Here is a 288,358-nt window from a genome sequence, read left to right on the forward strand (position 1 = left end):
TGAGTGGGGGATGGACAGAGATAGAGGGAGGCACAGAATCCGAAGCAGGCTCCAGGCTCTGAGCTGTCAGCACAGAGCCCGACACGGGGCTCAAACCCACTGACCGTGAGATCATGACTTGAGCTGAAGTCAGACACTTGGTGGACTGAGCCACCCAGGTGCCCTGCCTTTTACATTTTTAAAAAGTTTATGTACTTATTTTGAGAGAGACAGAGACAGCGTGAGTGGAGGAGGGGAAGAGAGAGAGAGAGAGAGAGAGAGAGAATCCCAACCAGGTTCTGTGCTATCAGCACAGAGCCAGAGGCAGGGCTCAAACTCACAAAGCCGTGAGATCATGGCCTGAGCCAAAACCAAGAGTCCAAAACTCAACCTACTGAGCTACCCAGGTGCCCAAGCCTTTTACATTTTTTTTTAAGTTTATTTTGAGAGAGAGACAGAGACAGAAACTGTGGTTGGGGCAGAGAGAGAGGGGAGAGAGCGAATTCCAAGCAGGCTCTGCACAGTCAGTGCAGAGCCCAATGTGGGGCTTAAACTCACAAACCGTGAGATCATGACCTGAGCTGAAATCAAGAGTTGTACCCTTAACCGACTGAGCCACCCAGGTGCCCCCTGCCTTTTACATTTTTAATGACTGTGTAATATCTCACTGTATGGAAGAAATGTGATTTACTCCACTGTCCCTGTTGTTGTTGGCTTAGATTGTTTTGGGATTTTCATTTTTAATGAATGCTTCTTGCCATCAAAGGTTTAGTCCTCCAGAAATGGCATTAGAAGAGCAGGTATTTATTAGCGATTGACCCCTGTGCAATGAAGAGGAAAGAGCAAGGGAGAAGCTGAACTGTGACACTGGCCTCATGTTTATGGGAAACACCTATCAGAGGTACTCAACTCATTTAGGTGGAGATGACTGAGCTTTTCTAAGTACAGTCAGCCAATCACCAGATGAGAGCCACTCTGGGAGGACCATGACCTCAGAAGAGGTCTGCAGCTAAGGCCGACCTCAGGGAGCTGGCAGATGCAGGCTGGCTGCTGACCACAGTCCTCCTCTAAAGGGAGGTTTGGCTACTGTATCTGGGTCCACCACACATGCTCATTTTGCACATAGATCTTCCTTCATATCCTTAGGATAAATTCCCAGAAGTGAAATTGCTGCAACAGAGCACGGATAGTTAAAAAACTTTTTAATATTTATTGCCCAATTACCTTCCAGAAAGATTGTACCACTTTCTCCCACCAACAGTTCATCGGTAACATGTAACACATGACAGCTGTCCTGTTTTTAAATAATGAAAGTATCTCCAATTCTCCTGGAAAATGAGTAATATTTTTGATGTTTTATTGTTGTGAATTTAATTGTAAACTCCTAAGGTAGGTTACTTTTCTTTATAGGGCTGATTCAATCTTTCCAGAAGGTTAGGACACTCACTCTCATGCCTGATAGAAGGCAAAGATTTGGATTTGGGTTTTCTGACTTGCAAATTTGCATCATTAAAGAGACAGAAATGGCTGCTGCCTGAGCTGATTTGAAACCAAATTGGCAATGGGAATACTTGAGCAAATAAATGAAATCCCCATTTATAAGGAAAAAATCCATATTTGACACACTACTGTTAGAGAGACTAATGGGAAATAACCATTATTTATTTAGTGTCCTCCTATGCCAAGCAGTGCCCTAGGCTTTTACATACACCATCCTATTTAATTTTCACAACCTTATTTACTTTGAAGTAGTAATTATCAGCACAATTTTCAGATGAGGAAATTGAAGCTCAGCGTGTCTGGTGACTTGGTAACTTCAGTCATTCATATTCGTGTCTATGTGCTTCTTACCAACCTGGGCTGTTACCCCCATAGCTTCAGGTCAAGTTACAGAGCAGTAGCTTTAAACAGTGTAGTATATGTACATAGTAACTGTAGTAACAATAACTCTTATGAAGCTTGGGGAATGTCTGTCCTCCTGGACTAGAAGTACATAGGAGTCTAACAAGACAATGCCTTTCTTAAAAAAAAGCAGGAATTTGAGAAACAAAACAAACAAGCAAAGGGGGAAAGAATGAACGAGAGAGAGGCAAATCAAGAAACAAACTCTTCAATACAGAAAACTGATGGTTATGAGAGGGGAGGGGTGTGTGGGGATGGGTTAAATAGGTGTTGGGGATTAAGGAGGGCACTTGTCCTGATGAGCACAGGGTGATGTATGGAAGTGTTGAAAAACTACACTGTATACCTGAAACTAATATAACACTGTATGTTAACTGACTGGAATTAAAATAAAAACTTAAAAAAATTCAGTAATAAAAAATAAAAAAGCGGGTTGGGGGCATTGAAAGAGGAAGCCATTCTAGGTTAAAAAAAGATGTAACCAAATGCAACGTGTGGTCATTGTTTGGATTTTGTTCTGAGTAAGACAGCTGTAAAAGACATTTTGGGATCAGTGGGGGAATTTGAGTCCGGATTGGGTATAAATTGACACTGGGTAATTGTTAGCTTTGGTTAGAGGTGAAAATGGTAATATGATTTTGTAGACAAGTGTCCTTTAAAAAAAAAAGAGATTCATATTGTACTATTTTGGGGTGAAGTATAATAATACCTATCTTTAAGCAGGAAATGAAGGTGATAAGCAAATAAGGCAAAATGCAAACGATTGTTAACTATAGGCGCTAGGTTTTAGCTTTTCATTACACTAGTCTCCCTGCTCCTTACTTGTTTACTCTTTATGATGAAAAACGACATCAATCAACCGGAAAAACGAAAGTAAGGGGTTATTTACTTTACGGGAGTAAGAACCGATCTTTATCTTCCTCCAAAGGTGACGCCATCAACATGTGGCCTAAACAGGGTTTCAGGAGTTTCAAGCGAGGTCCCAGGGAGACTAGACCAACGAACACATTCCTTTCCGAAGACCTGACTTTCGTGTGAAGAGAGAACGTAAGCCTTGAGCCTCCGAGCCTCCAGCCCCGGACCTACCCAGGACCGCTGCGGCCACTGAATAACCTGTCACCCTACCGACCGACGCTCGGGGTGAGCGCGGGAGAAACTCAGGTGGCCACCCGCTCGCATCCTTTGCGACGCGATCCAGGTCCCTTCCACCTCACCCACCTGGAAGCGGGGAGGAGCGGGGCCGGCTTAGTGTGGGGGGAAATGGGCGGCACGCGCTCGGGCCACTACCCCCACCTGCCGCCAGGAGGGCCCGGGCGGCACAAGGGGGCGGAGAACTTGGGGTGGGGAAGGCCGCGCACCTGGCTGCAGGGCTGCGCGCAGCGGGACGGCGGGCTCCGGCCGCAGGTGAGGGCGGCGGGCTGGGCGGCTGCGCGTCGCGGAGGGCCGCGCTCCTCCACCGGGGAAGTTTCTTGGCCCGGAAAGGTGCAATTGTGTGCAGCTATTTCTGGTATGTCAGGCGGGCCGGGCGGCCGAAAGCCGAGGGGACGCCTCTTACCGGGGCCCCGGGACATGGAAGGCGGCCAGGCGGGCAGAGGCTGGAAGGATGCGGGCGTGGGGGCGCCGTCCCTCGGGGCGGAGCCGCGGTCTGGGCGGGCAGCGCGGGAGCGGGAGCGTGGTCTCCGCCACGGCCTCCTGGCGGCCGGTGGCATCCCCTGGCCCAGACAGTCTGACCACAAAGGCGGCTGCGGCCGGGAGCCCCGGGGAGCCGCAGGGGGGGCGGACGGAAGCGGTGACTCTGCGGCTCGCGGTGGGCGGCGGGGTGGGCTGGGGCGGGGCCATTCCGGGGAGGGCGGCGGCTGCGGCGCTGCGACTTTTGAAGTCCAAACAGTTGCCCGGCTGGTGAGACGCGCCGCCTCTAGTCCCCCGTCCACCTCCCGCGCCCTGTCCGGCTGCCCGGAGCCCCGGGGTTGTTTTCAGGAGTTGAGAGGAAGCCACGTCTTCAGGTTCTCGTGGGTTCGAAACTTTAGCGAATTGCAGAGCGCAACAAAGGGAAAGAGAACCCGGGAGCCTCGCAGCTTGAGCAGAGGCCGGGCGCCGGGGCCAGACGCGCGCGGGACCCCCCGCCCCTCCGTGCACTCACCGCGTCTCTCTCTCTCCCTCTTACCCTAGTCCTGGAAGGGATGGAGGAGGCCGGGGCCGACTGCGCCCTGGCGTTCGCCGAGGCCCAGAGATGGGTGGAGGTGAGTGCCTTTACCATTTTCCGCACGAGTTTGCGGCCTCGAGGCCGCTCCCGCCGATCTGCGCCCCAGCCTCCTCCCGGGACCTGCGCCGGCGCGTGGCAGCTGGTTGGCTTTGCAGTTTGGGGGACTTTGCAAGTCCTGCTTCTCTGATCTTTTAACGTCCAGCTGAGCTTAGTGCTGCGCTCCCCACGACGGCCTCGCTGGCTTCCCCAGAGCTCCTCTGCCAGGGCTCAGTGCAGAGCCGAGCGTTCGCCCTCTTGGGTTCGGGGACCGCGCATCCTTGTGAGCCAGACCACGTCAGCACAGGGGCAGAGTCGGCCCCGCGTCCTCCGGAGCGGTTCTTTGCGGTGGTTACAGTGGGGATGCCCGACACTTACCTGCGCAGGGTATTTAGTGTGTGTGGTGTGGGAGGGTGAGTGGAGGAGGTTGGACGCTAAAGTCGCATCCGGAGAGATATTTTCTCGCGCGCGGCATCTGGAGTCAAGGTTTTTACTTATTCAAAGTCGGCGTTGATGACACTAAGATCTCCTGGGGTCACTCACTGACCCCGGTTGTGCCTAAGGGACAAGATCTTCCATTCCCTTTTCCCCCCGTCGAAATGGAGATGGTCTCTAGGAGGTTTCTTCGTCAACACCTAAGGTTGCACTTATCTGTAAAAAAGTTAACACCAGGACTTGCACCCGCTATTCTGCTGGATGAAAAAGGTGACTTTTTAAATGATGCTAAGGCAGTCTTCAGAACAGATGTGAGCCAGGAACAACCGCTTGTTAGAAAATTGTTGCCTACACCAGCCTTGCAGTTATTTAGGAGTTATAGATGCCACGTGCTGGCTTACTCAAGGTATTTAAAAATGCAGATTAGGTTTAAAGGTTATTCCAGCGGGGGGGGGGGGGGGGGGGGACCAGCATATTTAGGAATTCCCAAAGCACACAATGTGTAAGAAGAATTAATTTGTCCTTAAGAAAACAAATGTATATATGGGGGGAAAGAAGAGAATAAACTTTCAGTGTTCCATTTCTAACAGTAAATAAAGGAAGGTGAAATGTGAGTAGGGGGTCAAGAAATCAGCTGTTGATGTCCTTTTTTGGACTGAAACTTTGAGCTAGTCTGAAGGTGATTTAGAAGGTTGGGGTGGGGGGAAGGTGTGAGGGGAGGGTATGCAGAGGTTGAGAGAAGAATAAACAGTGTATTTTGAATTGAAATGAGAGTGGGAAAATTCCAGCAGTGCAGTTAAGAGAAATGACTTCCCTCATTCATAAACTTTGAAAGACCAGGGCATCCAAAGGTAATTTTCCACTAGTAGGATTTGTTCTTCATAATTTGAGAAAAGAAATTAAAGTTGCCTTTTTGATTTTGAGTGTTAGGGCCGGAGGGAGAGAGAAGGGAAGAACTATGGGGACACTTTTGGTCATACGTGATTCCTATGCAGTGTTTGTATCTGCGTGCTCTGTATTTGCTTCAGGAAATCTATGAATATGGATGATTTCACACTTGCCTCGTTTAGTATACAGATTTTTGAAGTCTAAAAAATTCCTTGTTTGTTTTAGCTTGCTCATGACGGTGTGGGCTTTCTGTGAGAAATTTACATCTAACAAACTCTAGGGAAGTGTGTTGCAGTAAAAGATATCATAGTGCAGGGTATATGTGCTCACCTTCCCACTCTCAAACGTCCCCTCTAAACGCGTTTTTTTCATCTTTAGCAGAGAGACCATTTTTCTTTACATTTTTTTTAGTGTTTATTTATTTTTGAGAGAGTGAATGAGAGAGAGCGTGCGCGAGTGGGGGAGGGGCAGAGAGAGAGGGAGACACAGAATCGGAAGCCGGCTCCAGGCTCTGAGCTGTCCGCACAGAGCCCAACTTGGGGCTCGACTCATAGACCGTGAGATCATGACCTGAGCCGAAGTCGGACGTTTAACCCACTGAGCCACCCAGGCGCCCCAAACCTATTGGTCTTCTTTTCTCCAAAATCATTTCCAATACCACCCATCACTGTTTTGCTTCCTACTACCAACACATTCAAAGAAGGCCTGTCTCTTCAAGTACAAGAGCAGAGCTTACCTTGCCATCAGTAAATAAGGGTCAAAAATAAGTAATACATGGTAGGACCCAAAACAATCCCAATAAGCTATATAAGTATAGTCATTTCTGAAATCCATTAAAAAAAACGGAGTATTAAAAAAAAACTAAATGAACAAAACTCTAGAAAATAACAAGCTCATAAAAAAGAAACAATCCATAGCTGCTGTCATCTCTGAAATAGGGAACGATCTGCCACTGATAAAAGTAATGAGGACCAGTCTATCTTTTTATTTTTTTGTAACGTTTATTTGCTTTTGAGAGACAGAGACCGACTGTAAGTGGGGGAGGAGCAGAGAGAGAGGGAGACACAGAATCCGAGGCAGATTCCACACTCTGAGCTGTCAGCACAGAGCCCGCCCGATGCAGGGCTTGAACTCACAGGCTGTGAGATGATGACTGAAGCTGAAGTTGGACACTCAACCGACTGAGCCACCCAGGCGCCCCAAGAGACAATTTTTCTAAAGGCTTTGCCATATCATTATAATATAGTTAATGAAATTAACATTCAAGTCATTTATTTCCCCCGCCTGCCACTGGGAGCAAGGCAGTATGCTCATTGAAGATATGTGAACGCTTTACATATTCATGTACACTTTGGGCATGCTCTGGGCATTCAGAGTGACAGCAGTGTGCCTACTGTTAGGTTTATTTTATTTCTCCAGTTAGTGTCCAAATTTATTTGTCTCCTTAGCTTTGCCTTTACAACTAAAGCACATATTTTAAAACATTGTTCTTGCCAAAAGAAGCAGAATGGATGACTCCTTTGTTGCCACAATCGCCTCTTAATTCTGAGAACCCCTAATTTAAAGATAAAATATCGATTCCAAAGTGTATCTTATAACATATTTTGGAAAGTGAAGAAGATTATGGTGTAAGTCTTTCTTTTGCATGCTAATATTCTTGCTCCTGCTCCATTTTCTCTACCGTACTTTTCTCGACATATATTGAGGCATATGTGGGTTATTCATATATGTAAACATATATGTATTATATGGTATACTTTGCTGCCTTTATTCTCAGCTGCAGCTTTGACTAACCCAAGGTTGAGGAACTCCAATAACCTTGTAAAATTTTGAGTGACAGCCAGGGTCCATGTTAGTATGTTCTTTGTCATTTCCATTCTTTTGTGATAGCTAATACATTATTTCCCACAACCAGAGTTAAAGTTTTATTTATTTTATTTTGAGAGGGGAAGGTGAAAGGGTGGGGCAAGGGCCAGTGATTGTTATTCTACCAACTAAAATTTTATGGCTATTTTAAATTGTGCTTAAATGGTTAAGAGTGTATGTATTTTTGGGGGGCTAGTTTAACATTTCAATTTAAAGCAAATGTAGGAATGCGCACTCTTTAATCCAACATAATGATATTGGATTATTATCTGGTTGGAAATGCTGTTTGGAATATTAATAATGTAGCAGAGCTGGTTTATGATTAAACACTGGTTTAAAACCAAATAACATAGTAGTTTAAAGGCAAAGGCAGAGAGGAAGTTTAATTCCAGCAAGGTCATGGAGTAGGTGATGAAGTAGAAAGTGCTGTCCAGACCCTCTAATTTTAAACTTTTTCTGGAGCACCTTCTAATTTTCTACACCTAATAGTTGCCTCTGTCTCTCTGTTTTGGGACATTAAAAAGTCTTTGTAGTGAACAGACAAAATACCAATGAGATTGAAAACTGGATATATCACTCATTGCATTGGTTGGTGGCCAGTTTCCATTCTGTGGGTTAATGTTGCTCTTTAGGTTGAAGTTTATATACGGTAGTAATTTTCATGGCTGGAGAACAGACTAACTTAATTTACCACCTCCTTGCTTACCTGTGCTTCCTGTTATCTCGGAGTTTGATTCTTTCAGTATCACCGTCATCCTGTAGAAGGACCTAAGGATGCCAAGTTGAGCTCATTGCCAGACCTGGCACCAGAATATAACTCCTTCCTCAGTTACGTCCAATTAGTCTGTTTCTCCATGCACCTCCAAATCTTTCTAAGTGGTTTCCCTCTTTCTCTGTAAACTGCATCCTTTCTGCTAATGGTTCCCAACCTGTGATCTGGTTTGAAAGGGTTTGCTTGGGATATATGTGTCCTCAGTGCACACCAGCATTATCTGTGGACTAAATGAAGGTTTCATGGATTTGTACTGTTGCTTTGCAAATGTATGTGGAATGATGTAAACATTCACTTGAAAATGTCCCTAAATTCATAGAAGAATTTTTGGTAATTTCGTATAATTTCAAGGAACAGTGTTAAACCTGGACATACTATGATGGTAAAAATTTATTTAAAAATTTAAATGTTGGGGACACCTGGGTGGCTCAGTCAGTTGGGTGTCCGACTTCGGCTCAGATCATGATCTCACAGTTTGTGAGTTTGAGTCCCGCTTCCGGCTCTGCTGACAGCTCAGAGCCTGGAGTCTGTTTCAGATTCTGTGTGTGTCTCTCTCTCTGCCCCTCCCCCACTCATGCTATTTCTCTCTCTCTCTCAAAAATAAACAAACATTTAAAATTTTTAAAAAAATTTAATTGTTAAGAAGCAATTCTTATACTAGCTGTTGTAGCCCAAATTATTTTTTCGAAATAAAAACCTGATTTTGTTAGTTCCTTCTTTTCTGGGGAGTCATGAATAGATTTCACTTATTTTTTTCTGATTTTTTATTTTTAAAAAGTGTTTATTTATATTTGAGAGAGCGAGCCAGAGACAGAGAAAGAGAATGTACCAGCAGGGGGAGGGGCAGAGAGAGAGGAAAGAGAGAATCCCAAGCAGGCTCCCTGTTGACTTGAGATCATGACCTGAGCTGAAATCAAGAGTCAGATGCTTAACTGGCTGGCCACCCAGGCGCTCCAAGATTTTAAAGTCTATCACCTTCACATCTTCGCAGTGTGAAGCATACCATAACATTTACAGCTGTTTACAATTTCATCTCTGCCTATATATCTATTTTTTTTAAATCTTTTCTCTGTAACTGTTTGCCTAGGTGCCAGGTGGCATAGAGATTAAGAGCACTGTTTTGAAAATTTTTTTTAGCATTTATTTAGTTTTGAGAGAGAGAGAGAGAGAGAGAGAGAGAGCGCGCGCATGTTGGGGAAGGGCAGAGAGAGAGAGGGAGATACAGAATCTGAAGCAGGCTCCAGGCTTTGAGCTGTCAGTACTGAGCCCGAGGCAGGGCTTGAACTCTTGAACTGCGAGATCGTGACCTGAGCCAAAGTCGGACGCTCAACCAACTGAGCCACCCAGGTGCCCCATAAGAGCACTGTTTTGTACACTACATACCCAGTACTTATTTGTCTTATAATTGGAAATTCATACTTTTTGACCACTTCATCCAATTCCTGATGACTATGGTTAACACTGCTGTATGGTATATTTGAAAATTGCTAGGAGAATATAGATCCTAAAATTTCTCATCACAAGGAAAAAACTATTTTTGTAACTATATTGTAACTTCCTGTGGCAAGCATTTTACAATATATGTATGTGAAGTCATTATGTGTTACACTTTTTAACTTATACTGAACTCTGTGTCAATTATATCTCAATGAAATTGGGGGGAAAAAAAAAGAAAAGAAAAGAAAAAACCCTCACTGGTTTGGGAACAAATCATGGTTCAAGTCCTGGTTCTGCTGCTTAATTAAACCCACTAGGTCTCTGTTTTCTTCCTTGACCTCCCATGGTGGCTGTGTTGGTTAAGTGACATACTTACCAAAAAGCAATTATTGTTCCTAATCTTTGCTTGAGTTTGCCCACACACAGGAAGCTGTTTTCTCACCTCTAGGTTATCATGTGTGGAATATGCCTTATTCCTTGTTTAAAAAGGAAGGAGAAGGTAAAAGGAGCCAGTTAGTCTCGTCTTTGTGTGCCTGATACCCATTACTCTTCTTCAGTCCTCTATGCTTGGGCTAAAACTAGCCTTTATGTGGGGCCTTTTCTCAACTACCACACCTGTACTGCACCCATTCCTTCCTCCCCTCTATCCTCGTGTAGATCTCTTTTTGCACTCATGCTATAATTCTATCCATTTTTTCCATATTAGATTATAAGCTGAGGGAAGGAACAATATCTTTTTTTTTTTTATGTTTATTTTTGAGAGAGATATAGAGTGCGAGTTGGGGGAGGGGCAGAAAGAGGGAGACACAGAGTACGACACAGGGCTTGAACGCACGAACTGCGAGATCATGACCCAAGCCGAAGTCAGTTGCTTACTGACGGAGCCACCCAGGCGCCCCCAGGATAATATCTTTATTTCAGGGATTTGGCATGGTTCCTGGTAAGTGCTTGTTGAATGGAAGTATAATCTGAAGGCTACAGCTTTAACAAAACTTAAAAATAGGGTTTTAAGGACCAGAACTTATTTCTTCTCCCAGCAGAAACTTGCTTCAGGGTCTAAAGCTGAGTTCATTGCTTGCGCAGTTAGTTGCTTGGTCAGGACCAGCTAGCTACAAGATATGCCTTCATCTGAGTAGCCGTGTGTACTTGCCTGTTTACCTCACATTTTCTCTTCTGTTCCAGCCCTGCTCCTGAGTCATGGCACTCTCTTCCTGCCTTCTGATTAATGCTGTCCCTCATGGGGACTTGCATTCAATCAATGTGTTATCCAGAGATTGCCTATTACGTGCTTACTCTGTACTGGACACTTGCTGGGCTTATTGATTCAACTGCCACCTTCTGAGCCTCTTTCCTGGACCTCCAGACGGAGGCATGCCCCACAAGGAGCAGACATACAAACACACCCAGCAGCACTGTCAGATAAGTGCTGTAGTAGTAGAAATTTGCACAATTTGTAGTGATGGCACTGAGGGGGCAGCCTGAGTCGGCCTGGGGAGTCAGGTAAGCTCACAGAGAGGCAGCATTTGCATCAAGCTGCAGCGGGGCTAACACATTTGCCCACTTTGTGACTTTATAACTTGGTGTAAGAGCTTCAAGTTCTCTACAGCACAACTTTTAGAAGTTGCTGAGAGTAGTTTATTTTTACTCAGGTAATCTTTACATGCAGAGAAATGCACCGATTTTTAATGTACGGTTGTGGGAATTTTGTCAAATGTTTTTACACCCGTGTACCCAGAAATTTAATCAACTTATAGAACATTTTTGTCACTCAACAAAGTTCCCTTCCAGAAGGGCACTTGAGTCTCTCCCTCTTACAGGCAACCACCATTTTGATTTCTAACATCTTAGATTTCTTAGTGTAGTTTTGAACAGCCAAGCAATATCATGATTGTCAAGTTGTTCCTTTTTTCTTCATGTAGCATTTTACTATTACTTGAACACACTATCTTTATTTGAAAATAAAAAAATTCTATGACAGGAAGGATGGCAAGAGATGAGTGTGTACTCACAAAATCCTCTTGAGAAGGAACTGATTCATACCAATAGAAACCAGGGCAGGGATGCCATGAAAATAGCCTGACTCTAGGAGGTATAAGCACACACATGTCTTGGCGTTTCCTGGGCAACTAGGAGGATTCCAGTATAGTGTTATTCTGGATCTTTTCAACGTACCTGTGTACTGAAAGCTAGAAATATGCCTTGTCTTAACATGAGGGGAAATGCAAGAACTTGTACCTTTAATAAAATGGAGTGTCCTCAAACTAGTTAGAGAAGTGCACTCACTGGGTCAAAGGAAATGAATGATTTCTTGGCTCTTGACACCTCACCAAGTTACCCTGTGAAAGCTTTGTGCTAGTTTGCAACCATGAGTGGAGGTTGATACATTCTGGTATATATAAATGAATATATTAATGCTCTCCAAATTCTGGCCAGAATTGGAAATTGTCATTTGTGTTTTTTCTCTAAATAAATGGATGAAACGTGCATGATGTTCTCCCTCTTCTCAGATCCCTGGTGATGCTAAACATTTATGTAACAGATAATACATTGGGTTTCCTCCAATGAGAAAGGATGGCCCTGGAACACGGAGGGTTCTGGCTCCTCTGCATGCAGTCACAAAAGGCTCAGAGGGCCCCTGGCCTGCTAAAGCACATCTCCAAGGTCATGGGCATGGTGGGGGTCCTTAAGGAAGTGCCTCCTGAGTTGTCTTGGGTTTTTTGGGGGCTGTTTGGAGATAGATGCTCTGAATTCTCAACAAAATTATGAAGAATGGAATGTTTGTCCATTTTGAGGAGTGGAGCACCTCGATATTCCTTCAGCCCTTGATAAAACACAGAAATCCTCTCTTAGGCTGAGAGGAATAACGTCCCAAGTGTGTGGCAGGGAGCGTGTTGCTTCATCTGGTTCATTTGGGTCTCGTTGTTCTGTGTAGGGCTCTAGCAGGCTCGCTCTCTGGATGCCAAGAGTGCTTTGGCTAGTAAGGGACTCCTGTGGAGACAACTGGCTCCTTTTAGCTCCTCCTTCACGTTTAAACTGCTGGCGAACATAACGGCATTTGAGTTAAAAGTACTCGTTTTGAGAATGTTAGTTAAGAAAAACAAAGCAACGTTAATAAATTTTGTCCAACCTTTTTAGTTTGGAGAAAATGGATGTTGTGGGAAGACAATCTCATGTATTACCTTCTGTAGACTGAGTTGTTTCTGTTGTTCTGTAGCCTATAATTCCTGGCAGAAAGTTCTCAAATGCTTGTTGAAGGAATGACTGTTTTGTGTCCTGTCAAAAGATTGTCTTATTTACTTAATGCTTGCAGATCTCCTTAAAACTGTTAACTGTCAAAGAGTATATTAGAGCTTGAGGAGAGTGATAAAATATGTGCACTTCTACTTAGTCTTCAGTTTCGGAAGGTAATTATTGGGTGTGTGTGTGTGTTTTCTTAAAACATTTCTGATGTACTCAAAGCTCTTAATAAGGAAAAGAGTTGTCATCTGTGCACGACTTTGGGAACAGAGATTTAATACACTCATTCTGCCACTTTTCTCTAAGTAGACGGGCATTAGCAAATTCTACAGATGAATCATGACACAGTCCCATAAACAGTCTTTCCAAAGATTTTAATATCCTCCCTGATAGGGTCCTCGAAGACCGGTTCTCATTTCTGTGTAGAGGAGGATCAGTTTGGTGCTTGCGTGCATTAGATGATGGTGCACAGACATTATGTCTGTCTTTAAGTACAGTGGGGATTGTCATAAGGACAGAGGTTAGAAAAATTCTATGTGGGTTCAAAGGGCAATACTAGTAATAACTATTCGGGTACAGTGAGACCTTAGTATCAAGTATTTTGAAGATGTTTCTATAAACAAAGGGCTGTCCTATGCCAGAATAGGCTGACTTGAATAGGCTGTGAAGGTTTTACACGAGAAGGTGAGTAACTGACAATTAAAGCAACTAGTACTTCCTTTTACATGTGCAAGACATGGGGCAAGTGTATTGTCCCTGCATACCTTAATAATGAAGGACTGTTCGGACCAGGCGTGTTCTCTCCAATGAGGAAAAAAGAGGACTGAGAAGTCAAATAATTTTCTCAGGAAACACTGAAACTACTAAGTGGTGGTTGGGGATTTGAACCCAGGCAATTTGACTCCACAGCCTGCCCTCTTAATCACTACACTCTACTGTCTCAGAGAAACACTGGTCAGACAGTGCTCATTCTATCTGAAGCTGTAAGATAAACTATTTTCTGTTTATGGTAAGTCCTTCACACTAGAACGTAGCTTCTGTCTTGTGATGTTGGTGCCTGGAAAGCACATGGTGATCAAATATTTTATAAACTATAGAATTGCTGATAGACATTCCTGAACAATTGCACACTTTAGATTTATGTGTTCTGCTATATCTAAGTGACCAGATTAATGCTCAGTAAACCATTTAAAGTGTTGTAAAAGGGAAGCATTTTTATATGATGACATTGAATTTACTTTGAGCTACAACAGGAGATAAATTATATCTATTAGGTTCTTCTATAAGACTGTTTACAAAAAGTATCAGTTTCTTTGTTTTTTTTAATATTTATTTATTTTGAGAGAGAAAGCAAGAAAGGGAACATGTGTGTGAATGCATACAAGCCGGGGAGGGACAGAGAGAGAGAGAGAGAGAGAGAGAGAGAGAGGAAGAGAGGGAATCCTAAGCAGGCTCCTCACTGTCAGCACAGAGCCTGACATGGAGCTCAGTCTCATGATCCATGAGATCGTGACCTGAACTGAAATCGAGTCAGACACTTAACCAACTGAGCCACTCAGGCACCCCCAAAAGTATCAATTTCTTATTGACCTACATTTCAGTAGTCCATGGCATACTAGAAATTTCTCGTAGTACTAGAAATTCAGTACTAGTAAGTACTGGAAAAAAGACCATGATGAAAGATTTTCTCTTCTTGACAAGGTTGAAATTTGATCTAGATGTCTGAGCTGGGAAGGAGAGATCTTGTTTTATTATACCACAATTTCATAATATTCAAGGAAGGACACTCATTGCCTTCCTTATTATAAACTTTGATTCTGGAATTCTTTCTTACTAGAGTTTAAAGTCTTTCATTCTACCACAGGAAGGAGAAAATAAGCAAACATTTTGCCTTCTTGAGTGGTATGCAATCAATTTGGAACTTACTTTAGTGTCTGAAGAAAGTATTGTCAATCTATCAAAAGCATTAGACACAGACACATCTTCCTTCTTGAAACATTTCCTTCAACTCTTCTCTGGATTTTTCTCCCATTTTACTTGATGTTTCTGATTTTCCTTTGCTTAATCCTCCTGATTACTTGATCAGTAAGTATTAGAGTATCCCTGGGTTCATCTTCCCATGCCTTCTCTGTCTATAATCTCTCCCTAGCAGATATTATCAAATCCATAGCTTTATATACCTTCTATATGCTGATGACTTCCTTTTTGTATTCCTGGCACTGACAGTGTCTCCCTTTTCCTCTCTCCCTGCCCTATGTGTGTGACACACATACATGTATACACACATACACTGAAGATTTCCAATTGTAGATCAAGTAGGCACATCCCACTTTGTTCCAAAAAAACCTCTGAGTTTCTCCCCCTTCCTATCACCTGCCTACTCATCTCTCCCAGTGTTTCCCATCTTTGTACATGACACCACTCTCAACCCATTTGCTTAGGTCCCCAGCTTTGAGTCATTATTGACTCTTGGTTGTTGTTGTTGTTTTTTCACACTCCACATCTCGTCTATAAAGAGATTCAGTTGGCTGTATCTTCAAATATATCCAGAATCTGACCACTTCTTACCATAGCCACCATCCTCCCTGCTTCAAATATAATAGCCAGATTCCTCTTTAAAAGTGTAAGCTAGAAATAAGACATACAAATGGCCAACAGACTCATGAAAAGATGTTTAGCATCACTATTCATCAGGGAGATGCAAATCAAAACTGCACTGAGATATCACTTTATACCAGTCAAAATGGCTAGACCTCAAAAGACAAGAAATAATAAGTGTTGTTGAGGATATGGAGAAAAAGGAACCCTCATGCACTGTTTCTGGGAATGCAAATTGGTGCAGCCACTGTGGAAAACAAAATGGAGCTTCCTCAAAAAATTAAAAATAGAATTATCATATGATCCAGTAATACCACTACTAGGTATTTAGCCAAGGAAAACAAAAACTCTGATTTGAAAAAATGTATGCACCCCTATGTTTATTGTAGCCTTATTTACAATAGCCAAACTGTGGAAGCAACCCACATGTCCACCAGTAGATGAATTAATAAAGAAGATATGGCATACATACAATGGAATATTATACAGCCATAAAAAGAATGAAATCTTGTCATTTGCAACAACATGAATGGACCTAGAAGGTATAATGTTAAGTGAAACAAATCAGAGAAAGACATATACTATATGATTTCACTCATACAGAATTTAAGAAATAAAATGACCAAACTTAAAGACAAACAAAACAAAACCCGACTGTTAAATACAGAGAACAGACTGGGTATGCCACGGGGGAGGTGGATGGGGGAAATGGGTGAAATAGGTGAAGGGAACCAAGAGTACACTTACTGTGATGAACACTGAGTAATGCAGAAAATTGTTGAATCATTATATTGTACCCCTGAAGCTAATATAACACTGCACGTTAATTATACTTCAATAAAAAAAAGTAAACCAGAGATTGCATTTCCAGCTCTTCCTTCTCCTCCCCCCCCACAATGGCTATCTATTATATTTTGAATAAAATCTGCATTTTTGTTTAAAAAACTTTTTTTTAAATAAAATAGTCCCACTTGCCCATGTCATCTGCTGTCACTGTGTGTCTTCCCATGCTCTAGTCATACTGACCTCCTGCTATTCCTCAGATGTGCAGAGGTTTTTATTTTAGGGCCTTGGTGTTGCTGTTTCTCCTGCGTGAGTACATTTCTTTCACTTATTCAGGTCTCAGCTCAAATGATACCTCCTCCTCCCTTTCCTCCCCTTCCTCTCTGTAGAATAACAATCTCTTGTCAGTCCACACTCAAATTTTGTAGCACTTATCGTTTGCTTTCATAGGCTATATTTTTTTGGATTGGCTGTAACTGTCACTAGAATCTGTAAGTGCCTTATGTGCAAAGGTGTACCTTGTTTTCAAGCCTTAAATAGTGCCAGGTATTTGGTAGATGCCAGTAAATGTTTGTTGGATAAATAAATGGACGAATCAACAAATGTCTTACCTGACATGTTGTTAATCCTGTGACTTGACTGACTCTGGCTGTGCTTCACTGAATGAAACAAGCTGTTTTGTTCTGTTAGGTTTTTTGTTTGTTTGTTTGCTTTTCTTAAACTTCGGTTCCATATTGAGTAAGTTCAAAGCAAGTTTTTAAAAAAGCAGGTTTGCAGCATGGGAAATTGACCTTGTTCAACCAATGGTAAAGATGCCTAAATGCAAATAAGTATCATAAGATAAAACAGAACATTTGAAAGTGAGCTGCCTTAGCTGAATATCCTGCACTGGGGACAGTACTTTACCAGGCAACTTTGGGGCATTTGTCATGAAAAAGATCTCACAACTCACCGAATAGTATCCTCCAGCTTGAGTAGGAACCCAGAGACTAATTTGAGACAATGAAGCATAACACAACTTTACCCTTTTAGAAATAAATGAAAATAATTCAAAGAATTTGAGAATAGGAATGTTTTTCTCTGCCCCACTCAAACACCAGAGGCCTACCTCATGCTTCCAAAATGCTGTAATTTTGGTTGTTTTTTTTTTGTTTTTGTTTTTTTCTGGGTTTTTTTAGGAATCATTCTGAAATGGCACATAAAACTGAGGAGTGGAAGTTTTCTAAAGAGCTTTTTTTCAGAAATGAGGGAAAAAGGAAGCTGAAACTAATTGTCTGTTTTGATGCAAACTGACTTTTTCTTAATGTGTTTTTTAAAAAAAAACATTATTCCTCCTAGGTGTCATAGGGTTGTGAGTTCAAGCCCTGCATTGGGCTCCGTTCTGGGTATGAAGCCTACGTTAAAAAAATAAAAATAAATTAAAAATTTATAAATATAACTTTTTAACAGATGAGAGAAGATTAAAGAAGTGAAGTTTCTTTCCCAGCACCATGCAGCTGATACTGATAGAACCAGTATCTGAAGTTAGATTTTTTTTCTAACAGAAAAACTCAAGCTGAACTGCTTCATTTACTTTCCTCTGTTTCCTTCTGTTATAGTTGTATGTGCGGTTTTGGCACATACATACCCTTTTGTGCTATTAGCTATTCCATAGATAGTCCATGTGTGTGCCTCTGTCTTCTCTCTCTCTCTCTCTCTCTCTCTCTTTTTTTTTTTTTTTAATTTCAAGATTGGAGCTAAGTTAAAAAGCTTAGGAAAGTTCTCAGACTTAGTATAAAATGTGTAAATTCACAGTAAGATGTGAACAACTTCCTGCTGTTGGAATGTGATGGGTTTAGAGGCAGGGTGTGTGTGGAGAGGGGGGAATGGTGAGGGTACGTGCTGTCGTGGTTCTTTCTGGGGCTTGCCCTGACAGGGAGGAGATAAGCCCAAGAACAGCATGGGAATAAATGTGACCATGTTAGACAGCAAATCTGCAGGGATTTTGAGGATAGGAAAAGCATTTGGAAGCTAGTAGAGAAAGTCCTTCTTGAGCTTGACCAGGAAGATGATGGTGGTCCAAAGTACCACCATCATTGGCCAGGGTCCATTGGATTGCCCTGTTGGTGGGGCAATGAAACTAGTAGTCCACTGGTTGTGGAAGGTGCTTATCTGAAGGTAGTGAGAATTACAAGGCCAATTTGTGGATACAGACTTTGAATTTTTTCTTGAAATGCTCTATCAGGTGATGGTGGAATTCTGGGGACAGAATGGGTCAGTGGAGGGGAAAGACCATATCACAGAGAGGATCAAGGACTGGGCCTTGGGATATGTCTTCTCTTAAGTGGAAAGGAAGCGGAAGGGGAGGTCATGTTCAAAAAGCTAGGCAGAAAACCAGGAATGTGTCAGAAATCTTAAGGAAACATTGTTTTCCTGAAAGAAAGGAAGAGGAGTATCAACAGTGCTCTGGATTAGAAGAAGTGATCGTGGGAAAAGAAAGTGGGAACAAAGGCCATTGCATCTGACAAGAGAGTAGTTAGTCTCTCACTTGTTGAGAGTACAGCTGGACAGTGTTAGTGTGGGAACCACATGAAGCTTCAGAAAATCCTTCTGGAAAGTCTTAGTGTAGGGGCAAGAGCACCATGAGAGAAGAGGTAGGAAGAGCTACCAAGAAACCAACATTGTGTCAAACAAGCTATTAACTTGTGTTAGCAAAACCATCCCCTAAGCGCAGTTGGTATCCCTGGATCTGTCAGAGGTACAAAGCCTTCATATTTAGGGGAAGTATGTTGTCGGACAACGGGTCTGAAGGAATCATTGCGGTCTGCTATATAAAGTACTCTTAGTGTGTTGAACATCATCAGGAATTCACTTTAGTCTTCTGAATTTAGTTTCCTCTTCCATAAACTGGGAAAAATGTCTCTCCTGTCCCCAGGGATTCTAGCTGACAATAATTTGGGGAAGATATTTTGTTTCAAATGTTCAGAAAAAAGTATCTTCATAGTTTCGATTTAGTGACTCTAAGAAAATTAAAATCATGTTAATCTGAAAACAGAAGGTGATCAGGAGATAAAGCATTTCTCTTAAATATACACACAAAATAGTTATCATGCAGATGAACGTTTTCGGAATGCTGTGTCTTTGTTTCTTCTCTTCGGTCCAGCATGGCGTACTGGCAAGAGTGGCAGGGTTTGGGGCAATACTGACTAGGTTTAGCTGCCATATAGCGGCTGCTGCAGTAAAATGTGTGACTGTGGACAGAATATAAAGCTTCTCTAAACCCAAATTCCCAGAACTATAAAATGAGGATTGCAAGATGGTGATGGGTTTAGAAGAAAAGATGTGGAATATGCATAGGCACTCAACACATGGTAGGTGCCCATATTATTATTATTATTATTATTATTATTATTATTATTGTTATTATTATACTTTGTATATAATCCGAAATGAGGACCAATTGATGACTTTTTTTTTTTTTTTGCCTTTCCTAGAATGGCTTATTTTTTTTATTATTTTTTATGTTTTAATGTTTATTTATTTTTAAGAGAGACAGAGACAGAGTGCGAGCAGCCGGGGGGCAGAGAAAGAGGGAGACACAGAATCCGAAACAGGCTTCAGGCTCTGAGCTGACAGCACAGAGCCCCACGTGGGGCTGAGCCCTCGAACCGTGAGATCATGACCTGAGCCGAAGTCAGACACTTAACCGACTGAGCCACACAGGAACCCCTAGAATGGCTTATTTTTAAGGGTGTGTGTGTGTGTGTGTATCCCAAAATGCACTTAGATAACTTGATGTTTTTCATAACCTCTGATTTGTGAATATGGGTTTTTATTGAGCCCTTTTTATATTGTTCTTAAGCTGTGATAATGCTTTATGAGAACTTGAGGTTGGAATGAACAAATGCCTTAAGAGTTCTGTTTCCTTATGGTACTTCTGTCATTGTCTTCTCTCTGGGGATCCACATGTGCATGTGAGCCATTTTAGCACCTCTTTGCTATTAATTCTGTCAGTGGACTAATAAATCTAAGACTAGTCAACTTGCCTGAGACTTTTCAAGTTGGAGAATTCCATATTTATTGCTCTGTTGAAAACACTGCCATATGTTCTTATACTCCCTGCTTCCTTCCACTTAGCTCCTGTCTGTTTGAAGTTCAAGATTAGACTCTAGGGTATGTAGATTCCATGCATTAAGCTGCTGCTTCTCATATGTATTGTACATAAATTGTTTTTTCAAGTCTCCATACATTTCTGTTATCTCAATTATTCTTAATGGTTTACTTTTTCATGTTTTGTGTGTGTGTGTGTGTCTTTGAGTCATCTGATTAATTTAGTTTTCCTGCTGTATTCCATTTGGAAGATGTACTTGTGAGATCTTTCCAAGGACATTTTATGATGTCTTACTGAAAATGAGCCTAATGAGCTATTTTGGTGAAGAGAAGCTTTTATAGTTTCCATGAAGAAAGGAAATACAGTTTTAGGTGTTTTATTCAAAGGATAAAGTTTATACTGCCTGTTTTTAAGCCAATTTGCAAACATTTTTAGACGTGGAAAATTTAAGTCCTAAAAGGTATAGCTTGCCAAATAGCTGATATTTTTGAAATTTGGCCTCCGATCTGGTAAAAGAATGTGGTTGACAGTCACACTGCAATTTACAGTAATCCTTTTTGTGTAAGGAAATGAATCTACTTTGGCTTAATAAATTCCAGATGAGTTTCTGGCTCCTTGATTATTACCAAATCATTTAAAATTCAGGTTTCATTTTTCACTCTAGTTAACAGCAACCCTCTCTGTCCTCATCATAGCCAATGTGATGTTAAAATCCTTCACAGAACTGAAATAATTTGGGGGATAATTGCATTTTGGGGTGAGTTAATTTGGGACACAAGTTTATGATGTGGCCAGCGGCTCTGCATTTGGCATGACCTGGGACTAAAAAGTGTCAAGCATCTGTGCTTGTGGCTAGTCCAGGCCATGAGGAGATCAAGGTGAAGACCCATAAGGAAATTCTGCTAGTGGCACAAAGGAGAACTTTCTTGGAGTCCCAGCTAAATATTTCTAGTTACTTTTCATTGGTCACCATTATCTGCAAGGGAGTCTGGAAAATGTTTCTAGCTGGACATCTCACTGTCTCCAATAATATGGGGTTTCTGTTACTAAGGAAGAACAGGTTGACAATGTTGGGTTGACACTAAAGTCCCTGCTACAGATGTTTGCCAATGGTTCCTTTCATGTACCATTTTGCTTTATTATGGCAATCCAGTGATTGGAGAGAGAGGGAGATACAGAATCCAAAGCAGGCTCCAGGCTCTGAGCTGTCAGCACGGAGCCCGACGTGGGGCTGAGCCCTCGAACCATGAGATCATGACCTGAGCTGAAGTCTGACGCTTAACCCACTGAGCCACCCAGGCGCCCCCAGGTTCTTATTTTAGTTAATAAAACTGTAATCTTTTATGTTTTCCCAGTGTTGAGATATAATTGACCTATAACTTTATTAGTTGAAAATGTATAAAATAATATGTGTATATATTGTAACATGATGAACACAGTGTTTAGTTAACATCCATCACCTCACATAATTACAAACCTTTTCTTTTTGTGTTGAGAATTTTCAAGATATATTCTCTTAAGCTTTCAAATATCCAATACATTATTATGCTAACGATAGTTATTAACTGCAGTCACCATGCTGTATACATTATGCCTCAAGCTTCTTAAGAACAGGCGCCAACCACCCAGGACCGTGCCTGAAGCTTGGATGATGGCTCGATAGAAATTTCCTGAAAGAAAAATGTTGAATGAATCCAGTGCTTTATATGTACTATACATTCTTATTGAAAGAGACCTGAGCCTTAGATAGTGACTTAGATGTGTAGCTTCTGGAAGGAAGAAGTGCTGAGTGAGACAAGGATAGCCATCAGTACAACTGGAAGCAGTCTGTAATGGCTCAGGTATTTTGTGACTTCCGGGAGTATAGTCCACATCTCTGATAACAGATGCTAATAAATAGTTTTCTGTTATTCTTGTGAATTTAGGTTTGTAATTCTGGCATCATTAGTCAACAGATAATTCACAGCCTGATACCATAAATGTGAGGTGTTTATATGTTACTCAGGTACAAACTTAGGTGAGATTGCATGGATCACTTAATGTATAGTGATCTTAATTTGTTTAGTTATCATCTCGTGTCTTTGTACCTCCTTTTGTTTGCATTTAGGTTTCCTACTGCTGTTCCTCAAATCTTTTCATGTTTTCTGTCCCTAGGTAGTTTTGCTCTGTGGCTGATATTTTTTTGAGGCGTCTAAACTTGTTAGTACCAATGCTTCTTCAGCTCATGTGCTATTTTTTTTTTAAGTTCATGCAATATACACATAGTTACAAAAAACTGCAGGTATGTGGTTATTTTTCTTTGTCTCCTTGTTGCAGCTCAGGTCCCACTTCTGGGCCACCTTATGCGGGGGAGGCTCAGTGGTTTCTGTCCATGTGGCAGGCAGTGGGTCTGCAGGCAGGTTCTTGTTCTATCTGGAGACACCAACAGGAAACTCCTCTGCTCCTGGGTTTCTTTATGCTCTTGTACCCTTGCATAGAGGGGTCACATCCCTACTGGCTCTGATCCTGGGGCCATGGAAACTGCTACTGTTATTCCCTTGGGGATCCAGGTCTGTTTGTGCATCACTTCTTCCTAGAAGCCACTGTGGTCACAGGCTTACCTGGGGCTCTTCCACTGCTGGTCCCCAGTTCTCTCCTACTGAAAGGAGATAGTCCTGTGACAGCTCTCTTGTTTTCTCTCTGGGGGTCTTCTTGCTTGTAATGCTGAATCCAGGAGAGATAGATGGGTTTAAAGTTGAGAGAGAAAGGAAGGCTGTATTTAATATACTACCACTTCCTGGTGTATGTAAAAATGTTTTAGGCTTTCTCTAGATGCACTATTAACATTTATAATGTTTTTGACCATCTTTCCAGCAATTCAGAATGATTATTCACCTTTGGGATAGATTTAATTTTTTTTTTTAATTTCAGCATATTTAATGCATAAAGCTGTTTTTATATTTCAAAACCTAGACTGTAACATTTTGTCTTATATTACGACTTTGGAATAAATGTAGGCATCTTTTGTATACTGAGAGATTGTCCTAGTTAGGGTTTCTGAGAGGCCATGTTTAGCCTGTGGTCAGTAGACTATAGAACATTTATAGTTAGAGCCAGTGGAGAGAAACCCCAGCCAACAAGTTTTATTTGGATGTAAAATATGGGTTCTTGGAAAGGTTACAGCAGTTGGGTTGGCTGTGAAAAAGCTTAGTTTAGGACGGCCACACTGGCAGTGTGAGGACCTGCCTTGTGAAGATTAGACGTCAGGATCCTCCTTTTCTCTTCCCTTCTTGAGTCAACAGTCTATACATGAACCCAGCATCAGTCTTTTTTTTTTTTCTTGATTTTTTTTAATGTTTGTTTATTAGAGAGAGAGAGAAAGAGAGAGAGAAAGAAAGTGAGCGAGCAGAGAGAGAGGGAGACCCAGAATCTGAAGCAGGCTCCGTCCAGGTTCAGAGCTGTCAGCACAGAGCCTGACGGGCTCGAACTCACAAACTCTGAGATCATGACCTGAGCTGAAGTTGGATGCTTAACCGACTGATCCACCCAGGCACCCCTTAGCATCACTCTTTAATATTATATTGTTCTGGGTGAATTTTGGACCAAAATGATAGTCTTATTTTTCTGGAGTATTGGTTCTCACTGGGGGTGATTTTGTCCCCTAGGTGATGTTTCAGAATATCTGGAGACATTTTTGGTTGTCACAGCTGTAGTAGGGAGTGCCTCTGACTCCTAGTGGGCAGAGATTAGGGATTTTGGGAACCATCCTCCAGTGCACATGGCCTCAATATCAAAGATTTATCAGACCCCAAATGCCAGTAGTGCAGAAGTTGAGCAACCCTGTTCTTGAGTCTAGACTCTTCTCCCAAGTATTTTTTGGTGCAATATGTTCTTTAAAAATTTTTTACTTATTTATTTATTTATTTATTTATTTATTTATTTATTTAGAGATTCTCTACTGTTTGTTGCTGTACCAGTATCACTGTGTTTTTTATTTTAGTTGACTTTGAGCTATGTGAAATATTAGATAGTATGAATCCCTTCTTTTTGCAGTATTTCAAAGTTGACTTAGCTTATTTGTAAACTTGCATTTTTTTCAAACAAACTTTGGAATTTGTTTAGAGAGTTCTTCCAGGAATCCAGTATATGCTTGAAATTGCCTGAGTTTCCAGATGAGTTTGGGGGGGAATTGGCATCTTAATAGTTTTATCCCATCTGTGAACAGGGTTATTTCTTTATTTTTCAAGTCTTTTAACATATTCCTTTAATATGTTTTTAAAATTACGGATGAAGTCCTTATTATCAGGTTAAATCGGGGAACTTCATAGTTTCTTGCTGTCCTGTATGGTATTTGATTCAATGACTCCTTCTAATTTAATGGTTAGTGTTGACAAATACAACTCAGAAGTTTATCTTCAATTTGGAAACTCATCTCTCCCATTGATTTTTCTCTGCACATAATCAGATCATCTCCAAATAACGACAACTTTATCTCATTCTCCCCAATCTTGGATATTTTTTTTTCTTTTTACATTGGTCAGGACCTGCAGCATGATGTGGTATGTTTGACTCGTTCCTGTCTTAGAGGAATGTATAGAAGTTTCCTCCTTTCTACTATCCTGTGTAGTCTAGTTTGGGGCATATAGCATCAAAAATCAATTGAGCTCACTCTTCTATTTCTGGCTTTGAGAGTATTTATCATAATCATATGTGGAATTTCATCACATACATTTTTGGCATCTTTTAAATTTATGTGTTTTTTTTCCCCTTCAATTCATTTATGTGGTGAAATATACTGATAGATGTTCTAATATTAAGCTAACCTTGCTTTCTTGGAATAAACCTTTTGTGATGATGATTATAAAAAATACTCTTGTTAACTTTTTTACTTGATATTTTTCTAAGATTTTTCTCATTTATATTCCTAAGGAATTAGCCCTGTAGTTTTCTTTTTTCGGCTTAAGATTTGGAATTAAGATTTTATTAGCCTCATAAAAATGAATCGTGTTGCTTCTTCTCTTATTCTGTCATGTGTAAAAACATTTAAGTATATATGGGTTTATTTCAGGGAAGGACTGATTAAAAATTTATTCCTTCTTGCATTTATTTTGGTACTTCATATGATTTCAGAAATCTATCCATTCTGTTTAGATTTTCAAATTGTAGTTAATAGTTTATAATGTTCTCGTAAACAAACAAAAAAGCCTGTGTATTCATTAAAAACAATGAATCGAGTGTCACTGCACACTTACTGTATTCCAGACAGTATAGTCAGTGAGGACACAGCAACAAACGGGTAGATCAAGGTCCCTAGCCTCATGGGACTTATATTTTGGTGAGCCACCAGGGGGTGTCTGATGGGTGCCGCGCCTTAAGTCACTGCCCTGGGAGACTCCCTGCATCTTGCCTTTTCTCTCCTCTCAGTGTCTTTTCTCTTACTATAATGGGCAGGGAAGGGGCAGAGAGAGAGAGGGAGAGAGGATCCCAAGCAGGCTCTGCATTGTCAGCACAGAGGCCGACAAGGGGCTCCATCTCATGAACTGTGTGATCATGACCTGAGCCTAATCAAGAGTTGGACACTTAATCGATTAAGTCACCCACGCGCCCCCTCAGTGTGCACTTATTCTGAGAAATTTTGATTATTCTTTCTAGGAGCAATTATTCTATGTATTATTCTACTGCTTGATTTTCACCTCTGGTGTATATATCCCTTTCTTTTAAAATAGTTTTGCTTCGCTGTTTGCCATCCTTATGTGGGAACACTTAAAGGGCTGAGACCCTGGCTTTTTCATCTTTGTGTTTCCCATAGTACTGGGTATACATAGTAGGTGCCAAAAAAACAAAACAAAACAAAACAAAACAAAACAAAACTTGTGGTGTGTTAACCAAATATCATCAAATGTTAATTTTAGAAAAGGTGGCTTCTTAACATTGGACAGTCAAGAATAAAATCTCCTGTGTATATATGAAAGTGGTTTGTAAACTATTGAATGTGACCATGAGCAAGTTACTGAACCTCTCTGTGCTTTAGTTTTCTTATTGTACAATGGTTGTAAAACCTGTTTCATGGTGTTTGGAGGATGAGATGAGGCATGTAAGAAGCTGTTTCAACCAGAACAACAGAGGAATGCAGAATGTGTGGACACCAGAAGGAAGGAAAAGGGTGAGATTCCAGAAAAGATCAGAAGACACCATCGAGTGCCCAAAGGGTGCCTAGTAACTAGACCCATCTTCCAACCACTGCCGCCGCCTCTCCTGGTGGTGAATCCAGGAGGAACGGGATGTCCCTGTGCAGGACTCTCATATTCAGAATGCATCTGCACTTGAAGCCCATGATTCCCGTCTCTTTCTATGCTTTATTTTTATTTATATTTTAACAATTTTGTTGAGTATAATTTACATCTCATAAAATCCTCTGCTTTATTGAAAATTCTTAAGTGTCCCCCCACAACAACATTGTTGTAATAATATAGGGTTACTTTTATAGGTGAATAGTCTTTTTTTCCCCCCTCTTCAAATGGGTGTGCTTTCCTGCCACTAGAAATCATAAATGTTTTGTATATGGAATTTATAACTTCATATTCTTATTCTCCTGCCATTTTAAATTTTCTTTTGTTTTAAAAATTCTTTTCTCCTTGCCATTTTAATGTTAAGTAAAAAGTGATAGTTTTTTCTTTTTTCTTTTTGGTTTTTAAAATTAAATTAGTGTCAGGGTCCAACATACGGATTCAACGAGTCTAAACATTATGCTGTGCTCACAAGAGTAGCTACCTTATGTCACTGTACAATGCTGTTACTGTGCCCTTGACCATGTTCCCTATGCTGTGCCTTTCACCGCATGACTTATTCATTCCGTTACTGGAAGCCTGTATCTCCCACAACCCTTCCCCCATGTCACCCCTTCCCCCCCACCCCCTCCCCTCTGCTAACCACCAGTTTGTAAAAGTGACACAGTCTAACTGAATGGCTACTCATGCCTGACCTTGACTCACCCTTAATCATGTGTTAAACTAGATTTCTTAATGTTCCAAAAGTTCTTTGGTGTGGTACTCATGGCATTTTTAGAAACTGATCATTTAACAAGCACTATATAATTTTCAGCTGTTTCTTTGCTTTCTTATTTACCTTTACATTCTTCAAGTATTAGAACATTTTCACAATTACCCTGTGAAGGCCAGCGAGGAGATAATGATTAACCGTTGGAAGAGGACTGGGTGGGCAAAGATGTTGATTTAAGTGTCCCAAGTTCACATCTCTCAAGTTGATGTTCGTGCTTTTGGGCTTCTACTGCCCTGTGTGTTCTCATCTGATCCTTCCGGAACCCCTCTCCACTACGAGTGCCAGGTGAAGTTACCATTTTACAGATAAGGAAACTGAAGCCCACTGAAGGGACCTCTACACAGCTCCCAAATGGTGGAGCTGAGGGTCTCCGATTTTGATCCTGATGTCATTTATGGATTGAATATATTCTCCTCCAGGTTATTCTATTTCTTAATTACAAGTAGAAGTAAAGGTTTTATTTTTTAATGTTTATTTATTTTTGAGAGAGAGAGACAGACAGACTCTGAGTGGGAGAGGGGGAGGGGTAGAGAGAGAGGGAAACACAGAATCCAAAGCAGGCTCCAGGCTCTGTGCTGTCGGCACAGAGACCCATGCAGGGCCCGAACCCACAAATGGCAAGATCATGACCTGAGCTGAAGTCGGACGCCCAACAAACTGAGCCACCCAGGCACCCCTGAAATTTTTTAATTGTCAATTTTAACTAAGTATTGCTTGATTTTCTGGTATATGCCTAGGAGAAAGAAATTTCCCTTGTTGGAAACGAGTTGGTTTTGGGGAATAAAAGCAAGCCCTGACCCTGTTTATAAAGAAGGGAAACCTCTTATTAAATCCATTTAATTACCCCCCACCCCCCCTTTTTTTTTTCCTTTTGGAAGTTTTCTGCTTTTGATTAATGCTAAGAGTTTTAAGGAGTGCTTGTAGCATCTTCTGGTTAAGTAGTGTCTTTAAAGTGACCAGTGTGCCAAGTTTTCCATTTGCTTTCAATGCTGATAGTAACTGAGATGACTATTATAGAGGGGACAAGAATATTGATGATTACTAAGGAGCTTTTGAGATCTCCTTCATGACCGTGTGTAGCGTTTACTTGATCAGAGCAAATGGCATCAGTTTGTTCTCATTGTTAAATATGAGACTTAGCTATCGAAGGATTTTCTCTGAGATACCTGTATTTTAAATTCAGATTTGTAAAATAGAGTTCAGCCATAATTTTTATTTCTTTATATATTACATGCTTTTTTAACTTAAAGTACAGTTTGGGATTTAAATTTTGGAGCTTTAATATGTTTTGAACTGTCAGTCAAACGCTAATTGTAAGATAAAATGGGTTTAGATTTACCTTTAATTATCTTTACACGAACCATTTACAAAATGTTATGCTGAGGAACACAAGATAAAGACACTGCATACCGTTGGAAGGTAAAAACAGCAACAAGACTGGCATCAACAGCAATTCTTCCTGAGGTATGCTGAAAAAAAAGTGACAGAATTTATTGTGCTACAAATTTAATTACTGCTTGATTTGTCTTTAAGAAGCAAAATAGAACTTCTAAATATTTAAGTGAGAACCTTTTAAGTTTCAAAATCTTGTGAAGCATCAGTACTAGTGATGAATAGTGGTGTATTTTAGTTTTGGGGCCAATTCTGGTCTTTATGTCAAATGTTTAAAGATCTAAAACGTTACTGTATCCCTTGTTCCAAAAATAGAAAAATTTACACGTAGGAGATTTTTTTTCTATAAGCTAAGTCAAGGGATGACCAGGTGGCTGAGTTGGTGGTGTTTGACTCTTGATTTCGGCTAAGATCATGACCCCAGGGTTGTGGGATTGAGCCCCATGTCAGTCCATGCTCAGTGTGGAGCCTGCTGAAGATTTTCTCTCTCCCTCTGCCCCTCTCCCCCACTTACATTCTCTCTCTCTCAAATAATAAATAAACAAACAAACAAAGTCAAGTAACATAATGAATAAGGAAAAATTAATATCTTTGTCCCTTTGCGTTCACATCTAGAACTTAATGTTTGCCAAATGAAAAGTTCGGGCTTTCTTTCTTTTTCTCTTTCTTTCTTTCTTTCTTTCTTTCTTTCTTTCTTTCTTTCTTTCTTTCTTTCTTTCTACTAACTCTGGATGATTTGATACATTTAGAATCCAATAACAAAGTTGATTTTAATTTAGATAACTTCTGGTCCTTGAAAGGATCCTTCTAAATATCTTTGTAAGGCAACAATAGAGGGATTATATGTGTTTTTGCTCATAAGATTTTGGGAAAAATTTGTTTCATGGTTGAAGTTGATCACTGAGAAATATTTCCAACTAGAAAAAAGAACTTACATGTCTCATTTTTGTTTAGTGATTTTGGAAATTTAAAAGTATAACTTTTAATTCTTACTGAATTCAGCATGCTGTATTAAATGAGCACTCCAAATTAGACATAGTGGTAGAGTAAAATAAGTTTATCTCCTTTGAAAATATATAGGGTTGACTATTTCCTGACTAGCTTCTTTACAGAAATTCTGTTATAGTCTTCCCTATACCAAGAATCCTTTTCTAGTACTGTTTTCTGTGATATTTTCTCTCTCCAGTGGTGCCTTAGATTTTTTTTGTTGCTGTTGATTTTTATATTTGGTTAAAAGGATTTTGGGATAGAGAAGATGAATGTAAGAAGTCTGTCAATGAATTCTTAAATATTTTTTTTTAATCAAAAAAGTTGCTTTGATTTTAATTTTACTCTTCAGGTTGGCTAAGAGAATAAATGACTGTGACCTCTTCTCAAGTTGGACTTCTTGCTTGCTATAGAATTACAAAGAAACGCTTTCTAGACTTTAATTCCACCTTAATATAGTTAAGCATTTAGAGTGGATTATGTACTTATTGACCTCATAATCCCCATCTTTTATGCATTCTGCGTTCATAGTATAAAATTAGTGTAAGAAAATTTTTCTGTAGCCAACTTAGCAAGCCTTGTTTATATGATCATACCTGAGGAGCCCTACAGCTGGCATTACCCCCATTTAAATGAGCATAATATCAAGGTCAGGTATGTGTGTAGAATGAAAATTTTAAAATATTGTTTGTTTTTGAGGAAATAGAATAGCTATTGTGAGTTATAACAAATGTTTCATAATTTTAAATTTGTTTTCATGCTCTTATTCTTGGGTAGAATATGCTATTAGATTTTTTAGTAATTTCTTTAGAAATTTAAAGCTTTCAGAAATTTTCAAATTTTTTTTTTTTAATATATGAAACTTATTGTCAAATTGGTTTCCATACAACACCCAGTGCTCATCCCAAAAGGTGCCCTCCTCAATACCCATCACCCACCCTCCCCTCCCTCCCACCCCCCATCAACCCTCAGTTTGTTCTCAGTTTTTAACAGTCTCTTATGCTTTGGCTCTCTCCCACTCTAACCTCTAATTTTCAAATTTTTTAATATGAACTTTAAATCGAGTTAAAAGTTCAGGAACAAATCTGTAAGGATAGTGTCTTTTTTCATAGTATAGTAATTTTTCCTTATATATTTTGGATATTTGGAAGTAGTCATTTATTTTTTTTAAAGCATTTTTTTTTTTTTTTTACTGTTTATTCATTTTTGAGAGACAGAGACAGAGCGAGTGGGGGAGGGGCAGAGAGAGAGGGAGACACAGAATCTGAAGAAGGCTCCAGGCTCTGAGCTGTCAGTACAGAGCTCGATGCAGGGCTTGAACTCATGAACTCTGAGATCATGACCTGAGCTGAAGTCGGACACTTAACTAACTGAGCCACCCAGGTGCCTCTGGAAGTAGTCATTTAGATATTTTGTAAACTTAGTATGATCACATTTACTTTTGGATCATTATTTTTATAAATCATTTTATTTTATTTATTTTATATTTTTATTACTGTATTAAATAAAATTTTATTCCGAATGTATTAAATAACTTGATGAGAGTTCTGATTCAGAGGCAATTTGTATCTACTTTGCCTATATTTTATATGTTCTATAGCTATTCAGTGTTGGAAGTTAGAAACCAGAAGTCAGTATGGTAGGGATTTCTGTAAGTGTTGATCGTTACTCAACCCTATGTATGATTTTATTTTAAGATTCTATTTTCTATGTAATGAAAAGTGAGGATGTTTAGATTAAAAAATCATAAAATATTGGAATTTTTTTCCCAATAATGTTTGGTATAAAAATATTCTAATGTGTTTCTGTCTTAGTTTGGAGTCAAAACTTAAAAAACATTTTTTTTAAGTTGGAAATTTTTTTGTTATTGATATAAGCCATGCTTATAGTTTACAGTGAAATACATTTTTAAAATTGACAATAAACTGGTTTATATTTAGAAGATGGATATTACTGTGAATAATTTGTTATTTTTATTTTTCAAAATGAGATTTCCCCAATGTCTTAATTCTTTTATGTGTCAGGATTTAGAAACTTCAAAAAGTAGAAATCCTCCTAAGGTGTTCACAATTCTGCTGTTAATTCTAGAGTGAGACGGTTAATATTCTTGATGACCTAAGAAAGTATAAAATTGTTGATGCTTCCCTCTGACTTTACTGGCCAGCATTCCCCGCTGATGGAAAGGAAGTAGACTTGCTTTTTCTCCTCTCTTCCTATTCATTCAGTGAGTGGTCTGGAGTTAAGAGAGGACTCACATGTAAGATATTTTACTCACCATTCCTGGGGACTGTACCTTTCTGTAGCTGCCCTCCTTGACAAACAAGTGGTGACATTTATCAGCCTGCTGCAGGTTTCTCAATTTTTCTTCCCACTTCAATATTTTTCATTACTTATTTTGTAACTTATGTGAAAAACAGCCAATTGGAGCACTCTTATTTCTCTGTGGGAATTAGGCCTTCGTAGTTCCTCATGTATCATCCAGGAATGTGTTTCTGGTGACTCAACGTGGTTACTAGGTATTTTGATAGCTGTTTCTTCATCATCAGAAATGATTCCTGTCATTCATCACTTTCTTCCTTTTCTTCACTTTATTTGAACCCTAAGAGGTCCAAAATGCTCAGTCTTTAGAACTGAAATTCTTTTATAAAGGAGACCCTCCTAATAATTTTAATGTTGAGAAATGAGTTGAGTAGCTTGTTTATAGCCTAACAGACCAGGTTGTTACTTCTGTATTTACAATTTGGGGGAATGACGGACTTTATTTCTTTATTAGATCTGTAACCATTAAGGATCATGTATTTGTGTTGAATGTGTACATAAAATTCTGGGCCTTAATTCTGGGTTACAGAGATGAGTAACCCCCGTTATATTTCTTGGTTTAGTTGTCTGATAATGCCATGATTCAGGGAGGCAGAGGGAGCTATGGGAGAGGAGAGAAGGGACATGAAAATCAAACTGTATCAGAAAGTTTAGGAAATGCTTTCTGAAGAAGCAATATTCAAAGTCTTGGGAATGAGTAGGTGCTAGCTGGGAAATCTGGAACTGAAAGACTTTTCTTCTAAGGAGAGGTGCAGAGCACAAAGAAAGTGGTGTGCTCAGGGAATTGCCAGAAGCTTGGGCTAGCTGAACCTTTCACGGGCAGCTGGGCACCGGAGGGAGTCCTGTAAAGCAGCAGTTCTCAAGGTGTGCTCTCTGAGAACCCCGTAGGCCCCTGAGGCCCCTTTTTGGAAGGTCTACAAGTTCAAAACTATTTTTAAAATTATACTAAGATTTCATTTGCCTTTTCCTCTGGATTCTCTTGAGAACATGCTAAGAATTTTAGAGGCTACATGATACATGATGACATCATTGCTATCATGGTTAATGGGATATGTACTTAATGGATTCTTATATCTGAAAAATTTCTCACTTTAAGTTTCCTTTTTTTTTAATTTAAATTTTTTAAATGTTTATTTATTTTTGAGAGACAGAGAGAGACAGAGTGTGAGTGGGGAAGAGGTAGAGAGAGGGAGACACAGAATCCGAAGCAGGCTCCAGGGTCTGAGCTGTCAGCACAGAGCCCGACGCGGGACTCGAACTCACGGACCATGAGATCATGACCTGAGCCGAAGTGGGACGCTTAACCGACTGAGCCACCCAGGTGCCTCTAAATTTCTTTCCTTTTTAAAAAAAGCTTTTTAAAAAGATTTTATATGTATTTTTAAATCTAGTTTTTTAAACATTTATTGATTTTTGAGAGACAGAGACACAGCACGAGCAGGGGAGAGGCAGAGAGAGAGGGAGACAGAGAATCAGAAGCAGGCTCCAGGCTCTGAGCTGTCAGCACAGACCCTGACGCAGGGCTCAAACTCATGGACTGTGAGATCATGACTTGAGCTGAAGTCAGACGCTTAACCAACTGAGCTACCCAGGCACCCCACTTATATATTTGTTTTAAAGTTTATTTATTTTGAGAGAGATAGAGAGAGAGAGAGAGAGAGAGAGAGAGAGAGAGAGAATCCCAAGCAGGCTCTGTGCTGCTGTCAGTGCAGAGCCGGACTGGGGGCTCAATCCCACAAACTGAGAGATCATGACCTGAGCTAAAATCAAGAGTCAGACGCTCAGTTGGCTGAGCCACCCAGGTGTGCCCCAATTTTATTTTTTAAGCAATCTCTACACCCAACATGGGGCTCAAACTCACAACCTTGAGGTCGAGAGTTGCACACTCCCACCTACTAAGCCAGCCAGGTGCCCCTCCCTTTAAATTTGTAAAACAGTAAACACTGAGGGATAAGCCTACATAAACAAAGGTTTTTGGGACCTTCAATAAATTAAGTGTATAAAGGGATCCTGAAACTCAGAACTCTTAGAATGTTGTTCTAAAGACTTTGGATTTTATCTTGAGTGTAGTAGGGGGTCGTTGAATGACTTTTGCAAGAGGTTGATATAATCTGTATTCTTAGCATGACTTGTGATGTGAAACACAGTGTATAGGGGCCAGAGAGACTAGGTAAACAACTATTGCTGCAATTCTGGAGAGACATGAGGGCTCAAGCCACTTTTTTTTTTTTTTTTGAGATAGATATGGTGTGGTGCAGATATACCTAAATGAGGTAGAATCAGTAGTCCTGAGAGCAGGTGAATATGAGGAAGAAGTCCAGCTCACTCCGGGTTTTTGATGTGGGATGCTGGCAGCCAGTGGAATTATAAGCTGAGTGGACTCATTATTTTCGTTCAGCATTTTAAAGGTAATGTGTGTGTGTGTGTGTGTGTGTGTGTGTGCGCGCGCGCGTGCACGTGTGTGTGTCTGCCCACCCCTCTGACCTTGCAAAGATGAATAAATAAATGAATGCACTAATGTCCCACTGTCTTCTGGCTTTCATTGCCCCTGATGAGAAGTAACTTGTAATTGAAATCAGTGTACTCCTCCATGCGAGGTCTCCTTTCTTCTCTGCTTTCAAGATGTTCTGGTTCTATTTAGTTTTAGCAGTTTGGCTCTGATGTGCCCACGTGGCATGTTCTTTGTACCTATCCTGCTTGGGGTTTGCTTATCTTCTTGAATTGCTTTGGTTGGTAAGCCTCCTGGAAGCCTCCCTGGAGTAATCTGAAATTGGTCCCTATACTCAGAGGGCAGGGAGGGGCCAAAGAAAGAGGCCACCTCCAGGTTAGTAGGGGGTAGTCTCAATAAGCACAGAGAGCTTATATGTGAGTCTTGTACAGGGCAGCAGCAAGACGAGTGGATCCGTGCATCCATCTCCCAAATTGTAAAGGCCTCTTCAGAGGCCCTAACTGGGTTCAGCCATGTACACTGTGCAGGTTTTCTTTTTTTTTTTCTTTTTCTTTTTTTTATTTTTGGGACAGACAGAGACAGAGCATGAACGGGGGAGGGGCAGAGAGAGAGGGACACACAGAATCGGAAACAGGCTCCAGGCTCTGAGCCATCAGCCCAGAGCCCGACGCGGGGCTCGAACTCACGGACCTCGAGATAATGACCTGGCTGAAGTCGGACGCTTAACCGACTGCGCCACCCAGGCGCCCCCAGGTTTTCTTAACACCAAATCACAATCTCAAGACCGTACCCGTGGAGCAGTCTCTGGGAGCAGGAAAGGCAAGCAGCAGCCACATTCCAAGGACAAGGGAGGGGCTGAGGAGCCTCTGAGTGCCCAGGTCCAGCTCATGGGTCACTTGGTGGTCAGGTCTTTTAAAAGATCTTTTTTTTGATGTTTATTTACTTTTGAGAGACAGAGAGAGAGAGAGAGGGAGGGAGGGAGAGAGGGAGAGACAGCATGAGTGCAGGGGAGGGGCAGAGAGGGAGGGAGACAACAAAATCCTAAGTAGGTTCTGGGCTCCCAACTATAAGCACAGAGCCTGACCCGGGGCTCAAACCCACAAACCTTGAGATCATGACTTGAGCCGAAGTCAGACACTTAACTGACTGAGCCACCCAGGTGCCCTGGTGGTCCCATATTTCTGATGCACTCTTCAGCAATTACTAAATGCCTTTCCCAATTTTTGAGGCACTCCCATTATTTTGTCAAATGATTTTTCTGCTCCATTCTCTCTCTCCCTTTTTCCGGGAACTCAATCGCAATTGTTACCCAGTTGTGTTAGACATTTTAATGTTACCCCACGGATGCCTATAAATCACTTTGCAATCTTTCATCTTTCTGTTCTCTAGATTGAGTAACTTTTATTGATGTGTCTCTAATATGTCTTCGGTATCTTCAAAGAGTTCACTGACTTCTCTTTGTCATCTCCACTCTGCTGCAGATCCCACCCAGTGAAATCTTTATCTCAGATACTTTATTTTCGGTCCCTGAATTTTCATTTGGCTCATTTAACATCATTGTTACTCAGTTTCACAGTTTATATTTCTCTGCTGAGTTTTTCTTTCAGGATTATGAGCATTTTTGCTTTCTATGCCTGAATGTTGGAATGAGAGCTGCTTCACAATACTCGCTTGCTAATTAAAACATCTGGAACATCTTGGAGTCTCCCTTGACTGTCTTTTCCCTTGTGAATAAGCCCCCTGTTTCATGGTTCTTTTATGTCAACTAATTTGGATTGTATCCTGGACATTATAAATAGATTTTATGTACTCTCAATTATGTTATATTTTGCCAAAAAATGTTTGTTGTTGTTGTTGTTGTTGTTAAAGCAGGCACTAATTCGGCTGCAAATTCAGTTTTCCCTCAGTGATGGCAACTTAAATCTTTGTTCTCGCCTTAGCGGCGGTGCTTGGAGTCAACTGGTAATCTGTGGTTCAGAGGCCATGTAGAGATTTGATATTTGTTCTCTCTATCCCTCTCTTGCCTGGCATTTTGTTTCATTTACCAGTGACTGCCGTTGCCCTGGACTCTGTTCTCTAGTTCTGAAGCCCAATGTGACTGTGGGTTTTGTACCAGAATTTTTGGCACTTGCATGGTATGTACTGGGCCTTTCTTCAGGCTATAAATCCTAAAAACTGAAAATTCATTTAGTGCAGCTCCCTCTTTCAGTTGACTGAAGTCAACTCACCTTCAGTGATTGCCTTTTTCATCTGCTCTCCAGTGCATTCTGAACTGTTTTTTGTTTTTTTGTTTTTTTTTTAATATTTATTATTCTTGGGGCGCTTGGGTGGCTCAGTCGGTTAAGCATCTGGCTTTGGCTCAGGTCATGATCTCAAGGTTTGTTGGTTCGAGCCGTGTTGGGCTCTGTCCTAACAGCTCAGAGCCTGGAGCCTGCTTCAGATTCTGTGTCTCCTTCTCTCTCTGTCCCTCCCCACTCACTCTCTCTTTCTGTCTCTCTCTCTCTCTCTCTCAAAAAAAAAAAAAAATTAAAAAAATTTAAATATATATTAGTCTTGAATTTATATTTCTTTATATGTGGGAGAGTTGGTCTGATAGGAGCTACTTGGCCATCCCAGAAGTGGAATCATATTGTGTTGGCATTCTTAGTGAGAGATTATAGAAAGACAACCTAATTCACTGAATTTAATTTTGGCCATGTTGAGTATGATGTTAGCCAAAGTGGAGTTATCCACCAAGTGGTAGTTATGGAGGCATGAATCTTAGAAGTGTCGTTTGGTCTGCAGATACAGATTTAGAACTTCTAAGCACACTGATATGACTGAGGTCATGAGAATAGATGAGCAAGAGGGAGTGTTTTGAATGAGAGGCTCAACCTGAATTCATAACCATGTTTAAGAGGTAGGCGCAGGAAGAGGACCGCAGGAAGGAGGTTAAAAATGTAAATGGAGTAATTTGTAAAGAAAAGTTGTAAAAACTGAGCAAGTGGTCAGCGGTTCTTAACCTGGAATCTGTTGACCGAGTTGGTTTACGATGAAGTTTCAGGAGGTTTCTGGATTCTCTGCACAGTGTGTGTGTGTATGAATCTTCCGGAGAGAAATTCTATAGCATTCATCAGATTTCCAAAAAGGTCTGTGACCCACAAATAGTTAAACATTGAAATGAACAGTATCAAAGTTCAGAAAAATGAGTGGAAGCCACTAGTGGCTTCATTATAGCAATTTCAGAGTGAAGGTGGAAAACAAAGTGGAGTACACTGCGAAGTAAATCGGAGATGCAGAGGTGGTGATACGGAGTGTAGAATTCTCTTTCAGGAAGTCTGGATGATAAGGTGAGGAGAGATTACACGATAGAGGGGAATAAGATTAAGAAAAGCGTAGCAGTGCCCAGGCTGGCCTCATCTGTCACAGGCCACTTGCCATACTAACCCTTTGGTGCTTATGTACTCAGCTCTTTAGTTTGTGAAAGCTGTGCTGTTGTGAAAACGAGAGACCACTTGTGTGGGCTGGCATGCATGCGTTCACAGCTTTGGATCCCGAAGAGGTTATGAGCTCCATGACAACAAGGACTTATTTTTTCTGTATTTTGGGTGTTCTTTCCCTATACCACTTTTTATTATACTCTGCTTAAAGACTTAATGTGCTTCACTGGCACAGGTTTCAGGATATGGGATAGGGCCACGATCTGGTGGAAAGGGTTGTCTGTGCCAAGGGTGTAGAGAATGTCTCTGGTACAAGGTTTCCCTTACAGCTCTGCCTGGATATTCTCAGGTCCCTGGAGAGATTGCAGACTGCTGTACATTGTAGGCTTGGCTTCCTAAAGTTTACCCATTTAGAGGCCCTTAGAACAGGGAAAGACCTTGACACTTTGTCCAGGAGTGGTAGGGAAAATATGGAATATATACAGAGCCCACCCCTTTTGGGGGCTTACTTCTTAATAGGACAGAAGTGTCGATTAGATGGGGAAACACTTGGCTGAACTAATATGGAAATCAAAAAGGTAGCCTGAAGTAGGGAAATTGAGATTTAATAGCTTTCTGCACTCATCCTGATGGCCTTAAGTTAAAAGACAGCTGCAAAATAACTACTGTGGCTCATTTCTGTTACTTCATTTTCTGCTATCCTGCTTCCCAGTGTCTTGCCCACACCCAATTCACCATGAATTCTTCTTCTTTTTAAAGTTTTTTAGTCTTAATTTTTTTAAATGTTTATTTTTGAGATAGAGTGTGTGCAAGCCAGGGAGAGGAGAGAGAGAGGGGGACAGAGGATCCAAAGCAGGCTCTGTGCTGACAGCAGAGAGCCAGATGTGGGGCTCAGACTCACAAACTGTGAGCTTATGACCTGAACCAAAGTTGAATGCTTAACAAACTGAGTCACCCAGGCACCCCATTCTTCCTTTCTTAAAAAAATTTTTTTAAATTTATTTTTGAAGAGAGAGAGCATGAGTGAGCATGAGTGGGGGAAGGGCAGAGAGCAGGGGAGAGAGAGAATCTCAAGCAGGCTCCGCACTCAGCCTGGAGCCCAACAGGGGGCTCAGACTCACTCATGAACCGTGAGATTATGACCTGAGCCAAAATCAAGAGTCAGATGCTTAAACTACTGAGCCACGCAGGTGTCCCATTATCCTTCTAGCCCAAATGAAGCTCTCAAGTGTCATTCTGCTTCTCTTAAATGCAAGCTAATCCTCCACCAACATTCAATTATAGTAGAAATTTGTTAAAAAATAAATCTCTAGGGGCACCTGGGTGGTTCAGTCGTTTAAGCGTCCGACTTCAGACCTGGTCATGATCTCATGGTTCCTGAGTTTGAGCCCCATGTCAGGCTCTGTGCTGACAGCTCAGAGAGTGGAGCCTACTTCAGATTCTGTGTCTCCCTCTCTCTGTCCCTGCCCCACCCGCACTCTATCTCTTTCTCAAAAATAAATAAACACACACAAAAAATTAAAAAAATAAATCTCTAGTTGCCTCCATTTGTGATAAGAACATTTTGGACCTCACCCTTTTTAGGCACTCTTTCTAAGGAGTGAAATATATCATAATCAGCTTTGGTGTTCTGGTCCCACAGCCAGCCTCCTGCCTTCCTCACCTCTGTGAAAACTCTGTCTCACCTTGAGTTGCCACTGTTTGGTGGGAGCATGCAGTTCAACTACACATAGTAAATGAAAAAGAAAACCAAATGCTTCTGAGAAATAGAAGTACTTTAGATAGCCTGCAAATTTCATATATGACTTAATTTTTAGGTATACAAATGGAAACATAATATATACATTCAACAGTTTTTGTTGCCTAACAACACAGCTTGGCTACACTTGTACATTGGCACAAAAGGTTAAAAAAAATTCTTTACAGTTGCAAAATCTAGTATTTGTCATTATTGTATTCCATTGACTGGAATTTATTTAGCCTGTCCTCTTTTGATAGATACTGAAGTTTCTTCTGATATTTGTAATTATAAGCAATGCTTCAGTGACTAAGATTGGGCCTAGGTCGTTTTGCATAATTGTAGGATTGTTCCCAGCTGCTGAATGTTGGTTTTCCTTTCTAGAGGGTCCGTTTACACTCCCACTAACTAGGTAGGAGAGGGTCTGTTACACCTGTTGTTATTCTTAGAAAGATGAAGATCAGATCTTGTAGTTTTGATTTTGTATTTATCTGATAAGTGAATTTGATCATCTTAATATGTTTAAGGGCAATTTGTGTCTTTTCTATGAACTCCTGATATCTCCTTCCTCCTTTTTTAGGAGCTCTTTACTTATTAAGGAATTTGTTTCTTTGTCTAGCATGTGAGCTACAAATGTTTGTGTGTGTATGTGGTGGTGGGGGGGTGGTGGTGGTTGTGTTTTGTGTTTTGGTTTTCTATGAAAAGCTCTTTTTTTTTAATATGTAATTGAGTTAATTAGTCATTTCTTTTATGGTTTCTGAGTTTTATATCACAGGAACCTTTCTCATTTCTGGAGCATAAAAATTCTCCCAGTTCTATTTAGCTTATTTTGTGGGCTCATCTTGTATGCTTTAAAATCATTGATTTACTTGGAATTAACTTATATGTAAGGCATGAGCTATGGATCTAACTTTATTTTTCCCCTCAGATGGCTACTCAGGTGAATTCACTTTTTAAAAAACATGATCTAGGGGTGCATGGGTGGCTTAGTCAGTTGAGCATCCAACTTTGGCTCAGGTCTTGATTTCATGATTCATGAGTTCGGGCCTCTCGTCCGCCTCACTGCTGTAGCATGGAGCCTGCTTTGGATCCTCTGTCCCCCTCTCTCTGCCCCTCCCCTGCTCACGCTCTCTGTCTTTCTCAAAAATAAATAAACATTTAAAAACTATGATATACCTATGGCAGACATTACCAGTTATCTACTTGATAGCCATTCTTCCCTCTTCATCATCTGAACCCTGATGTTTGTAAGAATGTTAGTAAATCCTCTCCCTCTCTCTCTGCCCCTCCCCCATTCATGCTCTGTCTCTCTCTGTCCCAAAAATAAATAAAAACGTTGAGAAAAAAAAAATTAAAAAAAAAAAAGAATGTTAGTAAATCCTGATGAAAAGATTTGTCTTCTTGGATATCTTTGTGCTTAGTGTGGCCGTGCATCATGGAGGACTATGCAGTGGGACTTCCAGGAGAGCCATTCTCCTTGCTGACAAAGAGGGACAGACTGATGGCATAACCCTTTGGTCTTACCTTTTCTCTCTTTTCCTGTTTGAATGAGGGCATAAAGGGCAGATGCCCAGCATTCATGGGCCATTAAGGAATTCACTGTGAATTTCACTTTGAGAGAGAATCCTATGGATGCTGTGAACATCACGGAAAAATGTAATGGAAATAAAGACACTTGTGGGAAAAGTTCCATTCTCTGGCAGTAGAGGTCAGAGTGCTTCTGTGCATGTGTGCGTGGGCAAACTCAAGGCAGAGGGTGAAGAACAGTGGAAAAATACAACTACACAGAACGAAGGACTGAATTCTTAGTTTTTAGTCCTAATATGTTGGCCTTCCCCAAATTCAATTTGAGAATTGGGGGATACACAAAACTACTCTGAAATATGATGGCATCTCAGACCAACTATGTTGGTATTCTCACTGGGTTTTTTCCTGGGTTTTTTTTTTTTTGTTTGTTTTTAAAGTTCATTTATTGTTTTGAGAAAGAGAGAGCACATGTGTGCACGCACACACAGGGTGTAGGCAGAGAGAGAGGAGGAGAGAGAATCCCAAGCAGGCTTTGCATGGTCAGTACAGAGCCTGACGTGGGGCTCAATCTCATGACTGTGAGATCATGACCTGAGGTGAAACCAAGAGTCAGATGTTCAACCAGCTGAGCCACCCAACCACCCTGTAGCCTAGGTTTTGAGAGGCAGAGAAAACCCATTCAAAGAAAATGACCTACTGGGTTTCAACATAAGGGCGGTACCTTGATTAGAGTAGTGGAGTAAGTAGTACGTACTCTTTAAAGAATAGAGATTTAAGGGCACCTGGGTGGCTCAGTCGGTTGAGCGTCTGACTTTGGCTCGGGTCATGATCTTATGGTCTGTGGGTTCAAGCCCCGCGTTGGGCTCTGTGCTGACAGCTCAGAGCCTGGAGCCTGCTTCGGATTCTGTGTCTCCCTCTCTCTCTGAACCTCCCCCATTCATGCTCTGTCTCTCTCTGTCTCAAAAATAAATAAACATTTAAAAAAAATAAAGAATAGAGATTTCATTGTAAAGAAAATGTAAGGAACAATTTGTTGATATTACTGGATTAAATCTGCTAGCAACAATAAATAGTAGTGAGTAGATGGTACCTGAGTTAATTTCAACTCCCTCTCCCTGTTATTTATAATTTTATGTATACTTTATAACAGAAGTATGTTCAAACGTATTTGTATCCTATATTTCCTTTCAGTTATAAAATGTTTTGTAAGCCAAAATAAGCGAGGTCCATGACTGTAAAATAAGTACTTTCATGAAATAATATTTAAATAAGCTTATTTAGGAAATTGGGCTTTATTTTTGCAGATCTACACACTTTCCCTCCCCCATCCAACTGCTAGCATTTTCTTGTTGTTCCCCAAAATAACTAAACACTCTCTTTTGGAAGATATTCTCTCTTCTGTGGTCTTAGAAGCCTGAACCAGCAAGACAAATCCGAAGACATCTTTGTTGTTAGGGGCAAACTCTGAAGTGGTGGGTGAGCTTTCTGAGAAAGAGCTCTGTATCTAAATGTTACCCCGCCAGTCATTGCTGGAATGCTATTCTTTAAACAGACAAAGAATGAGTTATTAACTTGGTTGAAGAAGGTGGTCAATGAGAAGTGATACTTGTAACATAAAAAATTGAAGAACATTTTATAAATTGGCTTCCCTGTTCCTAAATGTCTCCTCTTGTACAACACACACAGACACAAATGGGTGTCATTTACATAGTGCTTCCTAGAAGAAGCAAAGTAATAATTAAAATATTATTGAGCCACCCAGGCACAAGGGAGTGGTGCCTGGGTGGCTCAGTCAGTTAAGTATCTGACTCTTGATTTTAGCTCAGGTCATGATCTCGTGGTTCGGTAGTTCGAACCCCTCGTTGGGCTCTGTGCTGACAGTGCAGAGCCTGCTTGAAATTCTCTCTCTCCCTTTTTCTCTGCCCCTCCCCTGGTTAGTGACACATGTGCTCTCTTTCTCTCTCTCTCAAAATATACAAATAAACTTGAAAAAATGCATGGGAAAATTTACAGCATTTCCCTAAAACTGCACATACAGTTTTGGCGAAATGTAAAGACTGCATTTGGGAAAGACTGCATATACAAAATCAGGTTACTAATATATATGCACTGTTAGATGTAGTCACATTCCTGTTGAAAGTATCTTTAGCGTCCCACTGGAGCATAGTAAATGATCATCAGTAAGTGGTGGAATGGATGAATAAAATTATGTTGTCAAGTACAGCATATTAATTTTTAAGTATGTGCCTTTCTCCAGACTGAATATTTGACTGACTTGATGAAATGGTGGCTGTTGCTACTCATTAATTTTTATAATTGTTAATGTAATTACAGTTGTCAAAAAAAAAAAAAAGATTTTTCAGATCTTGCCTTTTTCTATCTGAATTACACACAAAGAAACCAAGCCTTCCAAGCTGGCTTCTTTGCATTCGGATGAATACCTTCTAAGTGTTTTTGACTGGAGGGGGAAATGAGCCTGGAAGAAATGTAGCAGGTAATGTAACACCCAGGTGGGGGAGTAAGAATTTGTTAGGTGTTGATTCTCTTTTCAGTTCTGTGAATGTTCTTCTCTTTGTATCAATCCACACCTGAAGATTAGCTTTGTTCTGCTCTGGATAAAACATTCCTTATTTAATGCATTCCACAGCAGCTACCAATTGAATGTGAAACTCAAACCTTGTGTCACTAGCTAACAAAGATGAGAAGGCATTGCATTATTAAAGCTTTTAGCCACTTAGAGGGGTGCTGGGTAAAGAAGCTGAGGACAACCCCCTGCCATTGTTTTTCAAAGAAAAACTACTCTCCAAGGGTAGTGCTTTTCTATAGCAAGGTGGTAGTTCTTTGAAGGCTGCATACAAGTTTTTCTTAAAAAGCTTTTCACCTATTAGTGTTTAAAATTGTAGTGTGGACTTCTACTTTAGGTCTGTAATTGAAGCTTTTAATATAAAAGTGGTGAAGTTTTGCTTTTGGATCAAATTCTGGTAGTACAACTTTTATTTTTAGGTCTGAGAGAAGAACAACTTATCTTTCTTTTTTAGAAAAAACTGTAAGACCAGGGCGCCTGGATGGCTCAGTTGGTTAAGCGGCCAACTTTGGCTGAGGTCATGATCTCGTGGTCCATGGGTTCAAGCCCCCTGTCAATCTCTGTGCTAACAGCGCAGAGCCTGGAGCCCCCTTCGGACTGTGTCTCCCTCTCTCTCTGCTCCTCCCCTGCTCATGCTCTCTCTCTCAAAAATAAATAAACATTTAAAAAAATTGAGAAAAAGCTTTTAAGACCTAATTTATGGGATAGAATGAGCCCAAGTATTTTTTTTTTCCTGGATTTTTCAAGGAAAAAATTTTTTCAAGATTTTGCTGAATTCAGAAGAGACATAGCTAAGAATATATACACCACACAACAAGAAAGATGCACAATTAGAGTGACAGCATGGCCACTGGTGGGAGATAGAGACCATGGAAGGTCCTCTCTACAAAAATCTACTCTAATACCTTTGACTAATTAGAGATGCATTTGCTTAAAGATTTTTTTAAAATTGGAATTATCCTCTGGGAAATTTAACCATTGTCATTTAATTCTTACCAGTATGTATAATCGTATTTTCAGTATACTGGGGGCTATGTTTTATATTGATGTTTATAAGCCACTTTATGTTTTGATATTCATTCAAAAATATTTGAGTACCTACTATGAGTCATAGAACTTTCTATGTGTTTGGGATGTAATAGTGAATAAACCAGACAAACATACAGAGTAATAAGTGTTAAGTTTAATAAGTGTTAAGTCAGCCAGGCTTATTGAATTTGCTGAAAAATTTTTGGTAGAAATTAGCCAGATTTCTTTTATGTCCTAATAAAAGGCTATGCATTTATTCTTGGAACCTTATTTTTTGAGGATGTTGTCTAATGTTGTTCCACAGAGCGGAGCTCTCAATGATGACTTTTTGGGAGATGGGGTGGGGATGGGATTTCGAGAGTATATAGCTTTTCAGTGATGCTCAGAATCTTCTCCCACTTTATTAGACCAGCTGTACTCCTGTGAGTTTACACAGGGGAATTTAACATGGTATTTCTCTAAAAAAAAATATTCTACTTTAGGTTATAAATGGAGTAGATGAGTGTTAGAAAATGGAGATATTTTCTCCATTAAAATTTTTTTTTAATGTTTATTTTTGAGAGAGAGAGAGAGAGAGACAGTGTGAGCAGGGGAGGGGCAGAGAGAGAGGGTGACACAGAACCCCGAAACAGGCTCCAGGCTCCAAGCTGTCAGCACAGAGCCTGACGTGGGGCTGGAACTCACAAACCCTAAGATCATGACCTGAGCTGAAGTCAGATGCTTAACCGACTGAGCCACCCGGGTGACCCTTATCTTTTCCATTTGAAGCTTACCTTAAACACAGAGAAATTGTTGGTTTGGATGTTCTTTGGTCATGTGGTCCATGTTTGGACCAAAGGTCCAACCTTTGTGGTCATGTTCCATGTTCACCTGTCAATTTCATTTCCTTATTGTCTTTCCAGCTTGGTAAAACCATTCAGGAACACTAAGCAGGTCATTATCTGAAATCCATAACTCTCTTAGAATTTAAAGTTTGGGAAAGACTCTATACAGCATTTTGTATTTGATTATGTTTATTATGCCCACACCCTCCAGTGAGAAAGCCCTGTTCCCTCTATTTACAGTTGTTTCTGCCTTTGTAACATCCTGGGTCACATGCAGAACAGCTGGAGTTGCTGAACTTTGGAAACTAACAAGGCTTATTCAGAGGAAGAAATGATGGAAGGGTATTTGTATCAGCCTTTGCCTTGATACTACTGTGGAACAAGCTCAAAGTGTAGTCTTTGGATCACCTGCATCAAAGTAATCTAGGATGTTTGTTAATGCTGCAGATTCCCAGCTCCCACCCCCCAACTCAGGCATGGAGGCAGAGGTGGAAATCTGTAATATTAGTAAACAGTCCTGTGATCCCTAATTCTCAGTACAAGAATCATTGTATTTTAGCTTGGATAATGGCAACATTTCTGACAACTGATTTTGCATTGTTGTCTTTTTTTAAATTGAGGTATGATTGACAATGAAATCCTGTTTTTAATTTATTTTTTAAATGTTTTTTATTAAAAAAATTTCTTATGTTTATTTTTGGGAGAGACAGAGACAGTGTGTGAGCAAGGGAGGGGCAGAAAGAGAGGAAGACACAGAATCCGAAGCAGGCTCCAGGCTCTGAGCTGTCAGCACAGAGCCTGATGCGGGGCTGGAATGTATGGTCTGTGAGATCATGTCCTGAGCCGAGGTCAGACGCTTAACCGACGGAGTCACCCAGGACCCCGAAATTCATCCTTTCTAATATACTGGTTTCTGAGAAATGCACACAGTGGCATGAGTGCCACCTCAGTCACGATTTAGCATTTCATCCCCCACCCCCCACCAAATTTTGTTGTGTACCATTTGTAGTCCCTTTGCTCCTCATCCCCTGTCCCTGGCAACTGCTGATGGGTTTTCTGTCCTTGCTGGTTATTATGGTTTTGTCATTTCAGTAATGTCCTGTAAGTGGAATTATCCTATTTGTAGCCTTTTGAGTCCAGCTGTTTTCTACTTAGCATAATGCATTCAAGACTTATCAGTATTGTTGGCTGTATCAGTACTTAAGTCCTTTTTATAGTTGAGTAGCATCCCTGGAATGTGGATATACCATGGTTTATTGATTTTCATTTGAAGGACATTTGGGTTCTTTCTAGTTTGGGGCAGTTATCAAGTCACTGTGAATATTCATGACAGGCTTTTTATTTCACTTGAGTAAGTGCTGAGGATGGGATTGATGGGTCTTACCATAAGTGTGTTTAACTTTATCAAAAATTAACGCTGTTTTCCACCTTGGCTGCACCATTTTGCACTTCCACCAGCAGTGTGAGAGAGTTCCAGTTCTTTGACACACTTGTCAATGCTTGTTAATGGGAGTTCTTAAAATTTTAGCCATTTTACAATATAGTAGTAGTATGTTTGTAGGCATGCATCATATACTGGTTTTAATCTGCATTTTCCTAATGCCTTGAGCACCCAGCATCTTCTGCTGGACACTAGGCAGTAGCTCCCCTCTCCCCCAGGAATTTGTGGATGTCGGGACCAATGACACACAGCCATCAGTGGATGTGAAATCAAATTTATCACTCATATAGTGAATAGCAAGAGGACTTACTAAGGAGAAGAGCTTAAGTTTTGTCAGGAGCGAAACATGGTAAAGAAGAGTTTGGTAGATTGGGACTTTTACTGTAGTTGAGGGATGGAGCCTGGATGAACCCCCCCTTTTTTTTCAGCCAGGCTTGTATTTTCTCAGCAGGTTTGAAAATTCCATTGGTCCCAGTGGACAGATCGTGCGTATGGGTTTTCTTATCAGGTTTTCCAGATGTGGGGTGAAGGGAAAGAGGAGGGCTGAGGGCTTGAAAGCTGTAGAAACCAAACATCAAAACTTTAGTTTTTCTCTTTACTATCTACTGATATTGAGCTCGTCTTTGCTTGTTATCCATACATCTTCTCTGATGAAGTGTTGAGATTATTTGCCCATCTGTTAAATTGGATTGTTTTCTAGAGTTTGTATATTCTAGAAAGAAGTCCTTTATCAGTTATGTTTTGCAAAAAATTTCTCAGTGGCATGAGTTTGTTTTTTTTTTTAACTCTCTTAACAGTGTCTTTCAAAGAGTAGAAGTTATGTCCCAGCACTAATTGTCATTTAATGCAGTCATGAGTCTGTTTTTCTTAACAGATTCCTGTTCAGCTATTCCTCTCCAGTACTTTTTTTGTCTGTTTTGTTTTTAATGTTTATTTATTTTTGAGAGAGACAGAGACAGAATGCGAGTGGGGTGGGGCAGAGAGAGGGGGAGGCACAGAATCTGAAGCAGGCTCCAGGCTCTGAGCTGTCAGCACAGAGCCTGACGCGGGGCTCAAACTCACAAGCTGTGAGATCGTGACCTGAGGCGAAGTCCGACGCTCAACCGACGGAGCCACCCAGGCGCCTCTCTTCTCCAGTACTTTTAAACCCATGAGCAAGATCTTAAATTTATCCAGTGGCCGCACGCAGTAGTGGAAAAGAGTATTTTTCGTGTATCCAAACTTTTGAAATTCTTGCCCATTTTTTTTTTCCTTAAAAAAAATTTTACCATGGAAGGCAGAAAGTCTTGTGGGTAGGGCATGAGATTAGCTAATCTTCTTATGAAAATGTGGTTCAATATGAGAGGAAAAGAGAGGATTAGACACTCTCACATAGCCATGGGCGGCAGAGCCTGAAGGGGACAACAGATGTGTCTAAGCCAAAGCTTGCGCTCATTGCCACATACTGTCTGTTTTCCAGTAACCATTTTACTTCATCTCTTTCAGTGAAGAGACTTAGTTTTCTCTTCTTGCATATAGTGATTTACAGTTTACAGAGAGCTTTGGACGTCAGCTATTAGGAAATCTTAGAGGCCTCTTCAAGGCTTCATCTTCAAGGACATTGGGCTATATTGGATTAGCTCTGGTAAATTCCACTTCAGCTATTTTTAAATTATTGTGTAAGAGCAATAGTGGAAATTGTAAGCATGTTTTCCAAAACTTCGCGGTCCTTTATCCTACAGGTAATTTCCCCAGAATTTGTTAGATAACGGGAAAAGGTTTTGCCTCTGAGTATCATTTGGTTTCGATTTTCCGTGGAATTTGCCTTTATTTCATTTTGCATAGACTTGGTAAACATCCTGTAAAAGGCAGATGTGAACTTGATGCAACCTGGGTTTGCAGTTTCTGTGAACCCTGCTGGCCACTGGGAACGAGGCCACCACACCACATATTTGAGCGTCTTTCCACTGTATAGCTAGAGTTGACTCCTGTTTGTACAAAGTGGAAGGAAACTAAAGCCTCATCCCACACTATTGTCTTCCAAAAGAATGCCAAAGAAAGAGACCAATTAAAAGATGAAAGCCAGGCAGTGTATTTTAATCTTCTCATCTGCCTGTCCTGGGTGGCCTCCAGGCCCTGTCAAGGAGAGGAAGCAGAAGAGCCTGTGGAATATTTACTTTGATTTATCTTATGGAAACTAACTCAGTACTCAGCTGTTCATGGTTTGTGCGAAATGGCTCATGAAGAACACGTTGAAATGAAAGCCATGCTTTCAGGCTTCCTTTGACTCTCCACAGAAGGGGATCCCTCCCCTCCGTGCCCACTCTGTTTTATGTCCCTCAGTTCGCATACATGCACCTCTGTCCCGCCAAGCTGTCTCCCTCCACGTGTGGAGATTTTTCTGTCACTCCCCAGAAGGAATTCCTGGGTGTTCCAAGTGTTCTGTCCTCAATACAGCTGTGTTTGAGGGACAAGAGAAATCCTGGTTCCCCTACGTCTCCGCCATCTTAACCCCCACCCCCCCTCAGGCTTACCTTTGAATGTATAGCTCTGTGGAGGCCTGTGTTGGTGGCTGACTGATGCAAACATTGAAGAATGAGAAAAGATAGAGGAAGTTTTTTACAGCTTAGATGTAGAGGAAGTATATGTGAGCCACGTCAAATGACAAAAAATAATACAATTTAGTAATGAGTTTATCATTTTTTCAAGGGAAAACAATCCATGGGTTGGGGGAATACAGTGCCTAACAAGAAGGGGAGCACCGTTCCTGAGGGATTTGGACTAAGAATGAGTTTTATAGAGAATTAGAAGCAACAACATGGAAACAGGGCGTGATTGGCTTGGAGGTCAAGGATTTCCTGGTAAGGCTAGCAGGTCTTATTTTCTAGGGTAAAGTGAGGTGACTAAAGTTGAGTCGGAGGATTGTGAGTAGTGTATGTTAGGTTTCCTCGATCAGTGTTTCCTGAAAGTGCAGGTTTTCTTAGGTTTACATTTGTGACATGGGCAGAACACTGGGGTGGCTTCCATTCTGTGGGTCATGATATGGCCGTTAACTTTATCAGCCATAATTATGTGTATGAAATAATGGGTGAAAAATAACAAGAAATTGGAGACTCAGTTCTGTCAATGAGGAAATGAGGAAGGGAAAATGAGGCTTCATCAAACCCTCCCCTCACCCCCCAGGGATAAAATACATTGAAGTTGGCTTTGTGTGAGGGGTTTTAGATATGACAGACTAATAGAATGTGTACAGAAGGATCTAGGCAAAATTTGTGCAAACAATATCAAAAACAAATCCTTACTGAGAAAGAACTGGAAGAACATTTAAGAGAAGGCAGTACATGTGCAATTAGTTATCCTGTGGGGGGAATGAGGGACATACTACAGGTTCTGCCAGCATGAAGGGTATTGTTCCCATTCTGGATTTATTATTAGTGACTCTTTATAGGATATGTTTATATAAAGTGACCGTTGGTTTTATGGGAGGGCTAATACCTGGCTGTGTTAGGATCTGTTTTGTCAGAAATATTAGGTCACATTGTTATTATCAGTCTTAAGTGACTGGAATAAAGCATGGGTAAGTTTTGAAGGAAAAGGACTTGGGAAAGTTCCAGAACAGTTTCAGTAATTTGGGTGAAAGCCCTTATGGGGGATAGTGCTTCTGAGCCACCAGAGGGCAGTATTCATTCAACAAATACTTGTTGAACTCCATGTTTCAGAGTACCACAGAGAATTGTGGGAAAGGAGCATGGCCTCTGGAGTGAACACAGCTTTGTTCTGATTTTATGTGCTTTCCCCCTTTTCTCTCCCTAACTCCAACAAAATGGCCTTTTTTCCCCCTGGAACTTTTTCTTTCTCCCCAAGCAGAGTTATTCTACATCTTTTAGTGCATAGGTCTATGTGGCACTTATGTTTTATTTTATTTTTCTTTAATTGAAATATATGTGAAGGAATGTAAAATGTAATTGCTATTCCTATTTATTTTACCATATGACTGAAATATTAACCCCACTGCCTCCCAGTTAAAGATTTAATGGTTACTTTTATAACATTAAAATAATTATGTCATCTGCAAAGACATTATCAGTTGAGACCCTCTTGGCACTTACGACTGATTGATCAAAACAAACACTAATCTTAAAATTCCAGGATAGCATTGTTAAGCTGAATTAAAGTATAGGAGGCTCATGGGCTATGCTCTGCCAAATGGATGAAAACTGAAATGGATTTTATACTGTAGGTCTATATAAGTGTTAAAAATCATGGGGCGCCTTGGTGGCTCAGTTGGTTAAGCGGCCAACTTCGGCTCAGGTCATGATCTCACGGTCCGTGAGTTCGAGCCCCGCATCAGGCTCTGTGCTGTTGGCTCAGAGCCTGGAGCCTGTTTCAGATTCTGTGTCTCCCTCTCTCTGACCCTCCCCCGTTCATGCTTTGTCTCTCACTGTCTCAAAAATAAATAAACGTTAAAAAAATTTAAAAAAAATCCTAGTGTATGCTTATATTTCTTGACAAATAATAGCACTATTTCATTCATTTCACTAGGATAAACTCCTTAGAAAAAGACTGAAAAGTTTCCATAGTTAGCTCCCAGTTTTTATGCTTGCTTTTTGCTACTTCTGTGAATTTCATGACACACTAAATATAAGCAAGAAGATCTTTTCAGTAAATTGAGCACTTGGAGCTCCCAGCTAGATTGAAAAGTCCCAAATCCCATTTTGCTTTGGTTTCCTATCTATTCTTTGCTTCAAATCTCCATACGCATTTATTCTTTTCTTAAACAACCTGTGAATTCTCAGCCTCCTTTTTGGCTCTTACACAGTTGGGGCTAGCAACTGCTCTGACAGTTTTTACACCAAGCTCTCTGGTAACTAGCTGGTTGCTGAGTTCCTAGGTCTTCTCCTTGTTCTACTTGTCCACAGCCTGGTCTATGCTTTTGAAGGCCTGACTTACCAATTCTTTTTTTTTTCTTCAAACCTATCACTGACTCCAGAAATTTGAATACACTTCTTCCCCTGGCTTAAAGATTGACCTTCATTCTTCAACTTGTATTTTCTCCCCTCCCCTGAGTCTTGAGGTTGGGGTTTTATGCTTGGAATGTTTTTTTGCAATTCTTGAAATTGATTCCACATATTTAAGGAAATTCCAGAAGGGCATGCTTCATATGCATTTACATTTTCTTCTGTTTTGGTTTTTGCTCCGTCTATAAAGAAATCTGAGATTTGGTTTTCTAATTACCCAACCTTTCTCTTCCTGTGAGTTCAGGCTTCATCTTTAGAGTTCAAGGCAACATCATTTCACTTAGGCCAAGAGGAAGCAGTACACGCCACATCTTCTCTTAAAGTTCAAATCTTGAAGAAGACAGCTCTAGAAAGGTATACTTTCTCTGCCTGGTGGCTTTACTACACCTAGAAGTCTGTAACTCCAGGGGCAGATTTTCACTTTGGTCCCAGGCACAGGGCAAAATGCTCAGGTCCCAGATGTGATTTCTAGCCTGTTGACACTTCCTTGAACTGTAGGTGTTTTCCAGAATAGAATGATTGTAAACATGGTCCATTTTCACAGTGGGGAGCATCCTTACTCTTCTCACTTTGGTTGGGTTGGGATCGAGCAACCCTTTCCCACCAAAGTCCTGGGAAGGTGCTGAGTTATCCTTTCTGTGGAAAGTGTGGGCCTGGCTTCCATGGCCCACTCTGCCTATGCTGGGCCTCTTGGCCGGCCCTCTGGAACTGTCACCAGGAGCCAAAGCCTGTATTTTATTGTTTATTTTGTCCTGTATTTGAAATATACTCAGCGCATGCTGTCTTTCCTGTACATTTGTATCTGTCCCAGCATTTTGGCACTAATGTATTTGAATGAATAAATGAAATCCTTGGTCATTTGTCAATAACAAAAGTTGGCAAACTTTTTCTGTAATGAGCCGAATAGTAAATATTTTAGGCTTTATGGACCATACATTTCTGTTAGGACTACTCAGTTTCCTCTGCCCATTGTAGTGAGAAATCTCATTGCTACTGATTGGAATCTGTGTTCCAGTAAAACTTTATAAATACAGATGGTGGGTCTCAGTTTGGCCACGAGGCTCTAGTTTGCCTTTCCCCGGTTTAAGATGTATTTTTCCAAAAAATTCGGTTTGCAAATTATTTTATCTCCTATATTGCTTTAAGATAGGACTAAGAAAATGCACAGAGTGATTTGGTGAATGGATGGCTAAACAATTATTTTCTAATGACTGAATAATAATTAAAATATTTTATTTCTTTTAAAATTGTTTTTAATGTTTATTTATTTTAGAGAGAGTGAGTGAGAGTGGGGGTGGGGCAGAGAGAGAGGGAGACACAGAATCTGAAGCAGGCTCCAGACTCTGAGCTGTCAGAACAGAGCATGACACAGGGCTTGAACTCACGAACTGTGAGATCATGACCTGAGCCGAAGTCCGACGCTTAACTGACTGAGCCACCTAGGTGCCCCTATGATGACTTTTTCTGATAATACTTCATATGTAAGGGATTGTCTATATGTTGCATTTGTGAGTATTTACTTTAAAATTACACTTAAAACTGGATGTTTAATTTTAGTAAATGAAAAGTTTTGATAAGTCTGTTTGACATGTGCTCTTTAAGCGAAACTAGGAGGTTTTTCTAAGCCAAACTGTGACTGAGAAGAATGTTTTTAAGAAGCTTTAAAAAATTAGTTTTGCTTCAGGTAATGTGAAAATAGCCAAAATATCTCACTGTTTATGACCTAATGACCCAATGTTTGAAGCATTATTCATCCCATCAGTCTCCAGGGTGTGTGTTGGGTAGAGGATGTTTGTTCAGTTTAGTTTCAAAATGTGGAATGGTTTATCACAAGAAAAAATGCATGATTTGTTCGGTCTTGGCCTGACTCACTGTTAAATGTAATAGGAAATGTTTAATATCATGTAGAGGTCATCTTTGTAGCCAGCTGACCTCCATGTCCTTCCTGTTAGCTTTTGTTACTGCCCAAGATGGAGGAATTTTGGTCATGGTGCTCAGTACTTGGTCTCCTGGACTGGTGCCCATACGTCCTCCCAGACCTTTCCACTCTGCCCTCTGGAACAATTCTGTGGTATCAACTTCTGTCCCTTCCTGAGCCTTCTCTTTGCTTCCTTTTCATGTGAGACCTAGTCCTCTTTTTCTCCTGTAGCCTTCCCCAGTACACTTTGTTCTTTCCCACACCCTGCATACTCCCCGGGCTGGAAGCAGTGGCCCCTTCCAGGCGAACTGAAAACTGTACATAGAAATATCTATGCCTTATACCACGGGCTTACCTATCCAGTACCCTCCTCCTCATTACTATGCTGACTTATTTTTGTTCCTCTTTATTCAGTGAGGCCTTGAGCTGCTGCCTCACTATTTTTATTCCACCCTAACCCTGCCATATAGATACACTGTGGACCAGTAGCCCACTCAGTGTCTCTTATTTAAAAGGTTACTTACCTATGGCCTGCAGGAGTTCTACAATCACCTAATTCTTCTCTAGTTACTTTAGGGTCCTGCATGCTTGCATATAGCTATTCATGTTCCCTCTGGTTAGCCAGGCAATTTTAGCTCTTTTGACCTGGAGTTTCACTTCATCCCAGATATCAAATGGCTGTACCTTTCCAAATAATGTCTTCCTGGGGAATAACCTCTCTCCAGGCGATTGAATGCATTTTGTCAAGGCTTAAAGAAGGCAAGTAACACTGGTAACCTTCAGTCTTATTTTGACTTCAGACTTTGATTAGATCATTAAAGAGGGCCTTTTACCAAATGTGAAGTAGATCAGAGCATTTCTCCCAGACAAGCTAGAGTTAATAAGGCACTGTGGGCACTCTTGTGTAATCTGGTCTGCTCATTCTGAGGGTTAAGCATACATTTTTATAGTAGCTGTAACTTTGCTTAATTTCTCATGTAGAGATGCTAGGAACTGGCATGTACAAGTCTTCCTCATTCATAGCCAGAGCTATCATTTTGGGTCAAGTGCATGGGTAGCTGAATTACCTGGTCTTTTGTGGTTATTAATACAGTCATCTGGAGAATCAGCTTAGGGTTCAAAAAAGTAACATTCGTTTTCATGCCATAGACAGTGGTCATTCTCATCAGCAAAAGCACTTATTAAACAACCACATTTTGAAAAATGTACAAATACAGCTGGGTAAATAATGAAGGCAATTTTAAGTCTTTTTTTGTGTAGTACTGACATTTGTTCTATTATTAGCTTGTTTGTGGAAAAGAGGCTTTCATTGTGTGGCCATTAAGGAATTCATCAAAATTTCATATCGCCTATGTGTGTCCCCATTGTCTGTGGCTGCCATCTGGCTCTGCTTTTGATGGGGGATGATAATTATTTCATACAGCACTGCCAGTCCTCCTGACTACCTTCACTGAATCTGTTTGCCTTCTCCTCCAGCTTTTCCATCTTCTGACTCCATTCCCTGTTCCAGGTTGTAGACTAGCTATCATCCTCTGTTAGGGGAGGAAAATGGTAGTTGATGCTGGCTCTTGGCTTTTCCCTTTTCCCTCAAGATATTGGGTAGGTCTCTCAGGCAGTCTGAGTGTTTTCCACATCATAGGTACCACCTGTCTGATCTGGGACTCTTCTTTCTGAGTTGTGGCCTGAGAGTCAGTGAGGCTGGCTGGCTTGCCCAGCTTCTCCTTTTCCTGGCTGCCTTCTGTGGATGTCAGGCAGTAGCCTGGTCTTGCCCCGTCTCATCATACCTGACTTTTTCTTTTTTTTTTTTTTTTCAGAAAGTCAAAGTCTTTTTCCTGAGCTGTGCTCTTAAAAAAATTTTTTTTTAATTTAATGTTTATTTATTTTGAGAGAGAGAGAGAGAGAGAGAGAGAGAGCATGAGCAGGGGAGAGGCAGAGAGAGAGGAAGACACAGAATATGAAGCAGGCTCCAGGCTCTGAGCTGTCAGCACAGAGCCTGATGTGGGGCTTGAACTCAAGAGCTGCAAGATCATGACCTGAGCCGAAGTCGGACACTTAACCGACTAAGCCACCCAGGCACCCCTGAGGTGTGCTCTTTTAGTCTCTGAATCTGAATTAACCGTTCTCTATAATACCTCAAGCAACAGTTTCTCTTTTCTTTTAACCTTTGGCTTTAGAGGAAGTTAATTATTTCTTATTACTTACAAGTACTGGTGTTCAGTGGGAAGGGAGAGAGAAGATGTGTAGAACCTTGATGTCAGTTGCTCACTTCAGTAAAGTTTCTGTGTAGCACAGAAGAAAAGTAACTACATAATGACAGAATGGCTCAACTCTGAGTTAGTGGATCAGAAAATCAGTGTCACAAAGATGTAGAGGTAGAAGGAATCTTTGTGGAGCAGTAGTGTTTGGGGAAGACATTTTACTTTAATGGAGGGATGAACATATTGGAGGACATGGAATTTTTGTGTTCAGGCAGAATCAAGGATTTCTGTGTGAGAATCCAGGGGAGAAAGGCTGAAGGCAGATAGGAAGGCCTTATTCTATAGACCAAATGGACCTTTGGAAGATTTTGAGCAGTATTTTTTTGTGACAAAAAGCTTATTTTGATTTTTAAGGAGCAATAGGCAGGCATTGAAGGAGAGTAGATGCAAAGGAGGTTAATTTAGGCAGTGCAGTCAGTATGAGACAGTGAAATGTTACATCTGCCAGACAAGAAGGCTAGACCTTGGTGGAGAGAAGTACGCAGACCTGGATGGACAGGGAAGGTACATTCTGATGCTTTGAGTCTGGGCATCTGGGAGAATGTTGGTATCGTGATTTCAATAGTGAATTGAGGTGTGGCAGTTGAGTGTTGGGTGAGAGGGTGAGGTCTATTTTACATGCTGGCTCTGTGGTGATATAAGTGTGCTCAGGAGGAAATGCTCAACTGGGAGCCATGAATGTGGGGCCGGAGGGACGTCCCAGGTAGGACCTGAGTTGTACACGTAGGACGACCTGCTTGGAGTTTATATTGGAATGAACAAAGTTTAGAAGGTGGAGGAAGAGCTCTGAATAGGTGAGCTGAAGAAGAATTTGAAGGAGGGAGTGGTTGGCAGGTTAAGCTTCACAGTTTCGAGGAGGGTGAAGTAATCATGAGAAAGCTTCCAGATTAACCATGCTTGCCTGCCTCCCACACATCCTGTCACACCCAACTGCTCTCTGCTATGGATCCTCCTGAGTTTTGCCTGAACACCCAGGCAGAGATCTTCAGTTTGTTATGATTGGCCGTCAGCCTGTATTATCTCCCTTCTGGAGTGTAGTTCTAGGCTTGGAGAGCAGAATCCATCTGTAAACTAAACCCAGAAGTCTCATAGGACCCAGATTCTTGTGCTCCCTGGTACGATGTGCTCCTTGGTACGATATCAGATGAGAGAGTGGACATCCTGACCATTGAGAGGAGGAATCATGGAAATCTCACCCAATCAAGGTGAATTACATATGTTTGGCCTAGAACATTTTCTGTATCTGGGGTTTGCTTTCTCCAGAAGTACAGATAAGTCCATTCTGGAGCATTTTATTGTGGTAGAAATTTATTCCATGAGTAGGCCCCAAATCTACAGTTATACAGACTGCATACTTTAATGTGCAAATATTTCCACTAAAAGTCTCAGCATATATTTGTGCGTTTCAAAGTCAGTTTTATAGAAACACATCCAGAAGCTCTTATAGAATTAACAAAGGAGACAAACTTGTGATATTAACATTTAAAAAACAATCAGCTTTATTGAGGTATAATTGATAAATAAAATTACAAGGTATTTATTTTTCCTTTTCACCAAATGTATCTTGGTTTTGTGTTAAACTATTTTGTTGTATTTTTTATGTACTTGGATCTAGCCATTAAAAATAGAGGACACTGGGGGCGCCTGGGTGGTCCAGTCGGTTAAGTGGCTGACTTTGGTTCAGGTCATGAACTTGCAGTTTGTGGGTTTGAACCCCATGTTGGCTCTGTGCTGACAGCTCAAAGCCTGGAGACTGCTTCGGATTCTGTGTATCCCTCTCTCTCTGCCCCTACCCCACTCGCACTCCGTCTCTGTCTCTCAAAAAAAACCAAAAAAACCCCATTAAAACAATGAAAAAAAGAGGACAGTATTTCCAGGGCTGGTTTATACCTTTACCCTACCAAGAACATGCCAGCAGGGGGTAGCAGAGAACAGGAACTAATTTCCCACTTGTTTTCCTTAGACTTCCAATAAAGAGCCAAAGCATTTGGAGCTGGTGACGCTGTGGTGATTTATTACAAATGCTTTTTCTTCTCTTATCTATTCTTTTCTTTTTTAAAGTTTATTTATTTATTTATTTTGAGAGAGAGAAAGAACACAAGTGGGGAGTGGCAGAGGGAGAGAGAGGGAGAGAAAGGATCCCAAGCCGACTCTGTGCTATCAGCATAGAGCCTGATGTGGGGCTGGAACTCATGAACCATGAGATCATGACCTGAGCTGAAATCAAGAATGGGATGCTTAACCCACTGAGCCACCCAGTGCACCCTCATTCTTTTTCTTATAAGGAAATCAAGACTCATAAGAACCCCATGGTTTAATAGTAAAACCATGTTTATCTGAGACCATTCTTGGCAAGACTCAGTAAAGGTGCTTCTAAAAATGGTGAACTTCTGGGTGTCGATGCTGGCAGTTTGAATCAGGACCTCTTAGAGAAAGGCCTGGGTTGTTCTACAAGCACCATAGGTGATTCTTCTACACGCTAAATTCTGAGTCCACAAGCAAGAGTCCTTCCTACAGGGCAGGAGTTGTCCTAGGCCTTGAGGATAAAATGAAAAACCTCACGTAGTTTCGAAGGGACATGCCTGCAGGGGCCAGCCAGGTTGTGTATATGAACGAGAAAGGGCAAGGGTCAGCTGATATGGCAGCATAGGGTTGTCACTGTCTGGAGAGTGTGTACTCCCCCCGGCCTGTCATGGACTCAGGGGCAGCCTGTTGGGGCTGTGAGGTAATGCATGCCCAGTGTGGTCAGATGGTTTCTTTTTTAAAGAGAAGTTAGCAATCCAGAACTTTGTTTTCTGTTTCCCAACTTCGACATGTTGTGTGAGCCAAACAAAACATGTCTACAGGTTGGAGTCAGCTTATGGGCTGTGATAATCTCATTTAGGAACTTAGGCTAGTAGGTGAGTCATAAATGCGAATACACATTTGCCATTAGGTGCTGTGAATGTCAGGAGGTAAACGGGGCAGTGGGGCAGAAGGAGTCATCCATACTGCTTGAGGGAAGTCATGCTGACTTCCTGAGGTCCAGTTCTCAAGATCACCGATAATTTTTTTGAGTAAAACAATCTCATTCATTCTTTGGGGCAGAGTCTTCCCTCTGTTTCCCTAAAAGGGAACACACATACCACTCTTTTTATGTCTCAATATATCAGAATAGCGTTAAAAATTATTCTCAGTGCTTCAACCTTTGTAGCCTTGAAACACAAAATTCCAATAAAGAGAAATGAAATTATTAGTCAAGGACTTTCTTTTTTTTTTTTAAGGTTTATTTATTTTTGAGAGAGAGAGAGAAAGAGAGAGTGCACAAGCAGGGGAGGGGCAGAGAGAGGGGGAGAAACAGAATCCGAAGCAAGCTCCAGGCTCCCAGCTGTGAGCTCAAACTCATGAACGGTGAGATCATGACAACCAAAGTTGGGCGCTTAACTGACTACGCCACCCAGGCGCTCCAGTCAAGGACTTTTTAAACTAATAAGTAGGTATGTTATGGAGCCATCAGAATATCTACTTTTTAAAAATTTACTTTGGGGGCAGGGATGGGCAGAGAGAGAGGGAGAGAGAGAATCCCAAGCAGGCTCTGAGCTGTCAGCACTGAGCCCGATGCAGGGCCTGATCTCGGAGCTGTGAGATCAGAACCTGAGCAGAAACCAAGAGTTGGGCACTTAATCAACTGAGGTGCCCCAGCATATTTACTTTTGACATGAATAAACTGGAAGCTTTGTTAAAATCTGTTAAGGCCATGGAGAGAATCTAGGGGAAACTTTGTTCCTTCAGGTTGTTTGAGGAAAACTGATTTCCTAACCATTCTGTTGTTGGGACTGTAATTACTTTACAGCAGGAGTTAATGTGGAAGTGTATAAGCTCATTTGCTGTGGCCCTCTTCGTTGCACTCTAAGTGTGTGTTCTGCTTTGAAACCATGTAAGTAAAGCAAATTATCTAAAAAGGGCATAGATGCACCTAAGAAAACTTAGGGTTGTGGCATTATTTAGATACAATGCAAAGATGACACATTTAAAAGCCAAAAGATAAATACTATTATATAAAAGGAAAAATCATAATTTAATACTCAAACATTTCTATGTCAGGTAGAGGAAACTCCACTTTGGAAGCTTAGACCTATTTCTTTGAAATTACATGTAACTTTTTAAGGGAGGTGGGCATTTAGAGTACAGAAATTACTTTATTGGCTTAACTCATATTGATTGTCTTTTGTGTATGGGGTATGGATAGTGTCTAAGGCCTTTTAGAACCATCTTTTTAAAAGTCATCTGTATTAACTTTCAGTAAAATGCACAAATTTCTAGGTGTACAATTTTTTTTAAAGAGCGTATTTATTGAGCTATAATTCATATACAATTCACTTTTTAAAGTATACAATTCATTGTTGTTGTTGTTATTGTTTTTTGGTGTATTCAGAGTTGTGCAACCATCACCACTGTTTAATTTCAGAATATTGTCATCCTTCAAAAGAAACCTTATACACATTAACGGTCACTCCCCATTCTTCTCTTCCCCTAACCTTCTGGCAACCGCTAGTCTACTTTCTGTCTCTCTGGATTTGCCTATTCTGGACATTTCACATAATATGGAATCACACAATATGTAATTTTTTTGTGTCTGGCTCTTTTCCTTTAGCTCTGTGTTTTTCAGGGTTTCTCCATGTTGTATCATGTATTAGTACTTTGTTCCATTTTATGGCTGAATGATACTCCACTGTATGGTTATGCTGTATTCTATTTTTTCATTCATCCATTGGTGAACATTTGGATTTTTTTTATTCTTTGGCTAATATGAGTAATGCTGCTGTGAACATTCATATATAAGATTTTGTGTGGGCATGTTTTTATTTCTCTTGGGTATATGCTTAGGAATATATTATAATTGTCTCTTGTTTCCTAGAAATTCATTGCTGAGTGGAAGGAAGATTGACAAGTGGGTCAGAAGGACTGAAGTGTTAGCTTGCAATAGGAATCCATCAAGAATCATTTAGGGAACTCCTGTGTTAGTGCTCACCTCAGCTCCATTCCTTAATACCAAACTTACACAGGCGACTAAAGCATATCATTGGTGCCAGGGGATGTAACTATCAATTTGAAGTTCATATAAAATAAGTAGTGACTCTTACCTGTAATATAGACACACTATTTCCCCAAATGAATGTTTCCCACAGTGATGACTCTCATAGTAATTCTCTGGGAGATAAGCAGATAATTGTTGAGACTTGCTAATGTGTATGTGAGACATTTCTGGAAAAAAGAACATCTCTTGACTCTTGACAACCCATGATTATATTAAGCATTTGAACTATACTTAAAATATCCTGATAATGGATGTTCACATCTACGTGTGCCTTGTGTGCTAGTTATTTGAAAACTCCTTGATCTGGAAAAAACTAATAATTTATTTACTAGGCTAGGCTTTTTGTAGACTTTTTTTTCCTTGGAATATTTTCCTTATTGTCTGCAACAGCATAAATTGGAGTATGAACCTGTATCTATAGACAAAATGTACTTTATACTTTACCCTTTGGAAGTAGTTTTTGTGATTGGTAACTGAACAAAGTATAGCTGTAAAACCTGAGCACATGTGTGTGTGATGTTTTCAGTGAACTTAACTAGCTGCTGACAGGTTCTCTTGGATTTGGTATCTAGATGAAACCTGGCACATAAATGGTCAGCCCTGAAGCAAATCTTCCTCTTCCCTTGGTATTATTTAGTTCTTTCCAGTTGCTTTTCATTTTTGGCTTATTAATAATTGGTTAAGCCAAGATTATCTGAGACTGTATGCTAAGAGTTAGTAATCGTATAGGAAAGTGGCCACTTCTGGAACAGAAATTATGTTTAAACTCATTTTTTTTGCACTTCTAAATCTGAGTATAGTTGACATTTGGCCTGATGATGATTGAGTGAGAGTTTTGAGTGTTTATAATGATAGTTGGCTCTTAATTATCTGGGAATGCAACTGGGAGCTTTGCATTTTGCTCTTTTCCCTTCCTGGCTCTATGAGGACCCGTGGGTCCTTCCCAAGAGAGGGTGAAGTGGGAGGTGTAACTTATGTGAACCACTGAGACTCAGGGCTTAAGGGAACCATGGGGGTAGGAAAAAGGTTTAGATTTTTGACCATTCAGAGACTTTTGGATTCCATTTAGAATTCGGTGATCTGTGCAATTCTGATTACCACTATTTTGGAAGACTGAGAGTTAGCTTTGGATTGGCTATCAAGTGATATTAGTATTGGCAAAAACAGTCCTAGTATACTCCAGGATACTATGTAGTACGATGCCAAATCATAAGAGAGGCCAGTGACTTGAGAATTATGTTGCTTAAAGCAATATTATTTGCTGAATATACAATATAAGTTAACCAAGAACATGCTGTAATTCAGAGGGTTAATCACATTTTAGAGAGATGCCCCGGCTTAAAATAACAGTTTGGGTATGCATTTCAAAACAGGGTTAGATTTTTAAAGAGGGATTTCTGAGAATTGCTTCGTCTCAACTTTTTATATTCCTAGTGCCAAGCGCCATGCCAGGTATGTGCATAGCAACTGTCATTACGTGATTTTTGAGTGAATAACTGGGTACTTTCTTAGTATCTCTGTTAAAATTAAGAAATAGTTTAAATGGAAAGTTAAATTAAAACATATTGTTTAGTCTGGATAAAATTTCAGGTAGCAAATCCATAGTGGTGACAAGTTCTCAATTTTTAACATTTTGTCCAGGAATATTCCCTTTAATTTTTTTTTTTTTTTTTTTTTAATTCTCAGGTTAGTTAACATACAGTGTTATCTTGGCTTCAGGAGTAGAATCCAATGATTCAGTACTTACATATAACACCTAATGCTTATCCCAACAAGCGCCCTCCTTCATGCCTATCGCCCACTTTCCCCACCCAACCTACTCTGCCACCCCCATCAAAGCTTCTAGTTTGTTCCCTGGATTTAAGAATCTCTAATGGTTTGCCTCCCTCTCTGCTTTTATCTTGTTGTTTTCTTTCCCTTCCCCTATGATCATCTGATAAGTTTCTCAAATTCCATATATGAGTGAAATCATGTGATATCTGTCTCTCTCTGATTGACTTATTTCGCTTAGCGTAATATCCTCCACTTCCATTTATGTTATGGCAAATGGCAAGATCCCATTCTTTTTCATCGCCGAGTAGTATTCCATTATATACGTACACCACATGTTCTTAATCCATTCATCAGTTGATGGACATTTGGGCTCTTCCCATAATTTGGCTATTGTTGATAACACTGCTATAAACATTGGGGTGCATGTGCCCCTTCAAGTCAGCACTCCTGTACAGGAATATTCCCTTTTGAAAAGGTGTATCACTAGAGTGATATGTTTTCATAGATCCTTGTGTTTGTCCTTAAACTATTGACAAAACTAGAATGGGTTAGCTCTTATGCAGTAGAAGGCTACTTTAATAAAGTGATATCAGGAATTGAGGTAGGTTCTTCCTCCAAAACACTCCCCACCCCCCTCCCATCACCCCCTACCCCACGCACTTGAAATGTAATCATCTGTTTGTTTTTGTTTTGTTTTGGTCTTGTTCTATTTTGCTTAAAATGTTCGTAGTGTAAATACTCAAAGGAAGAGTAATAATTAAATTTCACATAAGTGACTAGTATGTGTACACTGTATTTCAACCAATGGGAAGTTGGGTAAGACAGTTCTGCCCTGGAGACTGTGCAGTGTAGACTGGCATGGCCAGGGCATAGGTTCCTGATTACATTGTAGAGTTCACTCCATGCTGTGATAAATGATAGACATTGGGACTTGATTCTCAACTCCTGTTAGGTAGGGAGCTACTTACTGACCTAGATCTCAACCCAAGCAACCATATTGTAACTTAGTTTCCTCATGTAAAAATGGGCTAAGAGCTCCTACCACATAGGGTTACTACGCCAATGAAGGGAGATTGTGCACGAAGTAAGCAGAGTAAGTGTTGGCTGTCATAATCCGGGTACCTGATTCACAGCAGAGAAGACTGAGGCCTGGGGACAGAGACTCACTCTTGATTATACAAAGGAGCCTAAGGTTCCAGTCTCATCTTCTTTGTCTCCAAGTTCCTTTCTATTTGGGACACAGTATTAGGGTAGTTTCAAAAGAACAGGGCCCATCCTTTTAGGAAGAACTGGCTTCTCTAACAATGTGAATAACCTTTTCAGTAATTTTACTCCAGGACAGGAGCTAGGAGGTAGACATTTGTTTTATTTGAATTATGTTTAGTTTCTACCTAATGCTTTTGATTGTGCACCTCAGTCCTTGTGTTTGTAAGTTTTTGGCATGTGTGACCAGTAAGATCTGTCAAAGTTATTGTATCATAAACCATGATAGAGACAACTAATGGGATATAAAAATTGGAGCTGTATTGTGGAGTTGTCGGGATCATGTAGCAGTTGCTTCAAAAATGAATTAAAAAAATTTTTTTTATGTTTATTTATTTTTGAGACAGAGGGAGACACAGCACAGGCAGGGGAGGGGCAGAGAGAGAGGGAGACACAGAATTGGAACCAGGCTCCAGGCTCTGAACTGTCAGCACAGAGCCCGACACGGGGCTCAAACTCATAAACCATAAGTTCATGACCTGAGCTGAAGTCAGATGCTTAACCGACTAACCCACCCAGGTGCCCCCCTTCAAAAATGAATTTTAAAGGGGGTGCCTGGGTGGCTCAGTCAGTTAAGCGTCCAACTTCTGCTCAGGTCATGATCTTGTGGCTCGTGGGTTCGAGTCTCGTGTCAGGCTCTGTGCTGACAGCTCAGAGCCTGGAGCCTGCTTCAGATTCTGTGTGTGACTCTCTCTCTCTGCCCCTCTCCTGCTCACGCTGTCTCTGTCTCTCTCTCTCTCAAAAATAAACATTAAAAAAATTTAAAAACCCGATTTTTAATGGAAGAAAGGAGAGAGAGGTGTTTTTAATTCTTTGACAGCTTTAGAAATTGACCGAAAAGCTGGACAGGTCCTTGATGTGCACTGGCCTGGGGCTTCTGGCTGTGGAAACAATGCCTGATATGGGCTCTCTCATTTGAAGGCGAACACTCAGTCATTCCCTTGAATGGAAAAATTAGGGCAGACCCATCTTTTGTGAATTGTTTCATGATGTGTGTCCTGTGTTCCACAGTGACTTCTGGTGGTAAATGTTCCTTGGGTTTTGTTTTTGTTCTGTTTTGTTTTGTTTTTTTGCGTTACTTAGGTTGAAATGATTGGCATGATGATAATCATATGTGTCTTAAATATGATCTAGTAGTTGATCAACCAGTTAATATGTAACTCCATTTGGAACCAGTTATGAGACCATCGGAAGCTCATGGCCTAGTTTTTGTTGCGAACATCACTTTCCCTCTTTTAAAACAACTTAAATGGGCACTATGTTTTTATTCAGTGATTCACACAAAAATATGATTGAGAGCCATTTTTGGATTCTAAACATCTTTTACATGGCTGCTTGAAAGGAATTGAAAAATTTAAACGAGATGAGTGTCTGCTGACTTGCATTAGTGGATGTTTTGCTGATAACCAGTCTGGTATGAAGTGGTCTTTGAGAAGTTCCCAGAATGTTTGGGATTTAAGTCATGTGGATTATGTGGTCAGGATTGGAATGGAGAGATGATAGAGCGTTAGAGAAGCGTGTTGCTCACATTTTGTGGGAAATCTCATCCAGCCGTAGGATTAAAATAAAACCATAAAGGAGACAATAGAGGGTGTGAAGGTAGCTCCCATTTGTTTATTAAATTAATACATTTCATAGCAAAAGAAATGGCTTTTTTTGAAATTTGTGAATTTGTACTTATTGCCTGTATACTTTGCTGATATTTTCTTTCACAAAATATGCCCTTTGAAAACTTCCTATCATGGGCTTCTCTGGAGGCTATGGGTGGTAAGACAGGTTTGGCAGTGGTGTTTATGCGGAGTCTGCTTTTGGCCTGTCGCCCCACCCTTAATATGCTCTGGAGAGTAATTAACTTCATAGGAAGCTTCTCACCCAAGAGCTTCCTGCTTGGTCCTGTTTCTTCTTAGCTACTTTCCAATAGGATGGCCAGTCAGCACACAGGACGCACGCTGGAAGAGGCACTAGCCTGGACTCTAGTGTGTAGTCTTTTTGTTAGTTTGGGTTTTTTGTTGTTGTTGTTGTTTGTTTTTTAGAGGGTTCATGTATTTCTACATATCATTTGTGTGCTGTGAAGTAGATAGGGCAAGTATCAGTGGTTTTTGTTTTTGTTTCAATCAGGGGACTGAGCAGTGGCTTGTCAAAAGTGTGTCCATTGAGATGGGTCCAGGGTTAAACCCCAGCCCTTTTTGTCTGATGTACCTCTCAGTTTAGTTCAGGTAATGGTTTTATTTAGCTGCGTTAGGGAAATATGGAAAGGGGCACAAAAAAGTAGAAAAAACCCAAGTTTTTATAGAAGGCAAGGTGTGACTGTAGCTACGCAATGATTATTACTCGTTTGTGTTGACTTCTGTTAGCTTATGAGGGAAACACGTAGTCTTTATTTATTTAGCTCCTATGAATCACAACCTCATTACGTAAAATGTATCACACCTCAAATAATTTACTAATGAGTAAGGTTCAAAATTTTTGAACACAATAGTAATTGTTAGATTAGAACTTCTAGTTTGTTCTTTCAAAATTCTGGAATTTCTGCGCACTGAATCTTTCTTAAAATAAGGATGGGTTTATATTTTGAAGTATGATTTAATTGTTTTAACAAGCTGCCTTCACTGTATTTTGAGTTCCTTTACAGGTTTCTACAATATTTACACTTTCCAGGATACAGAAGGTAGTCTAGTGGATTTTTATAATGTAGTAAATCAGTCTCTTCCTTTAATTAAAGGATGTCATGTCTGGCAAAACAGACTTTTGTTTGTTGGATAAGATGAAACTTCTTGTCTTCATTCTACAGATGGATGGTAATGGCTAATTACACTAGCTAACGTTTGTCAGTGCTCCTCCTGAGGCAAGGGTTGAGTGTTTCATATATTTTATCTCATTTAATTCTCAGTCACCCTATGAGGGAGGGTACTTTGTGTCTCCATGGCACAGACGAGAACATTAAGAAAGTTAATCTGGCTTGTCCAGAGTTACAGGTAGAAAATGGCAGGGCAGGGATTCCTGAGCTGGCCTCACTGGGAACGGTAGATACCGTATTATATGTTTCTTAAGGAATGTGGCCCAGGTAGTCCTGTAGACCAAACATCCCTGCTATAAATTTACGCTTTCTTTTTGTGGTTTAAAACACTAGGAAAAACTTTTTTGTTTTAGTCCCCTACGATGGGTCTTAGATGACTTTATATTTACATGGATATATAATTTGCTAATTAAAAATTTGTACTTTACAATAAACAGATGTTTTGAATTACTGAGGTTGGGGTAGCTAGCATATGTAGTATGAATAATTTCTAATGTTCATGAAAATATCCAGGGAATCTCTTAAACCACTTAAAGATAATTTTTCATTTTTCATTTCAAGTACCGTATTTGCTTTCTTTGTCTCTCTCGCACACATAATCATTATATATTAAGACTCAGTTTTCTTTTATCCAGGAACATAATAAAAAAATTAATGGAACATTTTTAACTTACAGAGTTACCTATTACACCCAGAAGAGTGGAGGATTATCTTAAAGGGCATATTACATGGTGAAATACACTAATTTAGATTAAAAAAAATCTAAATATAGATTGGAAGACAAGTTAATTTTTTTAGTTTAGGAACATTTAATGTGTGATGCAGTTGGAATACTTTCTTGCTGAGTACTTACAAAATGCTGTAGGTTTTTGGTTGCATGTGGATGGTTCTGTAATTTTCTAGCAAGTTGTAATTAATACATTAAGTATTCTTTTTTAAATTAAATTAATTTTTTTTTAATTTTAGAGACAAAGCATGTGAGTGGGGCAGGGGTTGGAGGCAGGGAAGGAAGGAGAGACACACAGAGAGAGACACAGAGAGAGAGAATGAATCTTAAGAAGGCTCCATGCTCAGTGCAGAGCCTCATGTGGGGCTTGATCCCATGACCCTGGGACCATGACCTGAGCTGAAATCAAGAGTTGGAAGCTTAACCAACTGAGCCACCCAGGTGCCCCTACATTAAGTATTCTTTACAAGTGATCTACTTTCATGACATGAGTTTAAATTTCATGTAGTTTTCTGTTTTGTGGTTATATCCTAATTTAACAAATTTCTTATTGGGCATTTAGGATGTTTATAATTGTTGCTGTTACACATAATGCTGTGAAACAATCCTGTCATGTCTTTGTGTTCTTGTCCTGCTGTCGTAGTATAAATTCCTGGATCTGCACTTGGTGTGCCTCAGAGTATGCATATTTAAGACTTCAAATACATATCCCAAGTTGCCTTCTAGAATGGTGGTATGGTTTTATAATACCTTCAGTAATGTACAGAGAATGCCAGATTCCTATGTCCTTAATCTATGGACTCTTACTTAAAAATCTTTGTTTATCTTTTATATTCTGTTTTCTTTATAAATACAGTATAAATGGAGTCTGGTTTTATATTATCAATATTTAGATTTTGAAAATATTATAGATATACACACATATATATACAAGAGTACACTAATATTTTGACATGGATGGGTGTGGTCTGAAATCTACATACCATGAATTTTGCCTTTCTGTAGTCTTTGTGGGGAAATAAACCATTCTGGATAGTTGGGTTTTCTGAATATGTCTGTATATTTTATTATTTCTACTTAATATTCTGAATGTTACTAAGCTTTCTGTATGGTGCAGAGATATTCCTTTGAGGGTTAATTATCAGAGTGTGTTGTCAGAGTGCTAACTTGCAGGTCAGTGCCTGTAAAGAGGTTAAGCTTCATGGCTGTTAGCTACCCTCAAGTATTTGATTGCACAGCCTCTTGGCCATTATAAGCTAATAAGTAGGTGCTATTTTCCTTGTTTGAGATGAGTAGACGGGTTCAGAAAGGTTATTTAACTTGCTTAAGGTCACACAGCTCTTAGGTAATGAAAGTGGGATATGAACATACTTTTGTCTGACATGAGCCCTTTCTCTTTCCATTCCATCATTTGCTGCCATGCCCTCTTGATTGGCCCCATCCAGGACTGTTGACTGTCTTCACTGCTATCGATGTGTCAGTACGAACAACCTTTCTTTCTTGTAACTTACTGCTTCTAATCTGGGTTAATTTGTGAACCTCAGTCACCAGATTGTGTCAGTGGTGGATAATCAAGTATTGGTGGCTCTGAGGGGCTGTCCTATGACTAGACAGAATAGACTTTGACATCCGTTTTGGATGTTCTTGGGACTTTTTTTATGCCTTTTTGGCTTTGGAGAGGAGTTTTCAGGTAAATGAGATGTTACTGTGTTTTTCCTTGTTGGGATCAATGCTTGAGTTTGTTTTGGATCTATTTGGGGGAAATTCAAGAGAGTTTGTGCTGCATGGGGTACCTGGGATAATCCATGGGCCACTTAAGGTTTTACCCCCAAAGGAATGTATCAATCTGTTTAGATATGTTTTATTGCATTTTTATACTTTGTGTTTACTTATGTGACTGTGAGGTCTTTAAGGGAAGAGCTTCTTGCATTTTTTTTCTTTAGATCTCGACCCAGTATCCAGGTAAGTGTCTGTAACAGAGACACTCAGCACATGTTTAATTCATGCAGCAATGTAGCCTTCTGTAGATTAATGCTGTGTATAGGAAAGGATCTACTTCTTTTGTTTGAGCGTATTACCTCCTGGCCCAGGCTCCCATCCATATTTATAGAACCAGCTTATGAGAAACTAACTTTTATTCTAAAAACAACTTGTTTTGCATTTAACGGATAATATGTCTAGCTATAGCAATGTTGGGCATTATGGAAAAGATGCGGAAGGCATACAGGGGCTCTAGGTGGGCTGAAAACCTAGCAGCGGTGAGTAAGGACAACAGGAGCCTTATAGCTCACTTAGGGTTTAAGGTTAGGGACTTCCCGAGTCAGATTTCCAAGATGGCGTTTTCCCCTGCAGTGGCAGGTGGAGTGAGGGCCCTTGCTTTCAGGTGACGGGTGCACCTCTAGGGCTGCTGGCATCACTGCCATTGTAGCGTACTCTTCCCGCACCGTTAGCTAGGGAGCCAGTTTTGGGAGTTGTTCTTGGACCAGCTTTTTCCCACTGTGGCCTCCATTTTCTCTGCTACTATATCCTCTGTAAGATCCACTTTCCTCCCAACTACTCCACCTCAAGAGACCAGATCTGTAGACATTTTTCCAGGTGGTTTCGCTAAGGAACATTGGTTGTGGTGACTGTAGGTGGCCTGTTCATATGTTATAGCCTTAAGGGAAGAATTGTCTGTTTAAAATATGTACCATCTTCCATGTCTTTCTTTTGTCTCTCTGTGTTGGGATTTAATAGCCTTCTCCCTACGATGTTTCAGTAAAGAGCTCATGATGCAAGTCAGGACCATTTCGTAAATCTGTTTCAGGAGAGTCATGCCCTCTGCTGTTTTGCTTTGCCATGAAACTTGAGGAATTTAAGGATGGGACTGAAATTAGTGATATGCATCTATAGTTGGTATTTCAAGCTTATATCTTAATCTATTTTTATTTATTCTTGGTAAACTAGGTTGCCCATAGGATTTTTACAGAAAACATATTGGAAATTTAGCTTCTAACTTTTGGTGATCAGCCATTAGATAGTTACATTACAGAAAACTCTCATTATGTTTTTTTTTTCTTTTTATATTTGCTCATACTAAAATGGTTAATCTCTCTCTTTGTAACTTAAAACTACATGTAATTTCCTAAATGGAACGACTTTTGGTGATATATGCACTTCTTTCAAGTATAACATTAGATGCATATTAATTAATCTTGTGCTGAATTTGACTTGTGTATTAACCCCGATTGAGAGAACATTAATACCTAAATCTGTCTTTCAGGCAGTAACAGAGAAGAATTTTGAGACAAAGGATTTTCGAGCTTCTCTAGAGAATGGTGTTCTGTTGTGTGAGTAAGTATTTAAAGCACTGAAAACATTCTTCAAAAGCAAAGGTGTGTATGTGTGTGTTGTGAGTTGTCATCATGGCCACCTTAGTCACAGATCTGTTTTCTTGGTAACAAGTGAGATTTGATCTCTGCAAATTGATACCCCTACAGTACCAGACAGCAGGAAGGGATTATCAGTCTCTGCATCTAAAGATAGCATTAGTGAAATATATATTATTTTAAATTAGTAAACAAGAAAGATTCTGTTATTTCTTGATGGGCCAGTAGGGGTGGGTGGTTGAGGAGGAAGCTGTATTACATTGCACCAGCTCTCCCTTACTCTGAGTATTCTAACATATGGAATTGCCTGGCTTAGAAGTTAATATCAGTTTTTTCTTTTTTTCATCAATAAAGAGTGATGCTTGTAGAACAAATTTAAGCAGTAGCAAATTTTTCTTTTAAGCTTTAAGTGGAGTCATTACATTACTGCAATCACGTTGAGTTATGCATGGGCCATTCACATTTAGTTAATATATTGTTGAAAATCGTGTCCCAGATTTTGATTATCATAAGTAAACTAGGCTTCTGGCATGATTGATGGTATGAGGCGTACATCATATGTTTGGTATACTGCTTTGTCCTTCTGTGGATCAGAGTGCAGTTAGCCAGGTATGTGACCTTTGGGGGTAAGGGAGAGGTAGAGCTGTGGGATGTAAAGATGAAGTCTTGGGTGAGGGTGCATGTTGCAGAAGTGAGCAAATAAATTATAAGAATGTACTTGAGTATGCACCCACATTTTTGAAAGGGCTTAAGTACTCCAATCTAGATACCACGTCGGTATTTATGGAATCTGTCCCAAAGCAAACACTGGGAGTATATGTACTTGTATTTAGATGACTTAGATTATCCTTTTAAAGGAAGGTTGTCTGCAGCAAATACCAGGAGTCAAAGGGCTTAGGTTTGATTTCTTGCCCCATTACTTTTGGACATTTGAGCAATTGATTTAACAGCTGAGCCTTATTTTCTCATCCATGAAGTGGAAATCGGCATATCTGATCTGCCTAACTCACAGGGTTGCAAAGTTCCATAATATATATATTAAGGTTTTTATAAACTATCAAACTTTGCATAAATATAAGTTCTTGCTAGGAAGATGGCCATGTATATAACAGCCTATATCTCATCAGCTCTTTTGATAGATGTTCACACTTTTTTTTTTTGTCTTAGAGCAATGTTAAGTTGAACCAGCTGAAGTTATTGATATTCAAGCATTTGTGACTTATAGAAATGTCAATTTCATGTGGTTCTACCTGATATACAGCAGAACAGGCATATGAAGAAGGGCCAAATCAAGTTTAAGGGGTGTTAGTTGTCCTCTTCTGATGTCACATTTAGAAGTGCCATTGCCAAATAATGTTTAAACTAGTTCTTGTAAACCATGTGGTCACTCTAATTGGCCAATGTTAGGAAATTATATTAATTTGAAAACTGTAAAATTTAAATGTGTTCTAAATCATTCAGAAAATGGAGGGGGGAAATGATGGTTAGATGTATGTGATCTTAAAGCTACCCAAGCTAGGAGTATGGACTATCTAGAGGTTTGCAGTGAAATAACTTTGTCCGTTGTAAGCTCCACAAGTCAGGATAAACATTAGGTAGGAAGTGTGCCTATGAAGTACTGAATGGTTTGTAGAGATGTGAGAGCATTTAGCCCAAATAAATGATCTTAAAAAAAAATTTTTTTTAATGTTTATTTATTTTTGAGAGAGAGAGAAAGAGAGCGGGAGTGAGCAGGGGAGGGGCAGGGAGAGAGGGAGACACAGGATTCAAAGCAGGCTCCAGGCTCCAAGCTATCAGCACAGATCCCAGTGTGGGGGTAGAACTCATGAACCATGAGACCATGGCCTGAGCTGAAGTTGGACGCTCAACTGACTAAGCCACCCAGGCGCTCTGGTGATCTTTTCAAAGAAGTCACCTTGTGGGTTTATACTACCAGTGATGAGCTATTACTTAAATCCTTTTTAGGGTTCCTCCTTTGGGGGCATTGCCTGCATAACAAGGTCATTAAACATGCTGGAGAGACTCTTAGAGTTTTTAATTTAAAATGCAGTTTATGCACCAACTGGTCCCTGAATGATTTGAGGTGATTTCTAAAAACTATACCCAATCTGAGAGGATGAGCATATTGTTACCACTGAGGATATGCAGAGTTGATGAAAAACTGTTTGGACCACAAGCGGTATTATTAGATTAAACACAGCAAACATTTGGATGCATGTTTAGAGATATATTGGCTTTAAAAAAGTCACTTTAATTCACAACTTCCAAAAGTCATTCTCAGATTGTTTCCTAGCTGGAATAACACCAGTTGGGGGTTTTGTGCATTACCAGAGAAGTCTAATCAATGTGTTTGGTGCCCAGTATTCTTCAAATGAATGTTTTCCAAAAGTAGCGTAAGTAAATATTAAGCTGTGGTAATCAGCAATTGTAGTTTATTGAGGGACATCAAAGTATTGCATGTTTGTGTTAAAAAATCTTTCTCTTAATTGTGAGTCACATTGTTTACAGCCACTGGTCAATGAAGCATTTAATCTAAAAGGTGTAATCCTGGTGGGGGGAAAAAAGCCTAGGTAACTATATTCTGTATAAATCCGTAAATAAGAAAAGCCTAGCTGGTTGGTCTGTGAAATGATTAAGCAGGGATCACTGTTTGATCACCTCCACCTGAGTTATAATGCGTATGAGGAAAGCAAAATCCGCTGTTCAGAGTCTAGTATTAGAAGTCCTGACTCTTAAATTAATGGTAAATATAGTAAGCTTTGAGAATATTTTACCCATAAGAGATTTCAAGTGTTAGCTGAAATATGATTAGGATATTTTAAAATTCTAATTCATTTTCTTACAGAAGAAGGCTGGCTTCTGCTTGGTTCACTGCCAGAAAAATGGATTCATGTGAAATACAGGATCTCCTTGTTGCCTATTAAAAATCTCCAGGCATCCTAGTTCGTTATCATTAGAGTTTTGTTATTACTTCATCTAATTTCAGCAGTCTTTTATTCATTAGTTGCAGTTTATCCTTTTTGAGCTGGATTCTGAAATATCAAAGTCAAGAGTTAGAGGAAGTGAGCTTATTTATAGCTTCCACCCAACTGGCAGTGTTCTGACATTTCAGATAGTCTAAATTGGGCATAAACTCTGTGCTGAGGCTTCAGACGAGATAGACACCTGAGTAATGAGGATAATGTGCCCCTAAATCTGATTGACTATTGAAGTTAGTATCGCCTGTTAATCATTTTAGTATCATTTAGTGTTTACTGACTGTGAGATCTAATTGAGCTGAGGGCTAAAGAGTACTGCCCTGGTTAAAGCCTGTTGTAGTAATTCTTTTACTGTATACCCTAGACATGTAATCTCTCTTGGCTTTACTAAACAGTGAGATGGAAACAAAATCTAATTTGGGAATTTTTCCAATTAGTAAAAGGATTGACAAGAGTCTGTAAAGTGGCTTCAACTCCTTGTTATTTATTGACGGTATTCATTAGGGGAATAATTAGTCCCCTAACTTCAGTGTTTATTAGTGTTCATGAGGACTACCTTACTGCATATTTTTAAAAATATGAGATTTCCCACCTACATAAATATCCATGGCCTCTCTTGCTCTGTGGTTCTAGCAGAATTATTTCTCTTCTCTAAACATATTTGGTAGAGGCATATATAGCTAGTGATATGAGTTAGTAATTTCACAGTTACTCATCTTATGATAGCAATCTTGGAAATACTAAAACGAAAACATTCTTTATTCTCTTTATGAAGTAAGATCATTTGAAGATAATTTTATTGGGTGTGTCTTTGGTTAGTCAGTTTTATTTCCCATCCCTGGAATATTGCCAGTCTTTGCTCTATCTCAAATCAGGCATGCCCCAGAAGTTTATATCTCCTTGAACTTGGCTCAAATGATTGAGAAAACTCTTCTCACATTGTTACCAGGCCTTCTTTCCATGGCTTGCAGTTTGGAAAGAGTGAATCAAGATGTTCACCCGTTTGGTTTGAGACATCTTGTTTCTATTTATGTCTGTCATGTGACCACTACACTGTCTACCTAAAAGTAACATGATGTTTTGTTAAAGATGCATTCAATAGAAGGAGAAGGTTTATTAAAAAAAATGCTATTAATTTTCTATGGGATACTCAGTTGATTGTTCTAAGACATAGGACAAGGTAAAGAACTTTGTCACTTCTCATTCACACAAGAGAGCTCTGTCTTTTGTGAGGGTTGGAGACCCTAACACATTGAATGACAGTGACATCAGTGGGCCTTTGGGCTTCTATGCAGTGTTCCATGTGAAGCCCAGAGGCCCTTCTTTAATAATAAAGACTTTTTCTTAGAGTTCTTTCTGGTTTTGAATTTTCTGAAGAGGACACTTGCTTCCATAGAGCTCTCTAGCATGCCAACACTATCCATTGATTCTCATACATATTATAGCCATTTATAATTTAAGTAATAAAACGATTTTTCTTCATTTCACTTTTTTGAAGTTTCTATATTGTTTGATAATCCAGCAGTAGGTAAAGATGCAAATACTCAAGTTCATAAAGACAATTAAAAAATTTTAAACTGCTTTATCTTCATGGTAGTAATTAATGATTGCCAATCTGTATGTTCTCTTTTTAAGATTCACAATCCATTTTTTTTGTAATTCGTTATCTATATATAACAAAACATTATTTTAAGAAAATAGTTTGTTAAGTTGAAGGCTAGCTTGTTAAACATCAATTTAAAAATGCACTTCTGGGGCGCCTGGGTGGTTCAGTTGGTTGAGCGTCTGACTTCGGCTCGGGTCATGATCTCGTGGTTTGTGGGTTCAAGCCCCGCCTTGGGTTCTGTGCTGATAGCTTGGAGCCTGGAGCCTGCTTCAGATTCTGCGTCTCCCTCTCTCTCTGCTCCTGCCCTACTCACGCTCTGTCTCTCTGTCTCTCTGTCTCTCTCTCAAAAAAAAATTAAAAAAAAATTCACTTCTGTTATAGTAGTCATATTATACGGACTCACTGCAAATTTTGTAGATGGTTTTTTGTATTGTGGCATCAAACTTGAAGTTAGAAAGCTTCAGTCCTGTTTCATGAACCAGCATGCATCATCTACAGGATTTTTCCACCATAAACATAATTACTGAGAGGAGAACATACGGCATTTCAGTGGTAAGACCTCTGGAAAGAAATGAGAATGATGGTTTACTAAAAATAAAAGGAAGTAGTATGTATGCTTAGATGTATGAGATGTAAGCAATTTTATTAAAGTTGATCAGTAAGAAGTTATTCCTGAAGTCAGTTTTATTGTAATAAAGGTACTTAGGTAGGCACATGGAAAACAGTGTGTTGGCCATTAAATATACAAAGTACAATAATTCTAGTCAGTGTATTGAGAAGTAAATTAAATAATAGATATTGTAAAAAGAACAAATATATAATGGTGTCACATTAATTAAAAGTAGAACATTTTCCTTATATGAGAGAATCTCTAGAATTTTTATATATTGACAGTCATCGGTCAAAAAATTAGGTGAGATCTAAGGTGACAAAAGCAATAGTGACAAAGTTGAGAACACTGTTTACTGTACAGAAATGTGTGAGACTTTCATCTTGGATGTTGAAAATGTAATGGTAAACTCTAAGATTTAAGAAATGAAATGATAATTATATTTCTACATAGGGTAATAGATGTCAGTTAATTTATAATTTTGGTCCAATATTCATATTAAATCTAGCCAGGATTTTTTTTTTAATTTTTTAAAGTTTATCTTTGAGACAGAGTGTGAGTAGGGGAGGGGCAGAGAGAGGGGGAACAAAGGATCCAAAGTGGGCTCTATGCTGACAGCAGGGAGCCCTACACAGGGATCAAACTTACAAACTGTGAGATTATGACCTGAGCCGAAGTCTGATGCTCAACCAACTGAGCCACCCAACGGCCCTAGTTAGGCATTTCTTAATGAATATTATTTTAACATTCACATGGAAGAATAAACAGGTGAGAATAGAAAAAATTCTAAAAGTAAAAGTTTCTGCGAAATGAGGTTGTCCCAATATAGGAACATGTGACAAACGTGCAAAGTAATTAAAAATTATGGGTTGCTTTATAAATGTACATACTGGGGCGCCTGGGTGGCTCAGTCGGGTAAGTGTCCAACTTTGGCTCAGGTCATGGTCTCACAGTTCGTGGGTTCGAGCCCCACATCAGGCTCATTGCTGTCAGCCTGTCAGCGCAGAGCCTGGAGCCTGCTTCAGATTCTGTGTCTCCCTCTCTCTCTGCCCCTCTCCTGCTCACTCCATCTCTCTTTGTCTCTCAAAAATGAATAAACGTTAAAAAAATATATAAATGTATATATTAATATAGGGGCAGGGTGCAAAATACATTCTTACCCATAGATATTTGTGATAAAGGAGATATGAACAATGGAGAACAGATGAACCACTCAATTCATTGTATTGGGATAAATAATTGGTTAAGAATGAATTTATTAACCCACCGAATATCCTAGATTAAGATAGTAAAAAGGTGAAAAAATAAAATTTTAGAGTTAAAATCTTTGGAGGCAGTTTAAAATTCTAACCTTTGAAGGAATGAGGAAATAAGAACAAAAAATAGATTTAAAACTATATGTAAATAGTTATTCTGACAAATAACATTCTGAGAAAAATGTATGAAGCAAAATGACTTAATCATTAATCAAATAAATTGGTGAGATATACATTTGAAAACCTTAATAGACAAATAAGCAAAGGATGTGACTAAATACTTTACAAATGAAGAAATACTACTGGAAATAAACAGTAAAATCTCTGCCTTCATTAGTAAATAATTGTGCTAAAAGAAGATACTATATGTGTGTGTGTGTGTGTTTTAAAGATTATTCATTTATTTTGAGAGAGAGAGAAAGCACAGGTTGGGGAAGGGCAGAGAGGGAGAGAGAAAGAATCCCATGCACTGTCAGTGCTGAGCTTGAACTCCCAAACCATGAGATCATGACCTGAGCTGAAGTCTGATGCTTAACTGACTGAGCCACCCAGGTGCCCCACAAGATACTATTTTCTAATTGAAGCCAGTAAATAATTTGAAATCTTACAAAATGTTGGCATATTATGGTGAAATGGTATATACTCAAAATGCCCAATTGAATATAAACTGGTACAGTTCTAAAAAGCAATGTGGCAATATCTATCAAAGTAATTATGTGCTAGTTTTTAAATTAATATGAACATGTATTTACTTACCATACAAATTATAGGACTTTTCTCAATAATCCTTGCTTTTGGGAATCATAAAGAAAAAGACTGCAAGATGGGGAAAATACATATAAAGCTTCTTCATAGTGGAAAATATCAAAAACAACTTAAATATCTATAATGTGATAGATAAAGTTGGGGAAATGTTGTGCATGCCTTAAGAGTGTGGTTGTGAAGGATGCAGCTCTGTGGAAGATCAGGTAGCAGGGAGCTGAACTCAGGGCAGAGGAAGGTGCTGCTGTATCCCGCCGCGAGGTGAGCACAGGAGCACTGCCTTCTGGTGCAAAATTAAATTGATTCACATTGTCAAATTCCTTTCCAGACATGTATCAAAAGCGTTGATGAGTTTATTTTTAGAAACAGAACATAAGAAACGGTAAGGAGCACAGGCGAAGGTATGCACACAGACCTGCATTGGAAGAATTTTCACGATGGCGAATATTGGAGCGAACCCAAGTCCCTCCCACAAGAGAAGAGCGAGTCACTGTCATTTACATGAAGGGGTGGAGAGGACTTTAGAGGTGTTACTTAATGGTAAACGCAAGAACCAGGACAGGAACTCAGAGCGCCCTTGCTCTGGGACATGTCTCATCACCCAGCGATATCTATCTCTTAGTGCTATAACTGTCAAGGCTGCTTAAAATAAGGGAAATCTGCTGTCAGACCACTCAAGCTTTTCTTGACTCACTTCAGAGATCCTTTGCGCATAACAATGAGGCTAAATAAGAAGGTCCTATCATAATAAAATTATAATTATCAGGTGTATTGATACTGATTTGTTGCTCTTACACTTTCCCATCTTTGCATTTATTGTTAACTATTTGTGTTGTATTCTAACTCAGCCATATTCAAAGTTACTACCATAGGAATTCTAGAAATTAAACTGAGATTAATTTTACTACCAGTCTTTGAAAATATTAAGGTGACCATACTGTTTATATTGCATGCTTTTAAAGTTAAATGTATTTTGTTTGATGTTTATTCATTTTTGGAGACAGAGACAGAGTGCATGCAGGGGTGGGGCAGAGAGAGAGAGACCGTGTATCCCACGGTGAGGGATCCCACTATGTATCCCACACAGAATTTGAAGCAGGCTCCAGGCTCTGAGCTGTCATCACAAAGCCTGGCATGGGGCTCGAACGCACAAACTGTGAAATCATGACCTGAGCCGAAGTCAGATGCCTAACACCAGCTGAGCCACCCAGGCACCCCCAAACTTTAAAATTTTAAATTACATATGCTTATTACTTTACCCAAGGAAATGTGATCACTAACTTCTCAGTGTGGTTTTTATTTTAAAGATATTATAGCTTATGAATTTAGATGGAGGTAATTAATGAAAAATATTAGTTAGAAATTTACTTAGGATAACCTGTCCAAAGTAATATATCTGATAGTTTATTCTCTTGATCAACATTTGACAATTGGGAACCAACATCAAGGTTTGATTTGTCTGGCAACAGAAAACCTAACAGAGGGCAGGTGTCCTTTTTGGGAAAAGCCAAAAACCATTTCTCACATTTGAGGGAAACTAAAGGTAAATTTTTTCTAAATTTATTTTTGTAAAGAACAGAGAGGTTTTCAACCACAGAAAAATATCTGTATTAAAAGTTAGTGGGTTTTTGCAGACATTTTTAAAGCACCTTCACAATACCAGGTACCTTGCTAAGTGCCAGATGTTGGCAATGAGAGAATGTCCTTGTACTTGATATCTTCACTGTCTCCTTAGCACAGTGCTCTGTCTTTAGTAAGCATTCAAATGTTTGTTGCCAGAGTTTGCATCTAGAACAAACTAGGCAAATAAAGATGTGCCAAATAGCAGATAAAACAAAAGTCATTGTTCTTTAATTTGTAAGGAAATATATAATATTTTTATTTTGTCTTCTAAAAATTTATCAATAGGAAAATTTCACTAATGTGGGGGTAGATATTTAGAAAATGTAGTCAACAGAAAGATAATAGAAATATGTATGTGCGACTGACTGACCATAGGTTAGCAAGTTCACTCTCAATGTATTGATATGCTGTTTGAGGTCAGTGTCTCTAGTGCATTTAGAAAAAACATCTTTGGAAATAGGAAGTTGAAACATGTCTCTAAATTTTCCACCTCTACTGAAGGGCTTTCTGGTAAAGGGGAAAATAAGGTTTGGCATTTAGAACTAGTTTCTGGAGACTAAGAACACCAAGTTCTAGCTCTCATTAAAACTGTTTATAACCAAGCTAGATGTTACATTGAACTTTATGTACAGTTTTCCTGGTGTTATATTTAAAGTCAGGTCACATTCACTGGTGACAAAGTTGCAGAACAGAGACAGCTTTCTAGAATCTGTTATGTAACTCAGCTCTCTCGGAGGGAGTGGGCAGGATGTTTTGGAGAAGAGAAGAAAAAGAATTAGACAACAGTACAGGGATGAGCTGAGGGAGAGGGGTTGCAGGCTTTAGCCAATGTGGTCTACCACAGGAGGTAGCAAATGACTAGGTGTTTTCTGTCCCGGTTTTAATCTTAACCAAAAGAGCAAACCTCTGATGTGCTAAAAAGCACATAATCAGATTTATGCCATGGCCTGAGGGAAGACTTGGGGGGGTAGAGGTATAATTCTGCGTAGGATTAGAGGAATGGTCTGCTTGCAGGCAGTTAAAATGGTCCCTTGACTGCCTTTAGTTCCTTGTGCACAGAGGCCATCTGGAAGATTATCATGTTATATGATTCTTAAATACAGCCAGTGACCAGAAGTGAGTGTTGCCTTTTTGAATTTCACATGTGTAATTGAAGAACCTTTTTTTTTAAGTTTATTTATTTATTTTGAGAGAGAGAGAGAGGGCAGAGAGAGAGGGAGAGCAAGAATCCCAAGCAGGCTCCGTGTTGTCAGCACAGAGCCTGATGCGGGCTCGATCTCACAAATCCTGAGTTCATGACCTGAGCCAAACCCAAGAGTTGGGTGCTTAACCAAGGAACTACCCAGGTGCCCTGAGGAAACTTTATTATGCAAAGAAGTTCTATTTGTAAAAGAGAATAGTATCTCCCTAGTGTGGCTTTTTTATTTGATTTGATGTTAAGACTCTACCCCTCTTTTTTTAGATATCCTTAAATTTCACAGAAGTTTAGGGTCACCTGAGTGGCTCAGTTGGTTAAGCATTGACGTCACCTCAGGTCATGATCTCATGGTTTGTTGGTTTGAGCCCCGCACCAGGCTCTGCACTGACACCTCAGACCTGGAGCCTTCTTCAGATTCTGTGTCTCCCTTTCTCTCTGTCTCACTCCAGCTCACGCTTTGTCTCCGTCTCTCAAAAATGAATCAACGTTAAAAAATTGTTTTTTTAATTTGACAGAAGTTTAGATTTAATGAAATCTATGTTTCTCCCTAGAAGAAATATCCTAAAAGTTTTTCCTTTAATTGTATATGAAAATAATTATTCATGATTCACAATCTGATTGGATGTTCAGTTTTTGCCAAAACTGTATGTGCATTTTCTCCATATTCTAGTGCTTAGAACAAATACCATTTTAACATTTGACAAAATAAAACAATGTTTTCTCCTAGTGACTCAACTTTTAGAAGGTCGTTTGTATGTTATGCGGAGTGTTGGTTTTGCCTGGTGGCTATTTCCATGTTTCTACACGTGCTAGGAGACTCAGGAGTCAAGAAAGAAACTAATCCACTGTGCTGTGTGTTGCTTCTAGGTAATAGCTGTGGAATCTTCTGATGAGGGAGGAGTCAACTCATTTTTGGGAGACATCATTTAACTGTGCTGTTTCTTTACTTCCATCTCTTACTTCCTTTTGCTGACTAAATTGAATGTAGGCCATGTTATTATTCATTCCAGAAACTGTTTTTAAAAAATGCTTGTGATGTTACTAACACTGTAATATAAGAATGATAAATGAAGTAAACAGGTAAATACAGTGATCTGGCCAAAGTCATCAGTGACTCAAATGGGTGGAGGAAGACTTTATGACATTCTTCTGCTAATGAAGACAACTGATGCTAGGCTTTCCTGACATTTGATAAGTTGACCCAGCTCATTTTAGTCTTTAACTTTTTACACCACCATAGAATTGCATTTTAAGATCCAAGTTACTGTAGGAAAGTCACTGCCAAGTTAATGGCCAACAACTCTATGAATTTCTTGATTTATACTATGCCAGAATAATGTTCCTATTAAGTAATGTTGCATTTATTAGTTCTTCTATGCATTGCAAGATGCCACTGGTAATAGAATTTAATAAATACCTGGTTAATAGGGAACAGCTAGAAGAATTAATTTGGAACTGTCATTTCTTATAAACCTGTTCAACTTCTTTTCTAGCTCCTCAGCTAGTGATTAAAGAAAAATAATTCAGCTATGAAGGGAGAAAGCCTTCCTTCCTACGTAGCTTTCTTTGTACAAATAAGAAATTAGGAATCAAAGAGTAACAGTTCTAGAAAATGCTTGAAGTTGAGGGGGTGATTTTATTATGTATATTGTCTAAAGATCTTTGTGTGAAGAAACTAGGAAAACAGAAAACAGCTCACCAGACTAAATCTTCATAAGCCATTGTTTTGTAATTTTGATTCCCGTTGAACAACATTCTGAAGGTTATTAAGTTGAGACTTTTGTCTTCTTTATTTTTAGCACATTCAAGTGTATATATAAATCTCTGGAATGTTGAAGGAGTGACATTCCACAAGTGTCAGATTTTTTTTTTTTCTGTTGCCCATTGTGAAGAGGAGACCAGTAAATTAAGAATGTTTGATTCTTTCTCCTATATCTGCTTTCCTTTTGCAGCTCTGTTTACAGAATAAAGAATTGCTTTTTGTACCCAGATTATTGAATAGGAAAATCACTGTTTTAAATTGCTGTTTTCTGACAGTGACTAATGATGAATTACCCAAGCTAGCATTAGTAGAAAAGCATTACTATAGTATTAAATTTCTACATGGCTTAACACTGTATTGGTGAAAAACAACAACAAATAACATACAATTGATGATAACTACATTTAGAACCAAAAATTGTACTCTTAAGTTATAGTTTTTAAAGATGGCTTCTTTTTTTTTGTTCTGGAATGTAGCGACTTATACATATCTTTGCAGATTCTGTCATAGCAACTTAAATGTGTTCAGTATTAGATTCTGAGGTAACTGTTGCCTTGTTTGTGGGAGTTCTGGCACATTTAATATTTATCCAGTCATTCTGCTATGGTAACAAAGCAGTTGGTCACATATTTGAAAGAGTTAACAATAAGAACTTGCTGGCCATTTGGATGAGTTCCACTGACCCTTTAAATCTGGCAAAATACATTTGTGACAACATGGATGGACTTAGAGGGTCTTATGCTTAAGTGAAATAAATCAGACGGAAAGACAAATGCTGCATGATTTCATTTACATGTAGAATCTAAAAAACCAAGCAGAGCAAACAAACAGAAATCGATTCATAAATACAGAGAACAAACTGGTAGTTGCCAGAGGAGAGGGATAGGGAAAATGGGTGAAGTAGGTGCAGGGGATTAAGAGGTATAAACTCTGGTTATAAAATAAAGTCATGGAGGTGTAAAATATGGCATAGGGAATATAGTCAATTATATTATAAACATTTTGTATGAGGACAGATGGTAACTAGACTGATAATGGTGATCATTTCATAGTGTATATAAATGTCAAATCACTATGTTACACCACTAAAACTAATATTTTATGTTATAACTCTGGCAAAATTATATGGTTCGAATCTACTTTTCAAAATGAAGATCAGTTTGAGAAAAAAATAATATGATTGATAGAAAAAATTATTCTTAGGTCCAAGAGAACTAAATTATAATGAAAGAGATTCTTACACTGCCTCTTGGAACAGAATCAAATGTTACCTTTAATAGATGTGGAACTATTTTTAGGGACATGGCTTTGAAGATAGTGTCTGTATGGTCTAAGAAGATACTTACTATTGTTTGCTGTGCCGTTCTTCCTACTGTGTTTCTTGACTTGTTTTCTTGGTTGTTTGCCTTTTATTGGGCTCTTGGCTCTGAACCACACGTGGGGGATGGAGTAGTGACATACATGATTTAATACTAAACTGATATCGGCATTCTTGTAATTGCATGTGTTATTTCTTTATTTTCAGTTTGATTAATAAACTTAAACCTGGTGTCATTAAGAAGATTAATAGACTGTCCACACCAATAGCAGGTTTGGTAAGTAAAAAATTATCTTCAAAACTAGATTCCTTTGTTTTTGAAGTGTAAAAAGATGGGTGTAGACCGGTACTCTTATCTGGAACTATCATAGAAATTAGGTTTGGAGTTTTTTGCTCAAGAAAAGTGTTTTTAGTGACGTTCTCCTTATACCTTCAGTTCTTTCCTTTCCCTTCTGCCAGGAGGCTTTTATTTTTTTACTTTTTGTTTGCTTTGCTTTTTGTGCCCTCAAACTTCATATATCCCCTTTCTTGGCTTATCTCTTCCACAGATTGCATTGTTTATGATCATGTTCTTTCTGAAGTTCAGCCCTGCATACTTTGTTTGCTAGTTGACCACAGTTTAGGGAAACTGTAGATGTTCACCAGTTGTTACATATCTGTTGCTTCTGCTTAAGGATGACTCTCACTTAGCACACTTAGATCTTGGAGTGTATTTCCAACACTTTTGCTTTATATAGTAGATTTCCTACTAGTGTTCTGTGTGATATTGGGTAGGTCACTGTCTTCTTTGCCTCAGTAATACTACCCATGAAACAACTATGGGATAAGTCTTTAGATTCCTTCTAGCTTTAAATTTAGATTCTGTGTGTGAAAAATACCCTACACTGTCATTACATAGATACTCTGGTGGGTCAATAATAATTGAAAGACCAATAACAAGGTGGGGCTGTATCTTTGAAAGAAATAATTTATAATTAAGTACACATGATGGGTTATTTTCAAAATGTTAGCAACTCCTAAGATTCAAGGCTGATCATAGAAGTCAGTTTAACATAACTAATTTTATGGGGCACTGGGTGGCTCAGTCAGTTAAGTATCTGACTTCAGCTTAGGTCATGATCTTGCAGTCCGTGAGTTCGAACCCCACATTGGGCTCTATGCTGACAGCTCAGAGCCTGGAGCCTGCTTCAGATTCTGTGTCTCCATCTCTCTCTGCTCCTCCCCTGCTCATGCTCTGTCTCTCTCTGTCTCTCAAAAATAAATAAACGTTAAAAAAATTTTTAAAAACCTAATTTTATAATACACTGAAGTTTAAGACAGCTAATAACCTGGAATTTAGATAGATAGATAGATAGATAGATAGATAGATAGATAGATAGATGATAGATAGATAGATAGATAGATAGATAAAATCATCTTTGCAATAGTCAAGCTGCTTATTATATTCAAGAACTTTTTGTTTGGCCAACCGTGTGTTTGCAGATGTCAGAGGCATGAAGGATTAAAGGGTAACAGCATCAAAATTTCTGGATTTGCAGCTGGTATGAAAATCTCATTACAGTTTTATAGGAATAAGTTAGTCACACATTGTGTATTATTGGAAAATAACTGTCTAGGAGAGAAGGAAAGAAGAGTTTTAGAGCTTTCTTTTTTCTTTCAAAGATCAATTATAATTTTCTTTTGAAACATAGAATATATGTAAAGTTCTCAGAGCAGCTGGGCTCAAAAATGAATTACTTCTTTCTTACCAAGTTAATTCTATTCCATTTCTATCATGACATGATTTCTATCATGACGTGATATTTTTATTGGTCTCAAATTTGGTTAGGTAAAAAACTTATCAGGCATGCATATATTGCTATATATTGAAGATATGTATATGAATGTATAGCAATATACATATATGTATGAATTCTAGTAATTTATAGTCAGTAATTCATAGTCAGAAGGTATTATTTAAGGAATAAAATTAAAGAAATTTGTTTTTTTTTATTAAAAAATTTTTTTAAATGTTTATTTTTGAGAGAGAGAGTGAGAGAGACAGAGCAGGAGCAGGGCAGGGGTGGAGAGAGAGGGAGACACAGAATCTGAAGCAAGCTCCAGGCTCTGAGCTGTCAGCACAGAGCCTGATGCAGGTCTCAAACCCATGAACCTCGAGATCATGACCTGAGCTGAAGTCAGATGCTTAACCAACTGAGCCACCCAGATTCCCCGAAGAAATTTGGTTTTTGAAGTCTTTCTAGGAAGAGACATTCAGTTTAATAAAAATAACTCATATGAAAATCATTTTTATGAAATAATTTCTGTGAAAATTAAAAGTTTGAATTATATTGAAAATCTTTTTAAGTGTCTCCAGTTTTTCTTACTTTAATATTTAAATTGTGAATTGTCATTTCTTGGATCAATTATACACATTTTAAATGAAATTAGCCTTTGATTTCAAACACCCTGCATATTTGGAATTCTTGAATTGTGGTGGTTTGTTGTTACTGGCCACTAGAGGTTTTATTCAATCTTCTGATTCTATGATTAGATATAAGCCAAATGTTTTTTATATTTAAATACAACAATCTCTCTAAGTATTTCTACTTCAAGCATGAAAATTCTATCTAGTTTGGATTTTATCTCTAGAAACTAAAATGAGATGTATTTCCAGAATATTAAATGGGATGATTTCCCAAGTATAGGACACTGAACATTTTTAGTGCGGTGTAGGAGCATAAGAATCACCACAGTTGTAGAATTGACTACAGTTGGTTTGAAGTTGTTATCATGCCACATGGACTCCTTCTTTCCATACTTGTATGTCAGGATGGTTATGTCAAAACTTCTCGAAGCCTCAGTTTGAACTGTGCATTAGAGCTCCAGCATCTGTCTGGTAGGGTTGTCATATGTGGGCAGAAAGGGATTATATAGTGTGACATACAGGTCCTTTTGTCGCACATTCATTTTTTTAACAAATAGTTGAGTGCCTACTAGGTCAAGAATGTTTCTGGTTTGTAGGGATATATTGAAGGAATAAAGACAGAGAAGGACTTTATCCTCAAAGAGCTTAATGTTGTAGTGGTGGAGCAGGATCTGGAAAATAAATTAGTAAATGGGCAAGAAAACACCAGATATATAAATGTGCTGCAATGAATTATAATAGCCTGACATTTATTGAACACACATGAGGAATCGTAGTTGGACTATGAAGTTTGACCTCGAAGAACTCCTCAAGAAAACGTATGTTAGAAGCCTTCATTTTCGATGTGTATAGAAGAAAGATAAAAAGCCTGAGCCAGACTTTTTATACTAGAAAATTTTTTTTTGTTCACAGCAACATCATGATTGATATTTATGGGAGGCAAAATTTTTTTTTGAATGAATAAATGAAAAAGGGTTCAGTCGTGAAAAATAGTAAGCTCCAGAATTAGGTCTTTGAAGGAAGAGTGTTATAGGTTGAATTGTGTTCCCCCTCTACCCCTACTCACCAAAACATAACATATTGAAGTCCTAAATCCCAGTACCTCAGGGTGTGACATTATTTGTGAATAAGGTTGGTGAAGATGGGGTCATAATTGGGAGAGGGGGACTGGTCTAATATGACTGTTGTCCTTATAAAAAGATGGCTATGTGAGTACAGATACACCCAGGAGGAATGCCATGTGACAACTGAGGACTGAAGTGATGCATCTACAGGCAAGGAACACTAAAGATTGCCAGCAAACCACAAGAAACTAGGAAGAGGCAAGGAATAATTTCTTTACAGGTTTTATAGAGCCCATGGCTTTGTGGACACCTTGATTTTGGACTTTTAGCCTCCAGAACTGTGAGAGAATAAATCTTTGTTTTTTTTCAGCTACCCAGTTTATGGGTAGGAAACTAGGAAACTAATACAGCTAGGTAGTATTTTTTATCTGATACTTGCTTTTTAAAAAACTTTTTGAGATAAATATAGTTTCATGGGAAGTTGGGAAAAAAAAACAGTACAAAGAGGTCCTCTGTGACCTTCACCCAGTTTCTCTCATGGTAATATTTTGCATAATTGTGATATAGTATTAAAGCCAGGAAATTGACATTGGTATGTCCAAAGACCTTAATCTGATTCACCAATTTTATATGCAGTTATGCTTTTTTTAGTAATAAAAAGAGCATAGATGCTTTCAAGCTAAGTAAGACGAAGTGTTTTATTTTCAGGATTTTTCAGAGGACTCTGTCATTAATTCAGTGTTCAGTCATAAATATGGCAGCCACATTCCACATGATTACTTTTTTCTACCCCATTGCAAATAGGAAATGGTGTCTCTCAGTCGAGGGTCCCAAGAGAAGAGTCTGAATGAATCAAATTACCTTGTCTTTCCAGGCTACAAATATCATAGGTCACTGGCCAGCTGATGGATGTGTTCCTTGAGAAGGGAGTCATCTTGGCAAAATGGGTTGTAGTCTGGAGTGCTGGTAGCCTTTGGCTCACTGAGTTCAGGTGTGTGGGTTAAAGAGGATTCTGTGAATGAGGTTTCTCTAGCGTAGATACACCGTATTAAATTAAATATAGTAAAAATTATATAATTTCTGTGCTCCAAGCCCTGTTTTCTATCATTCCATTCTTATTCTCTTTCCTTCAGCTATAACTTCCATCCACTTCATGTCAGCTACTCTGTGTATTTAGCTTTGAAGCCAAGGCGATGTGTTTACTGTTTGTAGGTGGACCTGTGTGGAACACATGAATATCCTCTGAGCAATGACAGTATGGAGAGAGGTGTTTAGCTGATTTGGAAATATATTGAATGTTTTGCTTGAAACATTCATATGATTTTACGATTTTTTCTTTCCCTTTTGGAGAGACGTTAACCATGTTCTCCTAGATCTAGAGATATGGCTTTTCTCACTTAATACTAAGTTCTAATTTTTCAAGAAATAGATTTTCCCTATCTTTTCTATTCTTTTATATTCTTCACAAAGCGATGCCCCCCCAAAATCTAACCAGTCTGAATTTTCCAAAAAATTAGCTGCTGTTAAATGTGGGTATGTTCAATTCATTGAAACTCAAAACTAAAACTTTATTTGGGAATTAAAAAACTCAATCTCAAAACAAAACCATGAGAAACAGGCAAGATATTCTGATGGTGAAAAGAGTCATTGAACCAGAATAATGTTTACCATCTGATGTCTTAGTGTGCCTGAAATACAATATGTGCAGAGAACATCAAGGAAGTTATTAATCCCAAGACTTATAGTTGTCTTGGACCCCTGATGATTTAGTTGTATTTACTAAAGCAAGGTTTCTCAACCTTGGCACCACTATTGACATTTTGGGCCAGATCATTCTTTGTTTAGGGGGTGGTCTTTCCTGTGCATTGTAGAATGTTTAGCAACTTCCCTGGGTTTTACTTACTACATGCTGGTAACACCATGCTCCCCAGCCCCAAAGGATGACCACTAAAAATGTCTTCTGACATTGCCAATGACCCCTATGGGGTAAAATCATCCCTGGCTGAGAGCCATGGAGATAAAGAGTTGAGAAAATAAACGCTACCCCTTTGCATGGGCTGGTTTGTTGACTGAGTATAGATTTGAGTGATCTACTCATGCCTGCTGTTTCAATTGCAGTTTCTCTGAGAAAAGGAATCGTATTCTAGAAAATTTGGTTTGAGGGGCCCCTGGGTGGCTCAGTTGGCTAAGCATGCAACTGACTCTTGATCTCAGCTCAGGTTTTGATCTCACAGTTGTGAGTTCAAGCCCCACATTGGGCTCTGCACTGGGCATGAAATCTACTTTAAAAAAAAAAAGAATATTTGGTTTGAATCATTTTTTGTTTGAAAGTTTGTGTCTGTCAGTGTGCTTAATTTAAAAATCTTCACTATATCCACACTTGCTTGAAAAATACGGGCCAAATTTGAATATCCTTCCTCTAAAGGGTTACTCTTTCAGATTATTTTCAAGAGTGGAATATATAAGGTGTGACCATAGAGACTGGGAAGTTTGTCTCCTGATTTAGGGATGCTGTAGAATGCAGGAAATGAAAAGATGCCAGCTAGCTTAAGCTGTTGGATGTCAGTCAGATTCTCTTCTCTTCATAATAGCTACTTCAAGAAATCACACAAGTCTATGGGTCCATTCTTACTGCCACTTTTCAAAAGGTTGTTAGTGACTAATGTTCTTGTGTCTGTAAAATTATTTCTGATTCATCTTCACTCTCCTCTATACTTGGGCACATCAGCAAGGTAGTGCAACCTAGTCTGTGCCAAGGTCACTATTGAAACATCTACTTGTTCTCTTTCAGCAGTAATAGAAAATGCACCCGAGGAATCAGCTGTAAAATTTAAATATGCTTGTCCAGGTTTTATCATGTACTTTTTAAAACCCACTCTCAGGCAGTGACTCTATGTATCCCACTCTTTTTCCAAGGGGAAGGGGACCCAGGGGGTTGGGAGAGGGAGGTTTATGGGACACTAAGCTTCTGAGCTCTTTTACAAATAAAACCAATAGAGGCCGCGGAGGTTAATGATATCAATAAACTTGATTAAAATTGCTCAATTGTGATTTCATGATTAAAACTACACTAAAGAAATCTTTTAATTTCAAAGGGAGGGTGAACCACTATTACAAGTTGTATAATTATGCCTCGAACAATAAAATTTAAACTATTTTTATTTTTCTAGCTTGTCAATCTGATTATTTTCTTTAAAAACAAACACTAATAACTAAAACATGGAGTGCTTTTTCTTCTTAATAAAGTTATAGGAGAGTACTATAGTGTTACTGCTTACAGTGTTATTTAATGTATTGTTACACTTAGGTAAGATATTATAGCATAAAGGCTGGCCATTTACTAAAAATAAGGCCACTTTATGCATTGAAAATGACATTTTCTGTGGTTTTATTTTAATTTAAATAATTTCTTTTCTAATGTATATTTTCCTGGAATTTCTGTGATCAGTATTTTGAAATACTTTAGCATTATACAATAATCAAGTCTAAGAAAACAGACTGAATGGAGATTGTGCATTGGCTGTTTTCAAGGTAACAAATATTAGATATTTAATACCTCCACCTTAATACTTCCATATAAATGGCCTATAAATAACTCCATGATAATTGAGTTATTTATAAAGAAATTTTAGGTGATTTCGTCAAGAATCGCCTTATCTCCTTACTTTTCTCCAACTCCCAGTTAAAGATAAGCATCACCAAAAATGAAAACATAAAAACTTAGTGTCAACATTGAAGTTGTTTCCAATACCCTCATAATGATACAGCACTGTAAATCAGGAAATTCCTGTTTTATTTCGGGCCGTAATTTGTTAGTCATGGCACTGGCACAAGATAGGAGCATTTCCCTAGAGTTCCAAAACATACTTGTTTTTAAATCTAAGATGAACGTATGCCAACTTTTAGCCTTGAGGGCAACATCTTAAAAAAACATTAATGAATTAGAATTCCTAAAGCCAACACCATGATTAACTTGTAAAGTTAAAGAAAAATTCATTCATAGTAGGATTATGTCATACAGGACAGTTTTATTCAGATATGAAAATGCTCAGAATGTCTCTCTTTAAGCACCTTTTGTTATGTAGAAATTGGAAACAGTGGAGCAAATGAAGGTAATAAGAAATAGAACCCAGGTCTAAGACTGGTATGAACACATCAGTTATTTGATAGGTTTTAGGCCCATGAGTATTCCTCCCTTCCTAAAAGTATTTATTGAACACCTACTATGTGCCAGGCACTATTCTTGGAACTTGGAACAAAGCCACAAGTAAGGCAGAGAAAGTTCCTCCCTAATGGAGCATGGTCAGCAGGTCAGTAATAACTTATCAGGTACTAATAGTTACCATGAAGAATATGTAATACCTCGTCAGTTGACAATAATTACACTGGGAAAAATAAAGTGAATGGATAGTGAATGATTGAGTATGAGAAGTGTTTCAGAGAAAGTGCTTACGGACATCTTGTTTCTGGAGTTGACATTTGATTGGGGACCTGAATAAACTGAAGGAGGGTAATGTATGGGGATCATGAGACTTTTCCAGACAGAAGGAAATGAGGGGGGAATCAAGGCAGGATCAAGCTGGGCCAGCAAGGACTGTGGATCTGGAACTGAGTAAGGTGGAGAGGTAGGCCAGCAAAGATGTATGTGGCTCTATCAGCTTTGGTGGTAGATCACGTTTTACTTCTAGCGTGATGAGAAGCCACTGGGGACCTTTGAGAGGAATTTAATTTGTTGTTAGAGATCTTTGGTTGCGTGTGGTAAAGGATGTACATGTATCTGTGAACATACCGAAAACCATTGAATCACACACTTTAAATTCATGACTTGTACGTGAATTATATCTCAATAAAATGTAAAAGTAAGAAAATCACAAATTGGTATGTGATGAGTAGACTGAAGGAAATTAAGAAGAAAAGCAGGAAGGGCAGCTGAAAAACAGTTTTGATAGTTGTAATGACTAGTTTTGTGTGTCAACTTGACTGGCCATGGAGTGTCCGGATAATTGGTTAGACAGTACTACATTATTCTTAGGCAGCTTGCATAAGATTGCAGATTTGCAAATGTCAGAGTGATCAGTGTCAGTCTTAGATATTGTTCCCTGATAACATGATGGAAAAGATGATTAAAGGGATGGTTTGTGATTATTTAACAAGAAAGTAACATTAGAAGCCAGCCTTGTCCACCACAAATGCTCTAAAGAAAAATATTACCGGGTTGGTACCATGGCGAGTTCAGGAGACCAGCAAGAGGTCATGAAATGGCTCATGATGAGTTTTGTTTGACTTAAACCATTTTTGCTTGTTTTTAAAATTGGAGCCAACATTTGCAGACCCTCAGGTTTCATTTAAAATCCTCATCTCCGGCTTCACAAGGAATGTGGCAATAATTGTGTGGGGGTGTCCTGTGGAAAAGATGGGAGTCTCTGCATTCCTTGTTGCCTGATCATTTCCCTGACATGATGCTCATTTTATTCATTTATGGTTTATTCAGTCATTTTACCACCCCTCCCCTTTTAGACATGTCTTAATTCCTGCCAACTGTCTGTTGTGGCCTTGTTGTAGTCAAGATGGAGAAAAGTAGACCAGATAATAATATCTGTAGGTGAAATCTTAAGTAGTTGAGTAAAAAAGCTCGATTTTAAGGAGCTAAATGTAAATCCATATAAACTTGGAGAGAAGTTTCTCCAGTTTGCCTTAGGGCTTTGTACTTGCGCTATTTTCATTTTTTAAAAAAAGGATGGAATAAAAACATGGGGATTATGCTTAGTCTTGTTTGTAGATGTTGGAACAATCAGACATAGTTAATGTACTGAATATCAAAATCTGCAATTTAACGTGATCTAGATGGCTGCAAGTCTCCAAAAGGATATTTATCAGGAATAGATTTGGTTTTTTGGGGGAAAAAAATCACAAGAAAGCAGTGGTTTTGTATTATCTGCAAACTTAATCGTGCACTTTATGCCTTTATCCATAAAACCTCACTTGATAGAATCCTATGATTTGCATTTCAGATTCTTTATATCCACCTTAGTTTATGCTAAATTTCACTAGCCTCCTGGTCCATTAAAGTCCACAGGTCATCTTCCTGTGAATTATCTTGTCCCTGTGAACTGGTTGCTGCCAGTGTACATCTCAGTTAGCCAACAGCATCGTATAGATGCCACAAGGCAAAGCACCTGTGGCCTGTAACGAGAAGTAAGGTCCATTTATTGGCTACTTACTATATTCCTAGAAACTGCCAATCAATCACCTGTTTCCTCACTAAATCTTCAAAATCACTGTCATTTGCATTTTATAAGAGGACATTTATTAGTGACCCATCAAATGATGACTTTGATAATTAACCACACCTGGAGTCCTGTTTTGAGTTAACATATGCTTAATTTTGAGAAGGAAATTGTCTATAAGGAACAGTGATGGTTGTCATAGAAAGAATGGCTCCCAATAATGTTCATGCTCTAATGCAGTGAACCTGCCAATGTCTTGTAAGAGGAGGTTAAGCATTGGGTTCCGGGTAGAATTGAGGTTGCTAGCCAGTTGACTTTGAGATGAAGAAAGGATCCCGGATCATCTAGGTGGGCCCAGGGTAATCCCAAGAGTCCTATTAAGTAGAAGAGAGCAAGAACTAGTTAGATGGTGGTACAATAGAGACTCAGGCTGGTGCTGCTGGTTTCGAACGTGGAGGAGAGGGCCTCTGGAAGATGGAAAAGGAAAAGAAATGGATTTTCTCCTAGAGCTTCCGAAAGAAATGCAGCCCTGCCAACACCTTGATTTTTACCACAATGAGACTGATTTTGGACTTCTGACCTCCAGAGCTATAGGGTAATAAACTGGTCTTGTTTTCAGCCACTGATGCGGTGATTTGTTATAGCATTAATGGGAAATCAATATAGTGGTTAAGAGCACAGACTCAGGAATTGAACTGTTTGCTTTGAATCCTCACTCCACCACTTACTGGATGACCTGGGGTAAGTCACACGCTTCTTAGCCTCAGTTTCCTCATGTGTAAAATGGGTACAATAAGACTTCCTAAGCTTTTTTAGTGTGAATTTGACATAGTTTGTGTAAAGGGCCTCAGAATGTTGCCTGGCATATGATAAGAGTTCAGTGGATGTTAACTCGAGAAAATCAGCGATTCAGCGAAGGGCTGGTTGGGATGACATGAGAACTGAAAACTGTCACAGAGGGCCAAGGGGCACTGAGAAAACTGGGGATATTTGAAGAGAAGATGTGAGGTTGGGGGAATGTGTGGAGGGTAGGAGGCAGGAGAACTAAGTAGCTAAGGGGCTCTCGTGGGAGTTAGTTCATATTAAGTAGTCAGATTTAGGATTGGTGTTTTACAATTACAGCGAGGGAGTCTTTGGACTTTTTTTGACAGAGAAATGACTAAAAGGGAATCAGTCTCATAAAGCAAGGAGTCCCTGAGGCTGGAAAAGCAAATACAAGGGCTGATGATCCAGACACATCACCTGTAAAAGTGACTCTCGGAAGGGGGGTAGGAGCAGTTATACTGAAGGAGCGTGAATTCCCAGCTAGCTCTTAAGTTTTACTGTGTCGTTTTCCTTCATTAAACGTGCTTTACTGCTTCCCAAAATGTGTTTTGGCATCATTATGATGTGTTTCTTTAAGCAATTACGTATCTGTTTTACTTTGGAATGTAGAACATGGATAATTTGACGACAGAACATTTTTCTTTTGTTCCCCATGTTGGTCTCAGAAGTTCTTAAGCCTCTATTTCAGCATTTTCTTTTCTTGCTTTCAAAAGAGTAAGTATGTTTGAGAACTCCTTCATTTTTGATGTAAATTTCATCTGAACACCATGGAAGACCGTACCTTAATGCACGGGGCAATGTGACAGCCTGTCCCCGCTTCTGTGGAGTTCATTGTCACCCGGGGTTGATGAAACATTTCAGTGACCACCCTTTTACCAGAGCACAGCCCTCTGCTTGCCCTTCCCCTTCTTGCCAGTGCTTGGTTCTGCCTCTCGGTATGGTCTTTGCTCCTCCTCTGCCAAGCAGTGCTGGAGAAAACTACGCGCCAGCAGCTTGGTGGTTTATCATCTATAATCCCCTGGGCCCTCAGTGTCACTTGGCCATTCCTTTTAAGCATTCCTAGCTGGTTCTTATTCCCATCTCCACTCCACATGTGACAAAACCTTATTACTCTCCTCGTCCCCCAATCCTTTGCTATCTATCAGCACATGACTGAGGCTTTCTCTTGGCAGACAGATAAGAACCGAAGGAAAACGTACTGCTTACTTTCCTCAAATAAGTCCCGAAGTTGGATCTGTAGGTTTACCTACATATTGTAATCATAACATGTAGGTATTAGTAACACAGCTTACATTTCTTCACTAAGCCATAAAATAGAGGATGAAGTCTCTAAAATAATAATAAAACTAGTGCCCCTGACGAAAATTGCAACCACACCACTTTCTTAATGGAAACTATATAATTAAAATGCACACTTGGATATATTGTAGTCACTTTGCTGCTTGGGAATTGCTTTCGAATACTTGCGATTGATCACAATTAGTACATCACCAGAATGGAATGTGAGTACTTTTGGAGATGGTGCATTGGTGAGCTCCACGGTCCCTAGGTGACTTGTGCTCAGACTTTCCTTATTTTGTTACTTGCCAGAAAACTTATGTCTACAAAGACTCAAATCACCTGAGTGATTCTCTTAGCATGTGGATTCTGACTGAGTGGGTCCAGGGTGGAGCTAGAGTCTGCATGTCTCACAGGCTCCCAAGTGATGGTGCTGGTGTGTGGACCCCGTGTTGAGTGGCCAGAGGCTAGGTCGGCTGTTGTCTAGCGTGTGCATCAGCATCACCGGTGTGGTGACTGTGTGCTCCCTCTAGAGATTCTTTTTTAAAAAAATTTTTTTTAACGTTTATTTATTTTTGAGACAGAGAGAGACAGAGCATGAACAGGGGAGGGTCAGAGAGAGAGGGAGACACAGAATCTGAAACAGGCTCCAGGCTCTGAGCAGTCAGCACAGAGCCCGACGCGGGGCTCGAACTCACGGACCTCGAGATCGTGACCTGAGCCGAAGTCGGCCACTCAACCGACTGAGCCACCCAGGCGCCCCCTCCCTCTAGAGATTCTGATGTGGCTGGCTAGGGACTGTTATTCTAACGTAGAGATTTAGTTCAGTTTCTCTGCCTCAAACAGTGGATACAACCTCTTGATGGCTGGCATATACTTTCTAACTTTTGTCACTGTCAATGCCAGGGAAAGAGGAGACAGGGGCTTTGGTACCATATCATAAATGGAAAAGGAGTTGAGGTCACCAAGTCTCTTGGCCTTCTGATAAATTGATCCACACCGTCATGTTCCCAGGTTCAGAGGAATTGGATAATGTGCTCTCTTTTTTAATAAAAAAAAAATCTTGCTCAAAGTAGGCCTAGAAACTTACTGGGAGTGACAGGGCACAGGTGAGCACACGAGGAGCATTTGGCTCATTGATGAGGGAACACTCTCAGGTCATGTCATTTTAGCTAGGTTTTGTTTATGGGTGTTGACTATATGGCCCTTGTTGTCTGTATGGCTATAGCCCTGAGCACAGACCGTTTTACTCTTTTTCAGAATTAGGATCTTGATCTTATTCAGGGCTTCTGTAATAAATCTCTTTGTCTTTATGTAAAGAATCCATTTTTATTAATGACACTTCTGACCCTCTATACTTTTGCAGAAGTGGGTCTAACTGGTTTGACATTATGAATAGACATTCTCCATTTGTTGTCACATTAAGGTTTCTTGATACAAAGTATTCCCTCTAGAAGTTGGAAGTCTTGAAAGTATATCATTAAAGATATATTTCAAAGAAATGTATGAAAGATACGTTTTTTTAAGTTCCTCCAAGTGAAAATGAAAATGACTTTGGTCAGTGTAAGAGCCTAGGGAGGTATAGTATAGACTTTAATGAGGATTGAGACTTTTGTGTAACAAAATGGTTGAAGCTCTAAGACAAAAATGTGGACCATAATGCCATTTATGTAAATGAGATACATAAGTGAATCAACACTTTAAAGGACATTTATATTTTTAAGCACGTTAGAGAAGACACTCCTTCAAAAAATTTATGGAGGTGAAATTTACATAACAAATACGGCCATTTCAAGATGGACAATTCAGTGACATATGGTATATTCACTGTGTTGTGCAGTCACCAAACATTTCCATCCCTCCCCAGTGAAACCTCTTACCTATTAGGTCACTTCCTATTTCATACTGTCCCTTACCAAACTCCTCTGTCAACAACCAATCTGCATTCTTTCTCTTAAGGATCTATCTATTCGGGATATTTCATATAAATGGAATATGTAAATGTGTGTGTTTAGCTTTTACTTAGCATAATGTTTTGGTGGTCCATCCATGCTGTAAAATGTATCAGTTCATTTTTTTTAAATGGGTGACTAATATGCCTTTGTGTGAATATATCACAGTTTGTTTATCCATTGCTGTAAATGTACATTTTAGCTCTTTCTACCTTTTGACTATTGTGAATAGTGCTGCTATTAATGTGCATGTACATGTACTTGTTTGGGAAACTCTTTAATTCTTGAGGGTATATTCTTTCTTTCTTTTCTTTTTTTTAAAAATCTTTTAAATTTTTTTTTTTTTTTTTTTTTTTTTTTTTTTTTTAGAGAGAATCCCAAGCAGGTTCCATGGTCAGCACAGAGTCTGACTTGGGCCTTGATCCCATGACCCTGGGATCATGATCTGAGCTGAAATCAAGACTCAGATGCTCAGTTGACCAAGCCAGAAAGCACCTTTTAGTGAAGAGGAGTGGGAGTGAATGGGGGCTTGGGACGAAGAGAAAAAAGTACTGAGAGAGCCCTTATATTGACTGATAGCAGCTTGCTAAAATATATTCATTCAACTCTGGTCCCCTGATACTCTCCTCAACTCCCATCCCTGATAAGAAAGCAAAGTAATCTGCTGAAGTGACATGAGTCTGTGTTACTGGATAAGTGCTTTGAGAAGGAAAGTGGGGTGAAAGGCTCTAAAAGAGTTCATGTCGCCAAAGACCCATGTTACCTCTGCGTCTAGTGTGAGAATATTCATTTTGGCCTCACGTTATCCTTCTTGTGACTCTTCAGGATGTATAATGGAGACAGAGAGGAGTTAAGATTCCATAGAAATGTATAATATATGATTGTGTTCAAGTACCGTAGCCATCTTCTAACGTGGTCCCGATGATTCTCTCCCTTGTACCTATACGTTGTACCTAATTAGGTGTTCTAGCCGAGACCTCCAGGTGGTGTGCTGAAGTGCTGCCTGGCGTCCTCTTGCTGATCATAAGTAAAATGTGGGACAGCAGATAACATGATAAACAAGAGGGGCACAGGAATTGCTGGTTTTGAAAATTGTCAGCCTCTTTAGTCAGTAAAGGAGGCTAACATTGAGAAATGGCTTTCAGGCCAACATCAAATTAAGTGCACACTAGCAGGAAGACAAGGTCTGAAGATGAAGCTGAGAGTGTGGCTGTAAAATCCTTGAAGATCTTGGGAAGATCCAAAGTAGTGCCTCGGAAGTCCATCCAAATGACAGGGCTTCTAAGAAGCATAAAGGTGATGTCCCTCTGTCATCTCCGTGGACTAAGAGGAGGGCTGCTGTTCCCCCTTGAAGGGATTTGTGGGTGCGGCTTTTATCTAATGAAAGTAAGGGCCAATAGGATTCATAAAAGATGGTATTGAGGGAATTCTATTTAGAAGCTGTAAACATAGACTGAAAAGGACAGAAGGTTACAAAATTAGTCCCCCAAACTTTTTTAGGCAGAAAGCAGACTGAGAAAGCTACATACCTGCAGACACAAACTACTTTTTAAGGAAGCAAATGATGACTTTAAGGGGGAATCAAGAATCCGGAGGAGGAAGCAAAAACCATGACAAATTCACTGGCCTTGAAGACTAATGAAAGACTTACCAATCTATGCCTTGCAGGATTTCAGAGTCCCTGAGGTGTAGTGACTCCTGTGTGCCCTCATTTCTTCACATTTGAGCTGGAATATACCTAGAGGTTACCCTACACCACTGTGTTGGGTATGTGGGGACAAGTAACTTGTTGCTTTAGCTCACTGGTATTCGTGTTGAGAGGAACTGTATTCGAGGGCTGTCCTTAAGGATATCCACCTGAGGAGCCTCATGTAAAGCCAGAATTGGTTTAGATGAAATTATGAACTTGGAGCTCACCTTGTATAGGGGTGAACATTTCTAGGGCTTTGGGAAGGGATTAGTGTATTTTGCATATGGGAAGGACATGAACCATTAGGGCTCAAGAGTGAACTGTGGTAACTGGTCCCCAGTGATCCCGCCTCCTGCCATTTATGTTCTTGCATAGTCCTCCCTACATTGAATGGGGCTGACCTAGTCCATCAGCAGGATACTGAGGAAATATTGTGTGACTTGAAAAGATAGGCCACGAGACCCTGCAGCCTCTATCTTGCTTTCCTTTGGATCATTCACTCTGTCAGGCAGCCGATGGAGATGTCCATTTGATCCAGAACTGAGGCTTCCTGCCGACAACCAGCCCCAACTTGCCACCTACAAGTGCACCTCTTTGGAAGCGGCTCCTTCAAGCCACAGGAAGGTCTTCAGGTGACTGCAGTCTGGCCTGATGTCTACAGCCTGCTCAGGGACCTCCATGCCAGAACAATCCAACTTGGGTCACTCCTGAATTCCTGACCTTCAGAAACTGTATCAGTCTGTATTGTTTTAAGCTGCTAAGTTTTGGGATAACTAGCTATGTAGCGGTAGATAATCAGTAGAGGTACTGCACTGCGCTACTATAAACCTGGGAATATTGGTAAATTTTTATGGAGTCCTCATCTTGCTTCAGGTGTTAGCAGGTACTGTTCCTGACTCCTTAATCTCTCTCTAATTTACCCTGTTATGATTGCCCTTATAACTGATTCAAGGCAAAGGGATGGAGAGGCTCTGGGGAAGAATGTGAAAATCTTGAGCCATCCCACCTTGTCTGTTTATAGTGTCTGCTTTTATTCCTACCTTAGAAGAACAACACTGAAAGGGGCTATTGCAGATCATCCGGGATCCTCATTTTGTTTTGTTTTTGTGAAGCCACTTTCCGTCCTCAACGTGTGGGAATTGCAGATGCTTAGTGGTGGCTTTTGCCATGAAGTCTTTTCTGCAAGTTGGGCTATGCAATACTCGTGTGAAGGGTTGAGCTGGGGAGGGCCGGGCTTCTCTCCGCTGGCACAGAGGTGTGTGCCCTTGGGAATGGGGTACGGATCCAGAAACTGCTCATTTCACAGAGGCGGACAATAGGGCCAGAAAGGCTGATACATTAATAATGTTAGAAACATTATTTCTAGGGGCGCCTGGGTGGCGCAGTCGGTTAAGCGTCCGACTTCAGCCAGGTCATGATCTCGAGGTCCGTGAGTTCGAGCCCCGCGTCAGGCTCTGGGCTGATGGCTCGGAGCCTGGAGCCTGTTTCCAATTCTGTGACTCCCTCTCTCTCTGCCCCTCCCCCATTCATGCTCTGTCTCTCTCTGTCCCAAAAATAAATAAAAACGTTGAAAAAAAAATTTAAAAAAAGAAACGTTATTTCTAAAGTTAGTGGCAGAGCTACTGGGCTCTGTCCTGGCTAACAGTCCAATGAGAAGATGTTTTCACATTTGTCCTTTGTTTTTACTTTATCTTTGCTAGTTTCCAGGGAAAATGATTCCATTAATGAAGACTAAACGCTTCCCTTTTAATATGTTGAGTGGGGTGTGGTTTCTCGATGGTTCAACAGACATTAAAATTTCATTTGATAATTCTGTATCTTCCCTGAGGGAACTCTCTGCCTAGGTCCTTTGAAATTGCAAAAAATAAATTACCCGTGGGCTCAAGTCCAGTAAGCTGGATTTAGGTTACAATTGTGATCTTAATACAACCTGTTCCTGCTGCATAGGCCATGTGCAGCCTCGTTTGTAAAGTCAACTTGAGTGTCATTGAACTATTTAAGAGAAACTCTACTTTTTCATGTAAAGACTTTATTTAAAACTAGAATTTAATCATATTCTATTTTTCCCTTCATCTCTAATTAACTATAATCACTTTGATTTTAAGTGGTTTCTTTCTAAATAATTGGGTGGGTTTTGAGGCATATGTAGTTTTGTTCTTAGCAATCTGTATATATATTTGTCAACTGGATGACTGCTATTATGTTTTTAGAAAACACATGAAGGACTATTTTGGCAGTCAGTGCAATCGGCTTACTTTCTGTACTTACTTTCTGTTTAACTGTGTCATAATGTTTTATAACATTTTAAACATTCAACCAAATTGAGTTTGTGGGAAGACTTCGTGTGTGTGTGTGTGTGTGTGTGTGTGTGTGTTGGGAAGACTTCTAATGGTTTTTTTCTTCCTCTTTTGAAACGTACTTTTCTTCCTGTAGGATTTAGAGTACTGAAACACCAAGCCATTCGTTCTTGTCTGCTTCTCTGAAGGCCAGTTTTAGAACCGTTAATTTGAATCATTGGGTAATGAGATTGTATGGGTTTTTTTAATTATGCGAGCTTAACAAAATGATCACTGTTGCTCCTTCCGGAATATTGCCAATATGTGATTTCCCCCTTTTGTTTTTTTCCACCAAGTCAGATTTATCATCTTCCATTGAGCCATTCAACTTTGGACTTATAAATTCTTTTGCTCTTTGACCTCTTACTTAAAGTGAGCATGGATTTTAGCTTTCAGCCAGGTAGTTCACGCTGCCTTTTACTGATAGTGCACTAGAATAACCCCCCTCCCCCCACACACAAATATTTTGTTTTGAATGTCTCTTAGTCCCTAGTAGTTGGTGTGGTTTTTCTCTTGCTGTGCATTTGCTCACCTTTTCCCTAAATCCCCTCACTCTCCAGGAATCCATGCTGCTAAAATTAGCTTCTTCCTCCTTGCTTCTGTATCTTTCCTTCCCACTTTGCTAGGCCACCCTGCCTTTTCTTGTGGGGATTGGCTTCTCAGCATGGGAAAAGAGTAATTGTCTTTTTCCAAGCGGCAGGCTATCTTCTGGTTCCTCAGAGCCAGCTGTTAGGGAGGTGAGGTTTCAGGGAGGCCCTCTTAAACTACAGATGTGGTGTGAGAGCACTGGCATGTGCACGTGGACAAATGTGTGTTGGCATGCTAGCAGGCTGTTGTCTTCCTTGAGAGTCCTAACCAAGAGAAGGTAGAGTCCCCACGCCATCTTCCCAAGCTCAACCTCATAAAGGAGAAGAGGGAAACTCCAGCTAATTCTGCCCACCAAATGTGTATCTTAGTAGTCCATGTTTGGGCAGCAGTTTACATGAATGGAAAGCATTGGTTTGTGAAAGGAGGATTTTGGTTTGTGAAATTAGCCAGGAGGGCAACCTAGATTTCCTTTTTTTTTTTTTTTTTTTTTTTTGGCGGCAGTTCCTGAAGCAGGTGCAGGGCGTGTGTGAATAATGTACCACACCTAAACTATGCGATTTAGCCAATGAACGTTAGGCTTCTCCTGGGTCCTGTAGTATGGTTTCCCTGTCTGTCAAGAGCCAGCTCAGCAACCAAACCCAGATTCCAGGTGTGGTATTCCACGGTCGTTCTGTAATTTGTAATCATAGAAACAGAATGTTCCTCCTCTTATTTCTTCCCTGCCAACAGTTTCTGGGTGGGTGACTGTCAGTAGCTGGAGTTATTTTTAAAGAGGAGAGGTGAGGCTTGTCGTGCAAAGCTGGGAAGAGGGCGTTTGTTTGCAGAGCAGAGCTGACATCAAAGTGTAGATTACTGCTCAGTGGCTAGGCACTTGTCCTGTAACAGGTAATGTTTAACGTGCCGGTCACAAAGATCACAGAACAGCGTATGCCCAGGCATAAGCTAGCACTACCGTGAATGCTCTGGAAGACTGAAAGGCTATACATGCCCATGTAATTAAAAAAAAATGTATGCACTAGTCTTGCTGCCTCATTTTTTGCTGGCTGTAATTGGACTTTGAAGCTTAGAAGTTCTATCATAAAAACGTGTACCCTTTGTTTGAGAGAGAGATCGGCTAAGCAATCACTTTCCACTTCTTTTCACAGGATAATATAAACGTTTTTTTGAAAGCTTGTGAACAGATTGGATTGAAAGAAGCCCAGCTTTTCCATCCTGGGGATCTACAGGATTTATCAAACCGAGTCACTGTCAGGTAAGTTTCACTGGTTTGTTATATATTTTTTAAGCTTAGGGCTTGTGGCTCAAGTGCAAAGAATTTCTGAGATTTTATGATGACTGAAAAATTGTTCCTCTGTCTTCCTCTGTTCTCATTCCAAAACAGATTATTTAAAAAATAGCTGAGGCACTGTGAATCAAAGCTGTCTGTAATTGAGATCATGGCATGTTGTTATTTTAAATCTCTCTACTAACTGAAATGGTAGTTTATATTTTAATGCTTGTCCAATGTGGTAGTGTTTGGTTTCTAATGGGGAGAATGGCCATTATGCTTATAAAACAAACTTAGAGGTTATATTTATAGAGTAAACAGAATTATTTTCATATGGTCTTTATGTATTTGGAATTAAGACTTGCTAACAAAAATGAGACTGGGACAGTGGTTAAAGAGACTTTCTTTTGTAATCTGGAAGGCAGCAATGCCTGGCGGAATGCTAATGACCTTGTCAGTTGTGGAGGATTTCTAAAAATGAACAGTTTTTCACTATCTTAATAGTGTGGATGAGAAAGTGAAAGTAGGGGTGAAAATGTGCACAGGTGTCTCCGTTGTGTTTTAGATGGAAAATGGTGTCATGTAGGAGTATATGGTTTCAGGAAATCTGGTTTTAAGCTCCTGTGAGATTTTTTTTCCTATAAATCTAATTTGCTTTCAGTGAATCGGAATAAACTTTTGTTACCAGATAATGGTGACAGAAAAATGATTTAATTTTGTGATAATGACTACCTCTTTATCACGACTCTTAAACCTAATTAACATTTTTTTTTCAAAAGGAGAGAATATTATTCTAGCTGTAGGAGTGATAGAAATGGGAAAATTAGTTTCTACCGTTTTAGACCAAGATTTAGTTTATATGGTTGATTTCCCTGTTGTGGTAGCTTTAAAAGTTATTTAAAATTGATGATAAAATCTTAAAAATGGCCAATATTTTTTTCCTAAAGAAAAATAACTCTCTATGTAAGTTTCATAGTACACATGGTCTTTTAGCAGTAAAACCTAAAATCTCAGATAGAATTCATCTTTTCAAAGCCTCACAATACATATTTTTAAAGAAACAGTCCATTTTGAACTTACGTGCTTCTACTTCTGTTGAATTAGCATTTCTAAACTACACAACCTTGATAAGTGCATAGCAGGGAGGGGTCTGTCTGCATTTCTGATTAATTGGAAGATAGTTTGTTCCTAAGTTTCATCACCAAAATGGCACGTTGACTTCTGCAGTATTGCGAGGACATGCTTGATATCCATGAAAAATTACTGCATGGATGAATTTATTTTTACTAATCAGCAGTCTCTCCAGACACCTATCTGATGGGCAAAGAAAGTTTTCACTTACAAAGTGTTTTATTCTTAATGAACAGCAACAACTTAAGGAACCCCCCCCCCCAACCCAGCCCAGTCATACCATTTTGAAACCCTGTAGCAGATGTTTGAGTAGGCTACCGATTAGGCAAAACATGTTTGTTGGCTTCTAATTCCAAGAATGCTCTGAGCAAAACTTGCCTGGAGCCTGTTTTATGAGATGTTGGGTCTACGGTGTTCAGGAAAAAAGTCAGTACCTGGGCACAGCCTTGAGTGAAATTAAATCCCTGACGAACTGAAACTGGGAGGTCACGTAGTTACAGCTGTAGTAGGAAGTATGCAGAACAACTTGTCTCAGTGGAGACCGCAAGTCCATAAAGGCGTGCCCAGGTAGTACTAGTGAGAATGCCTGAGAGCCTCAACTCTGCTCAGGAACATTTCCCCTGAGAATTCTGTCTTCTTGCCCAAAGAACACAGGGCTTGACCCTGGGTCTGCTGCAGTGGAAGCATGGGAGCCTCCCGGTTATGAGACTTGAGGAAGTTGGCAAGTGGCTTATTTAAAAATTTTGGCCACAGCTCTTCTGCCCCGAGATTGCATTTTTATAAAAGGAAGCAGGTATATAGGAAAGCAAATTATTGGCTAGTAAATATCCATGCATTGCATAGGTTTTAGTCTTTGTTCTTACATAACATGGAGATTTCTGTAGGTCAAATCTTGTCCTTTCTTTATTGTAGATAGAAGGACTTGGTGTTGGTTAGACCAGTGGTTTTCACCTGGGGGCAGTTTTGTCCCTCCAAGGGATATTTGGCAAGGTTTAGGGACAGTTTTGTCCATATAACTGGGCCGGGAGTGCTTCTGGCATCTAGTGGGTCAAGAATGCTGCTAAAAAACCCTTTCATGAACAGGATGGTCCTCATAACAAAGAATTTTCCAACCCGAAATATCAGTAGTCCTGAGGTTGAGAAACCCTGACCTAGACGTAAAATTCCTTACTTATTTCAATGGTGCCAGCAAGACAATCATGTGGAAATGAAGGCTACTGACCAACAGACTGTACTTTCTGCTAAAATATAACTTTCTACTCATTAATATAATAATTTAGTATAATAACTTACATTTCTCCGTGGTAGTATGTTTGCCCACTTTAAAAGGAAATCTTATTATAATTTGAGTCTGCAGTAATGTGTCAGTACATTATTATTTTGCTCTTCTGTATACATTAAAACTAGCAAAAATGGGACAAAATACTTAATTATTTTAAATGCTCTATCAGAGCTCAGCTGCTAAGACTGCACAGTTGATAGATGGGCTGCAAGTGCGATCTAAGATCCATGTTTGCATGACGCATGGAAAGCTAATAGGAAAGGCCAGTGGATGCCCTCCATGTTGGCAAATGTGAGGTATTTTTTGTTAGAGGACAGCAGTCGTAAAAAACATGGGTGGTGCACGGAGCCTAGGAGAGTGGTGTGTGGGTAGGAAGGAGTAGCAGGAGCAGAGGCTGCCGATTTAAAGAGCCGTTGATATTTCAATCATCCAGGCCCTAAGTACAAATATTTATCTTCCAGCAGTTCCATCCAGATTTACAATTTAATTTGCAATAATAACTTTTGACTGGTCAAACAGAACTAGGTTACTCTATAATTCTATAATTATACATATTAATATGTTATGTAAATTTTCTAACAATTGCTTCTTGCAGGAAGTAGCTTGAATTTTTCCAAGTGTGTTTGAGTCACTCATTTATTTTGGGACTGCATATATTGTTATCAGTTACTATTTAAAATTTCTTTTTAGGTATGTATTTATTTTTGAGAGAGAGGGAGAGGGTGAGTGGGGGAGGGGCAGAGAGAGAGGGAGACGGAAGATCCGAGTGGGCTTTCCCTGATAGCAGAGAGCCTGATGTGGGGCTCAAACTCACAAACCATGAGATTATGGCCTGAGCCGAAGTCAGACGCTTAACTGACTGAGCCATCCAGGCACCCCTCAGTTAATACTTTTAACTTTGACATTCCTGACTTTAATGGGTAGGATCCATCTTGCCCCCCCCCCCCCCCGCCTTTTTTTTGCCCTGAAAGGCTAATGAGCAAATTTGTGAGTTCACCTTCATGAATGGTAGATTGAGGTTGAACTTACCCTACTTGAGATGTTTACTGAGGCCATGAAATTTGGCTTCTGTAGCAGTGAATAACGACACCATTGTTATTAACCATTTGCTAAATGCCCATACTGAGCTCAGAGCCACAGCCCACAGAGAAGAGGTGCTGTGACTCCTGGAGCCAAGCAAGCACAGTGACCACCACATCACGTCACAGCACACTGGAGAGCCCCCGTAGCAAATCTCCTGGTCTGGTCATTAAGCGGCACAGGGCAAGTGCTTGTTGTAGAAAGCAACTCAGCAGAGTGGTTCGGAGGTCATCCTGTTTTAGAGGAATCGAAGCTGGCAGAGAGGGAGAGTTGAATTATTAAAGGTTTTAATTTTATACATTTAGCAGTTTGACTCAGAAACAAAGTCATATATTTAACCATTGCTCTAACGAATTATATATTGAAATTTTTAAGCTGAGAATGTGAGCAGATTGTAAGCATGTTTCTTCTTTCTGCTCCCTTATCATTCCAGTCCAATTTTTAGCACTTCCTCCTTAGATGCATTCTGTTCATAATACAATTACAGGATGGCCATGCTTTTGAACACAGTATTTCAGTCATGCAAAGAAAAAAATTATTTTCTAATTCAGTCTTACTCTCCCATTTAGGATATTAATATTTTAGGTGTAAATTGTAACTTCAAATGTTTCAGTTTTTAAAAAATGTCTTATCAAAATGGAGGGTGCAGAAATCAATTTTTTTACACATGGTAGGTGCCAAAGGAACAGTAGTTAGAAACAAAATTAGTGTTAACATATTTCCCGCATGAAAATAAAGGAGGCTCAAAGTGATATTTAAGGATTTAGCTGTTCTGTACAGCTTCAAAAGGGTGCTTGATTTTATGGCAATACTGTAAAGTCATTTCTCTGGAATCTGGTTCCCAGATGGCACTCTAAACAGTCTGCCAAATTGGGCGTGGGATATGAATGTGTATATGAGTATTTATTTAAGATTTTAATTCATGTAAGTAAAAATATACCTACTCTGAAGTAATTTTCATCATTTGCTGACTTAAACCTGCTTTTACTTTTTTTTAGTGTCTTTCAAATGAGTTTCTCAACATCAATCTGTGTTTTTTTTTGTTTGTTTTTGTTTTTTTTAATAATGATATCCAAACTTGGATTAGTAACTTGATCATGGTGACTTCCACCTGTCAATTCATGTTACTATTTTAAAATGTTCTCTTCCTACCAAGCAATTAGAAGAGAATGAAACAGAAAAGAAGTTTGCACTGCACACGTTTCTGTCCTGTTCAGTTATTCTCTGGTGGTAGGTAATTCCTGAAAGGGGACATTAATTCTTTTGGGTTGCCAAGACTCTGTTTAAGGCCAGCAGCAAAAATGTACGGATAGTTTTCAAATGTTGTTTGATTGCAAGGTTAGATTATTGAAGAGCATGTTTAGTCGCAGAGAAAGGTTGTGGAATAGGAGGTAGGTCTGACTCTGGACAAGCTATAAAATACCTGAAGTTTTATCTAGTATTAGTTTCTCTCCATTTCTAGTTGCTGGTAAATTCTTGGAGAGATAAATAAGTTTCTGAAAGCCAGCTCTCCATCCTCAGCTCTTCACCCCCTTAAATCCCCAGAGCCACAGGGCCTGATTGTGTCTTGGCTTGCTGGGTCGGGCTTGAATGCTGTGGACTTTTCTGGCCAGGGTCTTTGTATTCAAAAGTAACCCATTGATGCTCATTGCCTCAGAGTCTCATTTGGCGGCTCATCTGCTTAGCAGCTACCTTGAGTTCCTGGAGGAGTGATAGAATTTACTTCCCTTGACCAGCTAGCATTTGTTTTATAATGAGATCCTTCAAAGGGTTAAACCAAAGAAATAGATTTTTCTTGAAGAGATTCTTCTGTCTTTCAAATTATTACCTGTGGGGCTGCATATGTTGAATTAACCAAACCTTTGACATGACTTGCACCATAGTATGGATAGCCCTGTCAGTCACTTTTGAAAATGAGAGCTTTACCACTAACTCGAGGTGTTAAGCATTGCTTTTTTTTGAGTTTTTTGCTATCTTGTGGTATGATTTACCTGATCATTTGTGTGAGGGTGTATGTGTGGGGTGTGTGTGTTTTTACATCTACTTCTGGAGCTAGAGTAGAAAACAGCACTTAATTCAGTAAGGGGAGACTTTGGGGGCAGGAGTCACTCACTTGTTTGTCACACATCAGGCATTGATTGGGCATTTTCTCTGTAGCATCTAAGTATCAGATTCCCAGATGCCACTCTTAACAGTCAAAAAGTGCAGAGCCCTGCCCTTAGTGGGGTTCAAGTTATAATTAAGGACATGTCTTCTTAAGTTCACAGAGTACATTGTTTTGAGATAAATGCACAGGGTTCTCAGAGTATATAGAGATGAGAAGCCATTTCAACTTTTTAATCAGGAAGACACTTAATTGGAGGTGACACTGATTTCTCATCTGGGCTTTCAAAGCACTTTTGTTTTCATCTACATCTAATTTTTCCCTAGACTTGAGACTATTTGAAGACGGAAACAATTACATTATTCCTTATTTCCTTAGTTCCCAACATCTTAAGTGTTAAGTGTTTATTTGAAAATTAAATTTTAGTTATTTTGACTTCCTGGATGTTTTAAAGCCATGGCTTTAAAGATGGAAACTTATTTTTTCCTCTTTGTCAAGTTTTTCTTTTTATTACCCTCTTTCAAAATTGCAAAACAGTTCAGGCAAAGCAGCCGTTGATCCTTTGGTTTCTATTGCCTTTCACTTATCATTCCGGAATAATAATATGGCATATTACAACATAGTCTAAATGGATACAATTGAAAAGAAGAATGTGTCTTCACCTCAGTGTATAATACACTAAAATGGGAACTTTAGACCATGTGCCTTTCAAAGTAGTTGGTGGAAGTCTTAATCTTTATGCTAACGTGAAAATGACAACCGCTAATGTTTAATGGACATTTGAAGGATATTCTGTGCTTATAAGAAGTTTTAGAAAAATTTTAATGTTTTCATATCATGATCACAAATCCCTTCATCTTGTGAAATAAATCTAAATGTATGTTTAATGTATATATGTATGTATGTATGTTTAATGAATGTATGTATCTTTTTGGTGGAAAAATATGGTGGCTATATAGGTGCTGAAGTAGCTTGTAGAAGTTCAAGGGCAACAAATAGAAATTTTTGAAAGCGAAGACCAATATTGGAGGTAACTTCTTAAAGGAGTCCTGAAAATTACTTTAAGAAATGTTGCCAGCAAGTTTCTAAGTAAGCCTCATTCCTTCCAAAGCCAGGCTAGCTGCATTGGTACATCTTACCTTTGCCTAGCATTAAACATCAAAGCCAGTAAGAAAAAAGTCACAAATTACCTTTGACTTTGATACGATAACTTTGACTATGACATGTAACCATTTGAAGAATATGAGCATACAGAAACTTGAAAATTTCTTGATATTTCATTTGAACTATTTCTACTACACCTTGGGCTGCGTTTCTGTCACCTTCCCCCAGGATGGAACAAGTTCAGTCATTGTGCCTCAGTTGTCATGGACAGATCTAAGATGAGCATCGAAGATGTGGGCAGGGATTTAGGTGTCCCCTGGCATGGGTTTAATCCCATCCCATTCAGTCACTTGGTAGCGGAACGGCCTTAGGTTAAGTTTCCTCCCTGTGATCGCTTTGCTTCTTCGTGAACAAGATGGATGTTACTGCTGCTCTCTTGGAACTTAGTAAGACATTTGGGGGCTATCCTTACCTCACATGTTGTAATGATTACAGATCAGGGATGTAAAGTATAAAGTATTTGGCATATACTAGTGCTCAATAAATGGTGTTGACTTACAAATGTGATCATTTTCATAATTTGTCTTTCCCTTCTTGACCCTCTGAAGATACATGTTCCCTGTGGAAGAACATGAAGGAAACAAATCTGGCCCCTGGGTCCTTCAATTGTGACAATTAGCTATAGGCTTTATATTTTCTTATGAGAATTTAGGTCTTTTGAGACTTATCCCTTCTTTCAATTGGGAGCAGATATTAAAACAGGTGTGTTTTTCTTACATTTATGTCTAGTCAACTTTTTACAATTTATTTTGTTAGAATAGCAAAGCTAGAAACCAGAGAACAACAGATAGCTATTTGCTCTTGTCCTTGTATATGTGGGACCAAAACAATTCTGTTACCTTCTATGAGAACTCAACCAACTTTTTTTTTTAATTTTTTTTTTTAATGTTTATTTATTTTTTTTTTTTTGAGAGAGACAGTGAGACAGAGTGTGAGTGGGGGATGGTCAGAGAGAGGGAGACACAGAATCGGAAGCAGGCTCTAGGCTCTGAGCTCTCAGCACAGAGCTGACGTGGGGCTCGAACTCATGGACCATGAGATCATGACCTGAGCTGAAGTCAGATGCCCAACCGACTGAGGCATCCAGGCGCCCCTCAACCAACTTTTTATTAAATTTTCTGAATTGTGAATGTTAGTTTGATTTGAATCTTTTAAAAAAGGTTTGTTGCCACATTTTAAAAACAAAATGTACATAAAAACCAGAATCGGTCTATCACACAAATCCAAATCTAAAACTTTATTGTTTCATTTTAATCGTTCCATTTCCCCTCCTTCATTTTTGTGAAAAGTGTGTCATTTTGGCCACGAGGAGAGGAAGTTATCCTTTGGATGGGCAGGGCTAGACACTATTCTCCAAAAGGCTTTTGCAGGGCTTGTGAGTTTCTTTTGAAAAGGTGTTCATGGGGCGCCTGGGTGGCGCAGTCGGTTAAGTGTCCGACTTCAGCCAGGTCACGATCTCGCGGTCCGTGAGTTCGAGCCCCGCATCAGGCTCTGGGCTGATGGCTCGGAGCCTGGAGCCTGTTTCCGATTCTGTGTCTCCCTCTCTCTCTGCCCCTCCCCCGTTCATGCTCTGTCTCTCTCTGTCCCCAAAATAAATAAACGTTGAAAAAAAAAATTAAAAAAAAAAAAAAAAGAAAAGGTGTTCATAATCTTTAGGGAACTCAAATGAACATGCTAGTCCTGTTTCCCACCAGACAGAAAACTTAGCTGCCACTTTGGGGCATCTCCCCTCTGTTTTGTCCATCAAAAGTCTGCTATACTAACAGCATAAAATCTTGATTATATTATCTAAAATATTTATGGTTTTTGCTCTAGACACTAAAAAAGTGACAGCAGTAAGCACTGTGTGGGTGGTCAAAAGTCTCGCTGCTTACTTCCGCTTGTACCCAATGGAAGAAAGTCAAGAAACTAGGAAACATACTTTTGTGTTAATGCTCTTTGACATAATGTAACTTGATTTTTTACAAGATAACGTAACTTGATTTTACTATCAAAAATGTTAAAAAGAGTGGGTATTAAGTTATTTATTGACCTTATTGGTTATTTTTCAGAGTTTAGGTTAATGGGGTAGCGATGTTCTAGGGTAACTGCCCAGGTATAATTTGTCATGCTGAGCAGCTGTCCCAGGTGGGCTTGGCTGCTGGTCAATGGAGACCTACCTTTTTGAGGATCCTTCCTGACCTGAGTATCCCAACTAAACTGTGAGGCAGGGTGAGGTGTTCTCTCTTTTTCTTAAGAGCCTAGTACCATTGCTTCAGACACCACTGACCAGTGAGCCCAGTAAACCTAAGAAAGCATGTTTCTAAAGGATTACTGAAAAGTCTTGAATTTTAAGGAAACAAAGTATACTTGCCATCTAAATGTAAGTAACCCACATTAAGCGTAAGTGACAGTGTAATAAAACTCCATTAAAAAAAAAGATTAAAAACATGCTTGGAACACACTTCATGTAAACCAGTTATTATTATTATTATTTTAAGTTTTTATTATTTACTTACTTCTTAAAAAGCATGAGTAGGGGAGAGGCAGAGAGAGTGGGAGAGAGAGAATCCCAAGCAGGCTCTATCCTGTCAGTGGGAGGTCTGTGATTTGGGGCTCAAACCTACGAGCTGTGAGATCATGACCTATGCTGAAGTCAGCTGCTTACTGGCTGGACCACCTGGACACCCTTCAACCAGCTTTTTTTAAGCTAAAAAGGGGGGGGAAGGTAGGGGATTTTGCTGGCCTGGGAGAAGCACCTGCTGTGAATTAACTGCATTAACCAATATCAATTTAACCAGGATTTTCTCTGTGTGCTTTGTGCAGGTTGGGGGAGAAATCTCTAAATAAATATCAGGTATCACTGTCATTACATTTTGCTATTTCATTACATTACAGTAACATTGCTGGTAGATTTTTTGAAATGCTTTTGTTCTGTATCTTTTCTTTTTAGTTGACTGAGGTATGGAAATAATCTTCAAAAGAATCACTGTATCTGGGTAAACAATTTGGCTAACATGTTACTAGAGTACTTTTGGCTTAATACCAAGAAGGAAAAATGTGTACTGGGTAGTTATTTCATGCTCTGTTTTGTGTATACTCGTGTGTATTCACCTATAAAATGTGCAATAGAACATACACAGACACTCACAATAAGAATATATATGATGGGGCGCCTGGGTGGCGCAGTCGGTTAAGCGTCCGACTTCAGCCAGGTCACGATCTCGCGGTCCGTGAGTTCGAGCCCCGCGTCGGGCTCTGGGCTGATGGCTCAGAGCCTGGAGCCTGTTTCCGATTCTGTGTCTCCCTCTCTCTCTGCCCCTCCCCCGCTCATGCTCTGTCTCTCTCTGTCCCAAAAATAAATAAACGTTGAAAAAAAAAATTAAAAAAAAAAAAAGAATATATATGAAAATTTGTGTGAGGCTTCAAAGACTGAGACACCAGATCCTGAGTGTCTCCAGATTTTTGTTTATTTTGGTGATGAATTCATTTTACAAAGGGGCTTGGTCTCTGTCTTGGAGGAGAAACAGCAATAGTACGACAATGACTTATGGGTATCTGGAGCAAGATGATTAAGAAATAGAGCTGTATTCCATTGATATACAATGGAATACTACTTGGCAATGAGAAAGAATGAACTCTGGCCATTTGCAGCAATGTGGGTGGAACTGGAGGGTATTATGCTAAGTGAAGTAAGTCAGTCAGAGAAAGACATACCATATGTTTTCACTCATATATGGATCTTGAGAAACTTAACAGAAGACCATGGGGGAGGGGAAGGGGGGGAGTTATAAACATGGAGGGAGGGAGGCAAACCATAAGACTCTTAAATACAGAGAACAAACTGAGGGTTGATTGGGGGGGTGGGGGAGAGGGGAAAGTGGGTGATGGGCATTGAGGATGGCACTTGTTAGGATGAGCACTGGGTATTGTATGGAAGCCAATTTCACAATAAAGTATATTAAAAAAAGAAATAGAGCTGATATCTTTTCTCATGTTTTCCATTCTCCATTGAATTCATCTTGCAAGAAAGAGGCAGGAAAACAAATCTTTTTATTCAAGACTATGAAAACAAATCTCTTTATTAAAGACTGTGACATCCATGGATATAAGCCTTGGGCTGCTGGAGCCAGCAAAGGCTGCTCTGGGGAAGCTAGAAGCTGCATAGTCCTGATGGGCTGATGAGGGTGGGTGGGTATTGGGTCCTCTCACCTTCAGGCCTTCTATCTTGTGGCTTGTCAGCCACATCCATTAGGTGTTTCATATTCATTGTGTACAGATCCTGGACCCTGGGTGGTAGAAGAAAAGCAAATCCTACTCCTTTTCTACCTCAATCTTAAGACCGATAGTGGAGAAGATGAAATGCATTCTAAAATCTTAATGTTTGCTTTTGTGTCTCAGGGAGCATTGGCATGATATAAGGGAAAACACTGGGTTTGGAGGGATGAATAGCAACTAGGTAAGGAAATCACTGTGCTAGAGTGTCCAGAGTATTTGAAATACTCAATCAGATTTAGACAACCCCGATCAGAGCTCTCAGGCACATTAATTATCCCGAACCTAGTAACAGCCAGGCTAGGTGTTACCATTTTGCTTCTGTTTTGCTTCCGATGGGTGAAGTAAAATGAGTCCGAAGAGTAACTTGTTTAGCTGTATGACATTGGGCAAATAACAGAGCTAGAAGTTAAATTCAGGGGCTGTCTTTGCCTACATAGCTTGGACTCCTTCCACTATATTGTCAAAACAATTAAAAAAAAACCCTACTATTTCTAGTGCTATATGACTGAAATTGTCTTTTGAGTTGTTTTTTTAACTAGGCCAGCTATACCCAAAGTAGATTTGTGTATATGATTGGTATTGCCACGTTTGATACATGGCAAATATCCTTTCATTATGGTTGAAATTGTTTTTCCTTCTTTGTGAGCTATGTAACATCAAGTGGCTATAGTGCTATACAATATGCCATCAAATATAAGATCATCCATAAGACCTCCTAATCTTAGGAGTGTTGAGTGAACCCATGTGTGCCTTGGAATGGAAGAAATATGCTACATGTGTGGTCTTACCACTGGCTGGTTGGAAAACGGTGGGGTCTTTGGATTTTACTGATATGTGCACATAAATGCTTTTATAAGCTTTATGACTGACCCACAGATACGTATGAAAGTTCAGTTGTATTTGCCATGATAATGCAACATTCCTGTTAAAGGCTGTGGATTGTAAAACCTTACTAATCTAAATTGCTCAAGATCATGCTACCACACTTTGACCTTTATAACACTGGCATGGAAAATATCTTTTAAAATAGAACTGGTAAATAATTTATTTATGATAATTTCTTACCAATATTTGATGCTGTATTTTACTTGTTAAAACCAAGCTAAATTATGAGTCCCTCCTCCAAACATTCTTAGTTGGGAATAAGTGGTTATGAAAAATATGTAAGATGGAAAAATATATATATATGATGAAATATTTTTATTATAGTTTAGGTCATTGTATATTAAATCTCATAAAAAGCCCTAATGATAAATAATTTGAAGTCTTGTTTGAAAGCCCCATCTATAAGCAAAAAGATGAATTATAGTCATGTTACCTAGTGTAATGGATTAAAGGAAGATTACGTCAGAGCACTGCCCGGAGTCCTGCTACCAGTGTAGCCATTGGGGGGTTAGAAACAGGTGGTGAGCACAGAGCATCAAGTGTAACAATAAATAGCACAGTCTAATTCCCGTAAGATGAAACTCCTTTCTCATTGCAGAGAAGAGTACGGGATCAGATAGTGACTTGGAAAAGCAAAGGCCAAGAAATGACTCAAGGACAGAAGCACTTTTAAAATTCCTTTACCAAGACTTACGATAAATGGAGTAATCACTTCTTTTCCTACCAAGTTATTAAAAATTGCTTCTTGCTGGTTGTTAAACATAAAACATCAGGCATAATTGCCTTTCATTAGTAGGAAGAAATATTTATTAAACTCCTATTTTGTGAATGTAATGTTTTAGACTACCAGAAACAGATGAAACTATTAGTAGCTCATGATAAATACAGAAGAATACAAAGAAATTTTTCCTTTTATTTTTTTACAATGTGTATTTTTTTTTGAGAGAGAGAGAGAGTGAGCAAGCGAGCATGGGCAGGGGAGGGGCAGAGAGAGAGGGAGACACAGAATCTGAAGCAGGCTCCAGGCTCTGAGCTGTCCACAGAGCCGACGTGCAGCTCGAACCCATGAACCGTGAGATCATGACCTGAGCCCAAGTCGGATGCTTAACCAACTGAGCCCCCCAGGTGTCCCAAAAATTTTCCTTTTAAATAAATGGTAGGATGGGTTGGATGCAATAATAGAAAACACTTGATTTTTAAGGCTTTTTACATATTTTTAAATATGTAAAGAGGAAAAGTACTGCTTGTGAGAGAAGAGGTGGAGTAGAGTAGAAAGAAAATAACATTTGAATGTTTTGGTTAATGCCTTGTGTGATCTTATAACTGCTTTGTAAGATAGGGTGGTTGCCTGATTTTACAGATATGGAAACCGAGAAGTTCAGTGGCTGGCTCAAGGTCACATGCTTAGTTCAAATGGGAACCCTCATTACAACTCCTGACCCAGTGTTCTTTCCACTATAAAATTCTGCCTCTCAAGTATGCCTTAATGAAAGATATAAAGATTGAATGAAGGATTTCTTTGAATGTGTTAATATATATCTGTCAGAGACATGACCTCCGTGAAGTTGGTTGGGTAGGAAGGAAGTTTTGGAGCTATGGAGGAATTTGTAATTTTTAGAAGCTATGGGTAAGAAATTACCTAGACTTTATTAGAGGTACAGTGCTTTACACAAGTGCTTCTCAAATTTCAATGTGCTTATAAAACACCTTAGGAACTGGCTCAAATGCAGATTCTGATTCATGAGGTCCAGGCACGGCTGAGATTTTGTATCTCTACCAAGCTCTCAGGTCATGACAACGAGGACCACACTTTGAGTAACAAGGATTTTGGCATCAGATGCTGGTGGTCATGCACCAGAGTGAGGGTTTAACAGAGGTCCTGGGGGAGATGTAACGCTTGAGCATGGATCTAAAAAGTGAGTGGGATTTGAGTGAGAGGTAGGAGGGAACTGTAAGAAGACTAGCACATTGGTATAAAGTTCTAATCAAACATTTTCCAGAGCCTTTGGGATTTAAAGTAATGAGTGAAGAAAAACAAGATCTCTTCTTTTGAGGCCCTTGTTTTTGGGGAGGTCGAGAATGGGAAGCACATGGAATGAATGCATCTCTAGGCTGGCAGATTGGAGGCAGGATGAATGAAAGGTTGGGCCCAGCTTGAGTGGCACCGTGAGTATCCTGGCTGGGGAGTTTAAGTGTTACCTCCTAGGTGATGAGATCATCTCCAAAAGCTTTTGAGCGGAAGGTTCTGATGTTCAAAGCAGAGATGGAGATCAGTGGGCTCCTGAAGTCCTATGTGACACGCAATGAGCTGAGCACCACGAGGCTGGAGGTTTGGAGAGGTGTTTGGAGATTGTCGCCATTTGTGGCTGTTTTGATAAGGACGACAAGTGCTCAAAGCCATGAAAATGTAAATGAGGAGAAATGCCAAAGATGTTTCAAGTAAGGCAGGATGGGGGGTTGATTAGTATGATGGAGCTAGAAGAATCTGCTTTTGAGCTGTGCAACCATTAGCAGAAACAGGAAAGGCAGCCGACTCTGCAGCAAGATGCAAGTCAGGCCTCAGCACACCGCATTGGACATGGCAGAAGAAATGGAGACTCACGGAAATGGAGTCGTCACGGTATTTGTTCAGAAATTCTGGCTGGATGTGTCGATTTGACAGTCCTCAGTGAAGAGCTAACAGGCATTTGTAGAGAAGAAAAGCCACGCTTTGAGGAAGTGAGGGTAGAGAGGAAGTGTAGTGGCTAAGCACTCCTCTTCGTGTTCTTCTCTGCGCCCTCCATTATCTGCGTGAGTGTGCATCTATTTTGGAGTCCCCTGTGCCACTGACCTAACTTCCTGCCTCTACTGCCCGTGGTCTTGATAACTATAGCTTTAACCATTGTCTTTCCTTCTTTTAAACACAAATAAAAATTTCTCTTTTTGTTAAAGTTCAACATTGTTTTCTGTAGACCTTCTGGAAACGTGAGGCCTGAGTTCTTGTCCTAGGAATTACTTTGCTTTGGAAAAACTGGCACTGGGTGCCTTCAAGAGAAGCACCGTGGGCCTGTCCTTTTGACCCAGTGGGGTGTTCAAATCAGTACAGAATCCAATATCCCTGTATGTCCTGGCTTTGGGGTCCTTAAATTGGGACTCTCACTGTTTGTGTGGTATTCACAGCATGGGCCAGTGTCAGCTGTACCTAACCCCACTCATTTACTCTGTGGATTCTGCTATAGAATGAGCAAACGTTGCTTGCTTGCTTTTCTTTTCTGTCCTCTTTTTTAAAACCCAAACTCCATGTTTCTCATATACAACTATTCAAAAAAGAATATATACAACTCCTGACAGAGTATTTTCAGGCACATTGCACTTAAATTCATGCAACAAAACATACTTATCTTCCTGTTCCCCCTCCTTGGAAACCCTGCTCCCAAACAACAGCACTGAAAACAAACCCACGAAGTTGACAAAATGATATCTGATTCAGCCTGGCACAATTTTTTATAACCAAAAAACTACTTCTGTTTCTATCTATCGAGGTTGAAGAACAAAAAATACAAAAATATTTTAAGGCATGTGTGATACCAGGGTATTTGATTCTATCACTGTATAAATGGATGGATGGATGAGTTCAACAAACATTTATTGAGCTCCTGCCATGTGCCCAGCACTATTCCAGGTATTAGGGATTCTGTTTCATGGTGAAAAGGACAAGGTCCTATCATTCCTAGGCATATATTCTAATAGAGAGAGCAGATAATGAATAAATAAGATAATGTGAGATGGTGATAGGGCTATGAAAAAACAGGAGAGGGCATGTCTGGAAGGTTCTTTTGGATAGAATGTTTTTAGTATATGCTGAAATAAAATTTTACATGCACTAGATTTGAAAGCACTAATACAATAAAAGCACTGGAACTAATGTTTTATTTTTAACAGTATCGTAAATAGTTTTTGTCAAATTATCTCTTAAGAAAAGTTCATGGAATTGATGGTTTAGTGTGTTTTAAGAACCAGAAAGGAGTACACCTAAAACTAATACCATGTTTCAACTATACTCAGATACATTTTTTTTTTTACATCAGAAAGGCACACTAACTTCTGAAGGTTGGGGCCCATTTGTGTGTGTACAGGAGTCCTTTTCTCCTCTGTTCCTGTACTCCCAACCTGGTGAGCTGCTGCTGGCCCTGATCAGATGATTAGATGCTCATGATATGCATCATGCTTATGGATTTTCATAAAGAGATTTGGTATTGTCCATTGCTTTCCTCACATCTTGTGTGAACTTGAACTGCGCATTCACTATGAACCCACCATGGCTACTTATCTAACAAGACTTTCAAGGTGTTTTGCCTTCTGATTACTTTTTGCTTGTATACCTGCATTTATTCCCCTTCCATACAAGCTTTGTCAATTAAGCCAGCTTCCTCTCATTTGCCTCCTGTAGACAGCCATTCTTGGAGGCCAGGCTCCATCTGGCCTCATCCATGAAGCCCACCCTCACTAGGAGAAGAAGCCAGACGGTGACTAGTCTCAGTTCAGCCAATACTGCCTGTGTGGGCTTTGGCCAGTTCCTGTGTCTCTTTGTCCTTCAATTTCTTTACCTGTAAGATGGGGAAAAACACTAATACCTGCTGCACAGGGACCATTGTGAGGATTAAATTTGTTATTAGAGGTAAAGAATTTAGATGCCTGACATTTAGTAAATATGTTAGCTATCTAATTATTACTATTGATACTTTTTTTATGGTAAAATTTTATACTGCTCTTTGATCTCTGGACTTCTGTGGTTTGTACAATCTACATGATGACCTTTTTTTTTTTTTTAACATTTTTTAAAAGTTTATTTATTTATTTTTAGAGAGAGAGAGTGCATGTGCCAGTGAGTGGGGGAGGGGCAGAGAGAGAGAGCGAGATGGAGAGGGAGAGGATTCCAAGCAGGCTCTGCACTGTTACTATGAATCTTGACACAGGGCTCAAACTCCTGAACCATGAGATCATGACCTGAGCCGAAATCAAGAGGCAGTCACTTAACTGACCGAGCCATGTAGGTGCTCCCTACATGACAACTTTTATCTTTCTCTTGTTTTTTTACCTGTATGGTAAATACTAAACTGGTATATCTAGAGCTTGGTGGAATTAAAAAATACTTGATGAATGATGATAGGGTAGGTAAGAGTGTGAACACTGGCAGGCACAAAGAATTCTTAGGGATGGATCTTAACCACTTGCATGAAATGTGAGAGGAGGGATGGACCCAGTTGCTGCTCTGTTTTGACTCTTAGATTAATTTATTATTAATTAATTTATGGATTTTCTCATGGTAGTATTCTTTATTGTGGTCTGAATACTTAGCATGAGAACTACCCTCTTAAGTAATTTTTAATTGCACACACAATACAGTGTTAACTTTAGGCACAATCTTGTACACCAGATTTCCCAGAACTTATTTAACTTGCACAACTGAAACTACATACCTGAGCGGCAGTAGGCCATTTTCCCCTTCCCCCAGTCCATAGCAACTACCGTGATACTGTTTCTGTGATGAACAGTATCTACATGGTAGATACCTCATGTAAATGGAATCATGCAGTGTTTGTAAATGCTTTTGTGGCTGGTTTATTTCACTTAGTCTACTGATTTCCACTTCTGGGTATATATCCAAAAGAACTGAAATCAGAATCTCAAAGAGCTAACTCTACCCCCATGTTTATTGCAGCATTATTCACAGGAGTCAAAAATATGCAAACCTAAATGTCCACTGATGGATGAGTGGATAAAGAGAATGTGGTGTATACCTACGATGGAATATTTTTCAGCCTCATAGTATTCTTAATTTTGTATGTCCACCTCAGTTTAAATCCTTAGTCTCTGATTCCCTAGAGTTTCTTAATAAAGATGCGGGTAAAAAAAAAAACTTTGTGGTTAATAGCTTGACCGAGTCTTAAGAAAGGATTGAAAGGGTGCATTTTAAATGAACTAAGCAATTAGATTTCATCCTTGGAAGAATAAGAAAGGAAAGTAAGACATTTATCCATAGGAAGAGAAAGAAGAGGGAAAAACCTTTCCAGGAGAGAGACATCGGCAGGTGTGGAGGAAGGAGAGGTCTGGTAGAGGGACTAGAGCAGTTTCCTTTGCTTGGAGAAGATGGTATGACCCAGGGGACGTTCCCACAGTCTCCATCTATGCAACACACTAGAATGGGAGAGGAAGGGACTCTAAATACTCTTGACCTTATATATAAAAACATTTTTTTATTTGATATTTAGAGTAGACTAAGAACTGTAAGCCAATTAAATCTAAATCTTAAGGAATGGAAGGATTTAGGACTATCTGATGATCACTGTATATTCTTTGGATATTTGGATTGTCATGACAATAGTTGTAAACGTCTGGCTTCATTATAACTGATAATATTCAACAGTGTTCTTTGAAAGAAAAAGGTGAAAGTGAAAACGTTTGTATCTGCATCCTAAATGTAAAATGCCTAAAAGTATTGGATAGCCCACTAACAATTTATTTTTGTTTTAATCTAGAATATTATTAGGAATGATTATTTTTACTATTTCCTTAATTACTTACTTTTAAATAGATTCTTTTGTCCTCCTAATTTTAGTGACGGTGGTATTAAAGTATAGAAGTAGGAAGAGCATTATTTTCCCAAGATGTCAGTAGCAAATCATCTTGGCTAAGTGTCTAAAGTCTTGTTTGAAAATCAATTCATTAATAAAATGATGGGAATTATGGAATCAGGAAGGACCTATCTTAGGTACACTTTGGACTTTTAAATATTCAGCCTCCACTCCCAAATATATTGGTCATGATTCTCTTCCTCCTCCCCCACTCCTAAGTAAATAATTTGACAGTTTGATGTTTGATGTTTCTCTTATGGTCTGTTGAAACTTCAAGAAGAAATTTGGGATGCCTGGGTGGCTCAGTGGGTTAAGCGTCCAACTGTTGATTTCGGCTCAGGTCATGATCTCTCCATTGGTGAGATTGAGTTCCAAGTCCAGCTACACACTGAGCCTGAGCCTGCTTGGGATTCCCTCTCTCCTCTCTCTCTGCCCCTCCCCTGCTCACATGTACGTTCTTTCTCTCTCTCTCTCTCATAAATAAACTTTCTAAAAAAAAAGGAAGAAACTTGGGGTTACATCATTTGAAAGCTTATTTTTTTATGTCTGAAGAGTGCTTTTTTGGAATGACTTTGATAACCTACTAATTATCAGTTACCTCGATTGTGATTTTAAAAGCGTTTTTAGTTTCATAAGACTTAAAAATTGAGGTAGATTTTCAAGGAGGTAAATATTCAGAGTTCTCAGCCTTCAAATCTGGAGCACATTATCCCACAATTACAATCAAAGTAATATATGAGGACATCTATTTATATTAGTTTGGAATGCTTAGTCATGTCATACAGTTGACAAGTGTTCTTTGTCTGATTTGAACTTACCAGAAAGGCCCTCTCGCCAGACCAGTAAGTCTTTATATTGCCTTTCATGTCAATTAAAAAAATTTTTTTTCAACGTTAATTTATTTTTGGGACAGAGAGAGACAGAGCATGAACGGGGGAGGGGCAGAGAGAGAGGGAGACACAGAATCGGAAACTGGCTCCAGGCTCCGAGCCATCAGCCCAGAGCCTGACGCGGGGCTCGAACTCCCGGACCGCGAGATCATGACCTGGCTGAAGTCGGACGCTTAACCGACTGCGCCACCCAGGCGCCCCAGCCTTTCATGTCAAATTTAAATTTGCAGTGGGAATTGTTAATTTCAGAAACTGTACTTTTGATGAATATTCCTTTGTAAGAGGTAAAAATCAGAATTTCAGAGCCAGAAGGTACTAAAGAGAATCTTCATTTAATGGTTTTTTTCACAAAAAAGAAAGTGGCTCAGAAGAAGTCAGCTGGCTTTTGCAGGGCCACCTGCAGGACTAGTGTCCTGACTTCATTCCCTCTTCTTGCTTTGGGTGTAGTTATTTCTGCTGTGCCTCACTCCCTGCTTTACTACAGAAGCAAAAGACTTGAACAAGGGTAATATTTCATTTTATGGGGTGTTAATCTTATTCATTTCAATGACTGGCTGTCCATATTGGTACTTAATCTACATTTTAATGTATTATTTACTCTATTTTAGATTTAGTAAACTGAATAAGAGCTAGAATGAAGTTTTGAAGGAAACTACTTACTTGAACCAGCAGACCAGAATATGTTCACATTATTTCAAATTTTAAAATACAAAGCAGGGAGTTTACCAATGGAAATTTAGTTTTTTTGGTGCAGCCACTATTCATTTTTCTTTATCCATGTTTTGTACCTCTTTGCAACAAGTTCTCTTTTTATGTTTTAAATCTAATACCTTATAGCTCTACCTACTCATGACTGTTTTTACACAAACTACTTTGGTATTGTAACTTTCTGTGTAGGATTTTCTAATGCTCATTTAATCTTTTATCACAGTCAGATGAATTATTCCAGCATTATTTAATTCAGACTTCCTTACTGGGGCAAACAAATTAGAGATTAGGCAATAGGAAAACATGTCTAGGCTGGCTTCTTACCACTTACTCTTCTTTGCAGACTTAAAATAGGAATGCATGATATGAGGAAATTATAAGATGAATGCAACAAAAAGGAACTAACTAGAACCTCCTGAATAGTATTCCTTTAAAGCCAGAAGTGGTTGACTTTTCAGCAAATCACTTCTGTGGTTCTTGCTTCTTGAAACATTCTGTTCTGTGGACTCGATGCATGATTTTTATGCTTAGATGTTCTCTTCTGGATCCCTTGGAGTGTTGGTGCTTATGGAGTGTTAAGTAATAAACTCAATGACTTTCCCTGTCCTTTAGATTCCTGGACCAAGACCTCCTGAGAGCCAGCTTAGTGTGCAGTGACAGCAGCAAATCAAGTGCATTTTTATGGTGCCCTCTTCAGCATGCCTAAGCACAGTGAAGCATGTGAGGTTTTTTTTTCTGCCCATACTTGAAAATTGTTGGCAGGAGTTTCTGGCTTTTCACTTAATTTTGAGTTTCTCTGTGCTTTTTGTTTTAAATTCTAGTTGGGTAAGTCTAGAGGAATTAGGTTTCATTTTAACTTCCTTTTTCAAGAGAAGTAGCGAAACTAGTTGAAGCTGTAGTTTCAGTTAAGATGTAGTTTTAACTTTTGTATATTTTTAGGGCACTGGCTCTCCATCATTAGCACACATTGGGATCACTTGGAGGGTTCAGTAAGCCACATTACTAGACCCCTAACTCCACAGTTGCTGATTCCAGAGGTATGAAGTAAGGCCTGAGCTTTTTTATTTCCAACAATTTCTGAGGTACTGTGGATGCTGCTGGTCTGGAGACCATGCCTTTAGAACTTCAATTATAGGGAATAAACCAATGGGAAATACTCTAAAGAGAAGGTATGTGAAATTGTTATCCTAAGCATATTTTCTACTTAAGTTTATAGACTTAACAAAACCCCTGTTATATGAATAATGTCTATAACAAGAAAAAGATTAGTCCTCAGAATTCCTTTGGTGGTGGTGGTACAAGAACACAAGTATTAACATTAGTAATATATACATGTGGAAGAATAATGGTATGGCTTCATATTCCTGTAACTACTATCCATATATACCCAATAGCTCTCTAGAGTGATGGTATTTTCAGTTATATGACATTTTCTTGTGGGACTTTACTGGAAATTGACATTTAAGAATTAAATATGTGACAGATTCTGGCATTTTAGGCTGAAGGAATGGCATATTTGGCTCTGCAGTGAGAATTAACAGCTCCTCTTATGTTGGACTTTCTTGACTGAAATTGGAGTATAGTATGGGATACAACAGGAAATGGCTGAAAGATGGAAATGGGGCATGTAGCTAAAAATAAGTTCAATAGTAAGGCCTAGGGAACCATAAATTTTAATGGAGATGAGAGGGAGTAAATGATTTAGTTAAAATGTCCCCTCAAAAATGGTTCTGTATACTTGGATAGATTTTTAGAGTGAAGAAGCTGAAGAATAATCTGTTCTGCCCACTAATATTTTTTTGTCTTTTTTGAATACTGAGCCAGAGATGAACAGCATTCTGTCTCTGAATTCATGGCATTCACAGTCTAGTGGAAGAGACTCGGGAGACATCCATGGTACATCACAGTATAATGGAATGCTCTGAAAGCAGTCTACATTGGTTATACATGGGCTTACATGGGAGAGGCCTCTAGGAGAATATAGGAAGTCTTCAGAGGCAGGTGAAATCTGAGCTTAATCTGAAAGAATGAGTAGCTCAAAGGAAGGGGAGAACAGTCAGGAGACTTCTAGAAAGAGAAAACCTCCTGTTGTTTCCCATGTAGAGATGGGAGTCCCATGTAGGACTGTTGAGAGTAATCTAAGGATGCTTTATGGAAAGAATGTTGGGTTTGTGCTGGGGCAGAACAAGAAATGAGGTGACTAAAAGTGACCACAGCATGAATGTAAATGCCACGTTTGTATTTTACTCAAGGGAAATAAGCCATAACATATAAGGATTTTAAGGGAGAAGACATAGCACTCCAGTTTAGGAAGGTTCTTGAGTCACCTCTGTGAAGGAGGACGAGGTTGAGGTATGGGGAAAGACTGAAGACAGGAAATTGGTCTGAGAAGGAAGAGGTGAACATAAGAGATATTTAGGAGCTAGAATTGATAGGACTTGGTTGGTAGGGAGGTGAGTTTGAATGAGAGGAAGTTGTTTGGGTTAATTAGGCTTTAGCTTTCAGGCTCTGAAACTTAGCCCTTCATCAGGACAGAACACATGGAAGGATGAACAGGATTGGGGATTAGATGATACCTGCACTGGACAAGAACTTATTAAATTGTGCATTCTAAGCTGGGATAATGCTAGTGGGAATGTAAAGGGCAAGTCTGAGAAAAGTTGTCTGGGAAATATTAGTTGAATTTGGTTTGGACTAAATATGGTGAAGGAGGGGAAGAAGAAAGAGCTCATTAATTTCGTTAGTCTCAGAAGTTTCAAAAAAGTATTCAGAAATGAAATGGGAAAATTGAAGTTGATTGCAATAAATGCCAGCTAGTCTGAAGGATATCCAGATTGAATGTATATTGACCTTGAAAGTTAATTGAAAGGCAGGGTTATGTTAATATGCATTTGAAAGCCAATTATGTTATTCCTTTGAAGCGTGTCCATTCTTTCTCAGTGGTTTATATAGGATTATTGGTGATACTTTGGTGATATTCTGAAATTTCAAGTGTTATATGGAAGGCTAAATAGGAAATGGAAAATCTGTCACAGGTGGTATATGTAAATGGAAAAGTTTTAAATAATGCATGATGTTGGTTTTCTAATAAAAGGCAGGTAGCTTTATACAAATTGCAACAACACCTGCAAAATCCCTTTTGCCATGCAAGATAACATTTGCAGATTCCAGGGATTAGGATGTGAATATTTTGGGGGAAGGGAATGTTTGTTATTCAGGCTATGATAGTACTCAAATTATCAATATTGTGAACAAAAAGAATTAGACATGGAATATTTGTGTTTGAACTAGGAAAATCCATGATAATACACTATGAAATAACAATATATGATATATTTTGTATACAGATGTATATACACATACACACACACACATATATATAATTATTAGATAATGGCTTAAATAGAGTTTAATTGGAGGACCATCTAAGTTGATCAGACTTTATAAGATATAATTTAATAGGACTGTGATAGAAAAAAATGAAGATCTGATGCATTATTTCTTACCACTTTAAATATGAAGGATAAGCAAGCTGGAATGCATTTTTCCAGGGTAAAGAGAACACAACTCCTGGCTTATACTAGGTTGTTGTAATTCTTCAAGCATTTAGTATATATTTGCTGAGTGTCAAGTGACGATGCAGGCACTGAGTTAAGTCTTGCCCTTTCATCTAATAGTATGTTTTCTTTTTTTTTTTTTAATTTTTTTTTTTAACGTTTATTTATTTTTGAGACAGAGAGAGACAGAGCATGAACAGGGGAGGGGCAGAGAGAGAGAGAGAGGGAGACACAGAATCAGAAGCAGGCTCCAGGCTCTGAGCCATCAGCCCAGAGCCCGACGCGGGGCTCGAACTCACGGACCGTGAGATCGTGACCTGAGCTGAAGTCGGACGCTTAACCGACTGAGCCACCCAGGCGCCCCTAATAGTATGTTTTCTATGAACTCTTCAGGTGTGTAGTCACTGCTTGGCTATTTGTTTTGTTCACAGATTTGATCTCGTTTTCTAGATTGCCATCATTAAATGACCCTTTCCACTAATTTTCAGCCGATGGGCATGCTTTATTTGGTTAAGAAGAGTTAGTTAAATTCTTAGATCCTCTACCACTGTGGTTCTCAACTATGGGCAATTTTGCCCTCCACGGGGCATTTGGCAATGTCTAGAGACATTTCTGATTGTCATAGCAAGTGTGAACAGAGTGCTTCTGGTAGCCAGTGGATAAGGCCAGGAATGCTGTTGACCCCCTGCGATGCACAGTATAACTCCCCCACAGTGAGGAACTGTACAGTTCAAAAATTTTAATGCTGGGGTGCCTGGGTGGTTCAGTCAGTTGAGTGTCTTGACTCTTGATTTCATTTCAGATCATGATCTCATGGTTCGTGAGTTTGAGCCCTGCATTGGGCTCTACGCTGGTGGTTCGGAGGCTGCTTGGGATTCTCTATCTCCCTCTCTCTCTCTGCCCCTCCCCTGCTCATGCGTTTCTCTCTCCCTCTCCCTCTCTCTTTCTCTCTCTACCCCTTCCTCCCTCCCTCCCTCCTTCAAAAATAAATGAATAAACAAATTAAAAAAACCCAACAAAATATTAATGCTGCCAAGGTTGAGAAACCCTTCCTGGGCTAAATTTATATTGCCTCTGTGAACCTTTGGATTAAATAAAATTGTGAAAACTTTAGGGTTTTTTTTCTACCTTGGAATTGCTCTGGTAAATATTAAAGTGAGGCTTATCTAGAATGGTAAAATTTAGGACTGAAATGATAAAATTGGGGTGGGGATTTTTTTGAGGGGGGGAAGGAGTACTAATTTTTCCCATAGTGGAAATTAGAACTTTGAAACAAGTATTAGAGGCAAGAGAGAATAATTTACTTCTGAGAAATATGGGGACTTTTGAATGTGTAACATGAACAGTTTAGTATGTAACACTTTGACAATACGGGATTTATATTCTACACACACACGGCACATTTAATATTAATTATAGCTGAGGAATTAGCAGAGTGATAACTTACTGATAACAATTTATATCCTCTTATGCTTTGCTGCAAAGAATTTTCATGTGTATCAGGAAGTAGGTAAGTTTTTACATGCTAGGCACCTGAAATATATCTTAATTTTCACAAACCCTAAATGTAGATAATAGCTTTTTTTTATATATAAGAAAATGTCCTTTTATGAAACTAACTAAAAAATTTTCCCATTTCATCTTGTGATTAATTTGTAATCTTATTAATTTATAGTTGATGGGTACTTGTCTTACAGAAACCATACTCATAAAGGCTTAGCAGTGGTGAAGTGGGGAATCTACACTTTGTAGTTGTTCTCTCACTCTGAGAGTTATTGTGATGTATTTCATTTACGTAGAAGTCTCCTAAAACGCGTTTTGGCAATTTTTCATCTGTGGAATACCAAAATGGGTTGTATGTTCAAGATAGTGGAACATATGTCTAAACTTTTCCAGAAAAGATGGTTATGGGGAGCTTCTGACATTGTCTCTAGGAGACAGGTTTACACAAGACATGGCTACTGCCATAGGTAGGTTTTTGAGCCAACACTTTGAGAAAATATTGAGCGACCTATTTCAGGATAATGTAGAGAGTTAATGGTTCTTTTCAGAATCAAAAAAGAAGTTATTTAAAAATAGATATGATGGTGAAAAGTGCGACTGCACTAATGCTAAAACACAGTCTTAGTATGGATTTTAGTCTATGGAAAGTATGGGTCACATCACGTCTTAATAGTTTTATGACTCTGGGAAAGTTTTAAGCTTTTGGAGTCTGAGTTACCTAATTGGTAATCATTAGATGACTGTGGTGATTAAAGGAGATAATACACAGTAGTCAATATAATGGTTAATAGTAAGTGCTTTATAAAGGCAATTATTTTAATATGCATTGTATAATTAAGCATAAAGTGAGCTTAAAACAGAACACAATTGCAAAATACTTCAATACTATCAGTGTCTTTTAAGAGTTTAGTAGGGGCGCCTGGGTGGCTCAGTCGGTTGGGCGTCCGACTTCAGCTCAGGTCATGATCTCGCTGTTGGTGGGTTTGAGCCCTGCGTCGGGCTCTGTGCTGACAGTTCAGAGTGTGGAGCCTGCTTCAAATTCTGTGTCTTCTCCTCTGTCTGCCCCTCCCATGCTCATGCTGTGTCTCGCTCTGTCTCACAATAATAAATAAAACATTTTAAAAAGTACAAAAAAAAGATTTTAGTAACAGTTGTGCCAAAAATATGAAAAAAAAAATTCAAACTCTAAGTGAAATGGATTTCTTATTGTAGGACTTCTCAGAACTTTAATTTGCTATTGTGTATATTTAAGAAGAAAATACACACCACTTCACAAAAAATTTCTACCTTAAATCCCATTAAAATTTTGCTAGCTTCTTGTGTTCTGTGGCACATAGTTTGAGAAACACTGACTTTGAAAGTACCTCGCTTAGCATGTTCCAATATCATGATGCTAGAAGACTTAGGCTAATAGTTGAACTTCATACTGACTTGGAAAATGGGCTACAGCATCTCGAAGGACACCTGAGCTATGTAGTTCAGTATTCTCATAAATTGTGTCTTTAGGACACCAGTGGTTTTGACAAGATTTTTGTTGATAATTCATTCTTTTTCCTTCTTTGAGGAGGAGAAGCAGCCAGTAATTTAATAATTATGTGTACATGTGTAAGATATTATAAGAGTTTAAAAAACAATCCAATAATAACTCTTCAGCTCTCTTCTTAACAGCATGTTTTGACCCTGTTGACCCCTCCATTTTCTTCCCTTCCATCTGGTGTGCCACTCTTCCCATCACACTGGGTGGTCCTCTGTCTGCTTTGCTGGTTTCTTCTCTCTTTTTTTTTTTTTTTTTTTAACGTTTTTTTTTTGAGGCAGAGAGAGACAGAGCATGAACAGGGGAGGGTCAGAGAGAGGGAGACACAGAATCTGAAACAGTCTCCAGGCTCTGAGCTGTCAGCACAGAGCCCGACGCGGGGCTCGAACTCACGGACCGCGAGATCATGACCTGAGCCGAAGTCGGCCGCCCAACCGACTGAGCCACCCAGGCGCCCCTCTTCTCTATCTCTTAAACCTTACATGTTGGGTTTTCCAGAGCTCAGTCCCTACATCTCTTCTCTATTTAGCCTTATTTTCTAGGTGATACTATTTTAGCATTATGACCTTACATTTCGTCTCTATGATGACAGTTCCCCAAATTATATCTCCAACCTAGATTCCTAGCTTGACCATCTCACTTGTGTGTCTAATTACCAATTCACATTTCTATTGTGTCTGTTAATTGTCTCAACCTTAACATGTCTGAAACCAAAACCCGCTATTTCCATTGCTGCTGCTACCTAGCATTGTTACCTGTGGAAGTAAAACTACGGCTCAGCCTGTCATTGACATCCTCTCTAGCTTCTCCCCAGTACATTTGATACAGTTGAGTGTATAATTCCATTTAGTACACAGCAGACATAATGGGTACTAAATCTTGTGTTGAGAATTGCCTGTTGCCTGTTTTGGTGTTTGGGGTTGCAATATAATAGGGAATATATATGTGTGAGTCTCCAGTGCGTAATCGGTTTCATGTAATAGCAAGCACTTGCTCCACGAAGTAAAAGAGAATTACAGAGAATCTGTGGTTGAGAGAGAGCGAAAACCCATCTTTTAGCTTCTGTTTCAGTTTTTAAGTGGAACTGTGTGCCAGTCAGCGTCTTTGGATGCATGTTGTTTTCTTCCTTTCTCTTTAAGTAAAACTTGGCTATTCTTAGTAGTATGTGGGAGGGTGTGAAATTTAATAAATTATTTTTAACAAGAGGTACTGATTTGATTGAGGAAGCATTTTATGTTGCTAGGGCAAAAACTGTTGAATTTCCAAGAGTTTTTTCTCACATAGGTAAATTCAGAAATCATCAAGTTTATCTATTTGTGCTCACTAATTACCTCCAGGTTTAATGTTATTTTCTCAAGTGTCATTTTTACAGCTTCCACACTCAGGTAGAGCTGAATTTTGCAGCAGTGGCGGATTACAATCTATGAGTCATGGGTTTCTGACATTACTGAAAGATTGTCCAATGGAATACAGTTTCATTTTTAGGGATGAAGGTGGGAGGAAAGGAAGAATTTCATTTTTTTTAAATGCAGCTTGCTTTTGAGAGAAAGAATAAGTGCAGTATTCTAAGAATTCACCTTGAAACTGTTATTCACATATCTCTTCCTCCTATCTAACAGTCATTAGAGACAGGTGGTGATATTTGCTCTATATTAAATAATGCAATGGGATGAGATTCCATTAATAGAAAAACAGAGCTTCTGTTTATAGAAAAAAAGGAGTCATTATTTGATCTATTCCTAAGTTGCTTCTTTGATTCCTGCATTTGGAAAAAAAGCAAGCCATTTCCTCAGAAAGTAGTGGTAGAAATTATTTTCTTGCTATGTTTCTGAAAATTTCACTTGGTATCTTTAGGGTTGCTCATAATTCCTTTTTTTCTTCGCATTTGGAGGTGACGGTCTTGTTTCACATGTAAAAATGATAGTACTCTTGTCATGAGAAGGACATCTGCTCAGAACTATCTCCACTGTCTCCTACTACCACAAATGTGCCTCCCCGCTTACCCCATACAGGTCCAACAGATTTAAAGCAGATGCTGTCCACACACTTCTACTTGTGACTGCTTATGAAATCATGACTCAGGACCTCATTTCTTGAAATATTTTTAAAGTTGTGAACAGGTGGCTAGACTTCATAAGCAACAACTGGAGGGCCGAGATTACTTAGTGGCTTGGAGAGGGACCAAGTATCTTGTGAGCCCAGTTTCTCTAACATCAGCCTGGTTTCTGAAGAGGCAATATCCAGGTCAGCTGGTGCCATGCAGGGCAGGGCAGACTAACTCTAGAAGGGTTGAGCCCCTAGGAGGAATCCCCGCCTTACTCATTCTGGGAAGTTACCTCAGGAAGTGAATGCCAGGGGACAGAATCACCCAGTGAGTTGCAGTTGTTCTGAGGAACAAAAGTGGAAGCTTATTCAGGGTCAAGAAAGGGGGACCTTAGGGCTGTAGGATTAGGGGCCAAGAGAAGAATGAGTGCATGTGGCAGGGCAGACATGGGTGGGTAGGAAGCTATAGTTGAGCCCCATATAGAATTTCAGATTCCTTGTTAGCCAGAGAAGCTTTGGGGAGTGGCAGGTGGGACCACACTTCTCATCTTTCCTAGTACGATGTAGGGAAGTCTTCCACCATGGTAACTGGCGCAAAAATAATGCCACTCTAGAAGACGTTCCAGCTCGAGTTTTTAATCATGTTTCCTTGATGGTAGAGTAAGACAACTGTATTTGATCTTTACCGATTGGTAAAGGTTTGACAGGATGGGAGCTGGGATTTATGGAGGAAAGATGATTTTGAAGCATGGAGAATTCATTTCTTAGGGGGTTATGATATTGTGGCAGAGCATGAGAAGATTGAACCTTTCACTGTTGCAAATGAGGAAGTTGATTCCTTGAGGAAAAGGGGTATCAAGATATAGGAGAGGAATAGAAAAAGAGAAGTAGGTTTATGCTTAAAACTATGAAGTTTTACCTAATTTGGGGGAAAATTCCCTCCATCTCTTCGTCCTTCATTTTCTGGACTGGCTCTATGAGTGGCTTTAGGTAACTTCTACATGAACATATTGAGTGCAGGCCTGTGGCTGATTCCAGAGATACATCCATGAGTCAGGTGTGGCCCCAGCTCTCTGCACTCTACCAGAAGAGGCTATAGGCTGTAGTGGGTGCATGCGTGTGGACCTGAGGTCAGGTCTTCAGATTAATAGAAGGTATTTAGAAATATAGTAAATTGGATTGTGAATAACTTGTTCTGTGAGTGTTCCACAAGATGAGCAAACATTTCTAATAAATTTTAACTTGATAAACGAGGGATGTCTTGCACGAGTAGTACATGACACCAAATGTCACATGATTACAACTAAGCCAATGGTTCTTGAAATTTGCTTTGATATACAAGTGCTTTGGATTACAAGCATGTTTCTGGAACAAATTATGCTTGCAAACCAAGGTTTTACTGTGCTTTTGATGAAGCCCTAGAACACAACTGGCTACACCAAGCTATAATAAAACTATAATGTCATCCTTTGTGTCCAAACTGTGCTATCAGATATTAGGGAGACAGATTTTTGGCCATGTAAGCAGGGTTTTTTTTCCTCCAGTTTTGAGCTTTTGGAGAATTTACAGGGTTGGCCAAGGCAGTTTACAGTAGAAAAAGGATGGATGATGAGGGTTTGATGCAAATATGGATGTTTGGCCAGTGATGGTAATACCCCACCAGTTTGCTTTGCCCTTTGTTTGACTGTATTCTAGAGATCATTAACTGTTCAAAACTTTCCATAACGTGAGAGTGTCTTGAATTATGCTTCACAGAAATGTCTTTTCTGAGGAAGGACTTTGTGTGTAGGGAAACTTGACTGTCCTCTGGCCACTTCTCTTCCCCACACTATTTGGTTGAGATGGATAATTAGAGGATAGTTTTGAAATGTCTCCTTTACTTGATCTGCTTCCGTTAAGCACTTCTTAAATTTCTTATTTAAGCCCAGCAAGACCTGGTGTGTTGTTCCTAGGTAAGACTATGAGAGTTCATTAATATGACCAAGTTCTCACAACTAGTAAAAGTGGAGCCAGAATTCACACCCAGAGGTGTGACCTCAGAGCCTACCCTCTTAGCTATGCTGGCTCTTCCTGGAAGAACCTGGCATGGGTATCTCTGGAAGAGAGCTAGAACATCTGCATGGAATTTATTTCCCTTTGTTTAAAGATGGTATTTCTTATAAAGGAGGAATCAGACCTAGGACTTCCTGGTTCAAAGGATACCTAAAAGCTATTAGGATAAGGTAGTTACAGAGGATGTGTTCACTGATGGGCTCACTTGAGAGTTTATGCCTCTTTTCTTCCTGACCTCTAGTAGAAGGTTCAGAGGTCTGTGATGGGCATGTTTTTTGGCCCTTTGTCAGGTAGCAAAGAAATTACCAGAGCTATTTCATATAACAGTGGAGGATTATATCTATGTTTTACTTGTGATTTTTTGGATATTAAACACAATATTCAAAAATTAGTGTATGACACACAGAGAAGACTAGCAACATATTCAATATAGTCATTTATTGACATTATTAATGTTTCACCTCTACCCCCTTTGATGGTGAATTTGGGTTTCAAGGAAAGTTTGGATTCTTTTGGCTTTTGTCTTTCAGAGCTCTGATGGGAAGCTCTTCATTGCAGGGACTAAAACCTTATCTTTGTACTTAGCACTCTTAAGTTGGTCTTTGTTTTTGAAGCTCTACCTTTTTGGACTCACTGATGTACAGTTGTAAAGAATTCCCTTTTATTGCAATTTTAGAAATAGTATTTTAAAAAAGAAACCCAATTATGGGTATCAATACAATTTGAATCAATTGGATATGTTTTAAGCAAGGTAATGCAATTTAACTGTTCTTCGACATCATGAATATTTATTAGGACTCTCCTGAGCTATTATCATTTTAGGCTTTCTCTTGCTAAGTTACATTTTTGTAAGCTAAATAAATGTATTCAGTCAATATTTGAGAGCATCTGTGTGCCATGCACTGTGCTAGGCATTGTTAATAAAATATTATGTGGTTGCCAAGTGGTAAACCTGTCTTAAGACACCTGAGATATGACAATAAACAAAACCACAAAAATCCTTTTGGAATCTGGTGCAGGAGAGCCGTAATGAATGCATGCATGCAGTAGATGGTTAGAAGTACAGAAATAAAGCAGGGATGAGTGGTGGGGAGTATCAGACAGGCTGGTTGCAATTTTAAATATCTGGGTCCAACATGGCTTCAAAAGGAAGCATTTGTACGGAGCTTGGTGAATAAATGGGCTCTGCCCTCTCTAGCTTATAGTCTAATGATAATGTTCCTTGATGAACACTTACCATGACAGTAGGGATTCTGCTAAGTACCTGCGTACATTTCCTCCTCATCTACTGAACTGGGGACCATTATCTCCAGTTTCATAAGAAGGAAACTGAAGCTTTGAGAGTCAAATTGCTCAGAAGGACATAGTACAATCCACATCTGACCCAAAGCCCATCCTCTTACACATGGTATTACACCATGTCAACTCTTGAAGTATTTGTGGAGGAATTAGCTAACTTTGTAGATAGGGCTGCCTTATTTTTGGTTCTGTTGTGTTGGGCAGTAACTTGGCTGGCTCACGGAAAGTCTGTGTTACCATGAGCTTCCCTTTGAGCCTGTTCTATTTAAAAGGCTTTGGGATTGTGCCCGGTGGCCACAGAAGGCAAGGAAGCCACCTAGTTACTGACTTCCATGCGGTGGATTGTGTTTGCTATGTGTCAGAGAGTGGCCTCAATTGACTCCAGTAAATCATTGACTACTTGAATTCCTGGCATTACATTTCAGTGATAGGATACTAATTTGACTGGACTACATATCATTGTGTCCAAGAATGCATTATAAATGCTCATACATAGAAGAGAATGTAAAGTGCGTGGAAGGTTATGGTGCCAAGGTTACTGCTTATTATGCTTGTTACAGAATAGACCCATACCTCGCATTTATAGCGTTTGCTTTATTGTAATAAAAAGCAAATGGCAAAGGAGTGTGTTGGAATAGAAGCCTCCATGAGGGGAAGTGGAAAGGAGGTCAGGGGTTCAAGAGAGCTTTCTTCCTTCTGCCCTCAATGTGCCTAAGAGAATATTCCACTCAAAGCATCCCATTTTAATTGGATGGCAGTTTTCAGTGTAGCCTATGCTTTGTGTTGAATATTAATAGTTCTTTTGTGCTTAATTTCTGGGGTGTATATGTTGATCATGGTAAAAAGAAGCTCTATATTTTACAACTCTATGTGCTATTTTTTTAATGATCAGCTTTTAGTGATCCCCCTCCATTAACTGCTTCTAAAACTAAATGTTTTTGATTTTTACAAGATGATTTTCTTTTACTTAGGAGATAAGCTATGATTTGAACACTTAGGCTGTACAATTTATTCTTTTCATTTACCTTTTTGAAGTATAATAGAAATATATAAAAGGATATGTATTATAAGTGTACAATTCAAAGACCTCAGAGAAAGAGAACCCTTAGGTAGCCAGCTTCTAGATCAAAATAAAGGGAAATACCAGTGTCCCCCTTCTTTTTCTAATCATTCCACCATCCTTCTCCACAAGGGTAACTGGTCTCTTGACTTCTCCCATTATATCTGTGTTTTTGTACTTGCTATGAATAGTCTGTACTGTTTGTGTTTGGCTGCTTTTGCTTCTCATTGCTAGACTGAATCATGTGGTTGCATGCAGTTGCAGATTGCCCGCTCTTGTGGTCATATAATATTTCATTGTGGGTATCCTGTAATTTGTCCATCCTATTGTTAAAGACATATGTGCAGCTTCCAGTTTATTCTGTCATGAAAGGTGCTTCCGTAAACCTCGTAAATGACTTTTGGTGAATATATGTAGGCATTTCTGTCCAGTAGACACCTAGGGGTGGAATTTCTGGGCCATAGAATATGCATAGACTTGGCTTGAATAGTTACTACCAAATGGATTAAAAATTAAAAAGTAGTTGATCAGTTTATATTTCTGCAATAGTGTGGGAACTTGTGGATTCTATTTTTGTCCTGTGCTGGGATGGGTGGGAGGTGCATGTTATTCTAGGGTCCATTTCACTTCATGTTTGTTTTACGGAAAGGAATGGCCATAGCTGTCTCATTGATTCTTTGAAAGCTAAGTTAAATATTTGTGTGCTCATTCTCTCCCCTTTTTCCTTTCTGTATACATGTCTTCTATGTTAGATATGTGTTTTATATATCTCCTATGTACACAGGATATATATGTATATACATTTTATTTGGCAAATATACATCACTTACAGACTTTAGGCTAGAAAGCCACCTTAGAGGTCACCTAGTTCTGGCTTCTCCAGTCTGAATTAGCAACAATCCTGCTTATAAGTGTGTCTAATGACAGGAAGTGCATTAGTTTAGGGTAACCCTTTGTTAATGAAGGGTTCCTTCTTCAACATTGTGCTGACATCTGCCTCCTTTTAACTTCTCCCATAAATATCATGCCCTTTTACAGGTGAGGGAGAAAACTCATGATTCTTGTGACAAAGTAAAATCACTTCAAGCAGAGATTCATGGCCATTTTTTAAATTGTACTTCTCAACATCTGTAGGACCTTGATCTCTAAGCATTTGCTCTGAGTAACTTGGATGAAAAACCCATGGACGATAGAAAAGAAAACTCTGCAAAAATGCTTTTTCTCCCCCTCTTTTTTTTTCTCAATTTTTGTTGCATGAGCACACTCATTCCTGCTTCCTGCTCTCCCCACTTTTTGAATGGTTTTAAACATTGTTTAAAATGAAAATACAAAAAATGCCAGTAGTACACTTAAAAAATCTATAATGAAAAAAATGAGAAAAAGACAAACTTGCTTATAGATAATGGACCATTCTATTTCATGAAATCAACGAATGTTGAAAAATTCTGATGGATAATATGCGGTCTAAGGTTTTTGAATGTCCAGGTGGTATTAATATTCATTCATTTAGAATAAAAGAATTTTTAGAATAAAAGACCTTTTTCTACTTAATAATTGAAGGCTCATAGATGTTACTTAATAGGCATTTTCTCTTTTCTTTACAGGCAAGAAGAGACTGATAGGAGAGTGAAAAATGTAAGCTATATTTAAGGGAACATTATTAATGGTTTTTTACTTACATGTTCTGTAATAAGACAGTGGTATCTAAAAATATCTGATACACTCTGAATCCTTTTTCTAATGGAATTTCTGACAGTAGCCAACAAGTCAGGAACTCTAAATATGTTTAAATAAGGTGAAGCCATATGTTCTCTGACATCAGAGTGTAGGAGGGTAGGTGAAACCTGGGAAGTGGCATCTTATATGTCAGTAAGGGTGGGAAAGGCAAAAAACACACTTCAGGATCTTTAGAGGTGTAAGTCAAACCACAAGATCAGACTTTAAGGAAAAACACTGAATGTGTAAGAACTCCGGGTAATTGCTCGGTGCACACTTCTAACATTCTTCATATTAGAAGAGTTTCTAAAACTGTGACAGCTTTAGTTAAAAAAAATATAAGAGCTCAAGATCCTTATTAAGGAAGCTGAGAATTCCTGATTTTAAGAGTTTAAGCTGTAAATTTGTTGGAAAAATTTATTGCTTTGGAAGTTTAATTTGCTTTCTTCATAAATGTTTTCCTTCAGATGAACTAGTAGATTATACAAATGCCTATTGACATCTGAGCTTTTGGTCTGAGAATGTGCTCGGAGACAGAAATCTAAGAATAATTAACATTTTTAATGGCCCTTCTCCTTCACATAATTTAAAAGAAAACCTACTTTTCAACCATAGATAAATACACTATCTTCTGTCTGGAGTGCTCAGCTGCATTTGAACTTGCAACTAGTTACTAACTAGACTGATGTTGTTTCATGGCATTTTTCAAGGTTTTGATAACATTGTACTGGTTGGGAAGAAAAGCACAAAGTAACCCCTACTATAATGGACCCTATCTTAATTTGAAAGCATTTGAGAATCTTTTAGGACAAGCTCTGACTAAGGTAAGGAAACTACATCTGGATTCAATGAATACTGTTCCTTCTACTACTGCTTTGTCCTTCCCCACTCCCTGTATTCCTTTCCTTCCACTTCCCTTTTTCGTTCTTCCCCTCTTCTAACAAATATGGCAGCTCCTATTATCTTTACTCCACTCTGGATTGTGCTGGGTAGAAAGCATTGTTATTTATTTGCTGACTTTGTATGCCACCGCAAAGCAGTGAGGGAGTCTAGGAATTTATTTCTTAATTTTAGGTAATTCAATGACCGACATAACTGCTTCCTTTCTAAGGCACTGGATATAAGTTAACTCTTTCTATATTAGGAAATTCAACCTGTATTAGAGAGGTGCTGCAGGATAGCTACCGTGTGTTGAAGCTACTCAGTTTCTCTATTTTAATATGTTGTCATGTTTCATTAGATCTCTATGCCCATACTCCATCCTCCCCATAATTCTGTCATATTGCTTGTGTTTCCTAGACAGCAGTAAATGCTGTTACAGGAAACATGATATGGGGCTTAAATTAGAATCTTTTGTTTTAAACACATTTCCAGTCCTTTATGTCCTGAACTCAGTGTTGTAGCTTTTGAATGCTCAAGGATTCCTTGAGGAGGGTCAAGTGCCAGGACTGACCATAGTTCTGCCAAATTTTCATTTATAGGATCCAAATGGGGAAATTAAGTTCTCTAGGGGGATATTTATCCAGGGGAATTTACAGTGCTCAGAAGAAAATAGGTAGTTAAAATAATATATCATCATCTGATTCATAGTAGTTGCTCCATGGGTTTTTATGGTGATTAAATGGTACTGTACCAATAAGGCATTTAACATTAGTCTCTGGCACATTGTAAGGATGAAATAAATGTTAGTTACCATGATTGGAAGATAGAAATTTAGGCCAGGATGAAAATGAGCACCTTGCCTAACATCTACTTTGATCTTGAAATCCTTTTGCTTGAGTCTGGCCACATATACTGTAGAAATATGAGATTATAGAGCAAAGAAGATTAAAGTATTCCTTCTTGATTTTTATTTTTGAATTGTAGGGAGCGGATGGTACTTCACCCAAATTCTTTGAAACAGTTAATTCAGGTTATAGAGCATTGTTCTAGATGTTGGAAAAACAGTCACGAAAGGCCCATCATCCTAGAGCACGAGTGTCTGATGGAGACAGATGAACAGGTCACAGAAGTTGAAGAAGATAAGGCTGTGATGGATGAATGTGCAGGTGGCCTGGGGCATGAGCAGAGCCTTGCCTTACAGTTATGTCAGCTAAGAAAACATCCAGTTAAAAATAATGTGGGGCTTTGGCTCCTGCATCAGTGCTCTCTTCACATCCTTTGGTTCTTTTTATGGCAGTCTGACTCAGGTTGAATAACCCTAGTACAGCATTTGTGCTGGGAATGCTTTATTAAAAGCTGTTTCCTGTCACCAGTGTCACAACCAGAATAGGTAAAAAAAAAAAAATTGATCAAACCTCAGTTGTTGCCATTCCATTATTATGGAGTGGGGATAGCAGTAAGAAGTGTGTAAATACGTATGATCTCTGTTTTGCATCTGTTCTGTTCCACTCAAAGTCATTGTGTTCAGATGTTTCCCACTGAAGTAGATAATGCTTAATGGCCAATCCAGAATGTCAATTAAAAAACAAAAAAAAATTCGTGAGCTGTTGCACCTGAGTCATCATATAATCGGAGATGACTCATTTTAGATGACTTGTCAGAGGGAAGTCCTCGTAAAAACCAGGCACCAAGGCCAGACTCAGGTTCTTTTATAACTGAGGTGGCCCATCATCAATAACTTTAAGATAACTTTTTATGAGGTCAAAAATCATCTCACTGTATGTTGAGGACTCTGATACTTCCACAAGTGCATGTCTAAGAAACCTGAAAGAGCTAAAGATATATTTTAAAAAATTGTAATCTTTTTATATTTTGAGAATTAGTTGGGTGGTACCAGCACTAGGCCCAGCTTCCCCATCTCCTTGAAAATAAGGTACAAGGTAGGTGCTGACATTTTTACGATAGGATATCAATGCTAATGCCAGGGTGTCTGGCATCGAAAGTATATGAAAGCTCACGTAAATCCACTAGATCTTATTGGTGCTTCATACACTTGTCCAACAGTTGAACCATGAGTTGACAGAGTCTCAGCCAAAAGTGTGCCCGGGACAGCTGCTAATGATGCATTGTAAACATTCTTTTTTCAACTTTATCCATATGTTGAAAATGTTCATAATTATAAAAGTTGAAAGAAAACTACAACAAATACCCAAATATGTACTGTCTGGTTCAATTGTTAAAAACTTCCCATACTGGCTTTACCCATGTGTCTATCCATTCATCTGTTTTTACTTAACCATTTCAAGGTAAATTGTAGATTTCTTATGTCTAAAAACTCAGCATGCATCTCTTAAGAGTAAGCATATTCTAGGGGTGCCTGGGTGGCTCAGTCGGTTAAGCGTCCGACTTCAGCCAGGTCACGATCTCGAGGTCCGTGAGTTCGAGCCCCGCGTCAGGCTCTGGGCTGATGGCTCAGAGCCTGGAGGCTGTTTCCGATTCTGTGTCTCCCTCTCTCTCTGCCCCTCCCCCGTTCATGCTCTGTCTCTCTCTGTCCCAAAAATAAATAAACGTTGAAAAAAAAAATTTTAAAAAAAGAGTAAGCATATTCTTCCATATAGCTACAATGTCTATTATGTTGAAGGAAATTATTAAATGTTCCCTACTATCTATTACCTAGTCCGTATTCAGAATTTCCCAATTGTCTCCCAGCTTTCTTTCATGGCTCATTTTATCTGAGTTCTGAGTAATCAAGATTCACATATTACATCTGGGTGTTAGGAATTCCTACGTTCTTTAAACTGTCTCTGTAGTTTGCTCATCTGAGACTAGCATTTCTGATTTATATACTAATGACATTGTATGAAAAAATTAGTCATTAGATGTTCTTTGATTACTATGTATCAGGACAAGGCTAAGGGCTTTATAATTTTACTTAAATCCTAATTTTAAAAAGTCCAGTTTTGGGGCACCTGGGTAGCTCAGTCAGTTGAACGTCTGACTCTTGATTTTGGCCCAGGTCCCGATGCCAGGATCGTGAGGTCGAGCCCCGCGTGAGACTGCTTAAGATTTTGATTTTTCTCTTTCTGTCCCTCTGCCCTTCACCCCAGCTCGTGCTCTCTTTCTGTCTCTCAAAAAAAAAAAAAAAAAGTCCAGTTTTATTTTGCTATTAGCTGTTTCATAAAGGAATGTTATTCAAAATAATGCTTATATACGTATTATATATATTTGTATAATGTATATAAATTTTAAAAGATTTTACCTTTGGGGCGCCTGGGTGGCGCAGTCGGTTAAGCGTCCGACTTCAGCCAGGTCACGATCTCGCGGTCCGGGAGTTCGAGCCCCGCGTCGGGCTCTGGGCTGATGGCTCAGAGCCTGGAGCCTGTTTCCGATTCTGTGTCTCCCTCTCTCTCTCTGCCCCTCCCCCGTTCATGCTCTGTCTCTCTCTGTCCCAAAAATAAATAAACGTTGGAAAAAAAAAATTAAAAAAAAAATAAATAAAAGATTTTACCTTTAATCTCTACACCCAACATGGGACTTGAACTCATAACCCTGAGATCAAGAGTCGCATGCTCTACCGACTAAGCCAGCCAGGTACCCTCAAAAGGATACTTGTAATAAGTTCTATATAATTTACAAACCTATGGCTAATCACATTTGTTATCTGTCTATTTATCTCTCATGTGAGCCAAACAAATAAATACTTTCTAAGATTGAGGGAAAGTAAATTTTGAATGTCTGCAGACAAGTCTACTTTCCTTGGCTCAGATCTAGGTGTCGTGATCAGTGGAAATGAATGAACTCTGGTGTATGCCTGCTGTCCTTGCCCTTTTATCTGTTTTTAAAGTTTTTTCTTAAGAAACTGTGAGTTAAAGTTACTTTATTCTAAACACTGCAAATATTTCCTGGAGGGTAGTTAAAGTTACTTTATTCTAAACACTGCAAATATTTCCTGGAGGGTAGGCTGACTAGAGTCTTGTTAACTTACCTCCTTTGGAACATGGAAATTAAGGTTGACTTTTTGCTTTGACTCCTTTCATGTTTATTGCCAGATACCTGTAGTCACTGATTTTTAGCATTTGAATCTATTATTAGCTTCTCTTTTCTTAAAATGCCCCCCCACACTTTTTTTTGGATAAACTGTAGTCGTTTATTAAATACTATTGAATACCTCCTCATTGTTACCTAAGTGCCAAATACTGTGGGAAAACATTTACAGATTTATACTCTGATTTTTGTCAGATTTTTTTTAATGTTTAACAGAGAAATCTCATTGCCACACCTATCAAATACAGCACAACTTGAGCTATACAAACAAGTAATGACTGATTACATTTTTGGAAGTTTATGCTGACTCACTCTTCTTTAAAACCTTTTCCTTTAGGCTCTTGAAGACTCCAGGTGCCTGAAAAGGAGTGGCAGGGACAGTGGTTACGGTGATATCTGGTGTGCTGAACGTGGAGAATTTCCTACTCCTCCAGGCAACCATAAGAGAGAAGATTCGTTTGAAAGCTTGGACTCTTTGGGGTCTAGGTCATTCACAAGCTGCTCCTCTGATATCACGCTGAGAGGGGGACGTGAGGGTGAGTTGCATCTTTGACTGTCAGTGTATTTTGTGCTTGTTTGCATTATTAAGAGAAAATTGGAAATAGAGAGTAGGAAAATGGAGCAAAAACATTTGGGGCAAAAATTTTACAAAGATGTGGATTTCCATAGAGACTAAAATATTGGGGGTTTCTTTCTCGTTTTCCATTTCTTTTCTTTCTTTCTTTCTTTCTTTTCCTTTCTCATTGCTTCCTCACTGTATTACCACTAGAGTGATCATTGTTTCATTGTTTTTCATTCCATGGTTAGAAAAGAGTGGGGAGGAGACCATTAACTGTGACCTGTTCTATCAATGATGATCTATCCTGATTCTCTTCTGTCCAGATGCAGGTTTGATAATCTGTGCTATGAGGCCTATTTACCAATGTACCTAAACATAAAAAAGAAAGCTTCTATAAAATTCTGCTCTAGTTTCTGAATACTTTTCTCTCCAAAAGATAAAAAAATTTCTCTTGAGGAAAAGGAGGAAACATATCCCTGTAATTCTGTCCAAAAAAAATGATTGATATCTACCAGGATATATTATTATGCTAAACTTTGATAAATTAAGTAGCCATACTAGCATGGTGTTAGGAAACCTCTTTTGTTTTTATTAGGGTCAGAGCGAATCCAGGACAGAGTGAGAAAAGAACATAAAATGAAAGTTACTTTGTTACGAGTTTCAAAATCCTAATATTATGGCCACATCAGTTACTTAAATGCATGTCTTCTAACAATGGCTATTGGATGGGGTCAGAAATTCCCGACTGTGTACCTTTAACAATTCAAATTCGGATGGATCAAAACCACAAGTAAAGTTTCTGTGCTTCTAGCATCGACATGAAAAAATGGAGAGTTCTGGTTGTGAGTTGGTGCTAAATTGTTAGGGATTTTACTTTGCTGGTTATTTTGATAATTACTTTTATATTTTTACTTGTTTTTCCTAATGTTGTTATCAAAAAGCATTTAAAACCTCAACAAAGTTGAAAGAATTTTACAGTGAATACTCATGTTCCAAGCCCTAGTTCTTACCATAACATTTTACTGGGCTTGCTTTACCACATATCTTCCCCTCCCGCTATATACATTAATGATCCATCTTGGTGTTTGAGGCACTTCAGAGTACATTAGACTTTGCCTAAATACTTTAGCACGCAGTGCTCAACTACAATTCAATCTTTGTTGCTGTTCTGATGTAAATTTACAAAAAAGCAATGGATGTACAATGGATTTGGTTTTGAAAAATAATCAACAAATTAAGTGAAACACAACCCCATCTCTTTAGGTTTTAGAGTAGTAGTGGCATTTGAAATTTTAAAAAAATGAGTAGCTATCAAAGAGTTACCCTTTATGATTATTGTTGCATGCGTTGGTGGCTGCTATCCAGGTATGACATTTTCATGGCCCAGATGACTAGTACAGGGTTAAGGAAATGAATCTGAGTTTATAGTTCATCTGAGTGATTAAAACTGTAAAAGCAGAGGCTGACGTTCTTAATGAGCTATATTCCTTTGTCCTGACTGGATAACCTAAAACATTCAGTGTTTAAATTTATATCTGACCAACAAAGAATAACAGGGGCAAAGACTGAAGGCATGTGGGAATATACAGACTTCCGTCGGTTCAGTATAGTCGTCCCGAGTGTGGAATTAAAGTCCTCTCCTCAGATACTTGGTGGACTGGATGCCTGGTATGTGTGACAGAAAGCAGACGGCCACTGTCACACTGCTTCCTGATCTTGGGAAAGGGGTTGCAGAGCTTGTGTGAAGAGTGCGGAAGGGAAGCTGTGGTACTTACAACTGAGGAAGAAGAGAAAAGCCTGAGGGCCACCCGGATGATCAAACTTTTTTGCAATCAGCATGTTGAAATTCTGCTGCCTGCCTGGTTGAGATCCCAAACTGATCCCCACCCTCCCGCCCCTTAGGATAATATTTTTAAGTTAACAAACTGAAAAGTCAAATTCCTTAGTTTTATACGAACTCCCTTTCCATATCAAGAATATTTGCTTACTCTGTGGGAACTTCACTGCACTCAAAAATAAAAAGATTTTAGCTTTAAAACTTCCAAAGTAGAAAATCTCCCTGTGTGTTTAAAATTCCACATGTACACATTCAGGCAAGAACCTCTAAGACCTTTCTTATTTGCAACAAAATGGGATATTCAGGAAGTGGTAAAAATGGAAGCACCTGATGATTGACCATTAACCCTCCTGGTCGTAGCTGCTCATTCTTCCTCCCTTTTTGCCTTTTCTCCTTTACCCTATTCCAGCCTCACGGTCTCCCAGGGTGTGTGAAACCACTTCCTGTAGGCCATTCTCATTGTTATTTACTGTAGATTTCTGCCAGGCAGGAGGGAGGAGACCAGATGGCCTTGAGCACAGGTTGACCTGCCCTGAGTTCACTGTGCCCAGAGGCTGCAGCTGTCAGGTACCAGCTATCCTCTGAAGGAACCCTGGCGGGAAGGGGGCAACCTCTACAAACTATCTTTGCAAATACATGGAGGCAGAAAGAACAAAAGGGTAGAAAAGGGAGACAACTCAGCGTGGATCTGTAGTAGTATTTTGTAGTCTCTTTTCTTCCTGTGTCTTTACAAGAGTAGACTTATTTATTTAAGAGAACAGATCAGCATTTGTGTCTATCTGACCTTGAGGTGTATCACAGTGTATTCTTTTGAATTTGTATTTAAATGATTTGATTTGATTTTGGAATCAAAATACAAGGTTCCCAGTATTTTCGTGGCCACCCTGAGAAAAATCCTTGAGTTGTGTGTGTTCATTTAGACATGAGGCTTGATATTCCTTTGGACCAAATGATTACTGAAGTTCCAACCTCCTGTTTAATGTGTGACCCTTGCCTATAGGGATCTCACAACGATGTAGCCAACCCCTTCCTGATACTATGCTTTCTACTGCTTTTTCCATGTCCTCCCTTATCTCTCTTGCCCTCACAGAAATTTGAGACAATGGTGTGCTTTCTTTTAAATTACAGACTTTTCCTTGAATGACTCTTTGATCTAGTTTTCGGTGTCTTTGACTCAATTGCTATATTTTACTCATATGTATTCCATCAATAAATTTTATGTACAGTCACAGGGTCAAGGAGGATTGGGAAGAAAAGAAGTTCAGTGGTTAATGGGGACATTTTCTGTTTAGAATGTTCAACAGTAAAAGAATGTAGCGCATGTGCCTCCAGTATGCAAAGCAAGTTCCTCCTAATGGATCTTATCACAACTTCATGACAAATTTCTAAAATATTCCCCAGAGTTAGCAGAAGAGCCCTGGGTTTCCAAGGGAAAGACAAAGCAGGCATGCTGTGTGGGTTCAGTTAGACAAATGATCTGGAGAGTAAAGCAAATTCTCGTGCTTTTTTTATAGGTTGCGAAAGCGACACGGATTCTGAATTTCCATCCAAGATGCAGGATTATAATAAAGACGATATGTCCTATCGAAGGATTTCAGCTATTGAACCAAAATCTGCTTTACCATTCAATCGTTTTTTACCCAACAAAAGTAGACAGCCATCCTATGTGCCAGCACCGTTGAGGAAGAAAAAGCCGGACAAATACGAGGATAACAGAAGAAGTTGGGCAAGCCCGGTCTATACAGAAGCGGATGGAACATTTCCAAGGTACTGGGATGCGAGCTGATGATGGAGTTTTAAAATTCAGTGCACTTTGTGAATTTGCAGGGATATTTAAATGTGGGAAAAGGAATAGTTCTTAAAATGTATTTCATAGCCCAAAAATTTTACTAACGAAAATGCATTTTTTTTCTTACTATTATCTTTAGTCATGCATATCCTGAAGTTGTTTCTTTCCTTTTAGGATGTCAGCCTATGGTGTGTTGGTTCTTTTTTTAGATACATGCCTTTAGCTTATTGACATCTTTCAGCATATTGGATGACTTCTGCTTTTCACTGTGAGCTGTTGTTTTCTTCCATTTTTTCCCTGTTTGATTGATCTCAGTGGACACACAGAGAATCCTTTAATTTCCCATCAAATTAGCAAAGCAGAGTGGGATTTTTCCAATGCAGCTTCCTGTCAGAAGGAGGTATACGGTTCTGAAAGTGGTTCGGACTCCGAGGATGAACGAAGGTTGCCTGATGTAGTTTTGGATGACTTAGCCAACCGTAGATTCCAAGTGAAAAAGAGGCCTGAGTGTTTCATCTCGAAAACCACCTCTCCTAGCTCTTATTCGCAAAGGTTTTCTCCTGCTGACCCATTAGCCACTGGGCTGTACGAGTTGACGAGGTCAGAAAAATTCTCCTAGATCAGAATGTCTGTTATGTTGATTTTAATATATAACACCCCAGATTGTTTGCAATTTTATCTCTTTTTAACACATCTTATAATTATCTTTGGCCCTTGCATATCATGCTATCCTCTGATTAAAATGAGATGCTGTTATCATGCCTTAACTTTGTTCTAGGAGCTGTCATAATAGAGTGGCAACTAATTTGTCTCATTCAGTGATATAAACTTTGTGAGCCAGAAAGCATGCCTTTTGTGTTCTGTGTCACAAACTGCTCATTCAGTATCTTAACTGGTTGGATGTTTTGAACAGTAATGAGAGGAGAACTTGGGGTACCACTGTGGAGAATTGGCCAACAGTACAAGAAACTTCAAACTCCTCTTGTTACTTGGAAGAGAAAGAAGCAAAGACAAGTACACCCAACACCGTAAAGGATGATCTTTATGTACGAAAGCTAAGTCCAATCATGCCAAACCCAGGGCATGCTTTTGATCAGTTTCTTCCCAAATGTTGGATCCCAGAAGATGTGAACTGGAAAAGAATAAAAAGAGAAACTTACAAACCATGGTATAAAGAATTTCAGGGATTCAGGTTTGTCTCTGTGCATGTTTCTGTTGTTCTAATGTTCATTCGGCACCCTGGCTGGGTGTGTTCCGTGTGTGCTTTTTACGAGAGGGAAAGAGAAAGGTTCCTTTTCCCTTTAATACCCATAGAACCTCTATCACTGAAAAAAAAATGCTGTTTAAGTTTAAACCTTAGGATCTGGATCTTAAAAAGCCTTCTGCACGGCAGTATTTTCAGTAGTTCTAGTTTTCTCCAACTCTTTCTCCTTTCCTCCCTCCTTTCTCTGTATCACTCCACAGTAGGAGGAATTCAGATTCTGAGGATGAGGATTCAGGCTCTCACAGAAGCTCCTCCATTTTTAGTAGAATCCAAAAAGCAAAGCGTAGGCTAGACAGCAACTGCCAAAGACATTCACTCTTGCTGGAACTGGCTACCAGAGGGGCCAAGAACTCCTGGGACACCCATGCAGCCAGGAGAGCCAGTGGTGCCACGGACGAGCCCAGGTGTACCTGTGTGCATGAGCCTGCCTGCTTTGAGTCTGGCCTGGGACATCTGTGCCAGTTTCTGCTGCTACTTTAATCTCTGACCATGATGCGCTGGGTCATGAAACCTTATAACATTTAGCATAAAAGCATAATGTATAATGTATTGCTTTCTGTGGGAACATATGAGCTTGGAAGTCTATGGAATTAAATATTCTTCACAGTAATGTACAAGATAGTACATGTGGCATAGTCTGTGCTTTTGGAAAATTATTTCTAAAAAGCTTTTGTGATAGTTGACCTAATTCTGTGGTTTTGTTATGTACGGAGATATGGAGAAAGGAAATAACCTTTTTAAAAAAAGTTTTTATTTAAAAATTTTCTTTGAATGTTTATTTTTGAGAGACAGAGAGAGACAGAGCACAAACAGGGGAGGGGCAGAAAGAGAGAGGGAGAAACAGAATCTGAAACAGGCTCCAGGCTCTGAGCTGTCAGCACAGAGCCTGACGTGGGGCTCAAACTCAGACCGTGAGATCATGACCTGAGCCAAAGTCAGACGCTTAACCGACTGAGCCACCCAGGCGCTCCAGAAAATAACTTTTAGATAGACACCAGGGCGCACAAGTCTAGTGGGAAAATGCAGAGAAAAGATTTTTTTTTAAAGTTTATTTATTTATTTTGAGAAAGAGAGGGAGCTGTGCATGCACGAGCAGGGGAGAGTCAGAAAGAGAGGGAAAGAGAGAGAGAATCCCAAGCAGGGTCCACGCTGTCAGTGTGCAGCCCGACTCTGGGCTCGACCTCACTAACCATGAGACCATGACCTGAGCCGAAATCTATAGTCGGACACCTAACCGACTGAGCCACCGAGGTGCCCCCATTGGGGTCTTTTTGAATGCTTCACAGCATTTTATTTTTTTAATTCTGCTGACTACCTGTGCCTATTGCATAAAGTGCTTAATGACCAACTCTTCAAAATCTGCAAGATCGCTGCTTCGCTGGGATGGGGGCTATATCACTGTGGGTGGCAGAATATGGGCAGGGTAAAAGCAAGTACGTATTCATCGGGGAGGTGTGTGCTGTCTACGTTTTAGCCCCATCAGTTGGCCTGGACAGCACCCACCTTTCTTGAGAAGCGCACGCTGCATTTGCTTATTTAAATGGTATCCAAGAAAGTCACGGGTGATGGCATTAAAGGCTAGTCTTTCTCCCAAGCAAGAATCCCTCCTGTGACTCCATGACATATTTCACCCGTGGTAACTGACTAGTTGGTCTGCTGCCTAATTACCTGTTCTACCTGAGCTTAATAAGATTCTCCCTTCCTTTTTCTTTTCTGTGCTTCAGTCAGTTTTTATTACTTCAGGCCCTCCAAACATATTCTGATGACATCTTGTCTTCTGAAACAAATACCAAAATTGATCCCACTGCCGGCCCCAGGCTCATAACACGCAGAAAGAATCTCTTTTCTGCACCAGGGTATAAAAGAGATGACCTCGAGATGTCAACCCTAGACCCTGATTTAGAGAATGATGATTTCTTTGTCAGAAAGACTGGCGCTTTCCATGCAAATCCGTATGTTCTCCGGGCTTTCGAAGATCTTAGAAGGTTTTCTGAGCAAGATGATCCTGTCGAGCGAGATATAATTCTGCAGTGTAGAGAAGGTGAACTTGTACTTCCGGATCTAGAAAAAGATGATATGGTTGTTCGCCGACTTCCAGCACAGAAAAAAGAGGTGCCTCTGTCAGGGGCCCCAGACAGATACCAGCCAGTTCCTTTCCCTGAACCCTGGACTCTTCCTCCAGAAATTCAAGCCAAGTTTCTGTGTGTACTTGAAAGAACACACCCATCCAAAGAAAAAAGAAAGAGCTGTAGAGTGTTAGTGCCTTCCTACCGGCAGAAGAAAGATGACCTGTTGACTCGCAAGATCCAGTCCTGGCAGCTGGGGACGACCGTGCCTCCCGTCAGCTTCATCCCTGGCCCCTGCAGTGAGGCAGACCTGCAGAGGTGGGAAGCCATCCGGGAGGCCAGCAGACTTAGGCACAAGAAACGGCTCATGGTCGAGAGGTCAGAGTGTGTTTCTGCAAGGATGTGGCTTGTAATGGATGGTCTTGTATAACTTTTCTGTGTGAGAAAGTGGCATTGTGTTGCCCAACTCTGCATGTCACAAGCCATTTTGAAGCATCCTGCAAAAAGTTGTGTTGTTTTGAGGAACCTGTAGTGATTTCATGGAAAAAGTGCAATGCCATATTTGCACATCTCTAAATCAGCTAGCTGAGGCCTGTTTAAAAAAGGTGTGTACATAAGCCTTGCCTTTGGCCTTAAGGAAGACTATGGTACTATTTGCAACATGATGTTTCATGAAAATGTTACATTTACAGACTTTATAGTCTCACGTCCAGGCATTTCTGAAACAGTCTGGTTGTAGTTTAGTTTTCTGTGTTTCTCATAATTTGGAATGTATGATTTCTGTGTAACCATGTCCCTTGAAATATGGCATTGCAAATTTCATTTAACTTGATTATAATTTTTGTTTTTGACCTAGGTTTCTTGGATTGTCAATATGTGACTTTTTAAATTTCTAGTTTAAAATTGAGTGCAGACTTTATTAAATGCATGAATGTTATTTGCTGTGTGCTAAATTTTACATGTATGTAATTATGGCCATAATGTGTCTGCATTTATGTGTTATGCAACTTGCCATTTTGATGTTCAACTTGTTCAACTTTGGGATGGACAAATGTAAGGCTGATTAAAATCACAAGATCCAAATGCAACATTTTATTCTTGGCAACAGGAAGTTTTCTGTTATGGATTTGTTGGTTCAAGGTAAATTAGGAGACTGTTTATCTTGCTTAATTTGATTCCTTGAGATATGAGATCAATTAGAATTTGAGACATTAAAATGTGATAAAACTTTTTGAGTTTTGTCCATCTCAGGTTAGAATCTTAAAGTTATTGAACATTTAGAAACTAACATAACCGAAAAATGACTTTTAATTTTTGGTTTTCTGATTTCTTAGACTCTTTCAAAAGATTTATGGTGAGAATGGGTAAGTTTTTTAGTTTACCGTAAAAGAAAAAATCTTTGCATATTGTTTGTCCTTTGTATAACATGTCGTTGCACTTCTGTCCTGGCATGTCACTAAATGCGGATGCTGTGTGCTGTGCATGTAACTTTTTAAAATGGGGAATTTTTTTCTTAATTTTACAGCTTAATGATGATAATTCTGTATCCAAGTGTGCAGTGCATGAAGTGCTATATGACTGCAGTAGGTTTTGTGTTTATTAGAAGTTTAAAATCCAAGTTTTTTTTTTTTTTTTTTTTGAATTTAAGGGGTCGATTAAAGGTAACACAATTACTTGCCTAAGATTAGATATATTTGGTTTGGTATTTGATTGCCATATAGACCAAAATTCTCACTGCTGGATGTTGAAGCCCTAATAAAGACATTTTACAAAAATCTATGATGGAAAGGAATATTAGCATTTACCTTGAAGTTGGAATTCATACAGGTGGTATTATCTATACACTCCTAGCTTATGGAGAGGTTCATTAGTCAGGGTGGTGAATGACATTAATATTCCCTTAGTAGAATTTGGAAGTATTTTCATGATTCCTGATTAGGGTAAAAAGTTATAATATGGCTATGTTACAGCGCCAAATCAGCTTTCCAAATCTGCAAAAATTAAAATCTTTTAAACTCTTCTGGAAATGTTTTCCTCTTCTGGAGTAATGGAGAGTTAAGAGCAAATGCTGCCATACCTTTACTGCACACTGGAGAATCATTTGTGCTCAGGGCAGGATAACCAGGTGGCTGCATCTCAGTATTTTCCATCAGAGTTGCAGTAATTTTGTGAATCTAACTGCTAATAGTTTTTTCCAACAAGAAGAAAATTTAAGTATGTCAAATATTTTAATCTGCCTAAGCCTTAGTAACTAAGTATATTCCCCTCCTGGGATTTATGTCATCTCTAAAAATCTCCAGTTTTGATAGCATTGGATAATTTTTAGAATGTAGGAATTTTGGAACTTGCTAAAATTACTGTTTAAAGCAATATAACCATTCTAGGTGTCAAAAGTGTAATTGAGCCCCGGGCAACTAATTGCAAGTACTTCTCAGCCACTGATTTTAAAAATCAGGCTTCCAGCATGCTTTCAATGGGCCATGCAAAGGCACATTATTCCCTATCCAGCTCCTCAAGTGCTTAAAGATTTCTCACTGGTGAGGGTGAACAAGGCAATTGTCAGCATGAAGCTTAAGCATCTGCTAATCTCAGTTCACCATGGGAAAGCTGTTTTAACTGATAAAAAATCTCTGCAGCTTCAAGCATTTTGAATGAAAACTTTCAGAATTTTCATTGCTAATAAGGCTTTATAATCTGAACAGTTTGTTTTTCTGAGTGTAAGAACTTGATACGAATATAAACATGTGCAGCCATTTCAATGACTGTACATGTTCCTCCTTAGGGATACCCTGTATGACTGGGTTAAGAAAAAAGAAATGAAACCCAAATACCAAGTTTAGAAAGCTAAGGATTTTTCTGGTCTAGAGGTAGCTAGCAGCAGCAAATACCTTCTGTAGACTATTTCAAGATTGTTGCTTGTGTGGTACAGTATTTGTTTTAAAAGCCTGTTCTTCTTACATTTTAGCACCAAGGTTAACACAAATAAAGCAAGATTGTCTGTAAATTGAGATTGATGAAAGTAATGTGAATATGTCTTCAGAAAACTAGAGTGTGCTTTATGCCATTTGTAATCAAAATCTTTTACATGGGATTTTTTTCCCCCATGTTCTATCGGTTACCAATAATTTCCTTAAACTGATTCGCTGCGATGAAAAGAAAAAATGGATTGAGTATAGGCATTTAATCTAGAACTTGTTTCCTGTGGATAAACATGTTTGTAAATGTTTATCCACAGGAAACTAGGGATATTTCTTCATGATATTTCTTGGACGACATGTATGTGGTTGAACTTAGAATACTTACCTGGAAAATCATTATTGCTCACCATCCTGTGATTGAAAAATGCCTGCCTGTAGCATGAATGCTTTCCTTTTGGTAAGGACCAGGTGAAAGAGAAATGTACATTCCCTTTTGAAGTCTTAGAGTGTTCACTTTTGGCTTGCTTTTATTTGGCGCTTAACATCTGTCACTTTATTTTTACTCTGATGCTTTATATGTGGCGGTCATTTCCTCACGTGTGCTTTTGTGTCGCATGGATTTGTCTGTATGGTTCCATGACATTTGAAAACATGGTTATGATGCCTCTTGGTCAAAGCTGTTAATGACAAAGTTATTGTAAGGGTATATAGCTATAATTTGTGATATGACTGAGCCGTTAAATCTTCTGCCAGGATCAACAGGAAATGAAAACTGATTCAAGGTGAAGTTGTAATCAAAGGCAACTGAGAGATACATATTTCACCTATGGGCTTTGGCCAAAAGATTCTATAGAACTGTAAGGACACCTAAGAAAACAAAAAGGAAAGGACAATAAAGTTGATGCAAGTTTCTGGGGATTTTGTCCCTAGGGGACGTTCAGCAGTGTCTGCAGACATTTCTGATGAGTTACATCGGATGGGTTGGGGATGGAGGTTTGCCACCAGCACCTAGTGCTTTTATATCCTGGGATCCTGCTAAATTGTCCTGCCAGATGCAGGACAGCCTCTTACAGTAAATAATTCTCTAGCCCAAAATATCAATAGTGCTGCTATAGGGAAACCCTGATTTAGATTATCAACCTAAAAATGAAAAGTTTCTTATGTTATCATTCTAGTTTGTGGCTGTTCTAAAACCTATTATCCAGGTTTTAGTACTGATTATGCTTCAGAGAATTCCTACAGCACCTAATGGGAATATATTTAAAAGTGCATAAGTAAGTGTATTCCTCTCTTTCCTTGAAAGTTCAGGACTCCGGGGACCCCAAACTTAGTATCATGGAATTTCTACTTGCTGTTTAAGGCAATCAGTGATTTTATATTTAGTAAATTTTGCTACATGTTAGTCCTTTTTGATCCCTTGCTTCTTAGATATTACTTCTTAGACTATCTCTGGTCCTTAATCTCAATTCTATGAGGTAAAGAGGTTGGTATTGGATGCATTGTAGAGACATGAAGAGACACAGCTATTGTAGCTTTCCTGAGGACATACATACAGCTAGTGAGTGGTAGAACCAGACTAGGGCATCATTTAATAAAATAATCCATGCAGACCACTTGCCAGTGTTGCTGGCACATAGTAAGCCCTCTGAAGTTTAATGTTATGCTGTTAACTCTGATAAGGAAGGAAAGAATTCTTCATGATCTGGCTGAAAGACTTCTGTACTCAAAAAGTTCTAGATTTTATCAGTGTGGCCTGGGGTGACCTCTCTAGTCTGAAGCTGTTTGGGGAGTTAGTTTTCAAGAGATCCCATGCAGCCATGTTTGCCTTAGTAAGGATCATTGGTGTGTAGCACCTGATGGTTTTTAAAATACGATCAGTATAACCTTCCCCTTTTCTCATAATAATCCCATTCTGGCTTAAGTGATGAGGACCTGAGGCTCAGAGAAACTAAGTAATGTTAGGTTAGGGTGAAAATTGATGCCACTTCCAGGCCTGGAACCCTCACCGCAGTCTCCGGTGCTTGGTTCAGCCTGCATGGAATGTGCTCAGGCTTTATTTAGGTAACTTGACATCCTAGGGAACAAAGGGAACTCCCATTTCTGCCTTACGGAGGGATTAGTCTCCTCTACTCTGTTTGGCTCACTTGGTTCATACTGGGGGCCTCCTGGGTGCCAGGCTCTGTGCTCTTAGCTCCCAGGAGGACGATGTAGCATCTGCTCATGGTGAATGTGTTTTCTGAAATGACACCTGTTAAGGTTTTATAGTGCAGGAGGATGAAAGCTCAAAGAACGTACATGGCCATTTCTGGGCCAGCTGAGACCATCCAGCCTTCCCTCCCACTGGAAGATTATTAAAGTATTAGCATATCCATGTTTCTTCTGGAACATACATCACCTTATGTGTTGGGTATCCAGATTCCTCTCATGCCTTGGTCCTGAAAATTTTTTTCTTGCCTCTTTTTAGTGAGTCTTTTAAAGTATTAGCACAAAAAGTCTTATTCTTTGCAGTTATAACTTAATTCATACTTTCAAATTCACATAAATCTGGTTTATATTTAGTCATACCTAGTTAGGTATATTTTTAAAGATGCAATATATATAATTATATATGTATTCTATATGTAATTCCTTAATACTCTTTAGTAGATCCTACAATGTTTTCTTTATAAAACTTTGGGGAGGGATCTTAATTTGTTATACACATAAGAAACATTTCGAGTTTATTTTTTGCTTGATTAAATATGATAAAACTTTCCTCATTCTTGCCATCGATGTTAAATGCGTGTATCCTGTGTGCCTTGTTATACATCAATGTGTTTTTCTCCAAATAACATGTGGACTCATGAGGGAGATAAGCTAAGCATACACACACACACACACACACACACACACACACACACACACACCATAAGCACTATAATGCTGAGTGTTAATGCCAGGAGGAAGGTACAGCTAAAGCACTAGAGGAGTAGAGAGAAGGGACAGGCCACTTTTAGCATGGAAGAGGTAGGAATCATTACCAAAGTGGTAGAATATTCTGTAGAATAACACATATATGAGCACCTACCATGGGCTGGGCATTCTGCTAGGTATAGGTGATATAGAAGCTGACAGACTAAATCCCTGCTTTATAATCTTACAGGATGAGGCAGGTGATTTGTAAATAAACTTTTCAAATGGCAGTAAATGCTATGCAGAGAAATACTATGAGGAGAAATGGTGAGGGATAAGGTGATCAAGGGAGAGGGGCATTTGCTCTTTTTTATAGGGTGGTTAGGGAGGGAAATGCTGAGGTAACATTCAAACATGACTGGAAGTGAGAGGTAAGCCATATGGTTGGTTGAAGAGCTTTCTGGGTGGGTTGAAGAGCAAGTAGAAAAGCAAGAGGTTGAGCAAGGAAACCAGTTGGCTGGAGCAAGGTGAATTGAAGCGGAACACGGTGGGAGATGAGCACAGAGAGGTGGGCAAAATCCAGGCAATGTCCTAGATCTTAGAACAATCTGCTTTTAGCTCGTGTGAGGTGGAAAGAAACAGATGGGTGCAGTGTACATGGATGTCATGATCTGAGTGTAATTTTGAGAACATCCCTCTCGCTGTGGTATTGAGCATGTGCTATTTGGGCAGGAAGGTGTAGAAACAGGAAGATTGATTATTGTAATAATCCAGGTGGGAGATATAATGGCTTGGATCAGGGTGGTAATGGCGGAGGTGGTGAGAAGTGGTTGTATCCTCATTATATTTAGAAAGTAGACAGGATTTAATGATGGAATCAGTTATGATGTATTAGAGAAAGAGAGGAATCTGGGATGACTGAAAGAATTTTGGCCTAAAATCTGAAGGAGGGAGTTGAATTTTACCGATGAGTAGATTGTGGGGTGAATAATCATGGTTTTGGTCTGTTACAAGTCAAGTTTGAGTTGTCTGTTAGACTTTCAAGTGGAGAATGAATAGGAAGTTGCTTACACCCATCCAAAATGGAGTGTATCGGGGATCTTGAGGAATGAGTGGCATTTAAAAAAGGCATATATACTGGTGAAGGGCTTTCATGTTGGAACAGTTAAAGGAAGACTCACTAGATCTGGAGGCCGGGTGATAATTTAAGCTACTTTAAAAGTCTAGCTAAGAGCTGGCTGTGTTCTGATCTAGGGTGTTGGCAATAGAAGTGGAAAGAAAAAGACACTGAATAAGAGGACTTGATAACTAATTGAAAGTAGGGAGAAGGGAGAGGCAAAGGTGAAAAATAGTTCTTAGGTTTCAAATGTGGATGATTGGAAGCAGGTTACACCATTAACAGCCACAAGCAGAAAAGCAGGTTTGGGGACAAGATTCAGTTTGGCTACACCAACAATAACCATGTGTTTAGTGAGTTATAGTTTACAAAATCCTTCCTGGATATTATTTCAATTGGTCCTTTTACAATTGAGGTGCCTAGGGGATATCCATGTAGGTAACTTATTCAACAAGTAATTGGAATTGAGTAAAGGGAGGATCTGGCCCTGGGCTGTGGATTGGGAGTCATTTGCATAGAAACTAGTTGAATTCCTGAGCTAACTAAGGGCAAGTATGTTATAAAAGAAATGTGGTGATAACAAAATCTTGGGGAAGGCAAAGTTTAAAGGCCCAAGAGGATGTGGAGTTACTTAAATAACTAAAAGTAGAGTCTGTTTTAATGAAATAAAATCCAAAGTGCATTATGAAAGATCTGTGGGAAAGCACATTTTGTTTTTTTGTTTTTTTGTTTTTTAATTTTTTTTTCAACGTTTATTTATTTTTGGGACAGAGAGAGACAGAGCATGAACGGGGGAGGGGCAGAGAGAGAGGGAGACACAGAATCCGAAACAGTCTCCAGGCTCTGAGCCATCAGCCCAGAGCCTGACGCGGGGCTCAAACTCACGGACCGTGAGATCGTGACCTGGCTGAAGTCGGACGCTTAACCGACTGCGCTACCCAGGCGCCCCATGGGAAAGCACATTTTGAATACCCCACCTTCAAAAGCTCTGTCTTCTGTCTTTGATTCCTCCACTATTCATACTGGACTCCTCTCACTACCCCACTTTCCAGTGTAATTTACCATCCATTCTGTGTGCGTGTAGACAGCACACATATATATATGCCTGTGTCTAACACCCCACTCTGTTCACTGTTTCCAATCTAGAGTGAACTGAGAGCTAAACCACAGTACATACCCATGGCAGGAATCCATATTGGGAGACCTGAAATCTGCCAAAATAAAACACAGGGCTGTAGAAGTCATTCTATTATAATTGGCTGTTAGAAACTACCTGTGGTGCTTTGAGAACAAGTCCAGGGCAGTGGTAGGGTGGATCTTAGAGAATCCTTGAGAAGAAGCAACACATTTATTCAAGGTATTGAATTTGAGGAGAAAATATCAGGTAATCATTAAATTATTTAATAAGTGCCCAGAAAAGGCAGCCAAACCTTAAAAGATTATCTTTGGGGAAGACAGAAAATTACAGATGAGTGTAGTAAATATTTCTTTCTAAAGTAATCCCTTTATGCACGGGCAACTCCAAATATGAACATTGGATTATTTTTTAGACTCATGCAGGGTTCATTTAGCCATTTTGTAAAAGAATTCACACTTGAGTTGAGTGTTAGGCTCTTGTTTCTCGTTTTGGAAAAACACCCATTTATCTCTGTAGTGCTATTTCTGTGATATTATCAGTAAAACGTCTAGGTCGTACAGCAGAAATTTAGATGGAATTTCCAAATAAAAGCCCAACCTTCCAGTTTTAACCCTAATCCGGTCATGTGAACCTTGGTTACCATGGGTATTTTTGTCGTAGGAGCAAGTCCATGAGTGATGTCAGCGCAGACGATGTTCAGAACTTGCGTCAGCTGCGTTACGAGGAGATGCAGAAAATAAAATCACAATTAAAAGAACAAGATCAGAAATGGCAAGATGTGAGTACGTTTTATACTGGGAGATGGGAAGACTGGGAGAATGCATTTATTTGACTCTTCCTTGCTTCTCTTAAATGAAAATCAGTATACTTGAAATGATTTTCCTTGATAAGAATTCAGTTCTATAGAAAATGTGATCGACTTCCTGTAAAAGATTTTACCTTTTTGACCTATTGCTGTCGCCTATTTTAAAGGTCACTGTGAAAAATACAATAGGAGGTTTATTTTCTCATATTCGCTATGAGTTCTAAAAAATGTGAACCTGCTTCCTTACAGCATGGTTAACTTGTTAACTTGCTTTGGTTGGTTGAATTTGGAGTATGACTGTTATTGAAGCTTGTGAAGAGAAGAGACTTAGCTCAAAGTTTAGGGGAAGCAGAAGAGTAGGGGGTCCAGAACAGTCTTGGCATTAGCAGGGAGAGATGAAGGGGGCTCTGAGAGTTAATAGAGATTTGGGGAGAAATAAGAAATGTAACTAGGAGTACTATTTGGGTTGGAAAAGTAGCTGATATGAATCAAAATCAGATGTTTTCACAGAGCTGACCTATATCCAGATGTTTATATGGATATAGACGTAATATTTAGCTTTGTTCCTGCAGGAAAAAAGCTTGACCTTTTTTTTGAAAGAGGTAATTGTTACAAACCAAAGGAGTGTCTGGAAATACACAATAGATAATTTAAACAGAGCAAACTCAAAAGAGTTTGAGGGCAACTTTATGGGAAGGGCAGAGTGTTAAAATGAACAAGAGGGCCAGAGATAGTAAATCTTCATTTTCAGAGAGATTAGAGTCTATGAAATGAAGAAGAACCCTCTGCCTTGGCTGACACTAAATTCCAGTGTCTCTTTTAGTTGGGAACTCGATTTAATTATCAAGAAACAGTAATTCAATGTCACTTTGCCAAAATACATGGTGGTGGTTTGGGTATGAAAATAACTATTGAGGGGTTATCCATTAAGTCAAGTCAGATGAAAATTCATGCTGATTATCTTGTAGGACTAAATGTACACTGCTTTTGTTCTTTTTGGAAGTAGTTTGTATTGGCTTCAGGCTGTTTTTAAACAGGAGTGGCCCTGTCTACTCTTAAAGGTATAAAGCAAACTTAGTTTAGTCTGAGACCTGTGCTTCTGTTTGGACTGAAATGCCACTAGTAATTCTTAACATGGCATTTCTCTATTTTGGAGACATAGAAAAATGTCTCAAACTCCTGAGTGTGACAACCAGCTTAGGCTGCTAGGGCTAATTTAAAAGGAAAATTAAGTTGATTGTCCTGGGGTCAGCCAGCTAGGTTAGACTTCTATTCCTGGGAATATGGGAAACAGATACACTTGTTCCTGTGTGGTCTTCCTTATTGCCCTGTCAGTAGGGGGAGTTTACTGGCTTTGAAATCATGTACTCAAGCCTGGCCTCCCCAGGAAAGCCTTTCCAACCTCTGCCCTCCCCTGCCTCAGGTACAATTGACCACTCCCTCTCCTTCAAACCCCCACCATCCTGTGCAATCCAATCATCACATTCACTGTTGAACTTTTATTGACAAGTCTCTTTCCCTTCAAGACCAAGAGTTCCTTGAGGGGACCCACATCTTCTGTGTCTGCATGTTTGTGGTCTTCTGGATTGAGCTGGGTGTACGTTAGATGAAAGAGCGTGCAGTCATGCTTAACCATTGCAATCCTAGCTCTGTCCCAGTTGTACTCGTGAAATCTGCCATTTCACATGACAGACAGATTATTGGAGTGACATGAGAATAAATTTGAAACAGTTCCTGATCTTTCTGACCTGGCACCCAATTACAAGCACTTAGCGTTCTTTGTGAAATGGTCAGGGAGGCAGGAGAAACAGTAATGGGGTCTATCTTACTAGGTCAGGTTTTTTAGACAGACACATGAGATAAAGGTTGGTACAGAAACGCCAGCTATAAAAAGCAAAATTAGGGCACCTTGGCATCAAGTTGGAGTGAATAGTTTCAGCGATGTAATGGGATACTCTGGCAGTCTCCCACTGCTAGAAAGGGTGTGTATGAATTCAGGTATGCCTGTGCTGATGTGATTTTCTTCTGTTAGGACCTTGCAAAATGGAAAGATCGTCGAAAAAGCTACACTTCAGATCTGCAGAAGAAAAAAGAAGAGAGGGAAGAAATTGAAAAGCAGGCACTTGAGAAGTCTGAGAGAAGCTCTAAGACATTTAAGGAAATGCTGCAGGACAGGTAAGAAAGCTAAGTGCATCTCATGGTTGCAGATACCAGTGTTAGAAATCCATATTTTATGTAAATGTAGTGTGATGGAAGGTGTATGCCAATATTAAACCATAAACAGATAGACATTCAAGTCTCAATATGTTGCTCTGTAAAGAAAAAGCAAAGTATTGCTGTAATAAATGGTGACTTGGATTAACAAAACAAATGGGCGCTTAATATAGTGTGCTTTACTTCCTGATTTTTACATTGTATATTCACATGTGATATTGGATGGTGTTGGCTATAATTGGTGCCGAAAATAAACTACTTTTCCTCCTTTTAAAGTGAATTTAGGAATGGAGTGGCCAAATAAAACCAGGTCCCACTCTTCCAAATTGTGTAAAATATAAAGTTCCTTTTCACGTTTTAGTGGTGCGATTAAAATTATATTTTAAAAGAAGACAATATAAACGTAAATGGGAGGGGGTGTATTTTTGGCGTTGCAACGTGACAGGATAAAGGTCCAATTTAAACTGTCCTGTAGAGCAGTTGCTGTGAGAAACCTTGGAATATTTCTAGGTCATGGGGAAGGCAAATATGCTTTATGGATAATGTCAAAAAGGAAATGTGCTGTCAGGCGAAATTAAACAAAACTCCTTTGTGCCCTGGAAGCAAATGGTAAACACCGTTTCTTTCACTTAAAGGCAATGCAGTTTGAAAGGTATTCCCTACTAAACAGGAGTGACGAGGATGTTTCATGAAGTTCTCTATAAATATGAATGGTGTCTTTAATCTGTAACAATTGTCCATGTGAGTTCTCTCAAGCCGTGTGAAATCATATCCTAACTTGATCTTCCTGAAGTCTGAGTCCTTTGTGGAAATCTTTTATTTTCACTAAATTGTTTAAAATTGTGTACAGGGAAAAAAAAAGCTCATAATCTTGTAAAGGAAGCCACATTTTTGGAAGGTTCAGATTGGTTGTAAGTTAGTTATGTCTACAGTGTGCTAATTTGGGAAGATTTATGAACTTGTGGGTAAAGCTTTGTGAAGAATCTCGTATTAAATATCTTAATTTTTTTATTAACAACTCTTTACAATAAAAAAAAAATCCCTCTCCAGTATTTGGAAGCATTTGAGAACCTGCTTAAAAAAAAAAGTCCAGTTCTTACAATTTTTAAGTGTGGCACTAAAAAAATCACATGTATTTATTCTATTACCATTGTATTGGTTATTGTGTGAAGTCGGTAGCCTTTTTATTCTTTGTCTTACGTTCTTGCCAAAGTAACCCGTGTGTCTCTACCTCCTTGTGCTAAATGCATAACTTTATGGTTACGGTGTGCTTCTTTCTGCTAAGGGAATCCCGAAATCAAACATCTGCAGTTGTATCAAGAAGGAGGTTGCATTCTTCTGATGATATCTTGCATGAAGAAAAGCTTTCCCCTAGACTGACCACGTCAGAAGCAAGTTACCAGAGTGAAAGAGTAGAAGAGAAGGAAACAACGTATTCTGCAGAAGTTCCTAAGCAAGATTCTACAACGTTTGCAAAAAGAGAGGACGCTGCAGCAGCTGAAATTCAGCTTTCTTCTCAGAGCCCCATGGAAGAACAACACCCAGACGCTTTGTCTTCTCAGCATTCACCGAGTACACAAACCGAGTCGACTCGAATTTCAGCCTCTCTCCCCAGAAGTTACCAGAAAACTGATACAGCCAGGTTAACATCTGTGGTCACGCCTAGACCTTTTGGCTCTCAGGCAAGGGGAATCTCATCACTCCCGAGATCCTACACGGTAAAAAAAAAAAAAAAAAAAAAAAAAAAATGTGTTCCCAGTTCATTTAGTCTGTTCTCAGGAGCACAGTGCTGGTAAACTTATGCAGAAGTTTGAGCTCCATTTACTTGATGTATGAAATGTACATAACTTATGTATAAAGCAATTCCAGCCGGTTTAGATTCAAAAGACATTCAATGCTTAAAATATAACAACTCTGTGGAACTATTTTAAACTTTAAAGTCAATGAAAGTAAGGCTGATAACATTTTAAAGAATGAATAAGCTCTTTCTAAGGCAGAGCATTTTTTTAGTGTTATGTTTTCTCAAATACAGCTTTTGTAAAGTATTAGGTTGAACTATGTGAAGATGCTAATAGTTCTTTTTGACCTACAAAACAGCAATTTCATATGGTTTAACCTGAATATTTTCAGGTGCCTTATGAACAGCTTTCTAGTTTCCTCTGAGTACCCACTTTATTAGAATTTACTATGCTTGAAAGTGGTTATTAAAATGTATTTCATGGTTCTATTTATATTGGGATTTTTAAGAATATAGAAAATGAAGTTGTTTGCCCTGAGAATGAAGCAGGAGTGCATACCTGAAAGTGGATGTATTAATTTTAACTCTGTGTCTTAAGATCAGTGTTCAAATTCTTTCTACTTCTGCCAATATTGTATCCTAAAAGCTAAGAAAAAGCTTGAAAGAAATATTTAAGGTAAGGAAAACCTGCATAAACTAGCCAGGGAACTCCTAATCATTATATTAAGTAAAATAGAGATATATTTGGTAGCATAAAAATCAAATATATATGACTCATTACTAACATATCAAAAGACAATTTATAGAGTCAGAAAAATGTTAGTCAGATGAATTCTAGATGTAGGGTTAACATCAGTAAGATTTAACATGCTCCTACAAATGGGTAAGAAAAGATAAGCACTAGAAAAGCACAAAAAAGATAAGCACTCATGTGGAAATGAGTAGCCAGTTTAAGGAAGAAGGAATTCAGATGGCTGATGACATAAAACACATTGAAGCATGTTCAACTTCATTAGAGCAAGAATGAAATGTACAGCTTTCAGTCATCAGACCGACAAAGATTTAAAACATTGAAAACGTCTGGTGTTGGCAAGGGTGTAGAGACACAGCCATTCTTGTACATTACATTAGGAGTGCACTGCTATAATTTTTTGAGAAGATATATACACACACACACACACACACACACACACACATACACACACACATATATATACATATAATTTATATATTACATTAGGTTTTTTGTAAAAACAAGTCCTCCTCCCAAAACATCATGTGTCTATCCGTTAGCATGAAAGAACATGCTCCAAGCTTTTAGCATTGGTTGCTGTGGGAGGTACGTTACTTTTATAGTTTTAAAGTATTTAGTGTATGTATTTTTTAAACAGAAATCTAACAAGGCCAAGCTTAATATGATGTTTTATTTTTAGATGGATGATGGCTGGAAGTATAACGGAGATGTCGAATATGTGAAGAGAACTCAGAGCAGTTTGGTCAGCACCTCTGTGCACAAACCTGACACGAGCCAGCTTGCTACCAGCAAGTCCAGTGAGAGAGAGGGAGTAGCGGTGGGAGAAGGTGTGATGCAGCTGCCCTCCCCTACCCCCTCCTTCTCATCGCTTTCCCAGGAAGAGGCTGCTACTTCTAAAGCCACACTGTCTTCACCATCTGGCCCTGACTTAATGTCTGAGCTTGGAGAAGGGGGAAGCTCACCACAGACAGAGGTCTCCAGATCCTCACAGGTGAATTTGGGGAGGTTCCTCATCACCCACTGCTCTGAAACATAAGTATTTCAATCTGCAAACCATGCTTCTGACCTCTAGGCATTATTATCTGGGCTGATAATGTGGAAAACAATATTGCATTTTATTTTTAGCACATCTTGGGAAGAAGGAGGCCTCTTCCACCTTTGAGTTTATGGATCCAGATTACCCTTATGATGTGTGTGAATCGAGGCTTGCTGGACGAGTCTCTTTAGGGTTTGGCTGGTTTTATTCTCTACTCCTCATTTCAGCAACTGCTGCCTTATACTTCTAGTACTCAGCAGTCCCTGGTTCAGCTGTGGGGGTCACTTGGAAGGTTATAGATTCAGGCCTAACAGGTAAGTGAGTAATAAAAGCCCTTTCTCAGGGAAATTAACTGACCACAAGGGGAAATTGGTACACATGCTACATGCTGGTCGCTAGGGGCTTGGCATTTCTTTCCTGGTATAAACCATCTAGTGACTTAATACTGATTTAGAAAGTCTACAATTTTGTCCCGTTTCTTGTATCTTAAAGGGAATATTGAGGCTTAGTTACAGTAGGACAGTTGTGTTCTGTAACATTTGGAGTCCAAACAAGATATGCCATCAGATGAAGAATGACTGGAGGCCATTTATAGTTTTTCCTAATTAAAATCACCAAGAGAATTACTAGGTAATGAATGCAGTATGTTTTACACGTAAGTTAAAAGTTGTTGGTTGTCCAGAGAACAGAAAGCTTTTCTTTAAAAAAACAAAACAAAACAACACCTTTGTTAAACAGTTGATAGCTGTATGAACCCCTTGGCATGGAGGAGCTTGTGTGATTCTTTGACTTGTCAGACATTCTCTGGTGCTTTACCGGAATAGATGTGTTTTCCAAGGCACAGCATCAAGTATATAACTTGGCTTAAGTTATAGTAACGAAATAACTATGTGCAATAATTGGGCCTGGTATATTTACTACAGAAAAGCTTTACAAGTTTATGTCTTCTTTTGATTTTGGAGTCCTTTGTTCTTGAGAAAATTTGGGAATGCAGGAAAGTATACATGATGAAAGCCACTGGTTGTCCCATCATTTAGAGGTAGTTGTTGTTAACATTTAGGCATATGTCTTTGTTTTTCCCATGCATGTTTACAAACATAGATCTAAAAATATTTCTTCAGCTTATAGAAATCATGAGTTGTAAATTTTTTGCTTCATTTTTAAAGAATGGGAAAGATATCATTAGCATCATAAGTTTGAGTGGATCAGAACAATCGCCTGTGGTATACACTCGGAGAACATAAGGTACTGGTGGGCGAATAATAAAAACAGAAACAAGGTGTCTTTTGTTTTACGGACTTGGGACTTGCGTGTTTGCCTTCACCTTTTCAAATAGCAAACCGAACAGAACAGCCTCATTAATGTATTGTGCATGAGGGGGTAGTCACTCCCTCGGGGTGGCAGCTGCCTAGCTACATCCAGGGATTAAGAACAAGAGGCTAAGTGTGGTGTGGGGGTGTGTTCCAGGTTATTGCAGTTCAGAGGAACCTGAATTAACATGGCATGGATCCAGGTTTCATCATTAATGGATTTATGCTCCTTTGTCTCCAAGCTTGAAATGGTATCCTACCAAGCAAAATTAGGCTTTCCCAAATAAAGCAGTTAGAACGCTTGAACACATGTATATGTCATACGGTGACTTACCTGTCTCTGAGTTGCTTGCACTATGAAGAAAGCATCTTGGGTACCGTCACCTGCTCTTGTCACTGAGAAGGAGCTTGCTTGCCTTGGGAATAGGACAGCCAATGACTAATAAGTCAGAGGTGTTTGCAACACCCTTCCAAATGTTTGTCCAAACTCTGTAATTCTAGGTGTTCAGAGAATAGAAAAATCACAGATAATATGTGGGTGAACATCTAGATGTTTTGGTAGCTTTGTAAGTGTTCTTCAGGGCTTCTTTCTCCTTCTTACTCATGCTTTCACTAGTAATGTCCTTTCATTTCTTTGTTCCAGCATCTCCCATGATGTTCTTTTCTATCTTTGTTTCCACTACCCTGATTCTCAGGCCCTTTCGCCATCAGTGCAAATATTTTGTAAATAGTCACATGTATTTGTACATTCTATGCAAGCCTGATGTTAGATTGACTTGCAGGAGGCCAGGCTGCCCTTGGTAATTTCTCTGCTGCAAAGCGTCCAGTGGCACTCTGTGGTCTGTTCGGTGAAGTTCAAAGCACCTCAGGAGAGCGCTGTGGTCCCTCAACACTGGTCCCCAACTCCCTTTGTAGTGCTGTAACAGCTGTTTATGGAGTGCTTACCATGTGCCAGACAGGCTTCTCAAGCTATTTCTTAGTCCTCAGTGATCCTTGTATCCCTGTTATGCTGTTGTGGAATTTGAGGCGTGGAGTGGTCATGTTCCTTGTCCAAAGCCATACAGGGTAGTGAGCGGTAGAGTCAGGATTTGAAACCAGGCAATCTGACTCAAGGTCGCCCGTACCACACTATGTTGTGGAAAAAAGAATTGGAAATAGATGACCTGGCCATACCACACCACTTGCTTTTTCTTGAATACCTAGTATGCTTTCTTAAACACATCACAGATATTCGTTCTTATTGTTCACACATTCTAAAATGCTCATTTTACCCATGTTTGTCTTGTGAAGTCCTCCTGTTCTTTCAAAGCCCAGGAGGGTCACTTCCTTTGTAAATCAGGACCTCTTCTTCCCCTAGTTGGAATTGAACTTTTCACCTTTGAACGTGTCATTTGCTGAATTCGTCCTTGTTCTAAGTGTTCACTGTTTCTCCTTCACTGGTATTCTTTGTACCCTCCACAGCCTTTACACATAGTTGGCATTTTTGTATTTACTGACTCGAATTGCAGTCAAGGCCTTGATCACCAAACCGAAGTATGAACTTGGTCCAGCAGGTAATTTAGGTCCTTATAGGTTCTTTCCCATCTCCACTGCCAAGCAGGGATTTCATTTGTCTCCACTCCCTTTTCTCCTGTACTTCTTTTATGGTATTGTTTCTTTTCCTGCCTCTTTTTCTGACCCAGGCTTCCAGGGCAATCCTGAGGGTGACGCTGAAGCAAGGGGAGAGAGTGTGACTCCCAGATTCACTTTGATAACTTTCCCCTTGATTGGTCATCCATAGGGTTTTGTTTCCTGTTCTTTCTTGTCAGAGACCTCTTCTCCCAAACTCCACCTAGATCCACATTTCAGAACCATTGCCCCAGATTTTTTAAAGTTGTACCCAGAAGCCAGATGATACACCTGGAAGGAAGGATGCTTTTTTCATGTTTGCTTCTTAATCAGCAAGCCTGTGATAGTGCCCCTTTAGAATAGTATCCAGGGCTGACCGTGTCATAGCTGCCTCCCATGCACTGTGCTTACTTGTCACCTTCGCTAGACTCTTCTCTCTGGGAGGGCAGGAAGAAGCCTGTCCTGATCACTGTTAGCACAGTGCCTGGATCTACATTAGTTGAATGCTGACTGAGTTCTATTGGCTTCAGAGCTAAGTACATGAGCATTAAATAGGATTCTCTTTAGTTGATCTGGAAACTGCTTAACCAGCATTTATACACATATATAACGTTGTTTCCATGGGGAACAGAAAATAATTATGGCACAGCAGCCATGCACCTCGGTACCTCTTAAATGTTTCACTTAATCCTCCCAATGACTGCAAATTAGGTGATATTATCCCCACTTTTACTGATGAAATACTTGAGATCTGAAAGTTACATAACTTGCCTTGGGTTGGTTAAGTGCTTTGGCCACAAATGTAATTTCTCTGATTCTAATTTTTTTTGAAATATGAGAAGCTCCAATTTGAGAACTGCCTTATGTGAAGTTAAGTCTCCAAATGTTAACTCATGTTAACTTTGTTGTATCTCTAGAATTTTAGAGCCAAGAGGGACTGAAATATCTGTTTCATAAAGATAAAGTCATTCTTCGAATTGCTTTTGAGGGAAGCTGTATGGTTATCTGAAATGTAGAATTTCTGAAAGGTAGAGTTTGAAATCTCCCCAATAGGTAGTAAGTAGCTACCAGCAATTTTAAATGGCATACAGTAATAATAATTGGCATATTCTGTGACTGAAATTCTGGTAGCTGTGTAGAAGATGGAGGGAAAGAACGGCAGGGGCAGGATAGCCAATGATAAGCTGGCTGCATTAGTTTGGGCTGTGGTCTCCCCTCTAAATTAAGATGGTAACCTGAAGAGCAATGAAAGAATGGGATGATTCAGGATAGATTTATGGACTGAGGACTTGGGAGCACTTTTTATGAAGGCATGTGTGTGGTGGAGAGTGGGGGCTGTTGTGTGCAGCTGGGGTGGGAAGGGAAGGAGGAGGAGCCCCTGGTGTTGCTAACTTGGGCATCTGGTCAGGTCGTGATGTAACTGACCAAAGTCGAGAAACAAGAGGTGGAAAAGAGTAGGTTCAGGAAGAGGTCGTGAATTTAATTTTGGATATCATGGGCTGAGGCAGTAGCTGAAGACACAGCAGGGAAAGAGGTTAACTCAGGAAAGCTTGTAGTCAGAAAGATGGGAGGCTGGCTAGGGAAGAACAAGAAGTGAACGTAGGAGAGCAGGCAGAAGAGCACACTAGTGAAAGTGAGAGGCGGCCAGACAGATGGAGGACAAGACGGGGGAAATGGGATAGTGGATGACAGAGAAGACCGTTTCTGAAAGCAGGAATCGGTGGTAGTGCCTGGTGGAAGGAGGATTGAAAACAGATTCGGTAGGAAAGAGATAAACTTGAAATGAGTTGAGTTAAAGCCATAGAGCTGGAAACACCACCTGCCTCTTGGAATGGAGAAGTGGAGCCAGTAGGTATAGATGTGCCTCTGGCAAAGGAGAGTGGCTCTGGTGCCAGAGTGGTGCCACGATTTGGGGCCACCCACCTACGTTCTCACCCTACTCAGACCCTGAAAAAATGATGCAAAAGAATCATGTGTACAAAAATCAAAGTTGATACATTTCCTCTGTTACTTATCACTATAGGGTGTTTTAATTTTGTCAGTTTCAGTAAGGCTTCCCTTAAGTCAACACATTTATCTAATTGAAAAATTGGGGAGAGGGGTGCCTGGGTGGCTCAGTCGGTTGAGCGGCCAACTTTGGCTCAGGTCATGATCTCGCGGTCTGTGAGTTTGAGCCCCGCATCGGGCTCTGTGCTGACAGCCCAGAGCCTGGACGCTGTTTCAGATTCTGTGTCTCCCTCTCTCTGACCCTCCCCCGTTCATGCTCTCTCTCTGTCTCAAAAATAAATAAACGTTAAAAAAAAAATTAAAAAAAAAATAATAAAAACAATAAAAAAATTAAAAAAAAAAGAAAAATTGGGGAGAATAGCTTTCTGACCTGTTAGTACGTAAGACTGACCCTGTTTTCTACCACTTCTCATCTTTGGTGAGAGGAAACTCTTAATTAATCAGATATCCTAAAATTAAATGTGGTCATTGCTACTCTAGATAGATCATCATATTGTTGTCTAAAAAGCTCAGCTTTCAGTGTATATTTCTGTTTGAATTGTATCTAATTTGAGGGAAATTATTTTTAAATGGTGATATGTTCATAACCATACTCATATCTTTTCCTGCATAGACAACTGGAACCACTTGACGTGGTTCTTTATCAGACATCAAGAATCTAGATTTCCCCTAAGAATTTATATTTCTGGTTCTATCTAGTTCAAGCAGTAATAATTCCCTTATCATCATCTTCTGAAGCATGAAAAGCATGGACTGTTTGTGGAATATTCACATGGCATGTGTCTTGCAGAGATAAATAGGGAAGTAGAAGTCCTAACTGAAATCACTGCTGAATAGTTTATGCTAAACTATAATTATAGATATGTTCCCCTGCTAATCTAATTCAAGGACCGAGGATTCCACAGCAATGCCTATGGGACTGCCATAATGGGCAGGCCATGCCACTGAAATTACAGCTTGAAACTGAAATTATAGCTACTTTTATGGATTGGTTTGGGAGGGAAGTGGTCTACATAAGATTTTCATTTGAAAATAGGGTTTTGCAAAAACAAAAAGCTTGCAAATTAACATCATTATGAGAGAGAAGTTCCTGCTAGAGTCCCTGACTCTAGCAGGCCAGAGGTCGCCTGGTTATTGATAGAAAAACACCTGTAATTGCTCCCGGGGTTCTTTCCTCCTTTGCCTGTATATAGTCCTAAGGACCCACACACTTACAGTCTGTCAGGCTGCTGGCAGCCGCAGTGAGGCTGTTCCCTGTTAACTGTTTCTGAGAGGTGGTTATCTGCCCTTTTATTTAATATGTTCAGGTAGAGGCTTCTTTCCAAGGTAAGAATATCCTTTTGTGAGACCGTTCTTCTTGTCTAATAAAATTGTGAGGCTCTTTCATCTTTAGCTTCAGCTCATTCTCTTTTATCCTATTTTTGGTAGAAAAGGATAATGTTCACTTGCTGTCTCCCACAAAGTATTCTTTTTATGTAGTTTGAGACTATTTATTTGAACACCATCATATCTTTTATTTTTCAAGATAAAAAACATCAGTTAGTATCTTGAATATCTAATGTATCATTTGTCTCTGTGCCCTTTTATAGCAATAGATTCTGTAGATGGCTGTAAGTCGAATTTTTTTTTTTTTTTGGACGGTTAAGTGTGGTGATGACCGCTTGTTTTCACTGAGTCATCTCTAATGTAAGTGTATGGTAGTTTCGGTTAAGGACTGGAACTAACCAGTAATTTTTTCTATTCATAGCAGAGCTTTATTCTGGAGATTGGTGTTCATCAGGCTGATTATTAATGTGTTCTCACTACCTACATCTGGGTTCCTGTATTTAAACTGCTTTACAAGCTTTCTGATGAAGACTTTTCTATATCATTAGCTACAGATTTTTAAAAAATAATTCCATACCCAACTCTTGAAGAGTCAATAATTATTTTTCAAGAGCCAGGACCATGCCTCATCCATCTTTATTTCCCAAGAACTAGGCACTGTGCTTTATACAGAATAGATGTACAGTAAGTGTATGTTGAACAAACGATAAGTAAATGTTAAAGCACTTCTGTGTCCATAGAATGTAGTAAGTTCTTGGTTCAGTGTCTTCCTTGCCTTCTATTTCAATTCTTATATAATATCAGTTTTTCTCAGAATATACTCACATGGATTTTAAACTTGTTTTAGAGATGGAAAAACTTCGGCATAAAGCTTTATGAATTGCCCAATTGGCCCTAGATTCGGTTTTCACGGCCACGTTGTACTGGAGAATGTGTAGGGTTTTTTTTTTTTTTTCTGGAAAATTAAGTGGCTTTAGGAATAACTTTTTCTTTTAGTCTAAGTTCTTAATTATTTGGAATCAAAGACTGAAACTAGTCTGGGAATGGCAAGTTAAAATTCTTATCTGCTGTTGACCCAAAATGAAACACATAAATTATGAAAGATAACTGAAATGTTCACAGACATTGTATATTTTAAAACTTAAAACATTTGTTTTGGAAATGGCTGTGAGTCTGTGGCCCCGAGAATTTGCTGCCGTGGGGTATAGTGGTGGAGGCTGGCTGTTGTCCGGGAGGCCGTCGTTCTTGGGCTCACTGGCTGTTGTTACTTTAAGGAGGTTGTGACTTGTTGCTCAGCGTGTCTCAGCAGGGGCCCTCTTGGCATCTGACCTGTGGTTCCTCTGAGGTGCCATCGCTCCATGTCCCACAGCTGTGCGGAGGCTCTGCCCTCTTCACTGATCTTCGCGTGGCTGTGGGGCAAACAACACCTTGCCAAAGCTTCAGGCGCTCTTTAGGGGGTGGTGTCAGTCCCACAGGCGCCCCACAGCTAGCTGATTGTGTGTCAATGAACCCCTTGAAATTATGCAGCTATGTTAAATGTCAGAGACACTTTTTCTAGAAGTACGGTGGCATTTTTAAAATGGTTAACAATTTTTTTGCTATTTTCAAAAATGCCATTTGATTAAAATGTATGATCTGTAACATTGTATACATTTAAGGTATGTAGTTAGTATATTAATTTGACACATTTATATATTGTAATATGATTGCCATTGTAGTGATAATTAGCACCTCGATCACCTTACATAATTTTCTTTTTAGTGGTTGAAATAATTAAGTTATAGTCTCTTAGCGAGTTTGATCATAATACAGTGTTGTCTGTATTCACTGTTCTGTGCATTACATCTCAAGGGCTCATTTACTGATTGCCAGTTTGTACCCTTAAACAGCACACAGTCTATGTTCTTACTCTTTTCCTATTTGGGTAATAGCAAATGGTCTATAAAGTAAACCCAGTATCTATTAATGTGAAGTTTTCCCTTATTTTATCAGAAAAGCTAACTCACTGATATTTATATAAATGAAGGTTTTACTAAACCCAAGTTAAAAAGATGGATGCTCCTGGTCTATCATGAAATAATTCAAGTGTACCTTGAATATAGCCTCCCTCCTTTCATGGATAGACTTTCCTCCTTGCGGGTGCCAGCAACACCTGATCCCACTGGTTCATATTTGTTTTCAGGATCAGTTCAGTGATATGAGAATCAGCATACACCAGACGCCTGGGAGCGGTCTTGACTTTGGGTTTACAGTAAAATGGGTGTTTTCTGGGATCTTCGTTGCGTCAATTGAAGCAGGTAAATCATTGATTTAGCTCTACTGAACTTTCTTCCCCTTGTTATCCTATGCTGTTCACAACCCCCTCCAGAAATTAGTGTGTTTGCTGTAGGAGGAGAAAATACATGTGAAAAGTGCAGCAGTAAAGCCAGGAGGTGCATCCTCTTCCCCGAGACTTCCCTGAGACTGATAGTGTTTTTTCTCTTTGCCTAATTAATTTGAGTTTTGTGGGGTCTTAGTTTTGCGACCTTTACAGAATTCGTTTGTCAAAATTTTAGGTTTGATATTTGGAAATGCTACCAAACAACACCTCACTGGAAATTCAAAAAGAACTTTCCATGATTGGCTGTGTCTGTGGTGGATATTTAAGTGCTGTATAATAAATTGATGTTTTCTGAGCATCCTAATATATCTGTTGTCCGTGGAGTGTCCTCAGGATGCTTCAGGACTTTTACAAAAGTCCTTCCCCATCTGGGGTTATATCAAGTCAGTCCCAGGCAGTCTTCAGCAAAATATCACCACAAGGCCTAAAATTCAAATGAAAGTTACTGTTGTTAAGAGGAGTTCCTCACTTACATGTTTTAGCTATATAAAAGTGCATGCTAACACTGTTGTTGTTTTTTTTTTTTAAGAAAGTTCTTAAAAAAGACTTTAATTAGATAATGGCAAGTGGCAATTGTAAGCAGTTTTAAGTGGCCTTGCTTTTTTCCTTTTCCTTTTTCTTTTAAAAAAAAAATCCATTCCAGGGTACATTTGGTTTTGGAAGCTCAATTCAAGTACAATATATTTCACATTTTTAATTTAAAAATAATTAAAAATTTTTCTTTGTTCCTAGGAAGGTAATAAATTTTATTGAATAGATGAGCTTATTTCTCCTTTGCATGTTAATGATGATGCTTACTGTGGAGTGAAAAATGCCTTTGCTGCTTTGTATATTGTGGATACCCAAATATTTGATACCGTAAAAAAAAACCTCATGGATCTACCCTAACTGAAAAATATAAGAGATGGTTAGTTGACATTAAGAAGGCATTTTTTTTCTTTAAGTAAGCAATTGGTAGAACATGGATTTTGTTGTTGTTGTTGTTGTTTGTTTGCTTAGAATTTTTTATTATTGGTTCCTTAATTGATTTTGCTTTACTTAGGTAGCCCAGCAGAATTTTCTCAGCTACAGGTAGATGATGAAATTATTGCTGTTAACAATACCAAGTTTTCATATAAGGACACAAAAGAGTGGGAGGCAACCATGGCTAATGCTCAAGAAACTGGAAACCTAGTAATGGATATCAGGCGCTATGGAAAGTCTGGTAAGTTGGTTTTACCACTGTCTGGCTTTCTAAATCGGGAACTGGTTTTTGGCAAGTGGTTCTAACAGCTTGCTTCAATAACGTCTTCCTCCGTTTTTAAAAATTTTTTGGCTTCAAGATGTTTTGCGGTTATGCTGTCACAAGTCTTGAATGATACTTCCTTGACTATTCTGTCTGAAGACTTTTCACTAGCAAATTTACTGAATTTACATTATTTATCGACTGATTTACATGCTAGACTGACTTTGAATGCAAATATTAACTGGAAGCTATTGTAATTGCATCTGCATTTGGGAGTCATATAATAATGCTGAGTATTAAGAATTACGCTATGATTTTGCTTTCTCTACAGCACCATAACTAACTGGTATGAGAGAGAACATGGTAGGTCATTGGTCATGTTGCTGTTGTTCATTCTCAAGGAACTTTCAGTATATATTCTATTATTGTGTTTCTTAGCTGTTGAGGTTAGATGGAGAAGGGCATTAAGCCTCCCCCTGCCTGTTAAGGTATGATATCAAAATATGGTACTCTATCCTGGCTTACAGAAAGATTCAGCAAATTTGCTAGTCTTTACATTATTAACATCATCTAACCCTTGTGTTTTTGGAAGGTGATCTGTTGGTCAGAACACAGAACTCTTGACTTCTTTCACACACTACCTGATTTGTTTGTATGTCTTCTACATGTTCATTTTGTATATGTACATTCAGTAACTTTGTTCTTTCCACTTCAACATTTATGTGTACTCATTTCTTGATCACCATGTGCCAATCAGACTGGGGCAGAGACCAACCTTCCCTGCCATTTACACGGCATAAAACCCTCAATCTCACCAGTATGGCTACCAAAATTATAGGTTCACCTGAAACAAAGTGGATTGATACAACTTCTGGAATTTACAACTCAGACAAATCTTCAAATCTGTCAGTAACGACTGATTTCTCGGAAAGCCTCCAGCATTCTGTAAGTATTTTGAGAAGTGGGAGTATTTGTGTAGAGCAAAGTATCTGTAGGAAGTCTGTGTGGGTGGGGAAAAGGATTTATTTGAACAATTTTGATGCTACTTTAAAAACCATTAGTTGAATAAGATAATTTATAGGAATGAGAGTAAATCCTATGGCATTACTATTAATAGAATAATAGTTAAATAATGGTAAAATCAAAAGATCCTGTACTGTTGTTTTATGGGTATTTCTTACCAATCTTCATCATTATGCCCATTCCTCAGATCTTTGTGGATATGAAGTAGTAATAATGTAGAATTATACACTGTAATTTGTCTATGCTTTCTTTAGTCTTTACAGGTAAATTGTACACAATTACTATACTTATTTTAAAACCTCATGAAGCATGTTTAGTTTCTTATGTAGGTGAATTTGATGGTTAGACTTCATGTGTGGTTAAAAGATATTCAGTGACATTAATTGATGAAAAATAATTACAGTCTAGGCATTTTCCTAAGTATCAGTTAAATTTAAAATTTCAAATAAATGCTTATATCGACTCCCTAGATATAGTTGTTGTTATCTAAGATACTCTTTTAGCCAATAAGGAGTTCCTGCTACATTGTGTAAGAAATGCTTAAATGCTGAAGAGTCTTATGTGCTTATGTTGCTTAGTCATAAATACAAGCTAAGTGAACTAATTATTTGGCATATCATGTTTCTTGGAAAAGGAATGACTGAATTTAAAGTCATTCATGCTTATCGATAGATGGTCATTAATCCTTCCACAAATATTAAAGAATAATGAAAAATTTTTTCTATTTATGTAAAAGGCTGTAAGAAATACATTAATATCCTGAAAAACTCACCTTATTAAGATATTTTCACCAATGGGATATGCATCATTTAAACCCAAAGTCCAGTTGAGGAAATAGATGCTAACTGGCATTTTATCCTTTCCAGAATACTGAATCCAAGGAAATAAATGGAATTCGTGATGAAAGTAATACTTTTGAATCAAAAGGTAAACATCACCATTGTAACTATATTTATAATATAGAAGCGCTAGCATTCAAGTTTTGCTATTATAAAAATTAATGTCAGAATAGAGGCAAAGAAAAACTGATCCCAATGCAAGTTGAAACTAAAAGGTTAGCACGCAGATCCAGTTGCAGCCAGGTGGAAAGGCATTCAGTTCCAGGGTTTGAATAGTTCAGGAACTGCAAACCACGCTTTGGCAGCATGCCCAGCAGCTTCGAGTGCCTGTGTGTCTAAGCCAAATAAGAAAGACTGGTTTCCCGAGGCCATTAGCCTTCTTGCAATGGTATGTTGGCAGAGGGAATCTTCGTTAAATCTGAAACGATGAATGAAGTTTCCTGCTCCCCTTTATTGTGGTGAAAAGGACAAGTTCATAGGCAGCTAGTCTTAGTAGAGCAATGGCAATAACAGTTATTAGTGAAAAGTACCCATTTGTAATGACAAGGCAGGCGTAGTATCTAGGGAGATCTTGTTTTAGGGAGTTAGTTACTGCTCTCTTCCTCCTTCTGTCTGTTCATAAGTAATTGTCACCACATGCTATGTGCTATTCCTTAAGCATACAAAATAAGTAAGAAAGATCTGGTTCACACAGGCAGGGAGAGAGAGACCCAAAGGAGATAAAACTCCTTTTACCATGAAGCTAAGCTCTGGTCGGGCTGGGTCTTCATAGCAGTTTGATGGCTTTGCACCTGCATTTGCCAGTTCATAATGGTCAAAGCCAAACCAAGTTTGTAAATTTCCCTTTATTGATGACTTATTTTGGTGTTAAATTTCTGATGGTTACAAGTGACTGTGTTTTAATTGTCTGATACTGCATTCTTAAAGAAGTTTTGTAAGCAAACCTAACATTTTTTTTAAGTTTATTTATTTTGAGAGACATAGAGAGGGTGCGTGCACACACGTGCAAGCCAGCACGAGTGTGGGAGGGGCAGACAGGGAGAGAGAATCCCAAGTAGGCTCTGCGCTGCAGGGACACGGGGCTCCATGCCACAAACCGTGAGATCATGATCTCAGCCGAAATCGGGAATCGGATGCTTAACCAACAGAACCACCCAGGTGCCCCTAACCTGACTTATTTTTGATTTATGATGTTAAATCCAAGATGCCCAGGTCCTATTCTACCAGTTATTCAGGCAGAGCAAACAGATAATAAGACACTGAACTTGTCATTAGTGACTGGCACTGTATGCTGGCCTGTCATTTGAGGGGTATGTTAAGAGAAGTAAGCACCGACTAGTGTCAAGTAATAATTTCATTTACATTTTATGAATAAACAGAAGTGTAATGATCATTTGCCATGACCTTGCAACAGATCTGTAGAAGTCAGAATGTATCTTTTCATCCTCTCTCTCTCTCTTTTTTTTTTTTTAACTGGACTGAACTCCATTTACTTGAAGTTAGTGGATGTTACTAGGGCAAAATACAAGAATATTTTAATTTGGGCATTTGTTTTTATTTCGTCTTTCTCTGGGTATTAATTTATTTTCTTGTCTTCCTCCCCACTATTTTTCAGTTCATTTTTTACTTAATACTGTGAAAACTCTTAGTTGCAAACAATTCTCCTTGGACTTCTAGACTTTGGATTGATTAACCTAGCAAAACATATTAATGTCCATTTCTCTAAAGCTGTGTGATCTAGCATGGGGCTTCTGTGAAACTATGATGCTATCTGCTAGAATTTATTAATGAAATAATTAGTTCCTCTACTAATCCGAATGTAGTATAGACTTCTAAAAATATGTGTCTCTGTACATTGAAATAATCCATATCTTCTATGGCCATCAGTTTTGTCATTTTGAAACTAGTGCTGCAGACATTAGTCAAATGTTTTCCAGTGGTGAGAGATTAAAATGAATGACATGGTATTGATTTTTTTTTTTTTTTGTATTTTTCAACTAGCATCTGAACCTATTTCTTTGAAAAACTTAAAAAGGCGATCACAATTTTTTGAACAAGGTAAACTACCAAACTAACAATTCATGCACTTTCATCGACTTGTTCCCATTCTCCACTCTTTCCTAGTCGTCTGTGGTGCTGGGCACTGAGCCTTTCAATTGGCTGTCATGACCAAGCAACATAACCCATTTCCATTCTTTTCCTAGGGTCGTCAGGCTTTTCTTACAGTTCATGGGTCTACCTCTGTGGTAATGGGTCTTTGCGTGTCTTTGTATACCTGTGAATTTTTTTTGGTTTTCTAATTAAAAGATTGAGATGCTGTTAAACACACACTTATTTCTTTCCACTGGGTGACAGTAAGAAATGAGGAACTTCACTTATGCCTTACTGCTTCCTACAAATTGCATACTACTAGATTACACCAACATACAATTGTTGAACATTTATAAAAACTCTAATTTTTGATTATGGACCGTGCTCTTAATAAAGAGCAGAGTTGTTTATTGGTATTGGGGTGATGGCTCTGGAGTGTTACTAGGAGTGCTCTGTGGATTCTAAAGCAAATCAAATGTAAATTTTGGTTGTACTTCCAACAACGTGCATCTTGAGAATCACTGTGTTGGTGTAGTTGAGCAGCTCTGCCTTATGTGCTATGCGTGTGGCATTTCTTACCCCTGTCACGTCTATCTAACGCCCTGTCTCACGAATGCATTTCCAGCTGTGCTGTGCTATCAAGAACTTAAAAGTAATAGCCAACATTTGAGATGCAATGGCACGGAGAGTAGTGTGCTGTTGGTGTCTAAATGTTGTTTCTTATTTTTAAGATGATCAAAAATCCTTTACACACTTGTCTTACAGTATACTTCCTGGACTCATGGATTTTTTTTTTTTTTTTTTTTTAGATCTGCTAGCCTTCCTTTGGCAAATTAAGGTTTCTTTTTGACCATAAATAAGAATAGCTTATCAGCCATGCATGTGCAGGGTCTATTTGTGTCAGTATCCTTCGTGTTTTTGACATTTTTGTTAAATTCCTGTGTTTCTGTGGTAATTTAATTGAAACAGTGTGATACTCCTAGCCCAAACTGGCTGAACTGAAACAATTGCTTTTCTTGCTCTGTTCTAATGTTCACTTACTTTTCTTCAACAGGCTATTTTAGGGAAGAACTTTTTCCTAAGTCTCAAAGCAGCGTTCTTAAAAAAAATGTGCGAGTGAATAAATTTACCAGACAGCTGAGGTTTCAGGAAAATTAAATAAATACTGTATGACAATACATTTCATGAAACTTGCTTACTTGTTTATAATCCTTGTCCTACATACAGACCCACATTTATGTAGTCCTCCTACGAATAAAAAGAGTGATACTAGGCCCATAGCCTTACACATGAAGTTGAATATCTGTGCTTCAAGTAATAGGAGAGGGAAGGGAAAGATTTCTTGAACATGTTTTTGTGGGGTCTTATTTAAGGAAAGTTGCTTATTAGCAAGGAGACTTGGAAAATGTGATTGGGAGCTGTCACATCGTAATTGAACAGTGGCAAGTAAAATTTTTGATTTGTAGATGTTGCAACACTTGAAATTCTTTTTTTTCCCCCTATTAGGCTGAGCTGTGAGATACTACCAAGTCTATTCATAAAAGAACCCCGAAACCTCTTTAGAACACACCATCAGTTCAGCTCTAGAAACGGGAGCTAGGGTTCACCTTTGGCATCCACAGTTTCTCTCTCTCTCTCTCTCTTTTTAAATGACTTTGACTTTGGGAGGTAAAAAACAAGCAGATGAAATTAAAGAGAAAAACTAAGATATTGCTGTGGTTTAAAAAAAAATCGTTGACGTCCCTTAGTATACTGGCATACAAACAGCTGGTAAGACTTTCTGAAAAGAATTATTTCACAGAAATGAAAAAACTTATTGTCTTTTTCCTTTCCCACATGCTGCAATACAGGAAGCTCCGATTCTGTGGTTCCTGATGTAAGTAGTGTTCATTTGTTTTTGGAATAAATAAGGTGACCTTGGTGGGACCGAATTAGCACCGAGTAGCATCGCTTATTTTCAGTTGCATAAGAATTTATCAAGGAGCAGTCTTTCCAAGTTGGAAAGACCTATTTTGAGATGAAAAGCCAAGCCTCCTCTGGTACTGCTTAGGCAAAGGGTGGTATGAATAATTCATGTTAGCGAGAGTGCTTCAGTAGACGACTCAATGATGTCACATGTTCTTCCTTGTTTGCACATCTTCTCTTCTGACTGGTTAGCTTCCAGTTCCAACCCTCAGTGCCCCGAGTCGCTGGGCATGGGATCAAGAGGAGGAGCGGAAGCGGCAGGAGCGGTGGCAGAAGGAGCAGGACCGCCTTCTGCAGGTAGAGCAGAAATATATGGGCTCCCAGGAACTGGTCCCTGTCAACCAACATCATGAAGCAAATTAAAAAAAAAAAACAAAAAACGTTAAAAGCTAATAACCTCATAATTAACAAATCTTTTGATAGGTAGCCCATCTTGTGTTAATTACATTTCTATTTTGAAACTTTCCCAGCCCTCTTTTTAAATAATTATTTACCCCGTGTATGTTTTAGAATGAGGCACTACAGTTTTGTGGAATTCTTACATGTGGGAAGTGTATGGGTTGTAAGGACTTAACACCCTTTACGCTGTGTGCTTATTCTGTTGCAGAGAAATCCAGCCCTCTTGCTAGCACGGGGCTCTAATCAATTACAGCTGTGGTAGAGGGTGGCTATAGATTCAATTCTGAGTATCTACCCTTCCCTCAGACTGTGTTTTAATTTGATATAAGCTATTTGTTTAAGTTTATTTATTTCGAGGGGAGAGAGAGAGACAGAGGGAGAATCCCGAGTAGAATCCATGCTGTCAGCGCAGAGCTTGACGTGGGGCTCGATCCCACAAACCATGAGATCATGAGCTGAGCCAAAATCTAGAGTCAGACGCTTACCCAACTGAGCCATCCAGACACCCCAATGTAATAAGCTATTTTGTACTTTAGGGATGGAAGTCCTATTGGTTAAAATAATATCACTGCCTTTAAAGATTGAGATGAATGGTAGAGCTAGAAAAAAATGCTAGTAAAACAGATTCTGTTTAACATCATTAACCTGTTAATTAACTAACATGCTGTCTCTTCTTATAGGAAAAATATCAACGTGAGCAGGAGAAACTCAGGGAAGAGTGGCAAAGGGCTAAGCAGGAAGCTGAGAGAGAGAATTACAAGTACTTGAATGAGGTAGTGTTGGAGTATGCTGTGTTCTCTGTCTTGGTGAAATTAGCTGAAAAACGGAAGATACTATATTTCACCTGGCTTTGGCCACATGTTCACTTAACACAAGCTCTTTGGAAAATACAGTGAGCTTTGATTTGTCAGAATTTTGCTTTGATGTTTCAACCTTTCTCTTAGTTTCTCTAGAGTATCATTAAATAATTGTGTTAATCAACTCTAACTGCATCTTTGTCTTCTTCTGTCTCTGTCACCCATGCATGGCTTTGTTGGCAGTGAAACTTTTACCATCATTCCAAGTGGAATTCCAGGCCAACTGCACTAAAGTCTCTAAAACTGACTATAGATCTGTCTTTATGACATCATAGAAAGACACAGATTTGGACGGGTTTCTTGTTCTCCCTGGTCACCTAGGAACTGATGGTCCTGAACTCAAACAGCATTTCTCTGACTGCACGGGAGCCTGCCGTTGCCAGCTGGGAAGCCACCTGGGGTGAGGGGTCCAAGTCCTCCGACCGGGAAGGAACCCGAGCAGGAGAAGAGGAGAGGAGCCAACAGCAAAAGGAGGGTGTGGACGAGGACCAGAGAAAGAAGCTGCAGGAGCAACTAACTCTTGAGAAAGAGAGGACACCGGAGGAGCCACAGTATCAGGAAGGGCAGGAGCAGAAGAGGCATCCGGCGGAGGCCGAGGAGCGCAAGCAGCAGGCAGAGAGAGAGAGGGAAACTTCAGTCAGAATATACCAGTATAGAAGGTTTGTCCCACAGTCGAAGGGCACTGTCGTATTTTAAATTGGCTTGGCTTAGTTGTATCCGTTCCCCACTCCAGAGGCACTATGTTGATCCCTATCATCCATTCTCTACACAGGCAGTCCAGTGGAAACCCTTTACATTGTATACCTGATCCTGTCACCTTACTTCCCTGCTTACATCTATTCAGATGGCTCTCTATTGTGTTAGACCACCCAAGTCCTCGTAGTAACCTAGAAGGCTTGCACGAGCTGGGTCTTGACCCTGTGGTCTACCTAGCTTCCTACTACTCTTCCCCTCACTCTGTCTGTTCCAGACACACTGGCCTCCTTTTCCTTTCTTGAAACTCTCCGATGCATCCTGCCCCAGGACTTCTGCATTTCTCAGTCCCTGTGCTTGGAGACGTCTTCCCTCACATATTTGTTTGTCTTACTCATTTTCTTTAAGTCTCTGCTCAAATGTCACCTTCTCAGACTTTCCGGAATACCTCATCTAAAATATGTGTCTTTTCCCCACCCCTTCTCCCGACATACTATGCTTTATGTTAAGTGTTTGTGGCCTTCCTGCCCACTGAAACATTTACATTTACATTTACATTTACATTTACATTTACATTTAATACTTCTTTGTTTTGTTTGCTTCTCTAGCCCAGCCCTAGAACAGTAGCAGGTATACATCTGTGGGATGAATAAATTGCAAAATATGCTATTAGTAGTTCTGCTTTCTGCAGTGCTTGATTGAAATACTTGTGTTTCGTTTTTAATCCAAAGGCCGTCTCATAAAGAGGCTAGAATAACATTGTTTTGGTATCAATTCCTCAAGCTCAGGAAAGGCATTGAAGTCTGATAGTTTTACCGTAAACTCCTCTATCTTTTTAGGCCAATTGATTCCTATGATCTACCAAAGAGAGAGGAAAAATCCCCAGGGTTGCTTCCTAGTGACAGGTATGTAGGACATCTCATTGTAATATGGTTGGAATAATTGGTTTAAATGAATATTTGAGGGCTTGCCTAGATGTTTTGTAGGACTACTTTAACTTTCTCTGTGTGTGTGTGGGGGGGTGGATACAAAGATCTTGCTGGTTGATCTTTGTACGGACTAGCGTTTGCTGTGTAACCAGCTACCCCTAAACTTAGTGATTTAACATGGTTTTGTGGGTATTTTGGGGCTGATTCTAACTGGCAGTTCTTCTAATTGATTGGGCTCCTCATACATCTGCTACTGGTTTACTAGGCAGCTCTGCTTTGGGGAGTTGGCTGACTGTCAGCTGGGATGGTGAGGACAGCTAGGCCATGTGTCTTTCAAGACCCAGCAAGCCAGTGCAGTCTTACGTACGTGGTGGCTGAGCAGAGAGAGGGAAAGCGAAGAAGCATGCAAGGCTCCTTGAAGTCTAGGTTCTGAACGAGCCCGCCAACACTTCTGCCACAGTCCATTACCTAAAGTCACAGGCCAGCCCAAGTTCACAGAAGAGAGAAAAACTCTACCTCTTTCCATGTAGGAGGAGCCACAATGCCAGGGGAATGGACGCTGGGTAGAAGTGTGTTCATCTTCGGCAATCTACCTTAATTTTTGTTTTAAAGAGGTTACAAACAATGGCCTAAGCTTACTCGAAGTCATGTGTGGACATCTGAAATGAGAATTGCGGCCTTCTCTTAGGCTGATTAGAACTACCAGTCAATTCCAGTAAATGTTATATATGTCTTAAAATTCCCTGAAATGTTAAATTTAATGTTTGAAAGTAACTTTAAAATGCTTTGCAGTTCTGAAACCATTAAGGACTTCTGGATAGAACTCTGTCTATAAATACCCAGTGTATGACCATTAATTTGTGTTTTCAGAGCTGACATTTCTTCTTTAGGAAGTTTGCCTTAGATATATGGAAAGAGTCATCTCTATGGGCAATGAGGATGACTGAGTAGGACTCCAAGTCGATAGGGAACATTAATATATAGGTAGTAATGGGCTGACATGAAGCTAGAAAATGTTTTAGCGATGGATGACCTTATTTATAGTGAAGGTTTCTGGGTAATTGTGGATCATTAAAATGTGTATCTCTCTTTTTTAAAGATATGCGTTTACTTATATATTTAAATAATCTTTATTTATGTGGCTTATTACCTTGAGAAAATAATTAGATTGCAGAGGCAAAATCAGTAACTCCTGGAAGTATAAAACACTGCTAGGCATTTATGATGCAGCATGGGCTGAGAGGCATTAAGAGGTGTGGCTGGACACCTCGTAATAAAAGTATTTTCTATGTTAATACAAATGAAACCATCATGAAAGTTGCTAACAGTTGTGATACATTATTATGTCCTACACATTATTATATGTTGTATATATGCACATGTATGCTCTATGCATACGTTATGTGTATGTATGATAACATATATTATTCGTTATTACCACTATCATTTGGAGTTCTTATGCTTAAAGAGTGAGAATGAGAACAGCATGGGTTGATACAGAAACCTAAATGTTGCCATTACAAAGTCAGGTAACTTCATAGGTTCCCTATGCCAGCACGGGTGAATACCTCTTTGCACTGCCAAGATAGCATTGGTCAGTGGCTGTTTCGGAGTAAGTACCCTAGTGCCCAAAAAGTCAACTTCTTGACCCTTGGGCAGCATGAAGGAAGTGGGGGACAGTATGATGTTAGGTAATCTGATGACAGATGTCTGGTATAGCCTGTGAGATCGAGATCTGGAAGAGAATCAAAGTACACAGATTGGTCAAAAATCATAGGCTTAATCATCCTACAAACTGGAGAGGATCTTCACATTTATATCTGCTTCAAGCATCAAGCTGTTTTCTCATTTAGAGACATCGCTGTTTTCTGCTACCTTGTACAACATGAAAAATTCCTTAGTATGAAAATAAATGTTGCTCTCAACAGACATAGGAAATAAATCAACTGCTTTAAAAAGCGATCTTTTTGGTGTTCTTACATCACAAATGTAAAAAAGATGTTCCTAATGAGACGTCTGTAACATGTTGTGTTTTGTGTTGTAGGAATAAATCCAGATCCACTACTGAACTGGATGATTACCCTACAAATAAAAATGGTAAATGTGAATTTTCCCCCCAAATTCCTCAGCACAGTTGCTTGTTTATGCTATCACGCGCTATGATCGGTATTTTTAAAGTCAATATATTTCAGATTCATTAAGATTACATAATTAAAATACCAAGTATTTTTAGCATTTGTGTATAAAAACAAAACTATCTTGTGGTTATTCTGGCTTTACTTTATAATGGAGGGGGTACTGGGAGATTAAAATGGTTTTAAATAGCTAATGAAATATGGGCATTTTTCAGTGCTGCTGATGGTTTTGTATAGATTTCATCTTGCAGCCAAGGAAATGGGACAGAGAAGTTTTCTGCAGAATACCAGGGGACTTAAAAATTGTTTATAAACTTGAAATTGTACATTTAAGTGCCAAGTGTCCCAAAGTCCGAAATGATAATCATTTCACTAACTTGGCAAAAATGAGCTGGAACCTGATATTATTAGTATAAAGTGTGCTTTTAGAAATGCATGTGGGGCACCTGGGTGGCTCAGTCAGTTGAGTATCTGACTTCGGCTCAGGTCATGATCTCATGGTTTGTGGGTTTGAGCCCTGTGTCAGGCTCTGTGCTGACAGCTCAGGGTTTGCTTCAGATTCTGTCTCCTTCTCTCTCTGCCCTCCCCCTTTCATGCTCTTGCTCTCTCTCTCTCTCTCTCTCTCTCTCAAAAAGAAATAAACATTAAAAAATTAACTAAAATATTAATAAAAGGAATGCATGTGACTGAAATTATATAACTAAGCAGGGGGGAACCCCAAGCATAAAGCATCATTTTAGAACAGGGTTTGTATATCAGTCTTTGGGTAAGCAGAGTGTTGGCCAGTTATATGAATGAATCGAAGTTCCAGGTGAGGATTGAGATGAATTTGGTGGATATGCCCACTGATGGATAGCTGCTTCCAGCTCCAGCCTGCTGCGGCATTGTGGGAGAATGCAAGCCTGTGAGGGCCAACTGTTTCTGTTGTAAAAGAGAAGTTAATTGGAGCGCCTGGGTGGCTCAGTCAGTTAAGCATCCGACTTCAGCTCAGGTCACGATCTCACAGTCCGTGAGTTGGAGCCCCGCGTCGGGCTCTGGGCTGATGGCTCAGAGCCTGGAGCCTGCTTCCGGTTCTTTGTCTCCCTCTCTCTCTGCCCCTGCCCCGTTCATGCTCTGTCTCTCTCTGTCTCAAAAATAAATAAACGTTAAAAAAAATTTAAAAAAAAAAGAGAAGTTAATGAAAATCCACATTTTAAAAAATCTTTTAAGTGCTGACAAGGATAAACAAAATTTAAAACCTCTGTGAGCCAAACAACACATCTATAGCCCTAATTGGTCTAGTTTGTAACCTCTGGTTAAAGCTCATAGAATTTAGTTTGTTAGGTTCTATGATCACCTCCTTCTCCTTAACACATAGGACCTTCCATTATCTGGTCCTAGTATAAATTTCCAGCTGTTATGCTGTCTTTCCTGGCAGGAACGCTTATCTTAAACCAAAAATTTCTTTCCCAGTTCCCAGTTTATCACATGCTTTCTGATCTTGTTCCTCTGGTCTTACTTGTTTGGATCTCTGAGTTTCTTTCCCCCCTGAATTTGCCCTAGCCACAATTAAAATCAAACTTTAAGTACTTCAATCTTCAATGTTTGCTTTCTTCCCTTTACTAACTGTAAAGTTCCTGAGTAGCAGGCAGTGGAACTAACGAAATGAAGTATTTTATTGAAAGACTCAGTTATGCCAATAAGGCACTTCTAAAATAGAAAATGTTTAATTTAAAATCTGACCAGGGGTGCCTGGGTGGCTCAGTCAGTTAAGAGTCTGACTTTGGCTCAGGTCATGGTCTCACAGGTTTATGGGTTCGAGCCCCACGTCAGGCTCTGTGCTAACAACTCAGAGCCTGGAGCCTGCTTCGGATCTGTGCCTCCTTCTATTTCTGCCCCTCCCTTTCTCTCTCTCTCTCTTTCTTTCAAAAAAAAAAAAAAAAAAAAACCTGACCAAATTGATAAGCTGTATGCATACACAAATGTAAATGTAGATATGTATGAGAAAACTTTGGCCTTTTTCACTTCTCACTAATGCAGAGAGGCGCCATGAATTTTGAAAAAAATGACAACAGCAGTAAATGTGGAGAGTGAAAGGAAACAAATCCTGAGATGAAATTTCCTAATCCAAGTTGAAAGGGGGAAAATACTTCAAAGTTATGGATGTTTTACCCAAATCAGAAATTAATCAGCTTATCCAATGAGACAAAGCCTTCAGGATAAAACCTCACTTAATTGTCATTCATATATTCAGCATCCAAATTCTGGCTTTGTCAGTTTCTTAGAGGACAAACAAATCTGATAACATTCCTTGGTTAGCATTTGGATTACTTGACTATTTTTCAATTTCACAAAAGCTATTTCAGTGATAGAATGTGCTCTTATTCCTACAATTTGGCCATGACTTATTCTAGAACTTACACTCAGGAAGACTTGAGTCATGTCAGCTGGAGATGCAGGCATATATATCTTCCTCCCCCCAGGGAGAGTGTATGTTTTTTGCAAGCATGTCACAGCAAGCTTTTGACGAGTATGTGTTTGATTGATTTAATTTCATGAGGAAAGAGAAGCGGAAGAGAAAGTATTTCTAGATGATCATTTTGAAGCTTACTAGCACTGAAATCAATGCTGGTTGTTTCCTTTTTGGGAAGCCTGCTTAAGTCTTTCAGGGTGCACCTGTGACATGCCTCTGGGTGTGGAACTGGAATTCGCAGGAATAGCGGACTTACTTCTGTGTTCCCATGCAGGAGTCTTATTGAGAATTGATGTTAGCATATGTGCACAATGTCATATTTTTTGCTACATTGTATTTGGAAATTTATCCACTATCCAACCTCCTTTTTTTTTTTTTTTAAATAATAGCTAATCCTGCAGTTTTTGATATGTTTTTAATTTAGGAAGCAGTAAATATTTAGACCGAATTGGGAGCACTAGCTCATCACAGAGGAGCTCCAAGAAGGAACAGGTGCCGTCAGAAGCAGAGTTAGAGAGACAGCAAATCCTTCAAGAAATGAGGAAGAGAACATCTCTTCACAATGACAACAGCTGGATCCGACAGCGCAGTTCCAGTGTCAACAAGGAGCCCATTTGTCTGCCTGGGATTATGAGAAGGTGCGAGAGTTTTTAGGAGTTATTTCCTCTTCTGTACTGTGAGGCAGATATTTAATTTCTGGACAGGTGGGTGACTTTGGACAGGAGAGTTGTCGTAATATTTTTTCTTATCTAAAATTCAGTGGAGAAAGGGCAGCACAGTGAATGTGACTGAGCACATGTTCGAGCGCTTATTTGAGGGCCAGACATATGCCAGTTACTTTGTCTACCTCATCTGACTTCCTCTGGGGAAAATGTTTCGAGGCAAGGATGGTGATTCTGTTCTTCCATATAAAGAAACTGTGGCTCAAGCCGGGAATACACTTGGACAAAAACACATGGCTAACAGGTTGCAAAGGTGGATGTGAAATTCTGAAGTAATGATTCAGTCGCTTAAAAAATTTATGCTGCTCTTTGTCCTTCCTTGGCTGCTGAACTGAGAAAATTAAGCCTGTTTGTTTATAATGAGCTAATGGTTCATTTGGAATCATAATAGTGTTTACACAGTGTGAAACCTAATTTTTATAACTTTAAGGAAAACATATAGATATACGTTAATTGAAAATGAGAAGATGAACATTTTGAAAGATGTTGATAAATGAATACTGAAGCTACTTTTATTAAGTGTTTTGCCAGGTGACAAACTGAGGAAAATTTGGAACACGTTACAAGGGCTAATTATCTCACTATACAAGGAACTTTCATAAATCAATAAATAAACCGTGACAACTTTATAGGAACATAGACAGGTGGTATGAACAGATAGTTCACAGAAAAAGAAAGTAAACATATAAAAGGTTAACGCTACTCCTAAGACAACAATGATGTATCTCCTTAGAAGATTTGTAGAGGCTTAAATATTGACTAATTCAATCTAGTCTTAGCAGTGGTATAAGGAAACAGGAATTATTTCTCCCAGTTGAGTGGAAAGTTTTTCAGTATTTATTCAGCAGAAGCTTTTATGTCTGTACCCATGTGAGCTACCTAGTTCCTGGCACTTTATCTTCTGAATGTATTGGGATAAATATGCAAAAGAGAGACCAAAGGATATATACTTAAGTATTATTGGCAATAGGTAAAAAGAAAAGAATCAGAATATCTGTGAATAGGAGTGTACTCAGTTCTTGCTAAACAACTAATGGCACATTGATGAACCCCAATTTTGAGGTGGTATATGATACAGCAATGTCTCTTTCGTTCTTTCAGAGTTGTGTAATATTCTACCTTATCACAATTCTTATCACAACTGACTGGGCAGCACTTTGGATGATGTTGGTTGGGGCACTCGGACAGCCCTTTTGAGCTGGTGTTGGCAAAAAAAAAAAGTTACTTTCTCTTTTGATAAAGGATGAGATAGTATGTCACTTTGACTTTGTAGGCCACATCAGTGTCTGTCACATATTCTTTGTTGTTTTTTTTATGACTGTTTGAAAATAAAAAATATCCTTAGCTCATAATTTGTGCATATCCTGATGGTGGGCTGTAATTTGCTAACCTCTGATGTAGTTGCTGCACTGAGAGCTCATCTGGAGCTCTTGGTGAGGAGCCTCTGCTCCTGCATGGGCCTCTCCCATAGCTGCTTGAGCTGCCTCATGACATGGTACCTGGATTCAGAGAGGAAACCTTTCAGGAGGATAAGCCCTCATGTGCAGGTGTGTCACGTGGCCAAGCAGAGAATCAGTGGGAGGGGACCACGCATGTCACGTGGCCAAGGAGAGAATCAGTGGGAGGGGACCACGCAATGGCCTGGATGCCAAGAGCATGAATCACGGGGGGCCTCTCAAGTACGGTCTACACATGAACCGGCGTGAAGATGGTTCTAATATAATACATACTCCATGGAATAAAGTGAGTTATGAAGAGTATGCATTGTGGAATAATCCCAGTTGGTTAAGAAAGTTAAAACCATGAACACATTACATACGTGTATAGATATGGCTGTACTTACGTAAATTTGTATCTGTTTGTAACTCTGTAAACAGAAGAAGTCTAGAAGTTAACAGTGGTTACCTCTGGGAATTAGGGCAGGTAAATTGTGGTAAGTGAGGGTGGTCGGGGGGACTATATTCATCCCTCAGATACCCCTCTATACCGCTTGGGTCCTTTTCATCATGATGATGTAGTATTTCTCTAATTATAAAAGAAAAAATGCATATTTTACACTTGGGATAAAAGATCAAGTTTTAAATGTAGTAACAAAATTGACCTGTTAGAAAGTAACCATTTAATAATTTGGAGTCGACCTTTGTAGATCAGAATTTATGTAAGCACTTGACTTTGTTTAAGAGAGGTTTTCCAGAAGTTGCATTTAATTCAGTTTGTGAGCTAAGTTCTATATTAAGTGCATATTCACTTTAAGGGAAGTGGCTGGTGAATGCTTCCACAAGATAGACATTGAAGAGTTGACTAAATTCAGGGTTTGGGGTGGTGAGTGAATGAAGACTGCATAGTAGGAATGGTCTGGATTACCCTGGAATCAGACAGACACTGTTGAAAGCCAGTTCTACCTAGCTCTTTTTCCTATGGAGAAGTTAGCATCTGTGAGATATAAAAAAATTGTATATAGTGTGTGAAAAATAAAAATTTTGGCTATGTTTAGTCTAACACCTGATATATATAAGTGCCTAAAATGGTATTTTTTTGGTTCAATTTTAAAAATTAAGATATGTCTATTCAGCTGAATATTTAAAGGAAGAATGTAGTAGTTTATTTTTAAAAAATTAATATTTTCCACTTTGGTGTTTTTTATTTTATCTAAGCACCAAGTAAATAAAAATAAATGAAGATTAATTGAATATGAAACATCATGATTCTGATGAAAAGAAACTTTGGTTATTAGTGGCAACTTTATATGTAACGGGACTCGCTAGATTAATACCTACTTACAAAATACAGAAGGTAGATATTTTAGTGACCGTAATAATAGATTCTAGTTGAATGTATTATATAACCTTAATTAACCCTTTCTGTGTTCAGAGGCGAATCTCTAGATAACCTGGATTCCCCAAGATCCAATTCCTGGAAACCATCCCCTTGGCTCAATCAGTCTTCAGGAGTCCATGCTTCCTCCTCCGTTCAAGACTTCAGTCGCCCACCACCTCAGCTGGTGTCCACGTCAAACCGTGCCTACATGCGGAATCCATCCTCCAGCGTTCCCCCTCCTTCCACTGGTTCTGTGAAGACCACCACCGCGCCTTCTCCCGCACCACGCAGCCATTCTCCTTCAGCATCACAGCTGGGCTCCCAGCTACGCAACAGGTGAGAACCCTAGTCTTGGGGTATTTTTTCATTAAAATTTCCCCAGAGTCTTGTCCAAGTTTTCTGGTGAAAACCAAAACCAAGCCTTTTGGAATCTGTCAAATTCAGCGTTCCTTTACCAAAATTAATTAAGGTTTTCTTAATAGCTTTCCATGCTGCCCTAAGAGCATTTACGGATGTCTTGTGAAGCCATCGGAGACCTTTGAAACATGTGCTTCATTGCCACTGTCCCGTTTGCTTGTGGTCTGTGCACATGTACTTGTGTAGTTCTCAACGTAGAAGCATAAAAATATACAGTGATTTGTGAATGCATTTGAAATTTATGAGTAAGAGCAGTATTGTAAATGTTTGACTTTTATTGAGACTATATGCAAACACTTTTTTTTTTATTTAAAAAAAAAAATTTTTTTTTTCAACGTTTATTTATTTTTGGGACAGAGAGAGACAGAGCATGAACGGGGGAGGGGCAGAGAGAGAGGGAGACACAGAATTGGAAACAGGCTCCAGGCTCCGAGCCATCCGCCCAGAGCCTGACGCGGGGCTCGAACTCACGGACCGCGAGATCGTGACCTGGCTGAAGTCGGACGCTCAACCGACTGCGCCACCCAGGCGCCCCTGCAAACTCTTTTTTTAATAGGAACTGAGTGTAAAAGGAAAGCATTATAACCCAGCTCCATTGTCTGTGCAACTTTTAACAAGCTGGAGAAAAAATGATAAGTAGTTAGATATTGCTTTTTTTGTTTTTGATTTTCAAACCATTGCCGGCTACTTATGTAGTTTGCCAATATTTTGTTCAGACTACAGAACCCAGTTCTGTAGGTTATATGATGCAGGAACTGGTTAGAGTCGTAACCATAGACCTTGACTCAGCTTGTCTTCTGATGTGGAGTAAAACTCAGACATCAGCCTGTGTTGGGTTTTGAGGTTTGTTAGCCTCTGCACAGACCCAGGGCTTCAAGAAGCCGTGTGTATACTCCGAAGGGAGTTCTAGGCATATAGTACTTTCCATTGCAATGAAATACTGAAGAGTAAAAACACAGTGATTAATATTGGAATTTTTTTTAGCTATCAAATGAGGGATTTGTTAAGAAGACATAGCCATCTAAAATAATGTTACTTGTTCCAGGATCTCTAAAGTGTGTATCATGGAGTTTTGAATTAAGAAGGGATACGAATTTGTGGTAAATGTGGGGAGAGATGAAGGCTATGGAGTTGGAGGAAGGCAGAGGACAGAGTGTGCACTTACTTATCTGAGAGCTCTGCCCTACAAGAGCAGATAGGAGACGGGCTGTTGACTTTTTTGCCCTGGAAATGTCTCTCTCAAGGAGGCAGCATGGGCAGTGATACACTGTCAGTGTCACTACTGTGCTAGTACGATGGGATGCAATGGTAAGAAGTGACCTTTACCTTCCCACCTGGGACAGGAGAGACATACATCCAGGGGAGAGTAGAACCCCTCCTTACCTATGTAAATGGTATCTGTCAACCAACTGTCACCCAGGGGCATCCTGGAAGCCAGAGGCACCGTCCGGAACACTGGGACTTCTGGGTAACTAGAATAGCAAGTGAGTGAGAAAAAGGCTGGGAAAACAAGGTTGAGATGGTAGAGGAGATGTGATCTAAGGACAGTAACGTCAGGAGGTACAGAATGGACGAATTACACTGAAATTGTTCATTTGTACAAATAGGTGTCAAGGGTTTCGGAACCACCATGGAGATCCTTCAAGGTACAACATAGCATACTTTGATTGTCTGGTGACCACTCTCCTCCCACAGATACATACTTTCTTAAGTAGTTATTAATGTTAATGCCAGAGTGTGATTTTAAGTAACCTTGATTTGAGCAGATGAAAGCCTCCCTTCCATTCTTGTTCCGCGTCTAGGTCAGTCAGTGGGAAGCGCATGTGCTCCTACTGTAATAACATTCTGGGCAAAGGAGCCGCCATGATCATCGAGTCCCTGGGTCTTTGTTATCATTTGCATTGTTTTAAGGTGAGACGGAGACAGACAGCCTGTAGGCCCGCAAAGCTTTGCTTGGAGAGCGCATGGCTTCTTTGCGCGCTGGGTGTGGATGTGTCACTAACAAAACTCTGTGCTACATGCGTCAGTCTGTGCTGCACTTTGAATCACAAATTGCCTGTTCTCAAATCTTAAACTAGTTTCAGAAATTAAGTCCAGAAACACTATGTACTACCAGCCTCCAATCTGTTAAGATTCTAGAAGTCAAATTTACAGCTTATAAATGCTTCATCTAACATGCTGTCATAGGCATACCTGAAATAAAATTTACCAGTGTTATTAAGAGCATGGGGACATGCAATTCCAAGTGTCTGAAAGCTTAGCTTTACTAGGGAGAGTATGTGAAGAAGAACATTGTAAATATTTTTATAGCTGCAAAGCCTGCTTACACCTGGTGGGTTTCTGCCCATAGGAACGAAGCCTGTAATTACTTTTTTTTTTCTTCAATATCTATCTTTAGGGACACATCTATGTGATTCTAGAACTTGCATTGGGCCAGAAAGAGACTTTGGTTCTTATTCCTGGAGTCTCACAGACCACAGCTTGTTTAAGCCTGTGTATTGCTGGCTTGAGTGGTTCCTGGGCAGAACAGAACGAGTCCAAGTAATTAGTGTTTGAACATGTGGAACCGATATATGTTGCCTTGAAGTGAAAGTGCCGTGTCCAAACGCTTGCCAGGCTGGTGCAGTGGGGACACTAGGTGTTGCCCACCCCAGAGGAAAGTGCCAGAAACCCACTCCTCATTTACCTCACTAGTTCATGCAATGCCTTATCCTCTCACATTCCCCTACAAGAAACGAAGACTGAATTCTTTCAAGCTAATCAGCAAATCATTTTTACTCTTTTGGTATATTTAGAATGATAATTTTGACTCTTAAAATTGGACTTAAGAATTCTTTAATGTCTCATCTGGCAGGCTTGATTTTCATCTACTAATTATCTTTTGGGCTTTTCTCCCCCCCTTTGCTGAAATGTATTTAAGAGCTTAGAAGCTGCATTCTGCTCAATCTTCTCTTGTTTTTACCTAAGAGTGCCCCAAGACTTCCTGAACTGACTGACTGTGGTGGTTCTTTCTCGTTCCTCAGTGCATTGCCTGTGAGCGTGACCTCGGAGGCTCCTCCTCAGGAGCTGAAGTCAGAATCAGAAACCACCAACTGTACTGCAATGACTGCTATCTCAGATACAAATGTAAGAGAGCAAATCAGGGAGAAAATTTCTTGTCTTCTAAGGAGACCACGGGTTCCCGTGCATTTCCCTGAACCTGCATCCACATTCCCCTCAACCTCCCTGCCTTAGATGCCAGGCTTTAGGAATCTTAGTGTGTCCCCCTCAAAGAGGCTGCGGTGAGTTGGGTCAGTGCTCCAATGCCAGCCACACTCTGGTGGGTCAGGGGTGGAGAGTGAGGAATTGGAAAGGGACGTATGGCTGAAGCAGGACAGCATTCTGTGCTGTCTGCTCAGTGTTTGGAGAAACTTCTAATGACTTGAGGATATCGACAAACCAAAACAGACAGCTTAAATGATCCTTCTGGGTAGACTGTAAGCTGTTTTTTGGCAAAGAGTTGGTCCCTCATCATTAGCTGATTCCTATTAGCTAACAGTGGGCTTTGATTCTGTGATTCAGAACATGACCAACTTTAAAACCTATGATTTAAAAAAAGTAATAAAGAATAGTTTATGCTTTGTTGCTCTACAATCGTATATCCGTATATACAATATTTTAAAAAGGAGAACGTTTATTCTGATTATATGGTGTTTCAGTGTCATTTTTGGAAAAACTGAGTTTTTTAAAAACTTCACATGCTGGTTTGTGTCTAAGCACGTTTTTGTTTGTGTGTTAATAAAACATAAGATAGCACAAATAGATTGCATATTGTTTATAGCCACATAAAGACAACTATTATTGCTGTTTATATTTTGAACCTTGATGCTGGTAACATGTGTTTCTTCCTTATTGTGAAAGGGTGTTACAAGTGGTATCAGCAAAACCATTTGCTTTTGAACTCTGAGGTATTTATATGGCCCTTTATGTGAAGAGTGCTTTGAAAATGGTTTCAGCTCAGTCAACTCTCTCTTATCTGTCAGCGGGTTGTGAACCTTCTCTCCCCAGCATCCCGTCCTTTGGATGCGACCACTGAGGTTGGAGAGTGGCAAGGCTGGGCATGTAATGGCGGGAGTGTGTGTATGTGTGTGCGCTTTTCTCTCTTTAATCAAATTCCCAAGCCAAATATATTTGATCTTTGGAATCTTCAGGGGAAAATTGCCCACGCCTTTTCTCTCCTCCAGTACAAATAATAGAGAGTTGAGTGTAATTTCTATATTAGCAGTTTATTTTTATAAATAAAGAATTTTAGAAACGAGGCTGTGATTTGCCTAGCTTTACCCTAAGTGAGTGACAAGGTCACGCTTTCTACCTCACGGGGCCATTCTCTGAGTGATTACCACTATGTATCCCAGGCAGCGATACTCAAGTATTTCTCAGGCCTAAGTACTTTTCTTTTTTTCTCCTTGCCCGATCAGCTGGACGGCCAACCGCCATGTGATGTAAGCCTCCCTGCGAAAGCACTGTTGCAGATAGAAGAAGAGGTGGTTGCTGCTGATGTAGATCTATAAATACATGTTGGATTTCTTTTGTGCTCTTTTTTAAAAAGGATAACACTTTTTTTTTTTTGCCTCTCTAGATTACATCAGAGCATTATAGTCTTGGTAGAACGTGTATTTTTGTTGTTGTTGTTTATTTATAAGAAGGTAATTCTGTATGGGGGGAAAAGTGCAGTATTTACTTTTTGAAGTCAGCATCTTAAAAAGCACAAGGGAAAAATAAGAACTTCAAAGTATTTTTGGCGCTGATAATGATCTAGTTTGACTTTCTAGTGGTGTTTTGAAGAGGGTTATTTTATTGTTTCTTTTTTAAAAAGGTTCTGAAACATTATTTGAAATAGTTAATATAAATATATGATTGCATTTGCTGTTTATTGTAATGTATACTAAATTAATACAGAACCGTATAGAAAATGTCACTAAAATCTACCCACAAATTTGCCTTCTGTATCCTTCTTTTCATCTATGTAATATTGTGCTTTTTTTTTTAAGAAAAGCTTTTAGCATACGTGACATTTTATTTGCTTGATGAAGAGATCTCTATTTTCTTCAGAATTGTCGCTAAGCAGTTCTCAATAGAAAGCTGCTGTTTTTCATTAATACAAAATCATCAGGGTTTGTATACCAAAAGTTTTCTCCAGGAACTAACAACCCTTTCTGTTCATTGCATTTGTAAATAAACTTGCTGTTGCATTAAGGAATGGTTCTCCTTTTTCTTCTCTGTGTGTGTGTTTGTCTACCTCCCAAACCTTTTAATCCTATTTCAGTATGTGGCTTTTCTTGATATTTTTTTATTTAACGTCTTTACTGAGATACAAACTAACATATAATCAACTTCATATATTTAAACTGTACGATATGACAAGTTAAATATGTGTGAATACCTATGAAATTATCACCATACTCTTGATGTTGTTTTATGTGGAAAACTTTCACTAGGAACTTTATTTTAGAGGGAAGGTTATTTCTGAATGCAGTCCACTTCGATAGTAAGAGGTGAAATGGATAGTACATTGTTGAATCATTTGGTTAAAATCTTCATTCTTCTGCTTCCCCAATGATAAAAGAAAATAGTGGTTTAGAAAAACCTCCATATGTTTTCAGTCATATGTGGATTTTGAGAAACTTAAGACCATGGGAGAAGAGAAGGAAAAAAGATAGTTACAGAGAGGGAAGCAAACCATTAGAAACTCCTAAATACAGAGAACAAACTGAGGGTTGATCAGGGTGGAGAAGCCAGGGGTGGGAGGGGGAGGCAATGGGTGATGGGCATTGAGGAGGGCACTTGTTGGAATGAGCTCCGGGTATTGTATGGAAGTGATGTATCACGGGAATCTACTCCTGAAGCCAAGAGCACACTGTATAGTATGTTACCTAACTTGACAATAAATTTTATATATTAAAAAAATCTATGTAGAAAAAAACACATGTACTTTGTTTTAGAAATCTGGAATGGCAATGTAAGAATAGAAAACTAGCATGTTTTGAGGAAAAATATCAACTTGCACGAATCTTTTGTAACAAAGTAGAGTAGATAATTCTAGGGTATGAGAACTGTATTCGGAATAGGTGAGAAATAAGCTCTAATGTGGGAGAAAATTTAAAATTTAGTTTGCTCTTATTTTTTAGTACTTATTTTATTTAACCTAAAATAAAGAATGTGCTTCCTGGGGCACCTGGTTGGCTCAGTTGGTAGAGCATGATTCTTGATCTCAGAGTTGTAAGTTTAAGCCCCACTTTGGGTGTAGAGATTACTTAAAAATAAAATCTTAAAAAAAAATGTGCTTATTGATGAAAATTTATCAAATGCCTCAAAGCATAAATTTCTCAATTTCCAAACTCCAATGACAAGAGCTCTGTTTGGATTCATTCTGTATACATTTACCCTACATTCTTGGTTAACACTGGATTGTGAATTTTTCTGTGTTCTTAAAATCGTTTCTATTTATCTTTATTAATGGTTAATATTTAGTTGATGATTCTAATGGGCATATTTCAGTTGTTTCTAGTAAGCATTTTAACATATGCAATGATTACATATTTACATATAAATGTATTTCTAGCTTAAATCCTGTAATGGACTCTTTGATCATTTTCTTTTTTCTTTTTTTAAAGTTTATTTTGAGAGAAAGAGCACAGGGAGGGAGGAGCAGAGAGAGGGAGAGAGAGAATCCCAAGCAGGTTCTGTGTTGCCAGTGCAGAGCCCAGCATGGGGCTTATCTTACCAACTGTGAGATCATGGCCTAAGCCAAGATCAAGAGTTGGATGCTTAACTGATTTAGCCACCCCAGTGCCCCCATTTTATCTCTTTATGTTGTCATAGATATGAATTTACTGACCCAGAATATAAGCGCATGCTTAAAATATGCATTTTAAGACTGTCACAATATATATTGCCAAAGTGGTTTCTGGAAAGATGCTACCAGCTTAGATCCCATGAGCAGCACATGGGCTTGTCCATTTCACTGCATGCTTGCCAAAATGAGTTTCTATTGCCTTGTTGTCTGCCTGACACACAGTAGCCCTCAATATGTAGTAGCTGCAGAAATTAATAAACTGCTTCAATTTGTCATGTTAATTCTGCTGCTTCTTGCCTGTAGCACAAGGTTTACTTCTTACATCATGATTTTAGTTTTCTGATCTGACATTTTTTCTGTTACTCCTTTTCATCTAAGTCTCTTGTGTTTTCATCTTTTTTTTTTAATGTTTATTTATTTTTGAGACAGAGAGAGACAGAGCATGAGCAGGGGAGGGTGAGAGAGAGAGGGAAACACAGAATCTGAAACAGGCTCCAGGCTTTGAGCTGTCAGCACAGAGCCCAACGCGGGGCTCCAACTCATGGACCGTGAGATCATGACCTGAGCCGAAGTTGGGACGCTTAACCGACTGAGCCACCCAGGTGCCCCAGTCTTGTGTTTTCACCTTATCTGTTCACTTTTCATCTCATTATGTTCTTACGATTTTTTCTCATGTTTCTCACATTATCTTGCTTAGTGATATCAATTTTGTTAGTATAAATTGTTAAGACAGTTTTCAGAGGTTTTCTTCTAAGACACTGGTTCTAGATACCTTTGTAGAAGCACATGAGTATGTGTTACTTCATCTAGGAACAAGGAAAGATTCAGTCATTCAGTATTTTTAATTGTACTTTATGTCCCAGGTAGTTTTGGGCACTGTGGATAGAGCAACAAATCAATACAAAGTCTTGCTTCTGATTGGGCTTAGATTTCAAGTGGGGGAAGAGAACGGATAAATGCAGGAAAATGTAGCTTATAATAAGGACATCGAAAAACAAATGACCCAAGGTATAAGGAGGATCGACAGGTGTGAAAATGAGAGTTTGGCCATGCATTTTGTTTATTTGCTTGTTTTTTGTTTTTTTTGTTTTGTTTTGTTTTGCTTTGTTTTGTTTCGCTTTGCTTTGTTTTGTTTTGTTTTGTAAGGGTTGTCAGACACTGCCTCTTTGACCTTTGAGCCAAGCCCTGAAGGAATGAGGGAGCAAACCTTACAGGTACTTGAGAGGAAAGCATTCCAGACATAGAGGAGAGCAAGTGCAAAAGTCTTGAGGTAGGAGAATACATGCTGTGTTCACGAAGCAACCATGGGGTTGGAACAGAATGAAAGGGCGGTAAGAGATGTGGAGAGGGAAGGCACAGGTCAGCGGGCTGTTATAGGACTTTGGACCTTACTTTGAATGAGACAGAGATGTCGGAGGGTTGAGCAGAGGAGTGAAATGAATTACGTTTTATAAGGACTACAGACCACTGTGTGAACTAGAGATTGGAGAAGGGCAAAGGTAAAAGCAGGGAGACGAGTTTGGATTCTATTGAAATGGTCCAAGCAGAAGATGTTTTCTTCAACAGGGTAGGGGCAGGGGAGGGAAGGAGGAGTAGGCAGATTATATGGCGTGTGCATGGGTCTTGGAGGTGAAGCTGACAATTCGATGATGGACTGGATGGAACGGGAGAGAAAGGGAAGAGTCAAAGTCTATAGTATTGTCTTGAGGAACTGAAAAATGGAATCTTCATTTCTTGGAAGGGGTCAGGTTGTGGGTAAAGCACATTTGTGGTAGTGGGGCAGGGAGATCAGAGGTTTGGTTTTTAAACAGGGTGAAGGTTGAACAGTCTATAGATCATGAAATGACAGTGTCGAGTAAGCAGCTGGCTAGGCACGTCTGGAGTTCAAGGGTTCAGAGATGAATGTGGAGCCCATCAGTATATAGCTAAAACTAAAGCCCAGAACCAGGAAGACTCATCTGGGTTCTGAGTAAATAGAGAAGGTGTCCAAGGACAGCGCTAACTTCAGAAAGGAAAGTAGGATGAAAGTTTGTTGTATTCAAGAATGTAAACTTGGCATTTTACCTAATTTTCATTTATATCACAGGGTGAGAACTAGCCAAACAAATTAGAAACTATCTGGATTCCAATGAAGAGAAACAGAATAATAAGCACGGCTGGTTACAATTGAGGGATGTGTCTAAAAGGGTATGTCAGGGTTGGGATTCAACTTGTTTTATTTAGCACTTTAACATCCATCCCTGCAATCTGAAAGAAGGATTAAAGGCATGCTCATGCAAGTCCCAGTTCATGCCAGTAAAAATTGCATTAAAAAAACCCTAATTTGTGTTTAAAATTCATGTGTTTGGGACAGGAAAAACCAACTTCCAGATTCTTGTCATAAAACACATAGGTGCTGGAAGTATATTTGATGAAGACAAAGCAATCCTTATTCTCGTATGGAGGAGACAGGCACACCCCCACAAGATTCTAGTACATGGTGTAAGAGGCCAGGGAAATAGAGTGTGTGAGAATCCGTGTGTCCTTTACACTAAGGGAGTAGAAGTGACTTCACTGCAGAGTTGCTATTTGAACAGCATCTTTAAGAGCAGATCTGTAAATGTTGCAGAGTCAACCACAACGTGTACCATAGTTGTTAGCCTTTATGAATGCTCTGGAAAATTGAGTATTTGCATTGTGCAAGACTCTATCTTGCTTTCATAATCAACACCTTGTCAGTGAAGTTTTTTTTTTAATGTTTGTTTTTGAGAGAGACAGTGCAAGTGGGGGAGGGGCAAAGAGAGGGGGGGCGGACACACAATGTGAAGCAGGCTCCAGGCTCTGAGCTGTCAGCACAGAGCCTAACGCAGGGCTCGAACTCATGAACAGTGAGATCATGACCTGAGCCAAAGTCGGACGCTCAACCGACTGAGCCACCCAGGTGCCCCTTTGCCAGTGAGTTTCTTAAAGAACAACACAGAACAGGAGAAGGAATGAGAATATTTTATCATATCCAACAAGGAAAGGACCATATGAGGGAGTAGTTGCTAGAATAGTTAATATGTTCAAGCAAGTAAAGATCAACTCATGGTGGTGATGAGGGGAAAAATTGGGAAATGATAGTTTATGAATACTTTGTGAATATGAATGTACAAAACAGTCATACTTTTTCAGGTTTCTTATATAAAAATTCATAAAAGCATATCAAGGGTTAAATACTCATCTCTTTATGACTAAATTTTAAACTTCTTAAGATTTTGGATTTTATATGTTATAATCCCATGATATTGTTTAACACATTCAGTTGACCCCATAACTCTCAAAGATCTGTTTGACAACTCTCTGTGAAGCTTTTTAAAAAATGTTTATTTAGTTTTGAGAGAGAGAGCCTGGGGGAAGAGCAGAGACAGAGGGGGAGAGAGAATCCTAAGCAGGCTCTGCATTGTCAGCACAGAGCCTGATCTGGGGCTCAAACTCATGAACCATGAAATTGTAACCTGAGCCAAAGTCAGATGCTTAACTGACTAAGCCACCCAGGCACCCCTGTGTGAAAATCTTTAGTGCTTATGCTATCAAGATCCTCAAAGCTCTTCTTCAATAGTATTTCAACACCAATTTTAGAATACAATCTTTGGAAGGTTATTAAAACTTCTTGGTATTAAAATTAAAGAAAAAATAGGATTTATTTAACATTCCATAGGAGCATAGGAGAGGCCTGGCAGAAATCAGGAAAATGATTTAATGTAGCAGTGTTTTCTAGATTACATTCAGACTTTTAGCTTACATATTTTTGTGTGCCACTTGCTGCTACATTTTTTTTTTTAAGCTAAAATGCCTTATTAGATCCATAATGAATTCGGTGTCACAGACCTGCATGTGAGGCATTGATCTGCCAGTTGCCACTTCAGGCTAAATAGAGAGTTCCTCTTACATTTGTCAGAGGCTCATTCACCTTTTCAACCTGTTCTATGGTGTCAGGAAAACAGCCCTCAAAGATGGCCAGCAGACGTCTGTGGGTGCTCTCAAATCCATTTCTTCCTCCAGATCAAACGAGCTCCCTCTGATCACAAGTCATAAAATGCTCAGTTTGTGGCAGTTTCAAGTTCAGAGGTATAGTGAGGTTTCAGACATCCTTGATGCCTTCATTCTGAATATGTGTAAATTGTAGTCTGGGGAGTATAGCCCCAAGCCGAAGAGGGGGCCAGGTGAAGTGGATAGGAGAGAGAGAGAGAGGAAAGAGGCTCTCCCTGGTTCACCTTCACAAATGTTTATTGATTGCTTGCCATGTGCCAGGTTAATTAGGGGCATGATAGCAAGTGTATTTTCATACTATGAAGTTCAGCTATGAAAATGACTTTTGTCATTGAAATTAATATCTACTTACAGCCCCGGTCCATCTGAAGGCAGAAAACTCAAACCTAGTCTATTTCTTCTCTCCAACTTTTTCAGATTTAGATCTCGTCAAATCAGGATTTTCCCTTGGGTGGCACCTGGCCTTTGGCCTTGGTCACCTCCGGGCAGAGTCGTGGCCCTGTGGAGGGTCTGTGGAAGCACTTTGTTCTCCCCGGTTTCTGTGCCGATGTTCACTGCAGTCCTATTGTCCTCTCTGATCTTTCGACTTGGTCAGCCCTACATGATAGCATCCACTGGGGTGTCCCCTTTCCCATCTGATCAATGGCTTGGAGGTCTGTGCAGTACAACTTATCCAGGATGCCTCTCCAGCATCCATCCCTTCACTTCAAATATGCCGCTCCCTGGATCAAGAGGTGTGCTGTGTGTGTGTGTGTGTGTGTGTGTGTGTGTGTGTGTGTGAAACCCAAGCAGACTGGAAGGTAGTTGTTAGCCCTGGAGGTCAGGATCAGTCCAGCCAGATGGAGGGAAGGATGGGCAGGAGGCTGGGATAATGGGAACACAGGCCGGAAACTAACTTCATGGGAAGAACCTTGGGTGGGAAGGAGGTTTCCAGAGCCATGTTGTGGTTGAAAAGACAGCAGTCAGGAGCAGTGGGGAGCCAGACAGGACTGGGGGTGTCCTCTGTTCAGGGCTCTGCCTCTCCACCTGGAGCCAGCTGGCCTCAAAGCTTAGGATAGCTTAGCATAGAGCCTACTGGTAGTTTGAATTCTTTCTTTCTTGTGGAAAGGGGGATCCACCCCTAGATCCTTAATCACATCTGCAAAGCCCCTTTTTCATAGAACGTAACATTTCACAGGTTCCAGAGATTAGGATGGGCCCTTAGTTAACATTCCACAGTCACCTTGGTATTTACCAACCACGCACAGGAATTCATACCCTCCCCTCATGCCTCTTTAAAAGGAGTAAATTAGGATGATTCTGACTAAAAATATTTTTCTCAAATTGTATTTATAAATATGTGCTCATCACTAAGAGATGCAGTAAAATGGCATTTATAATTCCAGGAGACTTAATTTTCACTGGGATGGTGGTGGTTCCAATGACCTGGACATTGCCTGCTTTTCCAGTTCACAACGCATTTCTTGTGGGAGTGCTCTCCAAAATGAGGTGCAAGCAAGATGATCCATTGTGTTGTAGGAAGAATATATTACATTTATTTATGTTTTATGTTAAAATTAAAAAAGACTTTAATGCTTATTTTTGAGAGAGGGGGAGAGAGAGAGAGGCAGAGCACAAGCGGGAGAGGGGCAGAGAGAGAGGGAGACACAGAATCTGAAGCAGGTTCCAGGCTCCGAGCCATCAGCCCAGAGCCCCACATGGAGCTTGAACCCACAAACCTCAAGATCATGACCTGAGCCAAAGTCAGACACTTAACCAACTGAACCACCCAGGTGCCCCCATTTAAAACAATTTTTTTAATGTGTATTTATTTTCGAGAGAGCACATATGTTTCAAAAAAAATTAAGCTTTTCTCCATATTTCATACAAAAGTTGACACACACATGCCTGTCTTTATGTGTGTTAGTCACTTGTGGCACAGACGACACAAGGTACCCTGAAGGCTAAATGGGAATTCTATACCGTGGAGGGGTTGACAACGGTGCCCTCATTTGGCATGTTGTGACGTATTACAATTTACTTGTGACATCATGTTGCAAGGTTAAAAAAAGACTAAGCGTGAAGAGCATGAAGAAGAACCTCTAGGGGCGCCTGGGTGGCTCAGTGGGTTAGGCTTCCTGCTTGGGCTCAGGTCATGATCTCCTGGTTCATGAGTTTGAGCCCCGTACGGGACTCTGTGCTCAGAGCCTGGAGCCTGCTGAGTTCTGTGTCTCCCTCTCTTTCTGCCCCTCCCCTGCTCGCACTCTCTGTCTCTCTCAAAAATAAATACACATTAAAAAACAAAACAAAACAGAACCTCTACAAATTTTTCAGTGCTGTTTAAAGTCAAGATTTAATCTGTCTTTCACATACCACATATCACGATAAATGTTTACAAGTGTCTCTTGCAGATAGTAGAAAGACAAATAGTCTTGTTCTTCCTGCTGAGGTTAAAAAAGCTGAAATAATGCCAAAGGATGGAACCTGACACGCATGTATTCCTTTGGCAACTGGTATTATAGGGAGAAAATATTGCTGAAGTCCAGAAGAAACAAGTATGAAAACAATTCCTTGGAGGAGGTTTGCTACTAGTACAGGTATTTCCATCATATCTTAGTGTGTGGTATTTGCTAAATTCTGTTTCAGTGATGAAATACAAGAAGAACTATTTCTTAATGAGCCGTCAGCGGGAAAACATTCTGGAAGACAAAATCAACATAAATTATTATTTTTTATTTTTTAAAGAGTTACGCTTTCTACGACTGTGCCAGCCAGTTTATTTATTTATTTATTTTGAGAGAGGCGGACACAGTGCAAGTGGGGGAGGGACAGAGAGGGAGAGAGAGAGAATCCCAAGCAGGCTCTGCGCTGCCCGTGCGGAGCCCGACGCCCGATGTGGGGGCTCGAGCCCCTGAAGCCGTGAGATCATGACCTGAGCGGAAACCGAGAGTCAGACACTTAACCAACTGAGCCACCCAGAAGTCCTGTAAATGATTTCTGTATTAAAACTTATTTATGGTGGGGTTACTGGATCAGGATCTGATCTCAGTGCTCAGGAGTTTGAGCCCTGCGTTGGGCTTTCTGCTGTCAGCACAGGGCCCCCTTTAGATCTTCTGTCCTCCTCTCTCTCTGCCCTTCCCCCCTCACCTGCTCACATGAACTCTACTTCTCAAACATTTAAGAAGTTATTTATGGTAAAACTGTGCATGTGTACACCTTGATGAAACAGTATTTTGGAATAAAAAGGAGCTTCCAGGACATAGTTACAGAGCGTCTCACATATTATCATTATTATGCTATTTTGCCTCATTTATTGCAAGTTTTAGCTTTAAATTGTAGCCAGAAATTCACAAATGTCAAGTTTATAAAAATCTTTTCTCAGCTATTTGATACACATATACATTGTGAAAGGAATCCTGCGATCGAGTCGAGTAACCTATCCATCACCCCACATACAGCGGTGCCCCCTTACCCTGGCTTTTGCTTTCTGTGGTTTCAGTTAACATTCCCTTCCAACCACCCCCCGCCCAACCATCACTCAACCAAGATCCAGAAGCAGGTGATCCTCCTTCTGATGTATGGTTAAGAAATCACTAGGAAATCAATAGTAGCCTAACTACCTCACGATGTTTATGTCATTCACCTCTTCTCATTACGTAGGCATTTGGTCATCTCACATCAATACAAGTAAAAGGGTGAGTACAGTAAGGTATTTTGAGGGACCACATTCAAATAATTTTTATGACTGTATATTATTATAATTATTTTATTATTAATCACTGCTAATCTCTTACTGTGCCTAATTTATAAATTAAGCATTATCTTACGTATGTGTGCATAGGAAAAAACATAGTATACGTAGGGTTCCATACTATCCACGGTTTCAGGCATCCACTTAGGGGGCTTAGAACGTATTTCCTGAGGATAAGGGGGAGACTGCTGTATTTCTTCCCTTTTTTGGGTGAGAACATTTAAATTCTACTTTCAGCAAATTTCAAGTATACAATACATTGTTATCAACTAAAGTCACCATTGTTATCAACTAAAGTCACCATGTTATACATCAGATCCTCACACCTTATTCATCTTGTAGCAGAGTTTATACCTTTTTATCAAGTGTCCCTATTTCCCCCCAGCCCCTGGGAACCACTTTTCTACTCTTTATAAACAAGATCTTTACCAGACTAGAATACCACTTTGTAATGAAATAGAGAATGACTATGAAAATCATGTGTTGTTTTCTTTGCTATACTTGATGGCAACAATGTTCGATGGCTTTGTTTTCATTACTTTGGCAGTTGTTGAACTTGAAGATGTTGTGCATTTTTTTCCTTTGCAAAATAGTGTCCCAAATTTGTTGACCTTTTCCTTTTCCTTGGCTGTCCGTAGTTTTTCTAGTAGATATTTAAAGTACAAAAACAAACTCCATAATCTTCTTATACAATAAAGGTGATAAATTAAAAAATGAATAAGAAATAACTCCTTTTGAAAAAAGCATAGGCCATAGAGTATTTTGAAGATTAATGTTTGAAAAGTTCCCATTGTTAATATGGTTTTGTTGCAAAAAAAAGTAAATATTTCATGCATAACAATTTTCATTGGAAACTAGTGTGTTTAAAAATATTTTCAAATGATAGATTTTAGAGTTTGAAGCAATATGTTTAAGTTTACACCAACGGAACATTCAGTGAGTAAATATAGCAGGATGAAAATTTACCAACTCATTTTTTTAAGTTTTTATTTTAATTCCAGTTTACCAGCTCATTTTTAACCAAACTTCTGCCTAAACGGTAGGTAGCGTTGAGCAATGAGTGTCAGGACTTAGGACCAGCCAAGGACAAACTTTCCACCTGCCTCTGTGTGACAGCATGCAGACCAAGGATGTCCGTACATAAGCCCACACCCAAATCTTCTAATCCTTTGTTTTCTTCCAATATATATATTTTTTATCAACAACCAAGATATTTTATAAAATTAGGGAATTTTCATTCATAATTGTGTTTATAAAAACATCTAGAAAAATAACAATTTTGAGGAGGAAAGTTTTATACCAATAAATAAATAGTTTAAAATTCTGCTTTTTATGTTGATCTTTTTTTACCTTCTATTTTCAGCATATTTGACTGTATACAACTTACTATAGTGCTTGTGTGTGATTATACATAAATATTAATAAAAGGGGTGATGTTTTTTCTAAACCAAAGTGGTACATGATTTTCAGAGGTGGGATTAAAAATGTTTACAGTCCTGGCAACTGAAACCCAAAGAAGCAAATTGAATTGATTCAGACCAGAACTGGAACTTAGGTCTGTCTTCTCCTATGTGGGTTTTTTTTCCATCTTACACCCTTCTAATGTATTTTTATTGCCCTAGGTGAAGAGGATTGTGTTGAAACACATTTACATCTGCTGGAGAATTGGAGCATGAGCAGTGGGACTCACTCTTTTGTTTGGTTATGATACAGCTGGTGGTAGAAACCTGAACTCTCCGAGATACACATCTCCATAGGAAAAGCGGTGGGTGATGGGATAAAACACTAGGTCTCAAACCTGAGTTTCGCTTTTTCCATAAAAAACTGTATTTTTTTGTCCCTTAACTCCTTGATGGTTGGATGCAAGTTTTCTAATTATTTTGTGTCGCCTTCATGAGGTATGAGGGCAGGATGGTCTAATGGTTAAGAAAATAGTGACTGTTGAGAGTCACAGGGTCTGTGGTACGGCTGTCTACTAGAGGTATAAACTTGACTGATGGCCTTTCCATGCCTTGCTTTTCTCATGTGTAAAACAGAAGTAATAAGTGGGTTACTCATAGACTATATCTCATGAGCTTCTTGTGACCAAGAACTGAGTTAATTCATGTAAAGCTCTTAGAAAGTGGCTGACAGATAGAATGGTGATAGCTGAGTTTTGGAAGAAAGGATAAAGAAACTATCTTCTAGAACCTTTATTTCAGCTTTTAGATGAAAGAGGATTGGAATAATCTTATCAGATTGACAGCATACAGTGCAACTGTGTTCCTAATTCTGGTCTTGATGAGGATTTTGACTTTTATGTATTTATAAATACATACAATTATAAAAAGAATGTCTTTTATGTATTTATAACACTAGGTGGCAGTGTTAGCACAAGATGGGAAATCCAGAGTAGTTTTTGTTTGTTTTTTCTTTTTTCTTCTCTTGCCTCTCCCAGATTTATAACTTTCTAGTCAGCTTTTGAATCTCTGATCAGTCCAATATTAGTAGTCTTAGCACATCCCAGAGCTGATTCCTACCAGAGAACGGCTAAAGGATTAACAGGAAATTTAAATGATCATTGTCTCCTATGGGCTTGTAGCATTGTGGAAAAGTTAAGGTGGCTTTTCTACTGTGCAGGAATGGATTAGGGAAGGCTTTAGTGCAGTAAGCAGTGGCCTGGAGAGACCGTGCCTCTCCCCCAGTACGCCAGCTTTGAGAGGCTGTCATGTTTCAGGAATCTCCATGCTTCTTCTGCTAATGAGCCACGTACACTTAGCAGTGAGGATTCTGCTGCGGCCATTTCTTGCTGACTCTCTCTGTGGGGGAGGCAAGTCTTTATTTGCTAGAACACTTGGGTCTTGATTTTAAAACTGCCAGTGTTTTAAATAAAATTTTTATTCATTTTAGATTGTTTACCCGGGCCTCCTTCAAGAAAACAGTAAGCAGACTGCTGGAATTATCACCTGTTAAAATGAAATATGCAGCTGGCCCAAGTGGGCAAAGGCATGAGGACCACAGGGACGTGAGGGCTGCTCTTGCTCCTTCTTTGAACTGCATGTTCACAGTGTTAATTGAGCCCAAAGAGTTCTCATTAGGCAGATCAACCCTTCATTGGATTTCAGCATCTCTTTCTCTCTCTCCATGCACACACACATATTTTTGTTCATTCAAACCACAAATATTGAGTGCCCACTATGAGCCAGGCACTGATATCAAAAATGCAGATAAAGCAGTGAACGAAACAAGTGATGACACCTCTCTTACAGAGTTTATATCACGGTATGAGACGTACAAATATGGTAGGTGGTAAGTGTTGTGAAGTAAAGTGGTATAAATGGGTAGTAATGGGAAATAAAGGGGATTCCATTTTAGACAGAGTGACCAAGGAAGGATTCTTGGCTATGGTGAAGTCTAAGCAGACACCTGAATTGCTAAAGACTGAATGGTCCACGACCCCCCATTCATATGTTAAATCCTAATGCTCATTGTGGTGGTATTTGGAGGTGGGGTTTTGGGGAGGTGATTAGGTCATGGGAGTGGAGCCCTCAAGAATGAGATTAGTGTTCTTATAATTGAGGTCTTAGTTGTCTTTTCCACCATGTCAGGGCATAGCGAAATGACATCCATCTAATAACTAGGAAGGGGTATTTCACCAGACACTGAAGCAGTGCCCTGATCTAGGACTTCCCAGCCTCCAAAACTATGAGTAATAAAGCTGTATATAATCTACCAACACATGGTATTCTCTTACAACAACAGCCTGAGGGGACTAAGACATGAATGAAATGAGGTAGTGAATGTGTAGTTTATTAGGGTAAGAACATTTCAGAGGGAGGTGCATACAAATGGTCTGAGGAAATTGGGGGGTGAGGCACTGAGGCAGGAGGGGCAGATACAAACTGATGGGGCCTCAAGCTTGTGAAAATTAGTCACCCTCTTTAAGAGGGAATGCAAAAATAAATACAAGAGTAAATATTTACAAAAGAAAATCCCAAGAAATTACAAAATTGAAAAAACCTGACAAGTTTTTTCAAGCATCAGAGTCTAGTTAGGGCATTTTACCCATTAACTGCCCGACACCCTGTAGAATGATTTTCCCTTACAGTTTTGGCTGTGCACTCTTTGATTACTTCTTCATTCAGCTTTGATGGTGTAATACATGTTTATGGAGACAATAGATAATTTAGTCTTTCCTTTAGCATCATTGAGCAAAATATTACTGATGGTTTATACATTTCTTTCAGCTTCACACCTTTTTTTTTTGTTTCTGCCATGTGAATTTCCAAAGTTCTCAAAATTGGAAAATCTCACAAATTTCTTTCAAATATGAACTGTAAGATTTGAAAGATTTTTCCACAAAGTGGCTTTCAGTTTTATTCATTTCTATCCTTGTTTTTTTAATCTCTGACCAAATATTTCTAAAGCTGGATGTTGTGGGACCACATTCACATCTCATTTGACTTTTGTCTTCACTGTCACATCATGACACTGTAGAATGGGTCAGCATGGAGGAGGACAGCCATTTCCTGGAAGTCCTTCCTATGCCAAGATAGCTAACAACATGCAGAAGTAACAAGGCACGGGGACATATCACACAAATGAAATCCTGGAATCAACTTCTTTTTAGCTAGATCCTCAAAATGCCCAGGGCCACTCCACAGCCGTCTGATAAGAGGAGGGACACTAATGGAGGGAAAATAGGACTGGAAAGAGACAGAGGTCTTAACTGATTGTGGTTAAAATATTTCTCTTTTTTAAACTTTACCAAATCTTAGGACTATGTCAACACATCACTATACCAGTAAGGGGCCTGAATCTTATGCTTTATTAATTTCATGGTAAAACTGTCTCTTCCAGGGTAGGAAGATACCCCTGCCCCACTGTTAGGTCATTAAAGGGAGAGTAGATCCAAGAGCATGGGATTTGTTGAGGAGAGTGATATGACAAAGTTCCAGAACATACCCAACAGGCCATGGCAGACAGATTTCCCATCTTGTACAGTTGTGCTTCTCCCCAGAGGACATGAGACTGTGGGATAAACATGGGAGGGTCATTTTACTGGATGGATGGTGATGATGGTGGGTGAAGGGGAGGTGGGGTTAGGCCATTTCACTGTTAGTTACCATTTTCATATGAAATATTTAAAAAATGTCAATCCCACTTATAAAGTATATTGATCACATGTGAATTTTTAGGTCGAAATAATCTTCCAGAAGAATGTTTCCCTTTAAGTGGCCTGTGTTAGGGACATGGCCATGACCTTTTCACAGTTAGGGCTTTCTTGGTAGGAAATTCAGAGAAGTGTATATTGACTAAAAGTTCCATCTTATAATGGCCGATGGTCTCTTGTCCACCAGTGTGACACTGCTGATGTCACTGGAACTGACAGGTTTTTATTTGTTTTTTTCATAGTCGTGGTTCTTCACACAACCTTTTTGTATGGATAAGGAATATGGCATAGAGGTTAAGAGTGAAGTCTTTTTTTGTAATGCTTATTTATTTATTCCGAAAGAGAGTGTGTGAAAGGGGGAAGGGCAGAGAGAGAAGGAGACAGAGGATCTAAAGAGATTTGAAGCAGGCCCTGCTGTCAGCACAGAGCCTGATATAGGGCTTGAACTGTGAGATCATGACCTGAGCCAAAGTCAGATGCTTAACCGACTGAGTCCCCCAGGTGCCCCACAAGTGCAGATTTTGGTGCCAAAATGTGGCTTTTCCTTGGGCTCCACTACTCACTTTCTGGATGCCTCACCATTCTGTTTCCTCCTCTGTAGAATGGGGATCATGAATCATGCAGTTATTATGAGCATTAACTGAATTAATCTTCGGCATGAGTCAGCGCCTGGCACAAAGTACGTATGCTATTTGTCATGTCAGCTACTTGAATGATGTCTCCGTGTGTGACTCCTACGCGGCCTCTTCCCTTTACTTATTATCCATCCTCGCTGAGAGACAAGTTGTTGGCGTGCATGGTGCCACTTCTGAAACGTGTTGGAAGGCCCAGCTAATCAGGATGAGGCTCGCCACCAGGCTTCATGAGGGCCATGGTCCACTCCCATCATATTTTGAGCAGGTGTCTTAGGGCAGAAACTTTTCACTCCGAATAAAATCATGTAAAATGTGGCTGCTTAGTTTAAATCAGAGATGGGACGTCCAGAAGCCCACCTATTTGGGCCCCGTCTGTAGTACTGTCCCCAATTTATCCTTCTACAAATCCACAGAGTCATAATCCTGCATGCCAACCGAACTTCTAGCCAAATTGTCAGTCGGAATGATCTGAGTTTCTTCTCTGGGTCCTGCCCTGTGTATTTTATAGTTTTACGTGGAAGAAAATTGAGGGCTGGCTGTCCTCATTTTAGATTCAACTACCACTTCTTGAACATCTAAACATCATGCCACAAACTCTCATTATTAACCTGAAAAGTGTGCATTGTATTTTCAGATGCATCTAGTAAGCCTCAGAGAGTTAAGATCCTTGCTCACAACAGAACCATCATGACTTCGAAACACTTCTTAAAATGCTCTAGATCTTAGGCCCACCTTTTAGTGCAACTGAAATCGGTCTCAACTTGCATTTATATAAAACTCTGTTATGTAAAAAATTCTTTTACTTTTGAAATGTTGGCATTTGGTACTCAAATATCATTTTTTTTCTCCTCAAGTATTTGTTCTCAAACTAGGCTTTTCCAGTTGACAAAATTGAGTCTCTGAAGATTAGTTGAAGACCATAGAACAAGTGAGAGACGTAAATGGGATTCCAACCAGGTCATCTGGCCTCAAGCCCAGGGTACCCAGCCCACCATGACTCAGGTGAAGGTGAGAGGACTTTTATTCCTTCTATCCCACCGTGGCCAGTTTCCTGGTAGAAAACATTCTTGGTGACCCCCACATCAGGATTTTCTTCCTTTTTTTTTTAAATTTGTCTTTTACATTTATTCATTTTTGAGGGACAGAGAGAGACAGAGCAGAAGCGGGGGAGGGACAGAGAGAGAGGGAGACACAGAATGAAAAGCAGGCTCCAGGCTCTGAGCTGTCAGCACAGAGCCCGATGCGGGGCTCAAACTCACGAGCTGTGAGATCATGACCTGAGCGGAAGTCAGACGCCTAACCGACTGAGCCACCCAGGGGCCCTAGGATTTTCTTAATATGGTTCAACTTAGCTCTTTCTGCCCATGGGAGCCTAGCCCTGATCACAAGCATCTAGAGCCTTCCTTTTGTTTCCCCACAACCATTTGTACCTGGCACCATGGGAGGTTAGCCGGGTGGTGGAGAGCCTTGCAACGTAATCCCCTTCATTATTCAAGGAAAATGGCCTTGTTGCTTAAGAGAGGTGAAATAAAGGGATATCTGTACTTGGTATCCATTAAACGTCCTGCTCAAACTTCCCTCTGCTCTCTACAGTTGGTAGAACAAAACATAAAGAGGAGTGATGCGGTTTGCATTCCAATTCTGCCTCTTCAAACACTGTGACCTTGGGGAAGTCATTTTACCTCTCCAGGCCTCTGGTTTCTAATCCACAAAAGGATAGTTCACCTGTCTGAAATGGGCTTGTGTTACCACTAGGGGGCAGACAAACACAACCCCTGAGGGGCTTCGTAGCTGCCACACAAGAGCAACGGATGAAAAGTTTTAATACGAATAACGCAAATATAAATAAATTCAAAGAACATTTTTTAATGAGATAAAATGTAGACTTTCTGGTCGGGTCTTTGAGGACTCCCGATTCTGGGTTGCACTCTTAATGTTGTTCGGGTTCAGATCCTTGCGCTGTAGGTTACAATACTGTCTAGCATTTACTGAGTGCTTACTGTATGTGATGTACATGTTCCCTTTAATCTGAACAACAAACCGTTTAACGTGGGCAACGTCCACGCTTTTCCTAGAAGGACCCTGAAGCTCAGCAAGGTTAGGTGACTTGCCCAATGTCACTCAGCTGGCAGCTGGCAGCTGGCAGCTGGCAAAGCTAGGATCCCATGTTTTTCCAGTTGCTCCCAGGCAGACCCTGCTTTTATTTCCCTAGTGCCCCCCTCTCAAAGGCTCCTGTATATGTGTGTGTGGCCCGCTGCACCACTGCAGTCACCCAAGGGCACGATGATGTCACAGAAACACTTTTCCCTTTGTATGAGTGATTCTAATTTCATAAAGCCATAGATATTTCTAGTATGTAAAAGATTAAGTCATGACAGTATTTCTGGAACATTATTGGATTCACCTGTTCTGTCTCCATTCATCCCACACAGGTCTAAAGTCCACACCGCACTTTCCCATACAGGCTGCTGCTTCTCAGAGGCCCTCCGCCTTCTCCAGATCCTCTGCTGTTGTATGTCCTCATGGCACACAAAGGAGAGTCCATTGTAAGCTGCAAGTGCCCCGTAAGATTCATCACAAATTCTTCCTTCTGGCCCTCACTGGTCTTCATCCTCCCCACCCACCCCATCTCACCTTAGCTAGGGTTTTGCATGGACCTGCTAATTTGCATGATTTCCATCCAATGTAAATCAATGTTTGTTTCCTAACAACATCTAGCATTTGAAACATCCTTTTCTCCTAACCCCACACTTATCTGTTACTTCTCATTTTTCACGTCAAGTTCAAAATGTCTCCTCTACAATGCTTTCCTGAGATATCACTACTCAACTTGGAATGTGTCTGCTTAATTTTTATTTTCTATTTTATTAATTCTGTCACTTTGTGTATTCGTTCTCAGATCACCGGTTTTATATGTTTGTAATATGTTCCTGTCTGGACTGCAAGTTTCTTAAAATCACTGGCACTTGATTTTTCCAAGTATTTAATTGAGTATTAATAATAATATATACTCACTGAACTGATCCTTATTTATGAAGCAGGGATCAGATCCAGAGCATGATTTCACTAGCTCAGTGGATCATCAGAATGCCCCCTGGGTGGCATTCATGAGCACCTATGATGTTCCCCATTCTGTGTTTTGTATTCTAATGCATAGTCTGGTATCATCTTCTCAGTAACCCAGTGACGAAGATACCATTACAATTTCCAGTGAGCAAATGACATATGTAATGGTAAGTAGTCTTGTCCAGAGGTACAGTGCTGACTAGGGTGGGATTTGAATTGGGGGAGTCTGACTCCAGAGCTCTATGTACCTTATGTCCAGACTTTGGTACTGCTTGGTCTTGAGGTTTCAGAGCTGGGGATGTGGGAGAGAGGACAAGAGTAACGATGGCAAGAACGAGAAAAGTGGAGTGGGGTAGCTGGTGGAAGTCTTCTGATTCTCCAGTCTTCCTATAACCCTGAACACTTTGAATAAGTTCTACCCAAAGTCATGAAATGTTTGAGACCAGAGTTCTTACAGAGACTCTGGAGCGGGTAAGTAGCTCCAGAAGAGCAGAAATCTTGGTAGAATACGTATCTCTAAAAGAAATAGGTACCTCAGCTAATTCGGAACAAAAGTTACTATTTTGGCCACTAATCTCTAAAACGAAACCCAAACCAACAGCAAAAAAACATATATCACTTTGAACTAAAATGATTCAACTCAATGCCAAGTAAAACTCGGTCCCCAGTTGAGATTCACTAGGTTTTGTGATCCTCCCAAGCCTTCTCTTGATACTGTCACTGCTGTGTGGTCACCGTGGGGATAGCTCTTAGCATTGGGAGTGCAGTCAAGAGGGGAAAAGCAAAGGCTGGAGCTCCCCCTTACCCTTCTGTCTGCTTCTTTGAATCTGTTGTAGCTGCTGCAGAATAGAGGCCTAACACTCAAAATGGCCATAAGTCTCTTACTCTTTGGTTAGTACTGGTGTTAACATTGAAAACTTTGAACCACTGGACTGGCCCAGATAATGGTCATCAGATGAAGATTATAAACAACTTGGCTAGAGAGTATCAACTAAATATTGGATATGGTTAGTCCAAGCTTGTGCTTTACTGTTTCTCTGCTAGCGAACAAGGAGGAGGTGGTGAAATTAGCTTTTAGCTGGGCTTCAGGTAGTAGGGAAGACTGGGATTGAGTGCTGCATTGGCAATTCTGGTGGGTGCTCAGGAACATACTAGGGGGTGATGAAATTGGATGTGGTATCCAAGAACAGAACATCAGGTAAGTGGTACCCAAATCTGGCTAATTATTGACGCTATCCTATGGGTTAAAAAAATACAGACGCTAGGAGCGCCTGGGTGGCTCAGTCAGTTAAGCATCTGACTTCGGCTCAGGTCATAATCTCACAGTTTGTGAATTCCAGCCCCGCGTTGGGCTCTGTGCTGAGAGTTCAGAGCCTGGAGCCTGCTTTGAATTCTGTGTCTCCCTCTCTCTCTCTGCCCCTCCCCCACTCGCTCTGTCTGTCTGTCTCTCAAAAATAAATAAAAACATTTTAAAAGTTTTTAAAAATACAAATGCTAGATGCTGCACAGGACTGTTGAACCTTTTTAACCATGAGGGATGAACAACTGCATTCAAAAAATAAAAATTCCCCAGGAGATTTTGATCATCAGTTTGAGAAATAACATATTTGAGGAAGTATTCCACTATTGTTCTTTACTTTTTCTTGACACTTCTTCCTCATTTCCTGGTTGAGATCCAGGATTGTTTCTCTGATTACAAAGATCAATTATCTGAGCAAAAGGATACGTGGATAGAACATTCAGAAGGATTTATGCCATCCTTTGTGTGTGTGTGTGTGTGTGTGCACGCGTGCATATATGCATTTGAAATGACTTCATAATTAAACCTAACAAAAATGTGCTATTTTAAATCTTGGTTTCATTATGTGCAATATGATAATGGTTATAATAAAAGTGATGATACATTTAAACCATCCCAACAGCGTCAACTGTGAATCACTGCCCTGTCCATGGCTGCTGTAGGTAGACTTTGGCCTAATCCCACAAGAGAGTTATGATTTATTCTCTTCTGAACTTTTAGTCTCTCATAGACTTCCCAACAATAGAACAAGATCAGTACAATGCCCTTAATGACAACTTCCCTTTTCTCAGGCTTTCTATTGCAGGGCAGTGGTTTTCAACTCAATAGATTGGCCAGTGGGAAGTCTATAGTGAAATCAGAGTTGTGCCTGTAAGTTTGCTTGGGGATTACCTCAATAAACTCTAGGAAATAGAACTCTTTCTGCAGAAGAATCAATAATACTTACCTGCCTTGGGGCCAGTTCTGAAACAAAGGACTATGTCACTGGTTATAGTTCTATTTCTAAATTAAGGGATGCAGAATGTTCTTAATTACCAGAACCTGACAAAAATGAATATGGTGATTAAATACCCATTGTGTTTATCAGATAAAGCAGAAAACCAGTGTTGGAGATTCTGTGATTTGCTATATATACAAATAAACTAAAAAAAAAATCAAAGCTACAATTCCCAATCAGGTGTCTCCAAAATAAATAATGAGTAGGGAAAAGAGACTTTTTGTTTAAAAAATTTTAAATCCTAATAAAAAGCGTATGACTTCTATGAAAAGACCAAATAATAAATTAATATTTCTTGGGAATCAAAACATTTTAAAGATTGGGCATGTGAAGGTATAGAAGGAAATAATAACATGTAGAAAGGGTGAAATTTTGCTTCAAGGTATTCATTACTCAAAAAGAGACCGAGTTCCTTGTATCCCATTGTATTTTTAATATAGACTTGAGCATTCTTATTTAGGATAGTGGATCCCAACTGCTTAGTTGCTTAAAACTTCACTTTTCCCCAATACGTTCTGTGAAATAGCATTTGTAGTTTCATCTCATAATAATTGGGGTGATGCATATTTACAAGGCCACAATTAATTTAATAGTATTTCAAATCGTTGGTGTTTGATAAACCGGGCAGTATAGATAAGCTATATATGATTAAAAATAGTAGCCACTAGGGGCACCTGGGTGGCTAGGCCAGTTGAGTGTCCAACTCCGGCTCAGGTCATGATCTTGCGGTTTGTGAGTTCGAGCCCTGCATCGGGTTCTGGGCTTATAGTTCAGAGCCTGGAGCCTGCTTCAGATTCTGTCTCCCTCTCTCTCTACCCCTCCCCCGCTCACACTCTGTTCTGTCTTTCAAAAATGAATAAATGTGAAAAAAAAATAGTAGCCACTCTATGTGCAAGAAAATTTGTACAATCTATGGACAAGATATGAGGATGTATGTTTTGAAAATATGGATTCTTCTACCCTCTTTATATTATCTCCAAATTTCCAGGTGATCCATGGTCCACATATCTGGCATCACTACTTTACAGAGTGAAAGTAAGAATAGTGGATGGTTTATTAACCTTTTCCTGAGACACACTATCAAATGTCTCTCGGCCGAAATGTATTCTCTCCTACCTGTGTCTGTGTTGACCACCACTTACATCTGGTAGAGTGCATCTTGTTGATTGCAATCCTTAGCAAGTCTAGTATGCAATTCAACAGTATGATGTGGGACTAGAAAAACAGAACCAGGGGAGAGTGCCCAGTTTCTAGTGTTGGATTGGGACCTGGGGTTAATCATTTTGTCTCCCTTTTTAGGTCCAACATAAAGACAGTAATGCTCCTGTTATTAACCCAGCTCACAAGGGACCAAGAGGAATGAAGTTAATAAGAAGGAACAATCTGAAAGCTCTGGCTGAAAGGTATTATTTAAGCCACTGGAGAAAACTATCCAATTATGGATAAGGGAGCAGAACTGATGTAAACTTGTGGGTTTTTTCCATTTATGTAAATTAATGGTAAGAGGTCTAGAACATACAATTTTCTTACTTACATTTTATTCTTTTGCTGGTAGATAGAAATAAAGGCACCCAGCTGCAAAAGAAAGTTGAGAATAGTGGGACTGAAATAGCTATTCTTCTTGTTTCCTTGCCCTGTAGCTAGCCCGGTCTGTTATTCACACTGCACGTTCTGGCAGTGGCTTGCCCCCCCTCCACCCCCCCGCATGCACCCCGCCTCCCACACCAAGCAATACCCAGTGCTCAGTGCGGTGTAAAGATTCTTTGGAAGTTGTTTAGATGAATACATAATAATTTTTCATACATTCAAAATACTGTTTATTCCTTGAACTCACAAGAGAGAAACTCTAATCATGGCAATATTAAGTACTATAATGAACCACAGGATAGCAGATGGGCCCTGGGGTAAACCTTTTCTGTACTATTGATTTACTTATTTGGTTTCCTTGTAAAATGTCCGTGACCTGAACCATTGCTGCAGAACACAAATACAAGTTTCTGACCCAAGCCAAACATTAAGATTTTTTCTTTGAAACAATCTGAGGGTTTTCTGGAAAGCAAAAAGAAGGCTGGTTAGTGTCTTGGGCCCTGGAAATCAGAGTTTTGCAGTTTTGTCCGCTTTGTGAGGATGAATTCTCCATACAGAGTACCACAGCTTCTTCTTTTTTTTAAAATTTATTTATTTATTTTGAGAGAGAGAGACAGAAAGAAAGAAAGAAAGAAAGAAAGAAAGAAAGAAAGAAAGAGAGAGAATGAGAGGAGCAGGGGCAGAGATCTCACAAACCGTGAGATCATGACCTGAGCCGAGTCGTCTGAGTCAGATGCTTAACCGACTGAGCCACCCAGGGGCCCCAAGTGTACCACAACAGCTATCATCATACCACCAATATGATTTCATTTCCAGAAACCTCTATTTAGAGCTCAATATGTGTTTGGCATTCTGTTGTAAACTGTCATGACATGAGGATATGAAGATATGATTTTTGTCCTCAAAGAAATATGTTATATTTATAACATTTTTTACAATTTATTAGAGTTCGCAGAAGACATATAAATATATCAGACGCAAATTTAATGCCTTAAGGGCCACATAGACCGTGTCATTGTGTGGGGCTGTTATAAGACCTTAGGGAACAGTGGAGACTGTGGCCAACTGGGAATGTATTACCCTCTTAAGTTCAAATTCACATTAAAAAACCTGCTCTGTTGTTCAAATGAAATACATAGTTGGGCTGTATTTACCTACACCCTTTTCAGATACACAAACTCTTATTTGAGCTTCTAACAACGATTTGAAGTTGACTTCATTGCAAATGAAGAGACAGAAGCTCGGTGAGAGGAAAGTCTTGGACAAGGTAACTTAGCTAAAAACTGGGAGGGCAGGGATAAGAAATTGAAGTTCTATGGCCCCATGCCCAGCTGTTTTTATTAAAAACTTGTAGGTCAGGAAGAGGCAGAAATTGCTAACAATTTTGGTATTTCCTCTTTTATCTAAGTCATCATCCAAGGGCTCCTCCTCTGCTTCTGATAGCCACTCTCCCCATATTTTCGCACAATAAAGAATGCAGCATGTGTATGCAATACCTTACAGTTAACATGCTTCTGGTATGTCGGAGGTCTCTGAGTTGCTTTCATTACATTGATTGGCTCTCTGAAGATGAGAAGTGGCTGAGGAAAATAGCTTGATGCAAAGGGGAGCTGCTGCCTTCCCAGCAGGCTGGTCTATCCACAGTGGACCCAACAGAGAGATTCAGACCTCACCAGGGCTGTCTGGGTAGGGTGTTCCAGAGGATGGATACAAATCAGATAGCACTTGAGGTGCTATCTTTAGGCCACATTCAAGTACCAAGATATGGGCTTCTGAGTCAGAAGGAATTGGATGCAAAATGTCTTTTCCTGGGCAACCTTGAACAACTGGTTAAACCCTCAATATCAATTTTGTTGTTTGAAAATGGAGAAAAATTATTATGAGGACCAAGTAAGTAAATATATTTAAGCCAGGTATTAAGGGCACAGTTACTGAATAGTAGGTGCTCAGTAAAGGGCGGTTCTCCTCTCTCCCTCTTTGTTTCTCCTTCGTGCCCAGTGGAGGAGGCTTGTGGCCATGCTGATAAAAGGAGCAGTTGGGAGTTGTGTCCTGAGTGCTGAAAGACCACAGTCCTCACTGGCACAACCAGTACAGTGTTGACAGGGACAATATCTGCCTTGGGATGCTCCAAATATCGTGTCACTCTTAAGGGACAGTGAACAGGAAATAAGTTGTGAAAAACAAAGTGGAATTTCTGGAAACGGCTGACATAAAAGCTCTTGAAGGGGTCACATGCAGATTAGCATAATTTTTATTACATGTTCTATTTTTGTCCTGTGAGATACTTATTTGGATTTCATTGTGCCCATTGTGAGGCTTTTGTTCTGAGGCTGTGAGTTTAATTATTTAGTTATTTATGAGTGCATCTGGGCATAAGTGCCACAGTTTTATTTCAGTGACAAATTTATGGTCAGTGAATTTTAGTAATTAATGAATAAATTATTTCTCCTTCATAAATGCCTCTGCAATTTGTGATTTCCATAACAATTCATAATACTTAAGAAAGGTTCTTTATTAGTTGAAAAATCCAGTGCTAATGGAATCAGGAGAGGGAGATTTTAAATTGCTTTAATTAACTGTGTTAATTAATACCCAACATGTGTAAGATATTGGATTGGCTTTGGCTGGCTTGATTAGAAATTAGTTGCCTAAAACCTGCCTAATATATAAATGTACTTTGTTAAAAGAAGCAAATGACAGGAATAAAAGGGGTTCCTCTTTTATAATCTTTGATTCCTGGCTTACCCCTGAAATTTTCCAAAAAAAAAAAAAAAAAAAAAAATCAGCCCATGCAAACAAATGCACATTTTGACTTTCCAAAAAAGGAAAACTTAAAGACACTCTATGATGTGATGTCAAGGAATTAGGGCAGCTTATAAGAGTTTGTATGTTTCAAATCTTTTTCAAGATAATCAATACAAAAAATGTAAATAAACCTTATTCTCCACAAATCACTGCACTAAGTGGACTGGGGCAAAAAAAGATAAATAACAATAATCCTTACCTCTGTAGAGCTCACAGTTGAGTGAATATGGAAGACACACAGGTATTTAAATGGGGAGTTGAGAAGAGTTTGGACAGGAAGAAATGCTGAGTATTCAGCATTAATCCAGTATTCTGGGTGCAGAAGACAGGTACACAGCCCAACAGACTGTTTCCTTGAGGTTGATGAAAACTTATTTTTAGATCCTCCCAGGGCTAGCATATGGTTCTTCAGTGGAAAATACCAAGAATTATTGTTGATTTCTGTTTTCCCTCACACCCACACCTATTTCATCAACAATTCCTGTCAGCTCTACTTGCAAAATATGTATTGAATCTGGACACTTATCACTTCTACAAATACTACATAGTCTAAGCCCCTTCCCAGACTCCCTGTTTCCACCTTGACACTCTCCAATCAATTCTTCACCCAGTAGCCAGAGCATTTCCTGCTCTGATCTAGTCACGTGGGCTTCTTGTTTCTCCAATGGGCTAACTTATTCCTGGCCCAGGGCCTTTGCATTTGCTGAGATTATTCCCTCTTTTGGAATAATTTCCCTCCATACTCTGAGGCCTGATTTACTCCCTCATTCAGATCTCTGTTCAAATGTTACGTCCTTACAGAGACATATCCGACTACCCTATTTAAAATAATCTCCTCCTAGGAAGGCAAGCTGGTGCAGCCACTCTGGAAAACAGTATGGAGGTTCCTCAAAAAACTAAAAATAGAACTACCCTACAACCCAGCAATTGCACTACGAGGCATTTATCCACGGGATACAGGTGTGCTGTTTCGAAGGGACACATGCACCCCCATGTTTATAGCAGCACTATCAACAATAGCCAAAGTATGGAAAGAGCCCAAATGTCCATTGATGGATGAATGGATAAAGAAGATGTGGTATATATATACAATGGAGAATTACTCGGCAATCAAAAAGAATGAAATCTTGCCATTTGCAACCACGTGGATGGAGCTGGAGGGTATTATGCTAACTGAAATTAGTCAGAGAAAGGCAAATATCATAGGACTTCACTCATATGAGGACTTTAAGAGACAAAACAGATGAACATAAGGGAAGGGAAACAAAAATAATATAAAAACAGGGAGGGGGACAAAAGAGAAGAGACTCATAAATATGGAGAACAAACAGAGGGTTACGGGAGGGGTTGTGGGAGGGGGAGATGGGCTAAATGGGTAAGGGGCACTAAGGAATCTACTCCTGAAATCATTGTTGCACTGTATGCTAACTAATTTGGATGTAAGTTTTAAAAAATAAAAAAATAAAATTAAAAAAATCTCCTATGCCCCACTGACCTTTTTTTTTTCAATCATAACATCTGTATCAATCAGGGTTCAAGCAGAGAAATACACATGATATCTACATGTGTTGCCAGAGTTTGATGTTCATACTACATCAAAGGGGAAGGTAGATGTGGAGAGGACAGATCAAGGGCTGCCTGGGACCCCACAAGGACAGACTGAAACCTGTGTCCAATTTTTGGCCTCCGACCTTGCTGACAAGGAAGGGTATCCTGCAGAAACCAAAGCCTCTCATCAGGGAGCCACACACACACCTAGCCCAGGACTCAACCTGGCCCAGGTATCAAAGAAGCAGAGGGAGGATCAGGAAAGGTAGTCCCAGCTACTGCTTCATGCCAGGGGTATGAGTTAACTCAGCAGATCATCAACAGTATGTGTGAGCTACACAGGAAAGGCTGCTGGTCCCCTTCAACTCTCTACACCTTCCAAGACTCCTCCTCTGGTCTAACAGGAAAGATGTGAGAAGTGGAAATGTAGTTCAGCCCAGCCAAATAGACACATGACAAACCCATCACAGTCTCTATAGTACCTAACATTGTGCTGTATATTTATTTGTTCCACGAAAGCAGGTATTTTTTCCTTGTTTTCAATAGAGTGGTACTTTGTACATAGTTGATACTCAATGAATATTTATAGAATGAATATAGTAAACATCTAAAGGTGAATATCCAGGTGAATATAAGGTCAACATACTCCTAGGTCTAAGACAGGAGTAAGGGTCAAAGGAAGAGGTCGGGAGGGCAGGTTAACTGAACTGGTGACCGATTTATTGAGTGAGCTGGACCTTATGTGGAGACCGTGAGCAGGAAGTAAATCCATTTTTCTCCCTGCCCATTCAAAGACACTCTGAGCTCAGACTTTTATACTCTTGGACAAAATTTTAGGCAATCCCCAAAGCATTTATGAACTTTGCAGTTAACTTGGGGTCATTTGACCAAGGTCTGTCTAATAGAATATGGACTGAAGAGATGCTGCTTTTCTTTTCAAGCCAGAACTCAAAGGGATCCAAGTAGCTAATGATAATCAGAACAGGGACACCAGAACCAGGAGCTGAGGCACAAGCTCCTGAGTGTCCGTCGAATTACAGATCCTAGTAAGTGTGTTTGTCCGTGTGGGTCCTTGAAGAAACAGTGCGTCTTTGATGGGGGAGGGAGAACTATAAGTTCTGAGAGGCTGATCTTAGCTGGAGAAAAGAGGACGGAGCTGAGGTGGCAAATCACACGACATAAGCTTCCATATCTTGTATAGACTATGCTGGAGTGGAAGAGCTGATGAGACAGAAAACAGAGACCTTTGTGGTTTTGAAAAAGAACCGCCACAAGAAATGTGGTGTCGAAAATGAGCGGATCTGGAGAGGCAAGCGCAGGATGTGAGAGTTAAATTGTGAGATGAAAGATTTTTTTTTTTTAAATCAGTGGATACAGAGAAAGAGATAGATCAAGAGAAGCTTTGAAGGAAATAAAACAACTAAAGCTGGTGACAGTTAACTTTAGGGATGGGAGGGAGATGAGTCAAAGTAACTCAGTTATTTCGAGGCTCCAAAATTTGGGAAATGACATTAATGTCACTGGCAGTGACAGGAAATATTTGGGGAGAGGGATCATTTTTCATGGAAACGTGATGAATTTTGTTTTGAATAGGTTGAGTTGCAGTGACTTTGAGACACCCAGAAACATCCAGTAAACAGTTGATCAAGTTCTTCTCAATCAGGCCAACTTCCCTTTTTCTTCCAAGTGTAGAATAGGCTTCTGATTATTGGAGTCTTTCAAATGAATTTTGGGGGTGTCAAACCTGAAGGCAGAATAATAGTTTTCAAGCACTGGATATATATCTTGGGATGATGGAGATATTTAATTCCTCCACCATTTTGTTATCTTTTATTCTATCTCCCACACCACCATGATAATTAAGGAGTCTACACTTTGTTCACATTGCTAATATATTTATAAGCGTGGCCCACCTGCTCTTTCATGCCCTTGCTAGTTGCAATTTATTTTCCGACTTGACCTTTCTGACTTGGCCTCTGCATGTGTCAAGTTGTCTTATACACGTCCTTGATCTTTTGCCCTGCTAACATTTTGCATGTGATTACATTTTAGAGTTTGGAGTCTTCAATCACGCAGTAAACAGAGATGCTGCATTAATTTTAAATTCAAGAGGTTGAAAAAGAGGTCAACTTGGAGCTAGAGACAAACTGGATTTCTGTAAGAGGCAGCATGCCTTGAAAGCCTGTATTTCAGCCAGATGATTGGTGAATGACCCTTGTGGCTGATATGCAGGGAGAGAAATAAATGATTTGGAGGTGACAGCCGAGTTAATGCATCACTGCTGGTCAGTTTCCTGTTCCCCTGGGAGACCTAATGCTAAAAAATATCAAGGATTGTTAAGACCAGAAAGACATGGGGGTTTGGGTGCCTGTGAGATCTCCAGGCTGTGCCAGGAGAAGAACATCTGTCCTGATGAGTCAGTTAGTGCCTTTTCATTTCCATACATATGGCAGGAATATTTGGAAACAGCTCCCTTCTCTCTGAAGCTGTGATACAGCCAATCTCACTAGCCAGTTCTTTCTTCCCTTCAATGCCTTACGCAGACACAGTGTAGGTCCAACTGTCCTACCTGTCACTGGGTGTGGTGATTGTCAGGGAGGTGGGGGAAATATCACTTTGACAGATATATTTGACATGCTTATTCAAATATGCCCTCTGTCCACTGCTGCTTGTGGAACGACCTCTTGCAAAGGCTGGCCTCTTTGCTTCTGCACGGGAGGCAGAAGTGTGTTTTTCCGTCACGTCCCCATTTCAAATCTTGTCAAAGCAGACATAGAGATGAAGGTTTTCTCTTTTCTCATTTCTCAGGCCAACTCTGTGTGCTGATAATGCTATTGCCTTGGATCGTATAGGTTAAAAAAAGAGAGATAAAATGATGATTAGTACTAATAAGTGTAGGGTGAAATAATATATGCCTGCAGTGTGAGCGGAGCTGTGCACAAATAAGTGTGCAATAAGGTTTTTCAGTTTATCTCTGTGGACAAGGGGTGCATCAGAATAGGAAGGCTGTTTCAAAAATGCCCACCGAGGTTACATTTTCATTACCTCCATGACAAGCAATGACTGATGATACAGCTAAAAATTCACCATGAATTTGACCAGCATAGAGGAGAAAAAGGTTGAGCACCAAGTCCTGTGTGATTGATTAGAATAAGGAGGAGAATCATTGTTCAGATTGAAGTCTTTACTGATAGCAGATCAGAAGCTGAATATGAAAACCAGACCAAATACACTGCTATAGCTCAACATTAACTTAGAATTAGATTAGACTTCTTTATGCCTGAGGCTTAATAAGATTAGAAAATCATGTTGCAATTATGCATGTTTTGGTGATTCAAATCATGGAGGGGAGCTCTGAAGCCTGGAGAAGTGAAGATTGCCCATGGTCTATGCGGTGTAAGGGCAAAAACCTAGGCTTTGTAAGCACAAGAATCTGAGTTTGATTTATTGACTGGCCACTTGACCTTCAGGGAGTTTCTTAACTTTGCTTAGCCATGGTTCCTTATTAGCAAAATCAGAAGGTTAATACCTGTCAGTCAAATTTGTGGTAGACAGTAAATAAACTAATCTGCAAAACAGTGTCAGGCATGTCGCAATCACTGAACAAATGGGGCTGCCAGTATTAAATATTCTTAGCAAAGAATGACTTAGGAATACAATCTGTACCCACATTCTAGAATACAGCTTTTATGTTATTATTATTATTTTTTTTACATCATATAGCTCCTAAATCAAGTTCCCCACTAACAAGAACTAGCATCTGTAGAGAGTTTGCACACATTTTCAAATCTGCTATTCAGGACAAAAAGGAGGGATCCAGTGTTGCAATCCAGGTGGAATGGTAGGGGACATTGACTTTGAGAGGTTAAATGACTTGCTCAATAATGCTAATAAGAAATAGAGTTGGGACTGAATCCAAACTCAAAGTTCTCTTGCTCCAACCCACTCCAGCTTTATTCTTTTATAATCAAGATTTTATGAGTCACCATTTCCTCACTCTCTAATTAAAGGGGAAGTATTAGTGCTCCCCAAACATACTCTCTTTCTTATTCCATACACATCCATACATTTCTGATACGGAAATGTAACTGGTATACTGAATCCACTGAACTCTATAGGGTACAAATGGAGAACCAGTTTACCATTTTCATTATGGTAATGAAACATATTTCATTTCAAACATTGTGGATATTTATTCCTATAACTGGGATGAAATCTTAACCAGCTTTTGATGCCTCCATGCAATCTTAGATAATAAAGTGTCAACTGACCTTCCAGCCATGACAATAACTGGTACTTGACTACCTCTCCTAACATAAACAACTATCAAGCTAGGCAAATATATATGGAGCAACTATTTTCAGATGACGGACAACAGGCAGTAATAGACTGCAATCTCTACAAGAAGGAAAACACATGAGCCAGTGACTACCCCAGATTGCTGACTGGAGGCACGTTTAGACCATGGCACAGGAATCTGAAATCCAAGCAAAGCACAACAATCTCACTGCACTGAGGTGGCAGAGTTTGGGGCTGCTAAGGTCAGAACTTGCAGGGACGGATACCTGGAAGGAGAAAGCTGGGCAGAAAAAGAGCTCCATAAATCTGCACATGCAACCCTTGAATCTTTGGCCAAATACTCAGCTGCATGTGTAGAGAGAAATTCTGCAAGGCCTGGAAGCAAACAACTACTTAGGGAACTGTGAGCTGACTTGAAATTTTGGAGATCACAGAGTTCAGGGTGGCATTAAAATTCAGATCAATCAAAATAGATCTTGCTGAAACTTCAGGCATTTAACTGAAACTCCAGAAAGGCCACAACTCAAGATACTTGGCTACTCTGGCTTATGAAAAGAAGTAGCAAAATGTGCTCTACAATCATTAGATAAAATAATCAATGGCAACAGACCCAGAGATTACAGAGACATTGGAATCAACAGAAAAGAACTTAAATAGCTATTGGAAACATATTCAATTATTTAAAGAAAATATTGTCATAATTGGTGAACAGTTGGGTAATCTCAGCAGAGAAATTAGAAGTATAAAACAAGAACTAAATGGAACTGAAAAACATGATGTATATGAAATGGAAAATTACCTGGATGAGTTTAGCAGAAGATTGAATACTGTAGAAGAAAAGATCAGTAAACTATCCAAATAGAATCAGAGAAGAAGAGCCTGAGAAAAAGAAAGGGCTTCAGAGATTTTGGGAGCAACATCAGTCAGTGTAGCTTGTGTATAATTGAAGTCCCTGAAATAAGGAACAGTGAGATCGAAGCAAAAACAAACAAACCAACAAAATCCAAGGAAAAAATAATTACCAAAAAATTTCAAGTTTGACCCCAAAATTTGAGAACAAGCAATCCTAAAACTATTTTTCAGCATTGTATTGGAGGTATACAGTATATTAACGTATAACAAGTAAATCTATCTAGCAAGGTTTCAGAATTCAAGATCAATGTATAAAAACCATTGCGTTCTCACATGCAATATAGCAAAAAATAATTGGAAAATGAAATTAAAAGTCAATTCCACTGCCAGTAGCATCAAAAATTATAAAATACCTAGGAATAAGTTTGGTAAAAGATGTGTAAATTCTCTACGTGAAACATGACAAAACAACGCTGAGGATATAGAAAGACCTAAATACATGGAGAAATATGCCACTTATGGATTGAAACTATTACCACTTTCAATAGCATTAAGAATAGTATTAAGAGGAGGGCACCTTTTGGGATGAGCACTGGGTGTTGTATGGAAACCAATTTGACAATAAATTTCATATATTGAAGAAAAAAAAAGAATAGTATTAAGAAATCAACTCTTCCCAAATTGTTCCATGGATTCAATATGATGCCAGTTAAAATCCAAGCAGGTATGGAAATGTGGACTTAGAGTGGTCAAAACAATTTAAAAAATAAGGAACCTACACTGCTCAATTTCAAGGTTTATTTTAAATTATAATAATCAAAATATTATTATTGATGTAAGGATAGGTGAATATCAATAAAACAAACAAAAAAAGTGTGTGAATAGACCCCACACATATGATGTTACGGTTTTAAAGATGATGACAAATTCTCAGATACCTCTCTGATCAGGATGTGGGGTTCTGTGGAATCTGGATGGGCCTGTGACTGCTTTGACCAGAAGAATATGATGGAAGTGACACTGTATCATTTCTGAGAGTAGGTCATGAAAGGTTATGCACCTTCTGCAGTTTCTCTTGGGACATTTCTTTTGGGAGAAGCCAGTCATTGTTTAAGATTGACTACCCAATGATTGCCATACTGGAGAGGTCAGATGTAGATATTTTAATTGCTACTCTCAGCGGGGCTCGCAGTAGACCGCCAACACGCCAGTCATGTGAGTGTGCTCCATCTAGCGCCCAGCTAATTGAGCCCTCAGATTGCTGCAATCCCATGCATCTCAGTGTATTCACATGAGAAACTCCAAGAGCTGCCCAGCAGAGCCTTTCTCAAATTCCTGACCCACCAAATAGTGACCAAACTAAAAGACCTGTTCTAAACCACTCATTTCTGTGGCAGTTTGTTATGTAGCAGCAGTAATTGGATAATTTAATGGGCAAATGAGAGTCTTTTCAAGAAATGGTGCAGGAACAACTAGATATCTATATGGAAAAAAAAGGAACTTCAATTCATACTTCACACCATACATAAAACATTAGTTTGAATTGGAGGATAGACTCTAATGTAAAAGGAAAACATATAGAGCTTCTAGATAAGCACATCAAACTATAATTATTCAGTGGCATATACTCAGCAATAAGAAAGAAAAATAACCTACTGATAACATGCAACATTGTGGATGTGTCTCAAAAACATCATTCTGAGCAAAATAAGCCAGACATGAAACAGGACATACTATATGAACCCATTTACAGGAAATTCTAGGACAGGTAAAACTAATCTATAGTAGCAGTGAACCATAGTTGTCTCTGCACAGGGGTGAAATCCTGGCACTGGTGCCCTCTGTTCATGGCAGGTCTCTAACGCCGATTATTTTCTTTCAGGTGCTTTTGTGGTTTCCACAGAAATACCCCTGTTGGGTTCTCTAATTGTAATTCTCATAATTTGAGTCTAAGCCTCTGTGTATCCAACAGCTCATCCCATACTAACTCTCTCTTTTGGGTTCTATCATACACTTCAGGAATCGCCTGAGCAAATTCCACTGGAAGGCAGCTCCGGGTCAGTTTCCTTCCCAATGTGGCCCATATCTCACCGCGAAAACACTCACAAACCCTTATCCCACCGTGAATTGTAGTTTGTTTCCAGTGTAGGCTTTTACTCTGTAGTCACAAGCTTCAGCTTTTTGCCTCAGACTTCTTCCAGCATTGGTCTGACATCTGTCTTTGGACCTCACATATGCTAAGCAATCAAAGTTAGATGCTCTTAGCCGTTTGCTAGATGCTTCTGTTACTTGCCCTTTTTCCCCTCTAGGAAGGGCAGAGAAAATATTATAGCCCTCCAGAACTTGTAATTTTTTCGAGTAATTTTTCTCTGCAATCCCTTTAACTTTCATCTTTTTTATACCTCAAGAGAGTTGATGAAAAATCATGGCAACACTGATTTCTTATCATTCATTTTGCAAGTTCTGCAGAGCCGATCATGCCCTGCACTTTGTAAAGCAGGGGTACTTAGTACCTATTGTTTGCTTTCTCCAGCTTTAGACTAAGGCATAAAGAGTCCAATTTTAACATCTTGTTACAGAAAGGGGTCATTTCAATGCCCTGGAAGCTGACCTTTAGCTGACATTCTTGGTGTTCCAAAGCAGAGCACTTTTACTAAATTACTGGCTGCAGAAAATCTGTCAGAAGATTCAGTTTGTCCACAATTAACATTAATGTCAAGTGTGACAGCTAATTCTATGATGCTTTCAGCAGTGAAAATTCTCTTGTCTCACCAGTCTTTCTGCCACCCACAAATAAAAAAGGCTGACAGTCGGTGGATATAACTAGTTCTTCTCCTCCATTAATTAATTCTCTGTTCTCACGTTAGAATTTTATTTTTAAATAAAACAAAATCAATGCAGTCAATACTATCATGGGATAAGTCACAGTCTCATTGCAGTTAAAAGAAAACTTTAGTTTATTTTTTGTGTTGTTCTTAGCTTTATTGAGGTATAATTGATACACAAAAAATCCACACATGTAATGTATACATCTTGAGAAATTTGGACCTGTGCATATACCTGGGATACCATCACCACAACCAAGATACCAGGAATTTCCTTCACCTCCAAAAGTGTTGTCGTATTCTTGTGTGTGTGAGGTGGGGAGTGTGATGGGAAGAATATGTAACATCAAATGGATCCTCATATTTTACAGTGCATATACTGTATTGTTACTATGGGTACCATGTTATACAGAAATATCTGGAACTTATTCACTTTGTATAACTGAAACTTTATACACATTGATAAATAATTCCCTATTTTCCCCTCCCCCCAACACCTGGAAATTATTATTCTATTTTCTGCTTCTATGAGTTAAAACTTCTGTCAACTGCTAGCATCTATTGAGATGACAAATACCTGGGATTGAAGTAACATGACCTCCTTGTTAACAAGTTATGCCAGACAAGATGATTTAGTCATGGATTTCCTGATAAAAATAGTAACTAGAGTGAAAGCCAACCAATACCCAAGAGTGTGTACTGACTCTTGTGGGTTTCTTTGTGAAGAATAGATTTTCTACTGGAAAGTGAAATTTCTTCTTCTTCCTTTCTTTTTATTGATCTCTGTCATTTTTAGTTACAAAATTGGTTCTCTCTTAAGATCTAGTAATTTCCATTCTGAAGACGATGATACCAAATTGGGATGTCCCTCTTCCCCTTTTGGCTTGTCCAAAAGCGGCAGGAATGAGAAATGGAAACCTAATATCTGTCTCCAGTAGAAGTGAGAGATAACATATATTTGGAACAACAAAGCAGGTGAAGTATTATAACGGTGGGGGTGATCTACCCATGGGTGGGGGTGGAATCAAAGAGATGTCCATGTGAGTAGATCCCAGAAACCTGTGTGCTTTTCTAAGGTAGAGTTTCACCTAGAGGATAAAGCTCTTGGAGGAAATTGGGAACAAGGTTCACGGCTGGCACAGATGTCCTCCCTCTGCTTGGTATTGTTCTGTGATATGAAGGACAAGACCGAAGGAAGAATTACATAGGTAAAACAATTTGCAAGAAGCTTTCTGTCCTTGTGATCATGGGTGGAACTCTGGTAGTCTTTACGTTATAAACCTCTCTATAACTGATGAACTCCACGGCTAGGGAAAAGTAAATTCTCAAAAAGCTCATAGATACTCCCATGGGACACGAGGAACCACGTCCTGGCTCCTTTCCCACACGACCCTCATATATACAATTTGTTCATGAAAAACTTACCTCATTCAAATGATGGAAAAAAATCATAAATACATACAGTTATTAATGGAAGAAGAAAAGGAAAACAAGTTGCTGATAGTGAATGCTCACTAGAAATACATTGCAGATGAATATTATACCCAGATCCTCACCAGTCATTAAAAAAAAAAATTAAAGAGGCTATTTCTCTAACACAGAAAAGAGACAAAGCAGAAATATAAGGCATCAAGGAAGCTGGTTAGAGAGTACAAAGATAGACTGTAAGCTGGCAGAGTTCAGGAAAAAGTCAAAGCCAAATAGAAATAAAAAAGAAAGAAAAACTGCTATAGAACTAAAGCAAAACTATTAGCAGCAAAACAGAAACCAGACATTGATGAAAATACAATAAGGGGCATGATAAAAATGAGCATGCTGAAATAGAAGCAAAAAGTTAGAAAGAATAAATAGTCAAAAATGATATGCATTAGTTGTGTCCTAAAGAGGAAAAATGGAGATAATGAATCAGAAAAATAGGCAATTTTGTGGATGAAAGAAAAATTTACAGTTTGAAAGAGCATGCTATTTCCCGGAAACCTTTTACCCAGAATGATACATGCAAACCTCAAGTAAAAGAGAAAAATTCCAGCCAAACACAGTAATCTAGACTTAGGCTTCTTCACAGAAAATACTGGGCAGCACTTAAGAATTTCATACCCAGCCAAAATATTATGCCTGTATTAGCATGACAGACATTTTGTAATATGTTAGAATGCAGGGAATTTTTGACCCCTTCTTTAAAAAACTATGAGAGGATAAACCTCAGCTAATCAGGAGATAAATGGCAAATACAGAAAAATGGTGGTGTGCACTGAGTCTATTTCATTGCACAAAAACAAATATGGCCACAGAACACAGCATGAATGGTATAAACCCTGACAAATATTAGAAAGGCATGAATATGGGAATGCAAGCTGGTGCAGCCATTCTGGAAAACAGTATGGAGGTTCCTCCAAAATCTAAAAATAGAACTACCCTACACCCAGCAATTGCACTACTAGGCATTTATCCACGGGATACAGATGTGCTGTTTCGAAGGGACACATGCACCCCCATGTTTATAGCAGCACTATCACCAATAGTCAAAGTATGGAAAGAGCCCAAATGTCCATCGATGGATGAATGGATAGGGAAGATGTGGTATATATACAATGGAGTATTACTCGGCAATCAAAAAGAATAAAATCTTGCCATTTGCAACTTCATGGATGGAACTGGACGGTATTATGCTAAGTGAAATTAGTCAGAGAAAGACAAAAATCATATGACCTCACTCATATGAGGACTTTAAGATACAGAACAGATTAACATAAGGGAAGGGAAGCAAAAATAATATAAAAACAGGGAGGGGGACAAAACAGAAGAGACTCATAAACATGGAGAACAAACTGAGGGTTACTGGAGGGGTTGTGGGAGGGGGGATGGGCTAAATGGGTAAGGGGCACTAAGGAATCTACTCCTGAAATCATTGTTGCACTATATGCTAACTAATCTGGATGTAAATTAAAAAAAAATCACTCTATCCATTCATCAGTTGATGGACATTTAGGCTCTTTCCATAATTTGGCTATTGTTGAGAGTGCTGCTATGAACATTGGGGTACAAGTGGCCCTATGCATCAGTACTCCTGTATCCCTTGGATAAAGAAATTGTGGTTTATATACACAATGGAGTACTACGTGGCAATGAGAAAAAATGAAATATGGCCTTTTGTAGCAACGTGGATGGAACTGGAGAGTGTGATGCTAAGTGAAATAAGCCATACAGAGAAAGACAGATACCATATGGTTTCACTCTTATGTGGATCCTGAGAAACTTAACAGAAACCCATGGGGGAGGGGAAGGAAAAAAAAAAAGAGGTTAGAGTGGGAGAGAGCCAAAGCATAAGAGACTGTTAAAAACTGAGAACTGAGGGTTGATGGGGGGTGGGAGGGAGGGGAGGCTGGGTGATGGGTATTGAGGAGGGCACCTTTTGGGATGAGCACTGGGTGTTGTATGGAAACCAATTTGTCAATAAATTTCATATAAAAAAATCACTCAATAATTGTTTGATTATAGTAACTTAAAAATAAAAGCATGAAGAGACAATAATTTATGATCATTTTGTTGTTTTTCTCATCGTTTACAGTGAAGCATTAAAAGATATTCTATAAAGCTGATAAAACAACTGAGAGACATGGAAAAGGGTATGTAGCAGTGGGAGTGGTGTCTCCTTATGAGGAAGAATATTTTATCACTGACATGTATTACTGGTGCAATGTGGGTAATAGTGACCGACTGACTTGTAGTTGGTTTTATTTTTGTTTTAAAATTTTCTAGTGAACAATGCGCATTCTTACTGCTAGTACCGGGCACAGGCTGTTCCCGCAGGCTTGTTCTTGGTAATCCTCTAGATAAAGGCACAAGTATACTTTCCGTTACAAAGGCGAACACTAAAATAATATCATCAGCTCAATGGGGCAGCAGAGTAGAGGGAGGTGAAAGGAAAGGAAAAATATATGGGCTAATTTCATCATTGGTCAAAGCATAAAGTTAATTGGTACTGCAAAAATACACCCCTGTGACTTTGAGTAGGCAAGGATTTATTAAATAAGGATCCCTGCAGCACAAACCATAAAGGAATGATTTTTAACCTATAATAATTCTAAAAAACCTCTCCTCCTTAAAAGAAACAGAGGATTAAATATATTATGTAAAGTCATAGATAGGAATGTAATCACTAGAAAAAAATTCTTCCAAATTTTTGGAAAAATTCAAATACAAAACTAATGTCAAAAAAAAAAAAAAAGGCCACACAGGGAAAGCTTTTTTAAAAAGGAAAATAAAGAAAGTATACTTTTTTTTTTAAAGGCTTATTTTTGAGAGAGAGACAGAGTGTGAGCGGGGCAGGAGCAGAGAGAGAGGGAGACACAGAATCCAAAGCAGGCTCCAGGCTCTGAGCTGTCAGCACAGAGCCGGACGTGGGGCTGGAACTCAGAAACTGTGAGGTCATGACCTGAGCCAAAGTCGGAAGCTTAACTTACTGAGCCTTCTGGGCACCCCAAGAAAATATACTTTTTTTCTTAAGACAATGAGATGTTTCTTTCTCTTCCAGATGTCACGGTCTCTTTACTTCCTGACTCACCTGTCTCATTTTGTTCTTTTCCCCCCTCCACCTCCTGCCTGCAGAAGACATGAAAAAAAAAATCACTTTTCTCTTTTGAAAAGGCTTGTGGTCGGGGGTATGTGCTGGTAGTGGAGCAGAGAAACCCAGGCTTTTATAATCATAACTATCATCATCAACTGTTACCGTTACTTGGGCTACCTTTCATTATGCCCAGGGGTTGGTAAGGCTTAGAACAAAAGCCTAGCTGTGAGTGTCACTGAAGGGAGGGTCAGCATGTAGTGAGGCAAGAGCGTAGGTTCTGGAGAATGGTTCTTTTGAATTTAAAATGTAGCTTTGCCATTTACTCTCCGTGCAGCCTCCTCACTTCTCCAGGCTTGGCTTCATCCTTTCGAATATTGGAATAAGATACACTTGGCAGAGCTCTCATATAGGTAATAACAAGTAACGTTTGCGCCAAGATTTTTAAAGCATCTTACCTTGTGTTAACTCATTGAATTCTCACACTTATTTGATGAGGCAGGTACTGCTATCATTCCCATTTTACAGATAAACTGCTGTGTGGGAGCGTGAAGCTGCTAATTCAAAGCCACACAACTAGCTAATGGAGAAACTGGGATTATGAGCCGAGGCAGACTGATTGTAAGGCCTGTGTCCTTAACCTCTTTGTGCTATTGCCTGTTGAATTCACAGGATTAGAGGTAAAATGTGTTGTGTGTCTCACAACAGTTAGTAGGTGTGAAAGAATAAAACGGATCCCAAGGTGAGCTGGCCTCATCGGTGTTTCAGGTCAGGGCATGGTTGGGGTTCAAACCACCATGAGAAGCAGTTGAAATTTCAGGAAAAATGAAGAGACAGGAGGGTAGTGGACATTCTGGATAAGTAGTAGTTCACCTTTGGAAGCTGGAACAACGAGCAGAAAGTTTGGAGCAGATTGTCCCTGGAAACAGCAGTGTTACTCCTAAAGAAGAGAAGTTGTCAGTCTTGAAAAAGGCTCCGAGGGAGGAGCCTGGGATATCCTGGGGCATGTCTGTAAAGCCATTTTGTGGGGCACCAGGCGGATTGAAGGGCTTCTGTTACTCTCTGGAAACTCAAGGGGTGTCAGTCGGTTCGTCTATAATGAGTGCAGTTAACAGTCGTTGATCTCAAGGTGAAAGTTTCAGTGCTTCATCAGTGAGCAGAATAGACCAGCTCCCTGACTACAGTAAAAAGAGTGGGAGTATGCCCACAAACTCATGCTCACACACGTGTATACACATTCACATGCTCGCATACCTACACACACACACACACACACACACACCCATGACCTTTTCAGGCTGTGAGTCCCAAAGTCCTCCAATCTATTTAATTGACTTCTGTCTGAGGTGAAAACTCCATTGATCTGCCCGAGTGGACACCTCCTTCTCTCTGTGTGAATTCTGCCTTTCAAAGAGAGATTGCAAAGTTCTGCAGGGACCACAGGAGCTGACTTGAAATGGAAAGCAAATGTTCAGACGAAAGGAAGTTACTAAATGCATCACACCTTGAATGCAAAGGCCTCTTTTTGACTTTGGAGGTAGAGCCCTTTAATCCCCTCCCTCTGCCTCAGCCCAGAGCCCAGGTGCTTGCTGGTGGCACATCCATCTGGCTGTGGGCAGGGAGCAAAGACCTTGGCCTTCCTGTGCCTCCAGTTTTTCAAAGCTTCCCAGAAGGAAAAGAGCCTTTTCCAGTCCTGCAGAGCATGAGCCATTCCCTTCGCCTCATTCTCTGCTGCCATCCATCATCTCTTGATGTTACGACTCTTGATTTCCAAAGTCCAAGTAACTTATTTGTGTTGCTCAGGCACTACTGTGTCCCTACGCGGTGACAGCAGTTGTTGTACTATTTGCCAAAAATATTTATCTCCAGTCACGCTGCCTTGCTGAGCTGGCGAAACGGATGCATTCATAATGCCTGCTTTATGCGAGGAGGCTCTTTGCTCTTTGGCTCTCACAGAGACTAACCCGGCAGGGGTGCGAGGCCAGACCAGCTGAAGGGAAAGATTCGGGGTTCCTTCCCCACCTGGCATCCCAAATGTGCAGGCAGACGGGAGCACAGCCGCTTCTGGGCACTAAGGGGATGCAGGCTCATGACCACCCCCACTGGCCTCCGCTCCTCTGTTTTCCTTAAGACAGCGGATGGGAGAGGAGTTGTTAAAAGACTGTCCTGTGCCACCAGAGCCCATAGGGAGGCGCAGCATTTTGCCGTACTCTTTGCACCACCGTGCTGTTTAGCAGGGACGCTTGGCTATTTGGATGAAATGAGACCCCTAATTTAAAGCCACATGGGCATGAAATTGTGTGCTAACTGGGTCACGGGATTGCAGATAGACCCTGCCACCTCTGTTCCTCAGGCCACCCGAGGAAGATGCTACTGATATTCCAGGGTTGTTTCTGGAGTCTGAGTTAGAAAAGCTCTAAAATACAATGTCATGGTTAAACTGAAAACCTTGAAAACCTTGGTAAGAGGAGGCCAGTGGGTACCGGCAGGGCTTGGACCCTTCCAAATGTTTCTGTGCAGTTGGCAACATTTCTTTTTCAGGTGACGGTGAATGTATTGTAAGTGTGGGTGAAGCAGATGTGTCCTGTTTTTAAATAGCTGTGATTTAAGAAATGTAGAGATAAAGAAGGAAATGAATTAAATCAAGTAAATAAAAAATCAATCAGATGAGATTGGATCTGTGCAGAGTGCTATGTATTGCATGATTCCACTTATATGAGGTATCCGTAGTAGTCAAGTTCATAGAATCAAAAAGTGAAATGGTGGTTTCCAGAGCTGGGGGTGGGGCAGGGGTGGTGGTGGAGAAACTGGGGAGTTGCTAAATCAACTGGCTTTAAACTGTAAGATTTCAGTCTGGCAAGATGACAAAGTTCTAGAGATCTGCTGTACAACGTTGTGCCCATAGTCTACCATAGTGTGTTGTATACTTAGAAACTTGGTAAGGGGACACATTTCATGTGCTTTTACTAAAATAAAATAAAATAAAATAAAATAAAATAAAATAAAATAAAATAAAAATAATAAAACCAAATATAAAATAAAAATCTGAGAAGCCTGGGTGGCTCAGTTGGTTGAGCTTCTGACTTCGGCTCAGGTCGTGATCTTGCACTTTGTGAGTTCGAGCCCCGCGTTGGGTTTCTGTGCTGACAGCTCAGAGCCTGGAGCCTGCTTCAGATTCAGTGTCTCCCTCTCTCTCTGCCCCTCCCACGCTCACGCTCTCTCTCTCTCTCTCTCAAGAACAAATAAACTTAAAAATAAAATAAAATAAAATAAAATAAAATAAAATAAAGCAATCCAAGAAAAGTGCCAGAGGAACATGAGGAGAGAGAACATGAGATCAAAGATGACGTTTTCTACAAGTGTTGGCCTCACTGCTTTTTGGTGAGTGAAGTCTGAGTGTCGGGGCCTCATAAACATGCTCTGCTTGTCATCAGTGTCAGTGCAGGGAAGGTAAGGGTGACGCTGTCCTTTTCACCATTGTATCTGCCTTACCTAGAGATGCTCAATGAATATTTGTTGAAAGCACATGTCAGTGGAATTGCCCTCTGCTGAAAATAAAAGCAGTGGATTATTTTCTCTCAAAAACTCACATGACCTCATGGATTTCTGAGTCAGCAGGGGACCGGTACTCCCTCTGTGTCAGGGGGAAGAAATGGCAGTCGCCCACTGATTTTCTGGCTCTCCACATACGAGTGCGGATGTTGGACTGACCTCTTCCCTGCAGACTGCCAGAGTTCTTAGTCTACTCACAAGGAGGAGAGAGCCTCTCCAAGAATATTTCTGTTCCCCTGATAAGAAGAACCTTGAGCTGGCTTTGGTACACACTATTCAACAGCAGAGATGTGCCAACGCTTATGTCCAAGTCTCTGCAGGAGTTTACTATATTCACAAATAGAAATAAATTCATAAACTCATGACTTTGCAGCTGATACAAAGGCACTGATTCAGTAAGAAGGTCCTGGGACTCAAAAACAAAGTTTCCAACATGGATAGCACAGGACAAGAACCATATGAGACACACATGAGAATCCAGCCTAAAGCCAGATTTAAAAAAAATTAATATTATCTTTTAGAGTGAGGAGAAATTATTAACTAATATCAAAATCTACCTCATACCCTGTGAGATTCATGTTTTATAATTATGAATAGTAAAATATACATCTCAGAGATGTGGACTGTTATTGTCAGTCAACTTTTAGAACAGCTGAATTTAAGAAACCCTCCTGGTTTTGTTATAAACGGACCCCTGGGTCTCATGGCAGCCTGCAAGGTTCTGAGTGGGCCAAGCGAGGCAAGCTAGTGTCCTTAACAGAAATTTATCTTGAAACTGCTTTTTTTCTGGCTTGTTGTGGTGCCCATCAGTTTATGGATGGGGGAAGTAAAAGCAGTGTTCTGATTCTCACATGTTGTTTATCTGCACTTCTTTCAGACTGATGGTACGGTAGCAATTCTTCGGAGGTTGGCAAAGACCTTAACATTTCTGGGAGGAAGTGGAGCGAGTTTGGTTGGGATAGGGAGGTCTTTGCTGTCTCTCAGGGGATATGGTTTTGGAGGGAGGCTGGTGGATTCTCCCATGGCCTCTTTTACTCTGTAATTTGGTCAAAGAGGAGTCAAGTGATACCAACAACAAAAACAATATTCGGTGTTTATTGAGTGTCCACTATGTTTTGGGGGCTGTGTTAAGTATTTTACATATATTGTTACTTTTTAAATGGTGAGTACAACGCTATCAGTTCAATGGTACTACATTCATTAGGTGGATGGGAAAATTGAGCCACAAAGAGATTTAGAAACTTGGCTGTAGCTAGTCAGAGAGAAGTCCTCCTGTGGAGGTATCACCAGGAGGGATGCAAGGACCCCAGGCGAGGAGACGGAAGAAACTGGAGATAAACTCTGCAGACCTTGCTGGCTCTGCACCTGCCCTGACTGTGTTCCACAGACTGGATTTTCCAGGCACTGTGTGTGTGTGTGCGTGTGCGTGCATGCACACGCGTGTGTACTTATAATACCAGATTGTAGTTTTAAGCACATTTGGGCCAAGCGAGGATACATTACAGAGGCTAAGTGGGGTGATGCACAAGTGGAAATAAAGGATTCAGGGGTCATTTCCTATCTAAAGACCTATCAAATAAAAGTGATTCGTGCTGCCCACTGCAATGCTGGAGTAACAAATGGATAATAATATCTGACACTTGCTTCACAGACTCCTACTTTTCCAGAACGATTCCCTGAAACCAACATTATAACGATCTTCTTTTAAGTCCACCTCCCTAAAGTTAGACTCTTTTGATGTCAGAATCAGCAATGGAAGTGGTTACCAGCTTCCTTTGCTCTTTAGCCACGTTGCCTAGTGTTTTTCCATGTTTTCTGAACTTTTCCTGATTGGGAAGTGGAAGGCAGGAGAAGAGTGAAGGATGGACAAAGCAGAAATACATCCTCTTTTAGAAACATTTATTCTAGTGGTTCAATTTCTTTTCAGCTTCACTAAAGCAGATCAATGTATACCCAAGATAGTCTGGGTTTAAAAAGAGAGAGCGAGAGAGAGAGAGAAAGAGAAAGCGTAACAAGATAAAAGTTTCCTCGCCAGGACTTCTCTCAGGGGAGGGAGAATTTTGTTGTGTGTGGCGGGGAGAACTTCATTAAGTTGCTTGGGTTGGAGAGTAAGACCCAAAGGGCATGCCCGGGAAGGAAAAGAGAGTCCCCTAATCACAAGATAGGACAAGAAAGGAAATGTATGTGCATAACAGGTAGATACAAAAGAATGGGGGTGGTGGGATGATCCGGAGTGAAAGCTCCGGGAGCAGCATGGCTTTAGGAAATTTGGGGGGAAGAAAAATGTGCTCCATGAATTTTTAAGTTGGTTTTTGTCTGTGCTCTGGCAGTTACTCTTCTCTGCTTCTGTTCTTCAAGTCCTAGCAGAATAATCTTCGTTGCAATAGACATTTCTCACTCTTTTTGGGGGGATAAAAGTGGATTCTTTTGAGAAAACTTGACGATGCTTTTCCTGTGTTTGGGGCAAATGGGTAGCAGGTGGGAACACATCGGGCAGCTAACGTGTGCATGACAGAGTGATGAAGGATAGTAATTTATATTGAATGGCAACTGTCATATTTTTGTAACTGAGAATATCTCATTTTATATAGAGAGCATTTAGTTTAATTTTGTTTTGCTTATGATTTTATCTTTTCCTTTTTGTGTAGTATTTCATATGGCTCCCTCCAGGAAAGCGAAGGTGGTCGATTACCCGTTGGTGGATAATGCCACTTGTGGGTGATCTGTTGCTTTCTCTAATGAATTATATGTTTTGTGACTTTTTTCAAGGCACATTCCATGGCTTGGCAAGCTGTAGAATACAATAATAGTTCCTTTTTTTGTGGTTTTGCTTTCTGCTGTCTCAGTTACTGATGGTCACCCATGGTCTGGAAGCAGATGGTCCTCGTTTTGATGAACCGTGAGAAGGTCCAGAGTAGCCACATGCTATGTGCCTGTGTCATTCCCCTCACATGATCTCAGCATGTGGGCGTTTTACCATCTCATATCGTCACAAGAAGACAGGTGAATACAACACAATAAGATATTTTGAGAGAGAGAGAGAGCAACAGCTATATAACTTTTATTACAGTATATTGTTATTAACTATCCTATTTTATTATTGTTATTAATCTCTTACTGTGCCTGACTTAAAAATTAAGCTTTATTATAGGTATGTATGCACAGGAAAAAACATGCAGAGATGCCATACACTCTCCTGGAGAGCTAGTTCTGAGTTGCAAAAATAAGAAAATAAAATTGTAAGAAAGAAGGCATTGTTCATGGTGAGTGAAAATAAATGCACAGGCAGATGGGAATGAAGAGCTGTTTGCCCTGCCTGAAGGAAAGCACTAGAGACTTTTGAAGATAATATCCTTAACATTTATATGGCTCTTCATATTTTTAAAGTGCTTCCTGGTAATTAAGAGTCATTAATCAGATATTAGCTGCAGGTTATTCAATGAAATAGTTGTTGATTTCAACTCAGAGCTGTATATAATTTTGCAGACTAGAACTGATTCCTTTTACATTTCACAAAAATCTTGACTTTCTTGTGCACATCGAGAGTGTCGCTATGTGTGAGTTTTCATTATGCATACCAAGATGTACTTACTATTATATGAATTCACATTTACATACCAGTTTGTGATTTGTTGGATTGATACAGTGATCCCTCCTTATCCATGGTTTCACTTCCTGCAGTTTCAGTTACTTACAATCCAGAAGCAGATAATCCCCCTTCTGCCAGTTCTGGATTCTGCCAGAATCCCCCAGTTCTGCCGAACTGCCAGATCGGTAGTAGCCTAATGCTCTATCACATTGGCTACGTCATTCGCCTCAAGTCATTTCATCACACAGACATTTTATCATCTCACGTCAAAACAAGAAGAAGGATAAGTACAGTACAATGAGATATTTTGAGAGAGAGAGAGAGAGAGAGAGAGAGAGAGAGAGAGAGACTACACTCATGTAACTATTATTACAGTGTGTTGTTATAATTGTTCTATTTTATTATTATTATTGTTAATGTCTTACTGAACCTAATTTATAAATTAAATTTTGTCATAGGTATGTATATATATATATGTGTGTATGTATATATATATATACACACATATGTGTATGTATATATATATATACACACACATATATATATATATAACCCAATATATATAGGATTTGGTACTATGTGTGGTTTCAGGCATCCAGTGAGGGTCTTGAGACATACCTTCCATAGATAAGAGAAGACAACTGCATTTACAACATGTATGGAGACAAGACTATATAGGGAAACTCAAGTTTTAGAAGTATCACAGTGTAATTCATCACTGAACGCTCTTGCATAACACAGGGGGACATGCTGGCTTGGAGTGGCCAGTAAAAACCCCAAATAGAGTCTCTTTTCTTCTATAGTTTGAATGTTGCCACTTGGATGCACCAAAAGATTTTCACTGCAAGTGGATGCCTTATCTACTTGGCTATTTCTAGGAATAATAACTTAGTTCACCTCCATTCTAAGCTGAAATAAATTATACATGATAGACTGAGATTTATTTGGCACATTTGTATCTAGATAGCAAGAAACACTTGTTTCCCATTTGTATTTCTGCATACCTGTTCTTCAACCAATTATCACAGGTAATTGAGGTCTGAGGGAAGCCATAGGTCCTTGGAGTTGAGCTTTTCAGAAATTAATGGGGACTCCTTTGGCTTTGATGTTTGAATATATTAATATCACTATAATTCTCATTGGTTTTCCTGTAAAGGCTATGAAACTGTGGTTATTTCTCCCCACAGAGCCTCCACATTTCTCTTCTTCCTATAATCATAAACTTTGTCATAGGTCTCCGCAGTCTGCAGCCAGATGGCCTGGTTTTGAATCCTATTCTCTGACTTACCAGCTGTGTGACCTTGGACAGATTACTTTGCTTCTCTGACACTTGGTTTACTCATCTGCAAAATAAAGAATGATTTATCTCCTGCCATCAGTTGTTAGAGGGTTAAGTGAGTAAATATTTATAAAGCGCTTGGAACAGTGTCTGGCACATTTGTACTACTACATAATTATCTGTTAAACCTATTAAAGGTTTCACATTTCAAAAATACCTTGTTGAGCTGAATATAGAAGATATTCTATTAATGTTTGCTGAGTCTTTTTTTTTAATTCACATTTTAAAATACTTTGCCAAAAAATGAGTTCAGATTCCTTCACTTAGCAAAAAAGAAATTATACTTTGCTATGGGTAAATTTTAAGGGACAAAAATTGGCTAAATTTCCACTGCCAAGAACTGCTTGAAGACTGGGCAAAGAATGTTTGGTGGTGGTTATTAAACATTGTGGACATGTTGGCAAGAAAGAGAAGGGCTGGGTTAGCTTTAGCTTCTCATGCTCGTGCTCATTGGTGAGTTCGAGGCAGGAAGCTTGGGAGGGCTTGGAAAATCTTCCTTGTAGTTCTTCAGCTTTACTCACACCCTATTTCACTGCTACATAGGTTAAGAAAAAGTCACAAAGCAAGCCAACAGCCAGAAAAAAAGGAGTGATTTGTTCCAGGAATGTTTAAGAATTCCCCCAGATTCTCAAATGAAACAATTTTCATTAAGTAAAAATATTTTAATGTTATGCAACAAACTTTTAGAAGGGTGAATTTTGTGAACAACAACAACAACAAACAGATACAGAATAATGGACCATTAAAATTCCTGAAAGATGCAGTATATTTAGAACATTTTTCTTGGAAGTATAAATTTCAGGATACTCTTAGGATCATACAAATGAGGTCAGGAAACTGATGTTACAGCCCCAAATCCATCATAGAAACAGTTGCTCTTATCTACATTTCAAGAGCTAGTACAGATTCCCAATATTGACTCTATAGTTCCCTTTTTTTCCATAATGTTGATTCAGGTTAGGCAGATGATTAAGTTATGATAGGCTAAATTATAGTTCAATAACAGGTGACCCTACCTCTGACTGGTAACAGACCTGTGTTTTGTATTCGTACAGTACTCTGAAGCCAAGTAACCCTCCCTCCCCTCAAGGCTATTTATTCCTCCTCAGCCCTGCCTCTCCTCTAGCTAAAGATGCCTACTGCTTACTCAGTGCAAGACTCTTAGTGGGGACTGGAAGGACCTCCCTCTCCCTCAGAGACTCTGCCTCTACCTCTCTCTGAGAAACGGATTTTACATGGTCCCTGGGGGTAGGAATATTTCCCATCCCTCCCATGCCACTTCAAAGTTTTGTTCTAAGCTGGTAGCTGGTAGACCACATCTGGCCTTTGAAAAGTCATTAAAATTGTAGCTGTTTTCTTTTTCTTCTTCTTCTTCTTTTTCTTACCTGCTTTTATGGTGGTCAACTTTTCTTCCCAGGCTTTTCCAAAGGTGATAGTCATATGACCTTCCTCCTCTGAGGAGCTTGGTACCATTTGTACTTTGTTTGATGCCTTGTAACCTCAACTCCCTGATGGCCTCAAGAAAAATTATGATTTTGTAGACTGACTTTTTCTAGTTGTTAGGGGGGAGCAATGTTCTCTTGCAGCTTTATGCATTTTAAGCAGAAGCTGAATTGATTTTGAAGCCTTCATCAGAAGGTAATTGTGTATGCTTCTATAGCCCAGCCAGGAGATGCAGAAAGACAAGAGTTCCAGAAATTCAGAGGAACAGGCTACATTTGACCCAGCCAAAGGAGCATATTCTTGTTCATCTTTCTAATGATGCAGAGAACTGGGGACTCAGTATGTCCTGTTCAAAATGTCTACCTCGGTAATCCTTTCATGTGGAATTAATCATAATCTCTGTATCTTATAGTCAAGGCCACTTCACTTTGGTCCCCAAATGCTTTTCTCAACATCTCCCGGCGTGCTCAGCTGCACATGTGATTCAGTCACATGAGTTGATAGACCTCAGAGAGGGGTCAGACCTCCTTCACTGGAATCCAGAGGACGTCACTTACTAGTTCTGTGACCCGGGGCTAGCTGCTGAAACTCTCCATGGCTCAGTTTCTTCATTGGTAAAATGGAGAAAGTAGTAATACGTACTTGCACCATAGATTTGTTATGAGATGCCCAACTTATTCTAGACTATTTCCATTTCTCTGAGAACCTCTTGTGCAAAACTAGAGTATATAAAACACTAATGTTTGGCTCAGATTCAAATTGGTATCACATTTCCCCTTTGCTGTTCTTAAGATTGATTTTGTGAGCACGTGAGAAATGTGAGCCTACTTCATTCATGTAGAAAAGTAGGAGGTCCTTCTAAACGTAGCGCAATGGGTGAAGACACCTACTTTGATGAGTTCTAAATCATTCCCAAGCCTTTCCTCTTATTATCCTGTTTAGCTTACAATCTTGTTATTCCTACTAAAAGAGTGTTAAGATTGAATAATAATTGATTTGAAATTCTAGCTATCAGTGGAGTTTTAAAAAAACACTTTAGTTCTCTGGAATGTGGCTCCACCAACTGTTCTTGCACTAGGAGCCAAGGAAGGAGAGAGCAATGTGTTGTTGAGACCATCTGGAGGATATATGTGGCTGAACCCTGTTAGAACCTCTCTATAAACTTTTAAGAGTCTGGCAGGCAGGTGTGTGGATTTACTCATTTGTAGTCACCAAAGGTGAAAGCCTCATGAGTTCCCTTGCTTGTTAAAACTGCCGCCCATGAGTCTGGGGTGGCCGGCTTCTGTCTTCTCTCTCTCCTTGGCTCTGTGTCTGCGGGCCAGTTGCCAATTTCACCCAGGGAGCTCCTAAGGTTTTGAACCGACAGAGGGAGAACGTTCCCTCCCTGAAACATAATTCCTGAGTCCTTTCCTAGACACCATACACGTGTATATATTCAGTGCCCACAGAAAATCAGCCTCTGTATATATGCTAGGTGGTAGACACTTTGTTAGCCCTGCTCTAATGAGTTCAGACCCTTTAGATGTACTTTGCTGAGTTTATTGAGTGAGGAAAATGGATTATATAATGTTCCTGACACTGCTTTGTTTACTGAGATGAAGTGAGTAATTTGCCAAAACAAACAAACAAACAAGCAAACAAAAAAAAACCAAAGCAAAACAAAAAACCCTTCAAGGTTATGTTATAGCATATGCAAAAGCCATAAAATTAGCCTCTAATGTCTCAAATTGCTGCAAGGTACAGTGCAGAGGTAGGAAATTTTCTGAGATGGAGAATGTTCACTATGCTTAGTTTTAAATCCCTTATCCAGTCCATCCCTTTGCTGGGCACATAGTAGGTCTGTTGGGTGACATAGCACATACTGAAAAAACGCATGTTGCATGATTGATGCATAGAAGAGCTGGCGTACTTTGTCACACACACACACACACACACACACACACACAAAGGCACCATAGGCTTTGAAAATGAAGATCACAGTCTAAGCAGGTAGTTGTCCTTTATGGAGAACCCACCATGTGCCTGTCTCTGTGCTAAGGATTTTATCTAGGTGAATTCACTTACTCTCAGAAGAACCTGCAAAGGTAGACTTTATAGCATGAGGCATCAGTGATAGAATTGGAGCTGGTATTCTGATGAGGTCTAGAAGACAGGGAACAGAAAGAGAGAGTGTTCTTCACCTCCTTTTTGTTATATCACCGCTGCTCTCCTCTTCATCCTGAGATGGGATGAGGGCTCCCATACCTGATGTAGAAGACTGATGTAAGTGTATGTAAAATCAAGGAATTGATAAACATCTTCAGCTTGTTGAGCCATAATTAATTCCTATGCCATGTTCCCTTTTTTTAATGACTAAAAAGATCATAATTTCACTACTTCCTCTGTCTGACCATCATTCATTAGAACTATTGTTAGCCTAACAAATCCCCTGGTTCTCATTCTAAATCATCTCTTCATTTAATTTTACCCCGTTTGTTACTCTTAATCCTTTCTGAATAATATCTCATTCTGTTTTTTGGAGTGGTTCGAACTTCTCTTTCCCTGTGGATTTTGCTTGTCCAACATACTTATTTCACTCTTGTTAAATTCCCTTATTAGGCAGCTCTTCCACTTCTTAAATTGTTTTGTGTTTCATTCTGAATGATTTCTGACATTTAAATTATTTATGGTTAGGAATGTTGCAGAACCAAATGCAGTATCTTCCAGAATTATGCAGAATGTGCCTGGGGGAAAAGCCTAAGTATGAGTCCATCATGTCTAACGTCTTCTTTAGGGATTTTTGTGAATGAATTGTGTCCCACAAAAAGCTTTGTTAAAGTCCTAACCCTCAGTACCTATAAATGTGACCTTACTTGGCAATATGGCATTTGCAGATTTAATTAAGTTAACATGATATCATAGTTAAATAAGGATAGGCCTTTAATCCAATGTGATTGGTATTCTTATGTGAAGAGAAGACACACAGAGAAAAACACGTAGCAGGAATGCCCTGTGATAACAGAGACAGAGATCGGAGTGATGTGTCTACAAGCCAAGGAGCAGGAGGGATTGATGGCGACTCCAAAAATTAAGAGGAAGGTATGGAATAGATTCTCCCTTCTAGAGCCTTCAGAAAGAGCATGGCCATACCAACTCCTCGATTTCAGACTTTTGGTCTCCAGAACTGTGAGACAACAAATTTCTGTTATTTTAAGCCACAAGGTTTGTAGTAATTTGTTATGGCAGCCTATGAAACCAATACAGGGACTAAACCATTTCCTGATTTATCATCATCCTCACCTTAGTTGTAATAATGTCAATATACTGGGCATCAATGTGTTCCTGGAAATGGGCTAAGTGTAAGCATGTCATATCTGATTGAATCCTCATAGCCCCTCGATTTATTTTTCCTGATATACAGATTAAGAGACTGAGTATTGGTGAAGTTGAATACATTCTAGTAAGAGGTGGATCTTGAAATGGATCCAAATGGATCAACTCCAAAACCAGTGCTTTGAATCACTATGCTTTTCTGCCATCCACGGAAGCAGTATGATCATTTTCTTTTACTGATTTAACATTTGAGGATTATATTCTATATATAGCATTCTAGCTTCATTTTTTAACAGGATAAAGTCATTGTTATTTCCCTCCCCCCCCCCCCCCATATTCCATTACATTTCTAATTCTTCTAGCATCCTCTGTTCTCATTATTACTACTCACTTTCCTTCTTTAAATAGATTTTAGTCACTAGTAAAGTAAAGAATCAGCTCAGGAGAAACTTGATTATTATTTGTTTATGTCTCTGAGGAAAAGTATAGGTCAAAACAACTTCTCTGAAGCTTGCAATTCAAGGAGATGTGTGTCTAACTATTAGGACACAAATATGCTGTGTCTGCCTTTCCTTCACGTTATAATTTGGTTAAAAAACTATTCTTGGCTGAAACAAGGAGCAATAATCAAAGATTCCTTGGCTTCATGCTCTGAGGAAATGTTTTGAAAAGCTTCTAAAATGACCCAAAACCTTTTGGCATGGTTGAGAGAAAAGTCTGGAAAGGAGAAGCCCCAGTAACTATTCTCTCTTTCATTTGGTTACTCGATTTACTTTATTTTTAGCTTATTTGTTACTAAAAATGCCTTAGAGTTTTATCTTATTATCCATAAAGCTCTTTCATTTATATTATTCAGTTGATTCACACAACATTTTTTAGATACAAGCAGGACAGATATTATTACTCTCATTTTAAAGATGACATGTAGAGATGACATGTTTTGCTTAGGGTCATACAGGCAGTAAATGGAAGTGGTATTAGACCCAGAGATTGTGATTTCTAACATCCAGTTGTATTTTCATAAACCAATGCAAATTAATAACAAAAATTAACATCTATATTGTATATTTAATCTCAGAATCCTCATAGCCACATTATAAAGTAGATTTCTAAAATTGCTTTTTTTTTAAAATTTTTTTTTCAACGTTTACTTATTTTTGGGACAGAGAGAGACAGAGCATGAACGGGGGAGGGGCAGAGAGAGAGGGAGACACAGAATCGGAAACAGGCTCCAGGTTCTGAGCCATCAGCCCAGAGCCCGACGCGGGGCTCGAACTCCCGGACCGCGAGATCGTGACCTGGCTGAAGTCTGACGCTTAACCGACAGCGCCACCCAGGCGCCCCTAAAATTGCTATTTCAAAAACCCGTGGACAAAGACCTAAAAGAGAAGCTTAAGAGGGTTGAGTAATGCAACAGAGGATTTGAACCTACGACAAAACACACACCTTTGCTATTTTACTGCACATCGGCCCCAAAGCAAGCATTTGTTAATGTTAAAATTAACGTTTGTTAATGTTAACCAAGGAATGGTCTACAAGGTGATGATACACCAGGAAGGTCAATCCCAGCCTGGAATCAGGCGACTTGGAGAATAGTGTAATTTGAATGAAAAGGCATCCAGTAGTCCTCCCTCATCCGCAGTTTCGTTACTTCCGACAGGACGCAGACGATTCTCCTGACGAATCATCAGAGGGTCAACAGTAGCCTAGCGCTGCGTCACAGTGCCTGCGTCATTTTCTTCGCTTCATCTCATCACATAGGTATTTTACCGTCTCACATCGTCATAAGAAAAGGGGTGAGTATAGTGCAATAAGATATTTAGAGAGAAAGAGAGAGACTACATTCACGTAACTTGTATTACAGTACATTTTTGTGATGGCTTCCCGGCCTCTTGGCTAAGATCAAGTGTAGTATTATAGTACATTGTTATAATTGTTCTATTTTATTATTAGTTGTTATTATTAATCTCGTACTGTGCCTAATTTATAAATTAAGTTTATTGTAAGTATGTACATATGTATAGGAAAAAAGCATAGTATATATAGGGTTCAGTACTATCCGCGGTTTCAGACATCCATGGTGGGGGTTGGGGGTGGAACAGATCTGTGGATAACGGGGGACTGCTATGTATTTCTTTTACATTGAAACTTCAGTGGAGTCCAGATTCCCTTGATTCCCAATTCACATCACCTCTGCCTATTCTGACAGAGCATTTAAATAATTTACCTGACTTTTAAAACATGTACTCATAGGGTTTCTTCCCTGTCAGCGTTTGCTCAGGTACCCTGATGAGACGTGTAGTTGAAATCCTTGAGTGATGACGGCTCTGTGCTATTAGGTGACAGGTTTCAGCACCTGACAGACAATCTAATTGGTTTAACAGTGATCAGACTTTTGAGAAGTTAAACCCACCTTCGAATCACAATGACATATAATGGGAGAGTTTGGAAAAAAACCCACACACAACAGCCTCCAATTTTTTTCCCCTGCACTTTATTGTTACATGTACAGACCACATTTTTTTTTGCAGTTAAATCTTAGAGACAAACATTTTTTCTTTTCAGAAAGAAGGCTGGGTTAGGAACTTTATCAGAATGTTTTATATTGAGCAAATTTCTTTGGACTCGTTTGAAAAAATAAATAGAAATCTCTTATTTAAAAGAGATGTGTGATGGAAAATCTTTGTACACTAACCATTGAATTATTGACTTCTTTGTATACTTAGATTGGAGGATATTGGAAGATTTTCTTTAAATTATTCATTGAAGGGCTTTAAAGTAAATTTAATCCCCAGAAATATTCAGAGCCTTTATTTTGAATGAGGAAGGACAATCAATTCACTGAGAATTGTTTGTGTCCAAATATCAATGTATCTGAATTATGTTTACTTTCACATGTGCCATCTAATGAAATATTCAGAGTGGCTTTTCATTTTCCACAGTCAAGTCATCTTAAATAATTTATTCATCTATAGAATCAGGCTAGCATTAAATCACTTCCCAGGATATTGACAAAAATCTGTTTTCCTCCCAATTTCAACACATACTAAAACCCAAAATGAATTCAACATTGGAGTAAGTGATTAATCTAATTTGTACTTTATGCAGTTAAAAATCCTAATATAAAAAGCCTATATAATTTTTTCTTTAAAATTTTAATGACTTAACCTTTAGGATGTGTGTTGATATTATTGGCTGTTTTAGCAACCTGCTGTCCACATATGCTGGATTGACAGAACATATCTAATACATTGTTTTTAACAGTCAACTTCAGTGCCGTCAGATGCAGTGTCATAGCACCTCTTTATACTAAAGGATTTATCAGCCATTACTCCATTGTGAGGGGTTTTCTATGTCTGGGTTTTGATTCAGTCTACTTGTAGACAGAGGGCCAATTTATTTTTATTTATTTATTTATTTTTATTATGAAGCCTTTTTTTTCAATATATGAAATTTATTGTCAAATTGGTTTCCATACAACACCCAGTGCTCCTTCCAAAAGGTGCCCTCCTCAATACCCATCACCCACCCTTCCTCCCTCCCACCCCCCATCAACCCTCAGTTTGTTCTCAGTTTTTAAGAGTCTCTTATGCTTTGGCTCTCTCCCACTCTAACCTCTTTTTTTTTTCCTCCTTCCCCTCCCCCATGGTCTTCTGTTAAGTTTCTCAGGATCCACATAAGAGTGAAAACATATGGTATCTGTCTTTCGACAGAGGGCCAATTTAATGGAGAGACACACCTTTCTGTTTCAGCAGTGATATTCTACAGCTGAAGAATAACCAAAAGCAAATCAGGATGCTGACATTAAAACTGCAACTATATTCTGACATTTGCAGGGGACCCCTTTTATGATGTGTAATTTCCTAGGTTTTTTTCTGTTACGTAATTTTTTTCTAAATCTTTTTTATGGAAAGCGAATTCAGTGTCACATTTATCAGTCTAGTTTCCTTGCTTAACATGAGAATCTTTGGTTTCTTAGGGTTATTCCTTAAGATACCATTGATATATCAGAGGGCCTTAGTATTCTTTAGTGAAAATTTAGAGGAAAACAGTTTGGAACTTTTGTCAAGGCTCCGAATCGCTGAGTTTGGACACTTCTCTGTTGTCCATGCAATGTTGGCGGTGCTTCCTAGGGACTACAAATGCTCACTCTAAACCGAGTCACTGCCATGCAAACAATACTTCCTAGTGACTCCAGGCAGAGGCTTGATCATGATATTGATCATGTGTGTAACTGTAACTAGTGTGACCTTGGGCAAGGTGATTGCTTTACCCTTTAAGCCTCGGTCTCCTCATCTACAAAATAACAATAATGATAAAACAGTATTTGCTTCGTAAAGAGGTCATGAGGATGGAATTATCTAGCAATATACTTTGATATAATAGGTGCTCAAGAAAAAGTACTCATGTCATTCCTGTAGTAGCTAAAGGGGCAGAGGGGTATAATAGGAAGACTGAAGATAATCAGCTAAAATTTTATTCGTCCTTAAATGAGGTTCCACTGCTCCAGGAACTGAGTTAGGCAGTTGAACATACATATATGGGACAAAGACAGGAAGGAAATACGGCTAAGTGGTATTTCATGCGTGGTAGAATAAGAAGTGCTATTTTTTTCTTCCTTATACTTTTCTGTGCTTTCTGCATTTTATACCATAAAGATGAGTTACTTTTTTAATCCTAAAATTTACATTTAAGGAATAATATAGAACTATGCTGCCCTTTGTAATTTTTCTTCCTGTTAACCCAGCTCCAGGAACCTTTGAATTGAGTCCTTTGGAGAGATTTTGCAGGATGATATTTGCCATTGGTGTTGCAATAGGGTCCGAGATGTGGGCGACCCTCAGAAAGCTGGAAACACAGGTTGAGAGTCAGACAAAGCTGGGCCTGAGTCCATCTACACTCTATCAGTAACAAGCTGTGCAGTCTTGAGAATGTTACTTCATCTCTCTGAGTCTCTTTCCTGATCTGTAAAATGAAGGTGACAATCTCCTTTGCAAGATTGTAGTGATGATTAAATCAAGTGAGAGTTCCTATGTAGTGCACTTAGCATAGTCCGAACCATAAAAGTAGTCATATAATGGTGGCTATTATTATTCAGTGAAAGATTATTGAAGGTCAACTTCTTTTTTTTCATGAAGCAACTGAAGCATATGGAAATTACATGACTTCTCTGATATCTTTCTGATAGTAAATGACAGAATGTCAGGTTTACTAACATCAGTACGGCACTCTTTCCAAAAGACAGGTGTTTCAAAATGTGTGTTATTGAATACGATCTTCAAAATTTTTCCGTATAAACATAAAACCCTGGTATTATTTGCTTAATACTTTTCTTTATGGTTACTTAAATAACTTTTTCACTTATGTAAATTTGTTTAGAAATTGTCTGCCATTATTTTAAATATAAATCAGTATCACTTCCCGTGTCATAAACAAAAGGTGATTATGAAATAAATTCAATAATGCAAAATAATTTTATTATATTTTAGCTAGATAGTATTAGAAGCGAGTTAAATGTCAGTTTTAGAAGCCTAGAACACTTCATGACATGAAGGAATTGGTGCCCTAATAAGAAATGAAAAAGCAGAAAGATGTTAAGTTATGGTACCTGGCTGTAAGAGACTGGCCATTTGCACTTGGTTTCAGAATGGATCAGAATGGGTGATGATAATGTGCAAAGATTGGTCATGGAGTGAGTGCATAACTAGAGTAGAATGTCATTTCTGTTTCAGAAGGTCTGAAACCATCTCATACTACTCATCAGATTTCCTAAAAGGATATTACTTGTTTAAGAACCTACCTAGTTTATTCTAACTGATTCCTCAGCCATCCATCCCACTTTCATGTAGTTTCTGACTTTCCACGATGGTTTTATATCAGCTGTTGCTGTTACTCTTATGCTAATGCATGGAACATGAGTTTTATAGCAATGAGGCAATCCATTTTCAGTGACAGGTTGTAATGAACTGAGAGGGTTGTACTATGAACTTTATTGTGGTGGGAGAGATGGCAGTACAACATATACATCAGTCAAATTGCCAAAAAATGTCCTTCTGCAAAAATGCCAGTTGGGGATGTAATAATGTGACCATGTTCAGAACACGTGGGGGTAAGGCAGGTTGGCAAAACACCTCACCAGAGGCTAAACTTCCAGAGTTTTCATCAGTAATGTGTAATTTCTCTCTGTCTCAGTCAACATTTTAGGAACGTAAATACTAAAGTACACGCGTGAGAATGGCACTATAGTTCTTGAAATGAGGAGGAAGTAAAGAAAGTCATACAGATGACGAAGAAACTAGCAGGGAAACCCCTCTCCTTCAATGAAAAAACCTTTCTGTCCTAATTCTCCCACTTTGATTCTCTTCCTCACTTTTCTTTATGTCTTTGTGTTTTTCTCTCTGACTTACTATCCTTCAATTTTTCAAGTAACTTAACTCTGACCCCTTCTAATTTCAGCTTATTATTTTTTTGAGAAGGTCTACAAAGGAGATATGTCCAGTTTGGGAAAATAAAGTCTTGAGGAGATTGTAATCAAAGCACATGAAATATATGAAGAGGGTAAAGATAAAACAGGTCATCGCCAAAGTCTAATATAAGATTTTTCTGTGAAACTTAGAAATGGTAGATAGAAGATACAGAAAAAATGTCAGGTAACTGACATTTAAGGGATCTATCCTGAGATTTTTCAAGAGTCTTTCAAATTATAAATATCAATGAAGTATAAAATATCTCAAATAAAACTGAAGAAAATATACTGAAATGTATGTGTGTTTCTTCTAGACTGTTAATGAATCCTTACATTATAAACTGATACCAGACTATGACAGTGGATGATTGGTTGGTTGCTGATATTAGGATGAGCAGTTTGATAAAGAAGCCAACTTTTGATAAAGTTTGCCAACTTTTCTGTGAAGGACTTGGTGGTAAATGCGTTGATGAAGCTACTCAAACAATCTTTAATTTTATCTCTTGGGTGATGGTAATTTTCCCACCAGTTGGAACACTAGCCAGAACATTGTCATATGTTGCTTTCTTTCCATTTCTTTATTATGGATTTATTCACTTTATAGCTATGAACACTGCTGAAATAGACATTCTTTAATTTATTGCAGAATTCTATGTTAAGCTATATTGAGTATGTGAACCATCACTTTCTTAACCTTAAAATTCTATTAACAGCACTATTATTGGCCTTTTATTTTGAGAATGACTTTTTCTGTAGGAAATGTGTGTGTGTGTGTGTGTGTGTGTGTGTGTGTGTGTATGTTTTAAATAACATTCAGAATACTATGTTGTTTATAGAAAATTGTCCAGACCACACACATTTGTGTCTTCTGGGTCTGGTACATATTGTGGTGCAATGAATCTGAATTTCTCCACATGTCTTTTATTTGCAGATGACATAATAGCATACTTGAAAAATTCTAGAGAATCAAAGTAAAGCTAACTCAAACAATAAAAAAATTCAGCCTAGTAGCAAGATATAAAGTTAATATGCAAAAACCAATAGCAGACATGTACATGAGTAGCTAGTTAGAAGTTATACTGGGATAAAAATCCCATTTACAGTAATGACAGAAAGGTAATGCATGGAAGAATAAATTTAATAATAAATCATTCTGTTTTGAGAATCAAATGAGAATAGCTTGTAAAATAGGATAGTGTACTATCAATATAGCGTTAGTATACCTGGCATTATGTTGGCTATTAGTAGATGGTGAGTCACTTGAAGACAAGAGTCATAGCTTAGCTCCGTTTTCTGCAGCGCCAACCAACACACGGGTCATGCGTTAGTACTCCCTGTGTGTTTGTTGCAAGCAGTGGAAAGCACACAATTGATGGCCATTGGGAATTCCCAGGGAAGAGGTAGAAATGCTCCTTCCTGATTTTGTGTGGTGGCTAAGGGCTCCTGGGATGGAGCTCTGTTTATTTTGTGCATGATCCTTGCAGAAAAGTTCCATCATAGTCTCTGGGGAAAAGCATAGTGGGAGCTGGACTGGAAGCCCCATTATCTGTGGAGCTTTGCATGCTGATGGTGATGCTGTATTGGGTCTGCCAAGTTTGTCCACTGGGGCTCCTGGAAGGAAACTGTATGTACATTCACAAAGCAAACATACTTAAGGAACAAAATTATTTCTATGAAAAATTTAAAATTACCTTCCACTCTGTTAGGATGACTAGTATTCAGTATCTTTCTGACAGTTCTAGTCAACATAAAATGGGAGGAAAAAGTGATAAGCTGGGGTGCCTGGGTGGCTCAGTCAGTTAAGCTACCTACTTTGGCTCAGGTCATGATCTCACAGTTCGTGAGTTTGAGCACAGGGCAGAGCCTGGAGCCTGCTTCGGATTCTGTGTCTCCGTCTCTCTCTGCCCCTCCCCGCTCACACTCTGTTTCTCTCTGTCTCTCAAAAATAAATAAATGTTAACAAAATTAAAAAAAAGAAAAAGTGATAAGCTATACGTATTGTAACAAAGGAGAGAACTTTTTAATGACATGAGAATTAACTATTTTTATGAGTTAATAAAATAACTTTTATTACAGATGGTATAAAAACCATTAGAAGTAAAAAGGTAAATATTGTAAATATAAGATCATATTTATAAATATATTTATAAATATAAAAGGTAAATCTTAGTAAATGTAAGATTAATGTATAAAAACCAATAGCATTTCCTTATACCAAAAGTAACTTATTAGAAAATATAATAAAAAATTCTAACCCATGATAGAAAAAGCTTGGGAATTATAAATAATAATAAATAATAAAACCCAGCAGGCTTTGAATTTGATGTCATCTGCCCCCTTTACTTTGAGACCAGATAAAGGCCCCTTGCTGCGGAAGCTGCTCCTTGGTACCAAGCCTCAGTAGCTCTAGGATCCCACTTCAGAGTGCAACCATAGGCAACTTTGGTGGTGAGAACATAGTCCAGAGGGAGGCTGCCTAGATTTGAAACCCAGCTACATCAAGATGTAATAGGCATATCACTGGCAAGGACAGGTCCTAATTGTTTCATCTGTTAAATGGGGCTAATAACTCTATGTAATAGGGTTGTGAATATTCAATGAGTTACTACATATAAAGCAGCATCTGGCACATATAGTTGCCACACAAGTGTGAGTTCCCACTAGGATCATCACTGTGTATCCTGCTTGACATCATCCACTGTGTGGTCCTACAGAACTTAGTTCCCCTTTAAGGCCCTGCCTTAACAGTTATAATGAAGTGAATTTCATTTCCAAAATGTTAACAGGAAAATGATAGATGCTTACATGGCAAAGATGGGTAGACTCCAAGTTTCAGAGGATTTAGGCATGTTCTCCTGAATGTGCATTCTATCTTCCTACCTTACGAAACTATAAAACCTCCCCGATGGTTTCATAAAACTGTAAAAACCTTCTAATGGAGAGACATGCTATATCTCAGATGAGATTCAATATTATGGATGTGTCAATTCTTCCCAAACTAATTTATACACTTAATTCCAGTGTGATAAACTCTCTCTGCACGTTTTTCCTAACTTAGGAAGTTCATTTTAAACTTTTATTGGAAGACTAACTGCACCAGAAAAGAAAAAACAAAAATAAAAGGAGAATAATGATGCTGTTTGCTTTACTATAAATCTAACAAAAATACAGCTCTAGTGATGGAAGTGGTCTAGTGCTGGTATCTAGTACACTATGAAATATGGTAGCCATTAACTAGACATGGCTATTTACGTACAAATTAATTAAAACTAAAAATTAAGATGAAAAATTTAGTTTTTAATCATACCACATTTCCAGTGTTCAATAGCCACATGTGGCTACTGCATCAGACAGCACAGACATAGAACATTTCCTTTAGCACAAAGAGTTCTATTGAACAGTGCAACTCCAAAAACAGATATACGATAATCTAGTATAGGATAAAGATGGCAATTCAAATAAGTGGGCAGAAGTGGATTTTTTCAGGAGGCCATTTAATTTTTTTTTCTTGTTGGAAAAGTCTATGAAAAATGGTAAAATATTCTGAAGCCATGAAGAAAAATAAAGCAAATAATTCTACATCAAAAAGGAAACTTTTCTGTAAGAAAAATATAAAGAGAATAAATGATAGATGACAACTGGGAGAATTTTGTAACCTATTGACAAAAGGACTATTTAAAGAACTCCTGAAGATTAATTAAAAAAAAAAAAAGTAAAGCTTCAGTAGGGAAGTGAATAGAGTATATCAGAGGTCAATTCAAAGAAGAAAGAATGCCATGGCTATCCAACTTATGAGTAGATGGTCAATTTCTTTAGTTAAAAAAATGCAATTAAAACAACATTGAGATATGATTTTTTTTTACCTGTCATACTGTCAAAGTTTAAGAATGAATAGACATCAGGCTTTCTCCATACTATTAAATGGAATAGAGATGGCTGCCGTATGTTTGGTGAGAAATTTGGCAAGCATATAAAAATTTAAAACATGCTGACCTCTTTTTAAAAATTTTTAATTTAATTTTTTTATTTTAGAGAGAAAGAGGGGGGAAAGGGACATATGGGGGAAAGGGGTGGAGGGAGAGAGGGAGAGAATCTTAAGCAGACTGCAAGCTGAGTGCAGGGAGCCCAAGGCAGGGCTCTACCCAACAACCCCGGGATCTGATGTCCAGTGGACTGAGCCACCCAGGCTCCTTGACACATGTTTACTCCTTGACTGGGCAATGCCACCTTACATAAACATGTGCTTGTATGTAAAGGATTAATTGCAGGACTATTTATAATTCACTACAAATGGAAACAGTACAAATGTCTATCTGTAGTGGATTTGTTTAATTATGCCATATATATAGGGTGTATATACGTGCACATACTTATGTACATGTGTAACAAAATATGTACAAAATATGGGGGCGCCTGGGTGGCGCAGTCGGTTAAGCGTCGGACTTCAGCCAGGTCACGATCTCGCGGTCCGTGAGTTCGAGCCCCGCGTCAGGCTCTGGGCTGATGGCTCGGAGCCTGGAGCCTGTTTCCGATTCTGTGTCTCCCTCTCTCTCTGCCCCTCCCCCATTCATGCTCTGTCTCTCTCTGTCCCCAAAATAAATAAACGTTGAAAAAAAATTAAAAAAAATATGTACAACATATGTACAACAGAAATACTACATAGCCATTAGTACAATGAGGTAACTCTGTATGTTCCAGTATGGGCAAATACCCTCAATGTACACTGAAGTAAAAAAGAAAGAGTATTACTTGTAAATAGATACCATGCATCTTATAAATTTATAATATAATTAAATAATTGCCTTACAGAATTATTTATAAATAAAGCAAAAACTATTATATAGGATATTACCAAATTTTAAAATGCATATTTCCCTCTCTCTCTTTCTCGAACATGTATATTTTTCATATGCTTAGAAATAAGTCTGGAAGACTTAAAACTATTTATAACATGCTTTTAAAAATAAAAATATTCATATGGTAAAATGAGACACTAGAGCTACCAGATGCAAAGAAAACTTTCTGGGTAGCCCAGGAAAGAGGGCTTAAAAGTTTTCAGAAAATAATCTACACTGGTCAGACTGAGGTAAGTATTACATAGTAGGTAGAAAATATACTATGGAGGTCCACACGGAGGTGCAATTAATTCTAATTTAGGGGAGGTAGAATAGGGGAAGGGGTCCCAGAGGATATTTGACTTGATTCTGAAAAGAATAGGATTTTATTGTTCCTCCCTTTTCACATCAAAGAATCAGGGGGTTAGAATAAACACTTAAAACCTTGGATTGTGAGTGACCTGTTCTGCGAGTGCTCCTCAGACGAGCAAACATTTCTAATAGATTTTAACTTGATAAATGAGTGATGTCTTGCAATATGAGTAGTGAGTAGTACATGATACTGAATGTCACATGATTACGGTTGAGCCAATGGTTCTTCTCTCTGTCTCTCTCTCTGTGTCTCTCTCTCTCTGCGGGATTGTGGGTGATTGCTTCCCATACTCGGATGCTCAGTCTCAGGCTGCAGTGTTTGGCAAAAACGAGTGATTTTTCAAAACTTTGGAAGGTGCCCACAACTGGCACTGGTGTATTTTTGTCACTTCAAAGCACCTATGGACTTTGCTCTTCCATACACGAGTAAGCTTAGGAATGCTTGGCTTCTCTCTAGGTCAGGCTGCCTGCAAATATCTCTTTCTTCTGCTGCCTTATTGCCAGTTGCATTTAATACAGTATATGAAAAGAGTGTATTAATACCGTAGTCAACATCTGTGCGAGTGTATACAATGACCCCCATGTAGAAAAAGGTTGAAAAGAAAGGTGGTAAGAGGAAGGTTCTGATTACCATGGAGGTTAAGAAGGAAATTGTCAAGAAGTGTGAATGAGGTGTGTGAGTGGCTGAAATTGCATGATTTTTTAAGAAGTTTACGTCTGCATCTCTTCCACAGAGGAGGAGGAGACAAAGGCAGAGGAATCCCTCACTTCAAGTGAGGTTAGGGAGATGTATAAAATGTGGGAAACAGTGCAAAATTTTGTAGAAGAGCCCCGCCCGAATCAGGCTGTAGCAGTGTGAGGGATGTATCTGTTTAATGACAATGTAATGTCACATTTTCGCAAAATCCTCAAAAGGAGGCAAAAGCAAGTGTCATTGGATAGGTTCCTTGTTAAAGTTGCACAAAAAGAAAAAGATTCCATTGAACCAATAGATAGCAGTGATTCCGTTACTGATAGTGAAAGGCTTCCTACACAATCGTCTCTAATCTCCCTCACACCAGCCCACGAAGGTTTTCAAAGGAAAGTACAGGTTAATTAGTTCATTTTCCCTTATAGTTTGTATTTTCTTTATTATTTGGTATTATATTGCAGTATTGTAATCATTTTTATATGAATATTTTTGGGTTGTGGAACGAATCATCTGAGTTTCCGTTATTTCTTACAGGGAAATCTGCTTTGATATACAAGTGTTTTGGATTGCAAGCATGTTTCCAGAACAAATTATGTTCACAAACCAAGGTTTGGCTGTATAGGACAATATACTGCTTGCTAACGAGTTTTGACTGTATCCTACAACTAAGCACAACTAAGCAATAGAGAACTAGCCAAGGGTTTTGAAGAGTGATGGAGTAAGATCAGACATGTGTTCTGGAACAATAAGTTTGATGGCAGGATGAAGGATGACCTGGAGAAAGAGACTAGAGGCTCCTAGGGTATCGTGTGTTCACACCAAGAATGATGTGATCCAGAACAAAGGTATTGGGAGTGGATTGTGAAGGAGAGAGTAGGGAGGAGAGAACCTACAGGTATCTGCAGAGGTTATATTTATGCCACCCACCTCACAAGATGTTTTGGCTACTCCCAGGGTATTTCACACCATCCTTCCCTGTCATGGGTTTTGTCTATTTCCCTTCTGCCAGGTTTCTCTTTCTTGAGCTGCCTGCCAGCTATTGAGGCTAATGTGCCTTTTTGAAATACCATAAGGCCTGGAAGCACTATTGACTTAAACATTAATTAATTAGTGAGGCAGCCCTCCTAAAGCAGATCCTTTTTGGCCAGGGAAAGCTAAATGTCTAAATGTAGAGTATAAATATGACTGTAGTTCACTGTAATTGTGAAGAGTGTGAAACAATTTACCTAATGGTTTAGGGCAGGTTTAAAGTGGGTTTAATTAGCAACCCATTGCTGTGCAACTCAGTCATTTGATCAGCATTGCCCTTGTCTTTTTAAATAAAAGGAACCGGAGAGTACAAACAAGGGCTCTGAAGGCTAAGTGATTCATCAGCTCCTTCCAGGCAGCACTGCTCCAGGAATCATATGGAGATAGCTTTCTCTTCCTCTAAATTCTCTGTGCTGTCTTGTGGACTTTGTTGGTAAGGAATCTGGCCAGGATTGAATGCACATGGGAAGAGGAATTGAAGATGGGCTGGTGTCTGGCCATTTTCCTCTCTGGGACTCACCAGATCTTTAGCCCTTTACTAGGAAACTCCACGGTGATAATTTCTGCTGGAGTGACTGCCTCCCATAGCTCTTGTATTCACAGAGGTTTCCTTGCATACGACACTAGGCTTGGTGCTGTATGAGGGAAGCCAAAAGATTGAGACTTATGCTGGGCCTTAGGGAGCTTGCAGTTTAAGTGATGAAATAAGACTAACAAATGGGAAACAGAGAACTCAGTGCAAAACTGTCAGAGGAGTGGCTCTCCATATTGTTAGCAGGGGACTAAAGACATGTTATCATCAGAGATCACGTAGTCTTCAGTCTACATTTGGTTCTTGGGGTACTGGAAAACCCCTGTCTTCTCACAATGGATTGCTCAGCCAGTATGTCACTGACCCCGGGTTGCAGCAACTGAATGAGAGAATTCCTTGTGTGATCCAAGTTGCATTCATCTTAAGGCATTTGGAAGATGGAGAGATTGATACAGGCCGAGAAGCCTTTGATGCAAAGGTGGCACAGAAGGATGGATGTGTCAGAACAGGCAAGATCTGAGGAACTTTACATCTTCTTTACTTTCAAGTCTAGGAATTCAGAGGCTGATGTGATGCTATTCAGGCCCTTAAAACAAAGCACAATTCTGAAGGGAGCAGGACATGCCAACAGTATTTGTCAACACACACATACTGAGAAAACTGTTCTGTAATAGCTGCTGAGCCAAGCAGAGGGGAAACAAGATGAGAAAGACATGACTCCTGCCCTGGAAAAGCTTCTTGGATGAAGGTGGAAAAAGATCAGACTTAATATCTTTATATTTCCTGCATCTGTTGGAAGACACCAGCATCCGGTACATCCGGCAAAAGGCTGTTTTCTCTATCCAGGTGAAACTGGAGCGAAACACATGGAATGTCACTTAACTGATCATTCAAGTCTTGCTCTCATTACCCCTTTCTCCATATTCACCAAACAACTCGAATGTTACTTTACTGCAGTGATCATGAAGTCTGAAGAATAATGGTGGGAATATATATTGATGTTTGAATACTTACATTTATAAAATGTGCTCCATTGGGAAAAATACTTAAATTCATCTGCATGCTTAATATTTACATGTTTAAAGAGATTCAGAATTACTATCATATTTCTACATTTATGGTGGTGAAAAAAAACTGTTGTTACAATGATTTGTTTGATTTCTGTTCATAATTCAGCAACAGTATAATCCTGAAGTCATTCATCGTCTTTTTTGTATGCTCTTCTCCCAGTCTGTTTGTCCTCCTACTTTCTACCCTGTCTCTGATCAAGGCATTCAGCACCCTTCCTGTACTCAGCAAGAATTTGAATACTGGGGCCCTTTTTGGCTTCACCCCTTCTTTTACCTGTAGATCTACTTACTGGTCCAATTATGTCTTGCCATGTTGCCTTTCCCAAGTGTGTTCTCTTCTATTACCTCTAGGTTTTAATAGCCTTTAATGGATGTGCAAAATACTACATCTCCCAGTATTTCCTTACAGCTGAACGTGTTTCTCTGTCTCTACCCTGACAAACGAGATAGGTAGTAATGCTGTGCAGCAACTTCTAGCTTCGTAAGAGACAATATGTGTGGCATTTGTCATATTATTTTTTGTCTGTGTGCTCCCTGGCTGGAGCTGAGGCAGCCTTTGTTTTTCTTTTAAAGAGAAGTTTTTAGGGGCGCCTGGGTGGCGCAGTCGGTTAAGCGTCCGACTTCAGCCAGGTCACGATCTCGCAGTCTGTGAGTTCGAGCCCCGCGTCGGGCTCTGGGCTGATGGCTCAGAGCCTGGAGCCTGTTTCCGATCCTGTGTCTCCCTCTCTCTCTGCCCCTTCCCCGTTCATGCTCTGTCTCTCTCTGTCCCAAAAATAAATAAACGTTGAAAAAAAAATAAAAAAAAAATAAAGAGAAGTTTTTAATTTTGAAGGTCAATTTTTCCATTTCTTTTTCTTAATGGATTTTTCTTTTGCTGTCCTATCTAGTTGCAGACAGGATAACCAAGGTCACAAAAATTTTTTATGTTTATTTTTCCTAGAATTTTTATAGCTTTAGCTCTTATTTAGGTCTGCAATCCATTTTGAGTTAATTTTTATGCATGGTGTTAGGTAAGGATCCATAATCGTTTCCTAGGGCTGCAAGCAGCCCTTTTGAAACATGAGGCAACAATACCAAGCATAGCGGAGTATCAGGATAACAGAATGGGGGTCTGCCAGTGTGAAGCTGCTCTCCCACGTCTGGACTGCCTAACTCTGAATTTCTTTCATGTGAGAGAAACATTTCTGTCTTTCAGAAAACACGACTGTTTTGGGTTCTCTCTTACATGACTCTGATCTAATCCTGATTAATACATGTCTGCTGCTGTCTGTTTCTTGCTCTCCTCACTATTGTTATTAATCTCACAGGAGACTGATAAACATAATGTAAGCCATGTAGTGGAAGGCTTAGCAGCACAGGCTCCGGAATATTCTTGTGTGGGTCTCTGCTTTCTATATAGCTGTGCATCTCTTTTCCTCAGTTTTTTCATTGTTAAATGGGGACCACATGAGTTTATTGACAGAAACAAATGAGATAATGCGTATGAAAAACCAGATGCATGGAGTCCAGTGGCAAGTGCTCCATAAAAGGTAGCTTCCCTTGATATTATCATATTGCATAGTTTTATCTGAGAGAGAGATCTTAGAATAAATGCCGCCAGACACGATACGCTGATACAATGATTTACTAAATAGCAACCTGCCAGTCATACTCTTCTCAGCTAAGTCATTTTTATGTTTATACCAAAATTTTATATTTGGCATATTTATGTTTACATTTAAACTCAAGGTGCCCAAATTTATAAGACATATTAAGTCACAGGCTTGCGGTGACTGATCTGTACATGTTGATGTGCCGTATTTCTCAAAATAATTTTCTGGCATCATCTTTTATACTGTCTTCTTTGGCAGTGGAGCCTCTCGTACCCAGATTTTCTAGTATCTTCTATAATATTTACCACACCTGGAGGATTATTCTGATTATTTTTTGCCCTAGGCTTTCTTTATGCCAACATAAAACTGTGAAACAGAATGTTTTCCAGACAATTTCAGCAACCACCTGATTAAATTTCAGACATTCAGTCAAACACTTCTGCCAAATCTCACACTCCATCTTTTTCTTTTCAGGGATCCTTTAGAAACAAAATTTTTAAAAAGTTGATTGAATATATGTATCCCAATAGTGTTTGTGACCTGGCTGTAATCTGCAACATTTTTAAATAGTCTTATTCTTAAACAGGATAATGTATTTTATTTTGAAATCAGTGTTCACTCAGCAATACAATTATTGATGCCTAGTCTGTAACTGTAGCCCAACGACTGTAGCAGATTTCCCCGTTACTCTAGTCCAAGTGCTCTTCTCTCCTGCCTTTCCCAGGTCACTTCCTGAATCCTCCTACACATCGCTGCACAGAACTCAATCAAGTCACTCTCTTGCTCAGTAGCTTTGGTTCACATAGCTCTTTTCTCACCTGTCTATTATATTTTCTTTAAAAATTTAATGTTTATTTATTTTTGAGAGAGGGAGACAGAGTGTGAGCAGGGGAGGAGCAGAGAGAGAAAGATACAGAATCCGAAGCAGGCTCCAGGCTCCGAGCTGTCAGTACAGAGCCTGATGTGGGGCTTGAACCCATGAACCGCGAGATCATGACCTGAGCCAAAGTCGGATGCTTCACTGAATGAGCCACCCAGGAACCTCTGTCTATAACATTTCCTATTCTTCCAGACATATGCCACCAACTCCATGAAACCTGATACCTGCAGCCAAACGTGATATTTCATTCTTCTGCTTTCCCAGGAAGGGAAAAATTCCCCCCAAATCATATATCTTGTAGAATTATTATGTTTTGCCTCAAATTATTCAACTTTATTATTCATGACTGCCAAAACTGAACATGGGTGGGCTAGGCTCCCCTTGGCCTCTGTCATGTTGATTTTTTTTTTCTCCAAAGGAGTTTGGTAGGGCAGGAGGTTAGAAATCCAGGACCCAAAGATGTGAGCAGAGGCAGAATTCGTGAACAGCAAAACTGGGAAGTCAGAGAAAGAAACTGAAATAGGAGTTGACCCAGAGCTTAAATCTTGTTGGATTAATGACCAAGTGAGTTGGAAACAAGCAAAGCTGAAGGAAATTGATAATGCGTTTTGGGAAATCAACTTTGATTTCTAGCCAAAGTTTATGCGTTTCTGTCTTGGGCTGGCAGGACCAGTGAAAGGTAGATGGGATGGAATTGCTGGATGGGAGAAGTGGAAGTGGAAATCCAATGGGACCAATTAGCTCTGTGTCTTTAAATGGCCTTAAAATGTATTTTTTTCATTTTTTTTTCAAAGTAGGGTGGGCGGTATGACATTATTAGAAGGAGAGGCAGATGGTGTCACTAATTTGGATTGTCTCCCAAATGATGCCTCTTGGCTCTGCTCTTTGGATTCTAGATCACATACTGTATTGTGTTTGGTGGCCAACAGCCTCTTCAAACAATAACAAGGTAGAAGTGGGCTGAGCGGGGAGCTAGAAGTAGAAGACCTTGTTGATATGGAATGGTGGAAATATGCAGAATTAGTATCATGAAAATGGGATTTGAGCTAAGCTCATTATTAGCACTGCTGCAAACTGCAAGTTGTAGATGTCTCTGCAGAGTTAATGCTGTGTGTTAAACTGGGGGGTTTTCATGGGCCACCTGTGGATTTCTATTGAAGGCGAGGCTAAAGATCCTGTGGTGGTTTTTGTGAATGGTCACCTTACCTCCTGGGAGCTGTAAGTGTTGTAATCCCCTAGTGCTCCCATATTTTAGTGGTACTCTGTGTGTGTGTGTGTGTGTGCGCGTGCGCGCGCGCGCGCGCGCGCAACTCTTTCAACAAAGGATTCAAAGCAGTTTGGACTCTCCCTCCATAGTTCTTCCTGATCTCTCACTGAAACTCTTCTAATATCTCCTAATTGATATACATCTAGCTCCAGCCTTACATCTCTGCAGTGCTTCATTTGTATTGTTGGGAAATCTTTGTGGAACACAAAGCTAATGGTTTCTCATTGCCTGAAGTAATTTGGCCCCATATCTAAAGGTGGCATTCACCTACACATCCTGTAGAAAGCAGTCTTTTTGTTGTACAGACATGGCCTTCCACATCCTGGCTTTTCACTGTCTCCTGCCTTACACTGCTGTAATCCTTTGCTCTACTCATGCCTCTCGGCATGCAGTTTACTCACACTCCAGATTGTTTCTTGTCCATGTGCCTTTCCCACAGTACTGTGTGTACTCATGGATCATGCTATTTTTGATGGAATACTGGATGGTGTATATAAAATATGTAACCAATTTTGAAATCTAGGATGATGTTATTACCTACCAGAAATAATATATATGTATGTCTGAGAGGAGGATTTAGCAACCTGATTCTCAGCTCCTCTTTTGTTGGAAATGTGGTCTCAAATGCCAGTCTCACCAGCCTGGGTTTATTTCTACTGCTAGATAGTCTTTACTGACTTAGTACTCTAATGATTTCAAATATATATATATATATAAAACATATGGTGGTTGGTCCATGATTACCAGAAGTGGAAGTATGAATAAGTAATTTTAATACTTTTAATACCCTGGGAAAATTACATCAAATCCTCCAAAGTAGAGAACACAAACGTCTCTTATTCTTGGTGAAGAGGGGCCATAAAGAAATATATGTAGATTATTCCTGGCTCCGCTCTTAATCCAGTTATTTGCCAACAATTTATAGAGTTAGACTAGTAATTTTGATTTTCCATTTGGCAAGTTGTGTATATGAACATGGGTTACTATATTTTTCCATTCTCTTAAGTACTCTTCTTGTATACTCTGGTTTCTCTTCAGATCGCATAAATCTTTCGCCTTTTAAGTACTCTTCTTGCTATATATGTTTTTCCTGAGAAAACTATATTTCTAATCCTAATCCTAATCAAAAAATTTTTAATTAGTTACGACATTTTGTCTCAAAGTAATACTTATGAATTAAAATGTTCTGCCTAAGCACTGTTAGTAACTGGAGGTGTAGGAGGGTGTTTTGGCTGATACTCATAGAGGCACATGAAGTTTCTTATCACACTCCCCCAGAGCATCTCTGTTTCCTCTGGGAAGACAAGACCTTGAACTGTCAAGAAGTTCTCATAGGAAAGGCTCTAGCCATTCCTTGATTTACTAGGGCCCTGAATTTAATTAGAGTTTAGAAATATATAAAAAAGACTGAGATGGTCCACCAAAAGCCATGTGCAAGGATGGCCAACACAGTTAGTTCTTGAGATCTTGAGAGAAAAATCATATGAATGTACAAGGAATCCAAATACGGTGGGCCAGAACAAACTTGATTCCAAATGCAGTGGAAGGCTGTCCTTTGGCCACCCTGCAGTGCAGCACTACCAGATTGCTATTCCTCGTGGTAGTATGATAAAGAAGATCTGTGGACAGGCATCCATGTTTCTCTGCGGTGGGATTCTCCCTTCCCAAGGCTGAATATCTGCCAAAGGTGGTTCTTTATGCCTGAGCACCAAGTGAAAACTGAAGACTTGGCAAAAGATGGTGGAAAGTCCAACATATTAGCATTGGAGAGTGAAGATAATTTATTTCCCGAGGGACATTAGTGGTTCAGGGAAGAGCAGAGCCTTTGACAGAGAGAGGCATTGCTGAGTAGAGTAAAGGTTAGAAAATGGGACAGATACACAGGGATAATTTTAGTCAAAAGAGAGGAACTGTAGAACCACAGTTCAGAGACTATATTCTATGTAAGATACTTCATTTCTCAACTGTTGGGGACTGTTATAGAGTGAGTGCTTGTGCCCCTCCAAATTTATATGTTGAACTCTACCCTCAGTGTGATGGTGTTAGGAAGTGGGGCCTGTGGAAGTAATTAAGATTATAGAAGTTCATGAAGGTAGGGCCTTCGTGAATGAGATTAGTGCCCTTGTAAGAGTCACAAGAGAGGTTTCATCCTCTCTCTGCTCTGTGAGGACATAATGAAAAATCAGCAGTCTGCAACCCAGAAGAGGGTCACACCAGAACCCAACCCTGCTGGTACCTGCTCTCAGACTTCCAGCCTCCAGAACTGTAAGAAATAAGTGTCGGTTGTTTATAAGCCACCCAGTCTGTGGTATTCTGTAATAGCAGTCAGAACTAACTAACATGAGGATTCGTAGTATGACTTAAAAAGAAGGGGACGCCTGGGTAGCTCAGTCAGTTAAGGGACTGACTCTTGATTTCGGCTCAGGTCATGATCTCATGGTTCTTGAGATTGAGCCCTGCATCTGGCTCTGTGCTGACGGTGTAGAGCCTGCTTGGGATTCTCTCTTTCCCTGTCTTTCTGCCCCTCCCCAGCTCATGCTCTCTTTCTCTCAAAATAAATAAATATTAAAAAGGGGGGATGGAGATTCTGTTATTTAAAAGGTGAGAATCCTTAATGTCACTTTTAAGACTACTAAGAGTCTTTAATGAAGATTTCTGAGTAGGCAGAGCACGAGGGACATTTGTATTACATAGATAAGTAACCCTGAGGACATTCAGATCCAGGGGAAATTAATCCTTGGAAAAATCAGGACCTCTTGAAAACCAAGTAAGTGGTGATTCGGAATATGTCTGAACACTGGCTAAAGAAGCTTGAGCCCTTTGTAGTGCAGAATATTAAAAATATATTTATCCTTCTGAAAAACTCTTTACCTTTAACTCCAGAAAATACGTTGAATATAGACAATTAAACTGTGAATTTTGATCTGTCTACAAAAACTAGTTTCTCTAATATCCATGAGCTGTTGTTTATGAGGGGGGATGGCATTTAGAATTTTCACAAAGAGAAGTAGGTAATTCTTACTACAAAGATGCCATTTTTTCTGAGTAAAATGTATATTGGTAAAAATTATTTTATGAACTAAGACATTTATAGAGTCCTTTTGGAAAGAAATTGCACAGCTGTTTATACATTCATTTTGGTCTTTCAGTGAGTGTGAAGTCACAGCAAGTGACCAAACACCACTGGAATGGCTTATCTGCAGAGTCAAGGGACTGCGGTCCATTCAGGAAATACTCTTTCTGGGATGTGGTAAAAGAACCTATTGGTTTTCTTGAGCCCATACCTAATCTTCTCAAATCCTGATTTTATTACCAGTGATAGACAATGTTCATATAGGACTCTACATGATTATAGTCAACCTGCAGGTAAAATTGGGGATTTCTCTTCTTTCACCTCAGAAAGAAGCTGTTAGTACTAGATAGCCCAGAATGGTAAAAAGAAAAAAAAAGTGCCTGGAACTTGCAGAGTCTCAACCCTAGAGACTAAGAAGTCAGACAATGATACAATCATGGCAGGTTTAGGAGGAAGAACTGAAGAGTTCACCAAGATCATGACAGCGGCTTTCTGGTGCCACCATAGCCTGGGTGCCAGGAGCAGCAGGAGGGAAACTGGCAGGAGGAGGGCTAGAGAACGGTAGTGTGCTGTGTTGGGGGGCTCTGCAGTTAGGCGCATCTGAGCCATGCTACTGCTTCTTTGCAAAGCAGTTCAGTTTGGTAAGCCTTAGTTTCTTTATTAGCAAAGTTGGAATAATATTAAGACTTTCTTTGTATTATATTAAATAATATATGAAAAGTGTATGATTTATTATCTGGCACATAGTTGGCATTCAACAACAGCAATAATAATTATTCAGATAGAGACTTCCCTAAAATTTGCTCTTGTTGTTTATACATTTTTAAAAAATATTTTTAAATGTTTTTTTTGAGAGAAGGAAAGAGTGAGCATGACAGGGGAGGGACAGAGAGAGAGGTGGACGGACAGAGGATCTGAAGTGGGCTCCACTCTGACAGCAGAGAACCCAGTGCAGGGCTTGAACTCATGAACAGCAAGATTATGACCTGAGCTGAAGTCAGACGCTCAACCAACTGAGCCACCCAGTCGCCCCTAAAATTTGATTTTCTAAGAGGAAAAGAGGAATGCCGGTCATCATTGTTGAAGTACTTCAGGGTAAGGAGTAGGGAAAAGGAAGGAATTGTATGAAGGAAGCCATTTTGGAAGATGAGAACAATACTTCGATATTTACTAGATAATTTATGAGAAATAGTATGTCAGAATATTGTGATGGGATCTTGAGTCAGAGATAGAATTTGTGAACTTTAATGTCTTGCAGATAATTAATGTCCCAGGAGGAAGATTATAGTGATAAAGAACTGGAAGTCTGTTGCCAGAAGGTACCTAGGGATGTGCAAGATTATTCTACTGTTACAAACGTGAAATGGTGGATGTAAGAAATGACCCCTGGCAAAAAAGAGATGGCCTGAAAATGCACTTTGAAAAAAGAAGATTTCCCAAAAGAAGCTAAGAAATAACATTCTTGAAGATATTTTTTGACACAACTATATTTGTAAATGCAGTGGTTTCTTATTTTGCACAAACGGAACAAAAAATGTGTCAAACATTTGCACTATGGATGCTAGGGCTTGGCCTCTTAATGCAGAGGAGGACATAGCATCTGCTCTGAAGGAGCACATAAAAAAAAAGTCATTTTATACCCAACAGTGCATTGCCGTGGAGGTATATTTGTCTGAAAAAGCCATAAATGCAACCGGACTAGAAATGCCATTTTCATGCTTAGAAACATAATCTAACTTCATACTAATTTGGAAGTCTATGTGTTATCTGTTCTCTGATTTGGAAGTTTGTCAAAAAGCAATGTAATTCTGATCTGACCACATATTTAAGGCATGAGAACATCCATCTGTAACAGTTTGTATTATTTTCATCATAGAATGTGGAATAAAATGTCTGATAACAGAAGACACCATATAGATACACGGTCATTTTGCTGTAAAAGACCATCTGCCTACCTCTGTACAACATGGTCAGAGAAGCATAAAATGAAGACCCAAATCCCTTTATATTCTTGAAGACCAGATGCCTTATGACATGACTGATAGTAGGGAGAGCTCCACCCCATTGTCTATCCAGAGGGTAGACGTTAGGTAATAGGCAAACGAACCAGCTGTCAGGAATCGGAAGCGCCATGGCATTTTAGCATTTCATCTTTAAAATTTAGGATCAAGCTTACATGTTCAGATTAGCAATTTTATGAGCTACCTTAGGAAAATAATGGCATTGCAGAATAGGCAAAATGTAGCTGTTTGGTGTGTTACACTAGCTATGGCCAGTACTTTAAAAATGCTATATTCTTGAGTTTTGAAATAAGTTCAATGCTTCTTTTCTTGGGAAATCATGAATTTAATGTTAAGTGTAATGCAGTGGATCAGGAACTGAAGTGTGAGCTGTTTGAATCCTGTGTCCGGATGGGGAATGCTCTGGAAACCTGGGCACTGGGAAGCAGAAACATGTTCCAAAACACTTCCTCCCAAGGCAGAAAAATTTTATAATACTTGACAGGGCATTGGGTGTAAAATGAAAATTAATAACAATGATTCTTTTTTCAGAGATGAGACTCTCACTTTTGCTGAAGTATTTTAATATGCTGCCTGATTAGAGACAATATGAGAAATGAGCCTCTCTGATTCTCATTTTTGGCTAAAAGTCTTGGCTGGCTGTTGGGACAATCTGTTATTGCTGGCTATTGCTCTGGGGGTGAGTTAATGCCAGCTATTCAGATGCTCACTAAAATCTATATTCACGTGGAATGATGGTTTTCTGCTTCCAAGTGATCAGCTTGCCATTTTTTTGCAGCACAAGCAAAAAAGACTGCCTTTCTGCCCCTTGGCCTTGCGGGAGTTTAGGGCCTGCAGCTCATATTCTCTGTACTTGCTCAAGCTCGTTAGTCAGTTTACAGCCATCTGTCTTTATACCATTAACCCACTTGATTGGACACCATACTGTTGTTTTCTGTGTCTGTTCTGGTAAATTATGTGCATCCTGAGTTGTTCTAATGACATGCTGTTCTAATGACAGCTCCCTCAGAGGGGATCTGGGTAGAGAATACCTCTGTGAGAATCTCAAACTGTGGCAGATTTTGGTCCTGGAGGGGGTGGGGAGCAAAAGGAGGGATCCAATAAGGGCAATCCTTGATTCTGCTATAGGAACAGTGAAAAAATGGAAAAATGGCATCTTTTACTGTCCATTGGGCATGGCTAGAATACAGGGAAGCATAAGAGAAAACCAAATGGAGACTGAAGCACTTTTCCAGCCTTGGTAGAAAACAATGCACGAGAGAGAATGACAACATGCAAACAGTTAGCAGTGGGAGCCTCAGGTTTCTCCTCTTCTTTCTTTAACTTGTCCCATTCCTGCCACATCCTGGATCATCTCCCTAAATTCTGCTCATGCTGCTTGAATAGGATAGAGATAAAGAGATAAAATCAGCCTGTGGTTCCCTGGAAGACCTTGCACAGTTTGAGAAGCAGAGCTCATACCCATCATAAGGAGAGAAGGCAGGATTCTGGGAGCAGAGCTAAAATAAATTTTTCTGTTGCCTCTCCAGAATTCTATAGCAGAATTTTAAGAAATGCTGCGAGTTGACAGTACCTCAAGATATTGCGTGCCGTCTCAGGAAAGAAAGAAATGAAAGTGACAGTGGTTGTATGTGAAGCAAGGAAGAGATGTATCTTTTTCCCATTTATTAATTTATTAAAAATGTAAGCTATAAATATAGATTTATGGATATTTATTTTATCATATGGGTTTTAATCCAGTTTTATTATTATTTATTTTATTGCTCAGAATTTTCTATTTTGCACCTAGGCTTATATTTTCCCTTTCCAATCTACTGCTTCTGTAAGGGGTCCTGGTTTCCTTTACTGGAGAATGATATTTAAAAACCAACATTTGGGAGCCAGACAGGTTAGTTGCTATTATGATGTCATTGCTTCCAGGCCCTTTCAGTAGACAAAACTAGGAACTATATGTATGCGTATCCACTCATGCATATATATATATGCATCTATAATTATTTCCGTACCTATTTGAAAAAATATTAAAATTCAGGTTATACTGTTACTCTCATTCTAATCCAACACAAGAAAATCCTTCGGTCTTTTCTTTTTTGTAACTGCCTCTCCTAATGGTAAGAACCTTGGCTTCCATTATTGACAATATATTTATTTATTTGTTCAATCCTAGTATGCATATAAGGTGGTTTCAGAATTGCTAACTCATGCTTCTGTGAGAAACACATTTACTGACTAGAATACTGTACTTATATATAGGGGTTTTTTTTGTCTTTAGGATCTAGGTTTATTTTGGTAATACATTTTATTTCCTTAAATTTAGTTTTCAAGGTGACCTTCTTCAATATGAGCTATAGGGAGATACTTATCACTCAAATAGATTTTTGGTGGTACAGGTTATCACTAGTGCACAGCAATGTGCAAACTGTTTGAAGATAACAGAGATACTTGTAATCTAAAAGAAAAAAAATTCACCTAAGTTTGCTTATTTCATAATTAGAAGTAGACACTTTGGTATAACTTTACCATTTTCCTAGTATCAGCTCAAACATCAATATTTCTGTGAAGTCTCAGAGCAACATGCTAAATTAAAGTAAGAGGGGAAGTCCATTCCATCACACAAAGTTTTGATTTCAGTTGTGGTATTAACAAATCAAAAAGACTCAAATGCTCCGTGCAGCTGTCCTGTTGAACAGAACTTAGCTTGTTCAGAGGATTTCAAAATAGTGGATATTAATCCATATTATGTCTGTGTGTGTATATCTCTATATATAATGTGGTACCTTCCTATAGGTTATTTGCACAATTTATAACCTCCAAGACTGATTTTTTTCCAACTTCATATTTAGTGGTAATTTTTCAAATCCGAAGGATACACAAGCAGTTCTTTAAAATTCCATCAGAAAATTAAAGTAAGAACACCTTGACATTTATACCTATTAGTATAGCAAAAGTTAAATAATGACAATGAATGAAAGTAATCCATTCATTCAATGCATATTAATTGAGTCTCTATTATATGCTAGATGTTGGGAAAACAGTTGCAGTTAAAACAGACAAATCTCTGTCTTTACAAGCTTATATTCCAGTGGAAGAAAGATGGACAATTAACAAAATAAGTATGTTGTATAGTATTGGAAAATGGTAAATGAGGTGAAGCAGAGAAAGCAGGAAAGGTGGGTAGGAAGTGTTAGGGTCTGGTTAGATCAGTTTCATTAGGATGGCCAGGGAAGGTATTATTGAAAAATAGACAATTAGGTAAAGACTTTAAAGGACGGGAGGGGAGAATCTGGGGGGACCATCAGCCTGCAGACCTCAAGGCATGAATGCATTCCGAAGAGCAGCACAGAGGTCAGGATGGCTCACGTGGAATGAATTAGAGGGTGTTTTAAGAGATGAGGATGGAAAGGTAATGAGGTGGGGTGTAGGGATAAACAGTGAGAAGCAGGCTGGGAGTAGAGTGTCTGAAGCTAACATTAGGGATGTAGCCTTTATTTTATTTGCAGAGGCAAGCACGGGAGGCTGTTGATCAGATGTGAGATGTGATGAAGATCTTGTCATTGCCAGCTAACTATATAACCTTCCGCAAACTCAGTTTCGTGCAGCCTACTCTGTCATTACCACCTCTTATCTTTTCATTTTACTTTCTCTAGAAACCCAGCTTCAGTAATTCTTTGATCCTGCCAGAACCTCCAGTCCGTTGATAACAGCTCCTTTCTCTTCTCCTTTATCCCTTGATATCTTCTCCCTACTTCTCAGCCTGGTGAAATCCTATGGTCAGGCAGTCATTATGATCATGCCATTGACTGCACCCATAATTCCCTTGCTCTTCTTTCTTTATTTTGTAGTTGTTTGGTAAAATCATAACCCTGGTTAAATTTGGCTCCCCATATTTTACACCTCAACTGGTGCAGCTAAATGAGGCAGGAGGGAAATCACATCTCCAGGACTGGTCTTACTTTGAATTCAAGACCATAAACCTCAGATACACTCTGAATGTCTCCAAGAAATCATGCCAGGCTTTACATCCCCATTCATACTCCCACCCTACAAGATGATTTATCACTTCCTTGTCCTGCCTGAAACCTGCAACACATTCTCTTCATCTTTCCCATCTTGCTTCCTGTCTTACTGAAATAATTAGAAAATCAGAAGAGGGGTGCCTGAGTGCCTCAGTTGGTTAAGCCTCCAACTCTTGATTTCAGCTTAGGTCATGATCCCACATTTCGTAGGTTTGAGCCTCACATCAGGCTCTGCGCTGATAGTGCAGAGCCTGCTTGGGATTCTCTTGCTCCCTCTCTCTCTGCCTCTGCCTTGCTCACTCTTCCTCTCTCTTTCTCTCAAAAGTAAATAAATAAACAACAACAAGAAAAGAAAATCAGAAGAAACCTTCCACAGAGTTTCACACCTATCTACCCATCATCAGTATCTGCCTGATACCTTGTGCTTTCTTGCCCGCAACAAGAAATAAACTTTAATGCTACTGTCCAAAGCTTATTTCTCGACCTTGTGCACTGGATCCCATTTTTCACTGTTTACTTAAACACATCACTCCTTTCATCCCACAGTATCAATTCTTTTACTCCCTTCTGGAACACACTCATTACTATGTGGGTGTTCCTTTCATTAAAACAACAATAACAAAAATTAAAAAAGAACAGTGAAAACATCTCCTTCAACCCTAGTTCCTTCACCAATCCATTCTTTGCTTTGCATTAGAGCAAAATTCTGCAGAAATGTCTCTGCTTATTGATTGTATTCTCTTTTAATTCTCTCTTACATTTATCTCCATCAGGGTTTCATCTTGACCATAACCACTAAAATTGTTGTTGTCAAGGTCTCAAGGTCACCTTTCCAAATCCCCTGCTCAATTCTTAGTCTTACATTACTTGATCTATCAACAGTATTTGTTTTTTTGTTTATTTTATTTTTTTAACGTTTATTTATTTTTGAGAGAGGGAGAGAGAGAGTGGGGGAGGGACAGAGAGAGAGGGAGATGCAGAATATGAAGTAGGCTTTAGTTTTTGAGCTGTCAGCACAGAGCCTGATGTGGGGCTCAAACCCACAAACCGTGAGATCATGACCCAAGCCGAAGTTGGAAGCTTAACTCACTGAGCCACCCAGGCATGCCTATCGACAGTATTTGTTAACAGTCAGTCCCTCATTCCTTTTCTTCACTGGCTTCCAGGACGCCAGACTCACCTGGTTTTCTTTTCACCTTATTTGTGGCTCCTCCTCAGACTCCTTTGCTGACTCCTTCACTGTTCCCTGCATCCTAATAATGGGGTGCCCAGAAGCTTAGCTCTTGTTTCTTTGTTTTGTTGACACTCATTTTCTTGGATCTTACCTAGTCTCATGGTTCTAAATACTCATATATCAACAACTCCCAAATTTATATCTCCAACAAAGACCATTCTCTTACACCTCACTTCCATTCATTAGAGTATTACTGTCTCTGTATCTTGAAAATATATTCAGTATACTTAGAATCTGATCACTTACCATTAATTCTGTTACTGTCACCCTGATGTATAGTCACCATTATTTCCTACTGAATTATCACAATGGCCTCATAATTGGTCTTTCAGATTCAGACCTCCTATACACTGTCAGCATAGTGGACAGTGGACAAAATGAGAATAGACTCTATGAGGTACTAGTGTGAAAGCAGGAAAGCTGAAGAGAAGTTAGCAGTAGAGGTGGTCAGATTCTGAATACATGTTGAAGGTTGATCCAATAGGATTTGTTGATTAGAGAGTCAGAATGCCTTCGAGGTTTTTGCCTTGAGCAATTGAGTGCATGGAGTTTGGTGAAAGAAGGGGGCTTCTACACTACAAATAACTCTAAAAATTTTCATTTTTTGAAAAGCCATATGGCAACTTGTAAGCCTTTTATATTCATACTTTTTGAACCACTGGTCCTATCTTGATTTTTTCAATAAAAGGAAAAGGCTCTGCGTATAAAAATGGTTATTATAATATCATTTACAGTGGTACAAAAATAACATGGAAAATATGTACAATATAACATTAAGTGAAAACATGATATGGTATGTTCACTAATAGAATACTGTATAATATTAATGGAAGTGGATAAATCAAAATCAGAATTTCCAGTAATAAATCAGTTAATTATGCTAGACCAGTGAGAAAATGAGGTATTCGTTTTAAGTTCAAATATTCTTACTGTTTTCTGTTTGCCTTTTTGTTTCTTATTTGGCAGATTCATAACTAAGACCAAAGTTGGCTGTTTTAGTCTTTATGACGTGTGTGTTTGCATTCTGTATGTTCATAATGGTTGAAGCCAGTAACCTAGGATTTTGCTTTGTCACAGTTTACCTGTAATCCATCAGCAAATCCTGTTGCCTCTCCCTTGTAAAAAAAATATTACTAAAATAATTTCTCATCACCTTCACTGTTGCTACTGTCCGAGTCACTATCGTGTCTTGCTTGAATTACCATGGTACCTTTTAAATTCATCTCCTTGCTTCTGACTCTCTGTAGTCTATTCTCTATACAATGGTACTTTAAAAATAATATCAAATCACATCACTCCTCTGCTCAAAACCCTAAAATAGCTTTCATCTTACTGAGAGTAAAAGCCAGAATCTCTACAGTAGTTCATAAGACCCTACATGATGCAGTCTCCGAAGATTGAACTCCTACTCTCTCCTTTTTCTTATTTGTCCCTGGCACACTGGCGTTCAGACTGTTATTTGTTTATTTATTTATTTATTTATTTATTTATTTTTTTATGAAATTTATTGACAAATTGGTTTCCATACAACACCCAGTGCTCATCCCAAAAGGTGCCCTCCTCAATACCCATCACCCACCCTCTCCTCCCTCCCACCCCCCATCAACCCTCAGTTTGTTCTCAGTTTTTAACAGTCTCTTATGCTTTGGCTCTCTCCCATTCTAACCTCTTTTTTTTTTTTTTCCTTCCCCTCCCCCATGGGTTCCTGTTAAGTTTCTCAGGATCCACATAAGAGTGAAACCATATGGTATCTGTCTTTCTCTGTATGGCTTATTTCACTTAGCATCACACTCTCCAGTTCCATCCACGTTGCTACAAAAGGCCATAGTTCATTTTTTCTCATTGCCACATAATATTCCATTGTGTATATAAACCACAATTTCTTTATCCATTCATCAGTTGATGGACATTTAGGCTCTTTCCATAATTTGGCTATTGTTGAGAGTGCTGCTATGAACATTGGGGTACAAGTGGGCCTATGCATCAGTACTCCTGTATCCCTTGGATAAATTCCTAGCAGTGCTATTGCTGGGTCATAGGGTAGGTCTATTTTTAATTTTCTGAGGAACCTCCACACTGCTTTCCAGAGCGGCTGCACCAATTTGCATTCCCACCAACAGTGCAAGAGGGTTCCCGTTTCTCCACATCCTCTCCAGCATCTATAGTCTCCTGATTTGTTCATTTTGGCCACTCTGGCTGGCGTGAGGTGATACCTGAGTGTGGTTTTGATTTGTATTTCCCTGATAAGGAGCGATGCTGAACATCTTTTCATGTGCCTGTTGGCCATCCGGATGTCTTCTTTAGAGAAGTGTCTATTCATGTTTTCTGCCCATTTCTTCACTGGGTTATTTGTTTTTCGGGTGTGGAGTTTGGTGAGCTCTTTATAGATTTTGGATACTAGCCCTTTGTCCGATATGTCATTTGCGAATATCTTTTCCCATTCCGTTGGTTGCCTTTTAGTTTTGTTGGTTATTTCCTTTGCTGTGCAGAAGCTTTTTATCTTCATAAGGTCCCAGTAATTCACTTTTGCTTTTAATTCCCTTGCCTTTGGGGATGTGTCGAGTAAGAGATTGCTACGGCTGAGGTCAGAGAGGTCTTTTCCTGCTTTCTCCTCTAAGGTTTTGATGGTTTCCTGTCTCACATTTAGGTCCTTTATCCATTTTGAGTTTATTTTTGTGAATGGTGTGAGAAAGTGGTCTAGTTTCAACCTTCTGCATGTTGCTGTCCAGTTCTCCCAGCACCATTTGTTAAAGAGGCTGTCTTTTTTCCATTGGATGTTCTTTCCTGCTTTGTCAAAGATGATTTGGCCATACGTTTGTGGGTCTAGTTCTGGGGTTTCTATTCTATTCCATTGGTCTATGTGTCTGTTTTGGTGCCAATACCATGCTGTCTTGATGATGACAGCTTTGTAGTAGAGGCTAAAGTCTGGGATTGTGATGCCTCCTGCTTTGGTCTTCTTCTTCAAAATTCCTTTGGCTATTCGGGGCCTTTTGTGGTTCCATATGAATTTTAGGATTGCTTGTTCTAGTTTCGAGAAGAATGCTGGTGCAATTTTGATTGGGATTGCATTGAATGTGTAGATAGCTTTGGGTAGTATTGACATTTTGACAATATTTATTTTTCCAATCCATGAGCAGGGAATGTCTTTCCATTTCTTTAAACCTTCTTCAATTTCCTTCATAAGCTTTCTATAGTTTTCAGCATACAGATCCTTTACATCTTTGGTTAGATTTATTCCTAGGTATTTTATGCTTCTTGGTGCAATTGTGAATGGGATCAGTTTCTTTATTTGTCTTTCTGTTGCTTCATTGTTAGTGTATAAGAATGCAACTGATTTCTGTACATTGATTTTGTATCCTGCAACTTTGCTGAATTCCTGTATCAGTTCTAGCAGACTTTTGGTGGAGTCTATCGGATTTTCCATGTATAATATCATGTCATCTGCAAAAAGCGAAAGCTTGACTTCATCTTTGCCAATTTTGATGCCTTTGATTTCCTTTTGTTGTCTGATTGCTGATGCTAGAACTTCCAGCACTATGTTAAACAGCAGCGGTGAGAGTGGGCATCCCTGTCGTGTTCCTGATCTCAGGGAAAAAGCTCTCAGTTTTTCCCCGTTGAGGATGATGTTAGCTGTGGGCTTTTCATAAATGGCTTTTATGATCTTTAAGTATGTTCCTTCTATCCCGACTTTCTCAAGGGTTTTTATTAAGAAAGGGTGCTGGATTTTGTCAAAGGCCTTTTCTGCATCGATTGACAGGATCATATGGTTCTTCTCTTTTTTTTTGTTAATGTGATGTATCACGTTGATTGATTTGCGAATGTTGAACCAGCCCTGCATCCCAGGAATGAATCCCACTTGATCATGGTGAATAATTCTTTTTATATGCCGTTGAATTCGATTTGCTAGTATCTTATTGAGAATTTTTGCATCCATATTCATCAGGGATATTGGCCTGTAGTTCTCTTTTTTGACTGGGTCTCTGTCTGGTTTAGGAATCAAAGTAATACTGGCTTCATAGAATGAGTCTGGAAGTTTTCCTTCCCTTTCTATTTCTTGGAATAGCTTGAGAAGGATAGGTATTATCTCTGCTTTAAACGTCTGGTAGAACTCCCCTGGGAAGCCATCTGGTCCTGGACTCTTATTTGTTGGGAGATTTTTGATAACCGATTCAATTTCTTCGCTGGTTATGGGTCTGTTCAAGCTTTCTATTTCCTCCTGATTGAGTTTTGGAAGAGTGTGGGTGTTCAGGAATTTGTCCATTTCTTCCAGGTTGTCCAATTTGTTGGCATATAAGTTTTCATAGTATTCCCTGATAATTGTTTGTATCTCTGAGGGATTGGTTGTAATCATTCCATTTTCATTCATGATTTTATCTATTTGGGTCATCTCCCTTTTCTTTTTGAGAAGCCTGGCTAGAGGTTTGTCAATTTTGTTTATTTTTTCAAAAAACCAACTCTTGGTTTCGTTGATCTGCTCTATAGTTTTTTTAGATTCTATATTGTTTATTTCTGCTCTGATCTTTATTATTTCTCTTCTTCTGCTGGGTTTAGGCTGCCTTTGCTGTTCTGCTTCTAGTTCCTTTAGGTGTGCTGTTAGATTTTGTATTTGGGATTTTTCTTGTTTCTTGAGATAGGCCTGGATTGCAATGTATTTTCCTCTCAGGACTGCCTTTGCTGCATCCCAAAGCGTTTGGATTGTTGTATTTTCATTTTCGTTTGTTTCCATATATTTTTAAATTTCTTCTCTAATTGCCTGGTTGACCCACTCATTCGTTAGTAGGGTGTTCTTTAACCTCCATGCTTTTGGAGGTTTTCCAGACTTTTTTCTGTGGTTGATTTCAAGCTTCATAGCATTGTGGTCTGAAAGTAAGCATGGTATAATTTCAATTCTTGTAAACTTATGAAGGGCTGTTTTGTGACCCAGTATATGATCTATCTTGGAGAATGTTCCATGTGCACTCGAGAAGAAAGTATATTCTGTTGCTTTGGGATGCAGAGTTCTAAATATATCTGTCAAGTCCATCTCATCCAATGTCTCATTCAGGGCCCTTGTTTCTTTATTGACCATGTGTCTAGATGATCTATCCATTTCTGTAAGTGGGGTGTTAAAGTCCCCTGCAATTACCACATTCTTCTCAATAAGGTTGCTTATGTTTATGAGTAATTGTTTTATATATTTGGGGGCTCCGGTATTCGGCGCATAGACATTTATAATTGTTAGCTCTTCCTGATGGATAGACCCTGTAACTATTATATAATGTCCTTCTTCATCTCTTGTTACAGCCTTTAATTTAAAGTCTAGTTTGTCTGATATAAGTATGGCTACTCCAGCTTTCTTTTGGCTTCCAGTCGCATGATAAATAGTTTTCCATCCCCTCACTCTCAATCTAAAGGTGTCCTCAGGTCTAAAATGAGTCTCTTGTAGACAGCAAATAGATGGGTCTTGTTTTTTTATCCATTCTGATACCCTATGTCTTTTGGTTGGCGCATTTAATCCATTTACATTCAGTGTTATTATAGAAAGATACGGGTTTAGAGTCATTGTGATGTCTGTATGTTTATGCTTGTAGTGATGTCTCTGGGACTTTGTCTCACAGGGTCCCCCTTAGGATCTCTTGTAGGGCTGGTTTAGTGGTGACAAATTCCTTCAGTTTTTGTTTGTTTGGGAAGACCTTAATCTCTCCTTCTATTCTAAATGACAGACTTGCTGGATAAAGGATTCTCGGCTGCATATTTTTTCTGTCTAGCACCCTGAAAATCTCGTGCCAATTCTTTCTGGCCTGCCAAGTTTCAAAAGATAGATCAGTTACGAGTCTTATAGGTCTCCCTTTATATGTGAGGGCACGTTTACCCCTTGCTGCTTTCAGAATTTTCTCTTTATCCTTGTATTTTGCCAGTTTCACTATGATATGTCGTGCAGAAGATCGATTCAAGTTACGTCTGAAGGGAGTTCTCTGTGCCTCTTGGATTTCAATGCCTTTTTCCTTCCCCAGTTCAGGGAAGTTCTCAGCTATTATTTCTTCAAGTACCCCTTCAGCACCTTTCCCTCTCTCTTCCTCCTCTGGGATACCAATTATGCGTATATTATTTCTTTTTAGTGTATCACTTAGTTCTCTAATTTTCCCCTCATACTCCTGGATTTTTTTATCTCTCTTTTTCTCAGCTTCCTCTTTTTCCATAACTTTATCTTCTAGTTCACCTAGTCTCTCCTCTGCCTCTTCAAGCCGAGCTGTGGTGGTTTCCATTTTGTTATGCATTTCGTTTAAAGCGTTTTTCAGCTCCTTGTGACTGTTCCTTAGTCCCTTGATCTCTGTAGCAAGAGATTCTCTGCTGTCCTGTATACTGTTTTCAAGCCCAGCGATTAATTTTATGACTATTTTTCTAAATTCACTTTCTGTTATATTATTTAAATCCTTTTTGATCAGCTCATTAGCTGTTGTTATTTCCTGGAGATTCTTCTGAGGGGAATTCTTCTGCTTGGTCATTTTGGATAGTCCCTGGCGTGGTGAGGACCTGCAGGGCACTTCCCCTGTGCTGTGGTGTATAACTGGAGTTGGTGGGCGGGGCCGCAGTCAGACCTGATGTCTGCCCCCAGCCCACCGCTGGGGCCACAGTCAGACTGGTGTGTGCCTTCTCTTCCCCTCTCCTAGGGGCGGGATTCACTGTGGGGTGGTGTGGCTCGTCTGGGCTACTTGCACCCTGCCAGGCTTGTGATGCTGGGGATCTGGCGTATTAGCTGGGGTGGGTAGGCAAGGTGCACGGGGGCAGGAGGGGCAGGCTTAGCTCGCTTCTCCTTAGGTGATCCACTTCAGGAGGGGCCCTGTGGCAGCGGGAGGGAGTCAGATTCGCTGCCGGAGGTTTGGCTCCGCAGAAGCGCAGAGTTGGGTGTTTGCGCGGAGCGAGCAAGTTCCCCAGCAGGAACTGGTTCTCTTTGGGATTTTGGCTGGGGGATGGGCGGGGGAGATGGTGCTGGCGAGCGCCTTTGTTCCCCACCAAACTGAGCTCTGTTGTCAGGGGGCTCAGCAGCTCTCCCTCCCTTTGTCCTCCAGCCTTCCCACTTTCCGAGCAGAGCTGTTAACTTATGACCTCCCAGACGCTAAGTCGCGCTTGTTGTGGGAACACAGTCTGTCAGGCCCCTCCGCTTTTGCAAACCAGACTCGGGGTCTCTGCTTGGCCAGCGAGCCGCCCCTCCGCCCCGGCTCCCTCCCGCCAGTCCGTGGAGCGCGCACCGCCTCGCCGCCCTTCCTACCCTCTTCCGTGGGCCTCTCGTCTGCGTTTGGCTCCGGCGACTCCGTTCTGCTAATCCTCTGGCGGTTTTCTGGGTTATTTAGGCAGGTGTAGGTGGAATCTAAGTGATCAGCAGGACGTGCGGTGAGCCCAGCGTCCTCCTAAGCCGCCATCTTGCAAAACCCCTCCTATTTGTTTATTTTTTATTTATTTTTTACCTTTTGACCCTCTTCATCCATTCCCCTGCCCTTACCTACTGCCTCTGGGAATCACAAATCTGTTTCTTATATCTATGAGCTTATTTTTTTTCTTATTTTTTGTTTTAAATCTTCCACATATAAGAGGAATTATATGGAATTTGTCTTTCTCTGACTTTTTTTTTTCACTTAGCTTTATGCCCTTGAGGTCCATCCACATTGTCACAAATGGCAACATTTTATTCTTTTTTGTGGCTGTACTAGTCCCTTCTCTACATACATACATCATATTCTTTAACCATTCATCCATTGATGGACACTTACTAGTCAGTCTCCTTACTAGTATGGTTCTGTTCAGGTTTTCTATTTCAACATGACTCAGTCTTGGTAGGTTGTTTATTTCTAGGAATTTATCCATTTCAATGGGTTGTTCAATTTGTTGGCATATCATTATAATCTTTATGATCCTTTGCATTTCTGTGGTATCAGTTGTCACATCTTCTTCATTTCCAATTTTATTTATTTGAATCCTCTCTCATCTCCCCCCACCTCCTTGGTGAATTATGTCAGTTTCATTTATCTTTCCAAAGAACCAGCTCTTAGTATCATTGATCTTATTGTCTTTTTAGTCTCTATTTTATTTATTTCTGCTCTAGTCTTTGTTATGATTTCAGTACTTTTAAATTTATTATGACTTGTTTGTGGCCTATGATTTTTCCTGGAATTTTCCATGTGCACCCGGGAAGAATGTATATTCTGCTACTTTTAGATGGACTTTTCTGTGTATATCTAATAAGTCCATCTGGTCTAATGTGTTATTGAAGGCTTATTTTTATTTTTTATATTTTATCTTTATTATATATATTGCATATGTATACATATATATGTATAAATATTTATATCTAAAATTCTCAATAGTTAACATACAGTGGAGTTTTGGCTTCAGGAGTAGAATCCAGTGATTCATCACTTACATATAACACCCAGTGCTCATCAACAAGTGTCCTCCTAATGTCCATCACACATTTTCCCCGCTCCTTACCCCCATCAACCCTCAATTTGTTCTCTGTATTTAAAAATCTCTTATGGTATGCCTCCCTCTCTGATATCTTATTTTTCCTTCCCTTCCCCTATAATCATCTCTTAAGTTTCTCAAATTCCACATATGAGTGAAATCATGTGATATCTGTCTTTCTCTGAATGACTTATTTTGCTTAGCACAATACCCTCCAGTTCCATCCATGTTGTTGCAAATGGCAACTTTTCATTCTTTTTCATCACCAAGTAATATTCCATCATATCTACATACCACATCTTCTTAATCCATTTGTCAGTTGATGAATATTCGGGCGCTTCCCACAATGTGGCTATTGTTATTGGTGCTGCTATA

At 39.4% G+C, this 288,358-nt stretch overlaps 1 protein-coding gene across 21 annotated transcripts; it reads left to right on the forward strand.

The window, feature by feature from the left end:
• Positions 1-431: 431 nt before the first annotated feature.
• Positions 432-198,260, forward strand: LMO7 (LIM domain 7). Of its 21 annotated transcripts, none has more exons than XM_043580604.1 (33): positions 432-3,688; positions 4,051-4,121; positions 71,046-71,116; positions 84,472-84,541; positions 103,777-103,883; positions 138,666-138,696; positions 139,488-139,601; positions 144,041-144,239; positions 147,614-147,866; positions 148,802-149,080; positions 149,353-149,556; positions 150,877-151,596; positions 152,553-152,582; positions 159,944-160,061; positions 162,121-162,263; positions 163,588-164,020; positions 165,474-165,785; positions 174,264-174,378; positions 175,504-175,665; positions 176,444-176,631; positions 177,576-177,636; positions 179,550-179,606; positions 181,490-181,515; positions 181,797-181,901; positions 182,684-182,776; positions 183,182-183,519; positions 184,393-184,458; positions 186,527-186,579; positions 189,494-189,707; positions 192,663-192,944; positions 194,828-194,936; positions 196,049-196,151; positions 197,483-198,260. In XM_043580604.1, the coding sequence occupies exons 1-33, from the start codon at positions 3,142-3,144 to the stop codon at positions 197,503-197,505; spliced, it is 5,697 nt and encodes a 1,898-aa protein (XP_043436539.1). In that variant the 5' UTR covers positions 432-3,141; the 3' UTR covers positions 197,506-198,260. The 21 variants fall into 21 exon arrangements, with proteins under 21 accessions (XP_043436539.1, XP_043436565.1, XP_043436549.1 ...); XM_043580630.1 differs by having other exon boundaries at positions 176,525-176,631; XM_043580614.1 differs by having other exon boundaries at positions 163,588-163,984.
• Positions 198,261-288,358: the final 90,098 nt, after the last annotated feature.

This window comes from Prionailurus bengalensis, chromosome A1 (assembly GCF_016509475.1).
Source record: "Prionailurus bengalensis isolate Pbe53 chromosome A1, Fcat_Pben_1.1_paternal_pri, whole genome shotgun sequence".
Lineage (NCBI taxonomy): Eukaryota > Metazoa > Chordata > Mammalia > Carnivora > Felidae > Prionailurus > Prionailurus bengalensis.

What these genes read in the sequence shown, in the direction of transcription:
- LMO7 (XM_043580604.1), top strand. Translation starts at nt 3,142, where the DNA reads ATGGGCGGCACGCGCTCGGGCCACTACCCCCACCTGCCGCCAGGAGGG. An exon ending in AGGCCCAGAGATGGGTGGAG is followed by an intron (nt 4,122 to 71,045) that starts GTGAGTGCCTTT and finishes TCTGTCTTTCAG; the next exon opens with GCAGTAACAGAGAAGAATTT. An exon ending in AAACGGCTCATGGTCGAGAG is followed by an intron (nt 151,597 to 152,552) that starts GTCAGAGTGTGT and finishes CTGATTTCTTAG; the next exon opens with ACTCTTTCAAAAGATTTATG.